Below are 288,358 nucleotides of genomic sequence, written 5' to 3' on the forward strand. Positions count from 1 at the left end.
CAAACATTGCGTTATTTCCATCCACAATCTCCCCCACATCTTGATTTTAGTTGAATCCTCTTGGCATCACTCAAGAGAAACCCAAATAGTCGCGGTTGGTTTGGGCTAGGCACAAAAACTATTTTGTTAGGTTTAAATATTTTACGTTTTTAAATATGCGAATATGTGAATTAACTAACATACGTAACTTAAAATTCATACATACTGTGTTGTTTCACACTGGACACGAACTGTGACTTCCTGAGTGGAAAAGCCCTGTGTATTTTTGAACCATTCTCCTCTCCAGCATCTGTCGCTCTTGATACTACTGTACATCACCTCACAGGAGTTAATTGGAAGGATTGGTATATCACCTCCATGCACAATTAGACTTGAATTGAATTTATCTTGTTTGGAGTGTGAACTGTGTGATTCACATGCCTTTTGGTGAAACTGGGCTGGTTCATTCTGTTTGTGTAACTTCAGATTATTTGAACAGTACATGAAAAGCATACCTATAAAGAGATTTTGAAAAAAACCCTATTAAATTACCGGTAGGCCTCCTGTACCTTTTTTTTTACAAGTCAGAAAAACAAAACAAAATAACAAGTAATCTCTGTACAACAGCCTTCAACTCAGACTCTTCATGCTCAGTTTGTTTTTTAGCCCACACATCTGTTTCCCAAACTGCAGTTCTCTCTTTGACATCCTCCCAAATTATTCCCTTCAACACCTACAACTCACAATGCTGCGCCTCAACTCAACCTTCATTAATTGTCCTTTGTCACTCTACTCCTACTCTCTGCAGGGACTGCTCATATCAAAACCCCCACGACCTCCCAGTGCTCTGTATTCTGCCTTTAGAGGCCTAACACTTGCACCTGTTATCTCTCCATATAGTGTGAACTCTTCCCTCTTTTGGCACCCCTGTGGTGAATGAATGACCTTCTTTCTGACGTTGCTGTTGACAACTAATTTGTTTCAGGGAAAAAACCTCAGATCACCTTCTCCCTGCTGAATTATTCTTTTCCCTGGAAATTTGAAATTGCTCTACAACAACTCCCATCTCTTTCTCTCCTTGCATCTTTATTTTTAATCATAATAAATTGTTGTTTTTGTTAATGTGCCAATTATCTAAAATGCCAATATTTCAATATTTCTTCAACATGTAAAGCGTCTCCAATAGGAACAAACACACATGCATCATGCACAATGCCTCCAAAATTATTAGTCTCCCTACCTACTTAGATATATTACACGCAGAGTACAGACACAATATAGCATGCGCATTCTTCACACTGCTCTCATCCAGTCACAGATAGAGATCCGCCTGGAAATGAGCATGTCGTGGAAGTATCACTCAACAAACACCTCAGTAACTGTTGTGTGTAGGTGCTATGCATCTGTTATGTGTGTAGAATTGTGCGTTATCATGGTTATATTCTGGTGTATATTGTATGTACGCATTTATGTGAGGCTATGTATTGACTGTGGCAACAAATTTCCTTGAAAGGACAATAAAGTAATTCATAATGAATAATTAAATCATTCTGATGCTACCTTAATTAGTAATCTGGCGTATGATGGCTTTGTCATTCCCACCGTGCCCTGTACATCTGTTCTTGCATTATGTTGGGTTTGTCCTCTGGGTACAATCACCTGTGAGAAGTATGTCACACTTTATAGCGCTAAGTCGCACACCACCAATCATTTCACAGATTTTGGTGAAACAGGATCACTTTTATCAGAAAAGTTTGTACCATAGCCGTTTTGGTATAGGAGGTCTTCAGGCCTCGGGGCAAGGGAAATGCAGACAAATTTTATTTCTCTAACACCTGGGTTTAGTATTAACAAATCTTTTTTTTTTTAAAGCCACATTGAGGACATTCAAAATACAAAATACAACAGTCTGTGTGGAAATATCAAAATGATGAGGTGAAATGTGAATGTCTACAGATTCATTAAGCCGATTTTAGTAGATTGCACTTTTTTTTTTCCTTTCTCTAGTTCTCTGTTCATCATCCCTGAACAGCACGTCTGGACAGGAGTAATAATTCAGGCTGGGAATCTAATGTTAGCCAAGGACATCTTCACACATTCAGAACACACCAAAATATTGTTTCCGTTTAGTGTTTTACATTCAGAACACACCAAAATATTGTTTCCGTTTAGTGTTTTTACCACTTTTACAGCAAAACATGAAATATATACTGTCAATTACAATTCCTATTATGGAAAAAATAAGGAAAAAATATTCATATAAATATATATACTTTTGTGCACTTCTTTGTTTTGCATCTGTTTTCAAGCTCTGGATTTCTGATTGGTACTTACGCCTAACAGAAAAGAGTATACAGGTCTTCATTTTCAGTATTATTTCCAAACATATGCATCTGCTGCTTTCCTACACAGTATGAATTAGTACTGATTATTAGTTTTTTTAAACCACAGAATCAACTTGGCATGGGAAGTTGTGTTTCTATGATGTGCTAGGGGCTGGTTTGTAATCACGTTTTGTTTTTTTGTTGGTTTTTTTTGGTTGTTTCTTGTCTCTATCTCATGAACATACCTGTAATTTTGTAGCATGTAGCTGCACTTTCCTCCAGGGTTTTTCTTTTTAGTGCTTTCCTCAGCTTCACCTTCTGTCTTATTCTCATTCTCTCCTTCAACTAAACGTTTTGTTGATTGTGTACATGTGTGCAACCCATCGTGTTTGATGATAGGCAGAGATCATGTCATCAGGTTTAAAGCTGGCGGGGAGACTGGTGGTCTACAGTTAGGAGTGGCTGTAGCTGCCTTTCACTTTGATTTACCCTTTTCATTTTGCAGTTTTAACACAGACCTGATGCCCTGGGACAATCAGCTGGCCAGGCTATTGGGAATTCTCCCAGTACTCTCGTCCCGGTGAAGGTTTTTTTCTCTTTCATCTCTCAGGCTTCCTCTAACTAATATAAATGTTTCATGTGTGAATAGCCAACTCAATCACTGTACATCACCCATATTTCCAAAATCAATACCGGTTTAATCTTATGAAATGTGGATCCCATCGGGGGAAAAAAAAGCTGATTGACCACTTTTCTTTTTCCAGACTGACATACTGTCAGGTTTCAACAAAATACAAGCTCTCCGCACATAAAAAAAAATAATTTGGCCTTTTGGACGAATTATATATAAAACATAATTATATATAATTATATAATTATATACAACATAGTTCCATGTTCATAATTTATCATCCGAAATGTTTGCACTTTTGGTTTAGTCCATATATCATCAGCCCATTGCACTTTATACTAAGAAAACACTCATTCTCTCAGCTTTTCATTATAGGGAAATGCTTCTCCAAACATGTAGTTATGACATATAGTTAGAAATAGAACAATGTATACACTAAGAGCCAATCATTTATGTATCCTATATCAATATCCATCTTGTCAGCCTGCTTTCTTCCATATAAAATAATCCAGCAAGCCTCACATTTCCCAACCCATGTCCCCCATGGCTGACACTGGTTCACATGTGCACTCCCAGAACATGTCTTATAGCATTGTTTTGCACTGATTCACACACAGAAGTATTTCTAACCAGAAAATAGTTAAAAACAATAAGAAGCCGAAAATAAGAACGTCATTTTCTTTTTGTTCGTCTGGTACAAACCGACAAAAGTGTGAACTGTGGGTGGATTTAAAAAGAGTAAACAAATGTATTAGCATCAGTTGCATTGGCACCAACATTTCTAAAAGCCCATCCACAATTTCAACTGGGTCTTACTAATTACTAAATTAAAGACAGCACAGGCAAAACAGCATTGGCAATCGTCATGCAATGCAGAGTTCGGACACCCAGCTCTGACTCCATAGTGTTATTTCAGCAAGTACATTCAAGGAAATACTTGACAGGGTGCTCAACAGGTTGTTTAAGGTTCCTACCACACATGCCTCAAGACTGCACTACTGAGTCTTTCTGCTATATATTACTTCCTAATGGGAAAATGTGTCCAAGATATGCATCTCTGTAAATAAGAAAGCCAAAAGGGTGGAGGGGCAGCTGAGATGGTAGCAAATTGGCTCAAGACCTACCAATCGCATATATAAACCACCAACTATGTTTTTCATGAATTAAAAGTCACCCATTTTTAGGCATAAATAGCTTTTTGGACCAAAGTGGTGGACTGATCAACACCATTCATAGTGTTAGGCTGCTGGTGTGACTAAAATTAGAATATTGTGTGGTGGCGCTGGCACAAAACACGAATGGCTTTAATTACCAATAAGCCTCTTGGGTCACATGTTTAGTGGCAATTAGACTACACAAATTACAGCGTGTGTCACAATACCTTTTCATAATAATAAACCATCTGCTTCACCTGTTAGTTCAAGATCAGCTTTGCCTTTTTCCAATACTGGCCAGATGTTTCCAAAATGAAAATGGCTTCCCTTAATCATTGGGGGCTTTTTATGCATCCCTTTATGTTTTGCATTGCTGATATGTCACAATCCAGGAAATCTGTGTCTTTGCGGCTTCTATTAAAGCGTTCATTAGAGTTTCAACATTCTCACCATTTCAACACAAGGTGCAATATTACACCACATGTCATTGCCACACTTGGCCCTCACAGTCAATCAAATCAAGCAAGTGGCAGGCTTTACTAGTTGACTACTTGTTTTGATGCAGGTAGATGTGATGGGAATGGTGGGGCTATGGCAAATGCACACTAGAGGTTGATATCAGCAGACATGCAAGGGATGGTGGTATATGTGTTTGCTATTTTTTCCTGTGCTTTGTGAACCCCAGAGCTCCACTTTCTATAGGTGTTTTTACTCCCAATCCAGTAGCACAGAAACAGCAAATCACCCATTTGCACACACATTGTGTTACTGCCCAATTTGACAGAATGGCCATGAATTTCATTGTATGATGTATCTCCCAGTAATTCCTTCTCTGAACAACAAAATTATGTACCTGGTGAGTCTGCCCTCAAGTCACCACCTAGGATAACATTCTGCTGTTACATTGGTGTGTATCACAAAGCAAGTATGATCCTAATCATAATTGTTCCTTTTGTCCAGACGGAGCACGACCCTGAGCAGCACAGGCCCCAGACCAGCTACTAATATATTTAAGCACTATAGTAACACAAGCCTGATCATACTACCGTTATTTTTCATGACTAAAATAATGAGTGTAAAATGACTTTATTAACAATATAGAGCAGTGAAAGATTTCCCCTGTTGCCCAGACGACCACTAATCATAAATATGAAAACTAAACTTGTTTTCCTTAAAACAAAATAATTTCTTACCTTGTTAATAATCGTTTTCTTGTAAAACAGACTGTAAAAACAGTAATGGTGGACAGCAAAACTTGAGAGGGAGCGATCTGATGTGACGTCATGTGGTCATGCGACATGACAAACCTCTGATTTGAAATGAAATTATCATTATAGTCAAAGTAATGTTTTTAGTTTACGCTGTGCAGGGCATAGTTTGCTTTAAGGTAAACTGAAAAAATCTGGTTTAATCCAGAAACCACAGTTTTTCCATTAGTCCAAAGTAAAAATGTACTTCAACTAAATGACACAGGAGTTTCACTTTTTTCAGTGTAGCTTTCTGGCTAATGCAACACATAAGGTTGGCAATGGCCTCTGTTTTTTGTTTTTGTTTGTTTGTTTGTTTTCACATGCAGAATATGAATGCAGATCATTGCAGCACCCAAAAAATCTTTTGGTAATAACCATACCCAAACCTGATCTAAAACTTGTCACGACGTGTTGGGCTGAGGTCAGGTAGCACAATTTTACTTTATGTGCGTATCACAGAAAAATGCCAGTAGAGTGTAAAACAATGAAGGAAAGAGGCGATGTGAATTATTCATCCCCTCCTCTCTGCTACCTCCTGATTACACACCACTAAACTCCTATTTACATCAATTTATAGAAGCCCACAGTTCACAGGCCCTGACCACAGCTATTGGTAAGCATTCGCCTGGCTTATTGCCTATTACCAACACCACATAGCATGTTTGCTTGTTGTCTGTATAATTTCAGAATAGTGATTCCAGTGTTTTTTCGATCTATAACCTTTACCTCACCCACTCACTCACTCGCAAAGTCTCTTATGTCAGTGCTGTTACAAAGACTGATGTGGAGCACTGTTGTACTGCGATGGGTGGCGATGGCAGAAAAAAAATTCAATTTGCGTTTTAAACAATATCTGCTGCCGTTACAGATGTGTCTGTGCATCCTGAACTGCTGGCACGAAAATGTAATGCTGCAAAATTCAATTACTGCATCAAAATCTTTCTTTCTCTCTGTCCGTGCGTTATTGCTCCATAGAAACGGTGTCATGAGTCACATTTCTAGTAACGGGGCTGGGAGCGGAGGTGATGTGCAACTTGCGATTGAACACAGTTATGTTTTTTTTTTTGTTGTTGTAATGATTGACTGACTGGAAAATTAAATTAAAGTAATTTACTGTAGCACATGAAAGGTCATTGCTTTGGTGCCTTGGTGGCTCTAAGAGAGAGAGAAATACTTTAATGTACGCTAATATTTGAAAAACTACTGTGACCTTATAACCTGAATGCAGATATTATAAAAGGATAACATCTAATATTGTAAAAGAAAGACAGAAACAAAGAGCAGGACACTGTGCACTAATGTTTTTGGGGAACATGTTGCAGCGTGAAACAGGAATTGTTGAGGCAGGCCATCAACATGACACATAGGCCATATAGTGGGCAGAGCAAGGCATTAATAATTCATTGACCTCCCCACCCCCTTATTTTCCATTTTCCTGCTCTGTGGCTGAGCTGACTTCATGTCAGTACAAGATGCCAGAACACACCACCATTCATCAGTGCACAGTGCATTTGTTGCTCTGGTAGGAGAAAATGAAGAACATAAAATCTGTTGCAACCTTACAAAAGATATTTGGTGCAGGAATTCAAAAAAAAAATAAAATATGATCAGATTCTTGAAAAAAATACCTAAGCAAGCTGCAATAAACAACAACGTCAATATGAGTTATGGTTAAGATGAGCATTGTTGCACCTCAGCATGTTATAAAAGGAAATAAAAAAGACGTGCGTGAATCTTGATTAATCGTGCTTTAACGCACCATCCGGAAGGCACGCTGAGTGACTGAGTGATGTTGCATGACCCAATGCTTATGTTGGATTCTCCAGGAGTGACAGTTCTACATTTAATAGTAATAAATGTTCTTATCTTCAGTGATTGAACCATTTGTTTGTTATAGCTTTGCCTGCTGCACACTCATTCAGCTAAATGTCTGAAAACTTTCAGGGGCACAGCCGAGAGACACAGAGCGGATGAGCGGACTTGATATATTATGCATTGAGAATGAACAAGTCGTAAAGTCGAACCTACCGTGGCACAGACTGGAGGACTCAGAATGACATTGAGTGAGGTGAGTAGAGCGACAAACTCACCGAATATACAGATGAGCATGACAACAATCACAGTGTTGCCTAGCAACGTAGCTTGCTTATTAAGTGTGTTTGTGTTTGCAGCTGTTGCAGCATTTATATTGTCTATACATCCCCGTCTTGTCTGTCTTGGAGAAGCTTTATTCTGCTGTTAAACTGGCAGGTTATTTAATTTATGTAGCCTATTGCTTGTTACATCCGCCCACAGTGTCTAGCCCTTTTTATTTATTGTTTTGTCCTATTTTGTGGTTAATTCTAGCAGGACTAAACTGAGGAAGGTAGCTGCATATATGCTGAAAATGTCTGTCTGTACAAAAGGAACTTGCTCTGGGCTTGAACAGGGCTCATAATTCATAAATAAATGGGAACTACTTCTTGAATAGGAACTCAACTTATTTACCTTTATCTTAGTATATTTTACCCAAGTAATTTTACTTTTATTTAAAGTAGAAAATAACCTTGCTTTAGTCAATTATTCTAGTAATCTTTCCCCATTTGAATAATTTTGCATCCTGCCATTCTATATGACAATAGGTTTTTGGCCTTGCCTTTAATTGTGGCCATTTAGAGCAGCTATAAACACTTTTGCCTTTAGACATAATGAGATAGCACATATTACAAAGTAGTTTGTTTTGAACATATCCATCAATGTCTCAAATACACAAACGACTAACCTGCAGTTGTGAGAGTTATTTACTATGACTTATTTTAGAAGCCAATGACTGTCTGGATCCAAGGAGTAAATTTCCAGACTTGTCATTTCAAGCTGTGTAATATGTGATCAATGCAATCAAGACGAGATTACAGCAGCAGGACGGTTTCTAAGAAATATCTGTTTGAGATACACTTCACTTGTCCTGTAGACTATGCTTGGTCTACTCACAATGCTTCTGTTGTTAGCTTCTCTGTGTGTGAGAGTGTGGCTGAAAGTCTGACAAGAAAGGAACATTTTATTTGACCCCTTTTTTAGTTTTGCTGTGGAAGAGATGGGAGCAAGTTGGGGGGAGTCAAGAATTGCTCACAAAGAAATCAATATAATTTTATCTTTTGACTTCTGTCAAGAGTTCTCTGACAGGTATTACACCTGTCAGAGAACAGAGTGTGTGCTTGTGCGTATGGGGGGTCATTCAGATTTAGTAAACAAAAAATTGTTCAAGAACATTTTTTCAGTCTGCCCACAGAGCAAGTCTGCATGTCCTGACACTATTTTCCAAGGAGATCAGGTGCAAGTTGACTCTGAAGACAGGTGATTCAGTTTGCAGGAGTTGTGTTGTTTGTGGGCACGTCAAATATTCACTTTTTGTTCGCTCTGTTTTGGTCTCCACCAGCTACGGAGAAAAATATCTGGCTCTATCGCTACAAAATACTGTCTACCATTTGGTGCTGAACAGGGAGTGTGAGTAGAAATGAGGTTGATCAGATGTGAGAGATCCAAAACAAAAGACAAAACTAAAGGACGCTGAAGCACTTTGCTCCAGGACACTTAGTTTAGCAGGGAGAGGCAGTTATAATCTTGGCTCTAGTTTCATACTTCAGACAGATGTTACTCTGTGTGGTGGTATTTTTGCTGTTTAGCAGTTCAGAATGCAATACCATTGTCGTAAAAAAGGAAAGTCACACACATGTATTTGTTATGATTATATTACTTATACAACAACAACTTTGCCAAATACCCAGCAGGTGAAACAACACAAGACATAGCAGCCAGCTAATATTTCTTACTAGTCCAAATTGCAACATGCCCAGCTCGGCATCTGTCTTTCAGACTTTTATTTCACAAAGCTCTAGCCAACGACTAAAAGCCAGTCCAAGATAAACATAATTAAGTGGCCTCTTGCTCGGTCACTCTCTCCTTTTCTCTTCTCAGCTTCCTCCATCAACATCTTCTTCGGTCTCTTCACCTCTGCCATTATGTCAATAGAGGCTGCTGAGCCAGGTTACACTGGCCACTTGCACAGGTCTGACTCTCTGGCTTGACTTCCTATCAGCATTCCCCCACACCTCCTCTTCCCGGTGGTCAAAAATGCCTGTGGTACAAACACTAACACGCTCCCTGTGGTCTGAGCTCACAGTCCGGGCAGCTCCAGCCTTACTGTCCTTCAGGAAACTCTGTAAGTCACAGAGAGCTGAAGACATCAGAGAGAAAACCTGAGAACGTTTTTTCCATATAATATGATCCAGTTACACCAAAATCAGTGACATAGTTGGTTGGTTGGCTTTAAAGCGCATCGTGTTTCTTATGCGCAGCCTTTGTTAATTTTTTTTTCCCACAGAAATAGCAACTAAGCTGTTACAGAGCAGGACTATGGGCACATATCGAAGGGTTGCATGCTTGGTCTACTTTGAGTTTCTGATCAGCTACAATATACTGTCTGCCTAGTGTGAGAGATCAGTACAATGAAGCCTCCTTTCTGCAGCTAAAGCAGCAGATTCTCATATCCGCTGTTTCCTGGGGTATGTCTGAGCTGGAACACAATAAATCCTTTTGTTGACTGTAAGTCTTTCAGATTGAATATTATTTTTCCATTGACATTTGTGCATAAGCGGAAATGCGTCTTTATCTCTTTGAAAAACAGAAAGATGCGTCCTTGCAAGAAATTCAATTTATTTGTTTATGTAAAACGTCCTCTTTCGCTGCACACATCTGCTCGCTCTCTCACAACAGACGAGAACTGATTGTAGTTTTCTCTCATGAATCGAGTGTGCTTCCTTTCACGACCTTACAATCACATTTTTCAAATGCAGCACATTCCTGACCTGACAAGTGAATTTTAAAAGACTAAGCACAGGAGAAATTACCTTCATATTAATTTAATTCATTTCACTGCCTCATGATATCTTAATAATAATGTGGTAATAAATAGTAAGTGAGCGCAGCCTTTTTTGAGCATACAAAAGTATTTAATTTGCACCGATAGATGAAAACAAACTATAACTGCAGCACAGACAACATTTTTCAACCCAAAACAAAAATGGAAACATGTAGGTTAAGTCTGAACTCCATGTTGGCCCAACTGGAGACGAGGGATGAACTGTGGAAGCTTTGGTAGTTCTCAGTGAGCTTATTTATGCAGCACAATTCCCTCTGTTGTCTGTTATGTTTGCAGTTTCGAAACTGAATGAGATGTCCTGCGGCAGTAAGCGGCTACTCAGAATCAGATTTGTTTACAGCATAGCACAATGTGACACAACCAAGTATAATCCCTGAAGAAGCCTGTTGACTGTAACAAGACAAGAAGAAGGTTAATGTTCTCTCTTAGCACAGAGCATGCTATCACAGCCTACAGCATGACACAGTGCAGACTTACCCTAACCCTAACCCAACATTTTGAACTAAGTTTACATTTGGTTTATTTGCATTAATTTGACTGTTGGACTTTTTGTACAGTCCGAGTTAACTCGCCACAAACAGTCGATGTACTGGCTGAAAAGTACAGAACAACCTCTGATTGGTGTTCTCTTTACCTCTGTTCTTCTCTTTTTGTCACAACTTGCAGCAGCAATTGTGTCAACTCTTGAATTAAAATAGTTTTCTTTGGGTGTTTAAAGCTACAGTACATGTAGCCACATCACAACCCCATTATAATTAGGCTGTACTGCAGCCTGTCGTGCGTTATTGCTTAATAGGCCGTTTACACATCTGGTTTATATTTTCATGAAAGGATTCATTTCTTTGATTTTTTTTCTTTCAAGCTATTGATATGAATTCAAATAATCTGCCAATGGCTGCCCTGTTGAACTTTATTAGACAGTGACAAACTCTCACTTTTGATGTTTTTGTTATTTAAAATCTCAGTCCTGATGTGTGTGTGTTTTATTATTACATTCACCTCCCAATAGGTGTGTCCCCTGGAATAATTTGACATAGTCTTTTTTGCACTTCTACACTGTAGTGTTGATGAATGATAAATGTATTGTAGTATTTACACCCATCTCATCATCATCTCTCATTCGATATCATGATCATTTCAATGAATGAACCTGAAAACGTTTCACAGGCTCCCTGGCACAGTGTCACAAACCCCTATTTGAGAATCACTGCGTTAGGACAGCCCACATGCGCCTGCTGTCCAATTGTTGTCTTTCATTGTCGGTGTATTTGTTGTTGCTTTCATACTCTTTTTTCTGCATCTGTTATTCAGTGATGAAGAAACATGTCGCTGGAGACTCGGTGAAGCTCTGAACCCTGCATCTCAAAAATCAATCTGTGATTGCTCTCTGTATGATTGTGCGTGTTGGTTGTATGTGACTGCTGTGACTGTGTGCATCTGTGGCTGCCAATCTCTGTATGCTTTTTTATTCCACTGTCAATCCTACCAGATTTAACTTCACAGCCATTCCTGTTTGATCTAGCCAGTATAATGATTACCATTTATATTTCTAATCAATTTCCAGATTAATTAAGCTATATATATATATATCGATATGAATATATATATATAGCTATGGATTATAAACTATGTTATCACTATGACCTTTCATTATACTATTTCATTTAGTTTTTTGGATTGAATGTTATTAATATGTGATAAAGCACTAAAGCACCATGTTTTTGGCCACTTGGCAACAGCAGAAATAAATGCAACAGATACAGGACAACATTTTTATTTAATTGAGGTCATGTTTCTGGCCATGGCTATTTCCTCTCCATTTAGCTCTAATCACTAATTAGCTAATTAGCTGAAAGATGCTAAAACAATCTGTAAGACTGAGAGGAACTGCAGAGTCAGATCTTAAAGTATCCTCTACATCCATACCTGTTGGCTATAGTGAGCCACAGGTGGAGAAATATCACGCTGCAGTTTATGTTAGCACACTTCATTTGGCCTCACTTTCTCTGTGTTTGAATCATCACTCGCACATTGTCTTGATGATTCCACTCATCTCTTAGAGCATCTGACCTCTGACACTGCAGCTCTCATGGCTTAATCATAGGAGACATTAAGCACTTCTCCCTGCTCAGAAGGTTAATATTGCCATTAGAAAGCCATTATTCACCAGCAAGACCCTGAGCACATGCCAGTCTATGCAGAAACACACCAAATCTGTCTCCCCTGCTTTGGAAAGATAATTAGCATGAGAAAGGTTGAAGATGGGATGTCACTGGCTGATATTCATCACTGAGCCACGTACGAACTGTGAGCTCCATTAAGCATGTCGCTTTGAGTCAATCAAGATTGTGTGTTTGTGTTTTATAGAGAGAGAGAAAGAGAGGCGTGTAGTTTGAGGATGCTAAAGATACCCTTTTGTTATTCTGCTGGACTAAAGCACTTAAATTTCCCTATCGCATCATTTTAATATCGCGAAAACACATACAGTGAGAGCAAACGTTTGGGTTAAATCAACAGATTGTTTGCCAGTTGTGGACAGTGAAACAACTCTTTAAGAAGAAGAAGAAGATATACTTTATTAATCCCTCAATGGGGAAATTCTTTTCACTTATTTACATGCATTTTTTAACCTGGACACACACACACATGCAGTACAACGGCATAGACATGCAAACGGAGAGAGATGGTAGAGTGATGGGCAGCCAGCCAGACCAGCGCCCAGCGAGCAGTTGGGGGGGGTCGGTGCCTTGCTCAAGGGCACCTCGGCAGTGCCCAGGAGGTGGACTGGCACCTCTCCAGCTACCAGTCCACCTTCCATATTTTTGGCCATGTGGGACTTGAACCGGCCACCCTCCAGTTCCCAAGCCAAGTCCCTATGGACTGAGCTACTGCCACCAAACATAACATAGACATATTGTCAATGCTTGAGTTATTTAGATTGATGTGTTAGCAAGCCACTTTCTAAAAAACAGCCTGCAAACACAATGTTAGCATTCATTGGAGTCATGTTTCTGTCAACTGGTTTGGTCTTTGACTTTAAGGCAATGTGCAAGTATCCTAAGTCTGCGTTCTTTCTTAGTCAGCAGGGGGCAGCACCACTGGTTCCAATTGTATTGAGCCACATGGGGAAATTACCAAGTTTTATTTTATTAACTTAGTAGTGTTCTCATGAGTTTGTAGTCTTAAACACTAGTTTCAAGCCTTCTTCTATCCAGCATGATATTCATTTAGAGCATTATGGTCCCATGTAGAGAACAGTAGATGATAAAGCAGGATACACTTTGGGCATAGCTACCTTGTGATTGTGAATCATTCTGATTCAGTCCATCCAGCGTGACACAATGGGTTCATGAGGATCAGATCAAACTGTCAAACAAGGCAGTGCTGATCAAACATGAATCAAAATTCTGCATATTTTATTTCTCACTTTTCAGAAAGATTTTGTGTACTGTTAAGCTGTAATGCAAGAAGGCTCGTAACTAGGCAGACAGCTGTTTGTTTTCCTTGAAAACAGAGTCAGAACCAAGTGCAGCCCAATGCTCTCATTCAATTATGGTAAGACTTCAAAACAGTTGTCCATATAACCAGTGGATGACAGTAGATTTACACTTGGTCTTCACTAACTTCTGAGGAAAATATTTGTTCTTAAGCAGCTAAATTTTCTGACTTAGTGCCAGCACAAAGTTACATAGTGCAATAACAGGCATACAGGTCGCAAAGAGGAAAAGACAGAGGCACCATTCACCTGATTACAAGTCAGTGTAGCTGGAGTCTGGTGCTAATTCCCTCTGGGTCCTCTGACACGTTGTTAATTTCAAAATATCGAATAGAGCTAGTAGATAAAAGTGTTTATTGCAAAAGTCCAATAATATTGTGTGCTTAAGAAATCATTAACTTTCTATATGTTTGTCGTTATTATCTAGAATAGATTATCTGCCCTATAAAACAGCAGGAGATGTGCGCTGTAACACACCCGGCGTGTTTGAAAAATGTAACTATACTAGTCATCAGTAACCGGCAGGCTTAATAACCAGCTTTCCATTGTCTGGTTGCATTTTCCAGCAGCAGTGTTTTTAGGGGAACAAAATAAATAGGAAACTGCTGAAAAATTAGCTCACTGGTTCAGTTTGTATGCACTAAACAGGGAAAAGTTTAGTGGGAAGATCTGCAAGGTTTCAAAAAAGATGCAACATTATTATTTCTTAATAATACGATTGAGATTCTTAAAAAGAAAAGATCATTTCTTAAAGGTTTGCAGGAAAATATACATATAATTTGATCCTAATTTGGGGGGAAATAGAGGCAAACTTCTGAGACAGTTATTCAGTTAAGTTACTTGTGTTGAGCTTCTAAGCTTTTTTTTGTTATCATCCAGAGAAATTTCCTAGAAAAATGCATTGCACAGTGCATACTGTATATATTTTATTGATGCATTATTGAAAACATCATTGTTTGAATTCTATGCTTGCCTTTCCCATTGTTACATTTTGTGCTGACCTGCTGTCCACTGACTCTCAGTATTACACTAATTTAGCATTTAATTGGAAGTGTACAAATAAAACACTATCATTTTAATCTAAAGTATAATATCGGTGTTACCTCGCAGGAAATAAATTTACAGATCATAATAAACAGTACTATTCATCGCTTCAAGCCCTGTATAATTAGACAGTGGTGTCAATACAGTGATATGTGATCTTAACAGATTTTTGTTTATCGTTTAGTACATTTTATATAAATACAGAATTATATCAATCTTTAACACATTATCAGTTCATAGTACACCTTGTGTTACTTTTGTTTTATGTTTTCAGTATATAATTAACTGCATTTTAATCTGAGTTTAGTGGTCAAGAGAACCACACTTCAACACTTTCACACATGGTAGATTTTGGTGTGATGACAACTTGTAAAAAAAGCAGAAACCACCTCCGCAGTGATGTCGTATCCCATGTACATTTCCAAGGAGCACATTTCCTTTGTTAGCACTTATTTTAGCACATTGTCCTTGGAGACAAATACCATCTGAATAGGGGTTTAATCTGCTCAACTGCTGGTTCTGGGCTTGGAGCCACGATATTCCTATATGCGTCATTGTCAGTGTTGACACTCCACCATCAGTTAGCAGCTCTGCAGCAGGTGATGTCATACACGCTCTGAGATTTACATGCACTATCATGACAGTGTCAGATGTTTTCAGTCACATACCAGATGCAAGTCAAGGAGGAACACTCGACTTGTTTCGTGCAAACAGTATGTAAAGCTTTCGTGGCCTTCAGACGGTTGTGTTTTTAGAAGCGTTTCAGTCACAATGACTACTTTGCTTATTATAGCATACAATTTTAGTTACATCAGATGATGCATGGAAGCTGTTTGTCTACTGACAACAGGACATGTACATCACAGCTGTTCCAAAGACATTTTTAGACAAAATCAGTCATTCACATGCAAATTGGGCAGTTTGTTCTAAACAATAGGATTGCTGAACAACAGAAGCAGCTTGGTTTATCCAGACCCCCTGCTTTAAATAAGCAAGCTTTGTTACATTTTTCGACAGATGTGACATTTTGGATCTTTATATTTTAGTAGTCTAGTTGATTACGATTCAGTAAAAACAAACAATTATCCAGTATCTAAATTTGCATGTTACTATCTGATGTCAAAAAAGTATACAGTGTAATTTGAATGTAGCCAGAAGAAAAGGTATAGGCCAACTATACTTAGTTTCTCCAGAAAACATTTCATCATTGCAGGCAAAGAGAAGAAGACATCAAGGGAACACAGAAACACTTTAATAATATATTTTTGAGATTTTGAAGTCTGTTATGGTATACCGTATGACCAAGTCAGGGTGGAAGTAAAGAATAAATGTGTCTTGAAACAGATGATATTTACCATCTACACCTGTCAGCTGATATCCATCCATACATTGCTTATCTTGGTGTGTCTTCAATTCACGCTCGTGTCAAGGAAACAAGGAGGTATGTAAGTAGGTAGGGAGGGAAAGATGTGTTAAAGATGTAGAGTTTTTCTGGTAAGAAGTTTCATGGCGAGAGGAATATTTGCCCACGGGACAAAAAGTACAGTAGTGTTGCAGTTTACACCTTTACTCTTGTCAGATAGCCATCCAATCCATCTAAGATACACATAAAAGAGCTGCAGCTACACTGTGTGTGTGTGTGTCCGTGTGTGTGTGTGTGTGTGTCCGTGTGTGTGTGTGTGTTATACTGTACCTCTAAAATCAGGGAGAGCAATCAAGATGGAGCTCTGCACGCCCCCCGACTCCTACAGGATTTCACCAAGCTGGATGAACAAATCCAAACTCGTTTAAAAGCCATCTAATAGATGTAGGCTTTTAAACTCTGCTGGCCATCTGTGTGCTGCAGCTCTCTGGAGTGGATTACAGCAGCTCCAGCACTGCATGTTTTGTCATTTAAAATGTAACTATACATAGTACTGTATTGCAAAAGTTAAAAAAATTATCAGTTTCACATAAAGTTTATGAACTAAGAATAGTGTCCATGCATCCATTTTCTGTAACAGTTTATCCTCATTAGGGTCGTGGGGAGCTGGAACCTATAAAATGTTTCATCTCCAGCTGCACAGTTTTGTTTGCCATCTCAGGCATTGTGTAATTATTATATTTACATTTATATCAGTAAACAGAAAAGAAAGAGCAGATCAGTATGTAGATACAGATAAGATTCACCCTCGGCTTTGAGATTTTGCATAAACCAGTAAACACAATTTTCTATGGAATATTAGATATGGATGTGAATTACTTTGAATATGGAGGACATGGTTTGAATAGTGCTGCTTATCTAAGCACATCCCCTTTTTGAGAACATGTTATGCACCTCATGATGTAACATGAGCCAATCTAAGTCTATATAAAATGATCACAAATCAATCCCCAGTATGTTCAGTCACACGGGCAGCAAATGGATTAAATATTTGGCACACAAGAAACTGGCTTACTTTGACATGTTTGTTTGTCCCCCATGGATCTTAAGCACAAACAGTCTTTGTAGGCTATATACAATCCACAGGCTCTATAATGAAACAACTTCTGCACTATATGGTGGTAAATTTCGAGGTTTGACAGAGCAGCAGACCCGTCGAGTGGTCATGGCTTCAAAAGTCCTTCAGCGACCACTGGAAGCTCAGAACTGACCTCCCATGGGAGGTTTTCTGCTGCTGTGGCTGATGTGTGAAGCTCTCCTACTTCAAGATTAATCATACTGTGTGTCTACAGTCACTGCATCATCTATCAGCTTAGCAGCAGCATGTCATGCGATGGCCCTTACTGGTGATGCTTCCAGAAAAAAAAAATATAATTAAATGAAATTGCCTGACAGAAAGTTATCCAATACTATGTAAATTAGAGCTTCAATATCATGAGAGGAGATGTTAACATTTCTATGTCTGCAGCTCCTGTTTATCAGTCACAAACAAATATCCACATATCCTACAAACAACTTCATGTGCTGCATAAACATGAGGCTTCAAAACTGGGTCCAGGGACAGTCTTGCACACTGGTCATGTATGCTCAGAGTGAGAGCTGGTTCCTCCCGTTCCATTACCACCCCGGCATCTCCATTCTTACTCCCTCTGACAGGCAGGAATGAAAGCTCGTGCACTCAACGCTGCAGGGGAAAGAGACTGCTGCTCTGTGGTGGAGAGAGAGTGACAGCAGGCCGCTTGGAGCACTACAGGGGATACAGAGCTGGGAATAAGGTGTGTGTATGTGTATGTGTGTGTGTGTGTGTGTGTGTGTGTGTGTGTGTGTGTGTGTGTGTGTGAGGGAGGAAGAAAGCAAGACAGTGAAATAAAAGAAGCAAGATGGTGGGAAGGTGCAGTAACATTGCAGTATCAAAAGGGTCTGTATGTTCCATCTTTACAGCAGATGTTGTGCCATCAGGAGAACGGACAAAAAGCTGCATTCTCTCTGTGTTTTAAGGATGCTAGTGCTAGAAAAGACTCGAGTTTGCACAAATATATAATCCACAAAAGAGGAAAGAAAAATAAAAGATGCTGTTTTTGTTACTGTAAAAAAGATCCGTCAGTGTCCCAATGGACCACTTTTATCTGGTGAGTATTTTGAAATGTGCTTTTGTACATTATGGTGTTACTTACTGTATGCTCAGTTCACAAGCATTGCGCACTCAGCAAGCTTATATTGTTTGTATTGTGTACAAACTGAGTATTGACTCTAGACAGGGCCCTTCAAGTGTTGCTTCTCCTTTACACTACAAAGACAAGGATGATTACGCTGCTAGATGCAATTAAAGCCTACACACTGGACCTTTAATTGGTGTCTCAAGTGCAGTCCAGTCCAGATTACTCTGGCCTTAGAGCCAACTTTCAATGCCACTGCAGTAAGTATTATACCCTTTATGTAGTGCAAAATAATGGTGTTGAGATCAAGGTTCATGTGATGTGTAATATAATTATTTATTATATTATATCCATGCTTTTCCTAACAATAATATAGTTTTCCTGCATATATATATATATATCTATATATATATATATACATATATATATATATATATATATATATATATATAGTGTGTAGTGGGTGTTTTAAAAACAATGGGCCTCATACAGTACAAGAATATGTGTTCCAAATCAGCCCAACTCTCATAGCTGGACAAACTTTATGTAAATTATTCATTTTTAGCCTAATTAATGGCACCTGTTCATGAGGAGGTAATTCATGCCTCTGGAAAAACAATTTCAGTAAAGGCACCACAGCTGTCAGAGCAGTGTTGTGCTGTGACAGAAATAAAGAGGGAATGATATTCACAGGAAGTCAGATGTTCTAAAATATGACTAATATAGGAGGTGGTCAAGAATATGTGACATATTTTATACATAATTTAGTTAATGTTGGTATCTAATTTAAATTCAAAATTCATTCAGATTAAGGCACTATGATAATTAAGTGAAATTAGTATTCTTTCCTCTTGTGGCAGAATATCTATTCACGACTCGTACAACAGGTTTGGGCCACTTGTAAATGTCATTTCTAAGCCAAAAATTCAAAGTATGACAAAATAAATGTCACAAACAAATTCCCTTAGATCACATACGTGCTACTTAAGAACAAATCTGTCCGTACAGAAGGTTCTTGTATGAGGCCAAGTGAGATATATTAATATAATGAAGCTGCCAATACAGATACTTTCCTGCATTAAATATTCAAGAGATTTTAGAGTTAAGAAGGGCAAGGGAACAATTCTGTTGCAGAGCGCTAAGTGTGATTGATCAAATCCATTATCACATATTCATTGTGATTTTAATATTTTAAGTGAAATGAGATAATGCTGCCCTGCAGAGATTATAGATAATGACAATGTAATAATAAGGAAATTACCTGTCGAGATAAAAACTGTTTTTTGTACCAAGCTGTTAACATGTTTATCTCTGCTGTGAAATTGGACATTTTAACATGGGGGCTTACGGAGATTGACTTGTTCTGTAGCCAGCCTTAAGTGGTTGTTTAAGGAACTGCAGTTTTGGGCACTTCCACATAAGCTTCACTTTACGACCAACCAAGGAGCGGCGTCCTTGGTTGGTTGTGCATTCTACACAAGGACGAAATTTTGAGGTGTGGGGGGACACAAGTATTTTTAATAAAACTCTTTCAGTTCACTGTGTTTTCTAGCAGTTCTTCTAGTTTTCTATTGCTACTTTTAAGTTTACTGTTAACTTTTCTGGTTTGACTGACCCAATTCTGTATTTTAAGGAGGATCTTGAAGTGGATATGCTGCTTTATTGGGAGCCATTGAAGGTGTTGCAGGATGGGTGTAACACATTTCTTTAAGTTACTTACACTTTCACTTCTAAAGAAGTCTCTTATGTCCACTTTTCTTTTTTTAGACATCCTGTCTGTGCCTTATTACCAAACACACATACACACACACGCATGCACGTCTCTGTTGTCTCTGTTTACTATAGCGTAACTTTGTTTTTGGACAGTAAAAACTGCAGGGGACCTAACTACCTCAGTAGTCACCATCATGAAAATAAATTCACCAAAGTAAAACACAGAAATTGAAATATGTATCTGTCAATTTGTAACTAGCGACAAACAGGAAAAACACAGCGTCAGGAATAGATTTCATATTTAAGCCTCCTTTTAGTGTCCATTCAACTGTTGTGTAAACACATCACTGCTACCTACAGTAGATCACTGACCTGTAAATGACAGCGTATTAGATTTATGATACGGTACATGCATAAATAGCACTTGAAGAGAATATTTTAACTGAAAAAAAAAATCAATTATAAATTTGTACAGCTGTGTGAGAGAGGCCACTTTTCTCCGTTAAGTGGCTACTAAAGAGAAAAGTGGCTTTTTACGCACGCAGCTTGTGATACCACCAGGAATAATGACAACTCTTAAATACTAAAGATGATTTAAAAGAAAGAAAAATGTGCTGTGCTTAGAAAGTAGAAAAGTTGAGTAGAAAAACAGTTCAAGGTACTAAAAAAGGGGCTCTTGCAATTGGGAAAGTTAGATAATCAAGATGAAATTCCAGCCTTGGATATAAAATTCTTAACCTAAAAATTATTGAGTGTGCCTGAAAGCACACACTATATGTTATCCACCGCACTTCTTCCACTTATTATTCTTACGCTGTTTTTTTGGCTTGCACCCATCGACAGCCTCATAGACTACCATGTCAAAAAGGTGGGAAATTTTCTGGAGGAAAGCAGAAGTAACGTTTCTCTGAATTGCTTTAGATGGCACATTTATTCATTTATCGACACAAAACAACTATGTAGATGTTCAGGAAGGACTCAGGATGCTCAAAGTTAAGTCGGTTCAATGATTGGAAATACTGTTTGGCCAGAGATCCTTCCTCTTTGAGGGATGGTCTCAGCATTTTCTCTCTGTCTCTGTCAGCATTCCCAACTGACATTCTAACAGGTGCAGTTACTGCTCTCCTGGGAAGGAAAGAAGCAAGGAAGGAAGGAACGAAGGAAGGTAGGAAGGAAGGAAGGAAAAAACGACGAAAGGAAGGAAGGAAGGAAGGAAAAAAAGGACGAAAGGAAGGAAGGAAGGAAAAAGACGATGAAAGGAAGGAAGGAAGGAAGGAAGGAAGGAAGCAAGGAAGGAGGGAAAAAACGACAAAAGGAAGGAAGGAAGGAAGGAAGGAAGGATGGATGGAAGGAAGGAAGGAAGGAAGGAAGGAAGGAAGGAAGGAAGGAAAAAACAACGAAAGGAAGGAGGGACAAGTCTTTCAAAATAAGTCCCTTCAAAATGAGAGCCCATTGAAAAGGCAATGGTGACCCAGCTTGTTGTATTAATACTGAATTTACTGAGCAGTGTCAGTAATAATCTATGGGGGCGACTGGGCCAGAGTCAGGCACACTCAAAATTTCTTTAGAAAATTTTCTAGTTAACCACTAAAACTGTTCTCATCAATGATAGATCCCTTCTAAAATAACCAAAAAGCAGGAAGCCAAAACAGAATCCCCCTCTTACACCAGTATACTGAATAATCTAGAGGAACACATGGAAATTTTGTTGCGTGAATAGAAAACAGACTTTGCTTCACCCAAGGCAAAAATGGTTGAAGTGGAGAATATTTTTACTGTTCCTGCAATCTCTTGAATCGAAAGCAGAGAGGATTAGTTTGACTAGTTTGATCCTGGAAACGTGGATCTACAAGGACAAGACACATGGGTTCTCATCATCAGTGGAATCCGTTGAGACCTAGTTATCTACAAGCCGATGGCCTGAAGTCTTGGTGCAAACATCTTCCCATGTGCTCATGATCATGATTTTGGTTTTAATATGATCAACTGTGTTATTGATGTTTAAACCCTGATGTTTATGATTTTTGTTTCATAGAAAGCTGCATATCAAAATGCTTCCTAGACTAACAGCCAGCCACCAGGGGTGATCAATTTGGCTTTATCTTTGGGGAGCTGTCATACCATGCATGCATGCTGCAGCAGCAGACTGTGCGAAAAATCCTGGATGTTATAAGTAGAAGGGTAATATACAACAAAGAGCAGACTGTTAAATGGGTTACTCCCTCGAAAAGGTTCATCATCAATTGTTTGGAAGTATTTAGAATTTGGGGCAAGTGATGTTAAACAAGAATAAATCATAATCAGTACATGAGACTTGTGTCTGCACGCTGAAAGAAAACAACTAGCTACGATGAAGGCATTGTGACCAAGAACATTAACCATGAAAATGTTTCCTCACTGTATCACTGTCCTTGCCCAGCAACTCAGACATCAGCCAGGCTGTACAGCACATCATCAGCTTATCTATCCAGTGAAAGTGAAAGCAGTGCTTTGATGATTTCATTTTGGTTAATAAGTTTTGGTACAATTTTATTCATATTTGGCCCTCTAGCAGAAATGTAAGAGAACATTTAAGTGAAAGCTGGACTCTTTATTTAAATGTGCCCTAAAGATTTCTGTCCCTAAAATGAATGAATAACAGAGTTCTCAAGCCCAAAACTTATACCAAAATTCCATTTCAGTTCTTTTTTGTTGTTCTTGTTGTTGTTGTTGTTTTTACAGCATTACTGAAGCAGAGTGATGGTTATCTGAAGGGCTTGCAAATGGAATAAAAGCCTAGAGTAACACACAACCTTGTAAAGACAATGATTACCCTGGAGGTTGGTGAGGAACTTGTAAAATAAGTCAAATATATGAAAACCATAATGTTTACTTTTACTTTGAAATTATATTACAACATGTTTATGATCAACTTAAGCAACTTAAGTGGTGGGTATGGTCGACACATCTGACCATCAGAATGCTATTTAAAGGGATGGTTCAGGTTTTCTGAAGTTGAGTTGTATGATGTACTCCAACGTAGTCAGTCTACAGTATAATGGGACAGCAGAAAAACGTATCGAGCTACCTAAAAAGAAGCCCACCTAAAAAAGTGTACACTATATTTACAGTATTTTCACTACTTTACCTTGTCATCAGTGAGCCTTTTCGGTCAGAAAACTGTATAAGTTATACTAGTTTTGTTTTGAATCTCTAGTAGTTACTAAGAACAAGAAATTTGCACACAAACATAGCAGTGGATTTATGACCGCTCATCACTGGTGCATCCCAGTGATGCTGTACACTAGCTCATACATGCAGTAGTGGTTGGTGATTTAGCTTGGGGCAACCAAAAAGCAATCCATATTATATTTAATTACTACTCCAGTGTTTTATTTTAAGTTTTAATATCAATAACAACCCGGCCAACCAAAGTTTATGGATATTAGCCTGCCTGGATGGTGGTTCTGGGTGGGCCATGCTGGGGGCAAAGTGGTGACCGTAATATTGTGACATCACAACCTTACGGATATATATATATATATTATATATTAACAGGTCGAGAGAGGTTGAGGTTGTGGGTGGCTCGGGTGGGCTGATTGATTGATAGACCTGCTTTGTAATGAAAAAAATGGAAATCTCACTGTCTTCAATATGGGACCTTTAAAATCAGGTCACCAGATGCAGCTGGGGTTATTTATTTTTTGAATGTTTGCACTACATAAGCTCTTGACAGGTGCCTTTCAAACATGAAGATGGAAGTGTAAAAGAGACATTTGGTTGTTAGAAATAGAAAAGTTGACTAACTGGTCAAAGAGTTAATTAAATAAGGAGCCACAATGAACTACATGACAGCGATGTTCAATCACTGTCATACTTACAAAGAGAATGGACATAACAACACTAATTTTTCAAGTATCACTGTGGTTTATTTCCAGAGAAGTGCCCACAGTACCAGTCATCAGTGTATCAGGCACATTCTAGTCTTCAACTCACATCACCCTCATCTGCTGGAGAAAGGTTATCTGTCCCCCTGTTAGGCAGAGAGAGTGGCGCGTGATAGACTGAACCTCTGCTCAGGCCTGGAGATGCTGGCATATGGTCAAGTCAAGTCAGTCAACCTGTTTCCATCAAAATGATAATCAATACTGTCAGAGACGTCTTTGGTATCCTCAGTGCTCTCTGCTGTCGTACACAGTCACCCTGACAAGCGTATTGTTACATGACCAGCAGTAACATCACACTATGGTTCACAACTGAACTTCGCTAGAAGTAATTACATAGAAAGGGTCGGGATGTCACACCTGCAAGCCAATTACTTCCTCAGCATGCCAGTCAAAAACACATTATCTTGTATGTTCGTTCAAAGCTGTAATCCTTCAAGGTAATCATTTTCAATAATCAGTCTTAGTCTTTTGTTGGTGTGTGAATTTCCCTCTTTCCCTGAATTCAAAATGTATTTCCCGTTGTCAAAATTTTTACCTGGCTGACAGCTTACATTTATCCCTACAAGATGTTGATGAATGGTGTTTAACTTCAGAAGAACAGAAATATCTACGTCTACACTGATTTGTGAGGTTCAGTGTTGAGCTTTTTTGATGAAGTGCTATAATTTACCTTTTGTGGTTCCCATTTTCACTCAACCTGCCTCATCTACTTCTACTTCATCAGTCAGTGATTTCCTGCTTAGAGCCTAAATGGCTTTCAACAAACCTCAGAAAATGGGTGTGTGTCAACTTGTTGCCGTGAGTTGTTCATGACTGAAGTTAGTGTGATGCAGTGTGATAGTTTATGGGTACATTTTACTGCAGCTGGTTTTGTAAATGATTATTCCTTCTTTTCAGTAATCAGAATGACGCAGCTAAACTCCACAAACTGAAACATGTTTACACTGTAGGAGTTGCTGGAGCACTTCGTCTTTTCAGGTATCACAAATATTTTCATCAGGTGGATTATGTTTTAAAAATACTTTCAAAATAAAAAGAAGACATCTTAGTTGGAAACATTTATTTTTTCATCTTCTTTCAAATTTTCTGCCTGTTTGGAAGCACATCTCTCTGCCCTCTTTGGATCCCTCTGTTTTACGTAATTTTAGTCCAATCTCTAAGATGCCTTTTTTTTTTTTTATAATTCTCTCCACTCAATTTTCTTTTCAACAGTAATAACATTTGGAAGAAGTTCATCCTCAATCTCAGCACTGTGATTTCTGTACAGTGCTGAGACAGCTCCGGTCAGGGTCAACAATGGCTTACTGCTTGCCACCCACACAGGCATGTACTCCTCCTCCTCTTGTGCTCTTCTCTTTTTGTAGAGTCCCCCGGAGGTTTATTCTGGGTCCCCTCTTATCTACCATATACATTCTACCCCCGGACCAAATCATGCAAAGCCACAATACTTCTGCTCATTGCTACTTGGAGGATACACAGCTGTATGTCCAATGTTACCTGTATTATGTCCTGCCTCACTGCTGGAAAAGCACTGGATGTCCAAATATTTCCTGCAGTTGACTCAATCAGATCAGCACAAACAGCTTGAACAATCTTTCTTCTAGTCTGGTTTTTAACACATACTCACATCACAAAATCAATGCTGCCCTACAGGTTACCTGTGAGTTTTTAAATTGATTTTAATATTTTTCTGCTTGGGTTGCCATAGAAGCTCACCTCATAGAGCTCCCCATGAGTCCAGTCACAGCAGTGTTCCAACCTATAGCGTTTTCCTGCCTGTAATCCCCTCTGTTTCTCTTTCTCTCTCCAGTTTTCTGTTTATCTCTGGCTCTCACTATCTAAATAAAGGCAAACAATGTTACTGCTTGATCTCAAAGCCTTGAATGGTCAGACTCCTGCCTATATCTGTGATCTGCTCACTCCCTCTGAGCATGATGGCTGCTTGAGATCCTCTGACAGGGCCCTAAGACTAGTTTCAAAGTCTCGACTTGTCACGACCTCAGCTGTGGAAATCCCTGCATGGGGGAAACAAACTCAGTGTCCTCTTGTAAATCTCTTCCTAAGAAAACGCTCTTACCTTAGAAATCCTAGAAATTATTTTTATCATGTATTTATATAAAATGTTTAGGATCTTATTGACTTTTATTTGTTTAAATTGTAAAGCACTGTGTAACTTTGCTTTGAAAGGCACTATATGAATAAACTTTTTATTATTTAGAACAAAAAAAAGGGAAGATGCTACACAACATTGTCTGTGACTGTTTTGCCTCAAATCATCAATGCTTTTCAAGGACAAAGAAGTTGAACCCAAAAAAATGCTACAAATTACCCGCCTTACCTGTTTTATTTCTCCAGCTTTGGTTACCGCAGCATGCCTGCTGTTGTACCAACTTGTAACTTTTAGTACGTTTTTTCTGCTGTTTGTTTGTGTATCACTTTTTGAGGCCATTACTACTCAGTATTCCTCACACAAATGCTGTTATCAACATTTTTCATGATGACTTTTTTTTTTTTTTTTTTTAGAGAAAGAAGAGATAAGGCTTAAATATTTCTCCTGTTCGTTAATCAGACCGGGGCAGCCTCTCTCCCCTTTTCTCCTCGCCACAGAGGAAAAGAGAGGGGGAGACAGAGTCAATAGCATCTGTAGGCTGCTTTACTGTGGTGCTGCTAATTAGTTCATCCTGATGGTTGTCATTAATCTGCCACTGCCATCATTTACAGTCGGCATGCTGCATTGCTCGATAGCTAGGCAGTGAATGTGGGCTGCACTACACACCCTACACTCTAAATGCAAATTTCCTAAAGGAAAGATATGGTGGGGGTGACTGTATAACACTGATCACATTTGTGAACAGGGCTTGGCTTTGCTGTGTGGCTGTATGGGTCATCGTATTTTCCTTTTTATCGTCATGGTGTACGGTACGGTCAGAAAGTATTAGGATACTGACACATATTTCATTGTACTGACTCTGTACTCCAGCACTTTGGATTTCAAATTAAACAAGTACTATGAGGGTAAAGTGCTGACTCTCCACTTCAGTTTAAGGGTGTTTACATCCACATGAGATGAACAGTGAAGGGATCGTGGTGGTTTTTATACACAGCAGCCTCATTTTAGGGGCTAGAAAGTAATTGAACAAGTTAATATAAACTTAAAGACATCATATTTCATATTTAGTGTTAGTATGTCACAGTCAGTGATTTTCTGAGCGCTACTGTGAGACCTATAGACTTCAGCAAACACTTGTGCCATGTCCCAATTCCATACTGTATACATACTGTATGTATATATACAGTATACTTATCTTAATTGTATACTGTTTTGGCAGTAAAATACAAGACATCAACATACTTCATCCTTTCATACAAAATTGCCTGCTGAAGCTAAGTGTTCTGCTGAATAGTAGGCAGTCAGATGAGGTCGTACACTTGACGTTGCTGAGCTCTTCTTAATGCCTCTGCTGCCTCGCTTACTGTAGGGTGGCAAACTAACATTAGTAGGTTTATTATCATTATTATTATCACAAACAGAGTATATCTTACAGCTTTTATCTATAGTGTCCTCCATTTTCATCGCTAACAACATAACATGACTAGGTTATTTTAAATTTGAATAAGTTACTACAGTTCAAATATTAACCACATTGGGAAAAAAAAATCTAATTGCAAATAAAAAGCAACTATGGGACAATAGGGTACATCAAGAACACAGTCAAAAAAAATACAGTTGTTGCTGTATTGTTTTACATGCTGGTTCTTTTGAGTATACTTGATTTTGTCTCTTTTCCAGCAGGGTGTCATAACATATTCACAACCTGCCTAGAATATGCATGCAGTATAGAATTGTGATGCAGATCTTGTCTACTTGTCACAACTATTATCTGGTGGTGCTGAATGTACTGCATGCTCTGATGTAGACACAGGCACATCAACTCCTGAATCATCCGTTGTCTACGTCAGTAGAATATCTTCATTGAAATTTCACAGTTTAGAGATATGTAAACCTGGCAACACACTGGTCGATTACTATATTAATAATGTTGAGATCAGAGTAGATAAAGCAGCTGTGGTGACAAGCTGTATTAGTTGCTCTTCAAACCTTTCTGCCATTGTTGTTGTTTGTTCAGAATCTGCTGCTTCGCCCTGCACCATTTATTTCCTAAACTGCAATGGCAGCATACAGTACAAAAAGCGCTAAATGAATGCCTTCTGCTGTGTAGCCATCACACGCACGCAAACACAGAGATGAATATTATCAGTGTTATTAAAAATGCAAAGAATTCTCACTGGCATGCCCACAGACAACATATATCCAGACAATCATGCACAATTTGAAATGACACAACGCTAGACTTACTCAAATTATCAGCATCATATTCACTTTTGTGCACAATGTATAACCTCTGTGCTGAAAACTCCAGATAGAGAGCCTATCTGTGAGTTAAAGTAATAGCATTTCAGTGTATGAAGATTGTTTAGTATTTTGAGGTATTTCATGCGATACTGTGTCCTGCTTGTTTGACTCAGTATAAGAGGCTTGAAGACATCTGATATTTCTAAGTCCCTGCACTTGGGTTCATCTTGTCTACATCTTGTACAGTGATTTTCTGGCCCGCACTACAGCCATCTTTGATGGTTGATTGTTTATGAAGCTTTCTGCCTTCAGTTCAGTTCTCCAACAAGGGAAGCAGATGTTCAAGTAGACTGAGGTCAGGTGGCTAACTTGTCCTGTCAATAACATTATATCAACCCTTCTTCAGTGTCATGTCTTTAGTTTTTGGACCACTGTCCTGTTACACTTTCCTAAAATTAATGGACCATGTGTAGAAAAAAAAAAGACTTATGAGTCCTACACACCCAGTATGTGTGGCTTCTCTCCTGACTCCCAGCTCTGCTCCTCCAAACACCTGTTTGCACTCCCAGTCTGTTCACCTGCCTCTCATCAGCTTGCAGTATTTTAACCTTGACTCTAGACACAACCAGTGCCAGGTTGTTGTTCAACCTCTGTGGTAGCTACATTTACAAGGCCATTTCAGTTTATACTCATAGTGATTTTGTATCTCCGTGTTTGTGCTTCTAACTTGCCTCTCTGTATCCCAGGATCATCACTCGTCCTACTCGTCTGTCTGCCTGCCAGTATTCCCCTGCCAGCCAGACTGCCAGCACTTGAGTTTGCCTTTAAAGTAAAACACAACATATTCATGGTTTCCTTTAATTGTTAATAAACACGTCTCAAAGTGTTATATTAAAATGATCTTTCCCTAACTTTAGGAACATGCTGCCAGTGCCTAACTTGAATATCCTGTGGTCACTATTTTTTCACTGATTGGATATTTTTACAGAAAAGAAATACATTGTCAGTGAACATTTTACTAATGTGTTTCATATCAAGATTTTTGAGATTTGCTATATACATCACCTAACGTTTCCTCATTAGTTATGTAAAAATGACATTTCTAGGAGACAGGGTTGCAATTTGAATGTAAATGCTCTCAAACCCTGAAAGTCAGCACTTTCTTCTCCTTGTCATAGTTCGATTTCAGATGCAATCTGCTCCAGCAGAGCCAAAACAATAAAAGATATCATTGTCCTAATACGTCCTGACTGCGCTGTACAGTGTGTAACACTTTCGGGACAGTCAATGTCAGACGGCTAACAAAATGTGCTATGTGGATTTTTCACTCCTACATCAAATTCCGATGCAATGATAGGATTGCAGGTAGCAATTCCTATGAAATATTTGCAGAAATTACAGACTGAGTTTGGCTTGGCACTGACAACGTGGTACCAGCTGGCGTAGACACAGTGTCTGTGTGGCACGGACCTTGTCAGTACTGATGACAGTTAGGGTTGACAAGTTCCCAGAATCGGCCTGAAAGTTTCACAGCATCTGTGACTTCCTCTGTCTGTGGAGAATTTGTCATGGGTGATTGCCTTAGTGGCAGCATTAACAGACATCACTGCTCCCACCCCTCAATGGCAGTATAAGCTTCCGTTGATGAAAATATTCACTGAAGGAAATCCATTTTTTCTCACACAGACCCCATGCTGACATGTCTTGGAAAAACTAGAGACACTTGTTCTTCCCAGGAGAGGCTCAGTTCAGGAGGGAGAGGAGAATAGACAGACATGACCTTCTTCCTCAGCGCTGCTTTGCTGTAGCCTGGGGATCCTGTCAACATAAACTGCAACAAAGACATCCGTAGCTTCAATCCAACTTTGTATTTTTATCTCCACACCGAAAAATATGTTCATCAGGGAGGTTCAACTAAAACCATATTGAAAGTTCCTGAGTACCTCCTCATAACCATGTAACTCTGTATCCTTCTTAAAATTGATCCCTGACTTCAGCTGTCAGGGTTATGAATCACCTTGAGAAAATATGCTGAAAATTACAAGCTGATATTTGGAAACATTTGAGATTTGAGTCAGATGTGAAAAGTCAAAGTAAACACGTGTCGGATTGGCTTTTGAAGGAGGTTCATGGAATAATAATAATGACAGCTGTTTTTGAATCACAACAGCTCAGGGCCTGAGAAATTAGACTTTGAAAAAAGATTTTGTTGAAAGCTTCCACAATAATAAATAATAAATCTCATCTACAAATTGATGTTACATTAACCTAAATAGTTTGACTTTGTTAGCACGCTCATATTTTTTGAATTATGTCAAATCATAGCCATATTCCCACTTCCCTAAACCCATTGATTGCCATTCTATTCCTGTCAAGTTGCAACATCCATGGCTATGAAGTGATGTTTACAGCCTGGTACAAAAAACTGTTTTGGTCTCTGTAGCTAATTTCCTGTTCATGATAACTGCACTGATGAGGTTTTTGTCATATAACTCACCAGTTCAAATGATATTAAAGCTTAAAGTTATGCATAACTCACAGGAAGGCTGCTTTGACAGGTACTGTAGGTGCCTGTACAGATGGCTTGTTTGAGCAAACGGGCTTCATTCAGCTTCAAATCCACCCACGCTCCATGTCTTTGTCCATTTTTAGATTAGTGGGGAAGCAGGACTGGCGATTACCAGAACCGCCACATTCTGAGCTTCATAACGTCTCTTCAGAAACCTGTGGGTGACACCACGAAAACTATGTCCATGTTTTATCCACCAGGTGCCCTTTGACTTTTTCTCTCCTGTCCAGGGTCACTGCCCTATTCTGAAACGCCCCCCTGCCCCACAATAACCCCAGGCGCCATTTTGTGTCAACTGTAAATTCACAGGTACACATATCACAACATATTTTGCACTGTTGTCTGCATATTGTGTCATACAGTTTTGCTGAGTTTACTAAGTTTAAACTATTTAAGTTTTGTGAGTTTATTCTCCTTTTATGTTCGACAGTAAAATGAGTTATATCGAGTAAATTCTGTAATTATTAATGCAACCTGAATGTGATATATACACTCCACTCCCCTGCAGATATTCCTGTAATTTGCCAATTATTGTATTTTTGTTCAAACACTGCATCACGCTCATGATTATTTCTCTTCATTTGCAGGAGGACAACATGTATAAAAAAAAATCATTTCCACTGATATACTGCCAGTTTGTCAAAACTGCTTTGTCTGTGTACCTGAGACCTGCAAGCAGAAACTTTTTAGCTGCCAGTTTTGAACTCCTGCCTGATCTTTTTGGACAAGATTCCCTGCTGCTTTGAATTGTTTTCCTGTTTAGACTGGCCCTTGCCTGCCATTTTTGTTCCATAAGCCCCATGTACCTCCACACAGTAAATCACTGAATCGTCTGTCTGCAGTTGCTGTTGCCTCACTCTCACCTACCATGAGAGCATCGATCTCGATAGCATTTTTTACTTTTACTACTACTATTTTTTCTACTACTTCTCTTGTTCTGGCGAACAAAGGTGAGGTCTCTTACTTGATGCTGCTTATGGCGTTTTATGTGCCTGTGTTGATGTAATTTTCTTTTTATTCTTTACTGTGACACACTTTGTAATGTCTGTTTTGATATAAGTGAGGTTTTCAAAGTGGGGATGTGCTTACCCTACGGAGGCTCCAAACAGTTTCAGTAGTGGTACTGGTCACTGGTAAATTAAGGGCAGGTGAGGGGACACCCTCCAAGCTTTATCTGAGGGCCCATGGTCTCAGATTTTGAAAACCTCTGATCTAAACCTTTAATCATCTGTTTGATGTTTAATAATGATGATTGAGATATCACCATGATGATGGCTTACACCCACATGGGATTAATTAATGGTACAAGTCCTATAAATAGCCAGAGTTGTGCATAATGACAGCTGCTGTGACATTGTTTAAGTAGCCCAATATGAATCAGTTGGTAACATTGCCGTCTTAACAGCTCTAATGAGTAGTGAAGCAGGCAGAAGTATTAAAAGTGATTAAAAGTATGTCTTCATTCATTTGTGGATAATTGTGGAAGTGACTATAAGGTGTGTCCATGTGCCACCAGCTCCATGGATAGATTTATGAAACAAAATCATGTGTATGCATGGATTCATTAATCTGATGAAAATAATGTACACATAGTTTTATGTCCCTGGAACGCAAAAGCAGTGTACAAATCATTGTAAACACATGGAAAACAATTAAAGAAGGCATATCCTGCCACAAAAATCATGTCCTGAGTGATCACAACTTGACTGTGATAACATAATTTTAGGCAATTTACAATTAATAAAATGAGGGAATCTTTTGGAAGCTGGATTTTTATCATGCTTTGATGAAGATTTTATCTTAGATGGGAATATATCAAGGAAAGGTCTAATGTTAGAAAGGTTGATTTAAACGCCTTAAGAGTAAAGATGTTCATGCTATTTGCATGTATAAACAGAAGTAGGTTTGGGAACAATAGAAATATGAAATAACAATAACAAGAGAAAGATTTACCTCCACGTCCTCTGAAAAATCTGTTTGTAGCTTGGTTCTTCCTCTCAGCTTTGATCACAATAACAATTTCTGACCAATAAAACAACTTGTGTGTAAAGCAAGATGCCAAAATTGCTTTAGTGTACAGAAAGTGTTATTACAGAGAGAGAGGGAGAGTTAGGAAATTTCCAACTAGTTTCCAACACTAAAAATGCTGAGTCGAAGAGAGGTCATCAAATTTAACCAGAACAAATGTAACCTTGTTTGGGATCCATCAGCGGATACACAGCTGCTCCACTTTCCAGTTCCAGTTCTGTCTTACTGCAGGCATAAATCCACAAACTCTGAAACTTTAAAACTTTAAATGTATGAACAGAGTTAACATCCTGACCCCTTATAGGTGCTGCAGAGGGCCCACAGCAGGTGGCGTGGGGCCACAGAGGAACATCCACCTCACATGCCCTTAGGAGCTAATGATTAATGCAGCACTGCCTGCTGCTCTCATCCTCACCCACACAATCAGACTATACGCTTTATGTAATGAGATAATTATTGTTCATGTAGAAAGCCCCCCACAGAAAGAATTAACTCAGTTGTATTTTAATTTGCATGCGACAGATTCCTACTGTATTTCTATAAGAATATGAAATTGAAGAAAAAACTCTTGGCTGTTTGATTAATTATTAACTGATGTTTCTGTGTTAAAAATAATAATAATAAAATGCATTTACAGTATAATAAACCAACAAATATAGTTTTGTACACATTGACATCTGTTTATTGAAAAGCAGCCGAGTCATTATCTATAGTAAACAAAAAGAAAGCAATTGATTAAAATTAAGTTCTGAAGCACATTTGATTGACACTGTACTACTTATTGTTTGCTGCAAAAGAAAAACTACAAGCAGTCTTTTTCCCTTAACAATGTTTTATTATTACATTCCATCTCTCACCTTATTTTTCACTCTAGAAAACTGTGTGTGCGTCTGAAGTATGCGTGTGTCGCAGACATTCTCCCATGTTCTTTTATAAATACCAGTTAATAGAGGGGAATATGCTTATGCATGTCTACATCACCGTGACATTTTTTTTCTGCTCTCCACCAGGATAAAAACAGACATGTCTGTTTCTGACCAGCTTGTTTTATGAACTGTCAAATCAGTAGATGGCCTCAGGCTTCAGGCGGTGTGAGTTAGTTTTCTTTTTTTAGTTAGAATTTAGAGTTAAGTTAAGGACATTTCGACAGCTAATGTCATCAATTATGTTAGCTCAATGACTGACAGCAGCTGATGTTGCAGTCGCCTGGTGACAGTGAAAAGGACGCTGCTAGAGTTTCTGCCTGAGCAGGTTTCTCAAAATAAAAGCAATGATGTGCTCCTTTAATTTTCCAAGTACATCCTGCATGATTGAGTTTAAGTCCTTTTAATGGATTTAAATGTATAAAATGAAGTCTATCATTTGGCAGTACTTACCTTTACCACCGGTCAGAGAATTATATTAGATCTTCAGTTTATATAACAGGTGACATATGAAAAAGTACAATGTGTTCTTTTAATGATGAAAGTGTTTTTCAGAAGCAAATGAGAGCTTTGTCAATGCACGCATGTATGCATGAACTGGGGTAAATATGAGAATGTATTGCATTTAAGGGAAAACATCTGCTTGTTTAGAGTTATAGGTTTTAGCTTTCTTGCCAATTACAGTCCCACATTTACAAGCATCAACAACAACAAACTTATATTTTGGTGCTATTTTAGAACAATGCAGGAAAGAAACGAGATGATTATAATGAAGGACTACAGTCTCCTTGTGTTTCCTTGTGTCTTCAGTTTCTATAATTATTGTCATCTAAAATACGTGTAGATAAACTACTCATTTAAACCTTCAAGACTATTGTTAATTCAAAAAACAAAAATGCTTTTTCATTCTCTATAACCACTCACAGTTCATAAAAGCCCTCTCAGGTGCCCTTGAGCTTCATCAGCAGTACCTTTGATTGCTCCACTGGGTTGAGGACATGGGGATCACACAAATTAAATTCAGTCATGTGGTAAGACAAAGGCTGACACCGTTTCATTTTAGCAGGTCGCTAATGCCACCTTCCAGGACCCATGTTCCATTTCAGAGCATTGTCTCTACTCTGGGGAGCCAAAGTCACCTCCTTTTCCAGGTTCTGCTGAACAAATGTCTCCCCAGGTAGTAAGCAACACCATGGAAATGTAATTAACCATCAAGACTGAATGTGAAACTGCCTGTGAGAACCCTGCTGACAGCTCCATTGCATAAGTGTAGACTCTGAATGTATGGTACTAATTAATTTCACACTACAATGGCATCTACTGTATAGAAAACTCTAAAGAGTAGGAGTTGTGAGTGACATGCGTGACCTGACTCCTTTTCCTTTCTCCGCTTTCTAAAAAACAGCAGCAACTGTAGTGAAAACAAATGTTTTCCCTACAATGTTCCCAATTACACTGATTAAAAACATATTTTCTGTCATCATATCAGAGAATTACCTTAAAAAGAAAAATGTTTCAAGTTTCTTTGGAAAAGGTTCTTGCTGTTGAACATCAACGTAGTCGTGCATCCAGTGGTGGGACAGAAGTACATTTACTCACTTAAACATAAATATTTGGTACTTGTAACTGACTAAGTGGTAATATCTTCTTTTGATATGGCTTTATAATTCTGCACTACATTTCTTTGTACTTTTTATGACTTTATTTGGCAGCTTAAATTTCTGATTAAGAGGGTACATTGAAAACATTTGATTAACCTATAATATCACGTATTGTTATAGAACTGCTCAACAAGATTATAACTACATATATGTTACTGCTTAGACTTTGTAATGGATTCACTTTATTTTGTAAAGTTGCTGCTTTTATTTAAGTGAATGATCTGAATACTTCTTTCACCACTGTCTTTAAAAAGCCTAAAGCCAGTCAGTTTCCTTCTGAGGGTATTTTGTTCTCCTATTCAGGACATACTGTGTCTGAACTGTCACAATTATCCCCAGAAAGTTGGGTTTGCTTTATATTATGCCTTTTTCTATTTGACACATACATATTTCATAATGACTCATTATTATACAGTGTGATCATTCAGTTCCTCCTTGGCCTCTGGGTTTAGGTCCAGGGCTTTGCTCTATATCATTTGTAATGGTGGCCCTGGACTGCAGACCATTTTTTTCCTCTGCTCCACAAGCTATTGCTCTCTCCTGAGCTTTTAGTTCTCTCTCCACTCCTTCCACCCACTGCCTTATCAATGGGATACAGCTGAAGTAAACATAGCGTCTTGCATATAATTTTATGGCAATCCCCAACAGCAGTGATAAGCTTACGGAGCAGATGAAACTCATGTGCTAACTTTTTGATTCACCTCACTCGAGGATGCTTAACAGGATCTATCTTAGCAAAGCTTATGTCCAGTCATTTAAACAGCATTTATAATTCATGAGATAAACACTTTTTTTCAACACATACTCACGCTTTATCACATGTGAATGAGCTAAACCCAAGCTCCCCTGTTTGCATTGCAAATAATCCGAGTTTAACTGTAGCTGGGACACATTTTTGAGGTAAAGAGCTCCATGTGGTTCGCTACAACAGTTTAGTCCTGAAGTTCAGCAAGCTGAGAGCAAAGCTAAATAAAAGATTATCATTCTGATTTAATGGATCAATTCTGCTGAAACCATCACTGCAGGTGTAGAGATGACGAGGGTTTTATCTGCAGGCTCTTCCCTGGCTTTGTTTGAGTTAAAGTGATATATGAAACCAGAAAATAAGCTATCAAGAAGAGCCATGCTTTCACGTAATGCACACTTGAGAGGACATGCTGTTAGGAAGCACTTACATCAGGGTACAAGACAATAATGGTGTTATAGGAGCATTTGTGTCACATTGATACATTGAATTAGGTATCACAAGGTTTTTTTGTTTGTTTGTTTATTCGCCTTTTGCAATTGTTCATTCATTACTCCATGAAGAGACCATTTGGTGTCCATTTTCTCTGCAATCTCGTGCTTAGAAGCACAGCATCAATTTAGCTGACAAAAAAAATGGCCTAGTGTAGGATCTAATTTAACACAGGACTTGCTCATGATTATGCCCAACACAATGTTGTACCTTTCAAAATAAACAGCAGTAATAAGAAGCTGGAACATTGCCTGTAGATGTTTTTGTTTTTTTTGGCTGTTGATGCATTGTCCAGTATGGCAAGAGATCTATGATCAACATTAATATTGCAGATCGCCCCAGCAGTAGAAGCAAAATGTAGGCTGTGAACATTATTATTCTCTCCATAAGGTTATCCTGAAGCTCATGAGTGGACTTTTTAGCATGCAAGACAAGAAAACTATATTTTTTAACTGGAGGGGCAGTTTAAATATACTGCCTGACTGCAACATAGGCCTGTGTGTTGAAGTGTGTCATGTATGAGTGCAGCAGTGCAACCTCAGTTATACTTGAACTTTAATTTCTCGGATACCCTGCATCATCATAGACGGATTACCGCATGGACAAAGTGGGCGTGTGCCCAGGGCCCCAGAGCCAATAGGAGCCCTGGGCCTTCAGAGTGTTTTTTTTGTTTGTTTGTTTGTTTTGTAGAATAAAAAAATAATATGTTTTTGAAAATATAGTATAATAATAAAACAATAATGAAATCATTTGAATGTTTTAGAAATTATATTAACGAGTACTGTGTGATGACGCGATGACGTACGTACGCCAGCCGGGGTCAAACGCGCGTTTTTTAAAAATGGAGAATCGGCGCTCAGTGGTTCAACGAAAAGAAAACCAAAAACAGAAAGAAACAAAAAGAAACCAAAAGCTGCTGCTGTTTTGGTGCAGCAAATACCATCCAGCCCTACCTTTTTCCACCAGAAAACCGAGGCAAGATGACCAGCAAATGCGGAGCCAGGACGACACCTCACCGACCAGACGACCAGCAAGATGCTAACGCTGCTAGCTCAAGTTCACCGGTTCCTATGGACACCGTCCGGACCAGAACTACGGCGGACAGCAGCCGGACAGCGGAGCCAGGTCAGCGGCAGCCTGATCTACGTCCGATCACATCTCCAGTGGAGGATGAGGCGGCCGGGAATGACAGTCAACATTTCCTAATGTGTACATTGCCGTGAGACTGTATCTGACGCTTCCTGTCACAAACTGCGTCGTTTTCGCAAATGGCCAGGATAAAAAAAATGAACTTCGGACAAAAATGAGCCAGAGACGCCTGAACAGTCTGTCACTCATGGCCATAGAAGCCGAACTGGTCCGGGAGTTGGAGTTGGATGACATTATCCAGGACTTTTTTTTTATCGAGGAAGGCCGGAAAAAGATGATGTAGGTGAGTCTGATTCATGTCTGAATGTGTTTAAGGCTGGTATGTGATTGGAGGATGAGCGAAGGGGCGGAAAGTGTGTGAAAACTGATAGTTTTTTTTTTTACTCCAAGTCTTTTTATTGATGTTTATACAAGAAGACATGGTGTACAAAGTACATAGATACAGGAACTTAAGTGGTCAGAAATAATACAAATATAAACATCACCCCCCCTCGCTCCAACAGAGCCCCATCCCTGCAACAATATTGCTGTACCAATTGACAATTCAATACTGATTGAACTTATAAGCAGACACTTGTACAAAACTTCAATATTTAATCAGAAGCGGTCCTTATGGGTTGCAGATTATACACAATAAAGGACCAGTCATATTAGACACCGATATTAACGATATCCAATTTCTCTATATAACTTAAAAAAGGTTTCCATGTAGAGTAAAATTTTTAAGTACATCCTCTTGTAGAGTAACGAATCTTCTCTAATACCAAGTGGTGTAGAAGGTCATTGATCCACATTTTATAGGTTGGGGGGAGTTTCTCCTTCCACTTAAACAATATCAATCGCCTAGCTACAAGAGATGCGAAAGAAAACTGATAGTTTGAGCTGAAGTTGTTGTTGTTGTTGTTGTTGTGTTGTCGTGGTTACGGCCGACAGTAACCGTTAATGTTCCGGCAATAAACGGACGTTTTTTTAACTAACTCGTCGTCATGGTAACCTCATCTCGTCAACACGTCCTGGCGGATGCTACAATATGTGTGTGCGGCGAAGACGAGTCTGAGTGTGTGCTGTGAATTAACGAGAAAACGTGAAGTCCATCATTGTGTGGCCATGATACATGCATCAGTGCTGGTATAGATAGTTCAGAGGCCGAGTGTCACATCACCATGGACAGCGCCCGTTTTTTATTTGTGGTTGTGTGTTGCCGGTGTTGTTATGTGCGTAATGGGAACAGTGTCTTTGTGCGTGCGCAGTTTGCGTGTGTAGGCAGGGGCCCGTGGCGAGTTTGTGTCCAGGGCCCGTGGTCATGATAATCCGTCTGTGTGCATCATAAATACAGAGTTTAATCTGATTCTGAAAAATCTTCCTGTTCTTAGGAAGTCTGCTCCCTAAAGTTGTTGTGTTATTATTAGGACTCCACTTAATTTGAAGATTTTTTTTCCACTTTGACATGCTGTATTGATTTCACAACTCAGGTATCCTTCAAAAGTAAACAAGTCTAAAACACTTATGGACAATTTCACAGTGTGTGAGAAAACAGAAAAGTGCTGACAGTAAATTGGGTTTAGTCCAAAATATAAAACAATACTTTATTACTGACTTAGAATAAAGGTCAGGCTATTTGTTCTCTTTTATACTCTGGCATTATTAGACCTGCTAATAATTATAAGCATGTTGTCATTGGAGCATATTAGCATGCTGACATTAACATTTAGCTCAAGAGCTACACAAAACTACTGGAATGGCTGTAGACCCATTTACGCCCGTTGCAGTGTCCCCAGCACAAGGTTGCACATGCCTTTCGCACAAAAATACAAAGTTATTGCATGGATTGGTCATGCACATCTGTATCTTTGTAACCGGGCGCCCATTACACACACTTATTTTTCCATTTCAAAATGGACATGTTTGAAGAAAGCCTGGCTGAGTAGGTTATTTCTGCCTCTACAACCCTTTCTTCAGAATCCACAGGCATAAATGATGGACAGCAATTTTGATTTGGAAGTAAATAACAATAATTGTAGTACACAAATGCAATGTTTGGTTGCAAAGTAGGTTAGTTATACTGCTACAGCACTACTGTTTCCAGGCAACAAATGACGTCCAGAAAAACACATTCACAGAATATTTTGTTTCTACATCCCCTGGCATTTTACTAGAAACAAGGAGGACTGTGCCATGGTCTTTCGTGCAATTATAAAAAAAGATTTTAGTGTTGTTATTTGATGAAGGTTATCAAAACAGAAAAAAGTAATTCTTCAGTGTGTGCCTTGCAAAAGAACTGAGCAGCAATTGATTTAAAACCTACAGTGTCATGGATAACACATGCACAGCACGGTGGAAAGATTGCTATCATTCAGGAAAACATCAGCCGCTAACACCCATGCGGCTACAATTTCTAATAGATATGCTGGTATGTATGTCTTTACATACTGATCTCGCCCTGTGTAACATACCTTAGGGCATTACTGGTTGTAATGAAAAATCAGCACTTGCAGTCAAGGACTAGTCCGTGACAGAGGTTGAGTTTGTTTTCATGCTATTACCATTTTTATTACTATTTATGTGTTTCTGTTATTCTGCTGTGTCTATTATGCATTATTTAATTTCCCCCAGTGTATGAGAGCTATGTTATGAAGTGGATTTGTTGTTGAGCATGAACCTCGATTGTCTCTGAACTCATGATTGAATACAACATGAGCATTTAGAGTGATAGGATGACGGCGTATAGAGAAAAAAAAATATTCAAAATTAAAAATGTAACATTCAAGTGTCATGAAAATATACTCAACTCATAGCTACAGTATATGTGGCTACAGACAGAGTGCCTGTTTGAAAATCACCCACCCCCACAAAACCACACACTAATGTAAACGGAGAAGCATGTGCAGAGTTAAAGACTGAAGCAGCCCCAGAGTCTGTACTGAGGTCAAGCCTATTTAAGGAGTAGACAGCCTGACTCCTGCAGGGACCAAGCACAGGAAATGACAGACTAACACATAGACGAGGAGAGGATACACACTATAAGAAAAGGAGGAGAGAGCAGTTGGTTAAAGCTGAACTTTCATCACCCACACAACCAGACTCGAGGAATCTCCTATTTGTATCATTCTGTGAACATTCGTGGTGGTGTCTACCCTGTTTATACACACACACACACACACACACACGGACAGGAGTACAGATGTGGTGAGCGCGTATGTGTGAGGGGGAGTGTGTATGTTTGTGTGTGTTTATGTGCGTGTAAGTGAGAAACAGAGGGTGGAAAAATTGGAGTGAAGGCGAGGGAGTGAGTCACAGAGTTTATACAGAGTTCAAACCAAAAGAAAGTAATGATTCCCTCTCAGACAGTGTAGTCCCAATATTTTACTTCCTTTATCTGTGTGTGTGTGTGTGTGTGTGTGTGTGTGTGTGTGTGTAAGTTTGTGTGTTTGTGCTTGCATTTCTATCTATGTGAGGACTGTATAAGTTTTAGACCTTGAGAATGAAGACATATTTGTAAAATGTGGAAATTTTTTTTCCCATTCTTCATGCGATTGACAAGACATGTTTATTTGTACCACACCATTTATATATACATGGAGGTGGCAGTGTTCTATGTACATCTTAACAGGAATTAAAATAATGATTGATAAACGTACAAAGTTTGTAAAATGTGCACATACAAAGACAGAGCTTGAGAGCAGTGACTATGAACAACAAAAGGTCCTAAAAAGATCTGTAGAGCTGAGGGTAACACTTGGGTGGGGTGATACTTCTTTCGCGCTTTCATCACTCCAAGTGATCATATGGGGTTAATTTTGTCTGATAATAAAAGTGCAAAGACCTGTGGGATCTCAAACCATCCGACAAAAACTGCAACCCACAATATGGCAACAATCTACAATGTGAAATAGAAAAAAATAATCACAGCTTCAGTGTGGCTGTTACTCCTGTCTTTTGGTTTCCTTTTCTTGGTCTGCTGCAGTTTTCCTTCGTACTTCTCTTTAATGTTACCTGCTTTAGATTCAGGGTTACGGACTAGGAAAAACATTCTGCCAGTGAGAGTCCCCAAAAGCACACATGTACAAACGTGTGTGTTAAAGCACTGCAATTGTTACGTAGTCCCATGTTAAAAAGAGCAGATTATCAGATGTTGCCAGCTTGATGTTCTCTGCTATGATTTGTACAAAAAAAATGCGATATTTTACAAAACTGCAAGCCTCACAAGATCTTTTACGGATTCGGTCCATAATTACAACATGGCATACTCAACAGACAAACTGTCATCTTACTATTGGCTTTTGTTTGTTTTGGTCCTTTGGATTGATGACATGTCTACTACAACATTTTCAACAGGACTAACAGTATTTGACAGCTAAAAAGCTGTAAATGGTTTGTTTAAAAAGGATCTGTATTGAGATTTATTGCCTGCCTTAACAGGAGTCTATGAAAATTGTTTCGGACAATTTGCATCTCAGAAATGAGGCAGTATTTACATGTCAGCTGTCAGACAGCCGGAGAGACAGCAGCTCTTAAGAAAAGAAATATACAAACAAGAGATCATGTGTTAGATCTTTCTCTCTTCCAGCTTGTGATATCACAGATATACTCACAGATGCTTTCGTTTTCAAGGTGGTCTGAAGGTGGGAAAAACAGACACCTCGTCAGATGAAAATTATGTTGAATTTAGAATTCCTCTAACACTCGAATTTCACTCTAGTGTAAACTTTAAACCTCAGCTTGCAGAGAAGAGAAGAGCTGATGAAAACAGTGATAAAACTCATAGGTGGTGAGTAAATAAACACTGTGTATCATGTTAAGCTTATTCAATAATCAACTTGTGCGAAATTCAGTGTAAAAAGTTCCACATAAAAACAACTTCCCTGTTACTTTAAAGTGAAGCTTATCACACCAAGAGATTTGTGACTCAGATCTAATTTTTTGTCGGTCTCAAGTGTTTTATTGTCCATTGTATAACACTGTATTTGTGTCATTTCTTAAAGTACAGCGTTCATTTGAATTAATAATTGAGATAGAAGTCGGAATTTTAAATTTTATTAATTAATTAAGTTGGAATTGTTTAAATCAAATCATAAAAATGCAACAGGCTATGGTGTATTCCTATTGCACAGTATAAATAAACAACTTGTTCATGTTGGTACAGAGTATAACACAATAAGGAATCAATTGCATTAGTAAGCAAACTGGAATATGAGAAAGAGATGGTGCTTTTAGGTTATATTTACAACTTTTGCATCATTCATCTGACCACTGAAATATTTTGTACTACGTTTGGTTCATTTAGGCAGGTGGAAAAAATGCCATTCAGCTCAAGTTTGCAGTGCTTTTCCGAGTTTGTGCCATTTGTGATATGTGACCTTATAACATGTGAGACTAAATACATTCAAATGATAAACTGCACATATTTATCTGATTATTTATTATTTATCTTGCAATATGAGCATTTAGGTGTAACAGATGTCTATAAATCTAAGTAAGTTACATTTAGCCACACTAGCTGCATGGATAGAAATATTGGTTGGTCAGACAGACTAGTTTAAAATATTTTGATAAATGTTAGATGGATTGCCATGAATTTCGGTATTGGTGATCCCCTGACTTTTCACGTAACAACTCCCCTCTACATCATCTGTACTTGTGTGAAATGGTAATTAGCAAATGTTAGAATCCTAAATTTAAAATGAGGATAACATATAGTGTGCGCTTTCAGGCACACTCAACTATAGCACCAACAACAGCATTCAGCTGAGCTACAACCTTACAATGTGGCCACTTACAAACTGGATTTATACTTGATGTAAGGGGAGGTCAGAAGGCATCAGAAGGTTTTCAGTTAAAATGATTTGGGTGATATGAGGGTTATTAGAAAGCAGATGATAAAGTTTCTTGTGGTCCACAAGTTGTGTAGTCAGACTTTTGAGGAGATGTCTGCTATAGCACAATCCCTTATTCCAGCTTTAATCTTGTATTATTTATCCAGTAAGTAGTATAGTACATGTAGAAGTAATGCACATTCATACCAGACTACATGCTGATTTTTGTATTTCTTGTTAAATTGTTACAGTATATGTCATGTAAGATTAAGGGGAAAGGGTTTCATTTTGTGTTACTTTGCAGATACTGTGCACTCTTCTCTCTAACAGCTTTACGTCATTTATTCAGATTATGAATTAATTGCATTTGCATTGTAAATTATAGAGCTGTTTTTCACCCATAAATGTTTTATTTTCTGGTCCTCATTCGTTCATTCTCCCTCTTAGTCATTAGTGACACAGTGACCCTTTAGCTACCAGCCCCTCTAACCATTAAAAGCTCTGTGGTTTCACTCCACCATCTCTGTGGATTAGTGCACATGGAAGTGAATTATGCAGGAGCATGAAGCTCCTGTGTTTGCTTAAGAGGAGAGCTCGCCTCCCTCTCTGTGAAGTATTGCAGATAGCTATGGAAATGAATGCAAGGACATGGAGCTACACTGTGACTCTTGTCTTGAAGAAACACAGTTTGAGGCCTGGACGAGTAAAGCACTAATAATCTCAGAATTCATTCCTCTCCACTATAATAACACCATTTCCTCTCCCTCAGTCTCTACATTAATTTGCATTCTTCTCTTTAAAGGCTTTGGTCGAGGATCATTCTGGCTCCTAATGGAGCTCTGTAATTAAGACAGAGAAATCAGTGTGCTTATTGATACAGTAGTGTTATCATAGTTGTTTAGATAAATGTCCAATAAAACTGAAGTAAAAGCTAATTTTTTATTTGTGCTCCTCCCAGCATAGCACAAAATTGCTAAATCATAGGTCAAACAATATATTTTTCAGCGTGATAGAAAGACAAGGCAGTTATTAGAGACAAATATTGAGTAAATAAATCTGCTGCACGTCTTTATTTTCATCTCCAAATAAAAAGGAAAATAGCCTTAATAATGAGATGGGACTTTGTTATTCCTCGGAGGGCTGGGAATCCATCAAATGACTTCTCCCCAGTGTGCATCAGCCTCTGTCTGGAGTCCCAGAGCTGCTGCTGGAACCAGAACAAAACATCCGTTTACTCCAAACACACACTCAAAGATACAGAAACGTGTCGACACACTAAACCAAGCTTATTACTGAAATCTCAGCTACAAATGCCATCACATGGACATGAATGCAGGCAGTGATTTAGGTGCATCCCACTTAACCTCCTTCAAGATCAGAAACACTGTGACACTGATTCTTACTGTCACCTTTGACAGCTCCTGCAGGTTTTACTTTGATATCTGCCACACAAAAAACTGCTGCAACAATTAAATCTGTGGCAGGAAGTATTTCTTCAGTCTGAATTTAGAACAATCGTAAGGATGCTTGAGTCAGTCGTCCTTGCAAATCAACCTGCAATATGTTTTTTTAAAATACATTTTTAAGCCTGAAAAAAAAGTCGGAAGGGCATATAGCCTCAGGTTGTCAGTCATTTTCAGCAGCAACATTAGCTGAAGTGATGACAGTGAGTCAGCATCATGGAGCTCATATTGTGTTTATATAGTTGACAAATACAAGAATATAAAATCAAGTAAGTAAATGAAAGTAAAGCAAAAACAAGAAAAAGACTAAGAATAATGTCTTTACCCTGAAGTTAGTTTGGCTTTGCTTTGGCTTCTGCTCCTTCTCAGAGCCTCCAGCTGCTTTCTGCTGCGATGTGTTCAGTAAAGACTGATGTTAGTGGACTCGGTGTTCTCCCTGCAGGCAGAGAGGCATAGATGTAGCCATGTGAGTCCAGAGCATGCTCCTTTTTTGATGCCTACTTAATATTTGACCCTGAGGTATGGCATCCCTGGAGTCTGGACTACTGCAAGAGGGTTGCTGTTTAGTTGAAGACGTCATGGGAAGAAGACTAGACGGCACCTGAGTGCATTAACATCTTTATTCGTCTCTGGGAGGAAATGGATGTAGTACATTAAAAACCCAAATGGTGACTGCAAATTTGTATGCTGCCATGTTTGAAAGTGTAAGCAGGATTAGCCCTGTGGTGCTTTTAGACAGAGTGTTCCTGTTGTTGGTGTATTTTGAATAGGCAGCAGTAGGACACTGTCGCAGCTTTCGGCTATATCTGATGAACCTAGCAACAACCTACACCAACCCACCCAACAGAATGGTTGCTATCTTGTGGTAATTGTCTCTGCTGCATTTTTCCTCATCACCCTCTGTCACACCCGAAACAACAGTGCATTGATTTTGAGTTAAAATAGGTCATCAGTAGGCAAGACAATGACTCTGTCATCACACCTTTCAGCAATCAGCAGTGCACGAGAGGTCTATCTGTATTTTTGCACTGCAGTAAGTAATTATACTTCAAGACCAAAATTAACTGAAAGTGTTTTGTTTGTTTAATTCATTTGTTATGCTCCCTGCCTCTCTTACTTTCAGTCATAGCAATCCATGAAGGGAGATCTTTAGCAATGTGACACATTATTAAGAGCAGGGTACGCTAAATCAACGTGGTGTATTGAAAGAGGGTTTGGTGTATTATTCTAGTATTGAATGAATGTTAGCAGGGCTGCATGCGTATTATTGGAGTCACCGTAGGCATTAGAGTGTATTTTGAGTTATATTTCTTTGTTACATATTTTTTGTTTTTGTTTGTTTGCCAAATTTGGATTATGTGGAATGTACTGTATGTTAAATCATCTTGAAGTCCTGTGCATGAATTTTTCTGCAGGCAGAATGTCTAATATTAGTTGTTATCAGTGTGGTTTGATGTTTAATTTGTGAAATATGTTGGTATTAATTTAGTATGGACTTTAATCAGAGAGCTTTGAGATAATGTGACTAGGAATTATAAGCAGTTGTACAACAGAAATAAACAAGCTCTGGCATGAGCAAGACGCTAACTCTGGTCTTCTCTCTGTCGGTCCACAGATAAACTGTTTATATATTGGCTACACAGTTCTTCTGAGTCTGTAACCCTTACTGCCGGTCCAGATTTCCCTTAGGCCCATTTCGGAGTAAAGCACTGCCAAGATGGCGATGGCCAAAGCCAACCACACTCTGAGCTTCTGAGCTTCACAACAGCTCTTCAGAAACATATGCAGAGACTACTTTTTTTTATTATTTTTTTTATTTTTATACAGTCTATGGGCGTGATTGTGGCAACAAACAGCAGCTGAAAACTTTTAGTTCAAGACATCTCATATGCAGAAAATGTAATTTATATTCCTGAACTGAAGTTGGGTATCGAGTTAAATCAAGTTGAATTCACCCAGTTCACTGAAAAGAGGAAACAGTTGTGGAGCTGTCTCATTCCATTGTAAACGTTTTTTTTTTTTTTCTTTCCCCCAAGAGAGGCATAAAGCGGTGTCACACCTCTACATTTCACTCTGCTGGGACTTTGGCTGACTGCCATCTGGTGTGAGCTTTATGACATCCCTTCCTCATTTTAAGTAACAACCAAAGATGATTGCTGTCACATACTCTGCAAAACGATAAAGTCGAGTAAGAAATACAACTTCCTCCTCACTCTGACTGACAGTGTGGCTAGTCGTTCTGGTGCTGCTGTCTGAAGCAGTGCGTTAAATTATGCCAAGAGGAATTAAAAGCCAAGTCTGTGTACATCATGAACACAACCAGTCATCGCCATGTCTGCTGCAGTGTAAACATGCTTAAGCAGCAGAATCTACACAACGAAACAGAAACTTTGCCAGGGCAAAATCCCAACAGAGTGCAGCAGAGAGAGAAATCCTACTGCCAAACATTTGTTGTGTCTGTGATCACTTGGACTAACTCACAGAATGCTGTCCTGTTTTTTTTCCTCTCTCAAAACAGCTGCTGCAGTACGAAATTCAGAATTATTAACCTGTAATTGTGCTGCTAATCTCGGGCAGGCTGAGCCCACCATGTAGTTCATATTTTGAAGACAGACATCAGATGAGTACGGGGTAGTATTTAAGCTTTCTCAAGCTTTTTCAGAGCATATCATCACTGTCATCAGCATCATCCTCGCTCACCGTTATCAGTAGTGACATTTTTTCTCCTAGCCTTGGCTTCAAGATGGAGATTAGTGCTGAAACAATTAGACAACTCAATTATTAACTCAATTAGAAAATTAATTAACCACACATATCTTATAACAGACTGATTGTTATAGACATTTATCAAGACAGAATGGCAAACATCCAGCTGCTCAGATGTGAGAAACTTTTGCAACTTTTGTTCTTCACTTAATATTGTACATTAAAGGAATCATTGGCGGATCTAAGGCTGGCTGAATGCCATCTGTAACAGCACCCACCTGTCAATCAAAGCAGCCATGCAGTTAATTATGCATAACTTTAAATGTATATATTTTTTAATATAAATTATGCATGTTCTGCAGCCAGCCTCAAGTGGACGTTCAAAGAACTGTAGTAGTTTTTGGCACTTCCACGTACAGGCTTTACTTCACGGTCACTTGGGTAAATATTAAGATACAGCTGGTTAACTTAGCTCAGAGAACAGACTGGCTTAAATTCACTAAAGTATTGATCTTTTCAAACTATTCATTTTAATATCTTTTTTTTTACTACATGCTGTAACAAAAAATGTAATTTAAAGATAATTTTTCTATAATTTTCTAACATTTCAGAGGCTAAACAAATAACTAAACGACAGTGGACTGATTAATCAAAATAATCATTAGTTGCTGTCTGACTGAGGATAGCACTTTTACAGTGTGTGTGTGTACAGAACTTGTAGCTGGACTCCTCAGTGATTTACTGCACCAAGACGACATCATCATCTGCGCTGTTTCTCTTTGAGAGAAGAGACAATCTGAGGAAAGCTCCCTTATTGCTCCAAGGGCAAAAATACTTATGAGCAAGCCGTTTAGCAGTCATGGACTGGCACACACAGCTGGGGGCAGAGAGTGGGCACAGAATAGGGCTTTGGGAGGGCACAACCTTTGTCTTGTTAATTTGTCTGGAAGTGCTGACACAGCAAACTCCTGTAAGTTTAGTGGAACTGATTTGGACACTGGCCTCACTTACACACTAAGTTACCAACTTTAACACAGAGAAGGCAATAAATAAAAATAGGAAGTATTTCTCTCTAAATGTCCAATCTTAAGTTAAAAGAACAATTTAGGGAGCGAGATTTGTTATGTGTCAACAATACAGTTTAGCCTGTGTGTGTGGGCTCCGCTCTGCTACATAAAGGATCTAAAATGAATAAAGAGTTAAAGGAACTGACTTCCTCCGCTTTCATTTGAGACACTTTACATCCATATTGATGGAACATTGTAGGACTCAAAACCTTGTCATCGCATTGCTGTGCTGTTCAAAAATCGAGCACTAGGTTTGAAACGCACCTCCCGAACATCGTTAAAGCTGAGAGTCAGCACTTTAACCTTAATGTTATTGTTTCAAATTCAGTGTGCTGTATTCAAAGAACCGAAACAATAGAAAATGTGCCACTGTCCAAACACTCCCAGACTGCCCTGCAGGTGATAATAATGTATAAAGTGTAATATTTAAGTTTTTTTTTCTTCTTGATTTCCTCCAAATGCTGTAACATTTCGCTCCACCGCAGGTGTGGACAAGGACATCTCATAATCTTTTTTTTTCTCTGTTTGTGGAACAACTGTGCTAAATTCAACCAATTTTCCCTCAATAAACAGCATAAGACAGATGGAGTGCTTTCATCCAGTCAGCAAATCATGTTGGGCAAGATTGATGTTCTCTCGCTTTCTCTCTCGCTCTCTCTCTCTCTCTCTCTCTCACACACACACACACACACACACACACACACACACACACACACATACACATATTCCCCCTTTCATCTCTCTCGTATCATTGTGATTGTGTGTGTGTGTGTGTGTGTGTGTGTGTGTGTGTTCATGTTATCAACAGCAGGCACTCTAAATTGGCAATCCTATGAGAACTGTAGTCCACAGCCTTCCTCTAATCATCACAATGTTAAGACACAAAAAACATATATTGACCACATAAAATATACTGTTTGAGATAAACCGTCATTGTCCCGCTTATCGTAGTGTTAAATCACGCAGCCATTACTATGAACCGCTTAATGAATTGAGAGATAATAGATAGTGACATTGAGGTTTGCAAAAAAAAAAAACAAAAGGTGTGAAATTAGTGCCTGATGTAAAATATTGCAATGCAATACGGACACTTCTGCTTCACTAAAGCACTGTCCTCATCTCTTTTTTTTGCCTTAAAATTAGAACAACTGTCTGTGGATTTCATAACCGATTTCCAAAGATCCTGCACTATCCATCCGGTTATAGCAAGTATTCCATGTAATTGGTGTAAAATTCTTCTTGTTCCATTGTATTTTGGTGACAGCTTGTCGATGATCCCCGAGGCTTCCTCCTTTGGCTGCAGGCATTTGTGATCCACACTAGTCTTCCATATCGTGGGTTTCGCAGTGAATTCTGTCGAGGTCAAAACTCTTCTGCTGTCAGTTGTGCACTGGTTGTATTTTTCTGGTAATATAAAGCTTAACAGTCCGCAGAGAGTTTTTAGACAAAACACAGGAACATCACCGGAAAAAAGGCAGCCGGAGAAAAAGAGCAGCAGTTTTTTACACTGAGACAAGCATCTACATAAAACATGGCTGCCATTTCTCCCTTTGATCTAAACATGGATTATTAAAGAGGACGATTTGTTGTCTGTTTTCAACACACTGCCCTGTGAAACAACAAAAAACTGTCATGTTGTATTGTCTCCCACAGCTCAATCCAAACAATTAAACCAGCTATTTTCTGACCAACTGTGTCACGCAATGAAGATTATACTGCGGGTTCAACAGATGGCAGAGGGCTGGTCATAATAGGACATGAAGTCATGGCTTAAGGGAAATATTTGTAAATATTTGCAGTGATATTATTAATACCAATATGGATGTATTTGTTAAGTGCATGCCACATTTAAAATACATTGAGACCAACCATCACGTGTGACTTATTAGACTTACTGTGAGTGGTGCCAGTGACCCCTGGAGGTCACTGAAACTACATCAAGCCATTTGTTATTTAGCAAGATATCAGTAGGAAGTCACTCACTTCCAAATACAAACACACACAGAGAGACAGTCACAAGCATCCTACGATTTAAAACAAGAAACAAAAGCTGACTCTTTCCCTGAGGGAGACAATTAGCAGAAGCACGATCATCCGTTTCATCTCAGAAGAATCTCCGCTTAATCTCCGCAGTATTTTCCACTAGTTCCTCTGCTGTGGCTTAATTCGCATTCTGAGCAGTGCGGATCTATCGCTGGCTGGCTTTCTTGTGAACACTTCAGTATGGATCTGGGTTTTTTGACTGACTTTGTACTTTCGAAGGTCACCTGCAGGTTGAGTCCAGCAATGTTTAGAAAAGAAACCCACAGTTAACCTAAATTCATTCTTATACAGCATTATTCTCAAGTAAATATCCCTGTGGTAGTTTTAACATGAGGGTGTTTTTAAGTTGACAGCTAAAACACAAAAGCACTGTAAGACGGAAATGTGGTGGTGTAATGCTTTGACTTGTGACTATAGTTAAAATGTAAGCGCTATACATAAGCACAATTTTGCCGTACTTGTACTTCACTTAAATATATCCAATTTATGCTGACTACTTGAAATGTGAAATACTTCATTACATCACTACATTTACATAATTGCTATAATTACTTTCATTTTACATACAAAAGATGGTGATGCTTTGTTTTAGGCCCTACATACCCTCACTGGTGTTTTTATGTTGTTGTTTAGACCTCTTCATGTTGGAGTTGTTAAGTTGAGTGTGTTAAGTGTTTTAAATGCAGGACTTTTACAAACAAAGTATTTTTACACTGTGGTATTGTTGCTTTTACTTAACTAAAAGACCTGAGTACTTCTTGCACTACTGCTGAGGACCTGATGAAAAGTACAGGGCATCAGGTGCACATAGATTAAAGATACACCCCCAGATTTGTGTTTAAAGACCCCAAAATCCCCAAATCCTCCCACTTTACTGTTTATACTTTTAAATTCTGATCTGTGTCAAATTTCAAATCTTTCAAGGGAGTGCGTGTGTAAACATGTGGATTATAAGGTCAGCAATGATACCCTTCCATGATTCAATGCTGCACCACCACAAACACTTGAATCTGATGGCCTTATTTTGTCTTGATTTAGGCCAATACTGCTTAGATCTGATTCTTTGCCAATAGTCAGTGTTGATATTTGCCAACACAGCATAAACCCCCAAGTTTTGGGGGGAAAGAAACACTGTGAAACAGCACAAATGATATTGGTGTCATGCTGGGAAAAGCACCAGTGCTCAATTCCCCCAAGCTTAGGAGAAACAGATAAAGCCAGTGAAAAGGCTTTGTGTCAAGCTCTATTAATCCATGGCTGCGCTTAAGAGCTGGCTGTTAAATCATCTGTGAGTGTGCAGTAAGGTAGCTTAGTGCTGATGTTGCACCTCATTCCACAGATGGGAAAACACTGAACCACCACAAGTGAGGCTTCATTTCCCAAACTGAGTCTCAGAAAACTCAGAGACTTTGCTGCTTTTATTGCTCCAGGTTCAGCAGAGACAAAGTTTCTGTCACAATTTCCTCCAGTTTCCTGAATGACAACATATTTCTGTGACTTACTGGAGCAGGTAACAGCTGCCTTAAGTTCAATTAGAGTGTCATCAAAGTGTAAATACTGTTGGGCTGATGAAGTTTAGCTGCACCCTTCCATGATATTGAGCATTGCTCAGTTTGTTGTACAAGAGAGCTACAAGGGAATAGAGTCAATGTTGCAATACGATCGAAACACGGAACAGACAGGAAGAGTTTCTGTGAAGCCATAGCCTCATCTATCTTATTCCTGTGTGCCATACAAAGACTTTTGGAAGTAGAGGTATGTATCAGTGAAATAGTATAAACCACAAACACTTCTTTGGACACAATTGTGGCGAACTTGATAGAAAACAGCTGTAGACGTACATAAACTGGCCGATGCAAGCAGTTTTTGGTGGATGGTCACTTTGGCAAAGGATAATTTTAGGATTATTCTAAGCTTATAAAGTATTCCAGGCTTGTTCCTGCCTAAATATTTACGACACCCCCCAACAGAAAATAGTTCACGTCACTGGTGCTGTACACCTCCACCTTTAAACACATCAATGAGCCACAATGTTGCAGTGAGTGACATGTTTATTAATTATGATGAACACTCTGTGTGTGCACTCTATTTTAAGTCTATCCCACATTTTTCAAAATAAAAGTGTACGTTAATGACCTGTTCAATAGAATACTGTCACTGTCTGATGATAAATGACCTATGTTTAGATTATTTTTTTCAAGAGGATGAATAAACTCTGTAATGAGACACTTAACAACCGAAATGAATACTATGTTGAGTAAACTGTTCAATATTTTAAATGGATTTGGGTGGATTACGAGTGAAAGTGGGTGTGTGCAGGTTTTTTTATTAGAAATGGTTCGAAAGATGCGTGGGTGGTTTCCGAGCCTCGACTCGCCTGTTTTTGTCCACCACAGTTGGTAAACGAAGCTATTTTACTATTTCAGATTGAACTCTGACGTACGGGCATCACTCTGACTCAGTCCAAAGAGATCACAGAGCTTGTCATCTATCCTTGAATCAAAACTCAAAATGTTACTTATCCAAATCTATCCTCTTTCCATCTCTCTTACATACTTGATGTAACAAAACGTCTTTTCATTGGTCAATATGTTGACTGTAGACAGATACAGCGAAGTTGAGAGCCACAGACAAGGAGGTAGGCCAGTCAACTGACCAAACACATTACTAGTTCTAGTGTTTTCATAGAACTTAAAAACAAATTTAAAACAATTCATGACATGGATTTGTTTAATACGATTGGTCACATATGGCAGATCAAACTGCTGGTATTAATAACAGACTGTTTCTATGGACACACTACAGCGGGCGCATTATAGTATATTATCATCGCTTGTACACACATTTATTAACTGATTCTGCCTCTTTAATTAGGAGTGGAATGCATGAATTATCTGTCAGAGAACAGAGGATTACACCTGCGGGTTGAGTATCCTGTCAGGATTTGGTCCCCACTGCTGTTGAGGATGTCAAAAGTGAATTTCTTGTCTGACGAGCCTTCAGGACAGATAAAGTACTCCAGAATTGTACCTTTTAGTGGATATTTCACAGTGTGGTTGTTAAGAGAGAACAGAGCCTCCAGGCTCAACATTGCTTCATGCAAATAAGAGGGCAGAATTAGAATTCATAACCGCCTGTCCGTCAACAGAGATTTCACATTCAACTCATTTGAAAGAAAATTAATGTATTTAAAAATCAATACAAAATTCTCTCAGAGGTGCTTATTCTGCCCTATGAATCTATGAATGTGTAATTGGGATGAAACTTGCTCACAAATTAAGAGATAAATGAGTTATATTACAATGATTTTTTATGGTTTGAAAAAATAATCTGTCCACGTTTGTCTGTCAGTGAAAAGACAATTCATGTCTCTATTTAAAACGTGGTGCGCTGATATAAATAATTCATGATTTCAACAATAAAATATTGGCCCAAGTGACAATATGCTGATTTTCTGCAGCAGTTATCACGCTCGATGTCAGTGGTCTTTATAGTCTGCATATGGAAATATCCCTCTGCTACATATTACACATTTCAAATAGGCTGCGTCATGCATCAGAGTAATGTTAAATGTCAGTATACACATATGTATATGCTGATAAAGTCACCATGTTCAGCTTTCTTTATTCTCACTTCTTAAAGGTGCATTGAGGAGCTCATAGGTGTTCATGAATTAAATCATATGAGTCTCTCTTCTCTCACCTCTGCGCTGACATTTCAAGCTCTTTGAAAGGGGCAGGCTGACCCAACTCTGTGTATTTGCTGGGAATTATCCAAACTCCCAGGTTCCCTGAATTGCAATTACATCTCCCATGAGGCTTTTACTGCATTCACATCATGCCGGCATGATGGGGAGAACAGGAAAAATTTCTGATAGTCCAACTTTGATGATTACCCCCTTTGCTTGCTTTGCTTGTAGTCACATCAGAAAAATAAAAATGTCTCCTATTGCTTGTATGTTTTATTGATTTTATGCTGTGGTGCTGAACTCTGAAGACTCTGTAAGACTGAACTTTGAAGGTATTAAGGTTGATTGGGAAATTCATGAATCTAGAGTTACAACAGTTTAACATGACCATGTAGAAACATAAATTATACGAGCTGTACTTTACACTTCTAGCCCAATACATTTCAAAACTATTATTTTACTTTAATATTTTACTTGCTTTGTTGCTTTGTGATAGATTAAATGAATATTTAAACGCTAAAACTAGATTTTCCATGAACAGCAAAACACTGCCTACACATGAATAAATCTGTAATAATAATCAAATTACCCGATTTATAAATAATTAGCATTTTTCTGCTTTTACTTTTGATACATTGAGTACATTTTGCTGATAGTTTAGTTACACTTCCAACTTTTTAACTGAGTATTTGTACATTTAGGATTTAAGGGAATCTGGTAGAAATGACTTGTAATATTTTTTTTTGGTGTAAACTCACATGAAAATGAGCAGTGTATATTTGTTACATTAAGCTTAGCCCTTTGTATCTAGAGAGGGGAAAGGTATATCTTCAGTCTGCCAATGGCCCAGAATGGACAACCTAAACACTGACAGTAACTTTTACATTTTTTTGTTGGAAGGGAATGGTGAGATTAGGGGTATTCAGTTGGTTGTATTCTACATACTCACCAGCACTAAATTCTACACCCTTGACCTTTAAGTAAATTACCTGAAACCCCTCAAAGTCAGAGACGCAGTAACCTTCACTAGACAGTAATTAGGAGTGATTTGTATCTGGAAAATAAATTAAGTGAGAAGAGTTTGTGTGTGTGCTGATGCGAGAGAACAAATTAATGAATGCAACAGTGGCCATGTTAAGTGTCATGTTGTTATATCAATACCAATGCTATGAAACCATGAAAATGTTATTAGCTTAGGGGTAGATTACACTTGAAAATCAATCACATGAAAGGGACAAAGAAAAAAATACAAGTGTGTGAGGGGATCTCAAGGCATTGCCATCGTAGCCGGGATATCTCCCCCCAGCTTGTTCTGTGATTTGCCCCACGGTTTCCTAAAAACTTGCCTCCTGGATACCCACAGATGCCAAATCCACCTCAACTAAACACTACATCTTCTCACCTTGTCCTTAAAGATAAACTATTTTTGGCCACTTATTGTACTGTATGTCTAGAGTATTAGACATCAGTATTAGAGTATATTATACTTTGATCACTGGAAGTCTTGTCATAATCTATATTTTCCAATTACATTCACATGGTGAGCTTCTAAGCGGTTAAGCGGCAGTAGCTCAGTCCACAGTGACGCAGTGTGGTTCAAGTCTAGTACAGACCACAATGTAAGTGGGGAGCTGTGGAGCTGGAGAGGTGCCAGTTCACAGACCGGGCTACGTGGCAGCCCTTCACTCCACCATCTCTCCACATTTGCATGTTTGTATTTTGTACCCACGTATGTGTGTGTATTTGTAAAAGATCAAGTGAAACAATATACCCACTGGAGATTAATAAATGCTTTTTTTTATTCAAAGGATCGAATTACCAGCTTTTATCATGCACCTTTCAAGTCTATTCAAGTGATTAAAAAGGCAAAAATTTGGATGGAATACCACTTCTGTGTAGATAAACAAAAACTGAAAAATACAAAAAGCAGAAATCAAGTTTGTTAATTAAAACTAAACATAAGAATTAAAGCTTGTTTTAAAAATTAAACTGGAATTAATATTCAACCACTACACTGGAACTCGAAGGCCATCTTGCCTCGTAGCTGATGCTCCAGTTGTCATAATAGGAAAAGCAAAGGTGTAAGTAATAAAATGAATGATTGCACTATTAAATTTAGGCATGCCAGTTGCCAGCATATCTGGCTAATGCAGACAGTTATTAATGTAATTAGTTACACCTGCATTTTACAAGTTGGGTAACACTTTATGTGAATAGTCCACCTAAAACTTTGATAATTCAACAGTTTGACAAATGAAACCATTTGCTGTTATAACATACACAGTCAGAATCAGCTTTATTGCCAGGTAGGTTTTCACATACAAGGAATTTGTCTTTGTGTTTTTGGTGCATAACAAACATTAAGTAAAAAAATATAAGGAAGATAATCAAGCAATAAAATATGTAAATATACGTACAATGTGTTTTGAGAAGAGCTGTACAGTTTGTGGAGGTATGTGCAAATATTCGCCAGGTAGTGTGCAAACGTTCACAGTATGCAGAATATTTCAAATGTGCAAGATATTTTTCAAGACAGTGATCCAAAAGATGTTGAATGTAGTAGCACCTTACGTTAACGTATCGTGTAGTGTCTGGGGTGGATGGTGAGAGTCGGTGTCAGAGAGAGCCCCGGGCCTTGTTGATGAGGTCAGCGGCAGTGGCAGAGGCAGAGTCACCACACTCCAAACTTCAAAACCAGTCTTCTCTGGGCGACGTCACAGATACGATCTCATTCTTTATTCTGTCAACATGTCTCCTCTCCCAGGCCGTCAACACTGGATCCCCCCAAGGCTGCATCCTTTCTCCTCTGCTCTTCTCTCTGTACACTAACAGCTGCACCTCCAGTCATGAGTATGTCAAGCTCCTGAAGTTTGCAGTGACACCACCCTCATTGGACTCATCGCTCAAGGGGATTAAGTCTGCCTACAGGTGAGAGATTGACCAGCTGGTGACCTGGTGCAGTCAGAACAATTAGAGCTCAGTGCTCTAAAGACAGTGGAGATGGTTGTGGACTTCAGAAAGAACCCAGCCCTCTCCTGCCCCCATCACCTTGTGTAACTCCCCAATTGACACTGTGGAGTCTTTCTGCTTCCATCAAGAACCCTCAAGAAAGCCCAGCAGAGGATGTACTTCCTGCAGCAACTGAAGAAGTTCAACACGCCAAGGACAATTATGGTGCACTTCTCCTCCTCCTCCTCCATCACTGAATCCATCCTCTCCTCGTCCATCACTATTTGGTACTCTGCTGTCACTGCCAAGGACAAGGGCAGATTGCAGGCTATCATTCAGTCTGCTGAGAGGTGATTGGCTGCCATCTCTTTAGGACCTGTACTCGTCTAGGACAGTGAAACATGCAGGAAAGATTGTGGATTGTGACCCCTGGGCTGGTTTTTGGGGTATGTTTCATGAATTTTCACATACTCTTCAGATAATTGATCAAACATCTACAGACAAAGCAAAGCAAATGAAATGTTAGAAATATGCTATAAACTATTTGTAGGTGGGCTGTCCAAAATAAGTGTTTAATGCAATGATGACGTTTTGTTGCAATGGGCTCAAAGAAATGAGGAACTCTTATTTTGACAGTTTAAGAAATGCTTTTTGTTGAGTAGAAATAACAAACTGGAAACGGCATGCTGAATGTCTGAGAAGCTGAAAAGCTGAAAGAGTCAGACAAGGTCATTTTAAATTTGTATTCACCAAATATATTTGAAGCATTTTTTAGGAAAACTATTGAGCTCCCTGGAGTTTTGAGGACAGATGTATCTGTATCATTATCGTTGTGACGGAAGAAGACATGCTGTCAGATGATGTTCCCAAGCTAAGGCATTAAAGATGAGGAAAATAAATATTGCTCCTGCTATCAGTGTTGTGTATTTTTGAGCTGTCCTCAATATATATGTCCTTTAAATTTACACATGGAGTTTGCAGCATGCTAGCACCTCTGTGAGGCTGTACTTAGGCACAACGGCGCTTAGATCTAGATCATATCAGCACGAAACAATGCTGATGTCATATGGTGTATAATGCTTACCGTAATCATCATCTTTTTGTGTGTGTCATCATGTTTGCTAATTAGAACTGCACACAAAGTGTAGCTGAGGCTGAAGGGAATATCAAAGCTTTGCAGGTATTTAAAAATTTGGTGCTACATGAAAGGTTAGATAGATCAAAGTTATTAGGATTCATTCTGTGGGGACCATGAATGTCTGATCCAAATTTAATGTCAATGATCTATCCAATAGTTGTCAAGATTTTTCAATAAAAAGGTAAAGGATGAAAAGCCTATGTATGTTGTATATATGTATGTCAGCAGATCATCAATGTTATTAGAATGTATCCACTAGAGACCTTTAATATCTAGAGCAAGTCAGTAGGATTCATCTTCTGGGTACCATGAAAGTGTGTAAAAAAAAAGATCCATACCCACCCAATAGTTGCTGAGATATTGCATTTTGGAGTTAATATTTTTATTTATATAGCCAAATATCACAAAATTGCCTCAAGCAGCTTTACAATGCTGCTGTTAGCATGCATCCTGTCTTAATCCTCTGGGAGAATCTCAACAGCTAAAAGGATCCTCTCTGCACTGCGTTATCAAATATTCACAAGAGGGTGGGTACATAATGAAACTAACATGTCTTACATACTATCAATCAAATCCTGTATTGTTGGAAACAACAGAGATATTACTTAAGGAGCATCTCTAATGGTACATGAAAGCATGTGGTGATTTCTATTCATTGCACATGTAAAGCACAGCCTCCTCGTTCATACTGGCTTTCTTTTCAGCTGTGTACAAACTGTCAATGCATGCCTTTCATTAAAGGTCTAACTGGTGAACCACAAACAGTTTTTTTTATTTCCCACTGTTAATGTTTTCTTCAGTCACTCCACAGACATCTACCTATAGTCTGTGGCCTCATGCTAAGAATATGTGGGCGAGTTGTAACCGACTTACAAGGTCAGTCAATAACACTTTGTTTGAATAGAGGTTTGCATTTTCAAAACACATGACTAGTCTGACCAGGCAACCTCCGTGGCTGTGAAGTGAAGCCAATGTGGAAGTGTCAGAAACTGCAGTTTTGGTCACTATAGCTAATTTCTACTGTGAGAACTGTACTGAGTCTGATTTTCTATTTAGATTACATTTAGGGTATAAAGTTATGCATAATTAATGTGATTCTTTGATTGACAGGTAGGTGCTATTTCAGGTGGCTTGTTTGAGCAACCTGGGGTAATTCAGTCCACCTCAGCTCCACCCACGATCCAAATCTTTGCCCATATTTTCTTTTCTTTTCTTTTTTTTGGATTAGCGGGGAGATGCCAGAGGCAGGACTGCCAAGATGGCTGCAGACAGTGTCACACATTCTGAGCTTCACAACAGCTCTTCAGAAACCTTGCAAGTAAGAATTCTGTTTTTATTACCTTAAATGAGCCTTTCATATCTACAGACAATTTGTGAATGTCATGAATGATAAGCCCGGCTATAACTTTTATGAGCTGTATTCCACCTGACCTATGGTGACACTACAGGAACAGAAACAGGAACTGTGTTCAAGATCTAAGTTCACAAACTAATAAGTAATAATAAGAAGATATTTACAGTAATTTATTTCTTATTTTTATTTTATACCACTTCTCTGAATATGTGGAACATGTTAGTATTGTTTGTTTGTTTGTTTGTACGAATCAATTTTCCAAGTCAAACATTTTCCAGTACCTCTTTCTTGCCTCGTGGTAAACATGCCATTTTTGGTGTGTTTGGCAACCACCAAATCTGAAATGAATTATTTTTCATCTCTGCCTGGCTACCCAAGAGTAAACAAAAGACAAACTTTACTTTCTAAGTGATTGTTGTTTCTCTTAAATGTATTAAATTTCATGGCTTTATACTATATTCTTTCAAAAACTGTCTCCCTGAACCCTGCCAACAGGGCTGGGACTCATTACCTCAGTAAATACAGAAGAAGAAAACAACATCAGAGTGCAGGTTGTTATTATAGTGGGATAAAATACAACACACTTGACAGCACTGTTTGAAATGTATTGACTTTACAAACCTTAACAACTTCATGATACATTTATGAAAACTGAACCCTGATGTGAGATCTCATAAACTATTTATTTCAGATTATGTCGGCCTTGAAATACAGGAGAACGAGGTGCCAATCAACCAGGCGAGGATGTAAAATTATGGCCACTGATGCTGCAACCTAAGCCTCAGTGAGCAGAGTAACATGACAGACAAATTTCAGCGCCTTACTAAAATACATGATGGATTTTATAATAAACAGATTAAATAGAGTAAATGCAAAACAACTTTGAGGTTATTGAGTTCATTTCTGCTTATTAGAAAAATATCGCATTGTATAAATTGTATTGTACACCATTACCAGCCTCAAATCCATCTTCGAGATAAACTGAACTCATAAAGTGGAATGAAAATGCCTTCATTTGAATGGAAAGAACAATTTGCTTTTTAAACATCTGCACTCTCACTTTATTAAATAAATGAATGGCACAAACAAACCTTGTTTATGTGTGAAACAGCCCATTAGCACAACTCATCATACTTGAATCATTCAGTAAGTGTGAGCAAAAATGACTTATTTATTTAGCCTTTAACGCAACAATATTACATTTTCCCAAAGCAAATTCCCTTTAATTCACCCCAAATATCACACTACATTGTTTTCTTGTTGTCTGTACGCATGTGAGTTTCCTTCCACTTAATATGGTCAGACTCCAACTTCCTATCAAAGGAGCTGCCATGGTTCTTGACCCTTGTGCTTGATTCCAGTAAAAGACTGCGTCGCCTCCCACTCTTTTCTTTCAACAGAGAAAACAAGGCTTTCGTTGTTTGTTTCAGCACTCTCACCACTTTACACTGCCTGCAGCCAATTTTCAGGAATAAATAGGAATGAAAGTGAAAGTAGTACCAACAGAGACAGGAGAGGCTTGGTGAGAGTTTCCACACAATATGGCTGTTCATTAGCTGTCTGATGAGTGTGATAATCGTTTGATATGACGGAACTGTCTCTGCTTTCTGTCCATTGAATTCAAAATTGTGGAGGATCAGCAGCCAAGATTTTGCTTGTTTAAATTCACTGGACGTTGAATCACACAGTTGTCGAGGGTAATTTATGTCTCATCTGCATTGTATTGAATAAACTCATCTAACTCCTGTTGATGCCTGATCCATATGCTGTTTTTAGGGCTGCAAGAAGCAAGCTGCAACCCACGCAGCAGGCTTTGCTCTCTTGACAATGTTGACATCTGATGGATTACTACAGTGACGATGAATATATTGCCGTGATCATTCATCTTGGCAAATGTGACACATCAGCACAACAGGGCATAACTCAAGGTACATCTACTGCTGTTGACAAAAGACTTGACATTACTCAAGGGCAAACAGATTAACATCAACTTTTAGAGCCAAAACAGCCACCAATTAAGACATGATAGCCAAAAGCATCCTGCAGATGGTGTAGTTTAGTGTCTTCAGCAGGGGTGACATTTAGAGTTTGTTGCAAACAGGTCATGATCTCATTCACTTTCCCAAATCTATACGCTAAATAAGAAATGTTTCATGGGGAATATAAACTGTGAAATTAAAAAGTAAATGTAACAAACACATCATGAAATTGAGTTATTTGAGCCTTAATGAGTAATCTTTTAATCCTTGCCTGTATCATTAAGCAGCACACAGAATACAGTTCTGCTACTTTTAAAAATACATAATGACAAAAACTGCTGGGTTATTTTTCAATGCCTTATAAATTGATATATGAAAACCACCAGTAGGGTAGTGTTGGTGCTTAAATATTTATATTATTATTATTGTATTATTTACAAGATGAAATGTGGGGGAATATTTACCAACAGTAACAGTAAATATTAGGAAGAGCTGAGTTCAGGAGTTCCCATTTTCCATCTTAGTAAGTAACTGACTATTAGTACAATAGGAGATATGAACTTCTGGTGTAGAAAAATCTGATGTTTTTTGTCTCATTGTTACACTGTTTCCACCTTTTGCTGCTGAATGTCAAGAAAATTGACACTCATTGATTAGGGTGTATGACAGGGTTTTATTTTATTTAAGCTTTTACTATGTACACAAACTCTTTGTCTATTTCCATTGTTGGCTTTCTTTTTTTTTCCTTTCACATCTTTTTCTTTTCGAAGAGTTGTTAAATAATGTTAAAACCTTACTACCATTACATTCATTCCTAATAGAGACACCTGGTCACCACAGCAGAGCAGTGTCTGTTCAGAATGAGGTATTATTCAGGTGCTTCTTTTATTTGCCACCTGTGTTATCTTTTCAATAAATATGTAGTTCTGTACTTCTAAAGAGAAGCATAAAGACTGATTTTAAAAAAAAAATTATATGGAAAAGTTAACAACATGTGTGTGAGTCTTCAGCGTGACATCACTATTTTACAGATTTCATACAGGAACATTTCCCTGATGAGAAGCGTCTTTATGAGTAAGACAGAATATCATATCACAACAATTAGTCTAAAACAGTTATCAGATCTACTTGCTGAGTGTCAAAAGACAAATGAAGTTAAGTAGCTGTAGCATCTGTTTTATATATTTGATTTTGTCATACATCTGTCTAAATATAGCTGAACTTGTAGCTCAGTTGCAAAACGCAGGGTGTCAATCTAATTAATGTTTCTATGGTAACAGTTACCTCATTGCATTGTGTGTGAATGTTGCTTTTCTCTACTTTTGGTGGCTTGGTACACTTCTTTCAAACATGCTGGGAGCTGAATCTGATTCATATCATGCTCTCTATTGCAGGAGATAGTCTGTTGTATCAGCTCCCAGCATGTCAACACAGTTTTGTTGTAATTCCTTCCTTATCAAGGATAACTTCTTTGGCAATGAGTGTAATTCAGGTTATATCCAGAGTTCCCTCAGAGCTGTGTGTGTGTGTGTGCCTGTGTGTGTGCGTGTTTGTTTTCTGTGGTTCTGATAACATTAGACTATTGGGAGTAAATCTGTGGTGGTGCACAGCTCACTCTTTGTGTGTACGCCTGCAGAGCTCAGATTAAACTTGAATTATCGGTGTAGGGACTGCCTGCTGCTTTCTCCTCTTCAATCATAGGGGTTCATCTCTTGGCTGGTATTGCTGTTCTAGAAAAGGAAACTGCAGCAGTCCACCATGTCTCGCAGGACACCTAAGAAACATATCACTCACTATACAAACTTTGGATGTCAACTATTGAAATCTCCTGCTTATTCATTGTATTACAGTTTGGCCCTCATGACTCCGTCCATATCCACAGTCATCTTTCACAGCGAGGACTGAATGAGAGAATGTGATCATATTTGGGATTGTAGTGAAAGAGATTAACAGAGTTGTCTGTGTGACATTTTCAGAAACGTCTAACGTGACAATAACAGTGGTTTAGTTGTCTAATTATGGAACGTACTTTCAACATTAAATCCTGAGATTTTGTCACATGTAGGTGTTGCCATGCCATCCAGTGACATTATTATTAAGTGTTTTTTTCGACTGTGCATGATTAGAAAATAATCATCCCTTTTAGGCCATGACAGCACTGTCTTCCTGGTGTATAATTATAATGACATGCTTTTCTGATTGACTGATATATTTTGTCAGTGTGCCTTTGTTCTATGTTTAAAGATTTGTCGTGCATAAATTTTTGCTTTCAGTCACACTTGTGAGTTACTTTGTGTGTTCTGCTAAAACTTAGAAAATCTTGAATACAGCCTCCACAGTTGCTATGTAGCAATTTAAATCTACCCTGATTCATACTTTGTTTCTGACACAACGGTAGCCTACTAATGACTCAAACTAAACTGCCATTTTATTTTACCTAATTATCAGTCTGACATTGTGTTTATGTTCAGTAACAATTATTTGATTAAACTGCTGATTATGTTCTTGATTAATCGTTTGTTGGACCAACAGCTGAAACCCAAAAGAGATTACACTTACTTACACTTTCATCCCAGACATTTAGAGAACATGGTGTTTTCATTGATAAGCAGCTTAAACCATTAATCAATTATCAAAGTAGTTGGTGATTCCTTATCTGTTCATTGACTAATTCATTAAAAGGCTAATTATGTCGGCCATTTTCTGTTTGGGAGGCACTGTAGTGAGTGACATAACTGTCCAGCAAAGGCTATTTTCAATTGACGCAGGAGCCGGTGGACATTTTTCACATTAATTTTCACAATGAAATACTGAGGTCACGAGTCCCTAAATGCACCTCCCACGACAACCATACAGAAACTGATTTTAGACATTTTAGTTATTCATGTTGTGAACTGTTTCCCAACACGAAGGTCTCGATGTGGCTTCCAAGGCTTTCTAATTTGGTTGGTTGTTGTTGTTTTTTTTCTTTTGGGGAAACAGTTAATACACACAACATCTATTTTGAATCTCTGAAAAACACTGGGTTTATACAATAATTCATACTGCTGTGTGAACACATAAACTATATTTTAGGGCATCAATGTGACAACAACAAACCCTTATGGCCTGACAATGAGGGGCAATGTGTTTTGCCCTAGGATACTTCAGCATGTGAAGGTGGTGATCAAACTCCCAATCCTGTGATCCATGGACAACTTCCCCAGCGATCCTTACAAAGCCATATGAATCAAATAATTTCCTTCATGCCTCGTAGGTTACCTTTGAAGCCCTTTACATCTTTTCTTTATTCCACCTTTAGGTCAACTGCTCAGCATTTCACAGAGCGTGATAAGATAACGATTACTTCGTTTTAGTCTACCTGTATGGAAGTGCATTCATCCCCTCTCCACTTCATTGAGGTTTTTTCATTTCATTTGTTATATATGTGTGAGTCCAAGGCATGAACTCTATATTCACATTTCTACAGCACATAATGGATAGAGTGGAGGCCCAGTCAGACGTTGCCATTAGACAAGTCATACATCCAGGCAAATAAATGTCTCTCAGCAAACGCTCAAAGCAACCACTGTACACCTACACAGGAGGTCCAAGCACTTTCTAAAATACAGGAAACTTTGGAGATCAAGCTGACCTACAATGTCAAAAAGCAGCTTTGGCACAAACCTGAAAGAAACAAAAGTATTCCTTAGAAAATAATGAGTGGTGAAGTGGCGTGTTATATAAGGATATCCTACAAGAACTTGGTGGGATGTAGGAAATATATGGCAGGGTATTAGTTTAAAACTTCTTAAATCCCATGGCAGGCAGCTCTGCGAGGACTCTATCAGGAGGCTTACTTCACAAAATGTCAGGCTTACTTCCCTCCAAAGTGTAGCTGATCACCTCACGGCTCAGACTGTAAAATGGCAAAGTGCTACTGTACTTTAAAAAGATGTCTTTTTAAGACATATGAGGAACTACACAAAATTTAAAGACGTACACAAAGTAATGACTTGACTGCCTTGTAATATGCACACCCATAAATTGTATTATTATAATTATCTTCAGTTGCTTTTTCACTGTTTTTTAATCGTTTACTCAGCAGGATGTGCAGGTGGTGTGACTGATATGCATACATATAGCTCCAAATCCAACTGTGTATTTAGAATATTTAAAACATATCATTATCTAATTAGCAATTATATAAAAAAGAAAATTCACAGAATAAGACAACCTGTATTTGTTCACTGCTAAAGCACACCGTTTAATCAGACACTCTCACCTCTTGAACACAGCTTTTTTTTCCAATCTTGCAGAGATGAGTCGTATCATAAAATTCACTTCATCACAACAATAAAGTTGCCTTCGAGGGTCGTATGCTGTACAGTTGGTAAGCCCTTTGAGGTAAATGTGTGATTTGCGAATTTGAGCTATAAATATAAAATTTACTTGACACTAAATTTCAGAGCACCACATAGTACTTTTGTCGTGTTAGTACAAGTTAATACTTACTTTACATAGTGAGATTTTATATAATAAACATATGAGGAGCTTATAAAATGATGCTTTTTTGACTTTACTAGTTTTGACAAAATGTTTATCTATTAAGATGATTTTAAAATGTGATGTCTTGTAATTCCAGTTCAGTTTGAGATAAGAAATCAACAAATAAACAAATGTTAGATTCTTTTGTGACTAACTCCAGTGGCTGTATGATTAAATTAAGTAAACATTTAACTAAAGAAAAGAAATGTAAGACACAAACATACATAAAACATATAGTGCACAAACAAATAGTGAATATGTCCTCAAACTTTTGTTGAACAATGAGACATGCACAAGCAGAAATATTTAAAGTGTGCTCTTAACATATTCATCCAGACTCCTATCTATCCTGGCAGCTTATCCTCTTTTAAGCTTCCAGTCCGTATTTCCTCCTGAGTAAGGGCAGCATTGAATGAATTTTAGAGATCAGTACAGAGATTGCACAAACTTTTCTCCACATAAAAAGATACAAATGAAATACAGCTGAAATCCAAGCAAAGAAACCCAAGGCACTTGTCGAGGGCATCATTATTCGACTGTAGTCTCTGATACAGAGAACTGAATCTCCCACGAAGAGCTTTGGGTTTGGCTTTGTTGGTAGACAAGTTTTTGTTTCCTGCCTATATAAACTGACACAGTGTGACTGAGCATGTTTGGGATTTGGTGACTCAGTGTGACCTTCACTACACCAAAGTCAAAGAAGCACAGAAGTGGCTGTGTCAACAATAAGCTGCACTTTTAACCTTAAGGATTACCATTGTCTGAGCTTATGTCACCACCTGCTCAGACCAGGTCAAAGAGGCTAAATATTTCTTCACTGTGACCTCGAGTCCTGTATAAGCCTGATTTAGTGATGGCATCTTTTTTTATTTGCTGTATAAAACATAGTGTGTTTCCATTAATTATCATTAAGCAGGAGGCTCATGGAGTTTGTGGTTGTGTCATTTGAAGATATCAGTGTCTGGCTGGCGGATGTCCATATTCAGTAGCCAAACTGTTCTTGCAGTTTCTGTTTGGCTCATTACTTGATTTCATTTGCTGCTGATCCTCCTTGGACCAGAGCAACAGGGTAACCAAATGTGTTATCTCTCCCAAAACTGATTTAATTTGAAGCCCTGCATATTCTCTCTTGGCAGTTTCCATACAAGGCCATCGGTTTTCATTCTGGAGACATTTTAGTGGCAAGATCAAGGCTGTTTGTTCCATCAGAAAAACATTTCAGAGTGCAATGTATTTTGAGGGAATGGAAAGAACTGATATGATAACCTTTTCTCCACCTTTACAGACCCTTGTTGTTAGTTCACTTGCACTTTAAAATTGAATGTTGGTTCAAAACAAGGAGGCAGTGTTGGGACATGATGTACTGTGTTTCTCCTAATCCTCCCTGTGGGTATGTCCAGCAATGAAAACCAAACAGTGTACGCCTCACATCATCCCTGCGTCATGCTCCATTAACTGCACTTTGAGTGTTTTGTGCTTTGATTCACAAAAACAGAGCCACAAGGCTCAATTCATTTCATTCAACTCTCAAAAACAAAGTGAGACTACTAAGAAATCCTTGTGCACTAAATCCAATTTATTGGAATCAATAAAAATCATTGGGATTATCTTTGATCTCTTTAATCACTACATTCACATCCATCACCATTCATGCTGTTTAACTTAATGCACCATGGGATGATGTATTATACTGCAACAAACCTGTGCAAAGTTTATGCCATTCATCAAATTGTCAGAAAAATTGATTCACAGATGACTTGAGGTTTTAAGTGTCATTTTATCCAACGACAAAATGATTAATAAACTTATGAAGAACTAAATGGTGATTTAATTAGTTTCAAGAATGCATGGCTTCTTTATTCCTCAGACATTTTCCTACCCTGCCAAACATTTCTGGAGTGGCTTAGATGTGTGTGGGATTTAAGATTTTCCGTCAAATAAATTGTTTTTGCAAAAGCTGACACACTGTACTATATCTCCAGTGAGATCCTGCCAGTTGACAGATTTTATTATTTCTTTCTGCAGCATCACTTACTGTTCCAGTCCACTTGAAAATAATTTAGTCAGACACATACAGCACCAAGAACAAAAAAGAAATAAATAAAGAAAAATGTTTTCAAATATAGTGCAAGGTTAAAAAAACCAAACATTCTTGGGACGGATGTCAGTATTGTCTCCTGAAGTCATTTTAATTCCAGTCTCCAGTTAATAAGTAAATATGGAACATTTAACCAGCTATAAAATAAATCTCCCATAAGAAAAGCCCCTCATTTTCTTCATCCCATGGTGACTGGTATTGGACATCAAAGCAAAATCCAATTAAGAACTGTTGGGTGAATTAAATACCACAGCTTTCTTCTTCTGCCCCTCTCACTTCATTCATACCTCTTTAGCCGTGTTTTTGAAGTTTCTCTGTTATGCTATACTTAACTTCCAGCTTAGCTTAAGCTGAACACCATGCAAAAGTTTTGCTACTCGTTCTGTCTGACTTTGGAGGGACTTTGGCAATACAACAGCACATTAAAGCCTGTTCACCGAAACTGTGCTGTGCTACAAGTTACAAAAATAGCCACACATACGATGGCTTATGGAAGTTTTGTGAAATGAACCATTATGGACAGAGCCATAGCCAGAATTTGATATATAAATATACTGAAGTCATTAGTCCAAATCCCCCCACCAACACACATCGCAAAATATACACCAAAAATAAAGTCCCTAAATAAAATGTTTTACTTTTGAGATTTGTCATTTTTGTTTATCAAGTTAAATGTTTGGTATATTTTAGCTACATCTTTTAGTTATATTTAGACCCAGCAACTAATTGGCAGGTTCAATTTTATTGTACTCCTGCGAGGTGAAGTCTATCTGACCCTTTGGATGCCCTCTTGACCTGGAAAAAACTTAAAATATGTAACAGAAAATAATCTGCTCATATTTCATCCAAATTGCTCAATTTACACAAACTTCCTGTAGATACTGCGTTCGCTATTTGAATAACCGTTACAGTTTATCAGTCGTTCTTTGTTATGCATTGAGTATAATATGAAATATCCATAAAACATGTCACTTAGTCTGTTATGGTCAGTTTATTCAATGATAGAAAATACCTTAAGGAAAAAGGTTGTTCGAGGCCTAAACTGAAGGGATAATCAAAACCATCTCAGAAGTAATGTGACTTTTTAAAGTGCAACTGGCTTATATTATTACACCATTACCATGTCGAATCAAATGGGGCACTATGAATAATGGAAAATCTACAATCCATCCAATAGTTGTTGAACTCAAATGCAACCCTTGACTCAGCAAAGCATGAAGGGGACTACAAAAACTAACATAGCTATGAAAAACACACGCTCATGACCTACTTTAGGGCCAATGTCTGGCTTGTCTGTTTGGTCCTTTCTGTTGTAGAAATGTCCATGAAAGAGAACCCGCAGCATATATATGTAGATATAGAAGGCTCATTCTAATGTAACAAAAACATAATGTTACTTATTTTCAGGTGATTATGCTTTAACAACCTTACGCATACCATATCCTTTAAACGCAAATATCAGACTGCTGGTGTTGCTAGAGGACAAGTCTGTATGATTTATCATCTGGGAACCATGAATGTATGGACAATCATGCAGATCGATCAAGTAGATCTTGAGTTTAAAAGTACTGAAACCTGCCCATAACATACATTTAAACTGTAGCATGTAATTCTCAAACCCCCCCAGAAAAAAATCCCAGATTACAAGACCTCTGTCATCAGTTGTAGCTACAGTATGGCCCTATGATAATGTGTGAATGGGATAGGGGCAATCATTTAAACAAAAAAAAGCCATTAAAGTGTTGAAGTTGGACAGAGCATTTTGCTTTATGTAAAATGTATCATGAAGGTGTGGTAAAGATGCACAACGCTTGTCAGTTCTCTCTTTTGTCTGACCTTGTCATCTAGTTAGCGCCCTGTTACTGTGCTCTGGAAACTTTACGGCCTTCATAATTGAAGACAATGACATTATCAAAGCTTTATTTCACCATGAGCAGCCCACAGTTTCATCTTATTTCTCCCTGTTGAACTGTACAGAAGAGACAGGTTTATATATGGGATTAAAATGTTGGAGAGCTGCTCATGGATGTATAACCACTAAGGGATCTTACCTCTTGAATATATTTCAGCAATTCTTATAGATTGTAAATGTACATAGGTTGTTATCTCACAAGGCTTTATCATATGTATTAACTTTTTAATCAGAAACTTACATTGAAGTGAGGAAGTGTATAAATAAAACATGAAGACTGATTCATATTGTATTTTCTGTAGTTTTAGCCAGAACTTTTGAACGCAGCATTGAAGTAACCCTTGTCTTTATATGAAATCTGTTTAAACCTCAACATATACCATAATTTGAGCATTTGGCTGGCCACACTGAAAGAAGAACAGAGGGTATTTGCAGTAATTTTATTTTTGCTGGCAGTGGATTCCCATTCTGACAGGCCTGCACAGCTCTCCCGGGAATCTCATGAATATATTTAGGACTATTAAACCATTTTTAAAAAGCTATTTTGCATGCATACAGTCTAATCATTACAATGCAAATGAGATCGGTGGGATGGTAAATAAGGTGTGAATGAGAAAATGGAAAATGGATAAGTAAAACCACTTGGATGCACATCTGTGAGGGCAGCCATATTAGTTTGGATGTCCATTAAAGTCAGCCTTTATTTGTGGCTTTGTTATTTTGATATGAAGCTGCGTATAAAGGCCCTTATCACAACGCATTGTAATTTTCTATGATATATACGTACCTGTAAATATGTTCCTGTCACATATTGGACACTGTTCTTGGCGAGATGCTCTGCATTTGCCATTAGCTCTATTTAAGACTGTCATTTGGATATATTCCGGTGGTTTTCATTTAAAAAATCAACCACTGTGGAAATGATCCTATCCTATTAGACATCCGAGGTGACACATTTTTCACTGCACCAGTCTGTGATAGCGATCTACTGGGAGATAAGACAGGTCTGTGAAGCGATACCTGAACTTGTCATCCTTATAAACCATCAGGGGTCCTGCCATACAACCTCCACACTCAAACAAAGATGAGGAGCTGTGAGCAAATCTTGTCATCCATCAGATTTTTACAAACACAACTAACGTATGTGTGGGGGAGGGCTATAGAAATATACAGTGCAGTTAAAAAGATACGTAGGTTGTGTTTTATGGGTGTATATGCTAATAAATTAGAATTATAGACCGATAAAACTCACAAATAAACATCATGCAAAATATGTCTGCAATAAACACTGGAGGGCTTTGTTGTAAATTTGCAGCATCCTGGTGGCCCAGGTGGCTAAGACGTATATAATGTAACTGAAATGTATCTGGCTCAAGTCCAGGCAGGGCCGTTGTTACCACTGAGGATGTGTCCTTTGAATTTCTTTCTGGAAATTAAGTGGTTTTAGCAAACCGGACGGAAGTTTCACAATCTGCAACACGTTAGATAATAATTGATAATCTTAAATAAATGGTAAATAGTATAAACACTGAATGGATGATCATTGGTTCTTTGTTCAAGTCCAGTCCTACTTGGCTAAAGCTGTACTGTTAAATCTTTAATATATCAAATATGTCAAAGAGGAAACAGATTCTGATGATAAATCAGGGTGACAAGTCTTCCCTGCTCCACACGTCCAGTATGCCATTAATTAACTCTCTTTTGCGTAACACTGAGCCAATGATCTTGCCATTTTTTATTTTTTAATTAAGAGAAAATACTGCTGCGTACGGAGATTAGTCAGTTCACTTCTCTAACCTCTTCCATCAATCTTACTCTATATATTGGGAGTCATTACACAGTGTTTTGGTTCATTTGTTTTGATCATATTGTAAATGCCATCATCTCTCTACAAGAGGCGCCTGACTTTATTCTATGAGCCAAATATAGATGTTTGTTCTATTTGATAATTTTTGTAACATAAGAAATGGTTAGCACACAGATACATTGCATTGCTTGGCAATTCAATCAAACTAAATCTCATCTTTTTGTGTCTTAATAAAAAGCTAAAAGTACTTATATAGCATACTATAATAAACACTTGAACCTGTGAGTATTACAACCCATTGGTGCAGTATCAGCATCCGATTAGCCTTCGAACTCATTAATCTTTTGCTCAGAATGCACTTCCTGGGTCTTTAACACAGGGATGTTTTTTTGGACAAACTCCTCACTAACTGTCAATTTTTCCCTGCAGGCAACAACCTTAAGGCCAGAGAGTGTTTTACTGCAGACAGATTTCAGAGAAATGTAAAATATAGACATGTACAAAGCAGATAGCATTTAGATGAGGAGCAAAACTCATCCACTGTGTGAGAATTTTAAAATATTATCCAATGTTTCAGTATTTCTCTGTACCTCACAGTCCTCTGTCACTCATTTTCCATGGATGGACTGAATGATTACTATTTTATCACTCAGCCCATCTGCAGCGCATGAGCAGACGGGACCGAGTGATCAAATAATGAGTTCTGATGGATATTTTCTTATGTGTCATCCAGTTATTCTCAGACTTTATGCACAGCTCTGACAGGCTGGCTCATCCCCTGAATGCACGGTGCCTGTTAGCCTGTATTAACATATTATGTTATGGAAAAACACAGAAACAGACATTCACACGTTCCCACACAAATAACCCACTGCACGCAGTGCTCACCCTCATCACCTCCTCGCTCTTCCCTCTCCCACACTCAGATAATGACTCCTCGTTTTTCTTCTTCAGGTCCGCTCCTCTTTGGCATCACTTCACGCCCGACAGAGCAAAAGTCCTGAGATGATTTGGCCCAATCAAAGAGTTAAAATTATTCACTCTGCGTCTGTAGGATTTCTCTGCATACCAGATTCACAGCGTGATTGAATTTTCCACCTACACACTCGCCTCTTCTCTAATGTCACTCACACCTCACTAAAGCAACACTGTCATAGTCTGTTAGCCAGCTCAATATTCCCCTTTTGGCGTTTTCTTTTCTGTGAAGTTCACAAATATATATATATTCATATATATAAAAAAAAAGGTGAAGGGAATATTCTCGTTATTTTCAGCCATCAGGGAAGAAAACAACAAAGCAGGGTTTTGTTTTGTTGACAGAAATACTGAGTGGCCTTTCTCTGCGGGGAATCGACTCTCATAGCATTTTGATACAGATACATACGCATTACAAAGCACAATAGCAAACTGTTAGCAATCACCAATTATGTTGCATCTCTCAACAACACTAGAAGCTTATTCACTCTCCCGGGAACACTAAAAATGAAGTGCTTGTTCAGTTAGTGTTATTCCCTAATGGCTATTCCTGCAACACGTAGTTTTCTCTCCATGACTGTGGAGTGTGTTCAAGTATGTGTTTTCGTGTCCGTGTGTGGGAGGAGGTTATCTGACACAACCTCAGTGTTTAGATAAGTTCAAAAATAGTCCAAAGATCCAAATTTGTGTCGGTTACTAGTTCATTTTGACCATTCTGCCCATATTTAAGGACTTGTATGTCTGTTTCACTTCAGATGTTGAGCAAGAATGTTTTTTTCTCCAACGTTTCTTACATTTGTTTCTACACACTGGTCCAGAGAAAATAGTAAAAATGATGAAAGAAGTACTGAAAAGTAGATTTAAATGAGGAAACAGTTTTCACTGCCCTGATCTCCAGAGGTGCACGGTCACCCTTATGACTAAATCTTGACCTTGAAATGACCAGATGTGAAGGCTCTGCGGGCGAACATACTGTAGGGTTTAACAGCTCACCAATATAACTCAAAGCCCAGTAGAGCCTTAAAAGTATCAGTAAAATGTTTAAATCAATTCCAAAGGCAGCGTTGGAAGCCTGTAGGGACATGAAGAATGAAAGTAAAAAAGTCTAACAAATTTTCTTCTTAGGTGGTGGTGGACGTTAAACCATGTAAAATATGGCACCAAATGAATGAAGCTGTTGCTCTGTGTCTGGATGTGCAACTAGGCAGAGATTTGTGATCATGGAAGCTTTAACATTTCTATAAACTAGTACTTGTGTCTCTAGAGATAGAGTAAGGCGCTCAGAGCAGGATCTCTGCTCCTTCATTTTGAAAGGAGACAGTGGAGGTGGTTTGGATATCTGATAAGGGTTTAACCTGAACACCTTCCTATAGAGGGTTTCTAGTCACATCCATTTGGGAGGAGACCTCAGGGGAGAGCCAGAACATGCTTGAGGGATTATATATCCCATCAAGGCTGGAAAGACCTTCGGATCCCCCAGGAGAAGCCGGAGGATGTTCCTGTGGAGTAGGAGATCTGAAATACCTTGCTTAAACTGCTGCCACCACAGACAAGAAAATGGATGAACAAGTTCTCTGCTTGCTTTTGTGCTTTTTTGTCCCCTAGTGACAAAAAAATCACCAATGCAGCTTTAAATCTTAGAAACATCTTTGAAAGCAGACTGGTGTCTTTGTGACATCACTGTATGTGTAGAGTAATAATAAAGAAATTACAGTAAAACAATGATCCCAGTGCAAATACATTCAGATTTTTTGAGTATTATTGATAAACTAGGCATCAGTGGCCAGATGTATTCCATAGTACTGGTTTGAGTTCAGAGCTTCCTGTTGTGGAAAAGAGTGGACACAGAGACTGTTATCTTTGACCTAACGTTGGGCTGTTGACTTTGCATCTGCACGTCCATCACTAACTGGCTCTTTGACGGATAATACCAAGCGAAGGAAGGACTCAACCCTTCCTGTCCTAAACCATCTTTTCCTAGTGCTTTAGTATAAACACATTTCTACTTTATCTCTGTCCTCTTTACTTACTCTCACCGTCACTGTTCCCTCTTCTTCTTTCTTCCCCCTCTCGTCTCACATGTGTCTGTCTAATGCTTTGCCAATCAGAGCAGCACCATCCGCATACTGAGAGGGTTGAGAGAGACAGGAGGGAGACAAGACAAGACAGATCCATGGAGACACCAGAAGACACAAGAAGGCAGAGGACATCTGGAGCCAGGTTGCTAATTCATTCACAGATGATAAATGAGCCGTTTTGTGCTTGCTAATGGGGGAGAGAGGTGGAGACAAACAATAAATGGATTTACTAAAATACATTTAGAGAGACGGAGGAAATCTTCCTCTGCCCTCTGAGACATTCGATCCCAAGATTGAGTTTAAAAATCAGTAGGTGATTGAGGTGAAACGGAGAGCAATTCAGACTGACTGACTATGGTATGAACAAGATGGTTTTCAATGAAAAACTGAGTATTTTGGGAAATTTACTTTAAATAAATGGACTGCATTTATATAGTGCTTTTATCTAGAGCACACTCACCCATTCACACACACACTAATAGCAGCAAGCCACTCTGCAAGGTGCTGGCCCAAACCATCAGGAGCAATTTTAGTCTTTTGCTAAAAGACATAGTAGGAGCCTGAAATCAAACCTTAATCTTTACAAATAAAAGACAACCCAACTTTACCTCATGATCCTCAGTCACACAACGAATGATTCTTTAAATTATTTCACTGATGCAGACAAATGTCCAGTTTTAGTATAAAAACCTTTTCGGAAGTTGTGTTGTGTGCTCTCATCATCTTCATTTGGTGTAACTCAGTCCAAATAGTCTTTTTCTCTGCTTGACGTTCCAGTAAAATGACATATATTTAATATTATCTGTGGTTTTTAGTCTAGGCTTATGCAAATTGTGACATTTAATCACTAAACAGTGTCAATATTTGTGCTCTCTCTAGCACAATCAAGAAGCAGGCAACTTGCTATACAGTAGTAAACATGGCTATGTTTATCACTGTGTTGCCGGTTGCCTCCCTGCTTACTTTAGGGAGGCGCACAAACATAAAGTCTCGGTTTTCTTGAACCACAGAAAAGGAGGAGAAAGTGGTGAACTTTTGGAGTGACGAGAATGCCTCTTTGACGTGTCCTCCCATCTGTACCACGAAGCAGTGGAGAAGGGGAAAAAAAATGGACTGAAATTGCTGCAGCGCTAGAAGAAAAGAAGTTTTTATATGCATTTTACCAGAAATATAACCACACACACAAAGGGCTCAAACATGCAAATGTAGGGAGATGGTTGAGTGGTGGCAGCAGTTAGGGTACCTTCAGTATCTTGCCCAGGAGGTGAACTGGCACCTCTCCAGCTACCAGTCCACTCTCTGTACGTTGAGACTTAGCTACAGCGACTCTGAAATCCTGGCAGCGGTGGGGTGGACACACAAGCAGACCTGTGACCAAAAGCTACTTTTGTTTCTGTTTCATTGTTCAACAGTTTAAAAAGTGTTCTTTTGACACACAGGCTTTAGATGTAAGAGGTGTATAGTAGGAATTAGCTTAGATAAGCCCCTGGAAACACTTTGACTGGCTTTGTCCAAACTTAAAAAATACCCCGTATTGGAGCACCTCTAAAACTAAAACACATTTTATGAATGAATGAAATGTATGAAATACATACGCAAACAGAAATGTAAAAACAATGTGTGCTTCTAGAGAGAGTTACACGTTAACTGGAACTTTTCGTGAAGAAATAGTGACACCACGCTACTCCCCAAAACCACAAATTACCAAACTGGAAGAGACAGGCTAAACATTTCCCTCTGCTCCCAGTCTTTTTGCAAAGCTATGCTAATCACCTCTCAGCACTAGCTCCATACTTAATTGAAATTACAACATTTGGGGAGATACATATTCATTTTATCATTTTATGTTTTAGATGAAAACAGGTAACAAAATCCTCGAGTACCTCTGAAGCTCAATAACTTTCTGGTTTAGAGTCCAGCCAGCTGGTTCCACTTTGTTTCCAATCATTATGCTAAGTTAAGCTAATTGGCTGCTGGTCTTATAGGTTACCACTTAGTTTTTGTACAAACAGTCGGCTATTGATCCTCTCATCTAAATCTCAGAAACAAAATGAATCAGTCTATTTTGTTAGAAGTTGAGAACTATTCCAGAACTATTCCTGAAATTAGAGTGCCCATCTTGCTGTTAAATTCCCTTCTTGTACCTGAGAAATAAGAAAAAAAAATTTGCAATCACATACTTACAGCTGTGATTCCTGACTGCAGCGTAGGTCTGATGGAGTAAAGGGATGTGGTTCAAAATCACTTATACTGCAAAAATATCTCAGTTTTCCAGGATGGCCTGTTTCATATTAATGTAAGCTTTACTACACTCCTCTACATAGTGAAATCTTCCCTTTTAAATGCAGCAGACTTGAAGTTGTAAAGAGCGAGAAGCTGTAAGGAATGAGTAACCAACCTGTGGCCCATGTCATGCTGTCTCGCCTCAGCGGATGATAATGAAAAATATGCCCTGCATTATAATCACTAGTGACCCTTGTGCTAAGGCTTGATTGGCTCCTCTGTGCCCCCCTGGGTGTCCTTTGAGCAAGGTCCTGACCGGCCACTGGCCCAGACCTGATGAGAATATTCATGACCATGTATGTTTGAAAGCTTGGAAGCTTACATTGATTACCTACAGTGCTGCTGCCAGGTGTGAAAGCCACGATTTCACAGCCACTGTAGTTTCTCCTTCACATTTGATGCAGGAGGGTGATTGAAATGAGTGTTTATAAATTAATTATTAAGTAACAGATTTGATTTGTTTGGTTTGTAAAACAATGACACTGTCATAATGTTTGTCCAAATGCAAAACTCAAAGTTATTAAACAATACATTAAAAATGTAAAATAATCACGAGGAAAGCAGCAAATCCTCACATTTGGAGCCATGAAACGTTTTTGGATTAGAAATGAGTGCTTATTAAAATTGTCTTTTTCAAATTATTTTAGTGCCATTTATTTAGCATTATATTTCCTAAGCTCCTCACATGTTTTGCTTCATAACTAATTTGTAATTGTAGTGCAGTAAAGAAACAATATTTTCCTCTGAAATGTAGTGGGGTAGAAGTATGAAGTTGCGTGAAAAGAAAACTCTTAAGTATCTCAATCTAACGGTTACATTTTACCACTGACTGTAGATGTGAATGTATATTTCAATCATGATGAACTGACGTGCATTTGTTTAACCTGCTAACACTTGTTGAAGGACAGACAAATAGAGTTCCGGTATGAGATTCAGTGCAAAGCTGTATTAATAAAGATAACCTTCAGAGCATCATGATAGCGGTGATATAAAGACACCATGCTGCTGAATTGATTTGTGTAAACAGAGCCATATGGTTCTGAACACCTCCTCTTTCTGACAGCCTGTCAGTGCCCATGTGAATCCACCCCTACTCACCTAATAAGCTTATGTTTTGCCATTGTTCTGAATGGTGGCAAAATGACAAGCTCGGTAATATCACACCACCTGTGTGATGGGAAGGTTAATTGTTTGGAGGAAAATACTCAGAGCTCATTTCATTCATTTTGTTTGCTTTACAATGTGTATGTGATTATTGGTTATTTCAAGTATAACCAGAGGATTTAGGTGAACTTGTGTGCATGCCCATGAATGCACACCAATACATCACTGTGAATGTATTTATGAAAGCATCCATTTAAATTTCATGTGGAATATGGGTCAGGTTCATATATTTAAAGATGCCGGGTATTTATTTCTTTTCTAAAGAACATAATAGCAAGCCACATTATTCATATTTTCTGGAGTTAAATGCAGCACAGCTGTTATGAAATTCTCATAACTATTAACACATTTGTTCTACTGTGATGAATACAAATGAACTCTGTCTGGTACCCACAAAGATGCTGTGAATCATAGCAAGAATTGCACACCCAAACTATTTTTGAATTTGTAGTCTCTCTGAGCTCCAAATACCAGGGTCCTTTCCGTACTGCAACTTTTACACCCTGAAGGCAAGTAAGGACCGCCAGTTATTTGTTGATTAATGTAAAAACTTACCTTAGTCTTTAAAGCAATACCACTGTCGTAAATATGGACAGTTGTGCATGTGTGTTTGTTTCCAACAATCCAACAAAACAGGACATAGCAGCCAGCTAATATTACTTATTAGTCCAACAGCAAGAAGCCCAGTTCGGCATCTGTCTTTCAGCCTTTCAGCCCTATTTCACAGAGCTCTACCCAACAACTAAAAGTCAGTCTCAGATTTACTCTTGCCCAGCGGCTCCTTGTTCTTGTCACTCTCTCTTTTTCTCTTCTTAGCTTCCTCCATCAATGTCCCCTTCGGTCTTTTTACTTTTGTCAATATCTCCACAGACGCTGCTGAGCCCAGTTACAATACCTGTCTGCCTAACTCCAGACATCGGCTCCACTCCCTGTCAACATTCCCCTGCAACCCTGAACTGAAAACCTCCTCTTCCCTCAGGCCAAACGCCCGTGGTACAATCACTAACACTTCCCCGGTGCTCTGAGGTTATAATCCGGGCAGCCTGGCTACTAAACCAAGGTAACATTAGCTAACAGCAGCTACCTTGTTTCCAGATGCAGCAAAAATAAGTTTTCAGCTTATTAGCTTTGATAAAAACTTTGTATGCTGGCCGTCCAGCACCAAATAGCAAGCAGACAACATTTGCAAATATCTGGTGAAAATGAAACATTTAGCAGCTGCTAATGAAAGTGTAAACACAAACACGTTCATCATAACAAGTCTGAGGTGATAATATGTCTTAAGAGGCTAATTTTAATTTCAACTTGAGCCACTACACTACTACATTGTGCGAGTTTCTATTCCTTTCAACTCTCCTGTCCACTTCAAATTGAAGGCTGTTCACAAATCCACTTCAGATGAATAGCCAGGAGACAGCTAGCTTAGCTCAGATGAATAGTTTGACACTTACTATCCTTCAAGTTGACAGCAATATCCTTGATTTTACATAGTTGAAATGTATTTTATAATAAAATAAAAAAAAATACTTTAATCCGACACATTTTATTGAAACAGATTTTGTACAAACATCCTGGTTAAGAAGGATTTATGGAGCCAAACTATCAAAGACAAAACCTCATTCAGTAACTTTTCATTTAGCCTCAGCATAATTTGAACTATATCGACAATCACAAAGAAAATTATTCGCAATTATCTCCATATAGAATATTCATTAACAGTAAGATAAAAAAAAGAAGAAGAATATTAAAACTCCTACAGTTGGCTCTTATATTGTCAGTGTTGGATGTTCAGCTGCTTTAAATCAAAGGAAACTCTCCATGTCTTTGCTCATTTAACCTCAGTGAATGGTCCTGGTTACTTGCTACTATTGTTTCACACATCAGTAATGACTGTTCAGTATCTCCAGCCTGTGTTACCCACAGTTGCATCAGTTGTCAAACTTGATCATTTTGACCTGTATGTGTCAAAGTCCATATTTTATACTAAGAAGTTTGTATTTAAACAGCTCTGGCAAGCAAATAGAGTTTTCTAGCACCATGCTGATAAAATGAAGCACAACACACAAGATGAGATAATGATTTGTTAAAAATAAACACATTGCTAATGTTACTGTAGATACAATTTATATATTATATTATAGTAACTGACAGCATGAGATCTACTTATTAGCACGTAATTTCTTAGGAAATTGTACTGAGAGAAAGCAATAACAAATCTTAACTTTCCATTCAGTGTTACTGAGATCTGTGACTTTCACAAGTTTGCAGCTTTATCTTCCGGTAAAGAACAAAATGTGTTTAAATGTAACACCAAACACAGAACCTGCCTTGCCAGTGTCTTGAGGAAATTATTTCAACACAAAAGTTAAAGTTATTCTAACTTATTTTGCTTCCATATATTCATGTAAACTATGTTTCAGATGTATTAAAAACTGGTTGGGTGTCACTAAGGGGCACAGGCATACAGAGCCATCCTTCACTCACTCAATTTTCTGGACGCCTCAAATGCAAATGAGTGTATTTGATCTAGTGGCTGTTGTTCAGAAGACATTGTAGAGGCAAGGAGATTGGCTACTGTGGTTGATAATTAAAAAAAGAGAGACTCTTCCCTCTGTTTGCTACATTTGTAAGCAACAGAACAAATTTCTCCCAGCATGAAATTATCTGTGCTGGCAGACAGACAGATGAGCAATGTCTGTCTGGTTGTTAAAAGGGAAGGCAACCATGCATCAGTTGAATGTGTGTGAGAAGAAGATGGTAGCTTTCTGCAAGCCTCCATTACAGGACTTTACTAATCCAAACATGCAAATCTGTGTCTAAAAAGTGCCTTTTGTGCATAATCCTACCACAGTGTCTATGGGATTAGGATGGGACAAGAAGAAAAGGATTGGTTGCCAATACAGTATCAGTAAGTCAGCTCTGCGTTTAGCAGACGATCATTTATTTTATTTAAAGTATGTGTGGTGTTAAGATAAGCTTGAAAATATGAGATGAGAAATCACACCCCAGGTCTCTCTAAACATTACTTACTAAACATTACTATTCAAGTGTGCCAAACTGTTTCTAATTTGAGAGTTTAAAAAAAAACACTGAGAACTAATTGTAATATTGTATTTTCACAATGATTTGAGTCATTACCATAGTAAATCCCTCAACAACTGGCATGGAAAATGGTGGTTAATAAGTTCAAGAAATCTGCAAGGGATTCTGCATTGATTTTCCAGCTGAACTGTGCCAGTGTCAAATGATTATTTTCTAACAGCAGTGTGTCTGATTGCACACTGAACATGACATTGCTTGCTCTCATCAATACTTCTACAGTCATCGATAACAAACATGCAGTAGTTTAACAGTTGACTAAAGCACAAATACTGCACAGTAAAGTAAGAAAAAGCTCAGCAAGATTATCGATATAGTACATTGCATACATAAAAGAAATTGAAGTGATGTGATGAAAAACTAGATGCAAAACTGTTTTGCAGTTACTTTTCAATTTCTGGTTATGTTACTGTAGATAGCCCCAAAAATCCACAACACCAAACACAAGTAGCACCAATTTTAGTACCACGCTTTTGAATACTCTTTCATGGCAGCTTGAATCTCTGTCATGCCAACCCATCTTATAAAAATTACATTACGAAAACATTACATTAATTTGCAACATCAACTTAAATTCACTTAACATTTCGTGCCAAAGCAGGATGTAGTGGTCTGGTGGAGTGATTGATGGCCATACAAAGTGCTTGAGCTGTCACATTTGATAAGTAAGTGGATCCAAATGAAGAGACAGAGGTGAAGTGATCCAAAAATAAATCCAGAACAGGGAACACTTGGAACAGGAACAAACTTGGGGAGAAGCAATGAGACTAAACAGAACTGAGGAAGAGAATTCAGAAACAAACACATTATGACCTGACAAAGGAAAACAGGGAACACAGAGACTAGGCAGCATGAGTGACAGGTGAATCCATTCAAGGTAGAACAGATAATCAAAATAGGCAGGAAACACAAAGGCAGGAAGAACTCAAGTAACTCAAGACATTCTAGAACAAACCCTTTCAACATAAAACAGAAAATGCAAAGCCTCAACCGGATGGGTTCACTTGCCTAATAAATACCACCTGTTGTAAAAACCAGTTGTTCACACAGCTATACTTAAGATTCGATAAATATGAAGTTGTGAAGAATACTGGCTCGCAGCCTCACAGTGTGCAACGACTCACTGTTGATACAAGTCTTGTTTTTATCAGCACCTGGGAAGGTAATCTTGTAAATGTTGCACAGGAAACCAATCCTACTTTGTTGATATCCATAAATGTCACAATCAAGGTTATAAAATTGGTCAGTATGAATGTATCTGCAAAAATAAGGTCTGTGTGTTCAAAATAAATGTTTTGCCAATAATTTGATGAAATGTTTAGCAAATCTAAACTGCACTTGATTTTATTCTTTCTTACATGTGTGTGAGTGATAAGAAGTGAAAACTTCCATATTTATATAAAAAGCAGTGATATTTTCAAAGAGAGTAAGTCAGAAAGTTTTTTGTGTGCATGCGTGTCTTTATTTGATTCAGTATGATTTGTTAAAACAATCATTTACTGCCCAGAGAGTGTGTGAGTGCGTGTGTGCGCATGTGTGCCAGTGCCACCATGGTATGAACAGACCCAATGCAATATGTTCGGGAGAATACCTTGCAGAGAGCACAGCAGACAACAGTTCATTATTGCATGATTACCATATGCTTGTGAGACTGTGGGTTCAAACCTGGTTCAGATCCAACCGGTGATTCATGTCCCATCTCATTCCATCTTCCCTCACTCCACTCAGTGCTGTATACAGTACACTGCATAATAATCAGAGCCGCCTTTCATTAAAGAGACACGGTCTTCAGATCTTCTAATTTGTTTAGGATGAACGATAATGAAAAATATATTTTCCTCTGTACTGGTAATTTCTGGAGCAGATTCAAAGCCGATGATGGACTCCAGCCAGTTTGTAGCAGGTGATGTCAAGTCAAGTAACTCCTTTCTGTTAGAAAGAGGAGAGAAAAACAAGAGGCCATCTGTGCTTGTGGAGCTTTAGAAAGAAATGAACACAGGCTTACAAATTTCATTTTGTACAGATGTATGTGTGTGTTTGAATGCACGTGTGCATGTGAGGGGCGTATTTGCTAACTGGCAGTGATTCACAGATAAAAGCCTACAGAGAGGTTCAGTCACTAAAAGATTAACAGCGTGTCAGTGTCGTATGATTCAAATTTCTCTGCATTATAAATGTAAGGATGAGTTTAAAAATACACAAGACTGTAAATAATTCAGCCACTCCCCTCACACTCTGAGAGGCTTTTTTACTTAATGCTGCACAGTCACAGGGAGTAATGTGGAAAATAAATGAGGGGACCATCAGTGACATAAGATAGCACAGGTGCAATGTTTGATGTGAAACAGCATTAGTATTACAAAACCTTCAACGCAGTTGAATTCAAAACAGAGAAAGGGGTAATTAGTTTATTAAGAGCGGTAGTATAATTAGAGGGAGAGAATATACCACCCATAGAGTGAGTAAATAAGGCAATATATTTGCCTCCATGAAGCTAAACTCACTCTTGTGGCCTTTGCTGTCAATATTTAAGATGGCAGTGAATGTTAGAACATGTTAATAAAGAAGATTTTAAAGCCTGCTCTCCTGAAACTTAAAAGTGGATTAATTCTACATGAAACTTTGTGCATCCACTGCTTGTTCACTTGACATTTAAGAAAAAAATACCACAAGAACCAAACTCTAAAGGCAAAATAAAATCATAAAGAACATCTTCTCTGTTTATCTAAAGCATATAACTAATCTTGATTCATAATAGGATGCTGCCTTAAATTCACAGTGACAAATTGCAATCTACAGGGAGCATGTCATGCTGGGCTTTAGGTGGCTTGTGCTTGATAGACAGAGCCGTGCGTGCATACTGCCACCCAGTGATATTGTGCGAAACTACAAGCCTCTATGAGTCATTCTTGCAGCCTGACTGCCTTCTTTCCTCTGCCCCTTGCTGCAGAGGGACCTGGGTTGAGTAATAAATTAGTCTCTTTTAACATTCACAACTGATGGAAGGCAATCTCAAGGTCTGTGAAGATGGGGTTGAAAGGACTCTGTAGACGGTGAGTGTAGAGTGAAAAGACGAGGGAAGGGAGGAGTGACAGGAGTGAAGCAGGGATTTGGGGCGCTTTAAAGCAAGAACAAGACTGGGTAAGCAAACGGAGCAGAGCCACAGACCAGTCAGCCACTGACTGCAAGCGCTATTCAGAGCAAAAACCACAGCATTCGTCAATAGGACAGAGGGAGAGAGAAGGAGATGTATGCAGGTCATCATTTTGAACTTGGAAAAATACACGCCTGCAGCAATGTTATTTAAGACGTAAAGAAAATTTTTACCAAAAGAAGTTTATTTTCAGTGGCTCGCGAAATTACTGGTTCCAGAAAGTTTATAATTAGACAGAAGCCAGTGTACTTTTTATAAAACCTGGCACTGAACACAATCCTCAAGGGCAGCAAAGGCTGTAAAAGTTTTCAGCATCTTTTATTTCCTCTATAACCTTGATGAGTAACATATGTTTGAAAGAGGTCATTGATGATGTGTGTGTTTTGGGATTACTTCAAGTTCAATTTCATATACACACTGAGCACAACACAGTACATGTTTGTCATTTTAACACACCCTGATCGCACTGATCGTAAAGTGTGATTTAGTTATATTAGGAAGTCAAAACATTTTAAATTAAGCTTGTGTCAAAAAAAAAAATGGAATGTGTTACCCGTCTGAATTAAAAATACCTCAGAGCTGAGACAAAAGGTAGTGTGGAAGCTTGTTACCTTGAACATAGTGCTGAAAGGAAATGTCACAGGTGCTTATCCATTCACTGAACTCCCCTCTTCCATAACCTGCAGCGAAATTGCCATAAGACCTCTAAATGACTGTAGACTGTAGTCAATTTCCAGACCCAGAGCTCCATGAAGTCAAGTAATACCATAGTCCAGTCCACCATGAAACGTATTAAGGCAGGCACTCTATTCGTCTGAGGATAAATAGCTCTCCTTGCACTCCTCAAGTTAATCTTTTCACTTGTGTGTCTTTTATAAATGAATGTTTTTTGTGCCCTTCATTTAATAATACAAGAATAAATATGCATGCTGGGCACTTCCCTTGCCACCGAGCCTTCTTTTCCACTCTGTGTTCAATCACAACCTGAGATGCAATATTCTATCACATAATTACCGTATGACAGGTAATTTCAAGTCAAACTTGAATACATTAAAGAAACCTTCACGGTATTATTTAAAAAATGCCATTAACGGATGATAAATATGATTTGATAACTGCCATTAATTAAACTCTTACATGGGCCTTTATGTGCTGTGATTTATTTCACATCTTACTGAAATATTGTCATCAATTGAAGTGAAATATAGAGTGAAAATAACCACACATTAAATACACTAGTTCAAATAGGCCATACATTTAAATTCTCGCTCTCATCTCCAGTGTCACTCTCAGGAAATTACATCATTACCCCATTTTTAACTAAGCTGCCCCAGGGCACCGGGCTACTTGATCCATCTTCCTGTCTCCCTCTCTCAGATGACGTCCACATCATAAAGTTTGGCAGTCTGTACAAACACACACCGTGAAAGCAGAGGAAGCACATCGTGAAGGAGCGGTGACATTGACAAAGTGGGAGGGCGGCCATGGTGCAATGTAACAGCACGTTGCCACTTATGAAAACACCTGCTCCACACTGTCAGCAACTTAACCTTCTATCACCTAAATCCCCACTGGAGGATTATATGTGACAGATGTAGGACAGGAGGGGGTCAGGGGGTGGGGGGGTGACAGAAGTGACTTCATAAAAGTTGTTTTGGAGGAGGGGGAAAATAGAAAAACAACTGATGGAGACACAGAAGGAGAGAAGAGAGAGGTACAACAAGTCTAAAAGAAGTAATTAGGAAAGGTGTGAGGACAGAGTTGAACTGAGAGTCTAGCTTGTCCAATATAACAACACATAGGAGCAATTTACTGTCCATCCACCAATTTGGTACATAGATCGACCTGCAAATCGAAAGCTTTACGTTCCAGCTCAGCACCAATGGTCCGGTACAACACCTACAGTACTGCTGACTGACCAATCTGCCTGTTGAACTCTGACTTTTTATTTGTGAACAAGATCGCACTTGGGGTAGCAACTCATTCCCAACCCAGTGAGAGCAATACACAGTTTTCTGGCAAAGAAGCACGGCCTTGGTGTTGGAGGTGCTGACTCTCGTCCTAACCGCTTCACATTCAACTGCAAACCGCTCATGTGCATGCTGGAAGTCACGGTCTGAAGCCAACAGAACCACATCATCTGCAAAGAACAAAGAAGCAATTCTGTGGTTTCCAAACCAGACACTCTCCCCCCATGAGATCCCATGCATGAAAATAACAAACAGAATGTGATAAGAGACAATCCTGGTGGAACACAACACCCACTAGAAATACGTTTGACCTCTTCCAAGGATAAGGACCCAGCTCTCACTCTGGTCATAAAGGGATACTCCCAGAATGCCCTCCACAAGACTTCCCAGGGGACATGGTCATAAACCTTCTCCAAATATATACTGTAAAACACATGTAGACTGGATGAGAAAAACACCATGATCAGTGTAGCAACCCTGCAAGGATAAAGAGCACTACTGTTACACTACCCGGATCTGCTCACTCCTCCAGGATCTAAGGTTTGATACTCTGTTGGATCCTATTCTGGCATAAGCTCTGAGAGGGAGAATGAGTTGCACATCTGAATAATTGTAGCACATCCTCTGGTCCATCTTTTTAAAGAATTGGAACTAACACCTAGCTATTACATAGGCACCTTCCCCAACAAACTCCATGCAACACTGAGGAGCAGTCAAAACAGCCCGACAATGTCCAGACCCCTCAGAATCGTTCTTAGTCTGGCCCCTCAGAAACGAACTTGCCATAGGAGATGCAACTAGCAATTATTTCCACTGACAGCACATAATTTTGTATGAGTATATTAATTAACCATTACCTGTGGACAGGGAGTTTGAAGGATAAGGACTGATACCGTTGACCTGCATTATGGGAAATGTAGGATCTAGTGCTTCCAGAGCATGACTTACTAGTTTTAGGTATAAACTTAGGTATTTTTCATAGCCATTGGATAAATAAAGATTTTGACCTAATGGTAGCGCTAGAGTAAAAGTTAAGAAGCCACCAAATTCTTTGGGATACATGCTCAGGGAACCACAAATGTCTATAATGTTTTGTGGTAAACCCTCTAGCAGATGTTGAGATTCTTACTCAGTAAACATCTAAAAAAATGTTCTCAAAAAAACAAATCAGTGGTGGGGTGCACAGCAAACATGCCTATTAATGTTTTGTGTTTATATATAACAATATATATAATATATATATATATTGTCTCATTTTAAAGATCTCAAGTGTCGATATTTGCCAGAAAGATACAGTATCAGTTGGACAATAATACTGTAGGGCTCATTCTCTGGAGACCTTGGATGTCTGCACTGAAATTTATTGGAAATCCATAGAGATATCACTCAAAACCAAAAATGTCAACCTCATGGCTGTACCTGAGGAAAAGTCAGGAGATCACCAAATTGATTTGGGTTCATTCTCTGGAGAAAATTAATGTCAAGATATTTCAGCCTGGATCAAAGTGGCTGAAGGATGATCAACTGACAGGCATCACTAACCCCCCTAGAAATGGGGACAAAATCGAAGATTTCCCCTCAACAAAGAGTTCATTCTTTGTCAGCGCTGTTGTGGGTTTTGTACAGTATATATAAAGGATGATAAATGTGCTTTTTCACAGTTGAAAGGCTGCTAATGGAGCAGGCAGACTTGTTAGACAAAAGGCACTTTAACAAGGACATGAAAGACACAAAGGACATAGGAGTGTTCCTGAATTAACTCATCCTTCACCAGATGACAGATCTAACATTTAGACTGTGAGAGGTGTCGCACTGTTTGGTTATTTGCATAAGCTGCATCATCCTGCATGTTGTGGGGATGATTTTTAGTCACTGGATCAAACTGTCTTCATGTTGGCAAAGCATTACCATTCATATTGTGATGTATCAGTGAAGCAATAAATATACAGATGACACAAGGTAAATTGTAGCAACAGTTTTTCATTACTTGCCAGAATAATTATTTTCCTGAGATGTCACGTTGGTTTGATTTGATTTAGGGTGCCAGTATTATTGGTGTTTTCATTTTAAATACCTAAACAATAAAATACTTGGATGTCAGTCTTGTTATAGAGGTATCAAGGTTAACATATTGTCATTTTATAACAAGGTTGTACAGTGCAATGTAAGTATTAAAGGCTAAATGCATTCTGTTTGTTTGTATTTTTAGTTTGTTTACATTGGCATTGCTTTCTGATAAATAGTTTTTAAGATGTAACAAATGGTTTTAATAATAGTTGTTTAACTATTTATTAATTTATTCATTAATACGTCTTTAATAAGTACACCTTTTATCAAGTTGTGATAAAATTCTCTTTTCTACAGCATGGTCTTTTTTTTTCTTCTAGCTTTTAAAAGGTCCAGTGTGTATATTAGGGGGCATTATTTAGAGAATATGGCATAAATTGAATATAATATTCATAACTATGTTCATTAGTGTATAATCACCTGAAAATAGGAACTCTTATGTTTTTGTTACCTTGTAATTACAATAATGTCCCCACAGTAGCCCAGAAAGAAACTAAATACTGGCTCTAGTTTGGCACTTTTGATGTTTCTACACCAGAGGACTGCAATCTGCAACTACACCGCTAGATGCCACTAAATCCCATACACTGGTCCTTTAATTGATCATTTAGACCCTTGACCAAGTTTATTTAGTTTAGTAAATGCTATGTTTATAGCAGACTTGAGGGGTAATTGTAAAAACTCTGTATTAATTAATTATTACAGAAAGACATTAAATTACATACAGATTTAATAACACCCTAAAAATGTACAAATACAAAAAGTATGCACCATTGTTTAACACAATGCACTCAGGAGTTTGGCAGCTACAGCTATACTTGGTCTGGGAAGACCAGTAGCTTATGGGTTTTTGTTTTTTTTAATTTTTATATTTATTAGCTCTCTTATATCTGTATTTACACCAAGACCAAAGTGTAACCAGAGTTAAATTCCTTGTGTGTGTACACGCAGCTGGACAATGAAAGTGATTCTGAAATACTGCAGTTTAAATTACATTGCTGAGTCAGCTCACTACATGTGCTACATTTTACAATTACAATTACCAGTGCAGTTCAACAGAAGTTGTATAGGCTCACTATAAGATTATAATACTTACTTCAGTCCTACTCAGTTTTGCATTGTTGAACAAAATTATTGTTATTGTTGAACAAAATGGTAGCCATAAATAGTATCAAAAACACGGCTTGATTTAATTGAAATTCAAAACATTATAACAGACCTGTTGGGTTATTTAAAGTTTAAAAAAATGTATATTTATTTGTATATTAAAGACATTTATCGCCAAACACAAAGGATAAATGGCATATTTTTTTTCAAAATGTGGAAAGCCATATCTTTTCCTTGTAATCATTAGTGAATTATTAATTAAAAATCCATTAAGGTAATTAGTTACAACCTATAACCCCTTTACAACGGGTGCTATATTAGAGAGTGGCACCTAACCTGCAGAATCAGGTGCTATAGCTTCAGGTACTGTGTGCTACCATTTTGCTTGACACTGTCTTCCTTCAGCTCTTTTCAAGTACTTATGGGCTTAACCACTCAGCTCTTTCGGTGCAAGTTATGACTGTTTAATCCCATCAACAACAGGGATTGCTGTCAAAGTATCATTGAATTTGACAAATGACAGAGGGAGTACAAGTGGGATTCAGTTCAGGCACAGTAAAATGTTGATTCATGACTTCTTCCAAAACCCCTCTGGCTAACTTCCTCAAAGCTTGCAAGACTTTTCTGAACAGATTAATCTTCTGTGCCCTGAACCAACTTTTCCTCACACACAGCAACACTAGGACTCACACCAGGACTCAAGATATTACAGTAGTCTCTATCCTGCATCAGTGAAGACATGTCTTGTGTTGGAGTTTTTATGGCGAGTCTGGCTGGATTTGGGTAGCCTACATCTGTTTCTTGGGGGGGTTTATTTCAGTCTGGACATTTTTTGTTAGATGATTGAGTTCTTACTAGTTGAGTTTTACTGCAGTGAGCAGATAGCACAAACCACTGTCTAATTTATTTTACTTCTTGACAGTGTCCACAAATGATTTATTACCTCCTGTCACATGCTCCTGATTGGGCCATTCCTGCTAAATGAGGCAACATTAGCATACAGTTTTATGAGGACACCATCCTTCAGGTCACCCCCTTCTCACCACTTGATTGGTGAGACTATTTTTGCGTTTTAGGGAAGGGTCTCAGGGGTTTGACTCTGGGAGCATTTAACATTCTTGGTGTGTGTGTGTGTGTGTGTGTGTGTGTGTGTGTGTGTGTGTGTGTGTGTGTGTGTGTGTAGCTGGCAAGAAGAGACAAATGTCGCTTTTTCCAACTCTGACCTCAATTCTGATTTATATATTAAAATGTCTCTTGTGATTTATGAACTGCTGTGATTAAATCAGATGAAGGAAAGAAACATTTAGTTATTGTAATGCATATTATGTTGAATGACCATTCTGTTGTAGTTAACTTGACTCTGTATTCAGACTGTGTAGATATCCAACAATCACTCAAAGTATGTATCTACCTCATGCCTTTTGTATATAACGTGTCTATCTATCTATCTATCTATCTATCTATCTATCTATCTATCTATCTATCTATCTATCTATCTATCTATCTATCTATCTATCTATCTATCTATCTATAAGAATGAATAATAAATTGTGTAATTTACATAGGGAGGTAATCTATTTTTGACCCAACAATCCAGTACTGGATTATATAAACCAATATTCTTGAATTAATCTTTGCTATATACATTTTGACAACATTATCTTAAACACATCAAAGCAAATTAAAGTATCATATGCATAATTTCCTCTAGGTTAAGTGAAGTAGTAGTAGTAATGTAGTTTTGTATGAGACTAAATGGTTTAAGACAGGAGTGTCCAAACTTCTTTTAAAAAGGGCCAGATTTGACAATGTGAAGGTGCTCGGGGGCCAATACTAACATTTTAAAAATGGAAAGATTACCAACAAAAGTTACATACAAATGTTCTCTAACAAGTTTATTTCATTGTCACAATTATCAATGGCATGGTATGTAAATAAATCTAAGGAAATCAGGCGTGAACAAATCTAAAAACCGATTCTGCTTTTTATTTCATATCTGAAGTCACAAAACAAATTGTATGGAACACGTTAAACTTGCATGAAGTTGATACAAATCTGAACCTCATGTTCATTTTAAACATTTTAAACCTGACTTATTATGAGTAATGCAAAGTCTGTTAACATGTAAGTTTAAAACGTGTCACTGTTGCTCTTCTCTTTAACAAAATCATTCAGAAATTAATATTTTGAGTCACATCTACACCAGCCAGATACAGCCATACAATATCTGACAATCCTAGCAGCCCATAAATAACACATTATAAAAATTTATTGTCACCCGGGCCAAACTTTGGACATGCCTGGTTTAATGAGATTTGGACCTCCGCGGCCGCCGTACTTGTAGTCCCTGAAATAGTGTAACTGGATTGCGGCGTATCTGTGCTAACTACTCGGTGAAGCAATGGCTGAATATTCTCACGTAAAATCAACCAAACTGGTTTTAAAAGGTCTTAACAAAGGGTGAGTGTTTCCTTTACTTACTCGCTGACATTAGCATCTGCTGATTTTATTATTAACTAACTGTGCTAACGCTAGCTGAGGCTAACGCGTTGTTGTCATGTTAGTGTGCGGTGTTACTGTGTATTTTAAATTAAAGACACCTGTTAAACTGTCTGACGATCAGTTTGGTGACACATGCTGCAAAATTTCACGTATGAAAATCTCACCAGGCTGTTTGCAGCTAGGCTGCAGCTAACACGTTAGCCGCTTCTTAGGCTAGCTCGTAGCTAAACATAACAACAAACTGACTTCGTCCAAACGGCGAAATTATTTTGATTTGACTCAGCTAACGGTATAAAAATAAAAAAATAAAAACCTCTTAATGTTTGTTCAGATGTCAGGGAAAGAAACTTTTCAGACAGAAGACAGAAAACCGATAAGCAACAACTCTGACTGTGTTTAAAGCATATTTCCATGCTTCATACATGAAAACATGCATGCATGTAAGAACCTATAAAATAATAAATAAATTCACGAGGAAGCACAGCTAAATGTAATTAAAGAATTACTTGTTTGATTTAATTTCTCTCCTTGCTGCAGTGATGTACAGGTGCACTTCACCTTTCAAACTTTCAGTCAGACAGAGCAGTGAAAACACAGTTTTTCAGCCCTGTGTTAAGTTACTCTTTAAAATCAATAAGGTTCAGTCTTTCTGAAGGTCCTGCAACTTGTGTAAGAACAAAAACAACTGACCCAGTCATTTTGTTTTTGACTTTTAAGAGCCTTGCAGTTGCATTTTTAATGAAAATGTATTCACGTACCACAAATTAACTCGCCCACCTGAGAGGTTTAATGTCTGGACATGTTTACCAGGCCTCCCTGTCCCTGTTGAGTTTTTTATTTTTATTTTTTTACATTTTGATTACTATTATAATACATTTTTCATTCTTATCTTTTAACAGGAAAAAGAGGAAGCATAAAGACAAGAAAAGAAAAGCAGCAGATGAAGAAGAAAAACCTGATGTTGTTGGTATGTGTTTGTACGTACTGTATTTATAAATTCTAGGAGTCAACCTTATTTTTAGATCCTGTTAATATTCCCATTAAGCAGTGAATATTGTAGCTTGTACTATAGATCAGTGAGACAACTAATACAGTAATATTATGGGAGGAAACAAGCTTGAGAAGTTTGAGAGGCTCGATATAGAAATACTGCTCACTGTGGTTTTTGCTTGTCAAAATGAATCTGATTTTATTTCCTTTTATGACCACACACATTGAAGGTATATTTACTTGCCTGATTTTGCGTTTCTGTACTGATAATCATTAAAAACAAATACAAAAACATAATACTGATTTTGAGTATCAGTCACTGCTTGGATGTAATCATTGTCAAAAGCCATTTTGAATATTGAAAGAGCGATGGCAGGTTTTACTTTTGTGTTACAAGTTCAGGGAGCTCATTGTGATTTCAAAGAGATTTTAAAAGTTGTCAGTGACACAACAGCAACATATAAAACAGGCAGGAAGCTCTTACCAAGTATAATGTCCGCTGCTCCAAACATTTTCCTCTTAGTAAAGTCTGAGCCTGGATGGTGTCATGGATTTCAAGCTCACAGCATTGCCATGTGTTATTACACCTTTTGACGTTGGTTTCTCGGCTCACCAGGTGGTTGGTGGGCTGTCAGCAACTTTGGAGAAATCACTGGAACGGTTGCCATAGAGATGCAGAACAACTCATACATTCATGCCCTGGATAGTGGGCTCTTCACAGTTGGCGCACCACACAAAGGTAAGAAGACGCGTTGAAGGGACTTTACAATTCAGGGGAGGAGGCATGATGAAGCTCAAGTGACTTTTATCCAGTGTGATCACTTTTTCTCAGCACAGTAGGAAATTTCTGTGCTGTGGGTACCTGACTCAACATACTGTATAATTGCTTTTCAGCTATAATACATTTATTTCTGTGCATAAAAGAACACCTTGTAATAATGTTTGTACTCAAGATGTCTAACTTTATTAATGTTTTATTTTTGTCTGCATTTTCTGCTGTTGCTGGCTGTATGGTGGCAACAATTTCTGCTGCTCTAGAGTATTTCTTCTCTTACAAGATACATTTCTGACATTTTTGGAAGTGCATCAGACATGTATCTTTATTAGGGTCTTTGTTTTATCAGGGCTTGACAGTTACAGTTGCCAGGTTGCAATTGACAATCATTTAAAGAAATTGTCGTCCAATTCTAGGCCTTTTTAAAAATATAAAAACAAACAGAAAAATCTAAACTAAATACATTTGTAATAAGTTTTACCACTCAGTAAATGCGCAAATTAATTCAACTGAACAGGAACCAGATGAACGAAAAACAAAAAGGAAACTTGTAAAATCTTGCGAGATGAAGTATAATTGCATATTTGGACCCAGGGGAAAATCATATTGCAAAACAACCAGCTACTTCCTGTCATTTAAAAAAAATCTGAGATGAACAAGACATGAGCGCAACACGTGCACCTTTTGTATTCCGTGTACTAGGTCCTAAGGGGGAGACATGTTACCCATGTTAACACTAAAAACTCAAATTTTGTAAAGACTTGAGAGAAAACACAAACTACAGTTTTAAGTTTTTTGTCTGGTTATTGTAATAAAACGTTTAAGCATTGTTTTATGTCATATTTTCATTATCGAGCTACCTGTATTACTGCACAGTATCTTAATTACTTAAAATATAAGGGGACTAAAATTGCCATATTTTATGCCAAACTATATTTTCAACAAAAATGTCAAACATTTCTTGCTCCCAAGTTCTTAAATATAAACTGATGCTTTTCTTTGTCATTGTCTACTGGACTGGTAATGTAAAAAAGCTTTTGGTATCACCCAGTTTTACTCTGGATGATGAACTGCAGCACAGAAGAACCTTGGCTTTACCTTGAAGAGATTGCAAAGTAGAACTATAAAGCAGAGAAGCACCATGTAGGATGTTAGCGGCTTTAAATGAAGATGCAAATCCTACATCTACTGACTTATCCCACAGTCAGACAAACCTGAACTTAAAACTCACTTTTTAGATTACGTTTACTATAGGCTGCAGGCATTGTGGGGATGAAAGAGAGTGGGGTTCCTTCAGTCCACAAAGCAGTAAGTATTTAAGTAGTAAATCCATATACCAGACTGAAAAAGCTGAACAGGGGTTGAGTTGAGGGTAAGAACAGAACTAACTCAGAGCGTTCAATCATTTTTGCCTCCTGGCACTTCTGAGGGAGTGGTGCTCATTGAAACAGTCTGCCCGGAACGAGACACTACTAACAATTAATTCAGCCCACGTTATGTGAGAACCAGTGAAAATGGCTGGGAGATTGAAACCTCCCAATTCCCTCAGTGGGTCCTCATCCTCGGCATGCACAGAAGCTCATTCTAGGAGATGAAAGAGGACGTAAGCTAGCAGTATAGAAACAGAGATTAGAGATTTCCCCACTCAATACTGGATTTTCTGCAAAGGCGCCACACTGTGGATGGTACAACATTCACCAGCAGGTCAGAGGAAATGCGCTGATGTTCTTTTAGCCAACTCTGAGGGTCACCATCTGACATATTTCAAAGATAATCAGCCTTTTGAAAAAGCATCTTATGTCACATTTTACTTCTACTTTATTAATACTTTCCTCGTTAATGTCTCGCAGGCTGTGCTCTCTCTTGACCTGATCCCTGTGAGACGGGCTACAAATTATGCAAAAGATTTATTGTAAAGGTCAGACAGTGACCGAATCACTGGGAGATCAGAAATTTATGAAATCATGAGGAACCCAGGAGACCTCAGTGTGAAATAAAACATTTAAATGCAACACAACAGTTCCTTATATATCTTATTCCAAATGTCTCAATGCTGCTGAACTAGACCAAAGCACCACCAAGCCAGAGGGTTTGAATTATTAAATACAAGAATGCATAAGTAAAACAGGAAGTAGGTCTCAGGGAATTTGGTGTGAGAGGAAATTATGCACATGTTAATAATGACACATTATTGTTGCACAGTAATTAATTAAACATTTAATTGTTTTTGTGTGCCAAAAGCCTTTTTTTAACACCTAAAATTTGGTTATAGCTCAAACTTCATCACAGAATATTTTCACTTTGCTTTAGGCGAACTGCGACAGAGAGGAGCCTCATCAATAACAAAACGTATAAACACAACAAAAAATGAAAGGAGCAGAATTCTGTATACAGACAATATAAATATAAAGCCTTTGGTAAAGCAACAGCAACAACCATAAAATCTTTAAAAGGTAAACAGTGTTTTATAATGTTTCAGATGATGAAGGACCTGACCCTCCAGAACAGTTTACTGCCATCAAGCTGGCAGACACAAGGTGAGTGCGCAAAGACAAACAGCACTTTGTATTTGCATCCTCAGATAATCCTTCACCAACAGATTTTTTTTTATAGTGTCTCGTTGTACAAGCATAATTTACTTCCCTCCATGGACCCGTCCAGCCTCTAGTCGAGGTGCTGCCCAGTCTGGAGATATTTCTTCAGCTGTGAATCTCAAATGAACTTTCTGCTAATATTATTTAACCTTTATTGTCACAAAGACAAAGCGTTACACATACTGGCTTTCTCAATAAACATCAGACTTGTGTCTTTTGGAGGCATTTAAAAGGTTGTGCCAGTGTGCAGTAATTTCATTTGGACTTGTTGTTTTTGTGCTGCAGGATAGCCTTGAAGTCTGGATATGGCAAGTACCTCGGTATCAACTCTGAGGGCTTGGTGGTGGGGCGCTCTGATGCCATTGGCGCCAGGGAACAGTGGGAGGCAGTTTTCCAAGATGTGAGTGGATCTTTTGTTGATGCATATGTAGATTCAACAAGCAGGCAAATTGGGATAAAGAAGAAGGCGTCAAATAGAGGGTGATACAGCTCTTCTTTTTCACTATATAAAGAGGTGTAACGCCAAATAATTCATTACTAAATTTATAAGTTGCTAATCAAAAAAGTAATTAGCTACTACTAACTACTTTAGTCAAGCAAAAATGCCAAATTTTCAGTGGTTCCAGCATCTTAATTGTACAATTCAATGCTTCTGTTTGTCATATGTGATAAACCAATAATTTGAGCTTTTGGGACTGTTAGTGAGGGGGAAAAAACAACACATTTGAATATGTTAGTTTGGATTTTGGACAATATGGACAGGCTCTCTTTTTTCTGACATTTTATTGATAAAGAAAACGAGAATCAAAAAAAGATTTATCGATAATAAAACAACCATGAGTTTCAGATATGTTTAAGTTGTATAGCTGTTGTAATAACACCTCTACAACACTATTTATTAAAATGTAATAAGTACATTTTATTTCTAGGGATGCCCATATAAATAACAATACAATAACAATTTGAGTTTTTGAGACTTTTTTTGCAGTTAACTTCAGCCTGTAAAAAGTAAAAATAAAATAAAAAACTTAAATTACAGCTGTCCCTTTCCCTGCATGGCTCCCCTCATGGCTGATTGGAGTTTAGCCCGTGAGAGATAACACTTAGTCAGGAAGACCTAATTCATTATGCAGAACGCATCTATCTTATCACTGGAGCGCACCGCTCGCCTTGATGCTTTGTTGAACCTATAAACAGCCTGCCCGGCACAACCTTGAGACTCTTTTACATCAAATATCAGGCAGCCTTTCATGCCTGTCACAACAACCAATCCCACTGCAATTCTATCTAATCTACTGCCTCCTCTTCTGCTTTCTCTCTGTTCTGCCTCAGGGCAAAATGGCACTCCTGGCAGCAAATAGCTGTTTCATCTCCTACAGTGACAGTGGGGACATCGTGGCCAAGAGCAAGACAGCAGGGGATGACGAGATGGTGAAGGTGATGTGTAAAATGTGTTCTTCCAGAAGGTTGCATGTTAATCCTTTCATTTTGAGCCTGCAATCTCAGTGGGGGTCGTGACTCTGGAGATGGAAGGGGAAAATGTTTATGGCCTCGCTTCACTGGGATCAAAGTATCGATATTTAATGCAAAACTTCTCTTTCTGTTTTTTCCCCCCTTGAATGATAAACAGATCAGGTCGAATACGGAGCGAGAGGCCAAGCGAAAAGACGACATTGCAGAAGAGGACAGGGGCAACGTGAAGTCCTGTGAGGTCAATTATGTGTACGTAACCTTCACTGTGTGTTACCTCAGCTCTGACTTAATGCACAAGCAGCCCAATCAGTAACAACCCATGTTGGCTTCTCTCTGCATAACCTTCGTATTAACTGTCTGTCATTATCTGCTGTGTTCAGTAGTGCCGCATGTAACGTGCAATTAAATGTGCCAATCAGAGTTTTTTTTCACCCAAGTGCTTTAAATTAGGCCAGTGGGAGGAGGTGTCTGTTACATGTTAGTTTACATGCATGTTAAATGCAGAGCGACCATAAAAACCCCAGTACATTACATGCAATGCAATCCATAATAATAATTATGAAAGCAACATATATCAGTTTGTAGTTATGTTATCGCACACTCTCTTTCATACATTCAGGTATAAACAATATAAACAAACATAAATAAATAGTCTGTGTTGGATTGTATTGTTTAGGGAGGCATTTTTCTTGTTGTTGTGTGTTGGTTACAACTGATAGATTTGGCAAAAAGATTCTCAACACGGGGTCCACTTACTTTGTGTTTCTGAAGCTTTCAGCCACATCCTTTGGCCTTTCTCAGCAGATGAGCTGCTTAGTTGTCATGGAGATTTTGTTTTGAAATGATGTGTGTGTCCCTGCACATTACAAACACCCTAAATGTTAAAAAGAAAAACACATTTGTCAGCAGCACATAATGTATCTCTCCTATTCCAAGAAAAACTACAGTGGCTGTGAAATGCACAAAAAATGCGTCCTATCTAGAGCCAGTGTTTAGTTTAGTCTGTTCTGGGCTACTGCAGAGACATGGTGGTTCAACATGAGACGTGTGCTCCATGGAAGAGCACCCACAGCATCTGTAGATATAGGCTAACAAAAACATGATTTCCAGTTGATTATGCACAAATCAGAGCATAGTTATGCTTGTTACTATATTCCATTTCTGCTATATTTTGTAAACAGAGCTCCCTAAATCTTACACACTTGACCTTTCAAGCTGTTGTCATATTGTTCAGTAATTATACTCGTGTTTCACCAACAGCTTGGCATTTTATGGTTTAAGCAGTATACCTTTCAGCCTCCTCGGGGAAAAAAAAGTGCCAAAGCACTTTATTCTGATTGAGGGGGATAACTGTAATTTCCTTTCCATTATCTTCACACCGTGCTGGTCCGCACCGACAAGATTTGGACAACAAAATCACATCCCTGGCTGTGAGATCACTGCTTCAAACTACTGCCTCATCAGTCCTGCGCCTTAAAGATGCAATTGATGGTCAGCCGTTGTGTGGGATGAGAAAGCAGTCAATGCCACATTTCAGCTTCTGATGCTGCAACTGTTTTATATACGGCCCATCTGCGGCCTATTAAGTTCCAGGCAATACGTCTCGAGCTGTTTTTTGCTTGGCATGCTTTGGCTTGTGTTCCGGTGCTATTATTTCTTTTAGATGAATGCTGGGGAAATGGACTCATCATGTTGACATGTTGATAATGGCTGCCCTTGAGCCTGTAGCTTGATGTAGTGTTTAGCGTCTAAAATGCCTTTCAGGATGGAGTGCAGCTTTAGAATCATAAAAACACAGGCACGGCAAAGAGAAACAAAATATCAGAAGATTCTGTCTAGATGCCTTGGTTGTTTAGGACGCTGGTGTAGATATTTGAATATATATTCAAGATTGCCTAAAATAACATTATTTTAATATCTCCGGTGCACATTTAAAATGTTTATGAAGCTTCACAGACAGAAGGTGGAGGACAAAGTCCTCACAGCCTATCACACAGTGCAGTAGTACCTTGCTATATTTCTGGCAGAGCTTATTAGAAATTTATAATTTCAAGCTAAAAGCTTGTTTTACAAAAAAGGATAGTCTATCTTTATTTTAAAAAAATCCACCGATAAAACATTAAGCCTTAGCTGAATATTTAGTAGTGCACTGTATGTTCATTTGTGGCAGCTAGTCAGCTTAGCCATTCAACCTATTGATATTTAGCTGCCACATTCAACATTTAGATACTGTGATTTAGTTAATTTCTGGTCTCATTATCTTGCCTCGATGTCAGTTCTCAAAGGAGGATAAGTGGTGAAAATGTCAGTAATTTGCGTGTGTGCGTCTGAGTGTGCGCGTGCATGAGTGTGCATGTGTGAGAACAGTGGTGAATCATTTTCCTTCGCACATCCTTTTGTATTAGTCTTATTAATGTTGCTGTTTGAATTACAGGAAGAAGTTTCAGAGTTTTCAAGATCGGCGGCTCAGGGTTAATGAGGAAGACAGCACTATGCTGAAGAGAGCCAGAACAGATGGGAAGTTCCACGAAACTTTGCTTGACAGGTGTGAAAATAAGCTCATTATATATTTATTCCTAAGCACCATGTACACATTTTTTTTTATATTATGACTTCTTTAAAGTGAAACTGAACCCTCAAATTCTGCCAGCTCCCTTTCTCCCACCAAATCTGTTCACGCTGGACACACAGAGTTTTTCATCATTAATAAGAATTTAAGAAATAAATGTCCATCCACGAATGTGAGTCCATAAAAAGAATTATGGTAGGATGAGTATTGTACCCGTGCACAACTATGCATGTTTCTGTATTAGAGAGATTTGTATGGATCCAGACAAAAATGTTGCATTCACACTGCAACGACACCAACCCTATATTTTGTGTGTTTACAGTATGTGTGAAAGCTCATAAGCAGGTAGTTCAGGTAGTCTCATGCTGTCAGTATAACAGACTGTGAAATCTGTTCATCATCCTTGCAGTGGTAGTAACAAGCCTGATATATGAGAATTTATGCGTAGTGTCTTATCATAAACGTGTCAACAGAAGTAATTAACAAAGCTGCATATCCACTGGCATGCAATACTACTGGTATGCTCCTACTACAAGGTGTTAAAAACACAATTTACAGTCATTTATTTTGGGTGTAGACACTGAATGAATAATAATGAAATAAATTGATTCCAGACATACACTGAATGTAACATGTCACTTTTTTTTGTTTTCCTTACAGGAGAAGCAAAATGAAAGCAGACAGGTACTGCAAGTGAAGACTAAACTTTATCGATTACTGCCATGTCTTTGTAAATGTCCTGATTTTATAGATTTGGTGATTTGATCTGACATTTAAAGTTCTGTTTTTGTTGTTTTTGATTTTTTTTTTTTTTAAATAAAATGACATGGTTAACTCTGTTTTGTTGGTCTGTGTATTTTTGCAGCCGGTTGGATTCATCTTTGCCTTTTCTAAAAAAAAAGAATTTCCAGTGACCCATTTGACTGCTCTGAGTTAATAATTAACCATCAGTTTGTTATGGAACAAATATTTGCTAAACCTTTGGGCTATACAGAGTCTATATACTCCTGTTGTCGCATTTGCTTGTTGTCTGCTGTCGTGTTTGCTCTTCATTCATAGCTAGATAAGTCTCTCTCTTGATCTAACACTCTGGAAATTTGCAAGCATTAAATAATAATGAACAGTTAATATGAACAGCTGACAATATGAATTGACTGCTGTGGGTATAATGGAATCATGTAAACCTTTTGCATTTATAGTAACAATTTTATTTGAGAAGGCTTTAAAAGTCTGCCTCATGTTAGAATGACTAACATTTTTGTAATTGTATACAGTGATCGAGAGGTCAGTAAGATGTTATATAAACTATAAGTGAGCTGGTGACACTCATTGGGCCAATGACTGCCAAAACTGACCTTTAACTAACACTTTGATGAAAGGTCAGAATTTATTATTTATTTATACTGTGACTCTAATCAGTTAGACTCAGGAATTTGACCTCTCCAAAGGGTCACGAGAAAAAGAAAATCTGAATCAAAAGTTCTGTTGCACAAATTTGCATTTTCTTTTTTGGGTGGAAATAATCATTTAAGTTTTTATGGAACAATCTTCAAACCCAAAACCTAAAGTTGTTTCTGATAAGTTTAGAGGGTAGCCTGTATTACTCTTGGTGGAATAAGTCATAGACCTCTGAAATATGGTTTAATATATTACAATAGATTGTATTTAATAGGATGAGCTGGCGACTTGTAAAGGGTGTACCCCGCCTCTTGCCCAAAGTCAGCTGGGATAGGCTGGATGGATTTAATAGGCATGTATGTTGCTTTATGTAAAATATTATTTAAAATAATATTTCTTATTATTATCTTCTATCTGTGTATTGTGAACTGCTGTAACAAGTGAATTTCTCTGGCATGAAGCAGTTGGAAATAAATACACGAACACCCTTTTAAACAGACATGCAGGTGTCACAGGAGGAAGTAAAATGTAACTAATCATAATAATAATCACAAGAATAAACCACATGACGTTATTTAGCTTCATTTCCGTGTGGAAACTACCACTGGCCTGAGTTTGGAGGGGTGTTTTGTATCACCTCGTTTCTAATTTCCTCTAAGTCTCTCGCTTTTTTTTATTTATTTATTTGGCAAAGAAAGGAAAACGAATCATTATAATTGTGAATTCTTGTGAAAATCTATGTGAATTATTTCTGGTTTATTTTTTTTTATGTGTGACAGCTTCCGTGCTCCCCTCCTGTGCATAAAGCTGAGCTCCCTGTCACAAGATAAACAGCTGCAGCTTCCGCAGTAAACTTGTTTGAATCGTGTCTGAACATCAAACTTCAGTCTGACTTCAGCTTTACAAACATGACTCGACCTGTTTTCATCTTTTTAGCGGCTTTGTTTTCTGTGGCATGGACGCAGTTTATCCCGCCGGTAACTATTGCACAGTTTAACACTTTCACAGATGCTAAGTGTGTTGTTGTCTAACTTGTGAGCTGTGTTGGTGCATTTATTTCACAGTATACAGAAGACTGTCGAGCAGATATGTATCCACCAGACGGCCCCACGTAAGTAACCTGAAGTTTAAGTAATAAACTTTGTTAAAACAGCTACAGAGAGTCTCTTTTTACTCAGTTAGCCTGCTATGTGCTAAGTCAGTGATGTGTTCAGGAGCCTGATGTGCTGCCTTCACTGGCTGCTCGTAATTCTTAATATCCAAAGTCTGTATGCCTGGAAATAATAATAATAATAATAATAATAATAATAATAATAATAATAATCATGGGAGATTAGATATTGATTATTTGACTTTGTTTTCCTGTTTGCTGTTTATTCTAGAAATCAAATGTGACAAAGTGTCTGCTGGAAGAAATGAAAATGTACATCTAGGCCTGATTCATTAACCGATGTTGAATAATTAATCAGGCACTTCCAGCTGTAAAATGTCTGCAGTGGCTGGAGGAGATTTAAAAGTCTAAAAAATAAAAAATAAACCCGATCATCGGGGTTATTTTGTGGGCTTCAGCTTCAGCACTGAAACAATTGTTGGATTTATCTCTAAGACGATTTATCAACCAAGACACTGGTTCTAGCTTATCCAATTAAAGTGAAGGTGTGCTGCCTTTTCTCTGTTTTTATATCATTACAAAACCACTGACAGTATAAAGCATGGACAAGCATATCCGTGACTTCACCCACAGGTTTCTGAAGAGCTGAAGAGCAAAATCTGTGGCTCTGGCTGCCTGACTAGTCTAAAAATCGGCAAATCCAAACTATGCCTGGGTGCTCAAACAAGCCATCTGTATTGGCACCTACCTGGCTGCTTTGTTAGTTATGCATAACTTTAAGCCTTAATATCATTTGAACAGGTGAGTTATATAAAAACTCAGACTCAGTACAGTTGTCACGAACGAGAAAATTAGCTGTAGAGACCAAAACTGTTTTTTGTACCAGGCTGTAAACATGTTTATTTCTGCTGTGAAGTTGGACATTTTACAGTTTTTCCCAATTGCGTAAACACAATTTTGCAAACTAGGCTGCTTTTATTAAAATACTAACACAATTCACCATACCACACACCCAAACTGTAAAATACCTCATATATCCCGCAAAATGAAGCACTGCAACCAAAATCAAACTTTTGCACCAGATGGCACACACTTCATTCGTATTACTGATTTCTGTCTAACCAACTACAGACTGTTGATCATAATGAAAAACACTCATCTTTAGTATGCTTTGCCATAATACTAACATAGTTCAAACTGTAGAGAATTCTTCAGATTGTTGACATGCACGGAAATATTTGCAGATACACACACGTGCTATTGAAATATTTATTTTATTATTTTTATTTTTCACCAAACAAGTCAGTGCAACATATGCACAGCAGATATATTTACATTGGAGTGAACTAAAATATGCTCACAAAACAGTAAGCTGAAAAATACAATTGCAGGAAAAAATGGAAAAATAAAGAGGAAAGCAAAAATAATTAGACAACACTGCTCTACCCTGACCTCTCACTCTTTCTCCCCCTTTCATTCTCCCCCTCCCTCTCCCTTATCCTCTTTCAACAATGTCTTCCATTGTTGTTGTAAAAGAAAAAAAGATGCTCACCTGTGCTCTTTGGTTGCTTACTTCGTGATTGAAGTGTTAACAATTACATAACACCATGTGATACCTGTTTGGCCAGGTGGCAATGAGCTCATGTTTGTTATTTCAAAACACACCATTTAAAATGACACTACATGTGACTTTATGTCAGATTGTTGTGTCTTATGCAGAGAACCGTGTTCAGTACACTTAAAAAGAGCCACTTCGAATTGCAAAATGTGTGTAAAGCAGAAAATGTTTAAAGTTTTGGAGATTTGAGATGAGGTTTTGCTCCCTGTGTGCCAGTTTAAATGTTTGTGCTATCCGTGTCATTTCAGTGTGTTAGCAACTGGAAAAAACTGAAATATGTGGGCTTAATGGAGACTTGACTTATTCTGTAGCCAGCCTCAAGTGGACGTTTGAGCAACTGCAGTTTTTGGCACCACAGACACAGAGGTTGCTGCTTGTTGCAAACTTGTTTGAGTTTTGGACTGTTGGCAATGAGTGACATTTTGTACCATTTTTTGGGGGGGGGGATTTGTGTGTGCAGACCACTGCGCAATAGGAACAGCTACACACGTGCATTACTTATAATCACAAACATCTGAGCATCAAGCAAGACATAGCAGCCAGCGAATATTACTGTCCAACAACAAGAAGCTCAGCTCAGTGTCAGTGTTTCAGCCACAGTGGGAATGACAGAGGCACCGTTCACCCTGTTACAAGACAGTGTGGCATCAACATGATAGTAAATGTAGAAAAGATAGTAACTGTAGAAAAGTTGCATAATGTCACTTGATGAATGATGGCCAGTTTTTTTTATATTTTCATTTCATATACTATTTTTAATTGGTAGACTGATGGAAACTGATAACCAAAAGCCTGCATGTCAAACTGTGGCCAGAGTGTTTACCAAGAAGTTAGTTACAGAGAAAGTGTAGGATCAAGTGATTTTGGAGTTTGCCCCTTAATAGGAAATGAAAGTCAGAATCTCATTCTCTGCGGCATTGATTTTGACCGTACTTCATTAATCTGTCTCTTGCAAGTACCCCAAATTTATGGAAGTGAAGAAGCAAATTGCCTTAAGTATGCCTTAAATTAGTGAGGCTAGATTTGGACCTTCCCTTTTTAGAATGAATTGCATTATATGTCTTCCTTCTGCAATTTAAAATTGGCAGTCATTTTTGTTTTTACATCAGTTTTTCTCTTTTCCGTTGCATTCAACTTCAGCTTTTGAAGGCAGCATATTAATTTTAAACATGTCTAAAGATGCCGCAGAATTTTTTTATATAAAACTAGGCCTGTAACATTCATCTTAATTATTATTCAACCTCTTGATTATTTTGGATGTATCTATTAATTGTTCAGTCTTTTAACTTGTCACTAAATTGTGTAAAATGTATAAAGGTAACACTTTCAAATTGATCATATCTGCAGGTGTACAGTGATATATAAAACAGAGAAAGCTTAAAATCTGCACATTTGACATGCTAAAGTCAGAAAAGTTTGAGAATTTGTGGTTGAGTTATTAAAAGGTTCAAAATTGTTGGTTTTATCGTCTCTATGTTTGGATTAAACTAGGACTTAATGGTCAGATAGAATTGGGTGCGTTGTAACAAAGGCATTCAATGTCAATTAATTCAAAACAGAAAAAATAAATTAATCTAATCAGTGATGTTGTGAATAGGATGTTATCATTATTCTTCAGAAGTTTTTCAGCTTCTCTTTTCTAATCAGCTTCAAAGGACCCGTCAGTTGGTACACAGTGGACCTCGACTTACCGCCCAGCAAGAGATGGACAGCCGTGATCACTGACAAAAAAACACAAGTAAGAATGCTGTCAAGTACTCTCAACTAGTCACACATAAATATCACCCTTTTCTTTTAACTCATAATCTCTTTCTTTTAAGCTGGTAGAAATGATTCAGGCCATCAAAGACCTGGCTAATGCTTTTGTGCCCAGTGGGAGACTAATAGAGCTGGTCGACATTGCGCTGGTGAGTGTCATTTTGTCTCTCTGAACTGTGTTTTCCACAGAATATTGACAGGCTTTACAACTTCAGCATGTTTTATTGTCTTCTGCAGCCTCTGATGGTCGACACACTCCCAGATCCTTTTGGTGATGAAATCAAAGGAATTGCTGCTGATTCAGGAGTTGCTCTTGGTAAGAAAACACAAATCTTCTCAACGTTCAGCAACTTCAGCAAAAAATGTCTCATTGACCTGTCCCTTTTATTTTTCTTATCTAGGTGAAGTCGTCCTGTTCAATATCTTCTATGAGGTGTTCACTGTGTGCACATCAGTTGTTGCAGAAGACGATAAGGGTGAGTCATCATCCAGAATCAGGTTGATTAAATAACTTCCAATAATAGTACCTAAGTTATGTTACTTGTGTTTTTGGACTGTGCACTCTCACAGGTAACCTCTTTCATGGTAGAAATCTGGATTTTGGATTATTTATGGGGTAAGAATTACTCCTAAAAATTAAAAAAGGTTAATAGTCTTGACTCCGCTCCAGGAAATTAACATCTCATGAGATGGACTTGTTCTTCTTCACAGCTGGGATGCGAAAAACAAGTCATGGATCATTGCTGAGAAGCTGAAGCCTCTAGTGATCAACCTCGACTTCAAGAGAAATAACCAGACTGTCTTCAAGTCTACAAACTTTGCTGGATATGTTGGCATGCTGACTGGCATTAAGCCTGTAAGTCATTGAGTATTTGATTTGATAATTCAATCAACAAAATATTTAATATCGGTGATAGCTGTTGAGTTCAGTGTACTTCTTGCACATTTCTGAATGTGAAAAGTTAAACAGGTGCTTCCTATTTCTCTCCCAGCACATATTCACTCTGACTATGAATGAACGCTTCAGCCTGGATGGAGGATACATCGGTAAGTGATTTCCACAGACATTTACAGAGAAGGTCTCTGCTTCATGACTACTTGTCGTCATCATCTAAATGTGTTCATACGCAGGAATCCTGGAGTGGATCCTGGGCAAGAGAGATGGGATGTGGATGAGCTTTCTCACCCGCACTGTCCTAGAAAAGGCAAACAGGTATTCCTCTTTTGATGTTTAAAGGTGCGTTTTTGGCCATTCGTGTTGCTGTAGAGCAGCTTAATTTGGAATCATCATGATTATTTTAGTTGATGCCATAGACACTAAGCAATTTAGCCAAGATAGTCAAACATTGACTTTAGATTACACCACATAGATTCAAATGTCTTAAACCTTTGAATACCTCTACTGTCGAGTAATGTTTCTATAAGCATACACATGGCGATACACAGTGGTGGAGGAAGTTTCATATCCTTTCCTTAAGTGAAAGTACCGAAACCACACTGTAAAAGCCCTGTAAATGTTGCTTAAGTAAAAGTATGTGAAACTATTTGAAAAGTAACATTTTACTGTCACTGTTGATTAAGTATTTTGAAAGTATTTCCAACTAATACTTAATTTCATAAAATGTTTTGCATGAGAAATGACTGAAGTGATCAGAATTGATGAATCGACTAATCATTTCAGCTGTACTTGCATCGTGTACTGTCAGGTAGTTTGATTCATAACAAAACATAATTTTATAACCACTACAGTTACTTAACACTAAAGGTGTTAAGTAACTGTAGTGGAGTAAAAAGTACAATATTTTCAAAAATGTGCTGAGCACCAGTATAACTGAAGAAGAAGGAGGCTATAAGCTGATAATGTACAGGAAAGAAAGTCTTTGCAAATGTTTTATTGAGTAGAGAACGTGTTCAACGTGTTCATTAGTTTGAAGATTTAGATGATGCAGTTTGCTGACAAACAAATGGGGAATAAAAACACTTTTATTACATTGAACGCTCCACAGGGTACCTAAATAAAATGCTGTAATCAGTTTCAAGGAGAGTTTATTTAGAAAATACAGTTCAACAAGGTAACTGAAATGTGTAGCATAAAACAATATTGTGAGACGTTAAAAGAAACACACAGCAATATAAAAAGACATAAATAGGAATTAAGAGTAAAATAAAATGCAGGATAAAAAATAAGACACATTAATCAGGAAGATAAAAGCGACAGTGAAGATATTAATGAAAGGCAGCGGCGCACAGGAACACAGAACTGAACTGAGTCATGGTGCATAAAAACTGAATGCTTCCTCTCTTCGTGTGAAGTGACAATGCCTCTGTCCAAACAATGAGTCTTGTTCTCTTCTCACCAGCTATGAGGAAGCCAAAAGTCTCCTGGCACAGACAAAGATGTTGGCTCCGGCCTACTTTATCCTGGGAGGAAACAGTACAGGCCAGGGCTGCATCATCACCAGGTCCAGACTGCTCAGTATTGATATCTTCGAGTGAGTACTGGAGCTCATTTTATACTTTTTAGAACATTTAATGTGATAAATACGGGTAATATGGTTACATTCCTGAATAGAGTCTTTTAAGTGCTTAATCACCATGTCTGTCTGTATTAAACTGAGCTGTACCTGACTGTGCCCTTTTCAGTGTCTAGACTTTTGTACGAGAGTCATAATGACAGTGCACTTTTTCTTGTGAAACACCACTTGAGGAACTGATGACAGCCTTCCTTTCAGATCACCTGATTTTAACTCTGTTTCGCAAAACCGTTGCTTATCACATGATAAGTTTTTATTCAATTATTGTATTTTTAGGATTGACCTGAAGTTGGGCCGGTGGTACGTCCTGGAGACAAACTACGATCACTGGAAGGAGCCTTTGTTCCTGGATGATCGCAGAACTCCTGCCATAAAGTGTATGAACCAGACCACACAGAAAGTGAGTACTGAAACTCTTTGGCGTGACAGCGTTTTAAGGACATCTGTAAAGTTCAGTCATGTGATTTTTGGGTCTGAAGTACAAGTCTGTCAGATCACATTCCTGTTTTATCAAAGTGGTAAGACACCTTTCGATCTGTCTTTTTAGAACATCACACTGAAGACCTTGTACGATGTGCTCTCAACAAAACCAGTGCTAAACAAGGTGAGTGTTTTAATGACGTCTGTGTTCATTACTCAAAAGTTCACTTCAAATAACTTCATCTCATTGTGTTTCACAGCTGACTACATACACAACACTGATGCAAGTGTCTGAAGGAAAACTGGAGTCGTACATACGTGACTGCCCAAACCCCTGTATGCCGTGGTAACGGTCCAACAACCACTGAACCCTGATGAGTTTGTAAAAGCGTATCTGCATGGAGAAGCTGTGATGAGATCTTGGGACAAAATTTGAGTTCTTTAAGCATTTTTGCACAGCAATTAATCACCTCGAACCAAAGTTTGTTTTTCAGCTTACTTAAAAGCTTTGAAAATACTAAATCCTGCTTTGTTTCTGTGATGACGGAAACTTGTAAATGTTCTCCCTCTTTCATTTGTACTGTAATTGTGTGGATTATTTGCAAGATGAGTCCATCAGTGGAGCTCAATATGGGATTAGGGACCCCGGGATGAATTCTTGGGTATAATTAAAAAACAATTTGTGTAATTTCTCAAATCCAGCCTACACTCACTGTTTCGTGACTCCACTGTGTGGCCGTGCTTTTAGTTAGTTTTAAATTAACTTTTATACGTAAGTGTCAAAATGTTAATGGCTAAAGGAAGTCTGTCTCCACACACTGTAAAACATACCTCACAGCTGACCACTTCACTCTTTATTTTTAAAGCATTTAATTAAATAATTACCACATTTGAGGTTGTATGTCTTCGTCTTTCACCATGTGAGCTGGTTATGTATTGAATTGTTGTTTTCAGATTTCTCATGTGGCTTCAACCAACAATGATTTAAATTTCAATTACATTATCCCAGTTAAAGGATACAACATTGTCATATGACTGACTGGAAACACTCACCACAATCACAGAGGTGACATTGGTAAGGTGATTTTTATTTTTTTATTTATCAACCAACATTTGAAACCTAAAGGTTTTCAGTTCATTATCATATAGGCCTATAAAAGCAACACATGATGTTGGAACCAGAGAATATTTGAAGAAAGTCATAACACAGCATTAAGGCCACACAGTTAACTACACGGTGTAAAAAAACAACACATTTTTGAAAGTTCCAGCATTTTATTATTTAAAACTTATTACTGTAGTCAACATTTTAATTACATGAAAATCAATGGGGATTAACAATTAACAGAACAAAACCGTATATAAAGATGGGATAAAAGTTAAGTCTGAGCTTTGAGCTCTGATATAAAGGAAAAGTGTTGGACAAGCTGGAGAACCAAATAGCTGAAGTCAGCCAGGCTACGGCTGAACTGCCATCCTACTGTAATCTCTTTATAATTAGGTATCAAGTGCAGAAAAGATGAGCTGTACAGCAATAAGGCCAGGCCAAGACAAGTAACATTTAAAAAAAAAAAAATCACAACTCATGTCAAACTGATCCCAGAACCAAGAAAGAAAGACTAAGGTGGATCCGAAGAGGAGTTTCAGTACTAAAAAGATTCAAACAGAGGCTTAACTTTCATTAATCAGCAGCATAACGATGACCCTTCCCCAGATTACCAATAAATCACATTAAACATTCAGGAATAAAATGAACTAAGTTTTGATTATGTGTGGATGTTTTGTCTGTTGTGCATCAGAGTCACAGCTAACTTGTGACGAATATCACAAAGCGTTTGCTCCTTTTAAACTAGCAGATAAAGAAACAACAATCATACATTGAGAGCAGATTGAGGGTGTAAGCGTAGTGTTGCTAAAAACAGGAGATTTTGAGACATGGGGATAAATCTTTACACGCTCTGGGCACCAACAATGTCTGAAAAAGACAAAAGGAAAAACAGTTTCAAAAAACATTCCCGTGTGGGTGTAAACATGGTAACAAGAGGCAGTGTCTGGGCTTTTGTTGGGTATTTGGTAACTACACAAACAGAACTACAATACAAACTGACAAGGATTGTAATCCATACCTGGTTCCTTCAGTGCATGTGCGTTTCCCACCAGCCCAGTCAGCGATTCAGTGTTCCCGTTGAGGATCTCTACAGACAGGTTGTTACTCTGCTGCTCCTCCACTATCCTCTTCTGTAGTTCCTCCTAATGTGACAGCACGCAGTGTATGAATAGATAAAAGACGTTTTCACACCTCGACTTCTCTTTTATGAATAGAGGTGTTACGTATCTCCAAACCCACGATTCAATGTGACTTTTGATTTTAAGATCACAGTTTGAATGCTAACTGTACAAGAAGGGTCGCTAGATAGCAGAAGGACACTTTACATCAGTGGCTTGACTTCCCTCACCCACCTCCAGCCCCCTTTAAAAGAAGGTGGCCTTGTGGGTAACCTGATCCCCAATATCTAGTACTTTAGTCAGCTGTAACGTGGCCAGATTAACACAATAGTTACTGACATTGGCCACGGTGTCAAGTTGCAGGCTACCCACTAAGATACGCTGTGTCATCGGTGGACGAACACAAGTACGTAGGAGTGCAGGGAGGAAAAAAAAAACTATCTATCAAATTTTTCATTTAGAATTGAAATCGTGACACCGCTATAAATTAATACTAAATATAAGCATCTTACAAATGTTTGACGCTGTTACACACCTCGCACATGACTGTGAGCTGCAGTGGTAAGTCATCCACCTTCACAAAGTCCTCCTCGTCAGACTTCTGACTGGTGTTACCTGAGCCCATCTCCTGCATCAACAACAGTCATAAAATCAGTACACGACAGCACCAGTCAGGGCAAAGTTATCCAGTGTGTTACTGGTGTGTCACAGTGCTTTCACTGGGATAAATAAAAATATCCTGAACACTTAGCATCTTCAGTCTTAGACTTACGTCTACATTGATCATGACGGGTGAGTCTGTGTCAGGACTGCTAGAAGTGGTTGGCTCTTTGGGGTTATCCTGACCATGTGAGACTGCAGAGCTTTCTTCTGAGGCAGCAGCTGCTTCAACTTTACTCTCCCCCTCAGGTCTCTGGCACTCTGTCATGTCACGCTCCTCTCCCGGAGAATCCACAGTCCCAACTGACTTGTTTATTTCTGCAAAAGGAAGAAAAAGCTTATGCGAGAAATGATGACTGACTAACAAAGGGGTCTAAAAATATTATGGGACAAAAAGCCAGTTTGACATTTTCAAGCTTGAAAGAAAATTTCACTGAAAACATCAGCAGGTCTCACCGTCATTCTCTGAACTCCTCTGTTCAGTTTTGTTCTCTTGTGTTCCGCTGCACGTCGCCCCCTGAAGCATGACACAGTTACACAGATCAGACCCAGAAAAATGTGTCGAATAATCCAACTTATGGTTGTTAATGGGGGGAAAAAAAATGTGTCTGTGACTCACTGTAACACCGACCTCCTGCTCCACCTGTCCATCAGCAGACGCCTGCAGGGATGTCTGTACATCGACAGGTCCAGCTTCAAACTCCTCCATTTCCTCCTCCTCGTTCTCATCCTCTCCACTGCCGTAGTTTGTCAGCGCCTGAGTCTCCGCTTTCGAAAGACCTGAATGAAAGTCAGCACACATGAATGCGAGTGTGTTAATTAATACATGTACTGTACGTGCATGCCCATTAAATTGCACTTAGGCAGAAAGAAAAAAAACATTAAATCTGTAGACAAAGGCACATTTTAATTTATTTTTTCATAAAGGTCAATTTTTGCATGATTGCAAAACAGTTTTTTCAACACTACTGACATCCTGATTTAACTTTAAAAACCATTAAAGGCAACTTCCTTTTGACAGTGATGGATTACCACATGACCAAAGTCGAACCAAAGTTCAGGCAGGGAAAGGAATCTTAGATTACACTGGGCTTTGGCTTTGTCAGTAAAGATCCCATGACACTAAGCTTACATTCAGACATGATCTAGCGCTGTGGCAAAAAACGCAGGATTTTCTATTCACTTGAGTGGGGGGTAGTGCTTTTTTGGCTGCAGCGGGTGTAAGGACACAAAAAAACAAAAAAAAACGAAGCAGCGGCGAAGAAGTTGATCCAGATTGTGGTTGGCAATGAGATGATCAGACCAGTCAAACTCTCCACAGTCAGGCTGAAATGTTTCTGACACAGAGACTATCCAGGTAGATTCATGGACTAAACTCTGATACTCTACCTGTTGTTGTGTTCTGGCTTTGTTTATTTCATGCACCCAGCTTCTAAATCTGTGTCTGTCATAATTTACGCTGCAAAACAGCGACAAGGAGAAGTTTAATTTGGTTTGAGAGACAGAGAGAGAGGTTGAAAGTCAGCATTTGTCGAGCGACACACACAGTAAATGAGAGGGAGCGCCGGCATTTATAAAGCCGGTTAGTCTGCGCAATAAAAAGTTATTTCCTGATTGTTTTATTTTAGCCCGTCTGCAGCGATTCACCACAGCGGCAGATCCTGTCTGAATGCACTCTTATCGCAAAGAGTTGGGTGGCTTCCCCGGTGTTCTGGCAAAATTCCCAAACCTGGCAGTCTACATCTGGCCACCTTGTGTAAGTGCCTCTGTGTCTCTTCTTCTCCAATTCAAGCTGATGTGTGGGGAGTATTCTGGCACAAAATGGCTGCCATGTATCACCCAGGTGGGTGCTACACATTGCTGATGGTTGAGGTGAGTTTCCCTGTTCACTATGCAAATGCAATTCATTATAATTATTATTTTCACTTACTGATTGACAGAGGAATTCCTTGTCCACCCCTTTCATCCTCGTCTTCCTCTTCAACCTCAGAGGCTTCATTGCTCCTGCTGTTCTTCCTCTCTGTCTGCATGTAAAGCTCCTGGAGAGTAGATGCACCTTCCTGCTCAGCTTCATCTTGGTCCTGGAAGAAAAAAATAAAGGAGACAGTATTGTAACACAAATTACTGGTTTACTAAGTGGTATTGCCTCTTTCATCACAGTATCAAAATGATGACCTTGTCTTCATCTGTGTAGGCTGGAGAAACGGATTTATTGCCACCAGCTGCCGTGTTTTCCTAAACGGAGGAATAAATCAACAAATGGTTTTAATCTTCCTGTCATTCAAACTTTTATTACATTAGCAAAACCACAAAGTGTGAACAGAAAAAAAAACTAACCTTGAGAGTGCACTTCACTTTACTGGCTTGCTCAGCCCGCTTCTTATTTTTGTGTTTGGCTGCCAAGGAGACGCTGCTGCTGTTGTCTAAATCCTGCATGAGCCTGAAGAAAGCAAGTTCATTGAAGAGGATCTCGGAGATCTCCACCAGAAGGTCCTCCCCACAGTCCTTCAGAGTGCGGCCCACAAATTTACTAAGAGAGTCCTGAAGCAAGAGAAGAGAGTGGAATATCAGAACGGCTGTTTTTTTTAATTTTTTTGATTCTACTTCAACATGGGTTAACTGCACTTGAAGAATTTGGTATTGGCACCGATCCTACCTGCAGTATGCCTCCCAGCTGTCTGTGGAAAAAGCGGACAAACTCTTTGCTTTCATCGTTCTGTTGGGTGAGAGTAAGAACCATGCGCCTCACAGATGTCAACAGCTGGAGGGAACACACCTCATCCATGTTCTCCTAATCAGAAAAAAAAACATGAACATTACAGGATGACTTTAATCTTTAATAACTGTTCTCATCATTTAATTTGAGCCTTGAAACTTTAATTACTAACAGCACATTTTTATTTAGTAGATTAGTTACTTTCAGTACATTCTCTGCTGGCACAAATCTAATGACCGGACCTGATCCTGCAGCTGCCTGTGTTGGTTATCGTACCTTAAGGAAAGGAATGACTTCTGTCATGATGGCTTTGATCTGACGATCCAATTGCTGGGTGTCGATCTGAGGACAGCGCACATCACCAGCTGCAGCTCCTACTCACAGATAAACACAAATGACATCATTTTATTCAAAAAATTTACAAATTTAAAACAGCAAAGCAAAAGGCAATGATTGTGTTGCAACGGGGCTTTGCACATCGTGTACTCAGGCAAGCTCATGTGATTGAGTACCTTCCACTTGGTCAGCGGGGTTAGCAGAAGGATGTTCAGCATTTGAGACTTCAGAGCCACCTGCGCCTGCAGCGCTGGCATTGCAGGGGTTAAACTCAGCTTTAAGCTTCATGCGTTCATACTCCCTAATCCTGGCCAGAGCTTTGTCTAAATGAATCACCGTGTTGCCTATCAGCAGCAAAGACAGGAGAGCGGAGGAGGGAGGGGACGGGGGGGGGGGGAGGGTAAAAGAAGAGACAGAAATTGGATCCAAAAAGTTGAAAATCAATGAAGCAAGAAAGAGAAGACTGTAATGGATATTAATGCATCTGTAACCAGGTTTACACTACAGGATCAAACACAGTGCACCAGCCTTATTTCTGATCTAGGTCACTGAAGTTTCAAATAATCTGCGAGTCAATGTATTCATTGCAAAATAGACATTTTCTGAAAGGTTCTTTAGTTTGGCTGTGTAGTTTTGATCCTGAGGTGTGAACTTGTTACCAAGATAAACCCCAAGTAGTCCTGCTGGTAAAAGTGGGAGTGGGCACCTCAATCTAACATAGTTAAAGGCAATAAGCGAAGCATATCAGATATGGAAAGGGTCTCAGATAGGTAAACAGTTTTACAAGGCTCAGCCCCTTGTTTTCCAAAATCAAATGGTTTCTACATAATTAACTATACCCAGGTCGTCGTTGGCAAATGGTTCCAGGTTGGAGGATGTCGACATGATGCTTTCATTGTCCACAGATTCTGCATCATCCCTCTTCTTCATTGAGTCCTGTGTGAGCCTCAAGTTTTTCTCCACCACCTCCTGAAAAAGTTGAAGATTCTGTTTTACAAAATGTACCCACAGTCTGACATTTTCTACAGCAAAGGGGTTGTTAAAATTATAAAAGAATGGATGATTCATCACAGATCCACAACACGTTCCTAAAAAATTTACAGCAGCAAGAAAGATTTCCAGCACATTCTACAAACAACAGTGAAGGGTGGCATCTCCCAATAGGGAAAATTAGACATTTCATCCATCATTCTTGAACAAAGGCATTATTTGGACAGACAAAAGCCTTGGCTTCCAATTAGCATAACTCTGAGGGACCTTAGCTTAGAACAAAGAACACATGTCTGATCTGGCAAAAAAAAAAGTCGTGGAGAGATGAGGGTCATTTTTTTTTTTTTTTTGACAGGCAGGCTTCTGAAGTCTTGCTGACAAGTTAAATTCAAAGACAATGAAGATCGGGCGGGGAAAGGAAAATTAAAACGAGAGAATAAAGAGAGACATGGATGGATGAAAAGAGACAAGGCATGGAAGGATGAAAGGAGACCATCCTGAAAGACAAACTAATGAAAGATGTATTGAAATGTAGAAGAGGAAGCAAGTAGAAGTGATTAAAAAAAAAAAAAGTGGGGGGCAGGATGACAGGACGAAAAAAAAAAGATTAAGAGAGACTTCAGGGCTGGTAGAAAGATTGGAAATGTGTGAGAATGTCATGCTGGGAAGCAATAATGTGTTTCTTACTGCATCACTGGTAACAAGACTCTCACTGGGTGTGAGCTCAGACTGAGAGCCTGCAGCCCACGCCACAGGGCCAAGAGGGGGCAACTGGTCCTCAGCTGCACTCTTCTCTGCCAGGTGCCTGGTCACTATGTCCTGGAAGAAAGACGGGGAGAGACCAATGCAATCATGCAAAATATCTCAAGAGGACTTTGCATTTGCATTTAAGGCCAGGTTTAGAGGAAAGTAATGATTTTCTCTCAGAAAAAAAAACATATTTTTCCTTCTCCGACCGATCTTCCCTGCAGGTCTGGTCTGCCCAGACAGCAGGGGCATTAGGGCCAGACTCTCCAAATATGAGGGTTTAAAACATTAATTATGTCTTGAAATAGTATGAGAGATCAAAATCTTATCTCTAACCAGTCACATGACCCGATATTTTGATGGCAAACAACCCTTCTGACTTAGAATTTGAAACACTTTTAAGGGTAAATCAGCTTGAATGTCTTTTAATCTGAGTCCAGTATAAAGAATACTCAATCCAAACATCAGCTGAACATTCACACAGACTAGCAGTAAGCAGTTACATGTGTCTTACCTGTAGGGAATAGAGTGCCCTCTGCCGTAAGTAGTCTGTGTTGAGCAGCTGCAGCTCATGGAAGAGCTCGATGAGAAAGTGGGGACGGGACTCATTCTGGGATATCAAAGTAGCCACCTCAGAGTAGATGGTCTCCCTCAGTGCCTCGAACAGAGAGAAGTCGCTGCTTGCATCTAAAAAGGTTCAAAATTTTACAGTGCAAGATTCAGGTGGATACTTCAATAATCCCATCCATGAGTTGAAAAAAAAAAGTCAATAATCTGCCCTCAAACTCAGAAGCTTTGGTTTAGGTTAATCCAAAAATAGAGCATGCATGGGATGCTTAGGTGACAAAAGAACCAAATGATGGATTTGGATTTGTGAGTTTACCTGGTGCTTCTGTGCATGCAATTCTGTTAGAGAGGAAGGGTGTTCTCCAAGCATAGGCTGTGAGTAAGATAAATTAAAGTGACAACAAAGTAAATTAACCGAAAATTAAAATGAAACACGTGATCATGACAAATGCGCGTAAAAATGGGAATTAAAATGATATCAAAAAGGACAAGATGGGAGGAAACACTAACGTAAATAAGCCTAATGCAGATATACATACACGTATACAAAGAAAAATAAAGAACGCAGACATGAGATGGGTGATGTGGATGCAGAACTGCCACTACAAATAGTTTGATCCGTACCAGAGGAGAGGTCATTTCGTTTGTTCCCCAGCTTAGTTTTGCTGTCAAGTTTCTCTTGAGTCAGCTTGTCCAACAGACTCTTATTCTGATCCTTCTGACGAGGCAGTGGTGCCCTCTCCTGGGCAAAGTCTGCAGTGCTGCTAACGCTGTCGCTCTCATGGCCTGAGGAAAACACACACAAACAAATATTAAAGAATAAAGTTTTTGCTTTTGGTTGGTTACAGCAAATACTGGAGATTCATCTCCATTATACCTTCACTGTTCTTGTGCCCTTTGCTCCTCCTGCGACGACTCTTGGAGTTGGGTGTCTTGCTTCGGGAGGCCAGGTTGGCTTGTGCAGAGGCCTTGCGCCCAGCCTTAAAAGTCTTTGTGATGGTTGTGGGATCGACAGGATCAGGCATGCTGCTGAAGCTTTCCTGTGATGCCCTGTCAAATTCTTGAGGTCGGGAGTGACGGTTGGCGAAAGCGGGGGAGGAGGAGGGGGACTCTTGGGGCTCCATTTTAGACTGGTGATGCTGGACGGTGTTGTTTACGTAGGAGGTTTTTAGCCAGCCAGACGCTCTGAAGGAGTCATGTGGAAATAAATGTGTGAACCAAAATGTTTGCACAAACAGATTTAAATGTCTGTAAATGATAAACATACCCTCTCTCTGTAGTGGTGTTGAGAGGAGAGCGCTGCACTGGAGGAGGGAAACTCATGTACTCTGTTTTTATTGAGGTGTTGGGGTCTAACTGCTGCTTCTGATGGTCAGGGCTCACCTGACCTGCTGCACCCTGAGGGAACTCACCCATGGGTGCAGGGAAGAGTGGATACAAGTTAAAGCCTGCAGAGCAAAAGGAAGAAAAAAAATATTTAATTCATATATAAAGTGTTAATGATCCGAAAATCTAATAAATCATGAGACAACAGTCACTTTAAAATATATTACTTGTTACTCTAATTGAAAAAGAGTACCCAGACTACATGACAATATCCAAAGATCCAAGCTAAAGAGATAATAAATATCATGTCATACTGGGAGGGAATGGGGATATAGCAGCAGTGGACAAGTTGTTGGCTGAAGGATGCAGGGTAGAGGAGAAAGGAAGGTAGACACCAGGAGAGGCTGGGGGACCGGAGCTGGATTCCTGGGATGAGCCCTGCTTCTGCGTCTGCCAACCTGTTGCTGACGACGTTGAATTCTGCTGATGCTGCTGTTGCTGCTGCTGGCGAAGGAGGTCATTCAGAACCTGCTTGAGTCTGAAGAAAGAGTACGACAGATTATAGACAATTTAAAAAAAAGATGAACTTCTTGACAAAAGTAAAATGGTGTGCTCTCATATATTTTCACCTTTGCACATTGTTTTGCTGCCAAGCCAGCTGTGTGTAACACTGGTTGAGCTGGTGCATGACCAGGTGGACTTGTGGTGATGACAGGTTGTTGGGTAACATGCTGTATTGACCTGTCAGCAGGGTTTGTAACATGTAAGAAAGTGTCTGTGGAGAAAGGTGAGAGAGGAGAATATTTAAAAAGACAAAGTAAAATCGCACGGACCTAAAGACTGGATAGAAAGCCATGAGTAGAGAACAGTGATTGCATTGACAACTCTACTAGGACTTCAAATTAAGCCTACAAATGCGATGCAAGCTTGTGCCAGTTATCAAGGTCAGTGTCTGCGTGTGTGCATCTATTTGTTCAGTGCACCAACCTGCTGGTCCTGCAGGAGTGTCTGACACATGCTAGTGCTGAAGTCCAGCTGTCTCTGCAGCTGGCTGACCTGTTCCTGCCAGTGACATGAGCCCTCGGAAAATGAGAGCTCAGAGGCCCAGCGGAGATTCTCTTGCCGCCGCGTGCCTCCATGCTGGCTCGCACACTGGTTCAAACTTGTGGACTGCTGCTGCTGTTTGGCCTTAGTCTTGTTATGAAAAGATTGATTCGCACTAGCTTCACCCGAAAAGGCTGGTGGAGGCTTCAGGTTGCTAAAGACACACAAAAAAGAAAACATTATTTCAAAATACACATTATAAATAACAGTACGATTCAGTTCCTTCTGCCTCCACTTGGTCTCACCTTCCTTGATTCTTCCTGTTACTGTAGGAGCACTGGTTCCTGCTGGATGAGTAGATGTGGATGTCGTCGTCAGTGCTGGTCTCTGCACATTCTTCCTGCTCCTCTTCCTCATCTGCGCCCATCTCTGAGCGATACTCATCGTCATCTTCATCATCATCACCATCATCGTCATCATCAAGGTGGCAGGGAGTGGAACCCCATGTGGCCATTGTCCTGATGTAACACATCAGCAAAAAGTGAATAAAATGTTTCCATCTATGACAGAACCATTAGTTTTATCTCGTTACTCCTCCCCCAGCTTACAAAACAGGAAATAACTGCATTCTGTCACATCTGAGCAAAGAATAAGAGCTCATGTTGTACGATGTGGCTGCTGTCTGGGTTCTCCACTTCGCCTCCAAGAATCTTTGATTTTACTTATTAAATATGTAAAATAACTAATAGCTGACTTCCATCACAGACCTTGATAAGACAGGCCCCTAGAGCAGCATGTCTCCTACCTTTCATCTCTACTGACAGGCTGTGAGGGTGTAGCAAGGCCATTTTGGTCATCAATTCGCCGGGGAGAGTCACTGAGGCCGCTTCGCCTTTGGTGTTCAGCCATCAAGGACTCTAGGTGCTTTCTGCGCTGCCTCAGCTCTTCCCGTAAAATCTGGTGGCGCCGCATCTCTGACCAAAGCTGCTGACAACACGAGAACAGAGTGGACGAGTTAACTGTAATATTCTGCTTTGAAAGTACAGATCTCATTTTGACATTTGACTAGGGGGTGTGCAAGGTGGAGTCTGTTACCTCATTGTCGGTTACAGAAGACGTAGCTGCTTCTGGAGCAGTGGGCTTGAGCATAGCTGAGTTGGTTTTGGGCCCAGTGGAAGAAGAAGTCTGGAGAGTAGCTGGAGTGGAAACTGCAACTGGAACCTTCCTCAGCAAACCCTGCTGACTCACTGTGCTGGACACAGATGACTAGAAAGGAGACCACAGGCAAAGGCAATATTTGTAGGTTGTAGTTTATTATATGTAGTACTAAGAGGCATTCCTATTATTTAGTCTACCCTAAAACCAAGAAACCTGTGTGTGTGTGTGTGTGTGTGTGTGTGTGTGTGTGTGTGTACCTGGAGGTCAGGGCAAGCCCACTGCAGGTCCTGGATCTTGCCTTGGATTTCAATGAGCCTCTGACGCTCTTCATGGAGCTGCTTCAGCTCCTGCTTCTGCTGACGCAGCTTCTCCTCATACAGCTTCTCCCTGCAGTTTAGATTCAATGCAAATTAATTCAGGTCAAAACCGCACAGATTAAACATTCAGAATACAGTAAAAGTAATACTTTGAGACATCTGTACCGACTGCAACACAGTCTTTTTAGACTGTTTATATACTTTACCTGGCCTTGCTGGAGAGACTGAGTTCTCTGGGATTCTGTTTAGACCCAGTCCCGGTAGCTCTGGTATTATTTGGCTGTTGGTGTAGAACTTCATCCTCATTAGCTGCTGTGCCATCTGTGTCATCACTCTGGATACAGACAGAAACACACAATGATTTTAGCCAAAAATTGGATCAGTGTTTTTTCTGTGCTATAAAATGTGTAATGTCTAATTGTTGAAAGAGATACACACCACCCAGGTGTTTAAAAAAAAACATCACTGCTATTTTTGTGCATTTTCCATTTTCCAAGCTCATTATTTGTTTTAAGGCTTTTTTTCTTCGTTTCCCTTCATTGCCAATTTAAAGAGCATGAAGAAAAATGTTAGTGGTGGTACATTGACCCAATTGACCAATTACAAGAGCCAATCCACACCACTGACCCACAAACTATCTGCTAATCAATGACCCAAAACCAATCAGACTGGCAAATTGGCAACTTTATGCATTATTGCACAATTTTCTGGACTGACCACTAAATTCCGCTGCACACAGCTGCGTCACAGCCGGTGGAGCTGATAGCAGTTCGAGACAATGTTTGTGATTCCACCAGAAGCAGCTCTCCGCCCAGCTCTGCAGAGAATACGCAGCTGTTCTACTTTTGACGGATGCAGTGACCAGCCGCGCAGAGGCATGGTGCTCTGCAAGCGGCTGATCCTTCCCCGCCCCCGGATCAAGGCTAAATTAACGGATGAATAGTTCCAAATGTGTTGTTTACTGTTACAGTTGTTACCCCACAGTAAAAGTTTAGGTAACCCTAAACTAAAATATAAGGACTTTTCACTAACTAAAACTGGACTAAAACATTTTAAGTTGTGGTTGACTGAAACGATAAAGGCAATTCTTCATTCATTCCTCATTCTGACAATCAAGAAGTGACACCTTCCCTCCTACTATACATTATTTAATATTATAGTCATTATCATGTCTCACCTGGACCATGGCCACCAGCTCCTGAAGTTGCCGGAGTTTCTGCTTGGCTGTCTGCCGATGAACTTTCTGGACAAAACCTCCATCGTTCCCCAGACTGCTCCTTCGACTAGACCCAGAAGCCTCACTGTCTGGAGCCACAGCCTGTGCCCCTTCATCGTTATCAAGGCCGTCTTCATCCTCATCGTCATCCTTCACCTGATTATAAGGGGTGTCCCTGTTGTACTGGCACTCTAAATGACAGAGAGTTTACAGATTTTTAGATTCAGTTAACTAGAGTTTGTCTGAAATGATGTCTTTTAAAAGCAGGTCTCTCATGTCTTTAAATTTAATACACAGATCACAGACATTAAATAACAAACTCATGTAACCACAGCACTCTTTCATGAAAAGCCACATTCATGCAAAGGATGTTCAATAATGCATCACCAATGATGATAATTCATTCTTCCACATGTTACAGCATCTCAGCATGTTTGGCAACCCAAGCATGAATGAAGTTACAGTTACAGCACTGATAATCAAATGGTAAGATAACAGTCACCTGCAGGCAAATATAATAGTCAGTAGCTTTGTCAATATTAAAAAAGGTACTTACTGCATGTGCTGAACAAAATTTCATTACTTTAATCCATATTTATATTATCAAATCTCTTGTGTTTAAAGAAAAATATATGCAATTAATAGAAAAAAGGAAGCTTACCATCAGTTTTGTGTAAGTGTGTGTGTGAGTCTACCTATGGCTGATGGGATGTTGAGGCTCCGGAGGTTGGCTGCAGACCGGTTGTTGATCTCGCACTCAGTGTTGAGTCTACCATCACGGTTGTTTGTGGCACTACTCCTGGTGCTGCGGCCGTTGGTCAGGCTGTTCAAGTCCATCCAGTTCCTACTGCGCTGTGGGTTCCTAAGGAGGAAGGGTGAAGCGACTGTTATGGAAACATCACAGCCAGTAGTAGAATTACACACGCTGTGACCTAAACCTAAACATGATCGTACTGTAATTTGAGCCCAGCAACAACAAACCTTCCAATCCAATTGGCAGCGTTTCAGTACAATTCTAACACAAGCTAAATCTGTGTATAATTTAAGATCATTATTGATTTGTCTGATTCCTTTCCTAATTCATTTGGTCAAAAAAACAACAGAAAAATGTGAAAAACTATTTCTGAGAGCCCAAAAATATTCACATAAATATATAAACACAAGGTTAGGAAAAGCAAACTTCTCACATTTGAGAAGCTTAAACCATCAAATGTTTGACATTTCTGCTTGAGAATGGACTGAAATAGTGAATCAAATGTAAGAATGCATGAATGTAAAATCTATTTATTTAGTCAAACACACCTGATGTTAGTTACAGGATGGCGGTTCTCCTGCTCAGAGTCAAACATGGCCTCAAACATAGAACCGTCCTCTGTGTCGTCCTCCTCTTCCTCTTCCTCCTCATCATCATCCTCTTTCACATTCTCGTTGACCACATCCACCATCATATCTGAAGTCTGCTCGTAGTACTGGACCAATTCCCGCAGCTCATTCAAACGCTTGTGAACCTCCTTTAACTTTCTGTAGGGAGCAGAAAAGAACAACAAGTGTGTGACTGAAATGCAAATGTATACCAGGCTGAATAATTTAAAAGGGTTATGTGACACGTGAGGTGTCTTTACAAAGTACAGAGTCGCCTACATAGAAACACCTCTATGAAGGGTGGACACACTTTAGCAAAAGGTTTAGCAAAGGGCAACAGAACACTAGATGGGGTTATTTGGTTGCAAGGCTGCACTACGGCACCCCCACCTCTGGACAACGCCGTGCTGCTGATACCTGACCTGCCTATTCAACTGTTTGAAGCAGTGTGTGTTTTTGTGTGTACCTGAGCTTGTCCGTGGAATTGGAGCTGTCCTGGTGTTGCGTGAGTGAAGGAGGATGAAAGGAAGTGGAAGCTGAAGCCCCATTAGAGCAGAGAGCAGATGGACAATCTGAAGATCCTCCCATGCTCAGACTGCACCGTGTTGACAAGCCACGACCTGAAGGGAACCACACACAGTTGAACTATATTTTATAGGGGTAAAAGGGGGAACCCAGAATGATTGCAAAAAAATGCTTCGGAAACACTCTTACAAGAGTTATTATTGAGTGTCTGGTCTCTGAGAGAATGTAGCTCTTGCAGGATTTTGTCCATGGTTTGCTTTTTGTCTTGGAGTTCTTGGAGCTTAGTGAGTTTGGCACTGGCAGCTGTTGCCCCCGTGTCTAGGCCAGTGTGGGGACCGGAGGCAGAGTGGAGGAGGGGTCTGTGTTGAGGAGGACCAACAGCCTGTGGAGCCCTGGACCAGCACACCTCTCTAGAGAGGGAAAGGCTCTCTGCCTGACGACGGTTGTCTGGCACTGCTTTAGTCTATAACGGTACAAATAATGGAAAACTTGAACCATAAATTATTTATTAAACCTCTTTAGACAAATTTCTTTAAAAAATAAAGATTTAAAAGACGTTAAAATAAATATTTTGATACACTGAAAAAACTACAGTACATGAGTCAGAAGAAATTTCTCTAGATGATGAAATCATGGCAGCCCAAATGCAGAGTCTACTGTACCTGTGAGTCGTGTAGCTGGTTGTGGAACCGCTGAATCAAATCGTTCAATTCATCATTCAGTTCTGATGTGATGCTCAGACCTGAAACACTGCCCGTTGTTTCTGTGACAACTAATGACAACAAGTAATGTCAGAGGAATTAAAGGCACTGGAAATTGTTTATGTTAAACATAAAATATGACGTTAGGTAATAGCAACTGTTAACATATTATTCATAAAACATGCCCTCAGTTGTCACTAATGGCTATGTCTGAAAGAAAAGTAATGTGTACTATTTTTCTGCTTTGGAAAAATCACAATAACTCTGACTGTGTTAGTGTTCATCTCACCAGTGTCTTCAATCACAGCAAGTGCCTGTTCTGCACTGTCCTGCATGGCCATTAGCGCTTCCTGTCGGCCCTGCAGGGCCCTGAGCTGCTCCTGCTGCTCCAGCATCTTCTTCAGCAGTTCGTGCTGCTTCCGTAAATTCTCCAACTCTTCCTTTTGGTCAGCACGCACAGTTTCTGGCCTGCCACCCTACAAAATTCACATCCACATAGCATTACAAACACTAAATCTACCACAACAGCAACAGCACCGCCTTGTTACTCAGCAGAAAAGGTAAAAGAGGCTTATCAGGTACTGACACAGCAAATGAGACTAGCCAACAACGACAAAAGCAAAGGAGGCACAAATTTCCTCATGCCTAATTCAAAAACAAATTACATGTACGTTACACTAATAATAATGGCTATGTGTAATGAGACCACTGACAAGGGTAGAAAGTTCCAAGCTCCTTGGAAACACTCCACAATCGTACACACCGTTGCATTTGAGGCATCTGAAGAGCGGACCTCAATGTTTAGAGAAGTGCTCTCTGCCAGTGAACCTGAGCCCACTGCAGAGTCCAGGGTCCCCACATCATCCTCCTCATTCTCCCGTGTCTATATATAGTGATAGTGATAGATAGTGGAAAGAAGAGCCAGTGACTCAAAAATAGTTGAAAAGGAATGTTTGCAGTACACAATTTCTGTCCAACAATTGTGTGGCATTGTTAAAATAAAAACTTGTGCTCCCCCAATACTCCATATATACACGTATGCCTGCATGTAGGAGCTCTCAAAATATTATTATATATTTCAAAGAAATGCTCCAGTAAAGGCGAAGTGACAAAATGATACCTCACACGAAACAAAGCCATCTTCGCAGCAATGGAATACAGCATGCTACTGAATGCCCTACTTACATGAAATGTAATGGTAAAAATGGTAAAATGGTGCTGTCTGTTGAAGTGATTCAGGCCACAGAGAAAGACAATTAAAACATACATGTGTGTGACAAGCTGCCATGGTAGAAACAAAAACAGGTTCTATTCAAACCACGAATTAGCTACGAAACAAGCTTCACACATGAAAAACTACAGAGATTGTGTATCTTTGTCTGACAGCGGGAGAGAAGTAAAGATTCATTCTAAAAAAAGAAGAATAAATGACGGACTAACCAGCATTTTCTGCAAGAACCGTAAATAGGACTTCTCCTGCTCCTTGAGGTGGTCGATGAGATGGGAGAGACGCTCCACGTTGGCCGGCACATCGTTCTTCTCCACCAGGTCATCCCGCATGGAGCTGGCCTTGCTGATGTACTCCCGGATCTGTACCAATTTGCTCACCACCTGAGACCGCACGAAGAGAGGAGGGCGGCGTATGGGTGTGGGTTGCAGAGGAGTAAATGAAAAGAAAACAAAGAAAGACGTAAGGAAAGGTGAGCGAGCATCTGTAGCGGCGGCTCAGACTGGACGAAATAAGGGCAGAACGGGGGTTGGGCGGAATACTCACTGGGCACCAAGGGTAGCATATTTATAAATTGCCCTAAATACAGCCTAGTTTCAGCTGCACCAGCTCTCCCTCACTTTTATCCTAGTTCTGGTTTCACAGAGTAGTCTGGAGTGCAGTGATACATAGACAATGTCGTATGTGCCTCTGAAAAAGGGACTCATTTGTTGTTGTGGAGGAAAAACATCTGCTCATCTGTTAGTTGTTTGTTAAACGTATTAAAATCAATATAACATAACATAGGCTTCTGTGTCTGTAATTTGGGTGTGTAACACAGGAGAACTATCTGTTGTAGATTAAAACATGTTCCAGTTCTGTGCTTCATCTTTTTAACCTAGCTGGCAGCATGGTTTAAAAAGATAGCATTGCTTTGTGTCTACTGGTCAGTTAATCACATCAGTCCAGAATAAAACATCGTGACAAAGATTGAATGGATTGTCATGAAATGTTGCATAAACATTCATTGTACCCAGGGGATGAACCCTAATAACTTGAGTGATCCTTTGACATTTCTTCTGGCGCCACCATGAGGTTGATATTCATGGCTCATAGTGAAATATCTTGGTTAAGTTATTGGATGAATTGCTACAAAATTTGATATTAATATTACTTTGGAGATCCTCTGACTTTTCCTGCAATGCCACCAATTGTTCCACTCCATTCTTATCGTCAGACTACAAGGCATTGAGTGGGAGTTAAACAAGAGTAAGAGCTGACTAAAACCTTAGTAACAACAAAGCAAAATGTTACCTGGCTGCTGTCTATTCTTGGCTCTCCTCTCCCATATTCTCTGTGCGCTAAGGGCCCTCTCTCTGTGCCACCACGACTGAGTCTCGGAGTATCATGGATAGGAACCAAAGGGGTTAATGTATCCCTGAGTCCCGGGCTCTGCTTCTTAGTTTCCTTGGTAATAGCTGGCGTGGCTGGGGCAGAAGAGGAGGGTGGGAGCAGCTCCTTGCTTTTGTTAGTGTTTACATGCAGAGGTAGGAAGTTGTAGGGCTTTCTGTTTTCTCCAGCTAACTGGCGTTGGTTGTTGGCAGCTGTGACGCGCCCCTGGGAATCACTGCCGATGCTCCTCTGAGTAAGAAAAGAAGATATAAGTCAGACATATTACCACTTTCTTGTAAAAACTAAAATACTGTAAATCAAAATGTATTAATAATTTTCAATGTACTGTATTAGCCCAGTAAAAATAATGCCCCCGACTCCAACGTTGTCTTTTTCATGTGTGATCTGCTGTTCTGCCACCATCAGTAGAACAAGGTCAGCCAAACAACTCTGTATCGAACTATGAAAAATATTCTATGCATCACAGCAATGGCATTTTATCATTAAACAAAACAAGAACTATTTATTTTGTTTGACGGTGCGCTAATCCTTGAAATGTTTTATTTCATGTCCTTGAGATTCCATCTATCTGTATATTTTCAATGCACTGGACAAAAAAAAAATCTATTCAAGTTTGGAGGATGTATTCCTTCTGAGTACTGTTGTTATTAGTTTGTCATATTAAATTCTCATTGTGATATATCTGTCCACAGACTGAGCTCCTTCCCATACATCCATATATCTATCAGTACGTCACTTGGCCACTTTAAGTATAAAAATAAATAAATAAATAAAATGGAAACACAACAGCTTTTTACCTCATCCAAGTCTGTGAAATTGATTCTCTGACGCAGCTTGTCCAGCTCAGCCTGGTCTGGGACAGACATCTGGGTGGTGTATTTGATGTGGGGAAAAGAATGAGGAGTGCGTGCTCTCCTGCGGCCGGCCCCCGGGGTGGACTCTGGCGAAATATCATTAGTCAAGCGGCTCTCGACCACCGCAGCAGACAGCTTCTTCTTGTTCTTCTCTGAAGATCGGTTGGCTTTTTTCTGCTGGACACCCCAGTCCTGCTCGACAGCAAAAACATTGCCAGTGTTGATTACTATGTATCATCTATAACATACATATCATGCCATTTTGCAGAGCAATATGTACTTTACAGCTTGAATTACACAATAATTAGTCGGCTTAAGAGGTTCCTTTTATATAAAGCTTATAGTTAGGGCTGGCTCGGGTGAGTCCTGAAACATCCCTTAGTGATACTACTACAGGCCTAGACTGCCTGGGGACCTCCCATGACGCACTGAACTCTTGTCTTCCTCTCTCTCTCTCTCCATCTGAACACACCCATGTCTCATTAATGCATGTCACTAACTCAACTTCTTCCCTGGAGTTGTCTCGCAGGTTTTAATGGATTGTGGTTACACCTGGATCTGCATTTGGTTGAGCTTGCTGTAGTCCTGCTTGACATCCACTACATATAGTATTATTATCATTATCGCTTTAGTCATATCTTCAGTGAAGTTTATAGGTATACAGCTATCATTATTTTATGTCTGTATAGCTTTGTTTGTATGTATGTATGTATGCATCTATCTATCTATCTATCTATCTATCTATCTATCTATCTATCTATCTATCTATCTATCTATCTATCTATCTATCTATGACATATGACCGCCCACCAATGAGCTAGCTTCTGCTCAAAGTTTTTGCCTGTTAAAAGGACGTTTTTCCTTGCCACCCCTGCCAAGTTCTTGCTCATGGTGGGAACTGTTGAGTCTCTGTGAATACTATTATAAAGAGTATGATCTAGACCTGCCCTACATGGGAAGTGTCATGAGATAATTTGTGTTATAATGATGATGATGTAAGCACATCCAATTGTGACGTTATGTGGGCATTAAACTTTTGTAATATAACAGGTTTGGACCAGCCCATACCATGTTGTTGAGTCTATCTTCCAGACTGCCATTGGTTACAGTCCAGTTGTGCAGTTCTTCTGCGCTGTCATCAAAAGGAGTGCCTCCAGTTGCCATGTCACCCACTCACAGCTTGCTGAAATTCACAACAGAAAAAAACGCATACTGATCACCACAGAACAAAAAAAAAAAGAAAGTTAGACAAGTCTGTGTTAAAACAGACACTGGAAACAGGCACATATCACAGTTATGGAAAGCTGCTTGCTGGCATTCACACCACACAGGATCACAAGCACGTAATAAAAGCTACACAAGACAAGAAACGGACATTATGCTCTATTAAGCTGACGTTCATACCTGTCACTGTAAGTTAACCTTACATTAGTGTCGACAGCAAACTAGACATTTCAACTGTACGCGATCCTATGAAACGGGCTCCTTAGCTTAACAGTAGTCGTTAGCTTTTAATAACGCCGCATTGGCTCAACCACACGTCACAAATTGACACGACAATTAACGTTAACGTCGGGTTCAATGAAGTCAGCTGTTATTGCCAACAGTTACATCAAATGCGTCATTGCTTACCAACAGCCGACAACTTGAGCTAACGTTTACACTGCAATCACGACCATCAGTCAGTATCAGTGCGCTGATCGTGCGGCTAACGTTTAGTCTGTGAACGTTAGCAGCCGTTGGTGCGTTGTGTTGTGTTGTGTTGTGTTGTGTTGTGTTGTGTTGTGTTGTGTGTATGGCCCGCTCGGATTCCCGGGGAAAAAAACAAAAAAAACAATGAAACATTCCCTCCACCACGCAGCGAGTTAGCGCGACAGCTCTGTCACAGCTCCCCCCTCTTCTCCAGAGACACTCGTTAACGTTAGCTCAACCCAGTAACAGTTATGATTACCTTAAACAAACGGTAAACAACGTGACTATGCGCCTCTTGTTACTTGGTGAACTTCAACCAGCTTAAAAAACGTTTCTGACCTAGTTCCGTTTCACAATCGCCATGGCAACACGCGATAACCTCCCCACCTCCCTCGATCTTGCAACCAGCTAAAACTCCAGCTAACCTAACTTCGATCCATCTATCGATCAAAGCCTGAATAAAATCCCAAAATAACCCCACCAAAAAAAATCCACGATAACCACTCACCAAAGTGTTGCCAGGCTCGCTGCGGCAGCTCGCTAACGCTACCTAGCCTGCTAACACCTGCTCAACGGCGGAGCTAACTTTAAATGTCTCGATAAAAGTTGAAGAGAGCATCTCCGTCAAGCTGAGAACCGGGTTAGTATTTGCACTTAAACCAGGCTTTACTAAACCGTGAGGACAAACCAACATTAAACAAACAGCAGCAGTTAAAAAAAACAAAAACAAAAAAAAAAACAGGTCATTTTTTTTTAAGTCCTGTTATGAACTGCACTTGCTAAGTTAGCTTCAGATATTTGAACATTACCATTCAGAGTGAAAGCGGAGCCAAGCACTTCATATATCACAACACACAGGATTCACAGATTCTCTCTCTCTTCTCCAATAAAAGACATTTGATAAACAATAACTGCTCTTATCTGCTCCAAAAAAAAAAAACGCAGCAACCAACTCATGGATGTGGTCCTCCTGGCCTGATATGAACTCTCCCGGACGGCAGGTGGCGGTATACATCAGCTATCTTCGACCTACGGGAAGTGCATGTCCCGGAAAACGGTAATATTGTGGCTGTGCGATGGCTTGACGAAGTTGTTGCACCCAAACGCGGAGTGTTTATGACTAAACCGACGTGAAGGAAACGTGTTTTTTTCTCCATATCATCACTCGCCGTCGTTTAACATCAGCTTTTGGATATAAAGTTTCATTTTTTTCCTCCGCGCTGACCGAGTTGTGTCGTCAGTTAGCCACCTAGCACATAAAAGCTAACGTGCGGCCGTTAGCGACGGAAGACTTGCAACGTTTTCCGGGAAAGGAGCTGACTTTTACTACAACAGTAGTGTTTTTTTTATTATTATTGAGTGACGACTGTTGTTACAATGGGGTCGTCTAAGAAACACAAGGAGAAGAGCCGCGACAAGGACACCGAGGAGCGCCGCCGTGAGCACAAGAAACATCGCCACAAGGACCGGGAGCGAGAGAGAGACGCCTCGGACCGGGATTCGACCCGGGACAAAGAGAAACGAAAACGCTCCAGGTCCAGAGAAAGGAGCGGACGAGAGAGCCGGGGCAAAGCTGAGCGGAGCAGCGGGGAGCCACGAGTGAAGAAGGAGAAAGTTGATGTTGGATATGAAGAAAGCAGTGCAGACGTGGGCCCTCAGTCTGCGAGCGGAGACGCATCCCTCAGCATTGAGGAGACAAACAAACTCCGAGCCAAGCTGGGTTTGAAGCCGCTGGAGATGAATGAGAACAAGAAGGAGCTCGGCACTAAAGAGGAACCATTGGTGGCTGAGACCATCAACCCTGTTCTCATCCACCAGCAAAAAGAGATGAGAGAGAAGCTCGCAGCCATGAAAGAAAAGCGCATCCAGAATCAGAAACTGGGAAAAGTCAAGACCCTCGCAGAGGAAGACTGGCTGGATGACACAAAAGCTTGGGTCGAAAGGAGCAGAACGCTGGCAAAGGAAAAAGAAATGGCAGAGAAAAGAGCCAAACTTCTGGAAGAGATGGACGAGGAGTTTGGTGTCAGCAGTCTGGTGGAGGAGGAGTTTGCACAAACTAAAAAGGAAGCCTACACATCCCAAGATCTGAAGGGACTGAAAGTGCAGCACAAGGTTGATTCATTCAACGAGGGCCAGACTGTTATCCTGACCCTGGAAGATAAAGGTGTGCTTGAAGAAGAGGAAGATGTGCTTGTAAATGTGGGTCTGGTGGACAAGGAAAAGGCAGAAAAGAACGTGGAGTTAAAAAAGAAAAAGCCAGATTACAAGCCCTATGAAGAAGAGGAGAGTGTGGATGACATGATTACATTCAAGTCTCATTCCGTTCTGTCAAAGTACGATGAGGAAATTGAGGGCGAAAAGAAGAAGAGTTTCCGGTTGAATACAGGAGGCTTCGCTGACGGAGAGAGAGAACGGGAGCTTCAGGCCATGAGAGAGACTTTACGTAATCAGGCCCAGTCCTTGGAAATGCCCGCTCTCACCATTGCCTCTGAGTATTACACACCTCAGGAAATGGTTGGCTTCAAAAAGACAAAACGCCGCGTGAAGAAGATCAGGAAGAAGGAGAAGCAGACAGCTGCAGATATTCTGCCTGATGACACCCGCAGCTCTGATTTTGGATCCAGGACACGCGGCCGAGGCCGCCACCAGGCCGAGGAAGAAGGTGAGGGAGTAAAGGAGGAGGAGGAAGAGGAGCAGCAGCAGGAGAGTAGATTGGTGCATAATATCCCCCAAATGTCTGACGATATCAGGATGGCAGAAATGGACATAAGTGACGAGGAAGACTTTACACCCCCCGAGCCAGCTGTACTTGAGGAGGATGAGGCGGAGCAGGAGCTGCAGAAGCAGCTGGAGAAGCAGAGGAAGCTGAAGCAAAAGCAGCTTCTCAAAGACTCTGGAGAGAAGGTGGCAGAGCAGCTTAAAGTGCTCGATAAAGGCAACAATGACAATGATCCTGAGAGGAGGAACAACATTGTTTTCAACGCCACCTCAGAGTTTTGCAGAACTCTTGGTGATATTCCAACTTATGGACAGTCAGGCAACAGAGAGGACCAAGAAGACATCATGGACTTTGAAAGAGAAGAAGAAAAAGATGACGCCGGAGATTCAGACTCAGAAATGGATGAGAATGTCGGATGGAGCACAGTTAACCTGGATGAAGAGCAGAAACAACCAGATTTCTCCACAGCCTCTGCTACCATTTTGGATGAAGAGCCCATTGTCAACTCTGGCCTCGCTGCTGCTTTGTTGTTGTGCAAAAACAAAGGTCTGTTGGACACTCAAATGCAGAAGGTAGCTCGTGTTAGAGCACCAAAGGGCGCCTTGCCAAATGACAACTACTGCATCGAGGACAAGATGGGCTTTGATGACAAGTACAGTCGCAGAGAAGAATACAGAGGTTTTACTCAAGACTTCAAGGAGAAGGAGAGCTATAAGCCCGACGTCAAGATCGAGTATGTGGATGAATCTGGGCGGAAACTCACTCCAAAAGAAGCCTTCAGGCAGCTCTCACATCGATTCCATGGGAAAGGCTCTGGAAAGATGAAAACAGAGAGGCGGATGAAAAAGCTGGAGGAAGAGGCACTGCTGAAGAAGATGAGCAGCAGTGATACTCCTCTGGGCACGGTGGCTTTGCTCCAAGAGAAACAGAAATCACAGAAAACGCCCTATATTGTGCTTAGTGGGAGTGGGAAAAGTATGAATGCAAACACCATCACCAAATAAGTTTTTTGGGGGTGAGAGTGAATGCTCTTAAAGCAAATATACATAGATGCTTAGATACACACGTACACACAGGATGTTTTACGTAAAGTAACTGTCTTTAATTTCATGCCTACTTCATACAAGTTGCATTGATGTTGTAAGGAATTGTCCAATAAAAATGGATATAAAGGAGAGAATTTTTTGCGTGTTTTGTGTTGCAAATTTACAAGGTGAAGAGTAACTCAAAAGGTAATTATCTTTAGGATGAGAATATTGTTTCATTCAGGTTTATTGCTAAGTAGGTTTTCCCATACAAGGGACTTTTAAATGTAACATGAGGAGTGTTAATTTTGAGTGCCTTAAAGTTTGACAGCTGTTGCACATTTTATGACGTGTACAAACAATGAAGATGATACATAGCAGATTTCATTAAGCTTTGTATGTCATGCAAGTTAATGCAATGAAATGTGTTGGACAAGATGAAACGGTCAACTCAGCATCAAGAGCACTATTATTGTGTAGCAGCACTACATGTAAAGGATGAAAATAAGCTGAAGAAGTGCAAAAACTGCTAAAAATCTTAGGTAATAAGGGTAATATAGGATATATCAAAACAGAATATGAAAAAATATATATGTTATATACACTGTACAAGTGACAAGCTTGTTTAAGTATTAACAATTAATGTATAGATAGATATAAACATACTATATAAATAAGATACACTTTAAAACAATAGTAACGTTAAGATGTGTGATTATGTTAAATGAGGTTCACAAAAGAACTAAAATGACAGTAAACAATGTGATGCAAGGAAATAAAACACTGAACGGTCTTAACTGTTCAAAGTAAACATCAGTACACAACGTGAAAGATTGTTCTTTATAGTCTTGCTTCACAAATGACATTTGATAATGTAATGGTTGGAATTTGATTAACTACAGCAGATTAGTGATAATACAGCCTGGCATTATGAATATGAATTCCACAAATGTTTTGTCCAAAAATAGTGTTGATGTTTATATGACACATGAAAGCCTTGTGACTGTTTGAAAGAAGAAGAAGAAAGGCACATGACTGCTGGGTGATTATTTAGAGGCTTTTTAAAGTAATTATGTTGTAATTAAATTGTAACTAAAACATACTTTGTCGAGTAAGTTTGAGTTTGTTTGTTTGTTTGTTTCATGTTCACGGAACTAATGTTGACCGCTCAACGGGTTCACCGGACTTCTTCCTGCTGCACAACCTGTAGCCTCTAATACATCCATGAAAGTAGTTAGCACGAAGCTAACGCTGGCGAGCTAACACCACGTCATCCGACACGACATGCACACACAAGCCTGAGCGCTACCAGGGTAAGCAGGGTGAGTATGGTTATTTGTTAGTGGCGCTTAAAAATATGTGACAGAGGAAGAGAGAGAGCTGAGAATAATCTGTCTGCGACGTGTCCGGCTGTTTGACAGCAGCTTCCTGTTGTCGAGCTAGCAGCGAGCTTAGTGACGGACGCTGTTTTTAAGGAGCTTTGACGTTTGGAGCTGGATTCTTGTTCCTCAAGTATCTCAACAGCATCCAGACTGTGTTCACCTGACGCTCACATGTCATCCTGGGTAAATACCCGGTGGGTTAAGAGGATTGTTATCGGTGGGGAGCGAGTTACAATGCAGTAACGGTAACGTTAGCTACACTGATACTTTGGGAGTCATGTCAGCACTCCTCCTCCTCCTCCTCCTCCTCCTCCTCCTCAGTTGTTGTTGTCGTTTGCAGGTTCCACGTTAGCAAAGGATCCAAGGTGCAAACTGTCAAGGAGACATTATAGGAAGCTGTACGCTAATCCCCCCTACGTCTTATAACGTTAAACCACCATGTGTGGATCTCAGCATTCATTCATAAAACGACGTAACATTTGACTAAATGCAGCCAGCTCTGATGTCTTATCTTTAAATGTTTCTCCAGTTTAAATTGAAGCAGCAGGCTGGTATTTGCTTAATGGTTTATTAGATTATATATACTTAGATAGTTTATTTCGAACATGTGCGGGTAACACAACAAAGTGAACTGAAAAACAAATAAATCTAATGAAAATAGTCAAAACAACAATAACAATAGTCAGTACAAAAAGTAATAATGTGAACCCAACATGTCCGAAAAGGAGTGGGATGAAGCATATGCTTATTTAAACCTACCCCTTCTCCACAATTCAATTAATAATCTTACTCCCCAAACATACATTTATAAGTAATACATATTTACAAAGAACAAGAAAATGATTTATTCATCCCACCACGGGGGAATGTACTTGTTACAGCAGCAGAATAAAGTGTAGCATACACTACAGAATTAGAAAAAAGTAGAAAAGGCAAAAAAAAACCAAAATAAACAGACAGAAATATCTATAACCTACACGAAATAAACACGAAAAACAATCAACTATCAAAACAGACAAGTACTGAGGATAAAAAGTGGCATGATATATAAAAAGAGTATTGTAATGTAAAGTGACCATAGTGTGAGAAATATTGCAAAGAAAGTGACCATGATACGATTAATAATATTACTGATAAGTATTTGTTGATGTTAACAAGTTTCTTGCATTTTCATACCATAAACCAACACATCTTCATGCCTTAATATGTTACAGGATGACAAAATGAACGTGTGCTGTACATTAAACAGACCTAACATTGGTTGTTTTGTTTTTTTCACAGGCTCTAACTTCACCCAGTGAAACCTCAGGCTGTTGTGATGTCAGAGTCTAAACCCCCTACTCCAACCCCTGGAGATACGTACAAGGGTTGGCTCTTCAAGTGGACCAACTACATTAAAGGTTACCAGAGACGCTGGTTTGTTTTGAGCAATGGATTGTTGTCCTACTATAGGTAAGTTACATGTTTGTGACTGAATTTGTAATGAATTTGCAGAGTTTTCCCTGACTCAACAGGGAGCCATGGTAGTACCAAAGGGAAGGAGTAGGAGACACAACGGTGCTGCTGACTTTGATTGTGCATATTGAAAAGGGCAGGAATAGATTTCACAATTTTCTTAGGCAGTAACTCAATGTTTTTATTTTGTTTTCAAAGGTCATTCAAATAAGCAGTACATTAAAATTACTTTAGGTTGTATCCACCATTTTAAGCAAACATACAGTTGCCTTGCAAAAGAAAAAACAATATTTCTTCCTTCAGAAAACGGATTTACAAACTCTGTATGTGACTGTTCTTCATTCTGTTTGTCTTCAGGACCCAGGCAGAGATGGGTCACACATGCCGAGGCACCATCAACTTGGCCACAGCCAATATTGCTGTGGAAGACTCGTGCAATTTTGTCATTTCCAACGGAGGTGCCCAGACCTACCACTTGAAGGCCAACTCAGAAGTAGAGCGCCAGCGATGGATCACTGCTCTGGAACTCGCCAAGGCAAAGGCGGTCGACATGCAGGCTAATTCTGGTGAGGGGGGCGGCAAAGATAGAAGAAAAGTCTGAACAACTAAAAGTGCATTTCTCTGTGTGTAAAATTTTCTCATTCTTTGTTTTTGGTCATATTGTCGCTCCTGTTCTCTCGCTCAGATGACTCGGGTGACGAGTGTCCTGCAGTGCCCCCCACCTCAGGACAGGGTGGGGGCTGCCGTAACTCAGAAGTCCAGTCCACACTACGCACACTCAACAGCAAGGTGGAAGACCTCACCACCTGCAACGATCTCATTGTGAAGCATGGGTCTGCCCTCCAAAGGTATCGGTTATCTTTCATTTTTTATGATAAAATAATATCATCCAAAGAAAAGAAGGCTAAGAATCATTCTTCTTCTTTCGTTTATTTGTTCGTCTTAACTCATGCAAACATTCCAAACACACAGGTCTTTGTCAGAACTGGAGGCGATTCGTGTTGGAGGAGACATGGGGGAGAAGATCAGACAAGTGACAGAAAGAGCTACATTGTTCAGAATCACCTCTAACGCCATGATCAATGTAAGTCACCCAATTAATTAATTAACTGCTGAGGAACACACAATATTGTTATTGACTCTCCAGCTGAAATGTTGCTTTTGCTCTTGCATGCTCCTCAAGGCATGTAGAGACTTCCTCTCACTGGCCCAGACCCACAGTAAGCGCTGGCAGAAGGCCTTACAGGTAGAAAGAGACCAGAGGATACGGCTGGAGGAGACTCTGGAGCAGCTCGCCAAACAACACAACCACTTAGAAAGAGCTTTCAGAGGAGCTACAGTTCTCCCATCTTCATTCAGCAATCCCGCCTTAGGCTCCAAAGGTAAGGCTCTCATTGTCACTTGAATTTCTGTCTTTGGACCCTTGATGTTACTGAAAGCATGGCCACCTTGCCACATAGCTGCACCAGTCAGAACTGCCAAACTCTCTTCATCATAGGTGGTGCTTCAGGAAAAGGTGATGCCAGTGATGAGGATGATGACAATGAGTTTTTTGATGCTATGGAAGACCCAGCAGAGTTTATCACTGTCCCTGCTGACCCCAAGTATCACAAGTTCGTAACTGTTTCAGTGGTTTTATTTTTTAATGGCAACCTTATTTTTTTGTTATTTTCTCTGACTTAGTACTTAAATATTTTATGCATTCTTGTTTATTTGTCTAACAGGAGGTCTGGCAGCAATGTTAGCGGGCTCAGCAGTGAGATTGGAATGGACGATCAGTCGGTAAATGTGTGTTAATTTTGTTTTTGCGAGCATGTTCTGATTTGTATTAACTTGTCCTCTCCTCTGGTTGTCAACACACTACAGTTACCTAACCCTAAAGACTTTTCCTCTTCCTCCTCCTCTTCTAGTTTGATGAACTGTCTTTGGCGTCCAATCCAGAGTCTCCACAGCCTCTTGAGCTTGAACCAGTTAGACAAAGACGGACTCGTATCCCAGACAAGCCCAATTATTACCTCAACCTCTGGAGCATCATGAAGAATTGTATTGGAAAGGAGCTTTCAAAGATACCAATGCCTGTAAGAAATCTGAACTCTTGTTGGTATCCAAGGGGCTTTTCTTTGTGGAAGTAATCAGACTTCTCCTCTCTGTGACTTTGTAGGTGAATTTCAACGAGCCCCTCTCAATGCTGCAACGTCTATCTGAAGACCTGGAGTACTACGAGCTGCTGGATAAGGCTGCAAAATGTCAGAGCTCTCTGGAGCAGATGTGTTATGTGGCCGCTTTCACAGTGTCTTCCTACTCCACCACTGTCCACCGCACAGGAAAACCCTTCAATCCTCTGCTGGGAGAAACCTTTGAGCTTGATCGATTAAGAGAATGCGGCTACCGCTCACTCTGTGAACAGGTATATCAAAAAGAGCAGCATTTCGTATTTAATTTGGACCATATTCCAGTTCTACGGGATAAACCCCTAATTTTGCTAATTCTTCTCTCTGTTTACTTCACTCACTTCCTCTCAGGTGAGCCACCACCCACCTGCTGCAGCTCATCATGCCTTCTCTGAAAAGGGCTGGAGCCTCAGACAAGAAATTACGCTGGCCAGCAAGTTTAGAGGAAAATATCTATCTATCATGCCTTTAGGTGAGTGTGTGCAGACTAACCAGTAAGCCTGAAAATTACACTTTTTGTAAAGTAGTTAAACTCTATATTGGGTTTAATCTATTTAAACCTGGATCTGCTTTACTATGATCAACCAGTATCAGAGCAAGGACTGACGTCTCACTATTTTTTATTTATAATTGAGAAAATGTATTGTTTGCATCTCTGAGTATCTCTTTACTTGTAAAATTATGTAGTCTGGCAAGCTCCAGCAACCTAAGCTTTCAGGACAACATACAAGAAAATGTCTTCCAGCCAGTCGTAGTGTGATTGCTTCATACGGTCATGTCAGTTAGATAGCCATCTTTCATACTCTCTTTCTGCCCCCAGGCTCTATCCAGTGTTTATTTGACAAGAGCAACAATCACTACTCCTGGAAAAAAGTGACTACAACAGTACACAACATCATTGTTGGAAAATTGTGGATTGACCAGGTAAATTTCTAAAAAAAATTATAAAAGCTCACAAAACTTTAAGCACTACAACAACTTAGGGATAAATAAATGACACAGATGTCTCTATAGAATGTTTCTACAGGATTTATCCTTTAAGTTTTCAGTAGCAAAACATGTTGTCTCTCTCCTTTCTACCCTTCCAGTCAGGAGAGATAGATGTGGTGAACCACAGGACAGGAGATCGCTGCCACCTCAAGTTTGCTCCTTACAGTTACTTCTCCAGAGATGTACCAAGAAAGGTGGGTCTTTCTTTATATGCTGATATGTTTCTTTACAGAAGTGTATAAAACAAAGTCACATAATACTGAATAGAAAATGGAACTGGACTTAATATACACAGTGTCCACATCACACAATCCGGTTTTTGAACTACCTTAAGAAAACACAAAAATAGCAGGGTTAAATTTATGTATTTCTAAGACTGTAAACAAAAACTGAACATTACAAACTTCATAAAATTAGAATTGATGGCATGGCTGTTGTATTCTATTGCATTGGATAGTACAGGTGTACCTAGTAAGGAGGCTACCCTGTGTAAGTTCAATGTGAATCTCTGCACTGCCAATTTTAGGCTCTTTGATTACGCTCTTAACTGAAAGCTGCGTTTGTCTCCAGGTAACAGGAGTAGTAACGGATAAGGAAGGGAAAGCCCATTATGTGCTATCAGGAACCTGGGATGAGAAGATGGAGTTTTCCAGGGTAATGCAGAGCAGTAAAGGTGAGAACGGCACTGAAGGCAAACAGAGGACCGTCTATCAGACCCTCAAAGCCAAAGAAATCTGGACAAAGAACCCTTTGCCGTGAGTTCTGATAAAAGTACTTTTAAACAAATGGCACTGTGCAGTTTTGGCAGTATCTACACATTGTAAATAGTTTTCGCTTTGTGCGTCTGATCTTTAATGCCAATGACTTTTTACAGAGAGGGAGCAGACAACATGTATTTCTTCTCCTCACTGGCCTTGACGCTCAATGAACCTGAAGATGGAGTAGCACCAACAGACAGTCGACGACGCCCTGACCAGCGGTTAATGGAGGACGGCCGCTGGGATGAGGCTAACGCAGAGAAACAGAGGCTAGAAGAGAAACAGCGCACCACCCGTCGAGAGAGGGAGAGGGAAGCTGTTAAAGCAGCCAGCTCACCCGAGGAAGGTAAAAAAATAAAAAAGAGAGAAAGAAATGACCTGTGTTGTGGAGTTTCTCTATGTGTCTTGTGATTCTGTCCAATGTTTTTCTGTTCATTCATCTTTTTGTCCACTTTGTCTGTCTTTTGGTCTACCTTGTCTGCTTGTCTCTGTCTCATCCTTAAGCTGTCACTGAGGATTCAATCAATGATTCACCCTTGAAAAGCAAGTACTCTTTACTTAGTATTTACCCTCCCTCGATCTGCCTATATATTAACTCTACATGCAAAAACACGTGCAATATGTCTGTGTGTGTAAAGAAAGGCGCTAAATGTCTTCATTCACCTTTTTACCATCGATTCATCCATTTCTGTTCTGTTTAGCTGAAGCAGGGGAGACTGGCACAGAAGCAAGTGAGGTTTCTGATGAAAGCAAGTATCACTTCACAGCTTTACATACAATGTCCTTTTTAAAGGTGCTCTGTGTAGCATTTTAACAGAGTGAGGAAGAAATGAGCCTTACATATCCCCGGGAGGTCGTTTTAGGCTGATTCTTCCCCATAGAAGTGATTTCACAGTTACAAGTGCTGATATTTGTGGAGAAATTACAGACAGAGCTACAGTTATTTACTATAATTCACCTAAACAGACTGAGAAGATCAGCATTGAGAACATTTGTAGCTTATATCAGCCTCTGTGCTGCCTTATAGTCTGTTAGCTTATGTTCTTTACAGCAAGGCCAGTTTAGGGCAGACGACAACAACAGCAAGAAAGCTGAGATCCTCTCTGTGACTGGAAGTGATGTATCAGGTAGTGTTAAAAAAAACTGTCCTGACAGTTGACTTGTGCTCTCACTGCACTCTTGACAAGCCTGTTCTGCTTACACAGTGCGACACAGAGCACTTCTAAAACGAACATAAGCAAGGTTTTTGTGGATACTTTTTGAGTTGTGGATTCACATCTTTTTTTTTTTTTTTTTTTGTGCTGATGTTAAGCTGACACAGAGGACTCTCCTCCTCATACACCTGTTGCATGCAAGTAGCTCCTTACATTTCATTCGCTGGTCTTCTTTGTATCTTCATCTCTCAGATCATCTTTTATGTTTGAGCTCTCAAAGATTCATCCTTAATTCTTCTATTTTCAGCCTCTCATGGACCATCGCATCCCCATTACCTAAGCAAGTATTTTGATCATGACATAACACATACTGTGCAATAAAAAAAATCCAGTAATTTAGTTTCATTTATTCTAGATTAAGAACTCCTCTGTTCATCTTCCATCATTTTCTCTTTACACCCTTTGCAACGTGTTCTCTCTTAGTGGAAGGCAAAGAAGGTTCTAATGGAGCTCAAATCAAAAGCAAGTAACATTAGTGTTGCTCTCCCTCATCCTGTTATCCTCTTTTTTTAATTTAGATTTATGTCGGTAGGATTTAGAGAACCTTGTAGAAGCCTGTAGCTGACTGTAGAATGACACAAGCCTAGCACTTGAATATTTTAGAGAAGCATTTTGTCTGTTATTAATCTAATGCTCCTGGGTATTTGGGGCATTTGTTTTGAGCTTGAGTTTCTCCACATGTCACAAGGCTGAGGAGTCCTTCTCTATAATTCCCATCCTTTTGTTTTATTTTCAGTTTGTATAAGGTCCAAGCGATCAGAAACATTAAATATCGGTATCTTTTAGTCAACTATCTGAGAGCAAAACAGCTCAATCTAAGCACGGTGTGTTGTCATGGCTCAGTGGCTTCTTAACCCTCCCTTCAGGTCTCTGAAATTTTCCTCTTGGTAAGAGCCTTTCTTTTCTCTTCATTTAGGCGCCCATCAAGACAACTACCAAGCACTGTGGTTTGAGAAGTTAGACGACCCCGTATCCGGAGAGGTCTTGCATGTCTACAAGGGAGGTTACTGGGAGGCAAAGGACCAAGGCAGCTGGGACATCTGCCCCGACATCTTCTGATCCCGGACGAGTCTGCCTGTTTTCCTTTTGCGGTGTACAAATGAGAAGACACTAAGAGGTGACCTACATTACATCAGCTAAGGTGGAGAATCAACCTTCCTTCATCGCTCACAGCTTCATCTGATCACTCCACTCAGCTCCCCTTTTCAGCAGTGATTTGCTCAGGACTAAGGGCATCTGGATTGATTAGTTTTCACCAAACACTGATATTTATCTTGGTCTCGGTCCACTGCTTTTTATTTGTTTCTTTGGTACAGGCGTTGATTTGAATTTGGCAACAGTTTATTCTGGTATAATCATTTATGCATTTTCTTTAAATGGACTATTGTCTAAGGCACAATTCATCCACACAACATCTTACAATATATAAATAAGGTTTGCTTAAGACATAGAGTGACCTACTATGTAACATATAATGTATGTGTTTGTTTTTGCTGTGCATTCCTGATTATGATTATTTAACATTGAATTTACTGGACGTTCCCCACCACAGCAAGTTAAATTATACCCAACATTTTTAACCATTCACTTGAGTTTCAGACCACAGCATAGATTTATGAGCTTCAGTGGTTCTGAGAAAAGAAACAACTTTTCCTTAAGGAAGTAATCAATGGCATTTTTAGTTATTTCTGGACTGGTATAAAATCTTTGCCTTTGAATTTCATGTGATTTGCGGTGCTACTTTATTCCCTGAAGTTAAATAACAACTATATCTACATATTAACCTTTTTTCTTTAATTTTTTGCACTCCATTAGGTCAATTTAAAATCTGTTTGTGATTTTTTTTTTTTTTTTCTCCCAATATTCCTCCAATCCCCCTGTGAACTACGTGTTAGTGGTGAAAAGACATGACATGACAGTAGTTAATTTAGATTATACACTCCTCATATATATGTTTGGTCATCATAGGAATCCATAATTGTGGGAATAAAATAGCTACAAACTTCCATATATAAGCATTTATTCACTACTTTTTTCACGCTTTAAGAATGACTTTATTATTGTTTTTTTTATTCAAGAAGAATAATGACCTCTGTGTGTAGCACACTTATTTTAATAGAATGTTTGTTTTTTTATTTAATATGATAACATATTTAATACTATCTGAATTTAAATAGTGGTACTGAACAAATTCATAAAAGTACCAATGAAAATATGAAGCATGAAAGCACCAATGGCAGTACTGCCAGCAATTTGGGGAAACACTCATTCAGAAGTCTCTTTTTGTTTTTCCTTGTTTGTTTCACACTGAATTTCACACCAGTTTTGAGTTCTTGGTAAATTACATGTTGAATCTGTGAAAAATCTATTATGCTTCGGGAGACACCTAACCTATTGAACGATGAGGCAGTGTCACATATGTAGGGTGGGTGGAGGATGCATTTCTTAAATTTGTAAAGTGGGAGCGCTTACAAGAAACTGGGTGTTAAGTTTCTCGTAAAAAAATGTAGCTGTTGGTTGTTCAGAGCAAGAGCCTTGTAAGGTGTACTTATATTGTGTATAAGATTGACTCTAATCCACTTGTTTTAAATGAAATGTGTCCGTTTTGATTCTCCACTCATGTACACTTTTCAGACTTGTATTTTAATACCTAAAGTTTGTGCTCTTACTAATACTTTGATCAACCAAGTCTTCAATTCTGCTTTCAAAGTAAATGTTGATGTTCACCATCTGAACATCTGAGAAGCTGTACTTCAAATTGTCACTGAGCTGTGTGCTGATTTCTACTGTCTTGATTAATAGTGAAGGGATGTGTGAGGCAGAAGTGTTTTTGTCCTCCTGGTTTCCTTCAAATGTATTGATCATAGCTTTAATCTTGATTTTAGGTCATTTGAGTGATTTCGTGTGCTGCGAGTGTAGATTTTTAACAGACAGCAATAAGAGTGCCTCAGTGCGTGCACACGTGGCACAAAATGAAACGCGTGAAGTGAGAACTAAAACTGCAAAAACTGAATTCTGCCGTTTGAGTGAAAGGACTGTGTGCTTGATGAAAACTCTAAATTTCATTTTATATTCAAGTGTACTTAAAAGGAGAACACTGAAAATGAAGATCACAAAATGTTGCAAATATTATGTAAATATATTAAATAGTGAGTTAGTAACTGTGAGTTTAAGTGGTTATATTGATAGAGAATCTAATGGTGGTGATGCACTTTTTTTTGTTCCTCAGAACTGGATGCATTTTCATTGTGAGCTGAGTGTACCATCTCTATTTTAAATGATTTGTTTTGGTTTGAACCATTTCTTACTATGAATTACTGTTGCTTTACACATCATTTGAACAGATGAAGAAGTGTATGTGTTTGTCTGTGTCTGTGTGAGAGTAATGTACAAACACTACATCGCTGAAATTACAGAATGAGTCCAGATGTTTTTGTTTGTCCTGACATTTTCAACATATATATATAAGTCTCTGCCCTGCACTGTGCAGATTGTCACTATGCACAAATGCCACAACTTCGAACAATTGACTGGAGGTGTTTTTGCACTGACACACATCATTCATTATTTTTCATGCCCCGCTTGATTTGTCTGATCAGCCGCTCATGTTGGCTACTGAAGAGTTTGTCATCTTGTGCATTTGTTTTGAAATCTTTTCCTCAACCATGATTGTTCATTAGTTTAAAATGTATTTATTCAAGAGCATACATTTTCTCCTTTTCTGTCCTTCAATACAGTGTTTTGTTTTGTTTTTTTAGCAGGATTGGTTTAGAGGTTGACAACATTAAAGTCTGAATGGAGATGAAATGTTTTGGTGTTTTTGATTTTCCTGAACAAAGCATCACAAAATAAATTGTACTAGTTAGTGGTATGTATTGATATTGACAGTCTTAACCACATTAATTGAATGATACACTTGATGGTACTCCTCTATGCTCCACATAAATAAGGAATAAAAACAACCACACAATGTTAAATAAGTTTGAAATGCAAATAGTTATCTAATTTTAGTATTCTAAGATAAACCTGGAAACTTTTAGCAAGGCTATACTAGAAGAAAAGCCTACATTTGCATGGAGTAATCAAGGCCTCTGAAAAATGAGCCTGCAGGCACACTACAAGGACCCTTAGACTGAAGCAACTAAATGGAATTCAGACATCAATAATTTCATTATTTATGCCTATGCTTTTCCTCCTATGACATTAATTAATATTCTATGAAAAAGAGCTATGTTTGAACTACAGTTAAGTGCTAATGTCTCCTTTGCCTGCCAATTGTCACATTAATCAAAGATGTATTCAGATAATTTACACAAGTACAAGTAGCAATGCCACAATATTTGAATATCAAACAAGTAATTCAAAGTAAAACTCCTGCTTCTAATATCATATTCCAATAAAATGGGGAATGATAAGTAATGTTAGCAAAATGTACTAAAGTATCAAAAGTAAAATTGCAAAATGGTCAGCTTCAGAAGATTATACTAGGTTTAATATATCGGTCATCATTACTGATACTTAAATTGGTGAACAGTATTTTAATGTAGCTGGTTGATGTAGAGATCGATGTGTTTTTACTATATAACAGTCTATAGCTATAATCTATAACAATGTTATATTTTATAAAGCTGATTGTAATTTTAATTTGAAAAGTAACTGTCAGCTCTATTATATGTAGTGCAATCAAAGGTATAATAGCTTCTTTAGAATTGTAGTAAAATAGCATCAAATGTAAATACTTATGTAAAGTAAAAGTACAGGAGAGAGAGGAGATTAATTTAGTTACAGTCCACTTTTAGTTACCATGGAAACTTGTGAGCTAGTCTGGCTAACCGATTAGTCTTCATATTAGTCAAGGTTTAGTTTTGTGAGAGGGCAGTATAATAACATCTTTGTGAAACAACATCTGGTAAATGCATCTTTACTGACTTTACAACTAGAGGCTTATTATGTGACTCCTGGATGAGAAAGCTGAGTTTATTAAGGAGAGAAAACAACTAAGTTTAACATTTTTACTTAAAAAGAAAAGTAAAACTGTTTATATGAGTCACAAAATCACTTTAGAGACAGGGGGTGTTTTCTCTGGGAATTTAGGGGGTTTCATTGGGACCCGGGGGATGTTTACAATCTGAAATTTAAAAAACTTTAACACAGCGGGTAAAGTTGTAGTATTTTGAGATTTATTATATATTTATGTTGCTACACTCAGGCCAACAAAATAAAGTTTTCAGATTTCAGTACCAGATAATTGCTAACAGTGTGGAGAAGACTTAAAAACATCATTCAGACCTCAAACTGAACATGGGTCTAGATAGATAGATAGATAGATAGATAGATAGATAGATAGATAGATAGATAGATAGATAGATAGATAGACTTTATTTATCCCGAGCTGGGAAATTACAGCATTACACACAGTGACAATGGACAACATAAGATATAATAACAAAATATATATAATAAAATATCAAAATAGCAATAGTAAATAAGATATATTGTACAAAAGTATATATAGCAAATTGGCAGTGTTGATTTGGTGCAAAGATAGATAGATAGATAGATAGATAGATAGATAGATAGATAGATAGATAGATAGATAGATACTTTATTGATACAATTAATATTAAAAAAAAATCCCTTGTTTGTGTCTGGTTTCTAAAAGCCTACTTATACGCTTCATCAGAGGAGGTTGTGTTGTGACCGCCCCTCACACGGGGAGGCGTGGGAGGATAAAACGAGCGCCTCCGCCGCATGACGTCAGCATCTTTGTTTACTAGTAGCCAGGCGCGGCTAGGCTCAGCGTTAGCTTTAGCAGTAGCAGTGTGCCGCTGTGTCATACAGGGTGAGCGTGAGTGTGAGAGCTTCGTGGTTAATTTGTGAAATCAACAAACATGTCGGCTAACGGACCCGGACCTGGAGAAGACTGCGCAGACGCGAGGAGAGGCGATGGACAAGAGTGAGTCGCTTCATTTAACTGCGGTATTTATCGACAACAGCTCCCTGTTGTCCAGACAGCGACGAGCTGTTTGTCTACTACTGCCTCCTCTGTTACTATCATATTATTACAGTACACTACATATTTTATGTAAACCTCTAAACTAACTAATGCGGGCCTTTAAATGCTTCCTCCCTAACTGATATCAGCTGTTTCCCGGTCGTGCATCGTGTTGTTTATTTGCATTAAACACTGTGTTATGTGTTTCCTTGTCCCCTCAGGTCGGAGCCGTCTTCCTCCTCTGCTGCCTCCTCCTACATGGACGTGGATGCCAGGCCGGGCTCCCACAGCTTCAGATACAGCCTGAACTATCCCTGCATCGGCCAGTGCATCATCATCAACAACAAGAACTTTGACAGGAGTACAGGTGTTGATTTGTGATGAAACATATTCAAAATGAAACCTCTGCAGCAGATAATTATTACTGAGTAATGTTAAAATCTAGTGGTAACATGTGCAATATTAACTCGCTTGTCTTCACTATGTATCATTGTTGTTTATTATTTTATTTTCCGTTCTTTATTCAGGGAAACCTTGACTGAGAAAATAGCTCTTTTACAGCAATGCCCTGATCACAACAAATATAAACAATATACAATAAATAGCCCAAGCATAGTAAAATGGGGAAAAAATTCAGAAGAAAATCATTTTAAAAACAAGATCAGAGTAAAACAGTTAAAAACCAGTTAAAACAACACTGACTTGACTCTAGTCAGACAAAATAATCTCTCACGATAGCCACTTGTCGTTTTATTATATATTTTATTATTATATTTATACAAAATTTTAAGTGACAGTTACAAGGTGATATAAAGAAGTCTCTCTTTCTTGAAGTCTGGTTCAGAGTTACTCCCCCAGCAGCCCAGAAAAAGCCACCGTGTGACTTTAAAGTGTGCGATTCAAATGTTTAGGCTAGTTAATGTACACCGAACCGACAAGTTAGTCCAAGGTTAAAAGGTCGTGTGGCTCAAATGTACACTGTTAAAACTTTAATTAGGAGTTTCAAGGTTAGCTGGCTGTAAATGTGTCCGTGGGTGTTTCTCCCAAGCATGTCCAGTTGTTTGTGTAAGATTCAGCTACATTCCTGTCAGAGAGCTGGAGGAGGGGACGCCTTCGTTGTGAAATATAATTATAGAGTGATGTCACTTCTGTGCAGGGTTGGATTTTTTTTTTTTCTTCTTTTATACAGCAGGATGTTAGAGATGATAGGTGATATATGGCCTTGAGTTGTGTGAGATCCATGAAATGTATATCACGGCCACACCTTCACGAGATGATCTGCGTGCCCAGAGACCTAATTTATACTCGTTGCTGTGGATACTATTTAACTGCATCCCGGGCTAGTTAATTAGATGTTCAGAGTAGCTCTGTTGCATTTCATGAGTTTGTGTGTTTAGAGAGAATGAGAACAAGCAGGCAGCTGTACTAAGCCTCCAGTGTACTGTGCATAATTGCGTTTGACTTTCGGTATGAACCCTATTTTACTAGTTCCTCTTTTAGTACAGTGTGCACTGTGGAGAACTTGCGTGTGTACATGTGAATGTTCAGTATATTTCAGCTCTGTATATTCCTTTAATGGCCAAGTTATTTGGATATTCTTGTAGTAGTAGCTTTAGGGTGGAGGGAGATGTCCGCTCCTTCTGTTCAGCCAGCCTCTCTGAGGATGTAAAGGCTTGATGTCTACAATAGTTGGATATATTGTATGAAACCTTGAGTAAGCTTAGTCCCTGCCTATCCTTTTGAGACATTGTGCGAATATGCTATTATTGAAAGAGCCTGAGAAGACCTTGGATATCAATAACACACATTCAGACTGCTCTTACAGAGCATCAGAGTTACTGTATGATGTCTTATTTTGCTGTCAGACTTGTGTTTGACAAACCTGTCCAGCAGGACTAACTGACTGCACATGACTGCTTGTCGGCAAACAGTGTAACATCAGCAGTTGTTGAGCATGCTGATCCCAAAGTACATAAATGTTTGTGACATGTGATGGCCTTTGGGTGTACAGAGCTCTGTAGCGCCGCTCAGAGTTGAGATGTTGCAACAGGTCGTGTCCAGGGTGTGATAGAGCTGCAGGGATGTTTCCTGACTCTTGACATGTTTGTGTGTACAAGTCCTGACTGGAGGGCAGGTTGGCACCACTGGTTGTCTCTGCAGACGTGACTGTGCGTTGTAGTCCGTTCCCGTCCTGTTTGGTGGCAGATCCACATCAGAGAGTGATGAACAGAGAACAGACTCAATAACCTCAGGCAGGTTGAGCTTCCTGAGCTGGCACATGAAGTACATTCTTTGCTGGGCCTTCTTGGTGATGGTGTCTCTTTTGGACTCCCCCTTTTTAATCCTGGGAGATTGCGGATCCTAGAAACCTGAATGTTTCCACAGCAGACACAGTGTTGTTGGTTGTTTCCAGCTGTTCAAGAAAAGATTCCTTTTATGGAAGATTCGTGCACACTCAGACATGTTTAGGAACTTTCCCACGCATGTTGCAAAGGAAATTGTGACAACAAGTTTCTGTAACTAACAAACCAAAGAGATGTTCAGTTCTGAACCCAAGTGGGTAGTGGTCAGGTGGCTAGATGGTAGGAAGGTGCAAATAAATCTCAGCCATCATTCATTTTATTATTTACACCTGTGAAGAGGTTGTCACTTTTTCAGGCTGATTAGGTTTGAGACATGGAAGATATGTGGAGCTTATGTGAGGTTATCAGACACAATGCACTAATAAGAATGGGAGAGGTCACTATCACGGTGTTGGCTTGTGCAGCTTGCAGCGTACCAACATCATCATGAATAATACAAACTAATGGAAGCATTTTTCATGTGGCTTGTCTGAATCCAAATAATTCTTTTGTGCCAAAATGTATAAATTATTTCAAGATTAAATAAAAGTTCACCTAGTACTGACAGATATGCCACCAGCTCTCCATTTAACTTGGTTTCTTTGGCCTTGCAGCCACATAAAAATGACACCATGACAAAATGATGATAAGCGTGTGATTTGTCCTGCTGTTAGAGGTGCAACAAAGCAAACAGGAAAGAGGCAGACGTCAATCAAACATTTTCCGTCCACACAGTCACAAGAGGAGGTCTACAGATTAAAATGACGCGTGTGTGGTGGAAGTGCCATTATGGAAAAATAAATCAATGCACTATTTGTGTCACACTGTCTACAGCGTGTGCTAATGGTTCAATTTACTAATGAGGAAGCAAGAGTTTCCTTTTTAAAATGTAGTGCTACCCAAAGTTTTGTTTTTATTGCGTTCTTCAAGTAACCAGAACTATTTCTTTGTTGTTGTTTTTTAAAGGCATGAATCAAAGAAATGGTACGGATGTAGATGCAGCCAACGTGATGAAAGTGTTTGCAAAGTTGGGTTATAGAGCGAAGGTTTACAATGACCAGACAGTCGACCAGATGAGACAGGTTTTAACTTCTGGTAAGTTTGATGTTGAATTCATACAAAACTTCTCACAGGAAATGTTGTCTTTTATGGCATCTTATTCATGTCTGTACATTTATTTTTTTTAAGTTGCAAAGGAAGATCACAGCTGCTACGCCTCGTTCGTCTGTGTTCTGTTGAGTCATGGAGATGAGGGAGTGTTCTTTGGTACGGATGGCTCTATAGAGCTGAAGTACCTAACATCACTGTTTCGAGGCGATCGCTGCAAATCACTGGTGGGAAAGCCCAAACTCTTCTTCATCCAGGTATCGTAAGAGGGATTTTTTTTTTCCTTCCTCCTGAACTAACTTCTGTTTTGGTTAAGTATGTAATGTTTTTTTGTCTGTGTGCATGTTGAGTAGGCTTGTCGAGGCACTGATCTGGATGCAGGCATTGAAACCGACAGCGCTGATGATGGCACTACAAAGATCCCTGTGGAAGCTGACTTCCTCTATGCATATTCCACAGCTCCAGGTTAATACACAAACAAACACCGCTTATTTTATATGCTTATTGTTCCCTTTTTGTTTATTGTACCTTTTTTATTTCATAACTTATCTGTCTACAGGTTACTACTCATGGAGGAATACTATGACCGGATCCTGGTTCATGCAGTCACTGTGTGATATGATCAGCAAGTATGGAAAAGAAGTGGAGCTCCAGCACATCATGACACGAGTGAACCACAAGGTGGCAGTAGAGTTTGAGTCTATCTCCCACTCACCAGGCTTTCATGCGAAGAAACAAATCCCATGCATTGTGTCAATGCTGACCAAAGAGATGTATTTTTCTCCTTGATGTTATCTCTACTGTGGAAGATTTCAGCCTCCCCAAGCCTTCATGTGCAGAAGAAAGGCTTGAGGATGTTTAGGAGGAGGTGTTTATGAATTATTTTAGTTTACACTTTCTGACTGACTATGTCTTGAAACGTCAGCTTACATATTTCTGGGAGCGTAGATGTATTTTTTTTTTTTCACATGCTTGGCATTTTAAGCTTCTTTTTGTGGAGTACAGTTCTGAAATAGCATCAAAGGCATTACATTTTTTTTTTTTTTTTTTATCTTTGAAGGTAAAATATTTTGTAAACAAACGAATCATGACTAAAAAAGGTAAAATTGACTTTGTAATACAATGATCACAATTTGCAGTCGGTACATGCCTCTTTGCTTTTTACATCATAGACATTTCAGGGGGAAAAATTTCAGGGCACAAGTGACCTATGTTCATTTAATCATGAAACCGGTTCTTTAGTGTTTACACAGGATGATGGGATCATGTTTTCATCAGTCAGTTTAGTGAAATCTGATGTGAGGTTTGCACAAACCTAAATAAATGCATGACATGTACACTCAGTAAATACATTATAGGATACTGTTATATAGCAAATTCAGGAGCATCCAGTAAGCTGTTCTGTTTGTTTGTGTCTTTGTTGGTTTTAAAGGTCAGAATTTTAATTTTTCATGTTTTTCATCAATTACGATTTTTATTGAATGAACTGTTCTCTGTCAATGTGTGCATGTCAAGGCTTCACAGCATGCATGAGTATGACAGCCCACTTGCACGATGCTGTTTGAGCCATGTTTTCATTTATTAGTCATACCTGAACACAACTTCACGTCTCATATTTGGTAATGATGTCATGTATTTCTTGTGGTTTTAAAAACAAAATACCTTTTTTCTCTTTAATACTTACAGGCATTAATCTTTTCCAATGGATTGTTGTGTAACGGAATTAAACGTTTATATGTAACCACCAGCATTTAGTGAAAAGCACAATGTGTGTGTACTGATCCAGGTCCTGGTCATTTGTGAGCATATGCAACATTTACAGCATATAGACTGAAATCACATTAGCTGTTGAATGTTTGACAATCCAGTTTTTAAGTCATATCACTCCATATACAGCATTTTACATCCTATTTGGGGTTTTTTTGTGGTGTCACTGTGTTTTTTTTGTAAGCAAGCTATCCTGTGAGGTTGTAATGTTATGCCTGAAAAATAAAGACCACTTTTAATTTTTCTGTGTTGTTAAGCTGTTAATTATTTTATTTTTGTCCCTTACACTGTAACAGTAATGAAGATCACACACAGATATATTCTCACACATAGGCTATGAGTTAACCTCTACAAACACAGGAAAGAGTCTACTTGTGTATACTTGGAGGATTACTCCAGATTTGGCATGCCTGGAGGTGAGAAGAACTGGGACACCAGATCCCGAGGACCTGCGCCAAATAAAACTGGGCCTCAGCACAGATGCACTTTACTTAAACTATCTTTCACAATCAACAGGCCACATACAACCTGTTGGTTGTACTTAATACAAAAGCTCACAGCTGACACATAACACCTACACACAGCGACGGTATATGTCTCTACATTTATTTATTTAACAAATTCTACCTGAAAAATGCCACCTGACGCTAACATGACAACAATTCAACATTCTTTACATTGGTAATGTTAGAGCCCTCAAGGTCTAGCCTTGTTCTGTTTGACCAACAACCCACAATATATTTCATTTATTTATGTGTTTATTGCTAATAACTAATATAACTGTTATTAAGGTTTTTGGCAACAAAACATGGTAATCACAATGCAAACAAAGGCCTGACCCTAACATATGACCATATAAGCAAAATATACTTACAGAAGGGAAGCAGATAATACAGTAATAATAACACTAAGGAATACTACTGCTACTTCTACTACTAATAATAATATAAAATAAAACAAAAGCAAGACATTTTTTATTTTTGCAAAACAATTAAAGAAAAAATACTTTTTTTTAAAATTTGATTTGATAAGTGATTGCTTGATTATCAAAATAGTTGCCAATTGGTTTTCTGTAAATCAACTAATCAACAAATTGTTGAATCGTTGCAGCGCTACACTCAAATCTATTAATATGGTCTTGATCTGCATTTAAATTATGAGTTGTTCCACTTGGAGGTGCTAATGAGCCCCAACAGAATTATCTGTATTTAAACATCTTTATGAACTCTGATTTCCTTTTCGAAGGTGTTGGCTCAACTCTTGTGGCATTGTATTGGATTGAAGGTGATAATATCTTTGCTCCGCCATATTGAGCTGGACAAAATATAATTCTAACATAATACATACACACGTCCAATAGTCCAGTAGTTCCATATGTTAGTGGGTGGTGCTGCTTGTCTTGTTTTGACCATTGATGATTGAGTTTGTGTTGGAAATTCTTATTACCTAGTGTGAGAGTGAAATAAAGACTTGAGAATCAAGCTGTCTCTGAATAGTTTTATTCTTTGCAATGAAGGTCAGCAGTCATACAGAGCACATAGCAGTCTGCAGAGTGAACAACAACAAGTTATACATTTCAGAAACAGTTATCATAGTGCGAGGTCACCAATGGTCGTCTGAAACATGAGAATATAATGACTACAACAGCAAATTAATGTATGAAGTAAGTATCCTAATACATTTCTACTAGCTCACAAGTATAATTTTCCATTACACATAGGATGATGATGGTTGGAGCAGGGCTTATGTCATCGGTGTGGATTGTTTTATGTGAGTTTATATTGTATGGTAATGTATTTTATGATGCTTTGTGTGCAGGTCCTATGTGTTACCCTAAAACAACACAACTTCCCCTTCAGTGAAAGTTAACGAGTCAAAGGTTAAAGTCTGTTCTGTGTTTTGATTTATATGTTAAATTGACTCTTGTTATGAGTAGCAATTAAACTCTTAAACAATTTCTAGCAAAACAAAACAAAAAACAAAAAGACTTACTTTCTATTACCAAATAGAATATCTAACATACATATTTAAATATAAATATTCTTTTAAAAAAATCAATTAAAACAAATATTGTATTAAGAGGAATAATAGATGATGATTGGGCTATACGGATGGATATTAATTTATTATTTTAAAACATAACACTTTCTTTCAAATTAATATTAGTTATTTTCTTTTTAATTACTTTTAATACGCGTGTGTGTGTGTGCATATACATATATGCCATATCTCCCTGTTTATGCTTCCACCATATATTTATGTAGCTGGTGTAAGTATATCTATCTGAGTTGGAGATGTGCTTCTGTTGCGGCTGTGTTGTTGTTTGTTGGCTGACTTTGGTGGTCTGCAACAAGTGTAAAGTAGGAGTTTACGAGTAGCACCTGAACGCAGCACAAGTCCTCGCCTCTTTTGTCGCTGAAAATAGGCCCTAATACTCTCTGACAGTTGAGGTTAGTTGTCCGCAGCGAGCTCCGCGTCAGGTTGCTGATTTGTCTGATTTTTACATGGAGCACCTGCACTTGTAACGTCGTGCTGCAGACTCTGGATCAGCGCTGTGCGCTTTTTTTTTTTTTTCCTTTAACATGTCTAAACCAGTCTGGATTATCCGGCAGTTTCTGGATACAAACGCAACACTGCGTGGTCTAGACAGTGCCTCAGAGTTAATAAAGAACATTTGATTTCCATGTGCAACAAAGTTAACTTTGCCTGAAGCAGGAATGGAGAAGTTCCTCCAGGTGGCTCCGCACTCTCTGGCTCTGGTGCTGTCGCAGGTTGGTACAGAAGATCATGAAGATTCTGCATCAACACCGGCCGTGCGCTCAGTAAAGTTACAGCATCGCACCGGCTACGAGGTATTCGCCAATTTCAAAGCCGTAAACATGCAGCACTTCTGGAACAAAGCGCTCACACATGCTTTGTCCGAGATCTTCTTCCTCGGCTGGATAGACGAGTGTGTGTTGCTGATCCAGGGCAAAGAAGTTCATCTCCAAGTGCTGAGGAATGGATGGACCAGGAGGACCCTGAAACCACCACAGGGCTTTAACATCAAGTGTATAGGTGGGTTTGTTGTGTCAGGATACATGCATTAACCATGCACAGTACTTTATATAAAGGTTAAGTTGTTGTCACTCATATATTTGGAAACTATATTACTCTTAGTTGGAGTCAAGTATACCACTTACAGGAAAAAGTAGCACACATAGCAGTAAACACAAGAGTGTTAACAATAAGTATAGCATGCAGTGGCAATAACATGTAATTAAATCTGGCAAATCTTAGCCTCCAACCACAGAGTGTGTCAGAATGATTTGACTAGATGACATGAATGAAATAATTTAAACTTTGCACGCCACTTAGCTGGATTTCCCCTTTTATACTGTGCATGTCTGTGACTTGGACTCAAGTCTGACTTAAGTCACAAAAATCACTTCTCTCTCAGACTTCACTCACTTCAAACTTGACTCCCGATGTTTCATGTTTTTCTGTGTCCGTCACTCCCCTGCTGGTCAGTTTCTCTTTGTCCGTGCAGTTTCTCAGTGTGTAGACCGTTACCTTTGATCATCCAAATACTTGTCTGATAGATTTACCTGCAGTTTGTGTCTCTGCTGGTTGTTTCATGCTGATTTCCACCCCCTTTTTTATTAGCTGATTGATGTTCAACCTAATATGACCCTCCGTTTTTGTAGTTGGATTTAAAATAGTTTTCCCGGAGGTTTTTATAAGATATTGTCTACGCCCTCTATGAGTCAAGCTCAGTGTGAAACTAGTCGAAGCTAGTTTGCTGAGGGGAGTTTAGGCTGCATCTCACCTTATAACCTCAGCTGCTTCATATTATGTAGACATACTCAGATAAAAGAGACTTAGGTTCAGATTTACTCCATGTTCAGCATTCCCACACTCATACTCATCTTCATCTGACAAGCCTATAACTCATGTATGTGCTGGGACAGGTTGGTACAATTTGAGGTATTGTCAGCAAGTCTAACCACTTCACCCGTCATATACTGCCCTTACAACCTTCCCCTATCTCTTTGTGTGTGCACCATCAAAGTGTAACAGATAAAACAGGAAAAAGTCAAGAAAGGAAGCTTGTTTGTTTAGTTTACTGATCTTGTTTAAAAGATGGCAGACACATGGACCGCATGCATAATATTATAAAAGTTTATTTAACACGTTATAGGGGAGAATAATAGAAATACACTTGTGTGAAATCATTCTGGACAAAAGCACAGCGGTGTCATCTCACACAGTAAATTATGTAATGCTGCACTAATCAATATTTCCAAAAGCATCAATGGGTCAGATGAGTTTTGTCCAAATGTGCAGTTTCCTTCAGCTCTAGTGTTTAAGCATCTTTCAGCTTTTTGTTTTGGTCTCACATCTTTACTGTTTCCACTGTCCACTTTCAATAGCAGCTGTTTTTAGTACAAAAGCTCTAATAAACCCTCTGTACACCTGTATACCTACCCAGAATCAAACGGTAAATATACAAAGTTAGCAGCCAGCTATATGCCTCAGTTGTTGGTGGTGACCAAAAAATTTTGGTTGCACAACTATTGGATTTAAACTCAGACAATATGGCAGAAATTGAAGATTGTATTCATAAGAATGTTTTTTTTTATCAACTGTTTTTGTTACCTCAGAATGAACCTTTTTTATATTTACAGACTCAGTGAGTTCTCTTCCACATAGACTGTCATGTTGAGCCGCTATGTTTCTACAGTAGTAGAACAGACAGACTGAACACTGACTCTGGATAGGGCCTTTGTCATTTTATGCACGTTTTCACTAGAATTTCAGGCTAAGAAAGTGAGGGGTTACAATTAGCAACCACTAAATCGTACACTGCTTCTTTAATACTGAAACCCAGTTGCCTGTGCTGCATAATGGTGTAACAGTATCTGCAAATAATTTAAAGTGCTTCTATATAAATAATGGATTTAATTACAGTGCGTAATGTGACAAGTGTCACTCATAACACAAATTATTGCCTTATTGCCATTTCCCCCCAGCTCTACTTTAGTGTCTTTTAGCTCTTTGTTTTGGTTTGACTTTATTGATTTTATTCGCACTTTCCACTCGCATCAGCGTCTTTTCCAGCAGCAGTTTTACAGATATACTTTAAATTCAAAGCAGACGCCCAAATCTGTAAAGAACAACGCTGACCAGAGTTCTTTTCAAATTTTTAGTGTTTACTGAATGTTGAAACACTTCTGTAGCTCCTTTCATGTTATCAGATTTCTACATTGAGCAGCTAGACATTGACTGAATTTGAAAAGCTTTTCAACACATTCTGGTCTTTTATAGTCCAAAGGTATATTTTAAGAGAGATTGTGATTGTGTGTGTGTGTGTGTGTGTGTGTCTGTCAGACATGAAGTGACAAATCTGCACACACACTACTGAAGCAAACACAGATAAGCTGTGGAATGTTTGTCTTATAGCTAATAACTCACCAGACCCTGTAATGCCAAAAAATGCAGATTAGATGCTGATACAGTTTTTGCGCAATATATATGTTTATCACTATCAAACTCATGAATTTAGGATATACATTTACTTAAAAATCAGCTTAGAAACAGATAAATCCTGTAACACTGCAGGAGTTTGTTTTCATACTCACCACAATCAGTTTTAGTTTAATAGAAAAACTTATGTGAATTCAACCCAGAGTTAAATTTTAACCATTTTACCTCTTTGAGATCACCTGAAACATCTCTGGCATGCAGAACATTTCTAAAAATCAATCTTATAATGATATATATAATAAAAATAACGATAATAATTTAATAATAATTTTCTTTAAGTACACAGACTTGTTGGGGTGTTGTTGTTGTTTATTCTTATGCAGAATGTCCTTGTGTAATAATAACAGTAAACAGTTGTAAACCACTGCAGTACTGATTTTCTAGTTTAGTCTGTGTGACTCATTTTATTAGCTGTCAGGAGTTTAGTTTCAAGTTCAGACAAATTACTCTGTGTGTTTACACATTAACCACGTGTTCAGCATTTGTCTGCAATTTCTCTTTGCAAAAATATATGGTGATCTTTTATTAACAAGCATTTGTTTGGACAAATAAATGCATCTGAAAAAGTGTCTTTGAGGACATGTTTTACACAACAAACTGTAGGAAGAAATATCACATGTTCACTCAGACATTATTAAAGCTGCAGGGAGACAGGGATGAATTAAAATCTTCATAATTTAAAAAATAATGAACAGACAACACTACATTATTAAGACTGAAATCATATTTTTGTGAGAATTTTAAACATATAGTGTTTTTACTCATGAGTGCTACATGTTTACGTGAGGCAGATTATTCTGCAAACTGCCTGAGAATGTTTAATTCGGGCAAAAAGTAGCCGGATTAATACATTTAGACAAAAGTTGTGGATTTTCAGCTATGTGGAAACAAAGTGTTTTTTTAAAAAACTGACAATTCAATCTGATTAACTGAAGGACTTTGTATCCGTTAGCAGCAGGCTATAAACAATGGACTGGGAGGAGTGTGTGCTCTTAAGGAAGGAAAAGTGGAGCATTTGTTCAGGAAAACACCATTGCACTGCGTTCCCTGCTATAGCCCGGGTCTCCATTGGCAGGAAAGGGAGGGTCCCATTAGAGAATTGGGGGAAATGTTTAACGCAGCAGACAGATTTTTTACCATATATCTTAATGTCAGATCAGGATGTGTTATGTAGGCTGCAAAAGTTCTTTTGTCTCTTTGTGCAGTGTCTGACCTCGAGAGCTTATTTCGGAAAGATGTGTGTTGTCATAAATGTTCCACTGGAGGGCAGACCACCGGCAAAAATGGTCCTGTTTGCAAGGATGTCGGATGAAGTTGTAGCAGGCCACAAATCCTTTACTGTGTGACAGCTCAGGAGCAGCAGGATATATTACTATCCCACCACTGATGCGTCCATCTAAACACAATGCTTCATCAGTGTAGACGTTAGTGGTTCGTAGTTAAATGTCTTGAATTATTGGATGGATTGTTTAAAATGTGGTACAGATATTCATGTTCTCCTCAGGATAGATTGTAATAACTGACTAATCATCTAACTCCACCATCAGGTCAAGTTTGCAATTCGTTTAGCACTTTGCTTTTCACCACATATCTTCCAAACTGCCTAACTCAGCTGTACATTGTCTTTAGTGCTGATTCGCAGATGTTAACATGCTAGCACACTAGTTAAGATGGTGAACATGATAAACACTGTACCTGCTAAACATCAACATCTTAGCATTCATTGTGAGTATACTAACACACTGGCTCAATGCATGTCTGGTTAGCACAGAGCAGCCAGCATGGCCAGCTAGATTTCAATGATTGGATTATTAGTTTTCACAAATCTTCATGGGCCAGACCACAGACCACAATGCTTGGTGAACCAATACCTGATTCATTGAATAAACAATAAGTCACCTTTAGGGCAGTTTCAGAACCTTGAGGATGATTTAGCCTCAGTGAAAAGGCATTTTGGGCTGTCAGTGTAACCAGCTGACCTGCAGGTTAAGACTTCCTCTGTAGTCTGATTAACAACTTAATATGCGAGAATGACAAGAAAGACCCATTTCTGCTGATCTCTATAAACACCATATGAATACAGATAAAAAGCTAAATCTTCCTCAGACGATAGCCAATGAGTTCCAAGAATGCATTTTGCCTAATGCGTTCTGCCTCCTTTGCTCTCCACACAGACTGTTGCAACCAAAGACTGTCTAAAACATGGATGTAGCGTCACCCAAAGGTTGACATACTGAAGTCAAGCTCAGAGTGTGGTGGCTTTGGTCGCCGCCATCTTGGCAGTCCTACCTCCGTCACCTCCCAGCTAATCCAAAAATGGACAAAGACGTGGATCATTGGTGGATTTGAGGTGGGCTGAATAAAGCCTAGTTGCTCAAGCAAGCCCCTTGTAATGGCACCAAATTGTCAGTTAAAGTGGTCACGTTGTGAATGTGTATAATTTTGAGCCTGGGTTGGTTATATAGAAACTCACCTTCAGTACAGTTGTCATGAATGGAGAAATTAGCCGTAGAGATCAAAACAGTTTTTTGTACCAGGCTGTAAACATATTTATTTCTGCTGTAAAGTTGGACATTTTACCATGGAGGCTTATGGTGACTAACTCGTTCTGAAGCCAGCTTCAAGTGGACGTTTGAGGAACTGCAATTTCTGGCACCTCCGTGCTCCACAGAGGTTGCTACTTGGTTGCAACCAAAGCTCACTCAAACGCTGGTCAAAACTATTCAGACTACAAGTGGAAAACCTGTGCCAAAATCTTGGTTGTTCGCCTACAGATTCTGCATTCATACAGAGATATTCGTTCATAGAGATTACCTTTAGGATTGCAATTAAACATTGTTTTTATTATCCATTTATTTTCTGATTATTTTCTCAATAAATCCATTCATCTTTTAAATCTACAAGATATAAAAAATTAAAAATAGTGAAAAAATCCTCTCTTCTGAGGTCTTCAAATTCAAATAGTTTCAAATGTTTTGTGTTCCAACCAAATATTATTATTATTATTATGTTATATATGCCCCCTCAAAACTATTAAATCATCATATATGAGTAGATGGAACCAGTGAATGTTGAAAAATGACTGAAACAATAATCGGCTCACATTTGGAGTCATCAGGATTTTTTCAGGAGATATCTAGCAAGAATTCATTGCAGTCGCTGTGGATACATGTATTTTTCTGAAAATTTCCTTCCACTATCAGAACATTTTTTTTCTCCGTTAGTGTAATTGTGCCTTGTATAGTGCACAGTGTGTTGAAGGTAGTTGCATAGTGTGTTGAAGGATCTCAGTATCTCAGCGGCGATGCGGGAGTATTTTCTGTCCGTATAACAGACAGACAGCGAGTCCTTGTCTGTCTGCTGCTATCTTGAGTAACTGGCTCTTTAAGGGAACAGCACTCAAAGGTAACAGCTATGAGATCATCGGCTTGCGTCGTCATGGCAACAAAGGCTGTTGCAGCACTACTGAGAAATAAAATGGCTGGCGTGGTGTCGCTCTCCCTCCTCCACCTCCTCCTCACCCCTCCTTCCCTTTGCTTCCTCTCCTCTTTCTCTTTGGTATCAGTGAACTGGAGCAGATTGGTTGTGACACCGTCCTCCCCCCCCCTACTCCTCGCCTCCACCCGTGCCCCGTCCTGCCCTCTCACTTTGCTCCTTATTCTGTCCCTCCAACCGTCCATTCACACTCCACACATGTGAGTCAGCAGGAGTCTGCAGCTAGCAGGAGCTGCCACTCTGGACATGATTAAGGTGATGCTTTGGGTTTTTTTCTCTTTCACTGACAGCTCCACGCGGTGTAGTTACTGAATCAACCGGTGGAAAGCACTGATGAGGAAGACACAAAAATGATTCCCTTTCTGGGTTGTGGCCCTGTCAAGTGTGTAGCTTTGGTGTTACAGTCAGGTGAGACACAAAAAGGGGAAGGATGCTGGTTTAAGGGGCCCCCCTCATCCTTCAAGATACAGAGCTAGTAAGACAGAGAGGGTGAGGATGGAAATTCAGCCAAAGATTCAGAGCTTGAGATATTCCCCGGACATCATCTGAGGGCTGAATATTTTTATTTTTTTTCTTGTGTGTGTGTGTGTGTGTTTCGAGCTGTTGATATTTGCTCTCCTCTCTGCCTTATGTATGTCCTCGATCTCTCTCTCTCCCTCTCCCTCTCTCTCTCTCTCTCTCTTGCATCCTCTCCTCCCCTCCCCTCAGCCTCAATCACCCAGACACAGACGCATGCATGCTCACGCAGAATCGCGCGCAGCAGGCAGATGCGCGCATACACACTTTCTCTCACACACACACACACACACACACACATACACACATACACGTACTCTCACACACACACACACACATACACACACGCATACACACACATACTCACACACCCTTCCTGGAGGTGCTGGGAGCAGCTGCAGCATTAGCGTTGAAAGAGATTTGCCGTTGACTGGAGTTTGCATCCCCCCCTGTTAATGAATGGATGCTACGGCGATAGGCTCGGGAGCTTCTTCCGTTGGATTGCGGGAAACGGTGGATATCTATTCTTGAATTTATTTATTTATTTCTATGCTCTCCATTTTTTTCTCCCCACCCTCTCCTGGTGTGCTGTTGTCGAAAGGACGATGGGGTCTTGTGCTTGATCGGATAAAGATGGAGGTGAACGTGGCGTCTCCGGTGCTTGGCATACTATTGAGGTTTCACTGCCCATTAGGGTAAATGGAGCTTTTATTTCTGTTTTTTTTTATGTGGGCTCTTTTGTTTTCCGGGGATCGGCCGAGCACTCCTGTGGTGAATTGAGCTATTGTCGAAGACTGGGCCTCTTAAGCTTTGAATCTTTGACTATCCATCCATCCCCTCCCTTCCTTCCCCTGTTACCTTCTACTTAAAAGGAACAAGCGGATCCCAAAACCTCCACTGAAATCTCTCCTCACCGTCCTCCTTGCTTCCAATGCCCCATTTCCCTCATCTCTACCCCTGCCCCCCCACCTCTCTCCTGCTCCCTCCTCCCACATCAGAGCGGCTACGTAATGTGCCTCCCTACGCATGCAAATGGGGATGCTACAAATGGTGGCTGGGACTGATGCCGATGAAAGGGTGATGCCTCGCGCAATCACCTGCACCTCCGCCACTGCTGCCATCGCTCCAGATCAGCCTGGGAGAGCCCAGCAGCCGATGACAACCACCCACAGTGCGAACACAGTCGTTTGTAGCTTGCTCGTGGATGTAAATGAGACGTGTGTATGTGTGTGAAGGTGCACACTGGTTCCTGCCATGTCTGGTGTGTGATCGCTCTAGCGGGACGTTCTTACTGATGCGGGGGAGGCACTGAGCCTGAGGTTGGTCGACCTCCCCCTGCACACCCCCCTCCTTCCCCACCTCCCTCCTTCCTTCCCCATTCTCCCCATTCCACACACCCCCCTCCCCCACCCCCCCAACCTTATCCCAGAAGCCCCCGTGGGGTGAAGGCCACCTGGTAAAGGGGTCACGATGAAGAAGAACCGCAGCAGCAATATGCGGCGGGCCTGGCCCAGCTCAGAGCTTACCGAACGCCCGCTGGAGCACAATCTCTCCCGTAGTGAGAAAGACATCCGTGTGCAGAAGCAGCATCTTCCTCCCCCTCCTCCTCCTCATTTCTCTCCGTCCCCGCCAAGTTATCGTGCGCCAGGTGAGTTTGACACTCCCACCAACAGATGCTCCACCCTCTCTCTACGCAGAGCTGCCAGGAGTTAGAAAAAGAGAGGCAGAGTTCACAATATTTTCACGTTACCAAGTAGGAAACGTTGATAACTTCCCCTTTTTGCTACCTTTCTAATGAGGTCACATAGAAATAGACAAGACGGATCAATATTTCTAATTATTTAATCTCTTATTTCTGGGCATGTTTTAAAATCCATTTTAACTGCACTTTATTGCGTCCAAATCTCTGTGACTGTCTTGCTTCCTGACATATTTTCACATCATATTCACTGACCCATATTTAAACATAAATAGAACACTCTGGAAAAAAAATGTGCATTCATCAATTTTGTACCATTTAAAAAAATAAATAATGTATAATATTTTCCTGAATACCTAAAAGTTCAGTTGTTGTAAGATAGTTGCGTCACCTTTGTGTTAAATTGTGTGACAGATTCATATTTTGATTGCAAAAGGACATCTGGGACATCTTGTATCACGCACTAATGTCCTTACCTAGAAAATCGGCCCCTTTCAGCCTCTTTTAATGTAAATATATGCACAATTTTCCTGCAATTGTAAGATGTGTAACATAAATACTACAACCTCATTCCCACACCCCTCACGGATTTACTCAAAAAATACTATAAAAGCACAGGACAGGATGTTTTTTTTTTTTTGGGGTCCAGCTTTGAGATCCAGCTTTTCTCATGTTTACTAAAAAAAAAAACGAGTAAAGCCTCGTAAAGCCACATAAAGCTTAAGGGGCTGTGATACTAAGCAGAGATAACGTCATCGTGTTGCTTAACTGACCATTCAGCTGAGTGTGTTGAGGAGGCAGGGCCCTGCACAGATTTCAGCTCAGCTGGAAGAAGCGTGAACAGCAAATGGTGGCAAAACTTTAAAACAGCGATCAATAAGGCAGCGTTTAATTCTGTTGGTTATCTGTGGAGACATGATGTTATGTTGGGAATGAATATAGAGGTGATTTATGATGCGTTTTCTGCATCGCATCGTGCGATTTTTCTGTCGATCGCCAGATTTAGGTCAGAGGACAGGGTCAGCTCCAGCACAGATGCTGCAGCGATGGATTCACTGTGTTGCTTTACAACCTTTCAGCAGGGCAGATGTTTGCTCTCAGAGGGGCTTGAAGCCAGGCCGTCTGGTTGTAGGATGATCTCACTACTCACTACTGCTGACAGCAAAGCCAGCTTAATTCAACAAAGGCAACAGAGAATTTTTTGTGTGTAAGCTCTCAACGTGGTGCTAAAGTCAGTTATATTTTTTTGTTACATTTCAAATACGCTGGCTTTGACATTCAGGAGGATTGTGTAAGCTTCCCTTTCTGTCTGCGAGATGAATTAAATAACGAGGTTGCTCAGGTGATCTCACACTACGGTTACGGTTGCTGCAGCAGCTGCCTGGCTTTGCTAACGTATGAGAAACAGGAGGAATGAGAAGCTAAAGGAAGCACAGAGAGGAGGGGTGGAGCTGTTCCAGGCAGCATGCAAACTGCTGCTGTTTGACCATTACATCATAGCTTCACACGCTGCGCCTGCTGTTCATTCATGATCTCACAGTTGTGCTTGTGCCTCCTCCTCCTACTCCTCCTCCTCCTCCTCCTCCTCCTACTTCTGCAGGTGACGTGTCTCCGATCAGTATGTCACCTATCAGCCAGTCACAGTTCATCCCGCTGGGGGAGATCTTGTGCCTGGCCATCTCTGCTATGAACTCTGCCCACAAGCCTGTCAACCAGGAGGCTCTGGTGGAGCACCTCACTGCCAGCTTCCCAGGTACGTTCCTCTGACCTCTCCTTAAAATAGGATCGCACCAAAGCATGCAGAAACTGATTCTTAGACTACATTATGTGATATGGTTGCCAGAAAATACGAATACGAACAGAAGAAATGGTGAATATATACATCTGTGGGTGTCATATGTTGGTTTATTGTCTCCAAGCAAAAAGATTTACACACTTTTAAGTTTCATTTTAAACATGTCTAACATAAACACCAGGTTCAAAGAGCAAAGTAATGATCTATATAGGCTTCAAACATCTATTGATCTCACCTCAGGGCACGTTTCATTGATTGATTGAGAGTTGAGATATTTCATTCTGTAAAATCTTGCAAATAGCATCATAATGTTTCAACAGGAATAGATCTGAAACTATTAGTCGAAATGATTAAATTAATCGGCAGCTATTTTAATAGTTTTAACTGTCGTTTTAATTGTCTTCTTTCAATCAAACCTTCCACACATTCATATTCAGCTTCTCAGATGTTAGGATTTCCTCCTTTTTCTTTCACATACGATAATAAATAGAACACTGTTTTTTGGATAAAATAAGCCATTTAAAGACGTCACATCAGGCTCTGGGAAATTATGGTGGATATCTTTAATTATTTTATGACATTAAATCTACAATCGCCCTCAAAACAAGCCACAAAATGGGGCAGTGGACATCTTCAGCTCCCTGCCTCGTTATCCCTCTTCTTTTTTTTTTACTCATACGTACACTGTTTTTCGGTTTTCTTCACAGGCGACATATTGTTTATACGTATCGATTTATGTGACAGTGTCAATAACAATTATTATTAATAATTCTCTTCATTCTTTATTCTATATTCTGTTGTTAAAGTGATTTGAAAAACCTCAATCAGATGTTATTTACTTCAAAACCAGTCCAAGTGTTAATTGTTTAGCAGCATAGTTCTCACATGGTGAAAAACAAAGGTTTCTGTTGTTATTTTTAATACTATGATCTTTCATATTAACAGTTCATATGTACCTAATGTTTTACCAGGATAGTCATTTTAAAATATATACGAAACTGGATTTCTCTTGATGTTGATCAAAAATTAAAAAAAATGTATTACCTTATATTAGGTTTAACCAGTGTGTAACCAAATTTTTCAGCCATTAAAATATAACAGGAAGCACGTCTTTCAAATTCTTCTTTACTTCTATACGATTTGTGTGGAAAGGAGTTGAACTTATATGTTGCATCATTTCTGTGTAAAAGCTAACACAGGGGTGATGTAATGTCAGGCAACACAGGGCCTTTGCTAGACAAAGGTTATGAATGATGCTGTTCAAAATGGACCGCTTTTAATGTTGATTTAGTTATTTATATAAGCTGAACTGTTGAGGTGACTGATGTTGCTTTGCATCCTGACTTAATATCCTCAGGAGTGTTTGCTGCCATTTGTTTTTACATACAGATTTAATCTTGTTATTACTGTAGATATACAAGTCATGGACATCCTTTGAAATGTATGTGGATTTGTGTGAGCTGAGTTGATTTAAGAAAAATTAGGTACGTTGTTTGTTTGTTTTTAAATGTCCCGTAGCAATAATGTAATAATTTCTTGAAAATGCACTTAACTTGATCGAAGATTTAATAAAGCCTAACAGTGTAATAACCTGACCAATAATGTAATAACATATCCTGATGTTGTATTACCATTTGTTGCAAATATGTAATGCCTTATTACATTTTTTGGTTTTTAATTTATTTTCATAAAACTAGAAAATGAGGGCACATTTGCATGAAAATCAAAAGGTTTCTACTTATAATTTCAAATTTGATTTGAAATTCTTTTTCAGACTTCATAAGATCAGACAAGGCAATGGAGACACATTCAAAAAGAATCAGTGTTGATGAAAAAGAACAGTTCATGGAGATCGAATCAACTGTAGTCTCTTCTAGTTCTTTCTTGCCAAACATGCAATCCGTGTCAAATGTTAGTGGTTAGAGTAGGCTAACATGACGCTAACAGTATTTAGATTTTTTTTTATTTTGCATATTTGCACACTTTGAATTTCTGATTTTGAATTTTTGAACCTTCAAATAAACAGATCTGATCATTTTAATTGATCTGTTGTACCCAGTGGATCAGTCTCAAGGTCCTGTTAAGAAATTCTAACCAACAGTGAGATCATAATGTTTTCCAAGATACTGAATATGTTGAGCTTTAAAGAATTATGATTAAAACGTTGAACAATATATATAATATCTTTAATGTTATGGTGCATTTTTGAAAAACTTTGGTGTGAAACCTTCACTGAACAAGTATTATACAGCTTGAATGAAATGCTTGAATAAGAAGATGAGAATATGTGCGGTATGAGTTTGAATGAAGTTTAAACAGTACTTTGATTATCAGAATGTCAAAAAAATGTCTTAAGTCTGCATTTTCACCAGTTTTGGGTTCAATCATCAAATTCCTCACATCATCCTCATCCAGTCCATCTTTCAGTCCTTAATTTTACTCATATTCAATGTGATGCTGATGTGATATATCTGATTTACATTTTAATTGATGTGTAAACTTACATTGGGTGACTGAAATATCATGCAAGTACCACATTTCTATTTATATTAAAACCCTCAAGCTAGTTTTATGTCATCTCTCTTTGACAAGCAGATTATTATTTTTTTGTCTCTTTTTTGAGACGTCAGCATGATTTTATAAAGGCAGTTCTCACATTGTGTAAGAAACCCTTGTTTTTTTTAACTACAATGTGTTCATTCTGATTATATTACCATCTTTAGGTGTCCGCATTAGATGTTAAAAATATCCTTAGTTGCAACAGTTTTAATATAACTAACATGTCTAACTGAATTTCATAAAACAGTGCTTCAACTGTTCAATCTGTTTCCTGCAGGTGTGCCTACACCCAGCTCAGAGGTTCTGCGACATACCCTGAACATGCTGGTGCGAGAGAGGAAGATCTACCCAACTCCAGAGGGCTACTTCATTGTCACCCCCCAGACCTACTTTATCACTCCCTCCCTCATCAGAACTAACAACAAGTGGTATCACCTGGATGATCGGCTGCAAGAGCGCCAACCACAGTCACAGCAGCAGCAGCAGCAGCAGCAACAGCAACAGCAGCAGCAGCAGCAGCAACAGCAGCAGCAGCAGCAACAACCTCAGCAATGCACTTCGCCTCAGTCTGGCAACGTCACACCATCCACACCTGGCTGCCTGAGAGAGAGGCCTCCTCGTAAGAATCACGGTGACTCATACAACTCCTATCGCGAAGAATCGTCCAGACTTCACACCTCTGCGCTCCAAAGTAAGTCACCAAAGGAGCACAGGGGAGATTCTTATCAAAGTAAGCCGCCCAAGGATCACAACAGCGGAGAACCTCCACCAAGCACGTCAGCCAAGGAGCACCGAGGAGAACCGCCGTCATATCCTTATCCCCCTCTTGCCACTTCCCCTCCTGTCCAGCAACCGCCGCCTCAAGATTCTGCCGATAAGAGCAAAAGCATCACTTCTTTCCCTTATAAAACTGACACTCTGACCAAAAAGAAAGAAGGAAGTGGTAGCGGCGGAAGTGGCGAGAAGCAATCCAAAAGGTTTGGTCTCAGGCTCTTCAGGCTGAGTTTCAAGAAGGACAAAATGAGGCAGCTGGCCACCTTCTCAGCCCAGTTCCCCCCAGAGGAGTGGCCTCTTCGTGACGAGGATGTGCCAACTACGCCCATTCCCCGTGAGGTGGAGATGGAGATAATCCGCCGAATCAACCCCGACCTAACAGTGGAGAATGTGGCAAGGCACACAGCTGTGATGAAGAGGCTGGAGGAAGAGCGCACGCAGAAGAACAAGGCAGGGTCTTCAGCCCAGCACAGTGCACGCAGCAGGAGAGGGAGGGGACACAGGAGGGCCCCACATGGTAAGTCTCGCTCACACAGCAAGCCTCGAACCTCCAGGGGAGACCCGTCTGAGGGTTCAAACTGGGACCTTTTGTTCATGGAAAGGGATTACCGCTTCTTTAGCCACTCGTTAGTTCGCTCACCTCGGGAGGCCATGTACACCTTGGAACGCAGGCGAAGTGGAGGCGCAACATACCTGGTCCATAGCAACCCCAACATTACTGAATCGTACTGCCCAGTTACCCCTGAGTGGGACGTGTCTGGGGAGCTAGCCAAGAGACGGACGGAGATGCCCTTCCCTGAGCCATCACGTGGGACATGCCAGTCCAGAGTGCAAAGAAGTCACAGTCACAATCAGGACAGGAAGTCGCGTCACGAGAGGTCAGATCAAGCTAAGGAGCGCTCTCGGTCTATGGACAACTCCCTCAAGGGCCCGTCGCTGGGGCCGCCAGAAGACTTTGAACACAGTCTGGAGGAGCGTAGTCATTACTACACCGATGACGGCACCTTACGCGCCACGCAGAAGTCCTCCCACTACTCAAGGATCATGTTCTCTGCTGCTAAGTTCCACTCTGATTTTAATGTGCCTGATTTAGGGAAAGGGAGTTTGGACGAGTCAAGGATCCGGAGTACGATGGAGAGGAACAAAAGCAGAGACAGCTTGCCAACGTACAATGAGCTAATGGGACTTTCTCCTAAGCCCTCAACAGATGAGTACTTCCAGTGCAATACGTCAAATGAAACAATCCTAACTGCCCCTTCGCCTCAGGCAAAATCAGAATATGACACATTAACCTCAACAGGGGGAATCCGAAAGGGCTCTCCGGCTGACCGCCAAACGCCTCACCTCACCTCTCCTCATACGATGGAGTACAAAGAGGACTTGTCGGCAGCAAAGGGACAGAACGGCTCAGTGCGACTGACGCCAAGCCAGACGCCAGAGCCGGTGCAAAATGCCCGTTTGACGCCACACCAACACAATGTAGATCCCGGAGGGGGAGGAGGAGGCGGTATGGTGATCAAGAGGAAAGAGATCTTCAGCAAGGACACTTTGTTCAAACCTCCACACAATGCCTTGTCCACAGGCTACGTGGACAGCAGCTACACCAAGTCCGGCACATTGCGGAAAGCCTCACATGCCAAATCAACAGAGGCCCTAGACAATCCTGAGCCCCAGCAGCCTTCCAATTCAGCCACTTCCTCAGCGTCACCTGCAGTTTTACCGGGCTGCTTAGAGCCAACAGTCCCCTCCGCCTCCTTTGACTATTATAATGTATCAGACGATGAGGAAGAGGAAGAGGCAGAGGAGGACTCGCACAAAGAGTTGGCGAAGGCAGAGGACAACAAAGACCACGGGGAAGGGGGTGGTAACGGTGGAGGCAGTGGTGGTGGTGGGGAGGGAACCATGCAGTGGCTACTGGAGCGGGAGAAGGACCATGATCTGCAGCGGAAACTGGAGACCAATCTGACCTTACTCAGCCCCAAGGAGACGGAGAACAGCAGCAGCCAGAAGTCGGCCCACTCTGCCCGTTTGGACAGCATGGACAGCAGCAGTGTCACGGTGGACAGTGGATTCAACTCCCCCAGGTATGTGCAACAAGTATTAAAGAGTATTGTCATCTAACACAGTCTTAAATCAGCTTTGTTGGTAACGTGTGGGAGGTAAACTCAAGTACAACACAGTGAGATCTAAAATATCTCCAAACATATGTAGTCTTTATGTACCATAATAACTAAAAGTCACTCAAAATGAAAAGAAAACCTGAATGAAAGGTTACAGTTTAGTGAAGCCAAACAACCAAAGTCACTTACTAGCTCATTTTTGGAGACTTCAGCTGATTCTCATCATTTTCCTCAGTGCGTGCAGTTTACTCAGTTGTCACATGATCTAGTATGAACATTAGGTCATGTGATATATCAGTTAAATTATTATTTTTTGTTACTGTGCACTCTCATGAATGTAAACTATATGAGGTTATGCTTCCAAACTGAGATAATTCTCTTAACTATCACAGAGGACGATAGAGAGGTGCCTGGTTCAATGCATTTCCAATCAAATTCAGGTCTTGCCTTTCTCTCTCCATTCAGTGGCCACTTTATTAGGTACACCTGTACAATATAATTTAACCCAATACAACAGCCGTGACATAATATCTATCTCTCATAATGAACTCATAATGTTCATGTTTTGGTGACATTGTTAGCAATAGTGTACTGAATAAAGTGGAAATGTTGACGTATATCTGTGTTCGATATTTGTATTGAATATATTTTTTTGCTATTTAAGGAGCAGCTTTGCTTAACTTTGTGTCCCAGCAGTGACATTTAATCACATAAAATGTTGGTTAAACAGTGAAAAGGATGAGTTTCCAGCTTTAAGAACAGTCTAGTATCATTTCTGAGAGCAGAATGCACCCAAGACTTAACAAATCATGGTTTTTGTTAGGAAATATGTGTCCTGGTGTTATGGTTACACTCTGCTTCGTTTCGAGTGTGGACTATAGGGTTAGTGCAAAGCACACTCTTAATTATTCAATTTCAGGTTTATTAACAGATTCCGACTTCTCTCGTTGCAAACATGAAAGTCTGTAAAATACTAAACAATCGATACCTTCATAGTATTCCAATAATGAATGAATAAACTGAATAATGAATAACTGGAATGGTATTTTAAGTAACTTAGTGATTCACAGGCTGAGATCACACAGCTGTGTGACAGTGCAGTGTCATTGTTGTATTTCTTTCATCTTGATGACAACAAATGGACTTTAGATGGAACAGACAGTAATGGTTGTAACAAGTAACTCATTTATAAATACATGTTGTGTATGTGAAACAAATACAAAATGGATAAAAAGCATTAACATATGATAGTTTAAACGCTACAGTATATAAACAACTGTTTATCAGACAATCAAATGTATTTGTGAATTAATTCTACTTCTTAAGTCAAACATTAATGGAGTAGTTTAATATCGGTGAACCATCTAAACACGGTTTAACAGACAGTTATCAGAAGGGTTATTCCACCAATTTAATATTGTACTTCCACTTGTCTGTCACATGACCCTCCTACCTGAAAGAAACCCTTGTCGTTCAACTCTGCAACCAAACACAAGGTTTCGCCAAATGTCTGAAGTTTCAATCCGATGTCATTTTCTGGAAAATAGTTTCAGCTTTTAGAAAAAACAGCAGTTTTCACAGGCTCATCTTGGTGTCTGAAAAAACATGTGTAGCTTTGTACTCTTTAGACTAGAGCTTAAATATATGAGAGATAAATAATGTAGCATTATTAATTACATAACGCACAATGTGCCACATATTTATAGTGTGTTATATTCATATGATTGAATTATTTGTCATCTTTTAAAATGGCAAAGGTTTGTACTTTTTCTATTTATTATATTTGTGTATTTTCTATTGGCTATTTTGAAACCTGACACTTGACTTTATGTTGTCTCTTGTGCAGGACGCGTGAAAGCCTTGCATCCAACACATCCAGCATAGTGGAAAGCAATAGACGGCAGAATCCAGCGCTGAGCCCCGGCCACATTGGCACCAGTAGTATTGGACTGCCATTCAGCTTTCGCGCCATCCCAGAACCCCCCACCACACAGCCTGAGAAACTCCAGAAGTCATCGAACTGCCTGGCCTCCATCACCAGCGTCTGACAGGCAGCACAGACTGAGACCGTGAAGGTGGTGGAGGAGAGAGGAAGTGAGGTGTTTCACCATTTTGACCCTCGCGTTTCCTCAACCAATACACACACACATACACATAAACACACACACATCTTCAGACTCCTGAGAATCCATTTACTGGGACTGTTACAAAAACAGGCATGGCTTCAAGAGACTGTTCCCACAGCTTCAAGAACTTTACTGCAAAAAAGAGAAGAAAAACTACAGAATATCAAGACCACTGTAGGTGAAGAAACCTACCTGAAGTACTTTGATTTTGGTGACATGGACTCTAGTTTGGCTTATATCAAGATTCTTGACTATTGGTATTGGAAAGTAGTAGACTATAGGATTCAAGTTACATTTGGAAATATCGAAAACTTTTTATATTACTTAACAATACATGTCCAATTAAATGTTCTCCTTCCTGAAATAGCGTCAAGTTCTTCAGGACGATTCAATGTATCAGCACAATGTCGAGACAATAAAAGTTGATCCTGAGAACAACGAATGAAAGATATAAAAACATAAATCAGCTCAGATTTGTGTACCGCAATGCAAATGATGTATGTATACTCGATACTTTTGATATCCTAATTATTATAATGGTGGTATTAAAGATGCTATGTGACCAAAAATCCATGTTTGGACAAAATAAGCTGCATCTCACACCTCACATGTACGTCACAGATATTTCATCGAACAATCCAATCTGGAGCTTTCAGTCATATGACATGATCTTCTTCAGTAGCGTGAAGTTTGCCCAGTTTGCTCTGCTCTGCTCCCTGTCAGCATTCTCCCACGCCTCAGGCCTGAAAGCCTCCGTTTTCCTGTGGTCTAAAATGCTCTCAGCTCACAGTCCGATCAGTCCAGCTAACAAACTGAGCTAATATTAGCAAACAGCACCTGTAGTTTGCAGCAGTTTATTTTACTGCCCATCAGGAAACTCGGGCAGAGCAGCTATAAGACATCAGAGTAAAAACCAGAAAACATTTTCTCCATAAAATTGGATCTAGTTTCAGCAAAATAAGTGAAATAGTTATGGTGATGTGTGACGTAGTGCCGCAAAGTGTTACATACTTCTTGCAGATAGTCATACCTGGAGCAGAAAGCAGATCCAGTACATCCAGTTGTCATTAAATTGTTTTGTCAGCTCCTGTTTCAAAGGTCAAAAATGAACTTTTTAGAGTCTCAAGCATGGCATTAATATAAAAATGTTGTTTTTATTGGGATTTTTTTATTTCTAGTTTTCTCTGCCCTTTGAAACAGTGTAGACATGGTGCATTGTATGATATGTAGGCAGAATGACTCAGAGGTTTATATTTTCAGTGGGTAGTAGCTCCTAATTAAAGCTCAGATTATCCAGAGTCGACTAATTGATTAGTTGATCGACATCTGCAACAGGTTCTGTATTTTTTTTTTAATGTCATTTTTAAGCACAAATGGGAAAAATTTGCCTGTTTTGGTTTCTTGAAAACGACATTTTAAGGCATCATGGTTTGGGAACTTATGATGGGAATACAGACCATAGGACAACAGTTAGTAGTTTAATCAATCATGAACATTGGTTGCAGTCCTAACATGGTCCACAGCTGTTTGTACAGCTGCAGTAGACTCAGCTGATGTAGATGTGCATTTAAAGGTTCAATCAGTTTAACCTGATTTCATTTTCTATTTTCATTTGAGAAAATGTTCCTAATGAACAGTTGATGCTGGGGTTTGTGCATTATCCAGAGTAACCAGGATATTTTTTCTATAAAGTAATCATTTTAGAGCTGAAGTAATTAGATGATTGACAGAAAAATAATCGGCAATTATTTTGATAATCACTTAACAGTTTTGAGTCAAAGGAAAAATTGCACAAATTTCCCGGTTCAGGCTTCTAAAATGTGATGATTTGCTGCTTTTCTTTGTCTCATATATACGTGAACTGCATCATATTTGTCTTTGTCACCTTGGGCTCTGGTTCAAATTGTCATTTTGCTCCCCTCCATTAATTTAAGGTCAAAACGTGGAACACCAAATATTTGTTAGCTGCAGTTGGAAATAATTTGTAATTTTTAGTAAGTCCAGAATAATAGTGGTCTGCGCTTTTTCTTTAAATGTTGCTGCACTTAACTTTAGGTACTTTTTCTTAGGAGCAGGACCAATGTGAAATTTATAAGCCTTTATCAGTTACCTACATGGCTTGTTCATGACTTCATGTTAATGAAATAAAGCAAAGACTTCTTCAGGGTTTAGAGGGTTTAAATAAAAAGATATTTTATCATGAATTCAACATGGTCCCTGCTCCTACATCCATGAGTACCTGAAGTTTGCTTTTTGTTCATGTCAACACTGTAACAAACCACAAAACTAAATTCTAATCCTCTGAATTGTACTGGGATAGTAGAGATGAAACTCAAACTGTATACTAGAGGTAAGTGCAGAAAGATTTCTTCTAATTTGGGTGAATTGGTCCTTAAACTTAGCCTTAACGTATAGTAATGGTTACAGCAATCTGACTGCAGTTGTCTGGATGAACTGTAGATGGAGCCAAAGTTAAAACACTGGAGTGAATCCGACACACTGCTGCAGCTTTAAAGAGCCAGACACACAAACTAACCAAACCAGCCAAAGGTTGACCAAGTCAACCTGATCCAGTCCTGAAATATATGATGGTCATTCACCATAAATAAACAGAGCCATGCCTCTATATAATAAAAGATACATTAAAAGTATCACCCTAACCTTAAAACAGGTATTTATGAGCTTCACACAGTCAGTCAACGTTCTACAGTGATCTCAGAGAAGGTCGGGCTATCATGAAAAACCTGCAACCATTTATTCTGAGGGGAAAAAAAACACTAAAAACATGTGAACTGAGGGGAAACAGTTGAAAACCATTTCTGAGCACTGACCTTTAAAAAAGCTGGAACTGAGCGTCCTCTAGTGTTCAACTGGTTGTATAACAATGGTGGCAAAAAGCTTGGAGGTGTGTTGCACCAAATGTGTGACAACTGAAGCTCGTCTGACTGATCCTATAAAGGTAAGTGGTTTATCCTCAAGATACCATCAAGCTGTTGTGTTCAAAATGGGTCAAACGTAGATTTTTGTTTATGTAAAGCAGAAACTACAGTGCAGTACAAAGTCTTATATGGAGCCTGGAAGACGCCTCTAGATAAACGTAAACGTAACGGTGTTTAAATGTAATCAGTTTATACATTAACATGTTTTAAAAGGTGATTACAAGTGAATGCATTAGAATGATTAGTACAGGAACAGTGAGCTGATTGATCAGCTGTTCTGTGTTGTGGTGTGGGGTCAGAGGTCATCGGCTGAGCTACCTCCTGTTGCTGCTCTGTGGGTTGGACACCATTTAAATGATGAAGCAAATTCACTGTGAGATGGAATATGACAGGAAGACTATAGAGAAGTCACAAAATAATCTACCAGCACCTCTGAGGCTCTAAACAGAGAGAGGCTAGCTGTTTACAGCCTTTATGCTGCAAGTTCTAGCTCCAGACATAAGTGTACAGGCATAAGAGCGGTGTCGATCTTCTCATCTAACTCTCAGCAACAAAGCAAATGTACATATAAATGTATAAATTATCACTAAAAATGTATATATTTAGTCTAGTTGCACACTCCAGAATCCACAGAAAAACACACATGACTAGAGATAAAATAACTGCAGAGACAGGAAAGAAAAGTTAGTGTAACAAAAACACTCAAATGTTTCGTTTTAAGGTGGCTTCTTTTTACTACACCTTTGCCATGTGACTATGACTGGGTAACTGAGTAATAAATTACAACAGACCATTAAATACCATCAAATGTTCTTTCAGAATATAATAATCACGTGAAAGAAAACACTTGAATTATCACAAAGGGAAAAAATGCCAGGATTTGATTGACGGATCAATATTTGGCACTCGGCACAGTACTTGTCGTCTCGTCTAAACAGATATAAAAACATAAGTTCACTCGCAATAATCCATGACACACAGATGCGTGTAGTTTTTACCTGTGTGTATTTAATGACTGATGCAGAGGACGTCATGTCGGTGTCTCTGAGCTACAGACACATTGTTGGAATGATAAAACAAAAAACTACAGTGGATCAGGGTCACCTGGAGCTTGGCACGTACAGCAATGAATGATTCAACTTAAAAACATACAGTTTACAGACATACACACACATTATTTCTCTATAATCTCCTATAACACACACTTACACATTTGCATTTTAACACAGAAATGATGCAAACAACCCGTGTGCACCAATTTCAACTTTGCAGCACTTTGAGCTGCTACGCTCCAAATATACAGAAAGGGAAGTGTTCAGATGTGTCCGGGAAAATGTACACAAATGAGGTGTGTATTTCTGGATGTGTAAGTGTGTGTGTGTGTACGTATCTCTGAGAGCAGCTACAAAAGTGACACACAAACACACATGCACCACTGACACTCTCTATCTCACATACAGACTACATTTCCCATGTTTTTTTGTTTTGTTTTTTTTACAATATAACCATTCAAGATCTCCAAACAAATGAAATACGCTGCCAAAAAACCTTTAAAAACACTCCGCTGACACAAGACACGTGTGCAAGAGCATAGGAGTGACCTCCGATAGCATACATTTTGGTTCTAAGGCATTATTGTAGTTCCACAGGACTAGTGCTGTTGCTGCAGTGTGCTTGTCTGCACGCTGACTGTGTCTCCTATTGAAAACCTTTACTTCCATCCGCAGTCATCTGTCATTCAGTGTATTTTTATTTTTAGCACCATGGGAATCTCTCCTTCAATCAGAATCATGTCACTCCGAGAGACAGCTGTGAAAATATTCCCTTCCAACTGAAAAAAGTATTTTTTTTTTTTTTTTAGGGTGAGGTGGAAACTGGAAACATCCATGGAAGTTGTTCGGTTTGTTACAAGATGGTGCAAAACTCAAAAACAAGCGTGGACACATACACAACATAATGCAAGGCTTAACATTAACATCACAGATCATTTGGAAAATTCTCCATTTTTATATATTTTTGTCCATCTCATGATGGTTGTCTGCATAAGCAAAAAAAGGGCAAATGTCGGACTCGAGCCTTTAGTTTTTGTTCTTTTCTCTGTACACACAGACACACACACAGTAAACACACATGGGTTTTACAATAAGACATGAAATAAAATCATCTGCAGCCGTTCTGAGCTGGGTTGAAGAGACCGGTTCCCAGGCATCAAAGGCAATAAAAATGTCTGTTTCCTCTCAGTTACTGTGGATATGAGCAGCCGTCGGATCACAGTAAGTCGCACAGTTCAAGGAGCCTGAAAGACTCCCCGTGTTGGATGCAGTTTCTTTTAGGTCGAAGCATCCGTTAGTTTATAATTCTGAATATGAATCTAGTGTGTTTATGTGTATCTCAGTAAACTGATTCGGATCCTCAGCAACCCTCTGTCCTCACTGAGGGTTAGCTTGATGTTTCCAGCGATGAAAACCATCTCCTCCAGAGAAAATGGGTCACTCATTTGTCAGCATGTTTCCCCCACGTTTTTTTTTTTTATATCTCATTGTTTTACCGGTTTCATCTCGAAGTGCAATGACCTGCACGGAGCCACGGAGGGGGACCAATGTTCACATAAAGTATCGTCTTCCTCCAATGGCTTTTTTGGCGAACGTCCACATTCTGTCTGTGGGTCCGAGAAGAGGGGACAGGCTGTACTTTTCTCGTTGCCATGGTGAAGGTCAGGGTAACAGTGGTGGGGCTGCGCAGAGGTCAGAGGTCACGGGGCTGCGTGTGAGGTCATTTCCTGGTGTGAAGGCTCTCCTGGAACTTGGTGCTCGTGTAGCGGATGTGGAAGCCCTTCTTGCTGATTGTGTCGTCGCTATGGAAACGGATGAGCATAGCACCTCCGGGAGAGTAAATTCCCTCCCTGGGCTGAGGACGAGAAGACAGACAGAGAACCATGAGACATATGAGACAGTTTCCAGACATTTAGAGGTCCATATCACTCGTTCTGTTCATTAAACACTTGTAATAATTTATGTTACAGTGTGGTGTTGCTACTTTTATGTGAAGGATCTGATCGCTTTATTCACAATGAACATCTGGTCTGCATTATCTTTTGTCAAAGTTTTATTGTTATGAGGTTACACATCAATAATTTGTTAATAATTTAAACTGCTTTAGGGATGCAGCAATGAATTGACTTCACCGCAGTGTAAAAAGTCACCATTTAGAAACCTGTTTAATGTACCGAGTGGGTTAAGCTGGACAGCCCATCTATAGAGGAATGGTAAAATTATATTTAAAAAACTATATTTAAGGGAAATCGTCCCTAAACACACTTCTTCTGTTAAACTTTTTTGCAGTTTATTTCTCTTCTCAACTTTTAACTGTTAAAACAAAACACTCCATGTTTGTTTGTTGTATAAAAAATGTTTTAAAAAATGGATGGCTGTGCAATATTATCAACTAATGATACTTATGTAAAGTGATGTCAAAATGTGATTTCAAATAAAGGAAAAAAGAATAAAAGTAATTGATAAAAATGTTTTCAGAATGAGTTCAGAATATGAAGGCAATCACAACATGGCTGAATTTCAGTACACATACACAAAAACATAATTTTTCAAAGCCATAGTTTGATAAATATAAATATTTTAAAAATGTAGCAAAACAAAGTAGCTTTACAAAGACGAACATAATACAAAAAAAAAGCTGATTCAAGCAAAGAAAGTTCAGCTGATTCCAAATGGAAATTAATGTGTGAACATTTGTAGTTAAATAAAAGAGCAACATTATTCTATAGTTTTACAGATTTTCAACCAATTGTAAGGACTAGAACCAACACTGTGTGTCCTCAATACTTTCTGCCTTCCCTCCGCTGTCTGTGGCTCTGAGCCACAAGCCCATTGGTTTGCAAATCATTTCATTCAGTAAAGTCTTAAAACAGCTGGACACTGTAGTTTTTGGTAAAACTTACCTAAACAGGACTAAATAATGCATTTGTTGGGGGGTAAATTAATTTGCAGAGTAATACACATTTGGTGATCTAGTGAGTTTACAGCTATAGCAGTAAAATATGTCATCCAGTGTCCAGACCTTCATGCCAAATGTAAATAAATGAAAACTAATGGCTGAATACAGTCAGAAAAATAGATAAAAATTGTAGTTAGGAGTCAAACCATTGGTGTAGTCCTTCAACAATGGCATCAAAGATGAAAAATTAGTCTTTGATAAGAGCTTCAAATCTTACCCCTGAACCACAGAAGCGCCCAAGTCGATGTGAGTTGGCGTCGTACCCATTGTACAGCTCAATGTAGTCATAACCACAGTCAGCCTCCTCCTCCACCTCAAATGTAATGAAGCTCAGCTCGATGCCGTAGCCCTGTTCAGCTGTCAGCAGCCATTCACAGTCAGTGTGACCCGGATAATTATTGTCTCCAAACTGGGAGTGAGAGTAGAGGTTCTTCTGACGAACTTCAGCCTTCAGGCGGCCTCCACACTCTGCAGAGACACAGCATTTTTAATCAGTAAGATAAGGTTTCTTGTATATTTTGTGTAGTCCACAACTGAGTGTGACTTTATGAATTATTTCATCATGCGTGTGCTGATGTGAACCACTAGAGGGAGATGTTGCTCTTATAAAAACTACTCAAACTTGAGAAGATGCTGAATGATGCTCTATGCAGACAAAAAAACTCACACAGTGTCACACCTGCTAACACACGTAAACACTTCCACACAGACACACACCTGTAGAGTGTGTAGCTTGAAAGCCCTTCCTTTGTACTGAGGCGTCAGAAATGAAGCGGAGGTACATCTTGTTGCTGGTGGAGACCAACTGCTCCGGGATCTTACTGCCACACAATCGACCCAAGATGGCTGCTGTGTCACTGTCACCATCAAAGGCCTCCAGATGGTCATACGCACATTCCTGGTGCTGCTCAATTTCGAATTCATTGAAGGTCTGGAAAGGTAAAAGCAGAGAGGGTGAATGGTTACTGAGTAAGATATGAGCGGCTGCTGAAACATTAATCGTTGACTTTGCTGTCCACAGTTTTCATTGGGACTATTTCTTTGTTAGAAAGTAGTTCAAGTGAAAACTTCTGAAGCTGGGATCCCTCGATTATCCAGAATAACTGGGACAGTGTTGCATTTTTTTTAATGCTCTGAGCACCACAAATGAATCTGTGTTGACCTCCATTGTATCAAGAAGATGGCAGAAATCTCAGTGGCAGAGAACTCAAAACCTTAAAACTATCTGTGTCGTTAGAAATGCTTGTTTTTTGTTCATTTATAAAATTTGGGTAAACTAACTCTTTGAAACTACAAGTGTCCATACGTGTAGCGTCCATATGTGGCTATAAAGTAAGAGGTAAAATGGAAGAAGGTGAAATTCTGCCAGAAATCCCAACTCTGCTTCTGCTGCAGTAAACTCTGAACTTAGCTCTGTCTGTACTGGATGATCTGTGGCTTTCTCCCCATTTTGTGCATTAAAGCATTTTAGTTTTGCGGGTTTGGTTTGGTGATGTTTCCTCACACAGGAATTACAACAAAGCTACAAAGAAAGAGAGAAATGAAAGTCAGAGTGAAAAGGAGAGAGGAGAAGAGGACATTAGAAAGAAATTAATGACAAAGAGTGTATCCTTTGTCAGAGCCTTTGTTGTGATGTATGAGTCATTTCCTTCAGCGTGTCTCTGAGTTCATGAAGCTGGATGGCGAAGTCACCTAGTCACTTAGTTTGTCGATCAGTCATACAGTGAGTTTTTAGAGCTTTGGTGTGACCAAAAGGACGAAAATGAGAGCGGTGAGCTCGAACCGGAGTAACAAGGATGCTATAAAGGTACAAATAATCAATGTGTTTCATTGATACATTAAACCTTAAATAAAAGCAGAGCACCTTTTACGTGCTACATGTTTTGACAAATGTCTTTCTGAGCTCAATAATTTATTATTAGCCTCGATAGCCTAACTTTTATACAAGAAATAGTCATACTAGTTTAAATTTGTTTGATTTGATAAATTTGTTTGATAATATTTCCTATGTTTGTTGCGCAAGGGTTTTGTACAAAAGCAATTAAAAGTCAGCTCCAAATAAAGGCAAAATAAAAGCCTGAGCTAATAATTGAAGTTTTCCAGTAATATAAATGGATATACTATAAATATTATAGCCACTTTAACCAAAATAACACAACTTTCTGTCACTAATATGTAAACTGATTGCTAAAATATTGGTTGAGGTGGCTGAGAATGCTGTAAATAATTCTTCAGTCTGTCTTCTCTTCTTCGTCAGTGTTGCACACCTTTAAAACTGTTTAAAACTGTACATTATAATATATTTGCATATTCTAAAACACTACAGAGCAGAGTCTCTGCTTCCTTCTTCTTTGCCTACACGTTGCTTACACACCGACATGCATGTACACACTGTCACGATTCATAATCTAATCAAGTCACCGTGAGCTGAGTCATAACACCTTGCAGGCCTCTCTCCCACACACAGTCACACACCTCTTTGATTGTGTCCTGAACTGTGCTCCATCACGCCACCACAAACACCACACTGAATTGATTTTTAACAAACCAGACGGAAAGAGAGAGTGAAGGTGGGCCGATGCGAGGACGCCGTTACTGAGAGATTGTTGAGGTCGTGATGGCTTCCAGATGTTTCAGACTGTAGCTCGGCTGAGAAACATTCATCTGTTGGTTTGTGGATATGTTTACTACTCCCGAGAGAGTGTAAAGTGTGCGAAAGTTTATGTGCGAGTGAAGAAGCAATAACAGAATGACCTTCATGTCTACGCTCAGATGTCTAGTATTAAATTTATCTCGCTGTGATGTCATTACACTGGATATAAAAAGCACCTCTGTTAATCTCAACACACACAAGGACAAATTTCCCAATTTGTGTGTATTTGTGTGTAAGTCACATGTAGTCAGACACTCAAAACAGGTGCAAAATGTGTCACGATAGCTGATGATGTTATTTGTGCTTTCAGTTACGTAAGCGATAATAAGAGATTATCGAAACTAAATGACAGTTGATGACAATTTTGAAAACATGCAGCGAGCTCAGCATGTGGCTGCAGAGTGGAAGTGAGGTGAAGAGCCAAATCCAGTGTGTGTGTGTGTGTGTGTGTGTGTGTGTGTGTGTGTGTGTGAGAGCGTTTGACTGTGTGCCTAGACCGGGAATGGGTGTTTGTGTGTATGTGTCATATTTGGGAGCATGAGTGGAGGAGGATTATCTGAAGCAAGCTGTGTGAATGTGAGCATGTGTGCGCCTCTATTTGTATTTCTGTGAGGACCAATTTGAGTTCCAGGGTTGAGATATACACATGTTTTATCCTGGTTAATTGATTAGTTGACTGACAGAAAAAAATTATGTAATTTTTCAAGCTTAAATATCAACATCAGTCAGTTCCAGTTTCTCTAATGGGAGGATTTGCCACTTTTCTTTGTGTTATGTGACAAAGAAATAAAAATTTTATCATGAAGATTTATCACTAGTGGAAATAGGCTTTCCCTCCAAAGCCAATGAGTTTGGGCAATTTCCTCCTCCTGCAGAGGTTGCTTACATGCATCCTCAGAAATTAATGTTACAAGATGTAATAAAGCACAAAGCGGGAGCAGCTGCTGACTCGAAAAACAAATAATAGTGGCAGAAAGTTTTGAAGAGAAAGTAACAGAACTTTGTTGCAACTGCTGCTTTTTCTGTCCTGATCTAAACATTAACAAAGTAACCTTCTCAAGAGATGCCATGTTTAGATATTGTGTTATGTATTGTTTATGTTTCACGGCATGATGGTGCAGAATCTCGGCTGGGGCCTTTCTGTGTGGAGTTTGTGCATGTTTTCCCATGTCTGTGTGGGTTCTCTCCGGGTACTCCCATCGTCCAAAGACATGCTGGTTAATTGGAGACTCTAAATTGCCCGTAGGTGACTCTGATGACGATAAGTGGTTAGACAAAAAGGATTGTTTTTGTTGTTGAAGTTCTCGAAAATAGATGTCGACCACAGATTGTCCTCTGTCCACTGGTAGCCTACATGTACATTATAATCCTCCGTCTGCATATAAAATATACATGCGAGTAGCCGAATAATGCAGTTTGTATTTCAGCTGGTCTCCGTGCTGGTAAAAAGCAGAAGTATCGTAGTATTTATAGCACTAGAGTGATGAGTGATGACCCTAACCCGGTCCTCACTTCTTCAAAGAGCTGTTTGATGGTTAACGCCAACATCGAAGTCATCGCTAATATCACTTCTCTCTCTCTCTCTCTCACACACACAATATTACTCCTAAATGCATACATCTGCAGTCACAATGGATCTGAAAAGAATCTGAAGACGACTATCTGTGGTGACACAGAAATGCTTACATGCACAAATGCATGCATGTGGATGCACATGCAAGCTAAATGCACTGAACACACACACAGAAAGACACAAGGACACAGATGGCTACTGCCCAAAGCCTCTTTCTAACGCATGAGCACACGCTTGCAGTTAGCCCGAATATACAAACGTGCACTTTCTCCCCCATTCACATTTCGGTTTCATAAGTGGAACATGGGGAAGAGAGATCAAGCAAGAAGGGGGAGAGCAGCCTGAGGCTTTTACATATGTTATGACACCACAGACAGAATAATGTATTGTTATAAGGACGGGAAGAAGGCCAATAATGCTAAAGGGTTTAAAGAATGGATGAAAAATCCTTCACAAGCTCCAAAATCTGCATGATTTCTGCACACTTACTATCTTGACTCTGTGTCCTGGCGTGGCTGTGATGTCCCAGGTGCACTCCTTACGGCTAGGATACTTGTCTGGCCAGTTGGGGCTGCTCAGGGTCCCACTAGGGCTGTGGATCTTATGCTCACATTCAGCTGGACACACACAAACACACGTAAGCACACACACAGAGAGGAAGTTAAAATCATGGCTGCAGAGGAAAAGGTCAGAGGAAATGGAAAGGGAACAGGAAGGAGAGAAACCAGAGAACCAAAAGAGAGAGAAACGATTTCAAAGAAACACATCCTGATGACAAGTTCAGTGTGAATTTCACAGGAACGCATGCACGCATGGTTAAATAAACACTGCTACAGTAAGACTTCTGCACTTTGCATTGATGGAATATAGTACACAAAGAACAAGTAGAACAAGTCATGCATTACCTACAGTTACCTACCTAGTTACATTCAGACACACAGTACACATCATAAACACAGCTTTCTAAAATCAGGGTTCTTGTTAATTGGATATTCATCAAATGGATGGATAAAAAGACAGCATGTGTAGAATTGGATCTAAGCACTGAGCTTAAAAATATGTTCCTAGTAGGCCACAGTTAAAGGTCGTACACTGTTAATGTGTACAGCAAATTGAATCAATTCACATTTAGGATTCAGGATCCATTCTGGAAGTGTTTACCAAGTGAATAATTAAAGAAAAACCCAGAATAAATTAATAGAGAAACAAAGCAAATTCAGATGTTTCAATCATTGATTTGATGAGATTATGTCTTCTTCACAGTCATCAGATCTCAACCTAATTGAAGGCTGATCTTCACCTCTTGCTGGGATCTTCTCCAAAGCAACAAAAAATAGTTTTCATAAGAAAAATAATAATAATCTGGGACCTGCATTATGTTACAGAAACAGGGAGAGGACAAATTAATAAATATTGCTGTAAATGCACAAAAAGTTGGCGAAAAGACTCTCTGTTGCCAGCTGCTCCATTATTGCTTTGTTAGTTACTTCCAGACTTTGCACTGCCGAGCAATAGCAACATAATTCCACTAAAAGAAGAATCCACTTTGAAATGCAGCCTCAGTTGTTCACTGACATTTAATTTTAATTGTCACATCAGACCACCACACCGTGAGCATAAAAAAAAGTCTACCTACTGACATGATACAGATTTAAGCTCTGATAGCAGTTAACACCATAATTGTTGTCTGACGTAGCAGCAAAGAAGTTTCACAACATCAAATCATCAGGAAATAGTTTACAGCATTGTAATATTACAAGGAATTTAGTAAATAACAATTTTCATGTCTACGGGGGCGTAGATAAATATTGCTGTAAATGCACAAAAAGGTTATTTTCCATCTATTGTCTCTGTTATTGCTTAGTATTGTTGAGCAATAGCAACAAAATTCAAAATAGAATTCACTTTGAAATGCAGCATCACTGATGGCTGTCACTGATGGGCAACTGACTCTAATATTGCATTTCATGACACGCAACACATCCACTGAGGGCTATTATCAATGTGGCATGCTAACAACTGTGAAGCAACTCTTTCTGGTTAAAGTTGCCAACTGTTTTCCTCCTGGAGAGTTTGCACCTCTTAAAAAATGGACCAGAAACTGCAGGCGTCACAGCCACACATGGCTTTTGTGTGTGTCTGATTGCATGTGTGTCTATGGTGCGAGTTACATGAATGTCATGGATTAATGAAGGTGATGGTAGGAGGTAGGAGGCATGCACAAGACAACAAGATGTATTCCAGAGTGACGGTTTTTATTTATAGAGTCAGACAAACTGAACCCATGTACAGAATGAGATGGATGAGTTTACAAGAACAGTGTAAAAATGTAACGTAAGTATTAAATACAGGCGTCATATTATTCAACACACTCTGTTGTCACAAAACAAAACGTCTAGCTGTTGACATGATACAGATTTAAGCTCTGATAACTGTGTCGTCTGACATAGCAGCATTCACATTATCAAGTGGTTAACAGGAAATATTGTACAGCATCACTAGTAAAATAACAGTTTAAATGTAATCCCTAAGAGCATGAAGAGTACAGCTTTCCACTGCTGATGGCTCATAGTGTCACACACAGCCGGCAGGTGACTGCTATCACCACTAAAAGATGATTTTTATATTACACAACATGTCAGGCTATCCAAATGTCCATCACATGCTGATACTTCCACACTTATACAGTGTCCACACAAAGATTGTGTCTGTGTGATGGGACTATGGGTTTACATGACTTTACCAGGTTACTGGGTCAAGCTCGTCTAATGTACACACCAACACACACACATATACACACAGGAAGACGGCGCTACATGTGAAACTTTCAGGCTCCCAGATGTTTGAAACATGAGTGTTTTTATGAGCAGCACAGGGAGCCTTTAGTGAGGTGTGTATGTGTGTATTGATGTGGTGTGTGTGCACACGTTCAAAAGTTCAACTTCAAAGAGCCGAGTATAATATGTCAATTCAACAGTTGTGCGTGTGTGTGTGTGTATACATGGGAATCTGCTCATAGGTTTTAAGGAAATAATGTTTGTTTTTTGTCAAAGTGAAATTTGAAACCTGATACACAAACGGTCACTTGCAGGCAGAGCTGTTTTTAAGTAAAGTTTAAGTTAAGTCTCAAGTCGTTCATAGTAAGTGTTAACACAGGCCGACCCCGGACCACAGACTGCTAACATGTCACAAATAAAAGCTAGGTAGGATAGGATATAGCTGCTGTAGTTACTATGAACCAAGTCAAGCAAGTTAAGATAAGTCCAAGTCAAGTCTCAAGTCTTTCAGATATCATCTTGAGTCTTTCAGAGAAAGTCTTGATTCCTTTAGGGCAAGCTCAAGCCAAGCAACTCTTTCAAAGTAAATCTCAAGTTCTTTAGTGTAAGACTAAGTCAAATATATCATCTGAGTCTTCCAGAGTAGGTCTTAAGTCTTTTAAGTCTCAGCAACCAGAGCTATGTTCAAGTCTTTAGGGGTTAGTTCAGTTTGAGTCATTTGGGACAAGTCCAAGTCAAGTCTCACGTCCTAAATAACAGGTCCAAGTCAAGTTTCAGTGAAAAGAGATGACCTGCAACCTGGGGTTACTCAAATGCAAGTTATTTAAGACAGGTCCAAGTCTTCTTAAACAGAGCTATGGTGAGTAACAACCAGCATTGGTTTTAGGTTTTTCAGGTCCAGTTCTATTTAAGTCTTTTAGGAACTAGTCAAGTGTCAAATCTTTCAAAGTAAATCTCAGGTCCTTTAAATTCAAGTCAAGTCTCAAGTTCAACAAAGTAAGTTTCACGTCCTTAAGAACAAGTCGAAGTCAAATCTCAGGTCTAGGTTTAGATCAAACATTACAGTTACACAGCATTTGAACATGTTTCTTCTATACTGTGTCAAGAGTTGGTTATGAGTCATTTTGTCCAATGTTTTTAAAAACTTTCTTGCTCTCGCTTAGAAGCTTGAGACTTGAATGTTTTGAAGTTTCAAAGTCAAGGTCATGTCTCTAGCCTTCATTTATGTCACTTCATGTAACACATGTCCAAGTCACATGTCTTAAACCTCAACTCTACAGCTCTGCTTGCAGGCTCCAAGTGTGGAAATGTATGTATGCTTAGAAAACACTTCTCAAATGGAAAGAGCCAGTCTGTTGTCAGGTGGACTCTGATGTGGATAAACAGAGTAATATGATGTATGACGGTGACTGTTCTTGTGAATAAGCACATGCTTGTGTGAATGTGGCAACACGTGCATGTGTGGTCCAATGTTTTTATGCCAGTGTGTGTGCTGATGTGAATGTACGTGAAACCCACCTTCCTTACAGTCATGTTTGTTCTCATGCAGTATAAAGCCATGGCGACACTGACAAACGTAAGAGCCCACTGTGTTGATGCACTCGTGCTGGCAGCCGCCGTTGTCCTTGCTGCACTCATCTTTGTCTGTGAGAGATACACATGCAACACATCACTCATGTGGAGACAGCAAAAAAGACGGGGGTGGAGGGAAGCAAGAGGTCAAGCAGGGGAAAGGAGTGGAAGGATGAGACCTTAAGGAAAGGGAGGAGAGTTTGGAAAAAGAAAAGAAATGATAAGACAACAAGAGAACAGTGATAAAATGAGAAGACCAGACGGAAATCAAATCAAACTAGGAAGGTGAGGTTCACAAAAAAGGTACAAACAACAAGACAAACATAGACATAAATATCTAGCAGTCATTCTAGGCAAACATGGACACCTAGAACATCTGTAAGACTGCATGATACTGTTTATTATTCACCTGTCAAGTTAAAGTTTTTATTACAGGGCTGAGATTCAAAGCAAAGAGAGATGGTGGACAGTGTGCTTAACCCCAGTCACAGCTTTGCAGCTGTTTCTGAGCACATGAGGCCTGTCGAGCTTTGGATTTTAGCATTTCCTAAACCAAAAACACAAGAGCAAAAAAGTAATAATGAATAGGTAAAAGTGTTTATCAGTAACTACCTCACTACAAAAAGTAGTAACTGAGTGCTACTTGTGGGATTACATGAAACAAAGCCCGGTTCAGAACGGACACATCCACTGTTCGATATAACCCACAGTGTGGAAACTGGTCCTGTATACTGCTTTATATCAGTGTTAGCAGCTGTGCACTTTATTGGATCATTGATGATTTGTGATGCTTTTCCCGAACTCTTTGGTTAATCCACATCCCTGAAGTATTTTCTTTTACAAGGAAGAATTAAACACATAAATAGATCTGCAATGTAACAACAATGCTGTGTCTTCTACATACTGAGGATGCTAATTATTTTTGCAGAGGACATGTAGCTTTAGCTCCAATCTGTTAGCATTAAATCATGTATGTAGTCATCAAATACGTATTTAAGATCCTTGACAGGGTTCTCACTATATATGTGGTGTGCTACGATAGAAAGCATGACAAGTGCAGCAACAGTAACTAAAGGGGGATGGGGCCTAGCAAAGGGTGAATTAAGTTGGGTCATCACAGCTTTAAATATTGGCTGCAGAACAACTGTTTTGAAATACAGATCTAAAGTTTTCCAAAAGAAAGTTCAGAGGGAAGGAAAGTATAATGAAAAGAAACCATTGAGAAAGTTAGCATTAAGGCGACAACAGAGGGCTACAAAGGGTTAAATTAGTTAGTAAGTTAGTTAGTTAGTGTGTGGTTTTGTTGGCCTGTAAAACTGTCTTTGTGCTGCTCTTTGGTTATGACTGCTTTGTGGTCAACCTCTGATCCTGGCTCTAATACGTCACTGACCGTAACAGTTTTCAGATCAGTTGCGCTCTCCTCGAGGCCAGACCACTGCAGCTATGTCAGTCTGAATCGTTCACTCAGCCAACTGAAGAGAAATTGTAAAATGTGTGACGAGAGCTTCTGTCATCACGTTTGGATCTTGTAAGCGTTCGGAGAGATACTGGAGACCTACTTCTCTGTGATTTTCATGTCCACCCGGTACATGGTAGGGTATGTGGGCCATTACGTTGTCATGGTGACGCCTAAATCTAGACCACAAATCCTCCCCTAATAAATAATTTGATTAGATTTTTGTTCCATAAATTTGCATACAAACAAGGAGAACTGATTTTCTTGAATGCCTCGCTGCTGTATATATTTGATCGTTTTGGCTAATTAAAACCTAATTAGGCTAAAAAAAATAACTCATTACCATAAGTGATTATAGATTGCAGTGTTTCAGGGTTAAATTAGTCAGAAAAGTGTAAAACATAGCATTAAAAAACATAAAAATGAAATGATTCAGTCAGTTTAGCTGCAGCTGAAAAACTTTTTACAGATACGGTTCAAGAAACTAGTTCCTTACAAAAAGTTAAATGAGAAGATCAACATCACTCTGAAGTCTGTAAATATGAAGTTATATCCAGCAGCCAGTGAGCTTAGTTTAGCATAAGCCTGGATTTCCAAAGGAAAAAGAAATCCCCCTATCAGCACGTCTGATAAACGTCTACCTGCAGTGATCACAAGATAACAGGAAATCACTATGCCTGGCCAAGAAATACAACATAAAAACAACTATTTATTATTATTTTTGCATAAACTAAACTAACGAAACACCCTCCATTTTCTGTAACTGCCTCCTCCTCCTCCTTATCAGGGTCGTGGGGGGCTGGAGCCTATACTAACAGAGAGCAGGAGGACAAGTTTTAATTAATGAGCTTTAGATGTGTTACATTTGGACAGAGACAGCTGTTTCCCCTGTTTTCAGTCTTTGTGCTACAATAAGCTTAGCTTAACTTCAGATTTATCACAGAAATGTGTGGTGTTGATCTTTGCAGCTAACGCTGAGAAAGAAAACAGATATGTGTATTTACTGTTTCCTCCTTTGCTTTGCCACAAGTAGCTTTACGCTTGTTAAAATCTTATTCCGCTCTGTCTGATACTATCATATATATTCTGGATTAGTTTGTGTTGACAAGCTAGTCATGCCATCATTGAATTTATTTGATGTTTACAGTGGGTGAAATATTCAAAGACTTACAGATGTATTCCCAAATGTTTTATGAATATTTCCAAATTCAGCCTTACAGGTCTTCACCACAAGTATTGAAATAAAGTTCTCTGTAAACCTTCTCAGTGTTGATTGCACAGTATGAGTTTATAATGACTGACTCACTGGCAGGCTGCTGCTTGTTATGAGGCTCAAATATCTGTAGAACAAAAACTAAAAGGACCGGCACAAATTAATTGTTTTCTCGCTTTTTGCTAATTTTTCCCCCCTCATCCTTTCATTTGTGGCTTCTTCTAACCACACAGCTTCTCTTCAGTATCACTGGGTGATGACAAAGGCGCTTTAGTGAAGCTGAACACTGGTGGAACAGAGCGGCTCACAGGGTAGAGGTGGAAAGAGCAGTGAAGACTCGCTGTGTGCGTCTCTGTGTGTGTTAGGGGGCTGCCACACTGACAACAGTGACGGTGTCAGAGACAGAAACAGAGGGGTGAGGATTTACAAATGACTGCACAGGAAGACGGAGCATGTACCGGGAGAGTGTGGGAGACATTTGTGATCATAAGTGAGAGACTGATTCCTATAAAGAGATGTGAGATTAGACACAGACGCCGAGTCTCACCTCAACTCAAGAGCTTGTGAATCAAACTAGATCTGCTTTTAATGAAACCACTAAATCCTCCTCGCTCTCTCTCTCTCTCTCTCCTCTCGCTGTGTGTGTGTGTTTGTCTGTGTCTGATGTGGTATTATGGTGCTATTGTGGGCTCAGTCTCACCCTATCACAGGCTAAGAAGCTTTGCAGTTGATGCTACGCAGTGTTCATTGTAGATTTCTTCGGGTCAAGCACACAATGTCCACATGCACACACACACATGCATGCACACGCACTCTCACATGGATTAGTAGTGTGTGGGAGGCCGAAGGGACCTCCCTAAAGCTGCTGGATCTTTGCCAACCAAAAGCTATCCTTGGAAACTTCTGACAACAGCAGAGCACTCAGACAGCAACTTTTAACACACGCACACACACACACACATTATCCATCGTTGTTATCGTTTAACTACGTATCCCAGGTGTTCTGCAGGTAGTTGTTTTTTGAAGAGATCAGCTGACAGCTTTACTTCCTCTGAAAGAGGACGAAGAGGCCAAAATGTTACATTGAAGTTGCCTTTTGGATCAGTTTCACCATTTCCCTTTTAGGTTGTTAGAGTAAGTAAAGAGAAATTTGGATCTTTCCTTTAGGACAACTTCCTAAAACTTGTTATTATGTAATGTTAACATTCAACAAATTCATCCCTGCAACGGCAACAAGGGGATATTTGTTGTGTTTTTACTGGAGAATCATTGTGGTGTCCCAATTCCATACAACATACTAATTTAATTTAATCTAACTTGATTTGTTGAATAAATAGTGGTTAGTTGTGACATTTCTGGAACATATTAGATGATAAAAAAAAAGCTTTTCTACAGCTTACTACAAAACAGTACACTACATTAATTTGTGTGTACTCACTGTAATTAATAGGGAAATTATATAAAATTGGAAGAATGTATACTAAATAAGTATTATAAAATAATTAAATTGATATTTAATAAACACTTTTCTGTTCATATGAGACCGTTACAGGAGACTAAACTCTTCAGAAAACAAAGCTTCAGTAACATTTTGTTTAGTTTATAATGACTGATTGACTTGTATGGAGTTACTAATTAAAAAGAAATCGGGACAAAGCACATGTTTCCCTCTGGAGGAGAATAGATTCAACAATGATCCACGTCATTAAAACAGGATCCATCCATTCCCTCATCACACGGTAGACCGGAGCCAATCAGAGATGGTGACTACGAGGTCATGTTACCTCTGACCTTTGACGAGGTTGCCAGCTTGTTGTTGACATGGCCACGAACGGGAGAGCGGCCACGCTTTATGTCCTGGCATGACTCAAACACAAACATACGCTCTTGACACAGACCCAGCCTGTCTGAGGGAGAGAGGGCAGAGCGCAGGGTGGGTGCAGGAGGCCTGAGAGCCGGTGGAGGCTCAGGAGACACAGCATGACAGACGGACACAACACATGTACACAGGCAGAAAAACACAGGGGTATGCACACACATATGGCTATTTCCACAAATACTTAATAACCGTGCAAGCAGACAGGCGCACAAATTAACACACCGCGGAGGTGGGCAGGAGACACAAAACCAGCAGTTGATATTTAACCACGAATAATCTTTCCCTAATCTGAAACATTTTACTTGTCTCTGTAGTTGTCGCTAAGGATGGATGTTGTAGGAATAATTAATTAACACAATAGAATAAATTTAAATTAATTTAAAAACACATTAGTAATTTACATTTAAAACATTTTTGGGGGGTGTTGCAGGTTTATCCATGTCCATGATGATACAGGGCTGAAAAATCCTGCAAACTGATTGAAAAACTGAAGAAGACATACTGTGGGTGAATGTTAAACAGCTATTACAAACGTCTCCACTGCAGTTTACAGTCAGGAGATCAGATTTATCCTTGGCAAATTTTGGCTGCTCTGACAGTACAAGGGCCGCCCCTTCCCATGAGAAGCAGATTCTTAAAGGGGGCATAAAAAACTAAACTAAGTTAGTCTCCCCTGTCCACATGTTTTAAGAGGTGTCTCAATGAAACACTTTCTATTGCTAAAATGAAACACATTTGTTTTAACATGGGGGAATTTCACAGAACTACTTGCAGAAAATATTGGAACAGAGTTTAGCCTTGCTTGATGAGAATTAATTATGTGACTGTGTTTTGCTGCCATGCTATTTCCTGCATCTGAGCATTCTCTGATCCTATACTCCAACACCAGCCATGTGTTTGTCCTTGTTTTATGCATATGTTTGTTTTCATTCATATGTTTCTTTGCTTGTGTGTTTTGTTTTTGTTTTGTTTTAACAATATTAATGCTAGGTTGTTGTTGTTTTTTAACTCTGCATATGCATATTTCTGTTATCTGTTATGAGAGAATTTGAAAATAAAGTAAACAAAAGGAGCTCAGATTGGATTGCATAAATGACTTCATTCATTGTCTGTCTGTATGCTCAGTTTGTGCCAAACTACAAACACTGCTCTGCCCACCCAACAAATATAACATAAACATAAACACACACATACACACTCACGCACAGATGTAACACACAAGTCTTACCTGAGAAGAAGTGAGCCTTGAAGCCTTTCTTGGAAACAGTATTGTCAGACTTGAACTCAATCCTCATGTTGTTGTACTGAGACGTGATGACATCAGGAACCTCGGTGCCACAGTATTTACCATGTAGCTTAGAGTCGGACGAGAGGCCACTCCGCACCTCCACATAGTCGTATTTACACACCTTAACACACAAATAAGTCTCATGTAACACACATCCACCTCCATTATTCTTCAATTAAGAGACAGCCCACCAGCAAAGACAAACTCACCTCATTTCCCTCCAGCTCGAAGGCCTCAAACTGCATGGAGATACGATACTGAGTGGGGGCGACCACCTGCCACACACAGTTTTTGTTGGGTGGATACTCTTTAGGCCAACCAGGAGTGCTGATGGTCCCGTTCAGCTTAGAGAGGAGACCACCACATGCAGCTGGAAACATAAATTAGACAGAAACACACAGCACGTTTGTACAAGCCACAAGGACAGAACTACATCGGAAAAAGTAGAGCTGTTTCATTTTACATTGTGGTCGGAGTGGGGTTCCCCCTGACCCTGCCAAACCACATTGCACATTAGCGGGCGGAGATGAATCTGGTCAACGCTTAGTCAGTTGTTTTCACAATTGAGCTTTTAAACGCAAACTGCTTTTTACAGTTTTTATAGTTGCTTATATTGTTCCAGGGTACAAAAACTGTAACCAGTCAAATTTTCCCAACATGTTAATAAACTGAGCTGTCATTTTTATTTGAATGTGCACGGAGAATATTTCTGATTTGTTTATAGTTCGGATATGATGTAGTGAAGGATGGAATGTGGAGGACAAATAGGTTTGTTGTCAGCTGCATACTCTACGTGTACTTGATGATGCCACTGGGAATATTTGTCGTAGAGGAACCAGATTAAGCTCAAAGGAAAAGTGAAACGTGTGTGGAAAGTCAGTACTACTGATTCATTTCGAGGGGAAGTTGGTAACGTGACTTAACGCAAGTCGCTCACAAAACACCTGTAGAGTTCACCAAAGGTTTTCCTTAAACAACAACTCACTTTCTCGCCATGTCCCGTTATTTCCCCTGATCGTATTCATTATTGTTGTACTGTATTGTTGACCTTGTTCAGCCCCTGTCCCTCATGTAACTTGTATTTCTCCTTTTCTGAGGTGGGATAGGCGAAACGCCTTACAAAAATGAGCCCAAATATCACACACAAACTTTGAAAATCCACTTTCGACATTTTTTTCCCACACATTAATTCACTGCTGTTGCCAAGCAAATGACTGTGCTTCCAAGACACAGTATACAGCAAAACCACATTTTGGATATTACTCTTGTAAAACATTTTCTCTCTCAGAAGTGTTTTGTTAAGTTGTTTCAGCATGTGGGTCGTTACGGGTAGTTGATTTATTTTGTGGGATTAGAGGACCTTAACGGCATTTGTGGCATTGGAATAGTGAGGCATGTGGCTTTGTGTTGGAGAGATGTTTTTTCCTGTTGATGGAGGCCGTTCGGATGTTTTTTTTTCCTGATGACTTAGACTCATATCCTACAGAAACACACAGTGGCATACAAAGGAATGCGCATACATTCCTTTGTATGTGCATCCCCCACACACACACGCACACACACAGTTACCTTCACAGCTCTTCTTGTCAGGAGCTAGTTCATAGCCCGGGTCACAGGCACACTTGAAGCTGCCGAGAGTGTTTACACACCTCTGTTCACATCCACCATTGTCTGGCTTGGCACACTCATCCTCCTCTGAAAAACACACACGTCAGAGTACATTTTACACACACACAAAGAATGCTTTAGTTAAAAAGGAAAACACAATCAACACACGCACACACACCTTTGAAGAAGTTAGCAGCAAAGCCGGCCTTGTTAACCGTCCCATCTGAGACAAACTTCATCCACAGTGTATGAGAGGTGGAGCGCACATCCTCCGGTTTGTCATAGCCACAGAATCTACCAATCAGAGGGCTCGTCTCCAGAGGGCCATCTCGGACCTCCAGGTAGTCGTAAGCGCAGCTGTCATGCCTCTCGATCTGCAAAAATATTAATGTAGGGTAACATAAACACACAGTGAGACACACACACACTCCACCCATCACAGTTATTATCAAATATTTCCAGGACAGTAAAACCAAAACAGAAAAAAAGACTTCCCGACAAACAACCAAAAAACAAATTAAAACCAAAAACACATCATCAGCCACAAATTAAAACATTATGCACATATCAAATATTTGTAGTTGTATTTTCTTCTATCTTTTCAACAGTCTATGAATGAAACCCATATTTTAGTAAATTTATTGGCTGATTCAGACGTATGAATGCGCGTTTCTTTCCATCTTCTTCTATTATTACAATCATTTCAGTCAGACATTTCTGAAAACAGGGAGGGGTGGGTGGTGATCTCCAGTCCCAGTCGAAGATTTTTTTGGGCTGCATTCATTCCAACATCCTACTTTATTTTAACATCATCAGTGGACCTGCACCAGCTGAAACCAACAGAAGTAACAGAACCGCTACAGATGAACAGATTCTCCTGTTTAAAAACCAAAATCTAAAATCAGAAATAAAGTCCTAAAGTTCTCCCCAAAGCACTGAATTTCACAGTCTGTCCAAGAATCAGCCGACAAACAGCAGAAGAGGAACAGAGCTGAAAAGTATAGATCTGAAATGAATAGAACAGAATGTTATAGAACAGACTAGAAAAGAACAAGATATAGTAAAACTGAATAGAATATGGGATAGGACAGAATAGACTAGAACAGTATAAAATCTAATAGGATAGTAAAGAATAGAATAGTGTAGAACACAATAGACAGAGTGGAAAAGAGTGTAATAGGACAGAATAAACACAGGACAGATTAAAAATAGAATAGAATAGAATAGAAAGGTGTCTGAGACGGGTGCGATTTGAAAAGAGGTTGATCTCAGCTCCTGTGTGAAGGTGAACTTTGACCTCTGACCTTACATGTGTGAAGTCAGGTTGGAGACAGATTGAGTCATTTAGCACACTGACATTTTTACAGCGTTCAAACTACAAAACTAATCCTCAGCTGCCTGCTGTGTGTCTTTGTACACTCACACACACACACATACACCATCACTGTTATTAACTCCCAAGCAGCTATACGAGCGTGAAATTTGACCCAGACATTCCTGAGCACACGCACTCATATATACACACAGAGGGTGGACGGGGTGAAACACACAAACATGACCACACACACATAGGGATTGAGTCACCTCAAAGGCCTGGAAGCTGAGGCCGACGTTGTATCCCTCGGACACGGTGATCCTCCACACACACTCTTTGGAGGGTCTGTAGTCATCGGGATAGTTAGGAGACTGAATCTGTCCTGAGTCCTTTGTGATTTCTCCTCCACAGATCGCTGCACAGAAGACAGACAGACAGACAGACAGACAGACAGACAGACAGACAGACAGGATACATCAGCATCAACTGCACTGACCAGTAACACATGTGTATGTAGGTGGAGGAGTTACCTTCGTAAATTGCAGCAAAGCCTTTTCCCACCCAGTTGCTGCTGCTGCGGAACTCGATCCACATCCTGCTGTCGGTGGAGATCAAGACGTCAGGAACTTTATCTCCACAAAACCTGCCTGTAAAACACACACACACACACACACATGCAAAAAGTAAGAATCATAACTCAGATGAAATACAGAGATGAAATATATGACGTTAAATATCTGAGAAAACTTCTTCCTGTTAAGAGTCTGTGCTCAGACGTACATTAAAAAACACAGCCTCTTCAATCATTTCAGTACACGTCTGTACAACTCAGGTGCTGCCAGAGAGCTCTGAATCATATGGTTCAAGTTTTGCTGCAATGCAAAACAATGTCAACTGGCCTTTTGGACACATTCATGTGATACAGAATCGATGCAGTGCTACTGTCAGTCTGAACATGACCTTAACCCTGACAGCTCAACACACTGCAAATTTAATAAAACATGTGCAAATAGATCAAATATAAAAAAAATGCTGAAAACATTTTCACCAATTTGACACCTGCAGCATTTGTTGTCCCACCAAAAAAAGTTAATTTTCCAACAGCACTTATGGAAAGCAGACTTCTTTAATCAAAAAAAAAAAAATGGCAACAAGCCTGTCCCTGTCATATTCATCGCTTTTTAGCATGCCCTGGAAACATTCTTGTCATCTGTGCTACTTGCAGCACATTTATTTGATTTCATTTTCTGTGTTTGCAACATTTCTTCTAAATGGTGCACGTATGTTGCTAAATTGGAAAGTTGCGGTGCTCACAAGGTCACCGTGCTTTACAGTCAGAGCAGTTTTAACCAGCTAGGGTGATTTCAGTTCAGAGATTTCAGCAGAATTAAAAAGTTAATGAAGGAATAAGAAAATAAGGAAAGGCATAAATGTCATGCCAGTTCATTAAAGGGTAATCTGGCCCTCCTTCAGCTCACCCTTGGCTGACTCTGTTGGTCTTACCGAGCAGTGGAGCTTTCCTCCAGTATCCATCCCGAACCTCAATGTAGTCGTACCAACACAGGCTGCTTTTATACAGATCCATAGTGGTGAAGTTAAGAACGATCTGGAAGAGCAAAAGTAAATGTTAATATATTTAATACAAATGTTTACACAGGTGGAGAGGCAGAAAAGAAGAATAGGGTGGTACCTGTAGTCTTAGGATATAATCAATATACAGTCAATCCATCATCAGTCTCGTATTGTTATTGTATGCACATTCACTGCACTGCAGGGTGCTACTGTGTGTTTGTGTGTGTGTGTGTGTGTGTGCGTGTGCATGTGCGTGTGCGTGTGTGTGTGTGTGTGTTTGTGTGAGTGTGTGAGTGTGTGTGTGTGTGTGTGTATGCACCTTTTCTCCGGGTGTAACGGATATTCTCCAGACACAGTGTGTGTATGACGGGTATCCATTGGGGTAACCAGGAGACGAGAAGTTGCCTGTTGACTCTTGGAGTGTCTCTCCACATGCTGCAACACACACACACACACGCGCACGCACACACAGATGGAGTTACATTTTTGTGGTGAGTCCCGCTGTTGTGCATAATCCTTTCAGCTGTGTACTGATACTTATGATCGGTACATTACTAAAGAACACAAGGCTCTCATATCTATTATTATTCTCAATCTTTTACTGCCAATTTACCAAAATAAATATACTACAGTCTATCTTGTATAAACAAGAGCCTCATACACTCTCTGCCAGAGTTTATGTCTATAATATCTGCTCAGTGCATATGGAAACTCTTAGACACTTATTTCTGATTTGGAAACCAGTAAAGGAATTAAAATTACCCTCCCAAACAAACTTGTGATTGTCATGGTTGGAGGCTGCATGTTTGTATTCCTGTATGTATTAGTATACATATAAGGTCTGACCACAGTCATTAAGCCTCGTCACCATTCAGCAGAATTACACATCCCCCCAGGTGGCAGACTCAGCACAATGAAGATAGTAAGTCATAGCCGGATGACAGTTCATGGGAAATTACCACAAGACATCGCTCTCTTTATTCTTCATTCTGAGTTTAACGGCGTCACTCCCTTTCAAAAGGAGGTTAGCCAAATGTGCCCCTCCTATCCCATCATGCATGCTGTCTTCCCCCACAATGCCCTGGGGCTCTGTTCATCTGTCAGTGAATATGGTATCACTCAAATATGACCTTATAAGGTTGAAGTTGTATCTATTTCCAGCTGGGACACACAAACACAGTTGTGTTCTGTCTATAATAATGAAAATAGATTCAGAAGATAAAAATATATAATATATATAAAGATGTTAATATTAACAAATAAAATGAAAGCAACACTTGCATATTTTCAGATAAATTGTATTATAACAGAACAAAATCAGTCGAAATAAATAAACGCACATACAAATACATGGTAACAGATATTAGGGTTAGGTGAGGTCGTCGGATACATACATCATCGTTTGTACATGAAAACCTGAAGTGTGAACTTTTCTTGAGGATGTGAGTGTGTGAGTGTGCGTGTGTGTGTGGTCCAAAGGGGATGGCAGTATTTCCGATCGTAAACTTTTGCATCATTACTACACAGCTCAGCTTGAGAGCAGATCCAGATCACGTCAGAACCAGACAACAGGGACCGCAGGGACGCCAGAACAGCACGGGTGTGCGCAAGAACTTATGGGAAGAACGTGTGTGTAATGTGTGTAAGACATGAAAATCAGAGAAACACATGGAAAAACAAATTACTCAACTTCACCTCTGTGCCTTGGAGAGTGGACGGGCGTGAAAATGTTACACCAAAGATGCAAGCAGATAAACAGAGGTCATCACACAGAGAGAGGCACACACACACACACACACACACACACACACACACACACACTGTGGTCTCATAGTAAATATATCAGTACCTGGACATCTATACAGCTTCCTTGCCTGTGCAATGTCTCCTTTACTGAGCCTGGTTCGCTGACCAATAGCAGGCCGGACCCCGTTTTCATCTCTGGATGGAAGGATGGTGTCGAGGAACATCCCCCTTCAGCAAGGAAAAGAGAGATTTAACACACATCATGCTCTGATTTCAAGGAAATCAAAGATTTCAACATGTTTAGATTCAAAACAGTATTGTATAACTTATGTTCTAAGGGCAATATGATCTCCATGCAAATCACCCCCAGTATTGTCGTTGAGTGTGTGAGTCGAGCCGAGTGGGGAATAGGAGAGGTTATGGGAGTAGGTATGGCAAAGATTAAAATGTATCCTCATATGGAAAGCATGGAAAGTGAACCTTTGAACACTCTCGCTGCCAAATAACTGGCTGATTTCAGATGGTGGAGAAGTCGAAAACAAGGGAAGGGATTTCATGATGCTGAAAAAGTTCCATTATTTTTTATTGCACTGGTGTGCGATTATTTCCTGTTTCTCCCAAAGTGCTATATCTGTGAATATAAACGAAAGCACAAGTCTGATTAGAACTCAGACACTCTGCACGAATGTTTTCTAACCTGAAGAGGGGCTGCAGGTTCAGTGTAGTTGGTTGAGAGATTATGAAAATGATAAGGATCAGAAAAAACATCTTTTTGCTCCACAAAATTGTGTTTATTTCAACTTTAGACAGCTATAACAAATTTTTTGGTGCGGCATTCAAAACAAGTTTTGAACACAACATTGACATTTTAAGGTCGATATGCCAAACTTGAGAGCAAACAGCTGCTTTCTTACACACCCAGGAGTTACTTTAAATATAGGAGAAAAACAGAAAAAATATCTATTTGAACTGGTCAGAAATAGAAGACAGTGACATAGTGATTAGTGACTAGTGACAGACACAGGATCACAAGATATTGTTTGAAAAGAAATTTAGGAAACTCTGCTAATTGTCTGATTGGCACATAACTAAAGGATCTGTAGTATTTCCTGTATTCCAATTACAGTACAAATACTAACATCAAGGTCCAAAATTATCACCCACCAAATGCCAAAAATCTACGTAGGTGAATAAAAAAAGTCAGCCATAGTAAACTCTCATCACTACAACTCATAAGTTGATTGAACACCTTTTGTTTTGCATTGACTCCACACGACGGCAGTACGATGATCTGCAGCGTTTGTCACAGGTATTCGATAAATAGGACCAGCTCACTTATGGTTTGTGTTTTTAATGACATTGTAACTTGCTGTTTTATTGCCTGTTGGAAAATATTTTGGCCAGAATTTTATTTTTAGTTTACCAGGCATTGGCAGGGTAGACTGTTGTTAAGTGCAACTCAACAATAATGATGATAAATACAGTTAATGTTGAAAACATTTGTAGGTTGTAATTCATTGTGTGCTCAGAAAAAGGAACAGTTACACTATTTTTATATTCACTTTCAACATGTTGCACTGAGCCTTTATTTGCCCTAGGTGATAAAAAACAACATCCACAGAGAGAACCGCTCAAAAAGGTTTAAAACAAATCAAGAGATCATGCCGTTGGTTACCGTGAGAATGTGTTCCTGGCGTAGTGCATGATGCTATCAAAATCATATGGCTCCCCAAGAGAGTTGACCTCCCCTGGCTCCATCTTGAGAAAGTTATACTCCTGGCCTGAGAACCACACATATGCACATTGAAATACACACACACACGTGCACACATGCAAGGACAGCAGCATTAGATGGTTATGACAAACAGTGTGTAACCATTCAGTGCGCTGCCATAAACACGCACACAGATATATTCCTTACACACCATATACTAGAAGTGATGTCTGAGTAGATATGGCATTTTAAGGGCAGCATAGCTCTGATATGTTTCTAAATAAAAACTTGGGTCAGGTTGATTTAACACCTGTCAGACTGTGTTGTGTGTGCAGAGGAGTATGAGGCGGAAAAACAGACCTGAGGTGACTTCACAGTCATTAAAAGCCTCATTCACACTCACACACAGGGCTGGACTCAAGTGTGAATTTGAAAAAACGTACACACACACGTTGTCCTTGGTTGTCTCCTCCCAGAAACAACCCTGGATGATTTTAACGGAGACCCAGGTGCATCTTGGGTACAGAGTCTCACCTGGTTGGATGTTATCCCGGATGATGGTCACGTGATCGTCACGGTCAGGCCGGGTGTGTTCATGCCAGAAGCCAATGACGTGACCCAGTTCGTGCACGACGATGCCAAACTTGTCACAGTTCTTGCCTATGGAGATAGCCTGGGGCCCGTTGCCACGACGACCCACATAGGAACAACACCTAATAAGGATTAGTAGGAAGTTGATAGCAGGGAGATAGGCGGATAATTTTTACGACACATTTGGCAGAGGAAAAGGCATCAGCATTGCTGTATGAACACACACAAACACACACTCACACACACTCACAGAGTTTTCAGGATTTCCTGTCCCGTACTACGTCCACCAGAGGAAAGGCAGCAGGATTTATTTACATATAACGCTCTGATAATGCTGCAGTTTCATAACCTAATGTGAATAAACTGTGAGAATTCACAGACACACACACACACACACACACTCTTTTTTCCTGGTTGACCGAGACATCCGTGCCAGGCTAACAAATCTGATTAAAGTTATCCAGCGAGCTGATTGCAGGGTAAGGATCAGGAATCACTGGAGTAGATAGAGCCTTTTTTCTTACAGCATTTGCGGCTCTAGTATCAGTACAACTACTTCACCCACAACAGGTGCTGCAAAATGTATTGTGGCTCTATTATAAACCATCAGTTATGTACCTGCCTTTCTGTCTCTGCACAGACAGGCTGCAGGGTATTTATACATCAGATTAAACTGTCTAATCTCTGATGAAGCCAGCCTATCACAGGATATGAGACAACTGGCATCATCAGTTAAACACACTCATCCAAATGTTGTTGATATTTAAAAAAATCAGTTGTATTTCAGATGTGAACTTGACTTGTGTAACTATCCATTGTTAAATTAAAAGAGAGAAAGTATTTAACAGCTGCTGGACCAAACAGGACATATATATATAGGATAAATGCTAGTATCTAGTATCAGTCCTTTGTTTGATCAGTTATTAAGCACTGCAACATTTTGATCCTCATAAATTGTCATCAGGCATCACATTGAGGGCAGAGCATGCAGATTATTACAGACTATTCTTTTCCTTACTGTGGACTATTTCTGATGTGCGTATAAATATTAGATGCTCATATTCATCCAACTTTTCATAATACTGGCAGTCTGTGGGGATCACACTGCAAAGTGTCAGCATCAGAAGAGCGGTTGATGAACAGTTACTATTATGCACGGAAATAGTCCATGTTGATGTCTTCATTCAACCAACATTCAAATACTCAAAGGTGTTTTAATCAACAATAATTTAAACAAGCAGCATCCTCCGTGTCTGTACAATGAAGCCAAAAACTGCAGTTCTTCAATCGACCACTTGAGACTGGTGACAGTACAAGTCAATGTCTATAAGCCCCCATGTTAAAATGTCCAACTTGACATCAGAAATTAACATGTTTACAGTCTGGTAGAAAAAACAGTTTTGGTCTCTATACTTAATTTTGACATTCATGACAACTGTACTGAGGCTAAATTTCATTAAACCTTCCTTAGGTCCGGCAATGATCTACGTCTTTGCTGATTTTTAGATTAAGTAGAAGGCAGAAGAGGCAGCACTGCCAACATGGCAGCAGCCAGAGCCACATGTTTTGAGCTTCAAAACAGCACTTCAGAAATCAATGTCACGCAATCGACATCCAAATTTTATTTAAATGAGTAATTATTGATTTTCACATTTGCTGTTGGTTCATTTTCTGCATATCAACTAATCGACTTACCAACTTTCATTTCAGCACTACCAAATATCCTACACATCCTACTTCTTTCAACCATCTGCACAACAACAGCTTGGATAGATAAACTCAAGCATCCTGATTTTAGCCACTCTTAAACCTTACAACTTAGAACCAGTAAAGTGCCACCACTGTACAAACACACTATGACCCGTACCGTGCTGCCACTCAACAGAACAATGCACTTCTGCAGAGTATGAACAAAAAAACTGCACAAACATACAAAAACTTAGACTGCGCAGTGTGATTGGTGGGATGGGGAAACAGAAGCAGGACAGGAAGGAAAGTGGAGCCATTGTTGAGTGACCGTATCGTCTCTCGCTGTGACAAGGTCACTACTGAACTCTAGGTACACACACACACATATCACACTTACGCAGAGAGATTCACCAAACTCACCCGCAAGGTCTGTAGGTGAACACGATGTAGCTTTCCTCGTCCGTCTTCTCAATGAAAGTTACGCACGTCTGTTTCTCCCAGTGACGCATGGCCTGTTTAAACATGGCCCTTTGACTACCTAAAACACACACATTTCACATCCTACGTTTACACAATCACACGTTGGTGTATGTTTTACTGTTTAGCAGTACGGGCAGCAGTCCAGTAGAGTTGCTTACCAGTAAAATTTCCTCCTATGACGTAGGGAATGACTCCTCCAGGCCATATCCGCTCAGCTCGGGATGTGGCAGCTCGGGGAATACGGCTTTTCACAACATTCCCAGTTTTCCCACCTTTTCCAGTTTGGCTCTTGGAAGTGGCAGCTCCCTTGCTGGAGTTCTTGGGGAGATATTCTAAGTGAAAAACAGCAGTGAGCAAGTTTATTGTTCATGTTATAAGAGTTCAAACTGAATAAATTAACGTGGCCAACCCACAAACCAGATTTCAAACCAGGTATGAGTGATGGAGGCTTCATTCAATGCATGAGAAAAGGACTCTCCACACTGTGTCTGCTAATCAAAAAACAGGATTTCATGGACTTCAAATCTATCTTAGATAGATATGGCCTTGCTCGGCAGGATTTCTATAAGTAACTCCAACTCCAGCACTACTTTAATAAGAACATTAAAGGACTTATACAGGAAAATATATCAAGTATTACCAAAATGTTTATCAAAGCCTATAATACAAAACTGCCCAGAATAATTATTGGAGAACTATATGGACATATAGCTGAATTAAGAGGTCACTCAACAAACTATTTTAAGGCGAAATGGAAAAAAGAATTGGGAACTGGAATTACTTTTGAAGACTGGACAAATATAATTAGCACACAAATCACCACTACGGCCACGCAACCGTGGAGTGATTTCTCCTGGAAAAATTATAAATTGTTAAACGTAAAAAAATTGTTAGATTGAAAGCAAAAGTCTAAACAGACAGGACTATAACCTACATGTTGGAGAGGATGTGGACACAGCGTGGCAGATCGTACATACACATATTCCAGAGCTCTCCCATTCTTAAATCTTACTGGGAAGGGGTTAAAAGCATAATTAGAGAAGTCTTGCAGTATAATTTTAATTTTACTTGTTTATCATTCTATCTGGGTAATATTGACATTGAACTACCAAAGAAAGACAGATACCTCCTAAAAATCTTCATGGCAGCGAGCAAAAAAGCCATAACAAGGAGATGGCTCAGATTACAGAGGGACAAAGGTGATGGCCTCTGGGAAAAATGGAACACCTATATCACAAGAAGAAGTGATAACCTGCCTTAATGCCTTGTATATTTTGGTTAAGAAAAACAATGACCATATTGCTGTAATCAGTGCCGATCTACTTGCAACCCTACAGTTCTCTAATATTTTGTTCTTATGAATGTGCGCATGTGTATGTGTGCAGTTATGTATATATGAATATGCTTACAATTATTTGGACATGTGGGTGTGAGTGAACACGTGCACGTACGTGTTTAGGTGCACATGCACATGTGTAGATATCTATTTTTTGTTTTCCTTCTTCACTACATGGCTAGCGTCTGAATTATGTTGTCACATCAGACTGTAACCATACCTTTGTATTGATGCTGCACATGTTCTGTACAAAAAACTTAAAATAATAAAAATAAACAATACTAATCATAATAATAATAATAAAAATGAATAAATTACTTGTCTATTATTAGGAATATCAGTTCTTAAATGTGCTCTGAGATTATTGGATCACAGCATTTCTGATTATATGTGACCTTTCAGAGTTTGTTCTCAGCTCAGAGGGTAATAAAACTCGAGACAGATATAGCTCTGCAACATGCTGTTTTAATAAACATTTTATTTAAAGAAGTTTATATTGGATTAGTTGAGTTGTAACTTATACATTCTGTAGTTCTGGATCTGATTGTGCTCTGGCAAAGCACTGGCAAAGAGCATAAAGAAAGAAAGCTGTCAAAGGTCTAGCAACACTTGGAGTATTGAAATATCTTTATTATAAAACTGGAATGGAAGGACTTGTGGTTTGTATTATTTAAGCCATATCCACATTATAATAGAAAAAAAGGCTCCTTTGCTCTGCATGCATGGGGATGGTTAAGTCTGGGAGGGTTTGTAGCTAGCAAATGTTGATTGACAAAGACTTTGTTTCTGGTCACGTAGAAGTTCGATAATAAGCCAAAATGAAACCAAAGTTTAAAGACTATATTGCAATATTAGATCACTAGAGGCTCAAACCTGTGCAACAAACCTGGTAGCTGAAATGAAAAGTTGATATTTTGCCCAACAAATGTTATTTTTGATTGGTACCCAGTTTTTTCAATATATTGGTCCATCAGCAAAAAACATTGATTTCCTTCATTTCACAATGAATGGGCTTGCAGTCTTGAGGGTCTTGAACTTGTGACAGTGATCATTTCGTCACCTTTTTTGGCAAATTTTGCATGGTTACACAACCAAAAATCTCCCTGGTAGAGCATTCAAAGTTGCTCAGGCAGATGTTATAAAAGCCTCAAGTCTTTGCAGAAGAGTTGTTTTTAATATTGTATGAAAATAAATAGGAACCAGTGACATCCCATAAGATCTAGGATATGGTACTTGCTAAGAGAAATTAGAGTGTGTAGTAAAGTTTTGGGTCCTTACCAAAGCCAAACCTACGTATTCTCTCCAGCAGTAGATATAAAGATCCTCTCTTCTTAGTAATTTCATGTTCCTCCAGGCCACCTGACACAGACAAGAGCCAAGAATCAAAATACAAACAATGCACAATAAATGCTGATATCCTCAGTGGCCCCTGTCTGCTTCCTTCCTGTTCAAGCTGCTTTACTCTGCAGCCGATGGATAATGAGAGAGTTTCAGAGGAAACGTGAGAGAGAGCATTACATGATGATTGCTGAGTGAGAGTGAGATGCTGTCTCGTCCACTTACCAGATGTGTGCCCCTGCCGGGAGTGTGTGTGCATGTGTGTGTGCTGTGTCAGGTCTATCGTCCTGTCAATCTGGAACATGCGCAGGTCCTCCTCGTCTAAAGCAATGTCGCCCCAGAAAACAGCTGCAAGTCAAGAGAAAAAAACATCTGTTATAATCACACAGCAGCAGCAGAATCACTAACATCACCAACATCATCCCTGGAGATGATACGTTTGTTTTAGGAAAAGCTACATTTAATATTTGTCTTTATAGGCAGTGTCACTGGAACAAAGTGTGTACTGTTTATGATTCAAACTCAAGTTCTGGACCCAACTTGCATCAGATCTCAAGTCTTTTCCCTGTCTCAGGTCTATGTTATCTCAAAAGTAAGTTTTCACTATGTCCGATGGGAGAAAACATCTGATGGCATTTCTCAAGTGCCACCTCATCTGCCTACCTCTCGACTATGACCCGGAAATCAATCTCAGTACACCATCAGAGGTCTCAGTTCCTTAAATGCAGCTAAAGGAGGAAGCTTGCCAAGCAGCTATGAGCAACCATGTACAGGTGTATCCAATGCAGAAGTCGTTTTGCCTCCTGTGACTTAAGAAAAAGGCATGACACTGGACAGTTGATACAGATGTGCCACATGTTATATTTAAATGATGTCACGTTTAAAATAACTCCTCTCTCTTCGCATCTCTTTCTTGTCTCCTCTACTAGCATTCCAGGTGGGAGGGCGTAAGATGTGAGGCAAGGAAAGGGATTGACAGACAAAATGAGAAATGAGAATGTCCATGTAAGTGTGTGTTATTTTTCCACAGTTACGTTCACAACCTATATTTTATTTTACACATGTTATTTGCATGTCTTGTGCTGCAACATAAGAGCAATTTGCCCCTGAAAAAGAAGATGAAGTGGACCAGGAGTCAGATGTTTGACAAAGAGAAAGTGACTCAAGATAAATCTGAGTGAAAGAGCAACACTTGCTCCTCCTTCTTTACCACAGCTAAGGTGCGCTCAAGAACAGCCTTTAGGCATTAAGCAGTTACACGAGTAATGCTTATTTTCTTCAACATGTGGGGATTAGAACCAGTCAACCTGAACAAAATCAGATCCAAAACAAGTCTTTTTCTAAATTCTTCTGTTCAGGATTGGATGTATTTGCACATAAGTCCAGTGCAAGTACAAACTGTCTGACCCGTTATGACCTCCAGTGCAGAGATCTAATTAGGTCAGCAATACAATGTGTACTTATACACCGAAGCAGTAAGGAGCAGCAGCTGTCACACATTCCTGGTACAATTCACATACCAGAAAGTGGTCAGGTGTTTTCCTGAGGTGAACTCATCCCATAAATGAAATCCTCTGGTTATTAAATCCTCTGTCGCTATAGCTCAGAGTTATCTGAGTTATAGTGACACTGTCATACCACAGCACAGAGTCATCATAGTTTCACTCACTCCCGTCACACACCCGATACTTCACTCAAATACCAGGAAACTTGTGTTTGATATCAGTGTGCCTGGAGAGCTTAGTGCAGCTTTCCCTCCCTCCCTCCCTGCCTGCCAACCCACACACACCCACACAGTCACCCAGCCTCGGTGGTCTCACAGTCATCTGATATCACACTGTGTTTAAGACTTTTGACAAGTGACACTCCCACCACTGTCCACTCCACTCCTTCCTTCCTCCCTATCTACTCCAGCCTCTCCCACTCATCTTCACATCCTCGTTTCCTCCCTCTTTTCCATACAATCTGACTTACTTATGATGAACATGCTATCTTAAAATAATACTCACATGCCCATGTATACAATACATTGAAACTGTTATCAGTCGCTGTAATAATTCCTCCCTGTCTAACATGACTCAAATGCAAGTGCAAGGAGACAGTATCCACAGTCCTCACTCTGTGCAAAAATGCATTTTTAAGTTCAGCCAAAGCTAATACGAAGCATTAGCAGTCTCAGATTGGTTATTTTTTGTTATTATCCATCCACTTCAGCTCAGCATGGCAATGTTATCTGTGGAAAGACACAGAAAGAATTTTGTACTCCAAACATTTGTAACTTTGGAAGATACACATTTGATCTGACTAACTCAGACTGCTGGAGCCCCATATTAAGTGACCAATAACCAATCTGTAGTTTGCACTATGGACTTAAACCCATCTTTCCCTTGTAAATAAACAAACTACAGTACATTCTAAAAGTCTGGTATTATGAAAGATTAAACTGCATATCATGTCCTTGCTGTTGGTTTGTTTGTTTTACATATTTTCTTTTATTGGATCTCTGAATTTTCTGTTAAGAAGCAGTTAAATCCATATCATGATCTCTATTCGCATGTCAGCTGGACAAAGAAAAAGTTATCTGTAACCACAAGGATGACTGTGTTATTTATTTGCATGTGGAAACTTAAGTTTAAACGTCATAATTTTTCATCAATCATTGATTTAATTCACTAAAACAGTAATGCGCACAACAGACTTGTCATTTAGTTCTTCTGGTTCCTCAAAACCTTCCTCAAATCTTTTAGCTTAGATTTTGTTTCAGATACAAAAAAAATGTGTTGGGGCGCTGCTTAACTCAGTAGGTAGAGTGGGCACCCCATGTACAGAGGCTCAGTCCTTGTTGCAGCTTCCAGGGTTCAAATCTGACCTGTGGCCACCTACTACATATCATTCTCCATCTCTCTCCCCACTTTCCTATCACTCTTCAGCTGCTACTATACAAGAAAGTAAGAAGAAGAAGAAATAAATTAAAATGAACAGCCTGTCTCTTTACATCATCTTACTCAAAAACCTTCCTACCCCATCGCTCTCTTTCTTCAGTCCTGATTCTCAACCATTTTGGACTCTCATGTGTTACAGCACTAAAGCTTTTGGTGTGCATGTGGCTGTGTTTCTATCACACACCCCTCAGCATCAGACAAAGCACATATTGGACTCCTTGTTCAGCCTCTTTCTTTCTTTATTGTCTCCTTCTCCTTCCATATCTACAGTATATCTCCCAGCCACTAACAATGAACAACTGAATGATAACCATCGCTAAATGATTAGCTGAGCGGAGTTACTGGCCTCCACAGGGATTCAAGACACTAATACATTAACAATGGCATGGGAGAAGCTTGTCACTTAGCTAATCAGGATTGCCACTAAAGGAAATGGGGGGTCAGTGTGCCATTGTGCTCAAGTCCGAGCTATTGTTGCAGTGAGGAGCAAACCACAATGACCACAGATGGTTTACAAATCATGATATCAGATACAGACTCAAAGTGTGTGCTGCTGAATGGTGGTATATGATATGTTGGTTAAATATGAGGATAATGTTCCGATATAAAAGGTAGAGATGATGTAATGTATTCATTATTATCTGTATCCTATCTATTTATTATTTTATGTCATGTATCTATTATGTGGACAGTACTAAGTAAGTATGGTTTACGCTAGCATGCTTAGTATAAGACATAGTATTTCTTTAAACAAATCATATAGTTCATTTATCAACTTTTTCTTTTTTTAAACTAATCATATTAATCAAGACTTTTTTTCTGATTTTCTTCAATTATTTTTTTCAAATATGGAAAGAACCCAAACTGACTCAGTCCACTGCAACCAAAACTTATTAGTTTAGTATTAGTAACACCAACTCCTCAAATTGGGGAAGCTGGAAATTTAAACAATTTTTAGTGTTGTAGTCAAGATCTACTAAACTGAGACCAAGTCATGACCAAGATCAGAGTGTAACAGAGACAAGATGAAGACTGTGAGGGTTTAAGATCAAGTCAAGACAAGGTATTACAAGACTGAGTCAAGACCAAGACCAGCTTCCACCTTCAACAAAACTCTTTGGGTAAAGCGCGGTTGCTACATTGAATTGTCTCATTCAAGTGTGACCTTGAAATATTTTTAAACTTCTGTGTTTTGTTTTGTTTTTATGCTGTTTTGCAGCAGCACACTAGACCACATTACCAGAAGATTTTTATGATGTCTCCCCCTGGACAGTTAGCATATAAATCAGACAATGCACAGACAATTAGGTGACATCCTGGCAGTTGTGCTCTTGACCAGTCTTGAGCTAAAATCCAGAGTTCTCTTTGTCTGAGACCGAGACGAGACCAAGGCCTTTAAAAAGTGATCCAAGTCCAACCTTGGTAACACAAGACTGCAAACAATGTAGTGTACTGTGTACTTCAGCTGATGCCAACAGAGCATTTTTAATTAATTATACTGCATCTTCAGCGCCCTGTTTGTCTGAATCAAAGTGTACCTACACATAGATGCTCGTACGACTTCATGCTGCTGACATACTTGGACATTTCATAAACAAGTACACCATCACAAAGAAGTTTGGTCAGGACAAACCAATTATCACCTTGTGATGTTGAGGTAGGCATAAATCACAACCAACCACATCAGTTCTTGTCATTTACTGTTTGGTGTGTATAGACACAGCAGTTTCAGCAATGTCTATCTGGAGCTTGAAAACAAATATTCACAACATGAGCAAATAAAAATTTTTTGTAGCGCAATAAAATATGTTCCCCTGTTTTTATTAAAGAGATTGGAAAAAGGCTGGAGTCCCTGGTCAAAAAGTACAACAGACGTATATAAAAGAGGTTTATTTGACTCTGAAGAGGCTGAGCCCATGTGGCTTTGCCATATAAAGCCACAAAATAACATAATTACACCAGCACTTGTACTAAGATGTGGTCTGGACAAGCATTCGTTCAAATATATATATATTTTTTACTTCAAATTGCATTGTTGGCGACACATTTTCTACTGACACTCCCTTGTATTCCAAACACTGCCAGTGGTGTCATTACGAGCCATATAAATTACCAAAACACCTAAAAGAAACTCACATTTCACCAACACAAGCATTATCTGTGTGATTTGTGTGATAAACATAGAACATATCACATTACACATTACCTGCATTAGAAATGATTCTCCTCTTCCAGGGCAGTGTGTTTGTGTGATGACACCCCATGTAGTTTCAGATGTTTCAGGACAACAAGAGGAACTACAAGGACTAAAAGTTTTCCAGAAAAAAGCAGCTGACACAAGCAGAGATACAAATCGAGAAGAGTACAGTGATAGTAAGTTTGGCCCATTGATTGTTGGGGTCTTGTTAATCCATAGAGATACCATAAATAGCCCAAAGTCAAGCCAGTGGGTGAGGAAGGGTGAGGACAGTGAGGCAGGGAGATGCAGGATGAAAATTATTGATTCAAAAACCCCAGGACGTCCCAGGAGACCTACATCATGCTGACCAGGGCCTTACTGTTCGCCCTTCAGCAGGGGCACTGCAGCAAACACACAAGAGTAATGCAGCAAATACAAACTGAGAGGCAGACTTCCCTCACACGTATTCACCATGTCCCCTAACGGCGGCTGTTTGGAGAGCGCGCAGTCCGGCTTGTTGTATTGATTAACATCATGTTAAAATACACTGGTGGCTGATAAGTCTTATTTGTGCTCTGAACAAGTAGTTTATTGACTCCTCAACGTCATAACATGCGTTACACTGAGAGTTCTCAATTTATTTCCTGGCTCGACCACATTTCATCACAGTGTAGCTGCTTCTCCTGTGATTGGTTACACAATATGTGCATGACATGTTGTGTATAACACCTTGACATCTTACCCAAAATGATCGTCCGTCTTTACCACAGACCTACTGTATACACAAACAATAATTCTTTGCTCTACATTTACAACAACTTTTTAATTAATTAAGGACAATGTATATCAGAGTTTCCACTCTATATTAGCATAATCTCCCATGCCGCTCCCATGCTCACTACAAACTACCTGACCTGTGTGTTTTTATCAAGCCCATTACATTGACGCTGTCCATAACAAGAGCCCTGGTGCTGTGTTTCCATTCCTATTGGTTCTGAGTTCGCTTACATCGTCTCAGTATTTGCTGCTGTCCATGATGGCACAAGTTGTAGATGTCACCTGTTCCTTCTCACCTCTCTCCCCTTTGGTGAGTTCAACTGGTAGGAGCACTCAGTAGCGCTCTCTTTAATGACAGATGCTACTCCATGCCTCACCCTAGTCAAACTTTAACAGAACTCAATGCTCTGCTTAACACACAGTTCTCACTCAGTTCATAGAGGAGTTGCTGGTAAAAGCATGTACCGCGTTTTTTCTTTGATATCAAATATATATCAAATTTGGCTAGCACAGTTTCATAGTCGTCCTCCTTCTCAATCACTTTGAAAGGTATATTTCAATAGGTAATATTTCCGGCTTCATAGCCCATGGGATAGTGTGCCAACCTCAACCCCATGCCGTCTTTGTTACCGACACTATGTCAAAATAAACTAATAATAATTTTAAATTTTAAATCTTCACATAACTCAAATGTTCAAATAATATTAAGGCTCAAAGTTATGCAGAATTAACAGTGTGGGCACTTAGATTGAGGTAGGTGTTGTTGAGGATGGCTTGTTTGAGCACCCAGGCATCATCAAAAGTCAGGACAATCAACATGGCAGCAGCCAGCGCTGCATATTTTGAGCTTCAAAGCAGCTCTTCAGAAATCTACGGGTGACATCATGCATCATTCTTTATACTCTCAGTGATACAGATTTATGCTATATATGCATCCACATTCAGTAATGTTAAATATATATATATATGTGTGTGTGTGTGTGTGTTGGATATGTTGGAAATATTGTTGTATATCCAACATTTAATTCCAAAGTAATTTAATACAATAAGATATTTGTCTGTTCTTTGACATTTTACAGACACCACAGTAAAAGACAATAGAGAATTATTCACTGCTGAGTTATGCACTCATGCTGTACTCACACTAGGGTGTAACTAACACACACACACACACACACACACACACACACACACACACACACTCACTCACTAAGCTCCTCATTAAGCAAATATAAGGTCACACTGTAGGTGTGCTCATAAGTCATGTGTGTATGTGTGTGTGTGTGCGTGTGTATGAACTGATATTATTATACTGTTTGTAACTGCAAATATACTATAATATTAAAAAGAGATTATCTCTGTGCTATTTGAGGATTTTCTCCAAATGTAATCACTGTGCAAGCTGCTTGATCCAAATGTGAGCAACAGGTGCTGGGTTCAAGCTCAGGATGACAGTGATAACTTTGGAAATAAGGTCATCCAAACTCTCCTGTAGCATGTATGTATGGGCATTATAATCCCAGCAGTCATAATTTTGTCAGAATTTCAAATACAGTTCACTGCTACAGTCTCAATCCATACACGACCCTGACGAGTAGAGCTGAAACAATGAGTCGATCAATAGATTTGCAGATTGCCTGGCAGCCCAACTCACCACTACTTCATGGATTATAAGTGACAGAAACCCTAAATCAGTTTTTACAGTTACAAAACCGTGATGTTTAATAATTGACAAGTTGACAATCAAGACATTGATTAAATTGCTGCATCCTTGTTGGTCAATACTGCCTGTCCTTGCTCTCTCATTAGCTAGCCTAACAATTCATTCATTAGTCCAACTGACTACAAGGCACTGCTCTACTCTGCTTTTGCCAACTTTTACTGTTTGACGGTAAATTTGTATTTAATTGTATATTTCCATGTTTTGGATGACTGTTCGAAAAATACTGAGCGTGCAGAAAGACTTCCCTCCCACCAGACAATGCCAATCTGTGCGTGGACTCATTACATTACTACATTATGTTTAAGGTTCAGGAAAAATCATGGTTACGGAAAATAAACTGTGGTTACTACCAAGACGCTCTAAACCCTTATTTTCTGCCTCACTACATACAAGACACATTACATCCTGCATCTGCATTAAATGTTGGCATTAGGCGTAGATTGTAAAGTGTGGAATCATCCAATGTGGACATTATTTCTATGCATACTGAGTTGGATTATGCTTCATGAAGGTTTGACGTTTCTATAGATGTTTTGATACTTGTCTCTATTGGAACCCATTCCTACTTTAAAGCCAGGTTAACCACAGCCTCCAATGTCCATTCTGGAACAAACTGCAATCACTTTAAGTAAGATTACTGCTTACAGTTTTCTTTGTGAGTATTTAAGATGGAATAAATATGTGTCACTTGGCTAATGTAAGGTGTTGCAATGTGAAGAGATGCTCAAGTCGGTAATGTCATCAGTCAGAAATGTGCTTTTAGAGAAAAATGTAGAAGCTTAGTCCAAGTTCCTAAAGTTTGCACCCCCACCCTCCTGCAAATATGTCTGTAAGAGAGGGAGAGGCAGACAGACAGACAGAGAGGATGGGATAATCTCAATTTCTGTGACATAAGATTAAATAATCCTGAACAAAAGAGCGCAGTGTTTATGTGTGTGTGTGTGTGATCATGTAGGAATGAAGAAGAAAATTAAATTGAAACCATGATAATTACAGTTTGCCAGTTCACACACAAGCTAAGCTGCGACTTTTACCTCCGTTTTTCATGTTTAACGTGCATCGACAGAGTTCAAAAACATTCACACACAAACACACACACACAGTAATCATACCTTTTTTCTGGCTTAAACACAGTCCCAGACGCTGACAAAGACCCAATTACACACCTCTGACACATCACTGTGTTTTCCTCCAGGACTGCGTGCGTGTGTGTGTTTATGTTTGTCTACATATAAGGATAGGCAAAAAATTTTTCATGCATGAACACAGCTAAAAACAGATGGCAGAGCAGCAAGGCAAACAACTGGACGACCCAGAAAAGTCCAGACTGATCATAAGCAACTCCAGTTGATATGGATATACTGTCAAGCTGCCATCAGTTCCCAAGGAGAACCATTTATCTTTTTGTTTTTGGTAAATCCAACTGTGAGTGTTGTTGTGCCTGACAAGAGCACATTGCACCAAAATGAAGTGCCAGCGGTGGAGAGCACACCAAAATATCACTGTAAAGCCACAGTAAAATTACAAACTAAACGTAAAAAGGTTCAGGGGTTAATTTCAGTCAGACCCTGTGTTTGTTACACTACAGCTGATTTCAAAATGTAGATGATTATAATATTCAAGGCAAAGGCAAAGGAACATCTGTGACTTCAAAAGAACACTCCACCACATCAACTGAAGGGGATAACAGGCAAAGAAATGTTCAGTATGAGACAAAAATAACATGATATCATATGACACACACAAAGAGAGCTCGTGTAACCTCCTAATCACATTACTGTGACACTGAGATTCCTCTCCAGCAGGTCATGGGTTTGGCCAGACATTGTGACGGGACATGATCATGGCTCGATTTAACCATCAGGGTGTCCTGGGTGTGCACCCAGGGGACCGGCAATGAGCAAAGATCAAGTAAAAGATTTATGACGAAGAACAATGTTAGTTTTTGTCATGCTCTGAATGTTTTCCACATCAGATCAGACCGCACGGGTCATTAAAGTGCTAATTTCTTTGAGGCTTGATGTCACAGTGTACTTACTAAGAATAACAGACAAATTATAGCGAATAAATCAGGTTAAGACAAAATCTGACAAATCTGGCTGAAAGTCGAAAAGTGTTGCAAACTTGATTAAAGTGGCTATAATCTTTTTGTCTATAATAATAATGAGAAAACAATGTGACAATGTGACAATGTGGGTCGCTGAGTGATGAAGAGAATTAGCACCTCATTCTGCAGCTCCCCTCGGCTTTATAGATCTATATACTGTGAATGAGTGTCAGCTCATTGTTTAGGTGTCCTGCCTGCAACCTTACTGCTCCAGTTCAGTCCCACCGTTCCTGTCAGGAGTTGGTAGAAACTAAAAACTGAATATTGGATGTACATTCACCAGTTAAATCTGATGACTCAAATACATACACAAATAACACACATGTAATATTAGATAACATTGAGACAACTCTTTTTGTCTTGTTTTTGGAGCTGGTTTCTTTAAATTTAAACGTAACTGGCATAATAACACAGCGTAAACATCAGAAAGGAAAAGCTATAAAGTTATAGTTTACATCAATGTGTGTTCTGTAGCACTCTAGCTATTGTATTGCTTTGTACAGTGACATAATGCTCTACCTTGTGAAACGTTCTTCACAGTTTTCACATTTAACTTTCAAGCACCGATGGATAGTGCTGGTGAATCCTTGCATTTCTATGATTCCAGCTAAATTGGAGTCGCTTTTTTTTTTTTGTTTGTTAAATTATGGAAATAAATACATCAATGTCAAAGGGAAAAAACTGGGCAGTTCACCAGTTACTTTGTATGCATTTCTGTAAACTCTAAAGACTTGCAATATTATGGCCAGCTGGCCAGCAGTGTAATGTAGCTGACGTTAGTACAAAAAAAATGTGGGGATGTTTGCTTTGAAGGTGTCATTGTTTGATTGTTGTGCATCAACTGTACGTGAATCTGTCATTTAGGTCATGGTGTATCTAGAAGTGCTACGTAAAGGGCAACTGGACTTGCTTAAGGTCTCCTATAAGAACCTAAAGTTGCTCTTGATTTAGCACTTCTGGATTGATGCGCTACCATTTTTGCACATATGTACGCCAAAAAAAGTAAGGAGCAATCACAGACGTTGGTAAAAGTGTACAACTGTGCGTCATACTGTGCAAGGAGGCTGCATCTGTGATCACAGCTGGGTTCCTACAATACTGGGAACAAAAAAAAATAGTTTGACTACAAAGAGAAGGTGGCTTTTTCTCAGCCAATAATGGGTGTATGTGAATGATTTTTGCTGCTATAAATACCATCAGGAAAGGCTAGGTGACATAAAAGCAGCCAGACATTTAATAATTGAGCAATGCGTGGCAGGTGGGTGGAGTGACGGCGGTGCTGACTCATGGCTTCTGCAGCTCCGGAACAATGATGCTCCAAAACAAACAGTGGGCTCTCAGCACGGCTGCAGAGTTTGTGCTGAGGCGGGAATCCTGAGGAAGACTTCGGAAGCTCAGTGGCAGGAGCACTCTGCTCGGGAAAATCCTGTTTAATATAATATGAGTGAGACTGCTCGTCCTCTTGCTCACACACACACACACATACAACACAGCCACAGTGTTAAACACACACGCATACACACATTGCTCTAGTTTCCTTCCTACTGAGGATTGGGGGAAGGGGTGAACAGTAGCAGCAGCTCCCTGTCACGACATGGTGGGCTTCACTCTCAAAAGCACATACAGTATAGATTGGCACAAGCACACACACACATTCAGCTGGTAAAGATACACCTGGTGCACTGACAGAATACGAAAGAGTACGTTAAACTTCTATCAAAACAGCTGTCTGAACCCCCGTAGTCTCTAAAATGCCATCTGTATCCAGGAGCACTGGTTATGTTATGAAGCTTTCTTTCGATTTCTTGTTTTGTTGCTGTCTCTGGCGTTTTGTTGTAAATTTTAAATCACTCTATATGTTTCAAAATATCTCGCCAAAGGACACTTAAAGACATGATTAATGTGTGATGTCCTCATGAATAAATAAATAAACGGAGTAAAAACTATATGGAAAACAGTACACAAAGTGTAAATTCCAATTTAACCTAAAATCATGTACAAATCATGTAGAGTAGAATCTAAATGGACTTCAGGTTTTCTTTTTGGACTTATTAAGTTGTCTCCAGATGAAATTCAAAGAAAATCTTTGAGGCAGTGCCGCTTATCAGATATAAGTTGATGCAAACAGACACATACTGGTCTTAGCTACTTGAACCGAGGCAAATGTGTTAATGTAAGAAGAATCACTCATGCTTGTCTAAAAAGTAATCTCCGGTTCTGAACCTACCCGTTTTAAAGCCCATATGCAGGCATATGCTACCTCCCGACCGTTGCGCTCCTCCAATGAACAATTCCTGGCTCTGCCACCTGTACGCTCTGGCCAATCCAAAGTTTTCTCATCTGTTGTTCCTCGTTGGTGGAACCAGTTCCATAGTTCCTATATCCTCTTGAGTCTCAGGTATGCATGTCAGTATGTCTAACACCTGAGTGTCTCCAAGTGGAATCACCATCAGCTCTGATCACACGGTGCACCACAAATCATTACAGGGGAAAATTGTCTTTTGAGGCGAGACAGAGATGAGATTGTGAGCTGTGTAGTGCAGGAAAAATCAAATGTGCTGCTGTTACCTGTGCTGATGATCTCAGGTCTCTTTTTATTGCAAATTAATATGTATTAGTTGAGTTTTCACGTTTCCTTATGTCTGTTTTCAGTCACAAGTCCCTCAACAAGAAAACACAAAGTCAGTGCATGTTGCTAACTAGTTAGCAACTACAATTACCGTCCTTACAGTCGTTGTAATGGCTGTTTGTGGTGAACAAACACAGCCTTTAAAAAGTGCTCAGAGTGGTAGCACTCCACCAGACCTTTTGTTAGGGTCTGGTGGTGCTATCGCTCTGAGACTGAGTAGTCTCAGTGACTAGACTGAAAGTGTTTGGATACAAATTACGTCAAACGCTGTGAGTTACTGGAAACAACTAAATTGGCAACATGTGCTTTTCTTCTCTGTACCTGTAAAAAAGCCAAACATGAAACCACTTCATGTAGGCTGGAGATCGTCCTTCAAGTTGAAGGTCCTGGTTTGAGGTTTAGATGGAAACTGTGATGTAACTATCCATGTTAAGTTCTCATGAAGTCGACACTAAATTACAGTGAAATCACTATTAACCTGACTATGACAGAAAAGAATTATTCCTCACTCTCAATTTTACTGCAGCCTGAACTCCTGTGCTTTAACATCCAAGTTCATAGCTGTACGCTCATGAGAAAACGTACATTATGAGTTGTACTATACTGTTGCACACTCCTATGATAACTCACTATTGTATTTGAAGAAGAGAACAGGAGCTGGTCTCTTGGGTCACTCCTAAAAAAATGACCCTCAGCTTCATTCGGACATCGTGGTTTGTTTAGCTTTCACTTCGTTTGTGTGAGCATTTTATGAGAACAGTGATTTGGAAGGAAGCATGAATGACTCTTGAGTGAGCGTAGGGAGCTCGTGCACGTCCCTACGAGTGTGTGTGTGTGCGTGCGCGTGTGTGTGTCATCTCCAGCTGAGTGGCAGGATGCAGACAACCAGGAAGAGATAAGCGCGGGTGAATGGAGGGAGCTCTAGCGTTTGTGTGTGTCGAGTGTGTGCGCTTGTGTGCATGTGTGTGTTCGCGTAGGGAAATCACTTCACAAAGGCCTGGAAGTGTGTGTTCTCCTGTCTACCAGCGCGGGACTTGGAGGAGATAAGCAGACAGCCAAATATTCCCCTTGTGTTTTCCCAGCAAAAACAGGAGGCGGAATACCAACCACTCAGACCGATGCCACAGGGTCAGGCCTGGAATGAGCGACGCTTCCACTACTTACATGCTGCACCCACACAAACACACAGAAACACACGCTGACAACAAAATAGGTTCATATCAGGGGTGAAACTATCTACATTATCAATTAGTCTTTTAAATTTGTTTTAAAGTTAAAGATCTGCAGATGCAAAAAATGTCATCTTGACATTATAAACTTTTAAATTTCTTTGCATATATGTACATGTGCCTATGGTGGCTTATGCTGGTGCATATATCATCATATGTATTTAGATATTAGAGGTCTATGTGAGAGTATGTATATGTATCATGGACCTGAGGCAGACTGAAGGATGCATGGCTGCTCAAACAAGCCTCCTGTAATGACACCTGTCAATCAAAGCAGCCACGCTGTTAATTATGCATAACTTTAAACCATAATAATAATAATCTGAACAGGTAGTTCACCCTCAGTACAGTTGTCATGAACGGGGAAATTAGCTATAGAGACCAAAACTGTTTTTTGTACATAGGGGCTTATGGAGATTGACTCATTCTGTAGCCAACCTCAAGTGGCCGTTTGAGGAACTGCAGTTTTTGGCACTTCCTCATTGGGTTCACTTCACAGCCACGGAGGTTGCCAGTTGATGTGTACGCGTTAGAAGATGCACATTGATGGCTGACAGATTTGGCGATTTGGCAGTGTAACTAGAAGATGACTGTAAGATGTTGTAACACAATGACTTGGTTTGTATTTATATTATCATGTAAAAAGATTTTTTATCGAGTGAACTTCTGTGTATCTATAAGAAACATGTGAGTACATAAAAAATGCTCATTACAAGTTCATTACAGAACTCACGTATAATTGCTTGTTTTGTCCCACCAGCAATATAAAATCCAAAGATATTTATTTAACAATAGTATAAAATATGAGAGCCAGAATCACTTTGTCATTTTTGCTCAATCTAGTTGAATTCTTGAATGAAGATTCGTTTCTTAGCAAAATCATTGTTGATTAATTTGCTGTTTCCAAGATGAAGAATTAACTCTGAACCACAACTTTCATCAAGAATGAGAAGATGGAAAGTTTGAACATCTTCCATTGCATGGAAATTAGATGAGGACCCTGTGGTTGAAAAGCTCTATAACGGGCACAGCTAATGCAAATATAGCTGATCAAATAATCTACAAACCATTTCAGCACTTGTCCTCGCACTGTGCATATACACGTTATATGCAAATACCTTATTCAGAAGCTTGTTATGACTTGACTAGAATGACGTTATTATGTTATTATAGGCGTACGCTGTAGAAACTGACAAAATAAAAATTAGAGATGACACCCGTAAGTGTAGGTGATGTTAATTGCCATGAAGACATCATATGTCATTTGTGTGAAATGGGTGTGAAAATGCATGTGCATGTTGTTACAATGCCGACATTTAATCTAAACACAACATGCATGCTATGTAAATGCAATGTTCACAGTTCATGTGCAGACAAGGAAGCTTTGCCGCAGGTTGCCCCCTTCCTCTCTCCTTCCCCTTGGTTGCTTTCTACTGTCAACTATGTACTACAAAACTATACCTTTACATTAAAATTTTAAAGATTCGCTAAAATACAAAAAACATAATTTTACTAAACAGAAACAGGTATAAATTACATAGCCCTGGAAAACAGGTTAGTCGTATGGGCAGAAATCTCCACGTGCGCATATGAATGCATTCTTTATGTACACTGATATTTCCAGCAAATAAAAACATTGCCTATGTTTTCTCACTCAGTTATTTTAACCTACAAGAGTCGCTCAGTTCCTCAAACATATGCAGACTGACTGTCTCCCTGTAACCTGACGGGCTGCCATCCAAATACACACACACACTCTTAGGGTCTTAGCATAACTAAAAACCACACAGTCATGGGATTGCAGTATCAACATAAAATCACCCACACAGAGATCAGTGTAGCATGCACAAGAAAAAAACACACACACAGACATACACACACACTGGCCAGTGTCCAGGGCTGTCAGGTTTGTGAATTTGGTATTTGAGGAATGTGTGTCGATCAGTGTGTGGACACTCAGCGCTCTGGGTGGAGTTCTTATCAGTCCAATGTGTCATCGCAGACAACATTAAGGTTACAAAGTGCCATTAAAACACATGTGAACATGTACGTGTGCGCGAAAACATGCAGTCAGATGGGTGTAACCAAAACAAGAACCAAGATATAGAAGATGCTTAGCAGTCTTGCAACATCTGTCTGGCAACTTTGCACAAACAGAAGGCAAACAGAGAGGAGAGGCTCGGATTTCTCCACCTGCTCTGTAGGAATGATGCTGGTACTGAAGGAGGGTTTAAGAAAACCTTATTTAGTCAAAGTTAAAGGAAGAAATGTGTGTATTTTTCACATTAAGATGCTGATTTAAGATAATGAAACACAGGCACTGTATTGGTACCATAATTGAAAATGTTCAAAATAAAAGTAGATGGACTGAACACAAATACAGGACATGCCACATATGAATTAGAGTAAGACAGACAGAATTCTAAGTTTAACACAGACGTTATATAAAATCTTAAGTGGATTTCCAGCCTTTGTGTCAAAAAACATGAGTTCATTTGGGTGGAGCACACACCACAAGACATCAATCATGACACTCATATAACACCTATAATATACCAAAGGGAAAAATATATATTTTTAATGATTAAACTGCAACTTTAGATGATTGACAACATTATTTTATTTTATTCAATTTGTGTTAATGTTCCTTCTTTTGTTACACACACTCATCTAATGTATATCTTATGAGAGCAAACATGGTTCCTCTGTTGTTCCACAGCAGCTCCTAGACTGTCATTAAAGGTCCAGGTTTTATCACAGTGTGTGTGTGAGTGAGTGTGTGTGTGTGTGTGTGAGTAAGTGAGCGAGCGAGCGAGAGAGCGAGAGAGAGGGAGAGAGAGAGAGATAGAGAGAGAGAGAGAGAGAGAGAGAGAGAGAGAGAGAGAGAGAGAGAGAGCATCAGCTCTTGTTTTGGTAGAGTTGAGTCCAGCTGTTTCTCATCTTCCTTGATGGTTGATTTAACATCTGGACGCACGCGCAAACACACACAAACTTACATCCGCGTGCACAAACCTGTCCATATATGCACCAACATTTTAGCCCCAATCGGGTCCAATTAAATCCAGCCTACAGGTGAATGAGTGCGCGCGTGCAGCAGGACTGTCACCGGGCTGCACGTGGCATCCACCCGCGGACCCACAACCGACACTGACTTATCGGTTATGAAGGGTGGGGGAAGAGAGTGGGCATCTGGACCAGTGTGTGCGCGCACACATACACACACACCCGCTGTCATCTTATACACACAAACACGTGCAACCTCAGACCCAAGCGCGCTCGAGGGTAGTCGCGCAAAAGTCCTGATTTTTTTAACGTTATTTAACGATTAAAAACTAAAACAGAGTGAATGCAGGACTCACCAGCTTTGCATGGGTCTTTGTAGTCAATGGTCTCCGCTCTCTCCTCTTCATAATAATCATAGTCTGGCTCCTCGTAGTCGAAACAGTTACAAATAGTCACTTTGCCCCAGAAAGTCAAGCCGGCAAGCACCAGCGTGATCCAGCGCATCTTAGCGGCCAGTGCCGAGGGCACTCGGTCCATCTGAAGACTGAAATAAACGTTTAAAAGGCCTCTCTGCTCGTCTCCTCTGCTGTTAGGAGATGGTCAATCCACTCTCCAAAGAAAGCATCGGCGGCAGGAATTTAACGGGTCATTGTGAAGATCGCTCTCCTCTCTGACAGTCTGGCTGTGGACACTGTAGGCTGCTGTTAAGTTACTCTGCCCGGCTCTCCTCCATGGTAAAATAACGCTGAGGGTTATCTGTCCCGGTGTCTGTCAGTCAGTGAAGTGTCCGCTGAGGAGCTCCGCTGTCCTCCGCTGTGGCTTCGCAGGTGAGGCTGCTGTGGGATAAACAAGAGAGGCAAGCGGTGAAGGTGGTGGTGGAGGGGGGATCAGGACTGGATGATCTCTGAGCGCAAAGACGCACGGCGGTGTGTCTGCTGCTCACACAAGAAACGTCCGCCTCGCATATTTCCAACCAGTGCTGTTGTCTCACACTCTCTCGCGTATGTAACCTCTCTCTCTCTCTCTCTCTCTCTCTCTCTCTCTCTCTCTCTCTGTCCGGTAGTGGTGCTGTCTCTCTCAACCCGAATCAGCGCACCGCCTACAAACACACACACACAGATTCACACACACACCGCCAAATACCTGCACTGTGCAGAAACAAAACTTTATTCTGTCTCTGAGCTTTGCTGCTGATTTCATGTGCAATTACTACTATCTCTCTCTCTCTCTCTCTCTCTCTCTCTCTCTCTCTCTCTCTGTGTGTGTCTCTGTCTCTCTCACGCACACGCACACACACACACACACACACAGTCACACAAAGAAAGACTACCAGAGAGCGCATACATTTCTTCAGTGGAGGAAGCGCGCAGGTTATTCACACTCGTCCGTAAAAAACAGAGGACTTACAGTATACACCGGCAGTGGTAAAAGTAACACGACTCCTACAATTTGGGCCTGTGGGTTTTTAGTATCCATCAGCCCTTAGACCCGCTGCATTAACGGCTGTTATCTTGTTATTTAGAGGCAGGTGCCAAGTAGGTGACAGCTGCACCATAAACGCCCAGAGGTTGCCTTTACGATCGTGACAAGTCTGTCCTTATACTTCCTCGTCTTGCAGTTTTCTGTACTAGAAAGGGGAAACTTGAAAGAGAACTAGTTTAATTGTAATTCAAAATAATTAAGCCTAATTAGGGCTTGTGCGTAAAAAGAGGCGCGCCTCAGGCCTCAGGACGTTGGATACCATCTATCCGGCAGTGTGGATCGAGGTATAGGCGGGTGAAGCCTACTGGGTTTTCTGTGCAGTTAAATGACACACTAGTGTATATATAGCCTAAATACACTCACATTCAGAGGGTGATCAGTGAAATATCCTAAGATGAGCACCCATGGGCGATTTTAAGGTTCTTTTCTAATCATTTCTTTTGTTAATGTTCAGCAAAGTTGGTGAATTGAACCACTTTCTGTCCAACTGTGCCAAACAATCAGGCACATACAGATCGATACATAGATGTGCCAACATCTAGAGCTACAACAGTCTGTCATTCAGATATGATGTCTTCTTTAATCTGTCATAAACACTAACCTTGCCAGCAGTAGGCCGGCCAACAACAGATGAGTGCACTGAGTTCATGTGGGTTCATGATCTTCCACTGCATCACTGGTACCCACAAATACAGCGAAGGACTCTCTACTGTTTAAATCTGAAAAACCACCAGTTCAAACTTCTTATTCTAGACTCTTTTTTTTCTTTCCCCTAAAATTTGCCCGGAATGTAAAGTTGTCAACAACAACCCATAATCTCCCCCCGAAGTGCAACCTGCACGCGCACACACAAGAAGTAAAAATAAAACAGCAGTTGTTGACAGACAAGCGGTGCAGCCTGTGAACACCTTGCCAAGGTAAATCCTCCTGAGACGAGTTCACCCTGCGTCTCCACAGCTTACCTGCTGCGTTTACCTGCCCGGTTGGTTTGCTGCGGCGTCACGAAGCGACCCATCATGCTTCAAACGCAGGGATCTTCTCGGGAGTCTCAGGGGGCCTCATGGGGTGTCACTTGGTACCTGCAGTTCCGAACGTGCCCGTCTCCCCCCCATTTATTACCGGGGAGATTACCGGAGCGCTGTCTCTGCTGCTCCCGACTAATCCTGCCCTCGGGGAGAGGTAGCGGCGCGCTGACGTCACTCTATCAATCCAGCCGCAAGCTGTCCACTACGGCCGGTGCATGGACACAAATCCCCTGGAGGCAGCGCGCGCGCGCGCGCACACACACACACACACACACGACACATTCTTGATTTTTGTCACAGCAAATATAACTCCACACTATATATACCTTGTATAAGATGAAGGAGCTGGTTATTCTTGAAGGATGGGAGCAAAAATCAGCAACATATAACATATCACAATGCTGACATGCCGATGTTTGGCAGATGTAATGTTTATATCATGTTCACCATCTTAAAGCAACACTATGCAACTTATCTACCATAAAATAACATTTCAAATATTGTGATGCTATATCACCTATGTGTAATGAGGTGTTTGCTGTGAACTGTAGCTGCTGTTAGTTCAGTTTGTTAGCCGGGCTGCCCAGATTGCTCCGAGCACCATTGTTTGTTAGTGTTAGTGTTTGTACCACAGGAGTTTTGGACCATCGAGAATAGGAGGAGGTTTTTAGGCCTGGCCGAATGATGACGGGGAGTGGCGCCTGTGTCATGCCAGAACTGGAGCTGGACAAGAGGGTAATATAACCGGAGTCAGGGGCCTCTTTGGACATAATAACAGAGGTGAAGAAGACAGAAGAGGACATTAAGAAGAGAAGAGGAAAGAGTAACTGAGCAAGAAGTCGATGGATAAGAGTAAATCTTGGACTGACTTTTAGTTGTTGGCGAGAGCTTGGGGAGATATAATATATAGCACTCTGAAACTGAGGCACCCACAGTGGCCCGGATTCAGTTTCAGCCTGCGGCCTTTTGCTACCAACCTCAACATCTCCAAATGAAACGACAAAAGACATTTGTCCATGCCCTCTAGAGCAAAGCTTGATTTATTAGAAGGTTTTGAAGGAGTGTTTAAACCAGTTACATCCCTTGGTTTATGTTTTTAGTAAGTGTTGAGTGACCATTTACAGATGCCGAGGTGTTCAACAGTAAGCTGTAGAAGGTCTTTTGTACCCACAGCATGGAAAATTTTGAATGATGTTTGATCTTTTTCTGATTCTTAAGATGGGTTGTGTTTATCATGTGTTATGTGTGACATCATTAAGTCTTGATTTCATATTTATTGCTTATTTTATTGTCTGTTATCAAGTGCATCACCTTTAGTCAGTTTTTGTTGAGTAACTGATCAACTGTATTCAAACTCCCTGAGCTATATTAATATCATCATTGAATAAGTGTTACTACTGTTGTGGTGACCTCATGTGACGAGAGTATTCAGGCATTTCCTGGAGGATGATGGAATTGATACCATTGACTGGCCCCTATGCTCGACTGACCTAAATCCAATAGAACACCTCTTGGACATTATGTTTCGGTCCATCCAACACCACCAGGTTGCATCTCAGACTGTCATGGAGCTCAGTGATGCACTGGTCCAGATCTGAGAGGAGATCCCCCAGGACACCATCTGTCATCTCATTAGGAGCATGCCCCAACGTTGTCAGGCATGCATACAAGCATGTGGAGGCCATATAAACTACTGAGTACCATTATGAGTTTCTACAAAGAAATTTTGTCAAAATGGACTAGCCTGCCTACGACGGAGTATTAGGGCCACATTTAAATAAAAAATTTAAAATTTGAAGTAATACGAGATAAAGTTGTATCAAATATGGCGGCGAGAATTAATTACGACATTAAAGTCATTATAAAATATGGCGAGAATTAATTACTTGCCATATTTAATAACGACTTTAATATACGTTTTTTTCCCCATTGAGATTTGATGTGTTTTCAAAGTGTTCCTTTATTTTTTTTGTGTGTTTCTATGTGTCTCTATGTGTGTTTGTGTTCCGGATTTCCCTGAGCAATTGCTAATTAACACTGTGGAAGGCATTGAGTGGCGTTTGGGCCTCTCCAACCACTTACTGTAGCTTTGTGTGGTTGCCATCTATTCAGCAAAATGCTTCCTTCTTAAATAGGATCCAGCTATTGAGATTAATGCTGTGTGCAGGTATTTGTGTCCCTATTTAAAGCACTTATTGATCAGTGTGTCTCTGAAACTCTGTGAAAGTACCTCGCCAGCATTCTGACCCAGCACACTGACCACCACCACCTCCATCTCCACCACCCCTCTCTGAAACCACACACACTCACACACACACATCAGGAGGAACCCTCAATCTGAGCAGCAGCCCCTTGAGACTCCCCCAAGTGCTGTGGTCTGCAGGTATTGGAGCTCTATTATTAGCTTTGTTTTCCTCAAACACACTTTCCCATCAATTCTATATGCAGTAGCTAAAATCCACAAGCTTTGCACTGTACTTGTTTAACTTTAAAAAAGGTACACACTCTGCCCAAAATCCATCTTTTGAATATCTAATATTTTAATTAAAAGTTAGTTCTACTTTGTTTATATTTGTTTTGGTAACTAATTTTCACTGCAGAGAAACAGTATCATAGAAACTTCTCAATCCACACCCGCGGCATAAACGCTTCTATGTTCTCCACCCAAAGGCTTATGTGTTAAACAAGCGTCACTTTGTCAATATATCTCTAATCACAATGGAGAGGGAGACAGAGCTTTGGAGCATCAATGTTCAAAGCACTCATAGTTTTGCCTAAATACTGGAGACGTTGACTTCAGACTTGACTCAACTCACTAATCCTTGTTTTTATATCAACAAAAGAGGTCACTCGTAGTGGCAAATCCACGCAGTATTATCACCAAAGACTGCAGTTCCTCCTGCATGTGTCTCTAGCAGCAGGCAGCTGTTTTCAGTCAAAAAGTTCTAAAAACCCACAGCACCACTACTTGCCCAGCACCAAACTGCAAAGTTAATGACTAGCAGGTGAACATGGTGGAGCATTTAGCTGCTGAAGAGCCAGATATTTGTCTCAATTAGTTGACGTAGACCCAAAGTGAGTGAATATCGGACTTGCCAGAATTGTCAGGTGGCCAGAATCACGATTTCAAATGAATCCATGTCTGCAGGACTTGCAAAAAGCACGAACTTGTAAGATCTATTTTATAAGATGATATGTCACTGTTGTGTTTACACCTTGTTCTGGTGACCGCAAGTGCCAAGCCAAAACATCTATTAAACTCTCACCATGCTGCAATGATGAAGAACTGTACTCCAAGGTGCGTGACTGTGGCATCACTGTTGGGTGTGGTTACCCAACCACACCAAGCATCACTGATGGGCGTGGTGCAACAGAATAAAAACTTTTTACCAGAGTGGACAGTGAAACAGCTTTTCAGCCAGGAGTTCATCTTAACTATAAACAGTTTTGTGAAGAAAATTCAGTTAAATTTGAACAGTCTGCATTCAGACGGTTGAATTACTTGTAATTTATTTATGAAGACTCAACTTCACAGCTCTGTTAAATACTCAACTTCTGTGTTGCGTGTTGTGTCCGATAATGATCTTTACTTATACAGTTTATGTAGTTGTCTCATGATGAAGGAACACTGTACACTGCAAAAACAAAGTCCTGCTTGGCGCAAATTTATAAAGGTTATAGGGTAAAGTTATGTGCACAATATTTGCAAGCAAGCTACCCATTAGCTCACTGTTAGTGACACACTAACAGTGATGAGCGGGTCGACTGAGCAAGTCAGGAGATTTGTGCACTTCCACTGTTACTGCTAATGTAATCACTCGCAGCACCAAAACTCCATACTGCAAGGAGAACTGAAACACAAAGAGACAGGACAGTACATGGACTAGTAAGAGTAAGATGATGACTTCGAGAATGCAACATTAGATGGGCTATTAAAAATACACGCTATAGACAATTTTCTGTCTTAACAGAGGCAGGATTTTGACTGACGACAACAAATGTACTCACCTGCACATGGTTGCACCTGCTGATCCTTCCAAAGAAAGAGCCACAAAATTGTGCAAAGTCATTCCTACCAAATGCAATTACAATACTGATTGCACAGCCACTTTATACCACTGTCACAATCTTATGCATCCAGCCCCTATTTTCTCTCTTACAAGTCTCTTACAAACTATGTTTTTTGTTGGTGCTACAGTATGTTCTTGCTGTCTTCATTAGTTGCCTTTGTGATGAAGCCAAAGGCAATTTTTCAAACTAGCAGCTTTTCCTACAAGTTAAGATGTCTCCAACATAAGTCCGATGATAAAAGGTGGAGAAAGAGGAAGAACAGAAATGATAAGAATACCTGAGGTAAGAAAAATAAGAGTAAGAAAATATTATGTTTTCTCCCGGGCCTGCTGACTCTGATAGTGTCTTAAGTGTTTTATGAAATTCCCCCCTGGGGGAGCAAAGGGGTGGCCAGAGACATCCATCACCTTTTGGCTAAAATGCCACAGGAAGACAGTTTGCTGACACCACAGCAGAGTACAACAGGATGATAATGCTTAGGTATTGTTTCGTAGCTCCAAATGTCTAAGCAGTTTATCACTTTATTTCCTAAATTTGATTGGTACTAAATAAACAAAATAAACTGTAAGTAGGTGTTCACTTTGAAGTTGTTTAAGGGACTCATTGATTCACACCTCCAAATCATGTGAAGCCCCAGCGTGAAACTTATTATGACACTTTTAATATAAATGATGGCTGTTACTATCCTGTGTTTGTGGAGGGAGAGCACATACACACAAGCATACACGAACACACTCTTGGACTCATACGAGCTATGTGAAATAGTCTTATGTAAACAGAAAGAGCGGAGGGAAGACGAGGTACAGAGAGGAAATCCTCTGTTTAAATGCCAAGCTGTGCGTGCCATTCTCTCTCTCCTGCTCTTATTTCCTCTTTTCTGCACCTCTCAGGGCTCAGATTCTCCACCTTCATCTCTCCTCCACTGCCTCTAGTGTGTTCATGAATGTGGGCGTGACTGTGTGGGTGTGCACGTGCCAGCCTGTGGCTCACATTCATGATCCCAGTCGTGCGTTCTGGAAAGATGACACAAACCGCTTTTGTCTCCGTGCCACCAGAATGAACCGACAGGGAAGAGGAAGAATGAACGCAGGATGTTGAGTAAAAAAAATAAAATTCTGCAGCTGTAAGGACGAAAAGGAAAACAGAGAAATTATTACTGGAAAGGAAGACAGAAAAATGTGAGGAGCAGTTGTCCAAAATAATTTATTTCCCTTAAATCACCTTTGAAGATAGATAAAACATATTTTTTTAATTATTTAAAGACTTAATTCAACATTTACGATTGATACTACTCTAATGTCTGTTTGTAAGGAGGTGGTCCTAGGAGGTGATTCAAAAAATACCCTTTTAATATCTCTAAAGCTTAATAATTAATATAATTCATCTAATTTGTTTAATCTGTACACAAACAAATATGTGATTTTAGGGACAGTTACATAGAACTAGTGTATCAATCCACCCATCACTTTTGTGTCTGTGGCTATAATGTGGGTTGCCACATGTGGTTGTTGAGCATAGATTTTGGTACCATACCTCACCTTCACTGCGAAAACAGTGTCCAGGAAGCTGCACACGAGAAATAGTTTGACTATAACTTTACCTAGAACCACAACTTGATTTTACAGTTATATTCATTAGTGAACAGCAAAGGACTACAGGTCAGAGTCGCCGGGTCGCTGTAGGAAGGACTCAGCTTTCCCATACACGGTGCACCTATTCTACCAGTTGAGCCACCAGGCCACCAAGTTTTTTTTATCTACCTTGTATATTGCGAGCTGCTGTCACAAGTGAATTCCCTGGTGTGGGATCAATAAAGTCTATCTTATCTTATCCTAGACTTATTGGTGTTTTTCACTCTGGACAGAGCCAGGCTAGATACTGCTTTTAGTCTTTATACTAAGCTAGTGTAACCACAACAGGAAGGAAAATAGTGAATATGCATATTTCCCAAATGTTGAACAGCATCTCATCTCAACAGTACGAGTACATGCAATGTGAATTTGTAATGATCAGGTTGAAGAATTGAATTTGATGGGCTCCATTCATTTAAAGCAGTACTAAAATGAAATGTTGCTAAATTAATTGCAAAAACGCTAATCTTATCAAACCTTTGATGAAACTACTGTGCTCTAATGTAAAAAGTGGACATATATAGTGTAGGTGCATATGCATTTCCACTGAAAATCTTTTGTGGTGTTTCATTGAACCTACTTTACTTATTACCTGGTGAAATTTGACTTTGGACACAACTGAACTAATCTCACCCCAGTTGCAGGTTTTCTAGCTGGACACAAAAAAACACTTGAAGACTAAATACCAAATTTATTTGTTGATCTGGACATTTTTTTTTCAGACAGTTGGATAAAAGAGCAGATGATGCTGAGTTATAGATTTTGGTGAATTGAACGGAGAAAAGAAAGAAGAGACAGAGAAAGAAGAAGAGTACTGAGTGAGCAATAACTCCATAACAGTCTCCTGTTCACGCCATCTCGCTGCTATGAAAGACGAAGATGCTGTATACGTGTGTGTCTGCGTATGTGTGTGTAAATGTAAACAGTGGTGCCTTGCTGACATAGCACTTCTTCAGGAACTTGGGATTGTGTGTGTGTGTGCACCCTGGCCTCTGCTCCCTGCAGATATGCTTCCTTTCAGAGAGACTGTAGAAATAAGCAGTGAGGACCTTAGACTCTGGGTGTGGGTGTGGGTGTGTGTGTATGTGTGTGTGTGTGTGTGTGTGTGTGTAACATTTCTTTAAAAAGACTTTTCAGCCCCAACAAGCAACTTTGGTACACTGTTAAAATTGATGTCTTTCTCCGGCTTGTGAAAACATTTAATGTGAAATCATTTAACGTGAAGCACCTCTTGTAAAGCACTCACAGACTCACTCAGTCATGTTTAGCATATTCTGCACAGGATGGGAGGGGTTGTTCTACACCTGTCAACCTGCACCACCTACAGGAAAAGAAGATATCATCAGCAACAGTTCAGACACTTACAGTGCGTTCACATTTACAGATACAAGGAAGCAGGCGCTCTAAAGCCTGAAGCTTGTGTTGCATGTTTGAACGCAGGATTTACAAGCTCTCAAGTGGCCACAGGGTGCACAACAAAGTATTTTATCATGTGTTTCCATGGATTATTTTTCCTATTCAAACTTCAGTAGTTATAATTAACAAGCTCGAGTAGTTATATGGCCCAGCACTACGATAGTAGTACTAGAAGTGGTAGGATACTGAAATAAGTATCACGATTGTAGCACTTACATCAGTGGAGTTACCAGACCTCTGTAGTCTGCTCCTCAGCTACAGGCACTATACCTTATAGAAATAATGCACACAAGCCTCTTACCGAACGTTGGTAGTCATGTTGCACTGTAGGTAATGTAGGCACTTGGAACAGTACAATAACCAGCTCAAAAAAAGGGACATTTTCACAGTATAACTCTATTATTTTATCAGTTATAATAATCGTCAAAACCACCATGGTATTGGTATACTGCTGTAACCCTAGTTACCTAGTTGTCCTAGTTACATTTTAACAGTTCAAATAATCAGTGCAAAAAAGAAGGTATTCAAGCTACTGTGATTTATTTTTTTATTATTGATTTCTTTTGCCTTCTGACCTCCTCCTCTTGTAAGTAATCACGAGTTTGGTGTCCACTTGTTTCATCTGCAGGATCAGTTATCTTCACGAAGAATGGAGGCATTATTTGTAGACTTATGACATAAAATAATGAGCATATGGGTAGAGAGATGTATGAAATGTATGTATAAAAACAAATCATGTCTCATGGTCCAACATTTTCTTTCCAACAGTCAACTCAATAATTAAGTTGATTCACATGATTCATATAAATAAACATAAAGCATTAATATAAATATAAATAGACACGGTTTAAGTGTAGGAAAATAAACTTAAATTATGCAGTAGATCAGATTTCTTACTTTTAACTTTTGACCTTTCGCTTTGATGACTTTGTGTTTTTCAGTGGTGCATTGTCTGACTGTTTGTTGGCAGTTGGCCTTACTTAAGTCCTAACTGAAAGTAAAACAACCGAGCACAAACTCAGAGGCACACAAACAGCAAAGATTAGGAGAGGATGTACTGGTTTATGTTCTCAATGGATCTTTAATGTTCTCAAGGCCACCAATTCCACTTTGTACACCTTTTCTTAGGTATCAGATGAAAAAGATTACCAGTAAATTGAGGTTTCTGGAAAGATGAGCCTGTATCCACTTTGATCTTCCTGGAGTTGGTGGCCTCTAAAGGGGAAACCACTCTCTAATGAGGAACATTCACAGAGTTCACAAACTCCACATCTAACAACAACCACTTCCTATGATGCAAGAGCTGAAATCCACATACAAATAATGATCCGTGACCAGGCCGTGGATCCTTACAGAAGGCTGCAGAGACAGATGTGGCTCTTTGAACAGACCATAATCATATTCATTCAGGGACAAACTCCTCTCAGTGATTGTCAGGTCATCAGCACACTACTGTCATCTGCAGGATCAAAGAAGTAATGACAAAAGAGGATGGACGGCTGTCACACTTGGATGCCTGTACCACCAGGCCAGAGTGTAAAATTACAAATGATGACCGAGAAATACACAGAAACACACAAAACACTTCTATGTTTGATGTATTAAAAACTAAATTACAGATTATGTATACTTTCAAAAAGTCTTTCTGGTTTAAGATCAAATGCTGCAGCACTGTTGCCTGCACTGATGCTGAACAGTTATATCTCATTAAAGTGTCATCTCATAAAATGCAGTGAAGTGCAAGTGCAAGGAAAACAGCAATAAACAGAGTTTATATTGCAGAGTCTGTTGTGTTTCATTAATGCTTAAGAAAAGTGACGATGTCAACCAGGGTAGCAAATAAAAATAAATCTCAAGATTTTCTCAATTATTCAGTTTATTTATAAAATGTGAGGAAGAGGTGAAAAATAGTGCTGACAATCAAAATGTATGAAACTTATTCAGAAGTTTTGTCTGTCCAACAGTTGAAGATATTCAGTTTACAGTGATATGAAACAGAGCAAAGCAGTAAATCCTCACTTTTGAGAAGCTGGAACCAAACAACCAACCTCCATGTTTGTGAAGTGAAGCTTATACAAAAGTGCCAAAAACTGCAGTTCCTTAAAAGGCCACTTGAGGCCTGGCTACAGAACGAGTCAATCTCCATAAGCCCCCATATTAAAACGTCCAACTTCACAGAAGAAATAAACACAGCCTGGTACAAAAAAAAAAAAAAAACATCTTTAGTCTAGCTAATTTCTCCATTCATGAAAACTGTACTGAGTCTGAATTTCTATACAACTCACCTGTTCAAATGATATTAAGGCTTAAAGTTATACATAATTAACTTTGATTGACAGACTGGTGCCATTACATATGGCTTATTTGAGCACCAAGGCATCATTCAGCCCGCCACAGGTCTGCCAATGATCCTCGCCGGGATGCTGTCTCTTCTTCATAATGTCAGTGGCTGGAACTTGTTGTTGACATTTATGTCTTGAAAAAATGACTCAAATGATCAACTGATCGACTCCAGACAGACATGTCATTCATAAAAACATCATCTGTGACTGTCAGATTATTATCCTATTCTCTCTCTCTCTCTCTCTTTCTCTCTCTCTCACCAGGTCTCCTCTTTGTCCTGCACAGTCCTGAAACCAGAGCAGCTTGATCAATGGTATTGATGAGGAGATGCTAATAGCAGATGCTAATAGGACCGGTATGACTAATAGACCGAGGGGGGCATTGATCTGCAGAGTTAGCATCTAATGCTAAAACAGCTGATTCAACTGCATAGTTGGACTAAAAGTGCCACCCTTGCTCTGTCTGTGTGAGTGTGTGTGTGTGTGTGTGTGTGTGTGTGTGCCAGGAGGTGAATACTTAACAATACATTCCTGTAACAATGCATTGCTGCTTTGGGCTGAAGGATACAAATATATGCATCGATCACGCAGAAGGACACAGTGATATATACACCTATACACTTGGATTCACTGCTAAAGTCAAACTTGCATTCACATATAAACTCAAAGTCACTAAGATTCGTCCATTTGTTTCTGTAACACAAAAGACACGTTCAGATCCTTTTTTGTGATTCATAACTCAAAAGTAACTTTAGTTGCAACTAGGATTGTGTGCAGTAATCACATTAAGAAATCTAGGATACACTTGGGAGAGAAACAATAATTAATTAGAGATATATAATGTGATATATAATAGAAGATGTGGATTCATTCTGAGCAAAATAAGCTATGTAAAAAGGTTTGTGCTCTTGAATTTAGGTTTCTCAAGCCACAGCATATAAAGGTTTACGTAGCAAGGCAGTCCCAAGCTTAAAGAGGACATATCGTGTCCACATACATTCATCCTGTCCATACTGAGTTAACGAGTTAATGGAAAACATCTTTTTCCTGATTGGTCACTGCCTTTTATCTGCAAGTCTATTTAAAGGCCGTGCACACCAGCACTGGTGTTTTCAGTTACGATAGCTGATTAGACTGGTGCTATGACACGTGCTTTGAATGCTAAAGATGCAGACAAACAGCATACAGCCAAAGAAAATGAAATCATGGGTACACAGGATTTTTCAGCATTGGAAATAGTCTAGCAGTTGTGTTAAGTTGTGTTGACAATAGTGTCATTGAATATGTTGACATGTTGTCGTGTAACTTCAATTTTTCCTTGAGATATTTATTTATTTATGCAGGCATTTTTTCTTATGATGGGGAACTATTTCATTCCAAAAATATTTCATTTGTTTAAAACGCCAGGATTAAACATCATCAAGTCACAGAAACATGTTGTGGTACACTATCAAGGACATAGCATTGTTAGAATTAGGATTTTATTTGTATTTGTATGTACTTTAAATGCCTTCACTGCTTGATAGAGTCATAATCAGTTTCATGATACACTACAACTAATAACTTTGTCCAAAACCTGCAGCTACTATAAGAACCAGCATTCAATATTTCAGTAAATAATATTTGATTGAAATATTTCTCACTGACAAAGTGACACTAAAGGAGTGTACAAATCTAAAAATGCCATATTAATGCAACTTTTTCTGCATATAAACTGTGTGAAAAGGTGTAAATGTGTGTTGCAATTCAACCGACTTGACTCGATAATTTCAAACAATTTCTTAAAATGTGTTGCAGAGTATATAATATCATCTGCCATGCTCAAAACATCAACAAAGTTACATCTAAAGTTACCTCTAGCTAAAAGTAGAGGCATACTGGACTTACATTAACAGGTGGACACACTTCAGGGAGGCCGATAAAGTTGCTTTTCATCTATTTGATGTGTAAGTAAGCAACTGTTTGCCACCACGTTAAAGTTAGCCATAACAACTAAGACACCATTAGCTATGGTACTGGTGTCGCGGTTTAAAGAGCGACCCTGTTAACTGGAGACCGAATGAAGCTGTGGTTGCCGTATTCGGCTGAAGGTCTCCAGTTAACAGGGTCACTCATTAAACCAATACACCCGTCAACTTGTTTAGAAGCAGTTCTGCCCCCTAGCGTCCAGAACCAGAACAAACACTTGTCTCAGCAAAAATGAAGCTGATTGTGTGTATCACTACTTATACATATACTTAAAGTAAACTCTATATTATTCTGGTATCATGTTATTCTCTTACTCTTATATACTTTGCAGCTACTAATCACAACTACTGTATGTTACTTGATTTGAGACAATATTGCAGTTTAACTGTAACTGTGGGTACTGTATGTATACTGCTTGCCTGTATTAGTTTAATTGCAATTGTATAGTTTGAATTTTTATTTCTTCTTTTGTCACCTCACAACAAGAAAACTCCTGGTTTGAACCATTGCGATCTTTCTGTGTGGAGTTTTACATTTTAACTGTAGAGGGCACCAACTGAAGTGCTTGACACATGCAGGACACTACACCTGAATGAGCTAAAACAAAGGCGACAAGACATTAGTTTGACAACATAAAGAGGGGAGTTTTATTGGTCATTTCATTCTTTACATTTGTAACTGTTTATTCTCTATAGCTATACATTCAATAAATTCTTTCTGTGATTTGAAATCAGGTAAACTTCATCCGTACAGTCCACTCAGGAGATTTATGTTAATTTATCCTTGAAAAACAACTTCTACGTGTACCACAGTCCCTTATTGACCATAGTATTCCCTGTGTAGTGCACATACAAAGGAATGGCTTTGGGTAGACGGAGGTGGACAGATTTATAGGTGTCATGGCCTTGTTTTCTTTGATTTTTTTTGTTACAAAAACCACATATTTCTTGCTATACCTAGTTCATAAATACAGTATATATTATAACCATTCATCTTGTGCTAAAATCAAAGCTGTGCTGCAGTCAGTTAACAAAAAAAGAAATCTCAACATCAATAACGTACAGGGAAATGAGCTTGCCTGTATAGATTGTTTACAATATTATGTTTACAGTGATTTTACAGTGTTTTTAATGTCCCTGATTATCTCAAAACCATAGCATTGTATTTTTTTATATTACAGAAAAGAAACAGAGAAGCAGGGTGTGTGTGTGCGTGTTACACTTACAGTTGTGTTTTTGTGTGCATTATATTGTGTGTTAGTATTTGTGTATTTGTACTAAAGCCTGGAGAAACAGAGACATTTAAAACAAGAAAAAAGACGAATTATTATGGACAGAGCCATGTGGTAATGATGTAAACAGCTCTTTGACATACATATTTACTCAGTCACTCATTGGTTATATAGATGGGTGCCATGGTTACCAATCACGTGTACAAGAACACAATACCACAGAAATCAACATCGATCTCGCTGTCACCAAACTACCTGCAAATTCCTCCTATGTCTGTCATTATATATGCAGAATATTCAAACAACCTATAGGAGTATGAGGCAAATCATTACGTTAATAAACAATATAATCAATTAAAATAATGATTGAAAGAGAACAAAACAAATAAGAGACAATATATTCTTTCTTTTTAGAGTGGACGGGCACACAGAATGTTGAATATATTACATCGATGTGCGGACGCTCCGATCATCATCAGCCAGACAAACGCTTTAGAAGTTCAGTGTCTCTGACATCATCTTCCACCAGTCCATCAGCTCCTCCCGCTCCTCCTCCTTCCTCTCCATCAGAGACTCCAGCTCAAAGTCCACCTGAGACATAGAGACGAGGACGAGATAAAGACAGATGAGAGGTAAAAAGTAAAAGATGCAGTAGAGTTACCAGTCCTTCATTTTCAAATTTTAACTTATTATAAATATCTGAAGAAACACTGGATTTTGTATTTTTTTCTGACTTATTAAGACTCCTTCTCCTGGTGGACTTTTTATTATATATTTTTCTTATTATTACCAAATCCTCTGAGAAGACCACAACAAAACCACCAATGCATTAGTCTTTCTATCAGTACTTTGCATCTTCTCTACCCTAGAGCAGAGAAGTAATGAATTACAGTTTTAATTTTTCAGGATTAATTGTCATACACAGGGTCAACCGTACAACGAAATCTATTGGACGAGAAAAACAGGTCAGCTCAGCATTAAGAGCACTAGACTGCTGTAACAGTGCTAGACACAGAGGATAAAAATAAGCAAAAGAAATAAAATAAATACAATTAAATTTGAAGTTAAAAGCTGGAGTGATATAATTCATGTGTATAAGTTTACTATACACTGTACAAACGTGAAAAGGTTGTGTCAAGTATGCAAGTATTGCTGTATGAATAGATATGAATGTACAATATAAATAGGACATGAGGATGGTGGATTAAGAGAAAGAAATACTTAGAAAATAAAAAATACAGTTTCAGTTTACTTTGAACAGAAGCAGTCAGTAGGAATGAAATGGAAAAAGAGAGATAAAGTATTTTTCCTTTAATATTTTTAATACATTTAGGAGCCTATACTTTACTTTAACTTCAGTAAAGAGGAATCAGAATCAGTACTTCTACTTTTACCAGAGTCTTTATTTTACTTCTACTTGGGTTGAGAAAGATTGTGTGGCTCTCAACCCCTGAGCCCATTCAATTTTTTTCAGTTTTTATAGTTTTATTTTTCCAAAAACTAAAAAGTCATTTCTTAAAACAACTTGGCACAGTAGTCTTCAGTAAACATGACTCAATCAGGAGTAAATTGCGGTTTGGCTGGGGACTATTTTCAGCCATGGAATAACACATTTGTTGCTCTAGTGAGTATTTTCCGGCAGCAGGATGGAAAAACTCATTTGGTTTTAATAGTTTTTGGACAACAATGAGTTCTAGGAATAAGCTACATAACTCTTTGGCTTCACAAGCAATACTTGTTAGTACGATGTATTCATTGTTGGTTTGGTCTTTAAGTAGGATTTGTTGACAAAATACAGTCATGAGCCACAACCACAAAAAAACAATTGTTCAGTCCTGTCAGATCTGCAGCTACTCTTTTGTAAATATGAGTGGACCACACAGTGAATGTGAGGCAGATTTTGGTTGGTTCATTTGTCTGAGTCTTACCCTGGTTGCAGGGCTGTAGGAAACAGCCACCTTCTTGATGACAGTCAGGTATCCTGGAGCAGAGGCTGCCACTTTGTAGTTTCCTGGAGCCAGAAGGCGCCAGTAGTCTCCATCTTTGGCTACAAAATACACATTTTACCATTAATACATGCAAGGAAGCAACAAAAAGAGGAACAGATCCTCACAATGTAGAGAGTAGAGTATTTCTTGTTACTATCACTGTAATAAAATGAGCAGTGATGCAGTACCAATATTGTCCACGAGATGACATTGCAACACCTTAATATCACACTTCTCACATCACACCTCATGCCCCAGGCTATATGTTGTGATGGTTATCAGGATTGTGTGACTTTGTACTTGATATGATGATACCTGTGGTTATGTCATGCTCAATTCCATCCACAGAGATGGTGGCATTGGAAATGGGGTTGCCCTGCAGGTCACGTACGAAGCCCTTGACGCCACGGTGGACCTACAAAAAAACAGAGAGGGAGAGAGAGAGGCATAATCAAGGTTTAGTTCTAGTCATCATGCATCCACTGACAACACTGACAACCAATGTCATGTTGGACTCCTCACTATACACCATCATGCATGTGAATTAGATTAGACTGAACTTTGTTGTTATTACAAGTCCTGAGACAACAAAATGCAGAAGTGCAACCAGAAGTGTGAAAACCAGTAAAGTGCAGAGCATGTACTAGCATATATGGATATAAATTACAGTGGAGACATATGTATATACAGCATGTGCAGCAGCTACAGTTTGCAATATAATAATTATAGTCCTGATGGTGCGGCCTACCTGCTCGATGTAGTTAACCAGTGAGTTTCGGTTCTGCTCCCAGTAGGTCTTGAGTGTGTCCTCATTGGGGAACTTGTCACAACTGAGCTCCAGAGTGATCTCAAAGCAGTTGCTGCTGAGGTAGTTGAAATCCTGCATTCCTGTAATGGATGAGTTAAAACAAAAACAGGGAGGAAGAGAGCGATGCTGATATTAATCTGGGCAAGTGGCTGGAAATGGAGATATTTTGATGATTGTCAGAAGGCAGTTTCTTTGGGCTTGGGCAAGATTTTACATATATCGTTTTAATAACATTTTAAACAGAGTAATACAGTACATCAGCATGGCCTACATCAACACTCGATTTTAGCTTGTATACACAAATACATCTGATTGTTTTAAATGCTGGATAAGTAACAAGAGTATGCAGCAACTTGTACACCAGAGAGCACTCAAAACTTGTAAAATATCCCCTTCAATGCAGAGAGACATCCTTATAAAAATATTTTGGAGACAGAGTTAAGAAAAATGAAGGAAAAGATAAAAAGATGAAGGGTGACATGCAACAGATTCAAGCAGAGGATGTTGCGATTGCATGGTTAGGGTCTTAAACTTCTAAAATATTAACATTAGTATCAGCTTCAACCAAATGTAGCCCAGTTTTAACCTAAAAACTCAGCTCTCTTTACCTGCAACTCATCAAAACAACACATATTGGGAGTTTGCTTTTACCTCCTGGCACGCTGTACCAGGCTCCTCCGTTAGTGATGCCATCTTTAAAGCTGGAGTCATCATCGTTCTTACGGCAGGGGGGTCGTTGAGGGTCGGACATGACTGGGTTGTAAATGGAGTAGGCCTTAGCCAGAGACTTGAACATCACATCATCTGGACTGGCACTGTACTCGTGGGTGGAGCCTTAGAGGAAGAAAGAGAGGGATGGGAACAAGCGAGCACACTATGTTTAGACAGCAGCTGTGATAAAGTAATAATTGAACACCTGGATCTGCGGCGCATTAAATGTGTACTTGCACAAACACATTTTGTTTACTTTGAGTAACAAAGCACAGGAAGCCGGGGAAGGAAACATTTTCCATGTGATTTCAATTAGAGTTACAACATTCTGAAGAAAAATGAATAAAATGTTTATTGTTTACAGGTCAAATATTCGGCTCATTAAATGAGTGGAAACATTCTTGTATAGCGCACGGGAACAGTTTATATACAATTTCACAACCAAAACAGGAAGTGTGTTTGAGAGTGTGTGTCCGCATATGTGTTTATGTACCAGTGCGGGTTTCATCATATGGGTAGTTGGCCACCACATCTCCTCCATGCAGGTTGGCTGAAAGGACGAAGGGGATATCCATGATCCAGTGGATCACTGCCTTGGTCTCTGGAGCCAGCTGCAAAGGAAAAAAAAAACTCCCAAATTACTAATATTTAAAATACATAATGCACCTGTAAACAAGTCAAAGAGGCATTTCTGTATAGGAAACATTACTACGTCTTTTACCCGACACACATATCAGGCACCTTCTAAAGCGTTCAGGATAAGTCTGGTGATGTTCTACATTTTTCTTATTGTCCTGTCACCTTTTAAGTTGATATATAGACATCCTGCAGTTAAGGAGCAACATTATCATCAATCATTTTGAGTTGTGTTTCGTGTTTACCTGGCAAATTCTCCAACCGACTATTCTATTGTATTCACCAGCTAGTCACTCTCTTTGTAAACATTTGGTTTATCCCCGGGGGGGTGCGCAGTGAGTTTTTAGAGCTTTGTCACCGAAAACATCTGTATGCTGTGGCCAAAAACAGTAACGTTGCCAGCCAAACAATAAGCTTAAACTAGCTATAAGTCTTTGTAGAGCTGAGGGAATCTACAGATTCAGATGATAATTCAGTAACACTTTATTTGGGTATTTGATTAGCAAATAACACATTTTCTTGATTTTACACCACTGTGGTTAAGGTTTGGTTAGATTTCGACATATAAAACATCTTGGTTAGGGTTCATAATTTGGTTTCATCACTAGAAGCGACCCCTTTTACACTGTCACACTGTTTTCAAATTGTCATTTCATATTTTGGTAATTAAATATTAATTAATTAACCACTTTGAGTTAATCCCACATAGATCATCCTGCTGCTGTAAATACTCACCAGAGAACCAAATGTTTTTTAATGTCACCTAAAAAATGCACTATTTATTCCTTGAGTTTGAATAACGTTTGCTCACACTACAGACCAGATGTTTTAGTTGTTAAATTATACTTTATTGCTTGTAAGAATGAAATGGGTTTGGGGCCACAGAAGACGCTGGAAATTATTTAGACACATTGTTGTTCTGGTGTTTTTATAGGATTTGTTGAAAATACACCAGCCTTATCCTTTAATCACCGATACTGTCTGAATCTGTGTGTCGTACCTTGGTGTTTTCATCCACAGCCTTCTTCATGTTCTGCAGCAGGTGGTTGTTGGCTCCACCCTCCCGCTCATTGATGTAGATGATACGGTCCAGATCAGGGAAGTTACGGTTCAGGTCTACACCCTGTGCGTTACTGCGACCAACAAACCAGTCCTTGATCTCTCCGGGCTGAACAGGAAAAGCAAACAGGAAATGATGTTTAGACATTCATAGTAGTGTACAGAAGCGACACAGTGTCTGGAGATTTAATAATTACTGATCTTGTTGTGTATGTGTGCTGTGAAGCCAATGATTAAAGCCAATGTTTGTAGCCTTCTAGGCTTAATCTGTCTGGTGGTAAATCCTTGGATCAGGTTTGTGGATGCGTGTTTTTGTTGTGCTGTGTAATCACCTGAGAAGCGGCCTTCTCAAAGCCGTCTGGGTTCATGGAGGGCATGAGGTGGATGCGGGTATTGTGGATGAGGTCAATGATGGTCTCATTGCCTTGCTGGTACTGGTTGCACAGGTACTGAGCCAGGTAGATGAGCAGCTCTCTGCCCACGGCCTCATTGCCGTGCATATTGGCGATGTACTTAAACTCAGGCTCACCTGCAGAGGACAACAAGACACTTGCTAAATTACTGCGTCACAGACAGAGCTGTAATTCTGCATTATGCATTCAACCTTCATCTGTACAGAGTGTTTATGGCTCAGAGCAAAAGGCTGAGCACAAAACACAGCTGGCCACGTAATCACAAGAGAAATATCACAATAACGTCAGAGGCTTTGTAAGATGAAACCATTTTAGTGAGTCGTCATGGGAACAAACATTTCCCTTATCTCTTCTGGACCAAGAGGTGGTGAAAGGCCACAGATAAAGCATTCACACTGGTCAGGCGGTAACAAACACACTGACTCATCAGCTGAAAGGTTAAACAGAATTGAACATCGCAGTCCAGAACTCCATTTGGGCAATTATGACCAAGACTATTGAGTGACACTGTCACAGATTGCCTAAATCTTGCCGGAGAGCAGCCTGCTGGAGTGACAAGTCTGGGATCAGATTAGACTACATCACAGGGGAGTCTGACTACAGATATTTGAAACTCATAAACCACATGCTGTTTGTACTATAGCTATTACAGGAATCAGTGAGTCACCCTTCATGCTGTTTATGACCTTACAAGAAAAGAAAAATTCAGGTTTTCACATTTGAAAGTTTGATATAATATTGTAACATTTCAGAAGTGAAAAATTGCATTTTTAATTTTCACATTTTAATGTGGGGTCTTATGGATACTGACTTGTTCTGCAGCCAGCCTCGAGTGGTCATTCGATGAACTGTAGTTTTTGGCACTTATGCATGGGCTTCACTACTACAATTGTGTTGTAGTACTCAAGATTGGTCTTGGTCTCAAGACCACTTTTTGAAGGTCTTGGTCTCGTCTCAGTCTCGGACAAAGAGAACTCAGGATTTTATTTCAAGACCGGTTCCAGACCACAAATGCAGGGATATCACCAGTGTTTCCCATTATTCACCTAATAATGTCTAACTTTTCCCACCACAGTTTCATAATTATTAGAAAATACTTCACATAGAACGCAAATTTCACTTTTACTTCATGTCGAACCGACGTTGGCTAATACAGCTGCCAGTGATCGGCCCCAAAAATCTTGATCTCTGTCTCGCACTGCCTGATTCTGATCTTTAACTTCTGAAATTCTGTTTTTCTCCTGGTATTAGGGGAAAGCAACAAATTTGACAGCTAATCTGTGCTTTTGTGAATTTGCTTCCAGCAAAAACCTCAAAGGCCGACTCTAATCCCCAACTTTTATTGGAAGTGTGTGCACCTACATGCATAATGAGGGCAGCTGAGATATAAACCAGGGAAACACAGCAAATACTGACATTTGGGAAACTGGAACCACACAATGTTTGTCTTTTTTTCTTCTTGATAAATGACTTAAACAGTTCACTGACTATCAAAACTGTTGTGGTCTACTGATTAATTGTTGACCATGTATATGTGCATTAAAACAAGGCTAGACGTCTTTACCTCTGTGGGATTTGCTTTTCTTTGTTGGTTTTATATTTGAGTGCCATCAGTACGCTCAGTAAAGTTGTGTTTTAATGAGCAGGGCTCAAACCATCTGTTTAATATACTAATTAGCCGCTCCTTCTCTTCGTGTATACAATATACAAACACAGCAAGAGAGCAAAAAAGACAAGTGCTGACAGGGAGCTATATAAAGACCTAACAAACCAACAAAATAACAAATAGGATGACTAAAAAAAATAAACTAAAAAAAGATTAATGGTTTTCTGCTTCTCTCCTTGACACAGAGGGACAAAAAGTACTTTATTCAGATTACGGGTTATGAAATAAAGCCCAACATCAGCAGATGGTGAGCGGTGTGTGTGTCTGTGTGTGTTTGAAGCCAAATCACACAGCAAGGGTCCTGTTTTTATAGGGGGTGTTTTAGTGTGTGTTTTATTGTTTTGTTGTTGTGCTACTCTGATTCTTTTTTTTTTTTAACTATTTGCACTTTATACATTATATTTTGTCAAATATACTGTATAAAATCAAAGATTTTAACATGTAAGTGAACATGTACACCAATATATGCTTTTTTAAATCAATTTTAGCAGATTTCTTTGAGTGTTTGATGCATCTGTGAAGTATTCCCAGTGGCTACATGAGTGAGACTCACACACTTACACACAAACCGCCCGGCACACACATCTGGTAGTCAGGTTATTTTTAAACTCTCAAATCTGCTACTAATGATTTCAAGACTACAATTAACTCTTTCTATCCTGATGTTGGTTGAATGGTTTTTACAGCCTTCAGAGGCATGAGAGAGCTGTCAAACACATGCACTCACATGTTCATACACACACTTTGAAGTTAACCTCCGTCTAAATGAGTTACTATGATTCAAGCTATTACACAGATGCTCAGTCCCTGGAGACTGTTCCTTTCCCTTCTACACATGTAGGTATTAATGAATTTAAGATGCATTTGGGTGAGTTTGGGTAAGGTGCAGACACAGGGCAGTATTAATGATCACATTTATGTAACAGCTCTGTTTACTCCTTTTAGAGGATGCATTTTTACACAAAGGCGAGCGTGACACATCACCGCATGAGTGGAACAAATCAAAATGTCCTTTCCACTCAAGAGTCAACAGTGTCTTCTCCTTTATTTACTACTCTTCTCTGTCAAACTGTTTGTACCTTTGAGCTCATAACCACACACATTGCACATGTGAATTACTCACATGTGAAACATCAATTCACATATGGGCACATGTGGTTTTTGGATAGTACACTCTTCAAATGTAAAAACACATGTGATAACAATTTCCCATATGTGTTTTTGAAATAGAAACAAAGTTCACAGATTAATTCATTGTATGTACAAATATTATCTATATATATATATATATAAATTTCATGTGTGGTAAATAAAGTTTTAGGGTTACATACTTTTAGAAAAGAAGGTGGATATTGTGCACAAGCTGCACATCCAACCCAAATTGGGTACAGGTACAGGACAATAGTAGCACACAAAGGAAAAGGAGGATTAGTCTGCACACGTATTATTGCAAGCTCACAAAATATGAATGATGCAATGTTTCAACATTCAAGGTTCTCTTGAAAGTGAAATTGTAGGTGGAGCTGTCATTTCCTGGCTGCAACTAACAATGAATTGGTTCTTTTTTTTAGTCCATGAAATGTCGGAAAATTGTGACAAAACACAAAGAGATGTCAGGTTTTATCTGGCCAACATTCCAAAATCTAAATATGTTTAGTTTAGAGAGCAAAAACTAGAAAAGCTTCACATCACAGAAGCCAAAATCAGATAATAATAATAAAGTGCTCCAGTGTGTAAGATTTAGGGGGACATGGCAGAAATGAAATATAATATTCATAACCATGTTTTCATTAATGTATAATCACCAGTAAATGACAATTATTATGTTTTTGTTACCTTACAATGAGCCTTTTGTATCTACAGATGCTGAGGGTCAGATTGTCTTCTGCAGGGTCCGCCATGTTGAACCGTCAAGTTTCTATGGTAGCCCTGAACGGACAAACTAAACAATGGCGTTTTTCGCACATTTTGTGGCCAACATAGTTTCTCCTACATGCTAAGAAAGGGAATCGACTAAATCTACGCATAGTTTTTTTTAATCAACTATCAAAACAGGCTGCTTTTTGTTCACATTTATGTTTGCTTCAAAAAGAAGTTGAAGGTTTACATCTTTGCTACATTCTGTGTGGATATCCTGTCCTTTTCCATGTTTTTTATACACTTTAACATGTGTACAAAACTAATCTTAAATGTCCACAAGGGGGTGGAGATTATCTGAATGTGTCCTGAATGTCAACAGTTCCTCCTCCCTCTCCTCTCCACACGGGTCGATAAAACACATCTGAACAAAAACCCACTGCATCATCCAATGCTTTGTCAGGAGTTATCAAAAGTGTCTGGCAGGTGATCAATGCGGTCGCCTAGGTGACCGTGTAATAATGACTGCCGCTGCAACGTCATTAGGGAAGCACCACATTAGAGTGCTCTCAGTCGTCATGGCAACCCTGACACGGGCATGTGCTTAGGGAGACAAATCAACTCTGGGAGATTGAATAAACACACTCTGTGTCCGTCTGTGCTCGTGTACACGCACTCATACGCTCACACACGAGCAGTTTGTTCGGTCTGCGTGACTGCTAGCTTGTCACTGTGTCATCAGATACCATAGAGACACTCACAGAAGAGATAGAGCACATACACAGGTCAGATAAGAAATAAAAATGTGTGAAAATACTGGATTATATAATAGCTGATATGTGCATGGAAAGACCAAAATCTTCTCCTTGCATTTTCTTTTCTTTTATGATGAACCTTATATATCTTTATAACCTTTAACCTAACCTTTAAATGTTGTTTTTATATTTTTTATAACCTTTAACCTAACCTTTAAATGTTGTTTTTATATTTTTTTCTAAAATGCCTCACCATTTACTGCCTATGTCAGGATTTTTGTATCTTTCATTCAGTCATTATGCCTTGTAATAGACCTTTTTCACAGCAGCCATTTTGACATAAAATAACAGGTGTATACACACATCTTACCAATGTTACCAAGTAAGGTCCCGTTCCATTCAGGTCAAACAGGCTCTGAGTGCTGCTGTGGTGAATGTTGGCCTACTGGAAGCACCTGCTTTCACCCGACTATTTCATGTCAAATTGGCTGCTGTGAAAAAGGTCTACAGGTCTATAGGTCTATCTGAAACAGACTTAGCCAGTCTTGATTAATCTGCTCACCCTCATCACTCACCTGTTTGTCATTCCCCTCTTTACTCTATAGTAAGCTAGCGCCTTGACTAACTGGATTTTGCATACTTAAAACATTTCACTAGTAAAGACTCTTTTGCCTCCTGAGTTGTGCATTTGGGTTCTTTGTTTTTGAACTGTGACAGTCTAGCTTGATCATCATCTCTCGTACTTCTAATCCCCTGTGTTTATTCACTTAATGGATTTTTTATCGTTACAGTTTTTAGGTCTCGCCAAACCACTTCTTAAACTTTTGTTCCCCAAGTTATTATTCTTTTTTTTTAATTATTTCTTTTCATCTGTCTTTTTGGCTTTATTTATTATAACATTTGGTCATATCACACTTATGATATGACCAAATGTTGTATTTATTTAAAGTTTAAGCTGCAATTAATGATTAGTGACTATTCTAATTAGTGATCATTTGTTTGGTGTATAAAATACTTTATTAGTTTAATAGTTTAGTGAAAATTTACCATGGTTATGTCTTTAAATGTCTTGTTTTGTCAAACATACAGGCCAAACCCATAGATATTCAGCTTATAGAAACAGTTACTGAATAATTTTCAATTAATCGACTTTTTTTTTTTAGCTTTTAACCACAATAAAAGAACAATGTTAGTACTTAACAACATATACCATGATTCTTAGCCTTTCTTAGCTTTTTTTTTAAATCCTACTATTCAGTGAGCTAACAGCTACATGTTTAGCTCCTGGAAAAATTTACAGAAAACTAAAATAATCTTTTTCAGCCCTGCAGACAAAAGCCTATAGACATATGTAGAACAGTTGAAAGGAGGGAGGACTTTGGCTGTCTGTTTATTTGGCCGATACACAGCATGACACAGAAATAGTAGTCAGAGCACAGTGAAGGCAGAGAGGAGGAGGAGGAGAATATATGCGAGTGTCTGATGTATAATAAATGACCTCTGGCTGATTCCTTGGCCTTCCTCTCATCCTCCTTCCTGCCTCTCCCTTATTCCCTCTACATTCTTTGGCCCACCCCTCTTCTTTTTCTCCCTCTTCACCCTTGCACTCGTGTTACATTTGCCGTTTTCTCAATCATCATTCCTTTCTTTTGTATCTCCTTTTTTTGACTCCTCTTTCCTCTCAGCTGTTTTTGCAATCTCTGCTTGAGGATACTCCTCGCAGCTAAAATGTCCAAACAATGCACTTGCACAAGTTTACACTTTATCCTCGTCTTATTCTCTTCCATTGCAATGTGTAGTATTTAATTCATGTCTACCTATGTTTCATTTTATATTCAATATCTCATGTGTTATTTGATATGACCATATACAGCAGCGTGCCTGGCTGCTATATACTTTAACAGAGCATCTGTGTGCGTGCTCACTTGGGATTATATACTTCCTCAACGATAAAACAGGCTTCACCACATGAGATGGTCTACAGCATATTGGATGAAGTAGTGCCTCATACTGACATGATTTTTTTCACCTTCAGACAAAGGCAAACCCATTACAAGATAGGGTTTCTCCTCATACTAGCAACCATATAAATAGTTCCAGACATGAGAGTCAAAAGAGTTTAACCAGAGCCCATTTCATTGAAGAGAAACCCTGCATTTCAGCTTTTGAACACTCAAATATGACCCAGCTGCAAGAAGTCAAAAAATAATATTCAGATCATTTACTTAAGTAAAAGTAATACCACGCTATAAAACTACTCCATTAAAATTAAAAGTCCTGTTTTCAAAAATGTACATAATCAAAATACACTTAATGGTCTATTGTCCTTGACTCACCTGTCTGTTCTTAACAAGAGTAACTAAAGTACCTGCAAAATGTGCAAAAAACAGGCAATTTAGAGCCAGTGTTTGTTTGTCTCTTCTGGGCTACTGTACATAGTGGTTCAAAATGGTGGACATTGGCCTGCAGCGTCTGTCTTGGTCAAGAAATACCACACCACCACATAATCCCTATAAAATGGAAAATCTTAGTTTTGCATTTTAATTTTTGTTTATCGGGAGAATTAGAAGTGCTTATAGACGTATTTTGGTCACGCTGGACGGAGCTAGGCTGGTTGTTTCCAACCATTTCCAGTCTTCCAGTCCAGTCGTTTATACTGTGAACACACAGAAACTGCCCATTTACACATCTAGCAGTCATGAAGCAACATTAGCATTCATTTTCTCTTCTTTTAGTGTCTTCTCAGTGAAATACGTGATTCCTTAGATGTACAACCTTCTTCATCAACTAGTTGCTAACTCTGTCTGCTTTTAGATAGAGATATTTTGCTGAAAACTGTAGGCTATTTACAGGCCATAAAACTAAATCACTGAGTTTAAGGACACTATAAAGCACCAAATAGCTGAGGTAAACTAATTTCCTATACTAATTCATCCATAAATTGCTAATATAAAAATGATTGCGTCCACTTACTTAAGTAAATCTACTTTATTGCTGCACTTTCCACCTTTGCGGGTGTTCCTACATTGCATGCACTGTATGTTAATATGTAACCAGTGTGTTTACATTCTCAGCTATAGACAGGCCCTGTGCCGCAGTGTATGACAGATGGCTCCTCACTGACAGATGCATGAGCTCAGGACCGTCGTCCTCCAGAGCCAGCAAGCCAGCCAGCCAACCAACCACGAGCTGCCAGTCAGCTCAGTGCACTAAGCCGATCTGTTGCCCCAGCAACTGCTATTTCGGCTCCACCTTAGAGTTTCACATTGCAGGGTCAGATCAAATATTAGTGAGCTTGTGAAATGTTTCCTGTCTTTGCAGATTTTATTCTTTTTGACACATTTTGGATCTTTTTGGATCCACTCTTTTCCCTGCTTCATCCCACTCCTTCTTGCTATGGATGTTTTGCTCACCATAGGTGGAGAAAGAGGCTAGGAGGGGAGAGGAGAAGGAGGAAGAGAGGGAGGTGGGGGTGCTGCCCCTGTTGGTGAAGCAGCGGCTTGGAAACTCATCTGGTAGTAATAAGGGCTCCACAACGCTACTGTGACTCATGCCTGCGCACGCCCACTGGACTATTACAGGCTTATTTAGTACGTACATGCGGTCATTAGACTCAGTGACCATGCGTGCTGCAAAACGCACACAAAACCTGCGGTGCACCGTCCAGACCACACAAATATACCCAGAGAAGAAAATACACCTTTACAATAAAACTGCCAGACGTATAGTTGAAACACCACAAACTGTAAACTATATATACAGTAATTACAGGCAGTGTTTTTTTTTCTTTTCTTTTTTTGAGGACTCTGTTTCAGGATTACTTGGATGAAATTAATCACTTCCTGCTGTATGGTACTGTTTAGAGAGTTGGACAAGAATCCCAGAAGGTTTAATAAAGGCGAATCCATTATTGTTCTATAGATGCAAACACAGTGTTCTCTCACTATTAGAGTACAAACCTTTTCAGTTACTTAGAGTACTCAGGCTTACTGGCAGGCACACTCATTTTTAAGTTTGTTTTGGATTGAGGGGATTTAAATAAAATTATATATCACATGTCTGACTTAGTCAGGAATTGAATAATAAAATCCTGGACTTATTTACATCTTTGTTGTCAGTCCAACAACCTTCATGAATGAATTCATCCATCTACCGCTTATCCTCATCAGGGTCACAGGAGGCTGGAGCCCAGCCCTGCTGACTTAGCAGGCGAGAGGTGGGGTACACCCTGGACACGTCGCCAGTTCATCACAGGACACATAGATACAAACAACCATTCACACCTAGAGGCAATTTAGAGTCAATTAACCTATTAGGTGCAAGTCTCTGGACTGTGGGAGGAAGCCGGAATACCCGGAGAGAACCCACCCAGACACAGGGAGAACATGCAAACTCCACACAGAAAGAAACAGCCAAGGTTCAAACGAGGAACCTTCTTGCGGGGAGGCGACAGTGCTCACCATGCCGCCCAAAGAAATAGATGACAGAGATTTTGGCTCTCTGCGTTCATCATCTCTATCCCATAAACGGCTTAAAATAATTCAGGCCTATCCGACATTTCCAAAAAGCTTTTAAAGCCCAGCTTCCTTCCTTCTTTGACATATGTTGCATCTCAAGGTGATGGTGCACAAATGGACCTTTAAGTGATGCCGAGAACTACACATTATGTGCTTTTATTTCTATGATCAGGGGTGACTTTAAAAAAGAAGGTGCATTGCAGCTCCTGTGCATTGCAGCTCCTGTGTATGATGTGTAAACTGTCCCTCAAACCAAGAGATGTCACATCGCTTCATCTGTGGTTTCTCCTGACAGTATGGAAAGGGGATGCTGGGAAGTCATGACATAACCCAGGTCAACAAAGCAACATCAGGACTAAGAGGTTCATTAAATATTCAGTCAAAGGTTTCCGCCTCAGAACGCTATGAACTCCTTTCTCTGATATGCTGCAGCCAACACTGCTGATACATCTGCTTTTGATTTTGAAAGGATTGTTATATATTTAAAAAAAAACGCAGCCCAAGGAGCCAAGGCATGATCCACGGCCTGCGAGATGTGTGTTTGCCAGAATCACGACTCAAGATAAGCATCGAAGAAATCCTTATTAACCAGCAAAATGGCGGCTCTGCGTTGCTGATCCCACAAATCTATCATCTAGATTTCTCTGAAGTGATGCGGCAGGCCGCTGCGCTCACCTCCTTAACGCGCAGCACAACACACCTGCGCTCCACCTCTACGGATCTCTACGGCTTATTTGAGCAACATCACCCGCACAGGTCGTGTCTGTATAACCCGCACATACACACACACACACACACATAAATTAGAGCATCAGCGGGGTGCTACTGTATGCGCAATAGTGCGTGATGTGTTTGTGTTATCACAGCGTGTGGTAATACAGGAAAGCGGGGACAAAGGGTGCGCAATCACCGCATTATGAAGCAAGGCTTTTTTTTTTGGTAACGTATGCGTAAAACTGACCAGGCTCATGCGTCCCGGGGTTGTCGGACATCTCCAGCACCAGCAGCTCACGGCCCTCGAAGCTCTCCCCGATGGTGTAGATGCGGGTGATGGTTGGGCACTGCAGCCACACCGACACCAGTGCCTTCCGTAGCTCCTCATAACGGTGATACTCGAAGGAGATCTCACCCTCGGTACCGGCTGCACTGACCAGGGCGACCACTGCGGCCCCGAATAAAACTACCGAAAGGAAGTGTTTCATTTTGACGTGTCCTCTTTTTCCCTAAGCTGTGTCTGTCTGCCTGCCTGCGGCTTGGTCCCAAGCCTTATCTCTGTGCCGCAGCCCCGCTTTAGGCTATAAATATCTCTTTCTGTGCAGCCCTCTCTCTCTCCCTCACTAGCACTCTATGAGTGAGATGCGCTGCTGTACCTGAGCGCAGACTGCCTCCAGTGTAAAGATACAGTATTAACCTAATGCATCCGGTCCTAGTTTTCAAAATAAGGAGTTTTCTTCCAGAGATCAACAGGAGAAGGTTTTTCATATTTAGATAGTATATATATTGAAGGGAGACCAGCAAGTACAGCATTATGATAGCCTCATGTAATAAAGGCGTGCATTAGTGTCTCTATGTTTGAGTGAGAAGCGATTGCACTCCGGCAGTGTTAGGATGATAAAAAGTATTCTTAGTTATGTTTCTAATATGAGGTTCAAAACTGAGATCTAAATCAAAGAAAACTCCCAGGATTTAATACTTGTAGACAGGAGTTTAATGTCAGTTTTTGTAGTTTCATATTTAGTTTCTATTTATTTTTCCCCTGGTTGAGCTGTAGAGAATTCTTTCCCATCCATATCTTGTCTAAAATGCATTTTAAAAGGGCATCTATTAGCCCTGAGTCATCAGGAGACACTGAAATGATGATGATGTTTCCAAGTGGCAGCATGTTAAAGGTTAAAAAAGATGAGGACCCAAACTTGAATCTTGGGGAACACCACAATTTATTTTGTAGCTTTTCACTCAACATTAACTCATACTTACAAAAACGTTATCTGAGATAAGACTTACAGACCCCCAAATGATACCTAGAATAAGATGTGGGAGAGGTATGCACCAGATTGAGTAGGACGGGATTGAAGGAATGAGGAAAGAGAGGATGTGAGGATGTGAGGATGTAGGGATGAAGTGAATGGATGAAGGGAAGGGTAGGCTAAGCATGAATACCTTGACAAGTGATTAGAGGTGTCTTTGAGGCGTGGCCCTGCTCCTGAATCCAAGTTTACTAATTATCTAATATAACTAAATTATTATTACTATTATTATTTTTGACAAAACAAGCAATATACAGATTAATCAATAGAGATCAATAAAAATGAATCCCTTTAGGGCAAAATCAAGTTTGCTCATAGAAACCAAATCCTGAGCTGACACTGCACAAGAAAATAAACAACATAATAAAGTTATTAATTTGATCATGTTATCCATCCATTTCTTTCTTTCTGAGTCCTTCAATGTAAAACTGCTTCCTGTTTGGTTTCTGCTGCTGCTGGCTGACTTGACACAGTTGTAATATGCTGGATGGGGCAGTAGGGGTGTGTCCACAGTGCAGCAGAGAGGAGATGGAGAAAACCTTAACCAAATCACCAACTTCATCAACCCACACTTAGCACTGTCTACACAGAAATAATAAAAACACTAAGAATATTCAGACCTGTGATGTGACAGAAATCAAGCCTGAACTGATCAGCATTGGTCATGATCTGAGGAAAATTAGGTGTCTTTTTGTAACAAAATTCTTTCAAAAAAATGCTCAACACAACCTTGTTCAAATGTATTCATACATTTTTATTATATGACAACAGAAAAAGTTCATTTTCAAAGTTTCTTTGTGTAAAATAAAATGTTTATTCATACAGTCTTTAACAAAATAGGTTTGAACAACCTGGAAGTGCCATATGAGCCAATCCCTTTCCATCAAACATTGACATGGGTTTGTGGTTTCAGTTACAGTTGAACCGTAGCTATAACACAGTGTCACGCAGTGACTTAGTTAAAAGTTAAAGAAGAAGCGCTTAAAGTGCTCAGACATTCAGAGGTATACGGAAGCATTTCACAAGAGTCATATGGTACAACTTTTTTTCATTCAATGACCAAAGTGACAAATCAAAAATGAGGATGTTGATGGTTTTTATTCAGCCAGCAGCTGGTGATAGAAGCACACAACAATACTTCTTTTGCAGAAAGGCACAGAAGACGGACTGAAGTCAACATGCAGTCCTATTTAGAAACAAATCATAGTAGTCCCTGGATTTATTTAAAGTACACCCATGTGTGTTTCATTGAGTGTACCAAGAGGAAAAGCAGCATTGTTTGTTCTCTCGCCGCTGTCTGTACAACTCACTGCCTCTTCTTCCTTCCTCCTGACAGAGGTATGAGTGGTTTACTCCTCCTTCTTGCTTCCCTCTTTCTGCATGTACTTGTTGTACTGGCTGTCCGTCTTCAGCAGCCTGTCCCACCAGGTGAAGGTGGAGGCGTAGTTCCCGACGAAGTTCATGTGGTGGAAGTCATGGAAACGGGTGCCGGCGTAGTACGGGATCAGGTGGAGCGGGTTCAGAGGGATGTCATAACCGCTGAGGGGAAGGAAGAGAAGAAAATTAATTCAAGTCTGTCAGGTATTCATCTAAAGAAACTATAGATGATGATGTGAAGATGAAAGAAAGTCTGACTTTTATTAAAATAACTTTTATTTTAGAAAAAAATGGAAAGAAAAAGAACAGACATTGTGTAAATAAATGCAATTTATTTAAAAAATGTATTTATATTTATAACTTTATTAAGGGTACTCAAAGATAAAAAGGTCCATAGTACACTAGATAAAAAAGACAATATACAAACAAATGTGAAACAGTAAATATATAGTAGCACATATGCAAAAGAAGACAGAATACACAGAAATCAACTAACTGTATCCACGTACGAACTCAAGCACCAGTGGCTCCACAGTGTGGAGGAAAACCTGACCGAGCTCAGCTCAGGATTTGTCAATGGTGGTCAACTGGTAAAGTATATTAGCTTGTGCATACAGCTTGCAGCACTGTCTGTGTTGATGTCTTTATCTTCAGATAGATCATCTACTAAATTATGTCTGCGATATTTAATTTCATTGCACACACTCATTTCATTGTCAAAATTAATGCCATGTTGTTAGCAAGGCTTCAGTTACTGTTATAGACCAGCACTAGACGGACAGAAGACTACCACGTCACCTGCATACATATCTTTAATTTCAATGAAAAAATTTAAAAATAAAAATAAAATTGTAGCTGATTAATTTTAAACTAAGCAACAAAGGTTTTTTTAGTATAAATGTGTATGACACAAAAATAGCAAACTATAAATGTGTTAAAATGATAATAAACCTCATCTGAAAAGAAAAGACTTCAGTCACCTCATGATAATAACTTCTGGTGCTCTGTGGCCCTCTAGTGGTCGACCTCACAAATTACTGACATGATGAGCAACGTGCAGTTTCTCATCTAACCATCGCCTCACTGTTTAAATATAATCAGTGATGTAACTATGAAAGGTTTATATCCTGCTCTCTTTTGAGTCATAGGCAATAAACAATCTATCATAGCAGAGGGCGTGAAGGAAAGGACATGTGGAAACTGTTACTGTGTCCTACCTGTGGACATCTATAGTCTCCAGCAGGCGGAAGGACACCCAGGCCCAGAGGAAGAAGACGTGGTTACAGAATATCATGATGCCGATGAAGAAACCAGCACCCAGGATGATCGTCTCAGCAGGGTGAGCGTATTCTGCCTGCATGCCAAATGGAGCCTGAGGGACAGCAGAGACACAGATAAAGACATGTACATTCATCTCTGTGTGTGGTCACTTCTTCTTTCTTCTTTTTACACGTGCTAGTTTTACTCACGGTGAACTCGTGGTGGACTTTGTGGATGTATTTGTAGACCCTGCGGTGATGCAGTAGACGGTGCAGGAAGTAGTGCCAGGTATCTTCAACAACAGCACAGCCGAAGCACTGAGCCAAGACGTACGGCCTGGAGAGGACAGGGAGCCGCGGGTCAATGACATTTTCTTTGTTTAACATGTAATATTGCAGATTTATTGTACTTCCACTGACCAGCGTGGCATGGAGTCCCAGTCGTAAGGGATGTTGAAAAACTCGGTGAAGTAGTAAGTCCCACAGATCAAAGGCAGCTGGATGAAGAAATGGTTGAACAGCAGCATCTTGAAACATCTCCACTGTTTCTCCCAGGTCTCTGGTTTGTCCTACACAAACACACCAATGCACAGAGGGTTTATTAATGATGAATGTCATCCTAGATTTTTTAAAAGTAAAATCATAACAACACAAACCTGCTGAATCTTGTATTTCTGCATGAAGGGCATGAACTGAAAGAGAAAACCAGGGAGGCAGAACAGGAAGTAGATGAACTCGTGGACAAAGAGCGACCCCCATGTGGCAATCTGGAATTTGGTGTAGTTGTCCAGCATGTAGCCCCAGGCGTGTTTCAGGGAGGGCTGGAGGGGATTTTCTGGCAGCACTGCATCTACATACTCCACCGCCAGGTAAGCAGAGCTCAGGATGTCTGTTGTGCCGTTAACCACCATGATGGAAGGTGTTGAGAGAAGACTGGAAAACAGGAACACAGTGTAAATGTACAACTCTCAGACCTGACGTGTCAAGTGTAAGTGTGTAAGTCAATACACCTCTAGGTGGACAGCTGATATTTTCCACCACGTTAGTCCACTGCGAGCTTGTCTTTTAATCACAATTTCAAATGTGTCCTAATGAAAACAACACCAAAAGTTCAGCTTTGAGTCATGTCATTACTGTTTTCTGTTGTACCCCATCTCAACTTCCATCTGACCTTATACAGTTTTTTAAAAATCACATCAATGATCACTTTTAGAATGAATAAGATAAGCTCTAATTCATTTTTTAAGTAAAGTGAGTTATAACATCATGTTAAAACACTTAGTTGCGTTCAAAATGTAACTTCAGTAAAAGTAAATAAGTGTTATCAGCAAAATATACTTCAAAGTATCATAAGTAAAAGTACCTACTAACCTATTCTGACAGCATTATATATTATATTATGGGATTTTTATCAGTAAATTAACATATAAGCAGCATTTTAATGTTGCAGCTAGTTGTCGTGGAGCTATTAAGTACTTTATATAGGTTTTTTTCTTATATTTATTGTTCAGGTTTTATTACATTTTTGACAAAAGGCAGACAGATAACAGCACAGTCAGTACAAATATCTATTTTCACATTTAGAATTATGGTTAGACGGGTTTATACAGCATTACTAGTTGGAATTGAACAGTGTATACAATGTGGGCACAGCAGTTTTAGATAATTTAATCTATATCGCATTTTAAAAATGCTTTGAGGTTCTGAGTAAGACCTGAATTTTTATCAGATAAATGTAGTGCAGTACAAAGTACAACACTCCCCTCCGAAGGGTAGACAAGTAGAAGTGAAAATAAAAAGTAGATCAACATGGAAATAATAAAGGAAAGTACGAATATCATCAAATCATACTTGAATAAATATAACGCTCTACAACATAATTTTAAAATATATACCACTAAAATTACATACGCTTTAACTATAAACTCACATCACAATTTACAACGTGCACTTATGGACAACAAACTAAACATCTCTACATATCTCTGTATAAGATAATAAGATAATATTAACACAAGAGCAATGTGCAATAGCAGCTTTGAATATGCTTTTTTTTATATTATATATGACTGACTCTCCCTTTTGTATTTTTGTACTACTACTATCATTATTAATCTATGAATGGGTGAATGTATGTGGAGTTTTTGCACTGTGTGGCATATCTAACATTGTTTAGGAGTTGTGCAATGACCATAAATGCATTTTATTCTTCTCTATTGGGTTATTTTAACAAACTATCATGCTGCACATAATTTTGATTTCTTGTTTCTTGTTTGTTTGTTTTTATATTGCTTTAAATAATAAAATAACTGTGCTACACTATATCTAATGACACATGCGTAAGGTTGCACCATGTACAAACGTAGTGCAACAACTTCTATGTCTCGATTTGACTTTAAGACTCACAGCTGCAACACTTTTACTTACAGTCCCAAAGACTTTTACAGCTAAATCATATCACCTTTACATGGACTCTGACACTACTTCATGATTATTAATGATCAGCTTGTACGTTTCAGAGGACAAAACAGACCTAAACGTTCCTTCTATACACTTCACAATCAATCATTCGCCTCTAATCTTCGCCTAAATACATAAACAACAGATTAACTTCAGCAAAATTCAGCTAAAAAACTCATTTGAATCCAGAAACGGCGTTAAACTCACCTTTCCGCGGTACGTCCCGTCTACCTGAGCGTCAGGCGGCTGGCCGGGTGAAGTACAGTCATATCGAGCAATCTGATTGGCCGAGAGGAGAGGAGACTGACGTTGGTGTGCCTAGCGGCGTCGCTGATTGGTCCGGGGGATGGAGTGATGATAGTGAGACTGTAGGTTTCTACAGCAACAGCCAATCAGAGGCGAGCTCGGCTTTCATAACGTTCACGGTGTTGAACAGTGTTTGAGGGAGGAGATGGGGTGGTCGGAGATCTTCTGAGTCATACGTGTTGTCTTCCATCTTAAATTTACTTTAAAATAGATCGAAGCTTCAAGGACGAGACTCATTAATACTAATAAAAAATTTAATTATTTATTAATTAAATCATTTTTATATTAAGTTAGGAGCCACTGGAATTCTGTTTTTTGTTCAATAAAAATAAAATGTCCTGTATATTTCATATCAGTCAATCAATGATGAATATCTGTGTTGTATTCTAGGTCTTTTCATACATTTTATTGAGATTATAGAGTGTGATTTTTTTATTGATTTTTTTTTACTTGTGCTAATATACCTGGGTTTCTGTGTCCAAGATATACCAAAATATTATTTTTTTCTGATATAAAGTGATAAACCTAAAAAGTGTTAAAATTCTTAAAATAAATGTACATTAGCAGTACCACACTGTATTATCTGCACAATGCCCTACTGTATGTGGGAGGAGGTTGATATCTGGTGTGACCACCATTTGCTTCATGCAGTACAACACATCTCCTTCACACAGTTGATGAGGCTGTGGAATCTTGGCCCACTTTCTCTTCAATAGATGTGCAAAGTTACTGCATATTGGCAGGAGTGGACCTTCACCATATTGTGACCAGCTCAAGGTTCACCTGTGCAAAAATGAATCATGCTGTTGGTAAAGGAGATGTGCTTACTAACATGAATTTAAGCAAACAAAACTAGGTCAAGAGGGACAGAGCTGGAGTGCCCCCTAGACTCTGTAGGTTCATCATCCATCGTGAACAACTCCTCTCACCTCCTGCATGAGACCGTGGAGGCCTTAAACAGCTTCTTCAGCAACAGACTGCTACTCCCACCATGTAAGAAGGAGCACTACTACAAGGTCTTCATTCCAACACCTGTCAGACTCTTTAACACCAGCATGACCAAGTACCTCTACTTATAAACAATGCTTGAGTTAATGTATTCAGTTATGTGCCACCACCACAGAAGAAGCCAGATATTTCTGAAATGTAAATACAGGTAGAATTGTGTGGACATTCTTTTAAAAAACAAAACAAAATGGGAGTAAAGACTAAAGTAAAAATAGTGTGAAACTGTTGCTACTTGACTATTTCTAGTCAAAGAAGTACCAGTGTTCAATACTTGACACAAATGGTGACGTAAATTCAGGTTTTGATCTTTAAACATGTAAATATTATCACTGACCCACAATCTACACATGCTATTCATACTCTATATGAAAGTAAACTCGTATGTTTATGTTTTAGTGTATTTATGTCTATATCTGTGCATGTTGAGAGCAAAATGAAACTTCAATCAAATTCCTTTTATCTGTGCACATATCTGAGCAATAATAATGTTTCTGATTCTAATATGAAACTGTAATAAATAAACCGACATTCGATTATTAAAATATCACAGAGAGCATGATTCCATTTCAATGTTTTACTGATTTGGCAAAGTTTTAAAAACAGATTATATCATTTCACAGCTTTAAATACAAGAAGCATATTTATTAATGATAATATAAAACAAGTAATGAAACATTTTCAAAGTCATTAGCCTACATGACATTCCTCAATACACTGACAAGAAACAGCGATACCAGTTACTATAATAGCAATTTTCAATATAGGAGGAGAGGGAAGAAGAAAGAAAATCAAGAGTAGGTTTGGTCACTTTCCAGAAAGAGAGAACAGATTAGTAAAGTAGTAAAGAGAGACAGAAATAAAGAGAAATTGGCACATTCATAGTACGTCAGGGTGTGCAGTAGTTAATAGGGTTGCTACACCAAGGGGGAGGCGGGTAGAAGAAGAAGAGGAGGTTAGAGTTGGGGACCATGCAGTGAGTTCAGGCTGTTGTTGTCATTAGTGGTTACAACCACAGCAAAAAAATGGCTGCCAGGTGACAGTAAAGCACTGATACATCCAACTGTTTTTCAGCTCAAACAGCTTCTCCCTCTGTCTGTCACTGTTTTTGGCAACATGAATGAGGCGTCTCCTTTACCAGAAAAGTTGTATTCCAGTAAAAGTCAGATTCTTTTTTTTTTTAAAGAAATGTACATTTTCTGCAGCTTCTTCTCTCCCTGGCTTTTCTGAATTCAAGCTGGCTAACCCATCTCCACCGATCTTTACAGCCAGCTCTCAAATGTGTACAGAGATGCAGAGTCCAGCTGAGCTCTGTCCAGTAACAGTACTCAAGACATAACAAAGGAGAAGAAGAGGGGAGCAGGGGGGAGGGGGGTTGTAATTTGACATTCAGGCACTCTTGAACAGCCACACTGCAACACTGTAAAAGGTCAGAGGTCAGACAGAGTGCGTTCATGCGTCGGACCAGGCATCACCACACAGAGACTCAGATGCACACAAACACACATGCTCACATGTGCAAGCAAAGGAGCACCTTTAAATGCAAGCGCACACACACCGAACACACACATTCAGTCACACACTCAGACACTCGCACACACACACTTTTCAGGATAAAAACGAAGGAGAAACAAAGATTTCAGTCCCAAATGGTCCTTCTCTGCCTCCCTCTCCCATCGATTAGATCAGTGGTCTCAAAACTGGTTAATGTTCACTTTACTAATGTTAAAGTAACGTTGCAGTTATAGTAGCTTCATATCAGTAGCGTTTCAATGACACTGCTCAAACTGGTTTGTCCAGTCGCTGCGGCAGTCCTGCCTGGAGGGGATTAAAACACAGGTTCAACTCCCCTCCATCTCCCTCCGTTTTGTTACAGCTCCCCCGTTCAGGTAAGTGCAAAAATCTTCATCATCATTCTCAACAACAACAATCTTGTCATTTTCTTCATCTTATCTTCGTCAGTGCCTGTGCTAATGCTGCGCAACATCGAAGCATTGGCATCATAGACAGATCCAAGATCGGTATTCAGCAGGAGAATACATTCTGCTCCGAATCAATGGCAGGTGTCGAGCAGTCATAAGGGCTTGTCGATCACAGTCACACCTGTGGTTAAATAAAAATTATTATTATTACTCTATTCAAAAAGTTACAAAAACACACATTAAATACACACCAAACACAGAAACATACACACTAAAGAGTGCTCCCATGATCATTTATTGGTATACTACTATGTGACATTTTATGTAACAAAACATCTTTTCATCAGTCAATAGGATTATAAATGTTGACCAGAGACGCAAGAGAATATGCACATGTATGTTCACATGCTGCCCACCTGCGTAACTGCGTCCTGTGCTCATACAGGTCGGCAGTAGGGTCCACTTGTCGGAATTTGGATTGTAAAACTCCACAGAAGCCAAATTGCAGCTGCCGTCATCTCCTCCCACCACATACAGTATGTTGTTTACAGCACACACACCTGAAGACACACACAAATGAAGAGGATTAATGGACGTCTAACAGCATAACATCTCACACCTGAGGATGAATGCTAGGGAGCTGCTGGTCTGCATTACCTGCGTTACGTCGACACATGTTCATGTCAGCTACTTGCCGCCAGCTGTTAGTGGCCGGATCATAAACTTCACAACTCTTCCTCACCAATGGACCGTCATGACCCCCCACAGCATATAGTAAACCTTTTAACACACCTACACCTGAGGAAGACAACATGACAGAGAAAAGCGTTTTACAGGATCTGGTCACCATTTCTCATCATTTTATTTCTGAAGCAGTACATTAGCAACACTCACCAGCTCCACTGCGTCTTGTGCCCATCTCTGCGATGTAGCTCCACGTGTTGCTTTTAGGGTTGTACGCTTCTACTGTACTCAGACATTGTCTGGTAGCACCGTCATAACCTCCAACTGCATACAGGATACCTGAAAAACACACAAGAAATGCACATAGTTCGACACTTGGAAAAATGGGGGCATGGTTGTGGACAAAAGAATAATAACATGTTAAAATACAATATGGTAGCCAAGCAGGAAATTTTGTTTTTTGTTTGTATATTGTGTTCTGTCTCTCTTCTGTGTCTCTTTTCCCCCTTTCTTCTTCCTGTAAAGCACCTTCGTGGACTTATTTTTGGGTATATAAATTAAGTTTTCTTGTTTGACCAAGTTTCCTGTATTCTGTGTTGAAAGTCTACATCTAATCACTTTGTTAAAGCAACATTGTGTAACTTTTCTACTATGAAATAACAGTTTTTAAATAATTTTGATGCAACAATGACGTGTAATCAGGTGAATGGTGTCTCTCATCATCACCACTCTGCGCCCTGTACGTCTGTCCTTGCACACAAAGTCACACACAAAGAAAATGTTTTCTGCTTCACCTCTGATGTCCTACGGCTGCTGCGCATCATCACTGTGATTTACAGTTTCCTGATGGAAAGTAAACTGCTGGAAACTATAGTTGCCGTTAGCTAATATTAACTCAGTTTGTTAGCTGGACTGTGAGTTCAGAGCACCGAGGAAGTGTTTTTACTACAGGTGCTTTGGACCGCTGGGAAGAGGAGGTTTTCAGGCCCTGGATGCAGAGGAATGCTGGCCGGTATCGTGCCAGAACCGGAGCTCAGTAAGCAGGCAATGTAACTGGGTTCAGCAGCCTCTATAGCCATAATGACAGCGGCAAAAAGACCAAAGGGGATGTTAACAGAGGAAGCTAAGACGAGAAAAGGAGAAAGTAACGGAGCAAGAAGTCGCCAGACTTTTTGTCATTGGCGATAGCTTAAAAGAGCTCATAAGTAATGTAATTAAAACAAATACACATGTACAACTGTCCATATTTAAGACAGTGGTATTTCACTCTGAAACTGGGGGTGCTAAATTGCAAAGATGTTGCTTTAATTAGGATTTCCTATTTTTTAGAGTCATTATTGTATCAAGGAACAGCTTCAAGCCAGTTCCTGTCCCCTGTCTTGAACACCTCTAAAAATATAGGAAATTGCAGGACTATTGTTGAAGGGTTTCAGTTATTTTGTCCCTCTGATCTAATGCAGACTGTAAAACTGAACTGGGAACTGTATTCACCATTGACAACACCCACTCCTACACTGCTTCGTCTGGTACTCATGGGTAACACATGGAACCACTCGTCTGTCTTGGCGTTGTACGCCTCGATTGTCGACAAACCTGTAAACACACACAGAACATGTATCAAAAACACCACAAGCAATCACATATACATACAAAAACCTGTAGGGATTCAGAGTCTTGGCCTCACTGATCATTTTAGCTGTACCTGTGCTGCCATCAAAGCCCCCCACAGCGTACAGGAGTCCGTTGAGCACAGCAGCCCCAAGTGTTGATCGGCGGTCTTGCATGCTGCTCACACTCGTCCAACGGTCCATCATCGGGTCGTAACAGTCGACCGTCCGCACACGCAAAGAACCGTTGAAACCGCCGACCGCATAGACGCACCCGCTCACATACACCACACCTAAAGGCAACAACACAGGAAGTAAGTATGAGTAAACTCACACACAAACAACCCGGACTAGTGAGGGTGAATGTTGAAGAGCAGAAGAGCAGACATCTAACAGTCCCATAAAAAACACAGATGTTACCACAATCTGTAGCTTCTAAACTGAATACATCATAACAATTCAACAAGGCCGCTTCTCTTTTCATACACTGTCAAAAAAACAGCCTTCTTTTGCCTGAGGACATAACCACTGTATTCTTTGCAGCCCTCAGTATCCTTCACTGTATTGTGTGCTACTGCTAATTTTGCAAAACAGTCTTCAGGTGAACATTCATAAAATCTATCTGCTGTATGTGGTGTTTGTGCTCGGAAATCTTTCAATCACAGTTGAATGTATATATAAATTACGATTCATTTTATCATCATTGAAGGTGTCCTACCTGCTCTGCACCTCCTGGTCGGGAGCTCTGCCACCTGGTACCATCGCTGCTCCTCAAAGTCATAACACTCAACACTGCGAATGGCCTTTGGAGCCTGACCTCCAACCACAACCATCACCTAAACAGAAGAGAAACCATAGTGCAATCAAGTATTGTTTTTTTTTTTATTAATGAAAAGTGAGTCGTCATGACTTAGCGGAGGCCGTGTAAATACCTTAGGACAGCAGGCTGGTGTCCTCATACGTGTGCGTGCAGTTTTCATCAGAGCTCTCTGGTCAGCTGGCAGCAGGTGGTACTTCATGGCCTCAATCAGGTAGTCTTTACACGCGCTGCTATTCTTAATCAGAGACTCCTCCTCCACCCGCTAACACAACAAAACATAGAAAAAGAAACTAATTAATTAGAATTACCACATGCAGTAATGTACGTCCAATAATAGTTTAACTTGACACTGATCCCCTGAAGTAGTACTGCATTGGATTTCCATCACAAATAACACAATGACCTTTTCTAAAAAAGTGAGGCACTGCATATTCACAACGTCGCTGATAACATCCTGTCGTGTTCTTTGGCTTTTTCACACGTTGTTTTGTTCGCAATGAAAGAACGTTCTTGTCATGATATCCTGCAAATGCAAAATTCACTATATGAATGTCAAATTAACAAAAAGACGAGCTTTGCTCTGCTTGCTTGTACCTGGGTGTTTGAGCTCTATAAAAATAATGACAGGAGGATCATTAAAGTTTGGATTTCTCAGACTTTACATTACATCCCACAGTTCATCCTTTAAAATGACAGTATTTACACTTTGCTCTCCTTTTATCCATTTCTTTATTCGTTTACTTCAATTTATTCCTTAAATGATCTTTCTTTTTTTTCCAATCAGTACTAGTGCATTTTTAGAATACATATTGTGATGCACAATCTGTGGAGATGGTAGCCAAGCATTTCACAACAAACCACACGATGTACCATTATATCTATGAATAAAAGAATTGTAGGGGAAAGACAACCAGGTTGGTAGGTCCCCTGTCATCATTTTTATCAGAACCTCAGTGAAAGTCTATACTTGCAAATATTGTCCTTTGTTGCCAAGGCCCACTATCCTGAGACAGAGAAAGTTACAATAATAAAGAAGTCCTTTTGTCAGTCTACCGTTGGAGTGTAGTCAACTTCATTTGGCATTGCTGTGAGAAAAGACATGATCGGACGTTTGTTTTTTTTGACACCTCACCCTTGTCTTAACAAGAATAAAAAGAAATTAGCTGGACAACGAATAAATCTTCCGTAAACTGCATACATAGCTGTTGCCTGGCTGTGTGCTTGAAAACACAAACAGAGATAACTTATCCTTCCTGGGTATTGAAACAGGACTCACACTCACACTGAGCAGTTCTTAAACAACAGTGATGGCTGTGCTGTGGTCAAAGCATGCAACACGAGCCTCTGGCACAAAGTGTTACTGACAACAAATGACCTTCAGCATTCTGCAGCTTAAAACCTAAAATCCTCTTCTTTCTGCCTACAATCTCAGAACAACTGGAGCTGTTGCACTCTTATCTTAGCTGTGCTTTTAAGGTTTGGGATGGGTTTAAACCTGCGTGGTCTGGGTCAAAGTCTTAAAATCACTTAAATCCCACTGCTGTGTTTTCAAAAGCTGCAGTTTAAATTATACCAGTAGTTTAGTCTGAACTAATCTCTGCATCCTGTAGAGATATCTGAAGGTTATCTTAGACCTGTTGTAGATCTTGTTTAGGTGAAGTTTAGAGGTCCAGTGTATTAGCTATAGGAGCTCTATTTAAAGAATATTTATCAATACCATTAGTGTGTAGTAACCTGAAAATAAGAACTGTTGCGTTTTTGTAACCTTAGAATGAGACTTTTATATCCACAGATGCTGCGGGTCCTCTTCCACAAAGTCTGGTATGTTGAACTGTCATGTTTCTACAGTAGCTCAAAACACTGCCTTTAGATGAAGCCTTTCACAGCCACCACTGTTTCTACTACACACTTAGAGCTGGAGGATTAGGTGAGGTGGTTGCAATGACCACTTAAACCGCTAGTTGCCAATAAACGCTACAAACGGTCATAAAATTGTACCAGAAATCTTCAGACTGTCTGTGCTGCACCTTTAACTTCTGGTGACACCAAACAGACTGAGCAGATCATCTATCACCTGTTTAATTTCTGCCGTATATATTCATATCACTCTCTGTGTTCTGCCACATAAGGGACATGAAGGTATATTTTGTATTTGTACAGAGGTTGTACGATGCAGTGTAACTGAAGTATTTTGATGTCCACCACACTGGTTCTACATAAAGCGTTTTCCATTTTCCGTGGCCATCCATCCATGTTTTGTTTGTTTTTTTTATACTCAGTTTGGTGAAATACTAAAGCAAGAGGCTCCACCTCTGGATGTGACTAAAACATACACACTGATCCCTTAATAGTCAACTGTCACCTGCGCAACAAATTCTGCTGCTTAGCAGGGAGACTTAATGTGATTCACCGGTGAAACTAAATTCATTGTCAATGTTGCATCAAGTCATCGGCCACTGTCAAAGGTGACTCTCAATAATCATGCTCTCTACATCATTAATGGTGTGATAGCAATCACTCATATTGATTAATTGTACAAATATGAACATGTTCCATCAGGTGAGTCGAGTGTTGTGACATCTTTATCATGGTTGACCTCAGCTCAGCTATCACTGCCTCCAAAGGTCTGCACAATGAAGTACACAGAAAGCACAACAGAGGATGTACTCCCTGTGGTGGCTGAAGAAGTTCAACCTGCCAAAGACAACGATGGTGCACTTCTACATCTCCATCATTAAGTCCATCTTCACCTCCTCCACCATCTGGTATGCTTGTGCCACTGCCAAGGACAAGGGCAGACTGCAGAGTATCATTCAGCCTGCTTAGAAGGTGATTGGCTGCAGTCCTTCATCTCTGCAGGACCTGGACTCATCCAGGACCCTGAGGCGTGCAGGTAGGATTGTGGCTGATGCCTCCCACCAGGACAAAACATTTGAGACTCTTCCCTTCCACCAGGACCAAAAACCTCAAACCACAAGAACAGTTTTTCCCCTGACTCCAGCTGACGTCATCAACAAGGCCCAGAGCTAAGCCTTGTTCTAAACCAAGTGACAGAGCAACAGTCCCATACATAAACATACAGATGCTGACAGTCGTACCTGCACCAGGTATTCTCTGGAGAGAAGCGGCAGGCGGACATGTTCCATCAGGTGAGCCAAGTGTTCCTGCCGAACATCTTTATCATGGTTGACCCAAGCTATCACCGCCTCAAAGACCTACACAACAAAGGACACAGAGACACCTTAATCAATCACAGGTACAATGATTTGGTCGTCTTGTTCCACAGGAGCTTGGTGAGTGTGTTCATACCTTCTCCTCTGTGGGGATGGTGAGCTTGTCGCTGGCGATCAGGCTGGACACTTGCTCCATTCCTAAATTGAGGAACTCTTCACTCCCAACCACCTCAGTGAAATGTTGCTCTGTCATGAAGAAACTACTTTTACTAACTGCAGATGAATTTTAACAACTGTGTTTTGCAACATTTTCATTAATTAAACCTGCTCCCATTCTGTCTCATCGTCTGTCCCACATCCTCCAGCACACACACAAACCTGGCAGAGCATTAGAAGCTGTTCGCACACACAGATACACACACACACCTGCATAGCTGTTCGCCTGCGTGAGGAGCTGAGAGCAGGCGTGCAGGTCAGCAAAGGCTCGTATTCCCAGACAGTTGGATGGATGAAGCTGAGAGCTCAGGAACTCGCAACAAGCTTTTTTCACCTCGTTCAGCTGGAGCAGGCCTGCTGCAGGCAGCAACGCCTGGAAAACACACACACAGAATATCCTGCATTAAGTGGTGAAAGCTGTTTGTGATACCTTCACTGTTTGGATGCTAGTGCAAGAGTTAAGTCATTTCTAAAGATTCATCATTTTCCATTAACTTCAACTTCAACCTAAGAACTAATTTGATGGGATTTTTAAAGATGAATGATCTTACTGACCAGTTCAGTGTCAGGGTTTCAGATTAATCAGACTAATGCAACACAGATTAATATGTTATCCAATTTTATTATAATATTCATAACTGTGCTTTCATTAGTGTATAATCTCCTGAAATATTAGATATATATAGATTAACACCAGTGAAAGCAATTAGTTAGTAAATGTGGAACATTTAAGGTAAAACAGGAAGTAGCTGCAGATAAGATGATACAGCTATTCCGATAATGTGAGTTTACCTGCACGTTATCCTCTGTGACCTGGATCTCCGCTGTGTAGATGTAGTCTACGAGCAGGCCCAGAGTCCAGCCGTCCATCTCTTTTATCCTCACTCGTTTCGCCCTGCTCTCTGCCATCTCACCTGTTGGTACACACGTGTTTGATATCCATTACTACTAAACAACAACAACATAAACACAGCATGCAAAGATCCTGCCAGATGTCCAGCTATGGATGGAGTAATGTCCTCCTCACCTGTGAACATGGCGTGGAAGTATGGGCTCCCAGCAGCCAGAACCACCCTGTGAGCAGCGATCTCTACATCCTCCGCCACTATGGTCACATCACACAACAAGCTCTGGCTGCATTTAAGAGATTGAGACAAGAAAGGTTAAAGTTTAAATTGGTGGCAGCGAGAAGGTTTAGGGATGAATAAAAGAGCAAAGAACTGCATCACCTGCGCAGCTCGTTCATGACTTTGAATGCCTTCCTCATGTGCCGGGGGTTGAGAGTGACAGGACCTTGTCTCTCGACTCCATCTTCTTTGTCCAGAGCGTGTGGACAAAGTCTTGTGCACCTGAGAGGGACAGTACCGATACATATACATGAGGCAAGCACACAAACATGCACACACATTAACAGAAATAAATGTTTTTGAAAGAACTGTTATGCTGCCCATGACTAAGGGTGGACAGAGGACTGTGCTCTCACAAAATGCAACAAGGTGACCTGATATATGAATATTGCTGTTGGTCATCCATCTCTAAAGAAGGAACTGTACTGTAGCAATTAGCGCCTTTAGTTTAAAATACTTTGTGAACAGATTTAGAAGGTAAAACAACATATTTTTGATTTCTCTCTACTGGTATCCAGCCATACACATAGTTTTGGTTTTGTTTGTTTGGTGAGTAGATTTTCTTCTTTTGCAGTGCTTACAGCATCACAACAACAAGAGGTACTGTATGTCATAAAATATATTCTAGAATTATTAAATATGTAATTTGGGGTGAACCCAGACTTATGTGTTAACTGGATCTTTGTTCAATGTGTCCTAAACACCTGTCAGCCAAACGGAAACAAGTATTTTCCTTAAAGATTGCTTAATTTCTATCAATTAAAAAGACTATGGTGTATCACAACCGGATGGCTCAGTTTGATTAGCAGCCTGTCAGGTATAAAGAGGTCAATCTGCAGATGCTCTAGTACCAACTATTTTTTTTTCTTTAAAAGGGAAGCATACAAAACACATCACTTCACTAAACACTAAGCACGGACACGCTACATGAAGAAAAAGATCACAGATGTGGTTTTGGCTTGAAGCCTGTCAGCAGTTTGCAACTGAGTTTGCAACACAGAGAATCAATTCACCAAATTACAAAATATTTTTGTTTATAGAATATTTGTAACATTTTAACGTTTTATTAGTTGAGAATCAACAACTGGTTAACAAACATTTTTTGGTATCACACCACTGTGGTGAAGGTTTGGATCCGTCTAGGCAAAAGAAACATCTTGTTCATGTTCATGAATTGTCAGATACACTCCATAGATAGTCTGTTAAACATCTACAGACAAAGTGAAACAGTTGAAATGTCTGTAGGCGGACTATCCAAATCAAGTGCTACCTATTTATTGTTCCATTTACCTCTAGAGGTTTCTAGCCAGGTGGTTTTGTCTTCATCTTCTGAGGCTTTTGCTTTGTTTCCGCTACAATGCAATACTTTTTTACACCAGACAATGGGTCATTGTGAAGAGAGACGTTGCTGTTGTGTGTTGTCTGTTGTGCAAACACCATTTTTCAATGCTGTAAGCGCAAAAAGTGACATGGCAAATATTAAAAACCACCTCTCAATATACAGTAATACACTTCAACAGCACCACTAGTCTGCAATATTTTTTTTATCTAGGAGTGCCTAATAAACTGGCCACTATCAATGCTCCACTTCCATCCACTGAGTTTATATGTACACTTTTATTTTGCAGTTAGCATTAAGTAAAGACCCAACACAACCAGAACTTATATGCTGGAATAATACTACGCCCAACGAAGGGTCCAATCCGGCCCACTGGAAGTAATTCATTCCATTTAAAAAAATTAAAATAAAAGTAGTACTAAATGTAAAAAGGTAAAATACTGAATTGTTCAGTTCTGAAAAGACGTGACTGGACGTTTTGTCTGTAAATTCTAATGCACATGTAACGGCAGTAGACTGACTGAATGTAGAAAAACTGAGACATATTGTTGACAGGCTGTTTTGTAAATTAATGGTTCATTAATTGTAAAAGTGAAACTTTTGGAGGTGTTGCTATGCAAAATGGTATTACTGGTCCGGCCAATGTGAGCACAAATTGGGTTGAATGAAGCCCCTAAACGAAGTTTGACAGCCCTCTCTAGAGACTTACATATCCCTGCATTACATTATAAACTTCTTGAAAAACTCCTTCTAGTCGCTGGAAAATGTATTCGGCAAAACTAGATCAAAACTTTTCCAACAAGTCTTGTAGAAAGATTCTAAACATCCTACTACATGAATGTTTACAAGCTGTGGTAGATGAACTATTCCTGAAGGCTTGGACACACTCTTTAAACTACATACCGCTTTGGATAAAAGTAACTGCTAAATGACTAAATGTAATGTAACATACCTGCACAGCTGGCACAGCGACAATTTGCTCCTAATGAAATCCTCATAGAACAACATTTATTTATTTGATTTGATGATTACGTGACATGGCTTTTTGTTGCTAATATGTGCCTGTGGTTTTAATTTAATTATTCATAATTTATCATTATTGTCAGACTCTTCAACACCAGCATGACCTAATGTAGCACTGTTAAAATACTTTTTCCTGTGTTAATTATATTTGCTGTTATATACAGACATATATGTGCACGATACAAATAATCCAACGTGCAGATCATATACTTGAAAAGGTGTAGTGTATATAACTTTCTATTTTATTTTTCCTTTTCTTATTTATGAGTATTTTATTATCCACCGTGTGTGAGCTATCTTATATTGTAAATATCATTATTGTATTTATTAGTGTGTGAGCTGTCTGGCTGTTCTGAGTGGGGGTTTTGTTATTGTGTATTTCTGTATTTAAAAACAATAAAAAGTTTTTTTTTTTTTTATGAATTTAAAGTACCTCAGGATTGTGTATGTACTCAGTAGTTTCCACCACACAAGTGTCACATCTTAACATATAAATATACTGCTCAAAATCACGTGGTCCTTGTTTTCTGTCACAAACACACCCACACACACATGGCTAATATAGCGCTTAACACATATATATCACCATAAACATAACACCTCAGCAAATCAAAACACTATATCCCCCCCTATTCCTCCACCATCATCTTTACCACTACCCTCCACCATCTCCACCTCCAAGTCTGCAGCGGGCAGGCTCGGTTGTCAGTCCCCGGGTATTAGTGACCGGTCCCCACGGTCAGGGAGCAACCAACCCCGGCTGGCCGCTGTCTCTGTCAATGCGGCACCATCAGTCAAGCAGCCTCTGGGAAACGTCAACACACACACACGCACACACACCCGCTCACACACACACACACTTACAGCGGATGACTGTCCATGATTCCGGTGTTTTTCAGAGGCTGAAAACTTGGCCCAGCGGCATGCACCATTCCATATCCACAATGTCGTCTTTAAAGGGTCTAAATCCGAGCGTGAATCACGGCGATCATCTGTCCAGAGGCGAGGAGACGGGCTGACGGCAGCCCCATTAAATCAGCCCGTTTCATATAAATACACAGCCCCGACTGCGGTGACACTCAGTGCAAAACACGTTGCGATTCAACCCGGCTGTTGTACCCTGCGGACTGCTTCTACTGTCGGCTCCCACCCCCAGCAAAAAAAAAGACGCGCAGGAACGGAGCCAAGCGCAGCGTCAAAACGGGTTTGTTTGGATGTTCTCTCGTCTCCTCTTGTCTCCTGGGTGTATCTGGGTGCGAGAGGCAGGACGGACAAGACTACCTGTTATTTTCCAATCGCTGATTAAAACGCACAAACAAGGACATGACTGCAAAGACGGTCCTCTGAGCAGCCAAGGCGTCCCACAAGAAAGCACTGTCTCCCTCTAGCTGTGGAAGACTGACCGGGGGACGAGCTGGACATGATAATAATACTAATATTCACAGTAATGTATATCTACTTTAGGCAGTGTTACAACAGCTAGTATACAAAAACACACACAATTGTATCAATAAAGAGACAAATAATGTAAAATAATACATAGAAATAAGATAAAAAGCCCAAAACACCAAAATATTTTGCTTTAATATGTACTAAACAAACACTATACAATGATAGTACTGTACATTAATAGTGGGTAAATGTTATTTACTGGTCAGTAAGGCAATATATTGTACTTGGATGTTAAAATATAAATAATTGTACATTAAATATACATTTACGCTCACAGGAAAAGGTCTGTTATAATCCAGAATAAAGATAAATTTGACTTGCTGTCAAAATTTGGACAAATTATGTCATAATTGTGATTTAGTGTCTCATAAATGTCTCAAAAACTTTGCCTCAGAAACAAAAAGTTTGACTTGTTATCTAAAATATTGGTAATATCTCTCATAAACCTCATGACATATTCTTCAGCATCTCATATTTCTTACTTCACATATAATCCTGACTCCATATTTCATAATTATTAATTGAAGATACTGATATATTGTGATTTTGACTATTATAATCTCTTAATTATGACAATTGTAAATTATGACACAGTTTTGAGTTAGTGAATCAATGTTCTCATCTCATAATTGTGACTTATTGTCTTAAAAACTCAGATTTTGACTCATTATATCAAACTTTAATCTCAAAATGTTAATTTATTCCCACACAGTCTTGATTTTGTATCTCACATGTATGTATATCTCATGTGTAACCCTCAAAACACCAGGAAGCGTAGTCTTTGCCATGGCGATAACCATTGTGGAGGCCAATAAACATAATTATGACTTACTGTCATAATTAATAACTTAAAACTCATATCTCACAATTTAAATGTTGTATCTTATAACCATCAGGACCCCAAGAGGAGTAGTTGTTGCCAAAGCAATAACCAATGGGGTGCTAATAAACAATAATTATGACTTACTCACAATTTTGATGACTTATCTCATAACTCTTGGTAACTTAAAACTAAGAAATATTTTCAAGTATCTCATGATTTTGACATCATATATTATCATTTTGGCTTCATATCTCATAATTCTTCTGGTAATTGAAGATACTCATGATTTTTGCTGATCATTATCCTTAAACCATGACTGAGAATATGACTAAAAATTCTGATTTAGACCCGTAAATTTGTGTATAATGCATAATATTTCATCTGTTTCTCTTTTCAGGAGTAAATTTGCTTCTATAAGGTAAAGACTCAACAAGAGGATGCATAACAAAGGTTTACACAGCACCGCTACAGTACATTATCTCAATCAGAAAATGTATTTAAAAAAAGCAAAGGGGAGTCCATTTGAAGTTCTGCAAATAATAAATCCATGGTTCCCCTGTTTTCTTGTGCCAAGACCACAGACCCATGTTTTGCAGAAAAGCTTTGTCCCTGGAGCCCATCTGTGAAGATTTGTGTCTGGCTGTACTGTCAGTGGACGGGCGATAGCTGTGAAACTAGGGAGAACAAGTCTGTTATGGTGTGAAGACAGTGAATACATTAAAGACAGCAGGCTGTCAGGAGGCTCAGTCATGACTGATCTGATTTCATACAAACGTGATGAGGAATTAAAGCTGTCAGCAGATTATTTTTCTGACTCATAATGATGAGAATGTACTTTAATATTTAATGTAAATACACAGATATTTCAAGTTATGCATCATAGTGACTCACACACTGGGACGTGTTTGGGGAATTAATACTTCAGTAATTTTATATAAAGTTTGGACATTTGTGAGAGGCAGATTAAAATAAAGAATGGTCTTTAGTTTTAGTCCTAAACATTGGCAATTCTTTAAAAATACAACTTACACTGTAAAAAACAAAAAGGGTAAAAAGGGTAGCTGTCGTTGCCAGAATTTTACTGTAATAAATATGGTTAAATATCTTCTGGTTGGGGGGGTAATAAATAAAACGTATTTTTCCAGCAGAAATGGCTCTAAAACTAGGAGTTAGTGGAAGTTTCCTCACTTTAACCTGCTCTGATATTACTGTTTGCTTCTTTTTCCCAGCGCTGCCTTATCTAAATTAAGGCGATGCCCTTTTATTTTAAACTGTCTCCACTGTCTGAGTGTTGCTCCCCATGACTGATAAGCTCATCTTCATGTGTAAAATTGGTGGAGTGCCCCTTTGAACGCTACAGAAGGAGAAGAGCAAAGATTGACCTTGTCTACAAAACATGTCAAAGTGTACAAACACTGCATTAAGGCTCCAAAACAGATTCAAAATACTCAAATTTTATTTTTTTACAGTAAAAAAAGTTGACAACAGAAATATTTACATAAACCAAAAAAAGTTGAAATAAAACTATCAATGTCATGATTTCCCCACAGAAAACTGTTATTCAGTCACATTACACTTTTGTCTGCCTGTACGTTTGATGAATGCAGGCATGTGTTTCCAGTTCTTGTGCGATCTCAAGCCGGCTGCAGCTAACTTGCAGAGTTCAACACTATAATGTAACTGTGACTGTTTGGTGTGTTAGTTTGGTTTTAAAGGGGCCGGAGGCAGACTGGCAGAGGCTTGCTCCAGAAATGCCAGTGGTCCAGTTGGAGGGAGGTCTGAGGGTTTGCGGTGTTGAACGCTCACATCCTCCAGAACTTGTTGCCAGTGGTGCAGTTTGGACAAGTGTTTCTGGACCAGTAATTCTTTCCTCTGCAGCTCATTACGTAACTCTGACACATCCTGAAGTGAGAAAAACAATGTACGTGAGAAGAGAGAAGGCACATTAACAATCAGAGAGAGATAAATAATACATAAACACTGACAGCATGTCATAAAGTTTGGGATCTTCAAAAGATTGTTTTGTGCCTACAGATAATTTGGAGCTCATGAGAAGTGTAAATTGGACGGGGGGTGGGAAGAGACACTTTAAAAATGTTAAGACAAGAGAGAATACAAGTCGGTATAATAATTTACCTCTTTCACCACCTGCTCCGGTTTCTGCACAGATAACTGAAGCCTCTTCTGTAAGAAGAAGCACTCTGTCTGTCGAGCCACGTCCAAGAACTTTTGTATGCACTGGTCAACACCTGCAATCAATAAATAAAAAGATATACATCGATACACAGATTACAATATGAGATGAACAACAACTAAAAGAAATCAAAGGCTTTACTCACCTGTTCGGATCTCCTCCTGGTCAGTTCCATTTACGTAGTCTTGGCTTACCAGAGATGCAAAACATGCCTGAAGAATAAACACAAAAGAGAGGTTTAAAATCTGATCCTTTGAGTACAGGTGGTTTTGTAGCCCTCTAGTCCCTCACTGGATTAATACGGATGACAACCAGTGATAGGCGCTAAACCAGGCTACAGAGGGAGTATTGAGAGTGTAGCATCACAGAGACGAGGCTGAACGAACTCTGGGCAGCTTTCAACTTGTGAGAGCAGACAGAAGAGGACAGACAGGAAAGCAGGGAGAGAACGGGGAAACAAGAATCTTTCTAGCCTAAGTAATTGGGAAGAGAAACATATCCTGAGAGACAGCATAAACACGGGTTGCCCTGACATATGCCTCATAGTCTGGATCATCATAAAATGGTTAATTGTTGTGGGAAACATTGTTTAATGACACTAGCTCTGGTCTAAACAGTCAAATTAGTAGTCAAACTATTTTTGAACATACATGTATATTTTAAGTTGCAAAATCCTGCGTGGCTCAGGTGTGTTGACCTCTGAACATTAATACTGTTTTTGAAATTAATGTGCTGCTGTAACAGTCTTCACTCACTCTTCTAGGAAAGATTTTGGAAACCTCTGGGATTTGCTACTCTGGGTGAGATTAGGATTGGGGTCAGGGGCTCTGTGCACAGGAGCCATCTCTATCTGCTGGAAACCCCAGCAGCCAAAAATGCTGTGATCTGAAAATTAGTTGGAACAGCTAGTCTATTTTAAATCTGAACACTAGTACACTTGCACAGACTGTTACTACTGTTTAAAAGCTGATATGTTTTTTTTTCTTCCATTTAGCTGCTTTGATCTGAGGGACCTGGTTTTGTTGCTGCTGATATGCCTGTACAACTCCTCACTAAACTCCCACTAAACTCTTTATAAGGCTTGATTTACATATTGCACAGTTCACTGTTATTTGGTTTTTAATATACTGTCACTGGTTCTATTTAACTGTTATTTATGTCAAAACTAAATTATTCATATCTCACTGTAACTTTTTTTTTTATTTTTTTTATTTACTGTTACTGTTACTGGTTCTATTTAACTGTTATTTATACATGTGTATATAGTGTGTATATATTGTTTAAAATAGGATATTGTATAGGGTATATTGTTAAAGTTTAGTTTCTTACTATTGTTTTTCTTGCTATCACTTATCGTTTGGGAGCTGCGGTAACAAAAACAATTTCCCTACAGGGATTAATAAAGTACTTCTGATTCTGAACTGAGCCACCGTTAATGTTTCATTGATAACACGTGTGCTTTTCCTACTATGAAATATCAAATGTCTAATAATAATAATAATAATAATTGTTTATAGGCCCAACTTCAGCTGCCTTCCTGCAAATGTTGCCATGAAAATGAAGGCACACTAATGTCTCAAATTAATTGCAGCTTAATTGCAAGGGGCCAAGTCTAAATCATAGCAAGCAGCCCTAGTAAGATAAACCAAAGTATAGTAGTATGTGTCCATAGTGTAGGACTAATTAAGCTGGTAATTCAGAGCATCTTACAGAACATCAAAGTTACAGCTGTGTTATTACGATGCTATGTAAATGTTATAGATTTTGGTTTCGGTAATACGGTCAGCACAAAGGAAGCGATGATTACATTACAGGCGGATTACAGGCCGTGTGTCTCTGCCAGCTTGGCTTGTGTTTGAGGTCTGATTCAGGGAGTAGAGCTGAACCTAATGACCAAGCAACTTAGCATGAGCTAATTCACATTAGCGTCTACAGACCAGGGTTTATTTTTACATGATTCACCAAACAAAGACGTGATGAGCATGGAAAAGTTTCCAAAGCCTTGTGGCGTGAGACTGTCGTATCTTAGCAACACCGGTAAAGGAACTTTTGCAATGTAACGTTGCTAATAACAGTTAGCACGCACAGCTAACGGACGCTAGTACGTTAGCCTCTTACCTCGAAGGAAGCCTCCAGTTCATCCACCAGCGTGTTAGTACCTTGGGGTCTGGTAGCGGTAGCGGGGAAGCCAGGCTGGCCCGGTCCACCGGGACCACCGACGGGATGCGCACCAGACGGCTGCTGACCGGAAAACATCCCGCTCATGGACGAGGCCATCTTTATCTGACTGCACAGAGCTAACGCTGCTGTTTACTTCCGCTGGGTGTCACACTGTTAAGTTCCGACGGTGGATGTGCAGAGGTATTATGTTCCGCTTTCAGCTGATGGTATTTGATTGAAAACTGGTGCGTTTAATATCATCAATAAATGTTGTAAACTTTCAGGAATGATCAGCACAATCTGTAACAAAAGATGTTTGCTCATCACACATAAACAAAGCATTACGAGCAGACAGCTATTTTCTTTTTCTCTTGTTGAAGATACAGTCAGCTATTCAGTTTCAATAGACCAACAAGCTTTTAATATCTTTTAAATATCTTTATTTGTGAATGTGGTGAAAAACACAACTTCGTGTATGTTTTTAACATCGTCGTGTGTTTTTAAACATATTTAAATACATTTAAACACATTTTTGTTACAAACAAACATCTTCACTTTAAAAAACACAATTTAAGGAGGAGGAAAGAAGACTTTGAGTTTTAATACGACGCGATGTTTGAAACAAGCGGTATTAAAGAATATGAAGCAGCAGGTAGCAGCTAGCGGTGCTGCTAAGGCTCAAACAGTGTGGATGATTGACACCTGTCACCTGTCGACCAATCAGAGTCAGGAGAATCTATTAGTACCGCCCACATTCACCTTTGACCCACCAATGACGATCCAGAATAAGGTAAACCCAAAGGTAGTATATCGCAGCAAGAGGTCACACTTCACTGTCAAAGCCTCTTTGTCTTTATGTAACAACCAGGAGCTTCATGATTGATTCAAACTAAAGCAGAGACATTAGCAGCGTTTCTTCGCGCTGAGATAGAACTTTTGACACGAAACAGCAAAGATCAGACATACTGTGTCGTTTTGTGGATTTTTTGCTACTCTTTGGGGGCTAGCTCGCCGAGTTTTCATCGCACAGTGATGAGACACATATCTTTGTAAGATATATTTTTATTTTTTGGATGTGGATAAGTTCGGCGGGCCGCATTGAAAAGCCTAACGGGCCGCAGTTTGCCCATCATCAATAAATGTTGTAAACTTTCAGGAATAATCAGCACAATCTGTAACAAAAGATGTTTGCTCATCACACATAAACAAAGCATTACGAGCAGACAGCTATTTTCTTTTTCTCTTGTTGAAGATACAGTCAGCTATTCAGTTTCAGTGGACCAACAAGCTTTAAATGAATACATCTATTTCAATCAGAAGAGACAAGTAAATGAAGTAAAGATGATTGTTTATTATATAACCCTCTGACCAAATTTAAATGTCATTTTGTTTAATGACACGTCATGGCACGTCAGAACTTTAGCAAGCAGTGTTGATCACAGAGCTGTATATTAGCAGTGCTCCAAAAAAGTACACAACATTTAGACTGTGTAAACCTTTATTTGTGTGTGTGTGTGTGTGTGTGTGTGTGTGTGTGTGTGTGCGTGTACAAACATACATATTATGTATAAAAAACATTTCACAAATTCTGATAATTCAATTTGCTAATTCAGTTATAAATCAGACAGTGAAGTAGTGTACAGTATAAAACAGCAAAAATAAGACACATTTATATACAATAGGACTTCTCATACGGTCATACAAAACAGTCAGTCAGTGAGTTCTTCAGTTCTGAACACGAACCACTGGAAAAGAATAGTCTCCCACATGTTTTGCAAACACAAAGCTTCTTGTCTGCATCTTAGAGGTTTTGCCAAACATTGCAAAGGTCAGCAGTGTTGGCTCTTCTCATGGACTGTAAAGTAACCACTATGTGTGAAAGGTGCCATGATTTGCAAGTTAACGGCTATTGGCCTGCATGTATTTTCACATGCTTTTTTAAGTCAGATGGCAATATGCTTTCTCACACAGGTTGCAGGTGTACGGCTTCTCACCTGCGTGGATGTGTCTAATATGTTTTGTCAAGCCACTCTGCTGTCTGAAAGCTTTCCCACATGTTGTGCAAGTATACGGCTTCTCACCTGTGTGGATGCGTCTGTGTACTTTCAAATGATATCCCTGTGTGAAAGCTTTCCCACATGTTGTACAAACATATGGCTTCTCACCTGTGTGAATTCTCTGATGCTTTTTCAATGTTGATACGATATTGAATCTTTTCCCACAGGTGTTGCAAAGATACGGCTTCTCACCTGTGTGTATTCTCATGTGTTTCAGAAGATCTGACTTATACTTAAAATCCTTTCCACAAGTGTTACATTTAAAAGACTGTTTGTGAATATAACTGTCAGCCCCTGACAAGTTAAGGTTGTAGATGATGGTACTGTGACTTTTGTTTTCATATTGTTGATTGTTTTGTTCTGACTCTACATCTCTAGTGGAGTATTCATGCTTGTATCTTTTCTGATCTTGGCTCTCAGCTGCATAAAAGTTCTTCAACAGCATCTGGTGGTCAGTTTCAGGTTCTGGTTCACTGTGGTCACTTTCAGGTTCTGGTTTACTGTGGTCACTTTCAGGTTCTGCTTCACTGTGGTCCCTTTCCTCATCAGTAGGAGTAACCACAAATGTATCAACCTCCACATTTAGCAGAAGCTCCTCTCCCTCCTGACTGGTGCAGTGTTCCTCCTGTTCCTCTTTAATCTGTAGAGGCTCTGGGTCCTCTTGGTCCAGACTGGAGCTCCTCTCCTGGTTACAGAGCTGCTGGTCAGTGAGAACCTCCTCCTCTTCCTCACAGACATGTTGCTGTTGGAGATCTGGAGGGACAGAGAACAAGAGGAATATGATACTACTGTGATGGTGAAGAGGAAATGCAGACATGCGAGTAAATTAGCAGCAGTAACGTCACTGATGAATCTAGAAGTATGACTATAAATTATGTTTTTTAAAGATATTTTTATTGAAGTCTTTTTTATATGAGTACATTCACAAACGAGACACACAAAGGAACAGATATACAAAATCAGAACCCCTCATGAACTCCCACCCTCAACCCTGGTACAGTAAAAAATAAGATAAATAAAACAATTGCATGAGTTCACCTTCATTTACACCTGAAAAGCAAAATAAAATACAATCAAATGTTGTATGAGGTCCCAAATAGTCAAAATCATAGAAGTAGACAAAATAGTAAAGGGGAGCAGTTTATATACTGACATACTAGTTAAACCAATGTAGTGATGCTAGTAAGGACAAGAAAGAACCCCACATCTTTTCATACTTCTCTGGGTTCCTCCTCACACTGAAAAAGATTTTTTTAGGTGTGCCGTAGGATGTTAATTCATTTAACCATTGTCTTTGCAATGGAGGAAACTCTGATTTCCATTTCTGCAGAATACATTTTTTACCAGCTGTACCTGCAAGTAATATGAAATATTTTTTTAGTAAAGCTTGCATCTAAATTTTGTATATCTCCCAGAATCCATATCCTCGAGTCAGGGGGAATCTTGATATTTGTAGTTTTTGAAACTATATTAATGATGTATTTCCAATAGGTTTCCAAGTTAGGGCATTTCCAGAGCATATGAAGCAAGTCCCCCTCACAGGTTCTACATCTCTGACAATTTGGAGAAGAGTTGTGGTTTATTTTATGTATTTTATAGGGGGTATAATAAGTTCTGTTATATATATATATATAGCCACAAAGGCTAATAGGTCATCCGCATACAAAGCCAATTTATGCTCACTCGTTCCAAATATAATACCAGTAACTGTGCTGTTAGAATGTATAGCAATAGCCAGAGGTTCTATGGCTATCAAAAACAACAATGGAGAGCAGGGGCAGCCCTGACGAACCCTCCTGGATAATGAGAAGACATCTGATAAGACCCCATTTGTTAAAATTTGTGCTTTGGGGCCGTTAAACAATGTTCTAATGTAGTGAATGAATTTAGTTCCAAAATTCATCACTTCAAGGGTTTGGAAGAGAAAGCTGGGTTCGATCTTGTCGAACTCCTTTTCCGCGTCCATTGACAGTATTAGCATGGGATCCTTTTGTGAGTGGGCTGCTTCAATTATATGGAAAAGTCTACGTACATTGTCCGATCTATATTAATTTTAACAAAGCCTGTCTGATGAGTGTTAACAATTTTTGGAATTATACATTCCAATCTTGATGCAAAAAAATGTATAGTCTGAATTCAGAAGACTGAGAGGACGATAAGAAGTAAATTTTTGATGATCCTTTCCCGATTTTGGTTGCAAAATTATCGTAGCCAATTCTAAAGAGCTAGGGAGAGTTTTATTAGTTGCTGCTTCATCAAGCATGTTTGTTTAAGGGGTTATAAGCTTGTCAGAAAAGGTTTTAAAGAATTCAATTGGAAAGCCATCTCGCCCAGTGGCTTTATTATTCTGTAGGGATTTCATAACATCAAGAACCTCTTTTTCAGATATATTAGCATCCAGGCAGTTTTTATCATCAAGGTCTAATTTAGGCAGGGTTAATGATCTTAAAGATGTTGTAGCTTTGGTATTCTCAATCCCATGTTCTGTCTTATATAGTGTCTCATAAAATAGTTGAAATTCGCAATTAATACGATGTGGGTTGAAAAGGGACCTTCTGTCATCTGTAATAATAGAATGTCTAGTTTTTTCATTTTCTTCCTTTTTTATTTGCCAAGCTAGTAGCTTCCTGGTCTTGTCACCAAATTCGTAGTAATGGCAGCTGGTCCTAGCCAAATCAGCTTCAGCTTTATTAGTACATAAGTTATTAAATTTAATCCGTATTAAAGACAAGGTATTGAGCACCACTTCACTTTTGGTGTGAGCATGTTTACGCTCCAGGTCTCTAATTTCGTTTTCCAAATTTGCAAGTGTTTTCTTTTTTCCCCTGATTTTGTTAAAGCTATACAATCTGGCCTCTCATATATGCTTTTAAGGCCTCCCATATAAAAGCATGAGATGAGGAATTAATATTCATTTCCATAAATACATCAATATGAGCTCTGATAAATCTGATAAATTCAGGGTCCTTTAGCATATAAGATTTAAACCTCCAGGTAAAGGGTTTCGCTTGTGTAGCAACCATCTCCCAGGTCACTTTTATAGGATTATGATTGGACAATATAGCTGATAGACAAGAGCAATCAGTGACCCTGGCAGCCATACTGTGGTGTATTAAAAACATGTCAATTCTAGAATACGACTTGTGAACATTTGAAAAGAATGAAAAGTCTTTAGCTTTTGGGTTAAGCTGCCGCCAAATATCACACAGTCCCAAATCCCTCATCCCCCTGAGCAGAACTGAAGCAGCCTTAGAGCGATTAAGAGATCTTGGCGTGGATTGATCTAAATTGGGGTCCAATACCAAATTGAAGTCACCACCAACCATACAGTGCCCCTCAACAGTTGCAAGTTTTAATGCAAGGTCATTTAAAAAAAGCAGGGTCGTCGTGGTTGGGGCCATATATATTAACTAGTGTAACCCTATTGGAGTTCAATTCACCCTTAACTAAAATAAATCTTCCATTGCTATCCTTTTATTTTGATATTCATTTGAAGTTCATTTTTTTATTAATAAGGATGGCAACCCCCCCTAGCTTTTGTGTTTAATGAGGAGTGGCAGACGTGTCCCACCCAATCTCTCCTTAGTTTGACATGTTCTGCTGCATCGGAAAGGTGACTTTCTTGAATGAATGAAACATCAATGGACTGTCTCTTTAAGTATGACAAAAATTTGCACCTCCTAATTGAAGAATTGATTCCCC

At 39.5% G+C, this 288,358-nt stretch overlaps 13 protein-coding genes and 1 long non-coding RNA gene across 44 annotated transcripts in view; 6 read left to right on the plus strand and 8 right to left on the minus strand.

The window, feature by feature from the left end:
- Window positions 1-29,099: 29,099 nt before the first annotated feature.
- Window positions 29,100-37,770, minus strand: LOC113746483 (uncharacterized). Of its 2 annotated transcripts, XR_003462911.1 has the most exons (4): window positions 37,740-37,770; window positions 30,051-30,199; window positions 29,839-29,920; window positions 29,100-29,190 (listed from the first exon to the last, which is right to left on the minus strand). It is a non-coding gene; the product is annotated as an uncharacterized LOC113746483 (long non-coding RNA). The 2 variants fall into 2 exon arrangements; XR_003462910.1 differs by having other exon boundaries at window positions 29,839-30,199.
- A 54,901-nt stretch (window positions 37,771-92,671) lies between these two features.
- frg1 (FSHD region gene 1) lies at window positions 92,672-102,169 on the plus strand. Its single transcript, XM_019266529.2, has 9 exons — window positions 92,672-92,836; window positions 93,778-93,845; window positions 94,485-94,607; window positions 97,123-97,180; window positions 97,523-97,637; window positions 98,570-98,674; window positions 98,868-98,959; window positions 101,145-101,255; window positions 101,940-102,169. The coding sequence occupies exons 1-9, from the start codon at window positions 92,778-92,780 to the stop codon at window positions 101,974-101,976; spliced, it is 768 nt and encodes a 255-aa protein (XP_019122074.2). The 5' UTR covers window positions 92,672-92,777; the 3' UTR covers window positions 101,977-102,169.
- A 1,325-nt stretch (window positions 102,170-103,494) lies between these two features.
- Window positions 103,495-111,009, plus strand: asah1b (N-acylsphingosine amidohydrolase (acid ceramidase) 1b). The gene is made up of 14 exons (XM_019266527.2): window positions 103,495-103,654; window positions 103,742-103,788; window positions 107,054-107,144; window positions 107,227-107,313; window positions 107,402-107,480; window positions 107,566-107,640; window positions 107,735-107,780; window positions 107,876-108,020; window positions 108,157-108,211; window positions 108,296-108,377; window positions 109,525-109,656; window positions 109,975-110,098; window positions 110,246-110,302; window positions 110,379-111,009. Exons 1-14 carry the CDS (start codon window positions 103,586-103,588, stop codon window positions 110,466-110,468), a joined length of 1,179 nt encoding a protein of 392 aa, XP_019122072.1. The 5' UTR covers window positions 103,495-103,585; the 3' UTR covers window positions 110,469-111,009.
- A 796-nt stretch (window positions 111,010-111,805) lies between these two features.
- pcm1 (pericentriolar material 1) lies at window positions 111,806-132,241 on the minus strand. Of its 11 annotated transcripts, none has more exons than XM_027282819.1 (40): window positions 132,129-132,241; window positions 130,552-130,666; window positions 129,427-129,675; window positions 128,531-128,857; window positions 127,450-127,620; window positions 126,773-126,892; window positions 126,299-126,485; window positions 125,971-126,080; window positions 125,498-125,771; window positions 125,250-125,403; window positions 124,724-124,942; window positions 124,117-124,283; window positions 123,383-123,612; window positions 122,412-122,539; window positions 122,146-122,275; window positions 121,826-121,996; window positions 121,536-121,717; window positions 121,036-121,248; window positions 120,674-120,944; window positions 120,316-120,461; window positions 120,001-120,224; window positions 119,628-119,808; window positions 119,238-119,545; window positions 118,985-119,146; window positions 118,677-118,733; window positions 118,308-118,480; window positions 117,734-117,865; window positions 116,896-117,025; window positions 116,233-116,400; window positions 115,997-116,094; window positions 115,661-115,795; window positions 115,342-115,545; window positions 115,180-115,239; window positions 114,935-115,085; window positions 113,624-113,796; window positions 113,461-113,521; window positions 113,117-113,322; window positions 112,880-112,972; window positions 112,245-112,368; window positions 111,806-112,093 (listed from the first exon to the last, which is right to left on the minus strand). In XM_027282819.1, exons 2-40 carry the CDS (start codon window positions 130,645-130,647, stop codon window positions 112,068-112,070), a joined length of 6,411 nt encoding a protein of 2,136 aa, XP_027138620.1. In that variant the 5' UTR covers window positions 130,648-130,666; window positions 132,129-132,241; the 3' UTR covers window positions 111,806-112,067. The 11 variants fall into 11 exon arrangements, with proteins under 11 accessions (XP_027138620.1, XP_027138624.1, XP_027138623.1 ...); XM_027282823.1 differs by lacking the exon at window positions 132,129-132,241 and adding an exon at window positions 131,985-132,125 and having other exon boundaries at window positions 113,636-113,796; XM_027282822.1 differs by lacking the exon at window positions 132,129-132,241 and adding an exon at window positions 131,985-132,124 and having other exon boundaries at window positions 121,536-121,714.
- Window positions 132,242-132,516: 275 nt separating this feature from the next.
- sart1 (spliceosome associated factor 1, recruiter of U4/U6.U5 tri-snRNP) lies at window positions 132,517-135,069 on the plus strand. The gene has a single exon (XM_010753051.3). The coding sequence runs from the start codon at window positions 132,553-132,555 to the stop codon at window positions 134,896-134,898; it is 2,346 nt and encodes a 781-aa protein (XP_010751353.2). The 5' UTR covers window positions 132,517-132,552; the 3' UTR covers window positions 134,899-135,069.
- A 1,033-nt stretch (window positions 135,070-136,102) lies between these two features.
- On the plus strand, window positions 136,103-146,696 carry osbp (oxysterol binding protein). 15 transcript variants are annotated; one of them, XM_027282826.1, is made up of 21 exons: window positions 136,103-136,241; window positions 137,583-137,753; window positions 138,114-138,322; window positions 138,442-138,604; window positions 138,729-138,840; window positions 138,940-139,138; window positions 139,255-139,369; window positions 139,481-139,544; window positions 139,667-139,834; window positions 139,918-140,163; window positions 140,279-140,399; window positions 140,748-140,851; window positions 141,016-141,111; window positions 141,488-141,672; window positions 141,792-142,021; window positions 142,180-142,218; window positions 142,377-142,424; window positions 142,988-143,026; window positions 143,137-143,169; window positions 143,313-143,351; window positions 143,806-146,696. In XM_027282826.1, the coding sequence occupies exons 2-21, from the start codon at window positions 137,620-137,622 to the stop codon at window positions 143,946-143,948; spliced, it is 2,487 nt and encodes an 828-aa protein (XP_027138627.1). In that variant the 5' UTR covers window positions 136,103-136,241; window positions 137,583-137,619; the 3' UTR covers window positions 143,949-146,696. The 15 variants fall into 15 exon arrangements, with proteins under 15 accessions (XP_027138627.1, XP_027138631.1, XP_027138628.1 ...); XM_027282830.1 differs by having other exon boundaries at window positions 139,481-139,538; XM_027282827.1 differs by having other exon boundaries at window positions 136,103-136,232.
- Window positions 146,697-148,650: 1,954 nt separating this feature from the next.
- Window positions 148,651-154,345, plus strand: casp3a (caspase 3, apoptosis-related cysteine peptidase a). Its single transcript, NM_001303393.1, is given in 6 exon segments — window positions 148,651-148,845; window positions 149,106-149,251; window positions 152,193-152,321; window positions 152,415-152,590; window positions 152,687-152,798; window positions 152,893-154,345. Coding segments are annotated over 6 exon segments (858 nt in total). The 5' UTR covers window positions 148,651-148,780; the 3' UTR covers window positions 153,123-154,345.
- A 1,963-nt stretch (window positions 154,346-156,308) lies between these two features.
- stox2a (storkhead box 2a) lies at window positions 156,309-175,279 on the plus strand. Of its 2 annotated transcripts, none has more exons than XM_019266562.2 (4): window positions 156,309-157,157; window positions 166,937-167,089; window positions 169,968-172,548; window positions 174,431-175,279. In XM_019266562.2, exons 1-4 carry the CDS (start codon window positions 156,818-156,820, stop codon window positions 174,630-174,632), a joined length of 3,276 nt encoding a protein of 1,091 aa, XP_019122107.1. In that variant the 5' UTR covers window positions 156,309-156,817; the 3' UTR covers window positions 174,633-175,279. The 2 variants fall into 2 exon arrangements, with proteins under 2 accessions (XP_019122107.1, XP_019122108.1); XM_019266563.2 differs by lacking the exon at window positions 156,309-157,157 and adding an exon at window positions 163,805-165,285.
- Window positions 175,280-178,363: 3,084 nt separating this feature from the next.
- tll1 (tolloid-like 1) lies at window positions 178,364-235,529 on the minus strand. Of its 4 annotated transcripts, XM_027283558.1 has the most exons (24): window positions 235,513-235,529; window positions 228,494-228,786; window positions 226,406-226,885; window positions 209,686-209,808; window positions 209,401-209,481; window positions 206,945-207,118; window positions 206,727-206,844; window positions 204,561-204,739; window positions 203,988-204,093; window positions 202,416-202,540; window positions 200,886-201,001; window positions 200,498-200,600; window positions 199,525-199,641; window positions 199,264-199,409; window positions 197,858-198,053; window positions 197,641-197,766; window positions 196,281-196,441; window positions 196,012-196,192; window positions 194,689-194,811; window positions 190,182-190,307; window positions 186,376-186,503; window positions 182,378-182,591; window positions 181,878-182,128; window positions 178,364-180,556 (listed from the first exon to the last, which is right to left on the minus strand). In XM_027283558.1, exons 3-24 carry the CDS (start codon window positions 226,584-226,586, stop codon window positions 180,422-180,424), a joined length of 3,210 nt encoding a protein of 1,069 aa, XP_027139359.1. In that variant the 5' UTR covers window positions 226,587-226,885; window positions 228,494-228,786; window positions 235,513-235,529; the 3' UTR covers window positions 178,364-180,421. The 4 variants fall into 4 exon arrangements, 3 of the variants coding, with proteins under 3 accessions (XP_027139359.1, XP_019122071.1, XP_010747701.1); XM_019266526.2 differs by lacking the exons at window positions 228,494-228,786; window positions 235,513-235,529 and having other exon boundaries at window positions 226,406-227,075; XM_010749399.3 differs by lacking the exons at window positions 194,689-194,811; window positions 228,494-228,786; window positions 235,513-235,529 and having other exon boundaries at window positions 180,422-180,556; window positions 226,406-226,586.
- Window positions 235,530-240,607: 5,078 nt separating this feature from the next.
- Window positions 240,608-257,018, minus strand: cpe (carboxypeptidase E). 2 transcript variants are annotated; one of them, XR_002042427.2, is made up of 10 exons: window positions 256,587-257,018; window positions 246,750-246,946; window positions 246,359-246,526; window positions 245,216-245,333; window positions 244,663-244,845; window positions 243,952-244,091; window positions 243,519-243,618; window positions 243,144-243,262; window positions 240,971-241,806; window positions 240,608-240,940 (listed from the first exon to the last, which is right to left on the minus strand). XR_002042427.2 is itself a non-coding variant. In XM_010749401.3 (9 exons), the coding sequence occupies exons 1-9, from the start codon at window positions 256,825-256,827 to the stop codon at window positions 241,708-241,710; spliced, it is 1,365 nt and encodes a 454-aa protein (XP_010747703.1). In that variant the 5' UTR covers window positions 256,828-257,018; the 3' UTR covers window positions 240,608-241,707. The 2 variants fall into 2 exon arrangements, 1 of the variants encoding a protein (XP_010747703.1); XM_010749401.3 differs by having other exon boundaries at window positions 240,608-241,806.
- Window positions 257,019-258,442: 1,424 nt separating this feature from the next.
- msmo1 (methylsterol monooxygenase 1) lies at window positions 258,443-263,085 on the minus strand. Its single transcript, XM_010749402.3, has 6 exons — window positions 262,956-263,085; window positions 260,945-261,221; window positions 260,709-260,857; window positions 260,499-260,625; window positions 260,247-260,401; window positions 258,443-259,191 (listed from the first exon to the last, which is right to left on the minus strand). The coding sequence occupies exons 2-6, from the start codon at window positions 261,197-261,199 to the stop codon at window positions 259,002-259,004; spliced, it is 876 nt and encodes a 291-aa protein (XP_010747704.2). The 5' UTR covers window positions 261,200-261,221; window positions 262,956-263,085; the 3' UTR covers window positions 258,443-259,001.
- Window positions 263,086-265,062: 1,977 nt separating this feature from the next.
- Window positions 265,063-277,313, minus strand: klhl2 (kelch-like family member 2). Its single transcript, XM_010749403.3, has 15 exons — window positions 276,835-277,313; window positions 273,711-273,830; window positions 273,509-273,615; window positions 273,274-273,395; window positions 272,692-272,854; window positions 272,402-272,511; window positions 272,191-272,307; window positions 269,205-269,354; window positions 268,991-269,108; window positions 268,368-268,565; window positions 268,157-268,258; window positions 266,876-267,004; window positions 266,639-266,779; window positions 266,398-266,541; window positions 265,063-266,162 (listed from the first exon to the last, which is right to left on the minus strand). The coding sequence occupies exons 1-15, from the start codon at window positions 276,900-276,902 to the stop codon at window positions 266,134-266,136; spliced, it is 1,818 nt and encodes a 605-aa protein (XP_010747705.1). The 5' UTR covers window positions 276,903-277,313; the 3' UTR covers window positions 265,063-266,133.
- A 2,361-nt stretch (window positions 277,314-279,674) lies between these two features.
- med28 (mediator complex subunit 28) lies at window positions 279,675-282,776 on the minus strand. The gene is made up of 4 exons (XM_010749404.3): window positions 282,558-282,776; window positions 280,585-280,651; window positions 280,382-280,494; window positions 279,675-280,147 (listed from the first exon to the last, which is right to left on the minus strand). The coding sequence occupies exons 1-4, from the start codon at window positions 282,714-282,716 to the stop codon at window positions 279,944-279,946; spliced, it is 543 nt and encodes a 180-aa protein (XP_010747706.1). The 5' UTR covers window positions 282,717-282,776; the 3' UTR covers window positions 279,675-279,943.
- Window positions 282,777-284,124: 1,348 nt separating this feature from the next.
- LOC113746628 (zinc finger protein 239-like) overlaps window positions 284,125-288,358 on the minus strand; it is a 4,931-nt gene continuing 697 nt past the window's right edge. Inside the window, exon 2 of the mRNA XM_027283065.1 lies at window positions 284,125-285,409. Within this exon, the coding sequence (XP_027138866.1) occupies window positions 284,538-285,409 (872 nt within the window). The 3' untranslated portion in view covers window positions 284,125-284,537. The remainder of the gene's footprint in view (window positions 285,410-288,358) is intronic.

The sequence above is a fragment of the Larimichthys crocea genome, chromosome X, assembly GCF_000972845.2.
Source record: "Larimichthys crocea isolate SSNF chromosome X, L_crocea_2.0, whole genome shotgun sequence".
NCBI classification, from domain to species: Eukaryota; Metazoa; Chordata; class Actinopteri; family Sciaenidae; genus Larimichthys; species Larimichthys crocea.

Coding starts and splice junctions, on each gene's coding strand:
- sart1 (XM_010753051.3), top strand. CDS start 132,553: ATGGGGTCGTCTAAGAAACACAAGGAGAAGAGCCGCGACAAGGACACC.
- msmo1 (XM_010749402.3), bottom strand. CDS start 261,199: ATGGTGGTTAACGGCACAACAGACATCCTGAGCTCTGCTTACCTGGCG. Junction 260,402..260,498: donor AAGTCCACCACGAGTTCACC/GTGAGTAAAACT, acceptor GCTGTCCCTCAG/GCTCCATTTGGCATGCAGGC. Junction 259,192..260,246: donor GAGACTATAGATGTCCACAG/GTAGGACACAGT, acceptor CCTTCCCCTCAG/CGGTTATGACATCCCTCTGA.
- osbp (XM_027282826.1), top strand. CDS start 137,620: ATGTCAGAGTCTAAACCCCCTACTCCAACCCCTGGAGATACGTACAAG. Junction 138,605..138,728: donor CATGGGTCTGCCCTCCAAAG/GTATCGGTTATC, acceptor CCAAACACACAG/GTCTTTGTCAGAACTGGAGG. Junction 143,027..143,136: donor TCCTCATACACCTGTTGCAT/GCAAGTAGCTCC, acceptor TTCTATTTTCAG/CCTCTCATGGACCATCGCAT.
- tll1 (XM_027283558.1), bottom strand. CDS start 226,586: ATGGACCGAGTGCCCTCGGCACTGGCCGCTAAGATGCGCTGGATCACG. Junction 196,193..196,280: donor TCGAGCTGGAGGGAAATGAG/GTGAGTTTGTCT, acceptor TTGTGTGTTAAG/GTGTGTAAATACGACTATGT. Junction 180,557..181,877: donor GGCGCTTCTGTGGTTCAGGG/GTAAGATTTGAA, acceptor TCTCGTCCTCAG/CCCAGGGAGGGAATTTACTC.
- pcm1 (XM_027282819.1), bottom strand. CDS start 130,647: ATGGCAACTGGAGGCACTCCTTTTGATGACAGCGCAGAAGAACTGCAC. Junction 126,081..126,298: donor TGCTGTGATTGAAGACACTG/GTGAGATGAACA, acceptor TGTTGTCATTAG/TTGTCACAGAAACAACGGGC. Junction 119,147..119,237: donor AGGGCACAAGAACAGTGAAG/GTATAATGGAGA, acceptor TGTTTTCCTCAG/GCCATGAGAGCGACAGCGTT.
- frg1 (XM_019266529.2), top strand. CDS start 92,778: ATGGCTGAATATTCTCACGTAAAATCAACCAAACTGGTTTTAAAAGGT. Junction 98,675..98,867: donor GGGATGACGAGATGGTGAAG/GTGATGTGTAAA, acceptor AATGATAAACAG/ATCAGGTCGAATACGGAGCG. Junction 101,256..101,939: donor CACGAAACTTTGCTTGACAG/GTGTGAAAATAA, acceptor TTTTCCTTACAG/GAGAAGCAAAATGAAAGCAG.
- cpe (XM_010749401.3), bottom strand. CDS start 256,827: ATGAAACACTTCCTTTCGGTAGTTTTATTCGGGGCCGCAGTGGTCGCC. Junction 245,334..246,358: donor CTGTGGATGAAAACACCAAG/GTACGACACACA, acceptor TTTCCTTTGCAG/CTGGCTCCAGAGACCAAGGC. Junction 241,807..243,143: donor CCTACAGCCCTGCAACCAGG/GTAAGACTCAGA, acceptor TCTATGTCTCAG/GTGGACTTTGAGCTGGAGTC.
- med28 (XM_010749404.3), bottom strand. CDS start 282,716: ATGGCCTCGTCCATGAGCGGGATGTTTTCCGGTCAGCAGCCGTCTGGT. Junction 280,495..280,584: donor CCAGGAGGAGATCCGAACAG/GTGAGTAAAGCC, acceptor TATTGATTGCAG/GTGTTGACCAGTGCATACAA. Junction 280,148..280,381: donor CGGAGCAGGTGGTGAAAGAG/GTAAATTATTAT, acceptor TTCTCACTTCAG/GATGTGTCAGAGTTACGTAA.
- stox2a (XM_019266562.2), top strand. CDS start 156,818: ATGGAGAAGTTCCTCCAGGTGGCTCCGCACTCTCTGGCTCTGGTGCTG. Junction 167,090..169,967: donor CCTCACTGCCAGCTTCCCAG/GTACGTTCCTCT, acceptor TGTTTCCTGCAG/GTGTGCCTACACCCAGCTCA. Junction 172,549..174,430: donor AGTGGATTCAACTCCCCCAG/GTATGTGCAACA, acceptor TCTCTTGTGCAG/GACGCGTGAAAGCCTTGCAT.
- klhl2 (XM_010749403.3), bottom strand. CDS start 276,902: ATGGTGCATGCCGCTGGGCCAAGTTTTCAGCCTCTGAAAAACACCGGA. Junction 273,396..273,508: donor CTTCCACGCCATGTTCACAG/GTGAGGAGGACA, acceptor GTGTACCAACAG/GTGAGATGGCAGAGAGCAGG. Junction 272,308..272,401: donor CCATCCCCACAGAGGAGAAG/GTATGAACACAC, acceptor TTTGTTGTGTAG/GTCTTTGAGGCGGTGATAGC.
- asah1b (XM_019266527.2), top strand. CDS start 103,586: ATGACTCGACCTGTTTTCATCTTTTTAGCGGCTTTGTTTTCTGTGGCA. Junction 107,145..107,226: donor TCACTGACAAAAAAACACAA/GTAAGAATGCTG, acceptor CTTTCTTTTAAG/CTGGTAGAAATGATTCAGGC. Junction 108,212..108,295: donor CCTGGATGGAGGATACATCG/GTAAGTGATTTC, acceptor GTTCATACGCAG/GAATCCTGGAGTGGATCCTG.